This window comes from Ischnura elegans, chromosome X, assembly GCF_921293095.1.
Source record: "Ischnura elegans chromosome X, ioIscEleg1.1, whole genome shotgun sequence".
In the NCBI taxonomy this organism is placed as follows: domain Eukaryota; kingdom Metazoa; phylum Arthropoda; class Insecta; order Odonata; family Coenagrionidae; genus Ischnura; species Ischnura elegans.
The window spans coordinates 92,028,978-92,303,059 of NC_060259.1; the positions used below are offsets into that span (position 1 = coordinate 92,028,978).

Here is a 274,082-nt window from a genome sequence, read left to right on the forward strand (position 1 = left end):
TAAATTGCGCTGGGAAGATTTTTCTAAAGCAAAATTTGCTACACTATTTTTCATTCGAAAAAGCAAAATTTCACGCAATCGAAGAGAAAAGCTCGTCGACAGCGATGGATACAGAATTGATGCAGTCAGGAAAAACCAAAAAAAGTCCGAGACATTACCGTTTTCCAAGTAAATGGATGGACGAGCATGAACACATGAGCACTTGTGCTTGCATTGCTAACAAAATCAAAACCAAGCGATATATTTGAGTAATAGATTTGGCGAACGCAGAATCGAATAATCTGGCTCAGGTTTGGCAAATGATCTTCGTTCGGATCGTCAGGAGTGTCGCTACATTGAGCAGTGGAGCGTGGCACGAGAGAGCTCATTTGCAGAGTATCAGAGAGCACGGCCACAATGAGTCAATCGCGACGAGCACACCTCATTTATAAGATCATGATGAATTCTGATCAAGATTCTGCACGTTCCTTTCCTCTGCCCTGGGGCGGTCTGGGATGATTGGGGGCCCTCGGTCAGGGTCTCAGGATGGGCTCCCCCTTACCGGGGAATTCGGGGGTCCCACCCCGGAAAATTTCAGGAAATTGCATGCCTGGAAATGGATTTTGACGCTATTCTGGCTCTTAAAAACCAGATAAAAATTAATTTAAAATAGCAATTTCGTAAGAAAAAATACTATGAAAAGTGAGAATTTCACAGTTTCTAAAATTTAATTATGCATTATGCTTCCATTATCTATTATTTAGTAGATATTTCCCTTGAAACTGCGCTGAAATCTGAAGAACCCCTACAGTAACCTTTTGTAATAACCGTTATAAAAGCATCAAGTTCTCTTTTATGTTCTGACACCTTTGTTTTATTTAGTTTTATATGATCGTTTTATACTGAGTATTCATACAATGTAAGACAACCAATGAAAACGCATAATTTTTGAGTAGCAAAAAAAGTTAAGTAACTAAGTTTTTTTGGTTCTAGGGTTTAAGTAATTCTTTTTATATTGCACATACGATTAACGGTAGACGCGAGCGCTGAGGGGGCCCCCGAAGGTCGGGGCCCTTGGCGATTGCCGACCAGCCGACCTGGCCAAAACGCCCCTGCCTCTGCCCCTTGCGTCTCTTCCTCTCCACATTCCGGAGAACAAAATCAAACTATATGCTGCCTTTCCTACCGCTTGTTCTTGAATTTTGAGTACATATTAGTGAATTTTCTTGGTCACTGCCATTCCTCAATTCACAGAACTCACAGTTCACTTGGATACAACTTTGACAAAATGATCTTCACCGAAATGTGATGTTCACGGGGTTCGATAAAAGGAAAAAGTAGGAATATCTGGATAAACTTCTTCTCTTATCTTTTGATAAGTGACTTACATATTACCCTGCGAGCCACCTCTAGGATGTTTGGCAGGGGGTGATCAATCACCAACATGCAGCATGCAATAGGATTCCCACATGCACACCACATGGACATGTAATTTTCTCGCATGCTAACAAATTATACTACCGCATTCATGTAAAGGCAAAACCTGCCAACTAATTAATAAGGGTATCTGCCAATAAAGCTAGAGCATACAAAATATGCTGTTTTAAATAATAAGAAAATTCAGAAACGTTAGTAGGCGACAATACAAGTCATCTAATCCATTTGTGAATTCTAACGCTGCCGTTATAATCTTTTATTCATTGTGGAAAAGAAACCATTCTGAATCTGTATGTTCTACAGTTTATCTTTCTCATTTTATTTATATTATCTGATCTACCGCAGCATGTTGGCGCTCGTAAGATATGCCTAACCTCGTCAGAAAATACACTGCCCTAGTATTTATCTAATAATAGGTTTAGTCTATTTTTCTGTCAAAGGTCTGACAGAGATTCCCATCTGAGTCTATCTAAGAGGTCAGTGACACTATCAAGACTATCATGACGACTTTTCACGTACCTGGCAGCATTTCTCTCACTTTGTTGTCGCAATTTCCTAATATTCTTTTAACGAAACCCAATTTACGATTACCTTGACCTGTTACTTTCCAAATATATTTGTTCCACGATAGATCATAATCGAACCTAACTCCTAGATATTTCACGGATTCTACAGTCACTAATTGGGTACCCTGGATGATATAGCTATTTTGTGGGGAGTTATTTTTTGCCAGAAATTCATTGCTACACATTTTTTCACATTTTATTCTGTCATTCCTCGCACCACGCTTGGATATCCACAAGGTCGCTCGTTAGTTCATCCCTATTTTTACTGGAATGGATCTCCCTGAAGTGAAGTTTCTCGCGGCTGGTTGATTGCCTCTCATTAAAGGAGTAAATCACATTGGTGAGTCAAGGTATTTCGCCCACTGCGTGGTCCGTAGCCCTTGCTGACCTCTCATCACATAAGACCCATCCAATCAACAACTCTCAAACTGAGCATTGGACCTCCTCCAATCACAGTCGAGCACTTGCAAAGATCCGAATGGGGTTCATCCGTCCAACACTTATGACAGTTACAGGGATAGCTAATTCTTTCCTCGGATATCTTCCGTTGCCCACTTGACTTCTCACCCCTCGCTGTCAGTGATTATGATCACAAGTAAGACCAGAACGCGTTCAGAACATAGGCGTGCATCGTGATGAATCTAGAGGGTAGCTCCTTTCCGCACCATACCAGCTAGAATTTCTAACGCTTTTTCATCACTGCGATTTAGAGTTCGGTAATTTTGATTGTTTTTGTGTTTGCTGGTTTGCAGCATTCGGATTTAGCAACGTTAAAGATCACCATCATGTTATTTTTACGGATAATTTGTAATAAACAACAGTGAGTCAATAGAAGTACGGCATAACATTTTTGTCGTTCACTCCGCAGGATGAGGCTTTCGACCTCCGACCAAGATTCCACGAACGACTACCTCATCTGTTTCAAGGCCTTGCATATGATTACCGGAACACTAATCGAAACGTTATCCAGGACAGCTAGATTCACTCGGTCGAAAACCCGATAAGAATTAAACCCGAGATCACAATGACGGAAAGCAACGGCAGCGTGTCTGGCGGCGGAGCATCGATATGATGATTGCTGAGTGCATTAGCGTTTGTTCCTCGGGGGATTATAGCGAACTCCGAGAGAGCAGCTGAAAATGAAAGACGACGACGCCGATGTCAAACAAAACAACACCGAGGAAGGCTCGCCTCTGACAAGCACACGACATTAGGAAACACTCCTCATTTCGCGGGAAAGCCACGCAGCCGTTGGCCGCGGATAATGTCGCGAGCATTGTCATGGCAGAGCACTTTGTTCGAGTGAAAGGATTTTTCAGTGATTGGAACTGGGAGGGGGGGTTGCGCCCGCTCGCGACTACAGCCCCCCCTCCCTTTACGCCCCCCCCCCTTGCCTCCGGCCTGCGCGGCTACCTGGCCTGCGCCGTGTGGGCCAGCGGCCCCCCATTGGCTGCCTGCGGCTCGTTCATACCATTGGCTGTCGGCGGATGGGGGAGGGGCGACGGGGGCCGCATCCGAGTCAGCCCCCACTCGATCTTGACTCCAGTAACGTGAGGCGGCGGCCCAGCAGCCCCCGAGAGACAGCAGCGCCCCCCCGAGAGGCAGCAAGCAGCCCCCGCCATCGCTTGCCGAGGAGCAGGAGCGGCCGCGCGCGGTCTCCGAGGAGCAGCGGCGGCCGAGGCACGTGCGGCACCCATGTTCGCCGCCGCGCCGCCGTGCCTCGTGGCCCGCCATCGCATCCAGGGATTCCAAGGTACGAGCTGCGGGTGCGGCATCTTCGCGGGGTGCAGTGAGCCAAGGCGTGTCACTAAGAGGAATCGCTCATTCCACGCACCATTTTCCGCTGACGCTTGGAGGCCAAGTACATCGTGTGAAGAGAAACGTGAACGCGATACCACCCGAAAAGATGATTTCAAGTAACCTTAGGGACTGGATAAAATAGCGCGTAACCCGTGTCGTTTTCCGTTATAAATATTTGTAGCTTTCATCTTTTCGCGTTTCACGTTCTCAGTTTCCGTCGCACGGTACAGTTTGTGTTCCAGACCATGTATAATATAACGTGTGACTTATCTGCGAACAAGTGCACCCGTTGAGGGTATTGGGAAAGTGAGTGGATATTTAGGCCGTACGTAAACAAGGCAAGAGAGGTGTGAGTGGCACTGAGTTTATGCCATCTGTGGACTGTTTGGTGATGGCAGGACTTTTTCGATAGGTAAAACTGCTGAAATAATTCAAATCACCAGTGATGGGAATTGTGCATTTAGTGTCGATCAAGCAGCCAAAGCACATCAAAGAGCGGTGGCCTCTTGGTCACTCGCCGAACAGTGTAGCCACCTTATTGCCTTTTTTCCCGTCAGGAATACTCCCATCTCCCCACCAGTCAGCTTCACTTATGGCAAAGGAGAATTTTCTAAGAGAAGGAAATATCAGCCTTGATTTGCATTCAAAGCAGACTCCCGACTCCGCACAGAGTGCTCTTACCATTCAGTGAATCAGCCGTCTTACTCGAAGTGCATGTGTGGTGATTCGTGTTCATTTGTCCTCTCGGACATGAAATGCTAGCCCGCAGTTGTGCGTAAGCACGCCACCAAGTTCCCGAATTAATAATCATATCTTTCAATACTATGATTTTCGCAGGAGACACATTCCATGAAATATTAGGTAACTAGCCAGTTTTAAATATTTACGGAGCCAAAGTGCGATAGCTGAATCAGTTAGATTAGAGCACTCGAAGTGCAACTTGAAGAACTTGGTTCGAATCTGGGACAACAACAATAATTTCCCCCCTGCTAGTTATCTGCGCCGAGTGAGCCATTGAGGGTGACAACGGTTTTCCTCCCCCTCCTCATCGCTAATTCTCTGAATTGACGCGCCAAAGACGCAACTGCATCTGCCCCAGTGGGACCATTGACTCCTCTCAACCAGCCACAATACAATTGCAATTTTCGCGTATTTGTTTACGTTGTCAGTGTAGTGTCGTGCTAGTGTGGAATGGAAACTAAAAATAGAAGACTGTAATTCCTCTTTGATAAGTATGAGGGGGGATCAGGTAGGTGTGGTGGATAGAGTGTTGGCTTCCCATTCCGTGGGCTCGGGTTCAAATCCCGGCGGTGGCAGAGATTTTTCAGTGACTGCCCGATCCCTGCTTGAATCTATGTATGAGAAAATTTCATACGCAACACGCCGTCCGTCGGATGGGACATTACGCCGTGATCCCCTTGGCGCCTTTCGTTAAGAGCAGGCTAATGCCGACGCCGGGTTTCTCTCCACCCATCCTTAACTACCCTTCCCTCGAGGCGCAAATGACCTAAGCTGTCCGTAGCCTCCTCCAAATACCATACCAAATATGAGGGAAGGGTTCAGTGCATACAATAGATAGCACTGTATGTTTCGCCCCGGGGTTGGTTGGCACCGACGTGTGCTTCCAACGCCATTCTTCGCAGTCTTCAGGTTTCGCCTTGGGTACCAATAATCTCCGGAAGCCAGAAGGCAGCCGAGAGCTATTCCTACTCTATATGACGAACCCTGCCGTTGTACTTTTGATCGATGTTCGATTTGCCCGTAAAGCGTGAGGTCCTTCCTTGGCATGCAATATTTTTCCTTTTAACTGAATATTTATGGCATTATGTCGTGAAAAGCATTTATCTTTACTGATGGGAAATAGCACCCCCTCCTGCCCATGTACGGGCATAGGCGGGTTTAGGGGGAGGCATGGGGGCACGTGCCCCCCGCGGACGCTTGAAAAATAGACAAATATTTTTATACGATTATCATTACGCTCGTTTTGTTTTGTGTAATACAGAGCCTCAATAATTTATCATTAATGACTTTGATATTAAAATAGAAGGAATATTTTTTACAGTTATTGTTGCATCTTGATTTTCATATGTATGTAAAAAAGGTATGAGAAGATTGTTTGCCTGTCAGACCCTTTTGGCCCCCAGAAAAAATCCTGGATCCGCCCTTGTGAACGAGGTTCGCAAAAGGGGTCCGAACTCTCCGCCCCACCCCCCCACCCCCCACCAATGCATCGCACACTTTGCAATCCGTCACGATCATTCGTGGGCAATGAAAGCAAAGGCCTCGCGCCCACCGGTCACTGCTTCTAACGAGAATGCACTGAGTAGAATGGTGACCGATCGTAATGATCCTCTGTGCCACGAAGTACTTCACTTGCGACAATATTCATGCAAACCCTAACGACTGAAACCATTGGGACGCAATGGGGCATGATGCCATTGTCCACATCTTAAAGCACGCAAGGGAGGGCTCAGGTTGGCTTCAGCCCCCCGACATTATGTTCTTGTGCGGCAACTACATCTGCTCATTCGTTTAGATATTTGGATTGCTCTGGATCGACGTCGCGGGGCCTGCTTGTCAGCCATGACTTCACTCAGCGATCGGGTTCCCTCAATGACAATATCACCTAATGACAGCAGCGCCGACTCCATGGGGCTTGAGGGGGCCCGAGCCCCCTCAAAATTCGTTATAGGTGTGAGGAGAAAATGTGTCAGGCTTGTCGATTTTCCTCTGAGTGTCCAGATATCGAGATTCTAGCTATAAAGGTTCTAATGTTGATCATACGACCTTTCTAAAAGACTTAAAAAACTTAAAACTCACTACTTATAAAATTTCCCGGGGAAAGATTCCCGGTTTGGGCCCCCCCCCCAATATTTTTTATAAGTCGGCGTCCCTGCCTAATGACGATGTCTCCATGCTTCTGGATTTCACCGCGTATATTTTCTCTGCGACGACAGTTTCTCCGGTATTCCAACCGACGTCTTCATGTCGAACTGTCGTCGCAAATAAAATCCACGCGGTGAAACCCAAAAGCATGGAGACAACATCTAGACAACGCCGCGGAAAACTACGCATCACATCACCTAATGACGTCTAATGGAACACTGGGCGAAAAATGTGGCGTTATAGCATTGAAAACTTACCAGAGAAAGGATGAATGGACAAGTGTTTTTCGTTGTTAACTTCTCTCCCCCCTTCCGTGAAACGAATTGTTTTTCGATTCGAATTTGGATGTCCCCATTGCAGTGACAGCAAAAGTCTCTCAGGGTGGTGACCACTTCCAAGTGTGAGCACGCCTTCTCATCGTCCGTATTCACTTCCCCACATCCGTGGAACATCCGTCAAGAGAGGCGGGGAAATGAGCGCCTTCCCAACTTCGTGTTGTGACCTCGCACTCGGAGGATCTTCGCTTGCGGTCCTCGTCCGAAGGCTTCGCACGATATTCGAACCTTCCAGATCCTCGGTTGTCGATGGAAGGGTCCCGGCTTCAAACCCCGGGTAAAGCCTTCGGACAGCCCAAACGAAAATACTCGAAATGCGAGGTACCCAGGAAAATAACTTTCTCCCCCCCCCCCTCCCGCCGTTATCGCTCGCTGTACGACGCGATAGGATGACTAAACAACTTCAATCGATAAAGAATAGTAAATCTCAGGGTCCGGAGGGAATACCCGCGCGTGTCCTGAAGGAGTTAGCTCCACAAATCGCACCTTACTTAGAGATAATATTCAAGAAGTCACTATCTGAAGGAAAGTGTTGAAGTTAATGAATTGATCGATAGCTGATTTAAATTAAAAGAAAAATCAAAAGGGTTGTCAAGGGTTAACAGTTGTTGATTAGTTACCGGATAAAAACCATCAGTCAAAGAGACAATAACGACGAGTCCCATTAAAGATTAATTAGATCATTATTTACGTTAATGCTGTGTCTAATAGTTATTTATGGAGCAAGAGAAGAACAAATTTCAATAGAAAGTTACCGCTAGACTGGAAAATTGCAAGCGTAGCACCCATATTCGAAAATGGAAACAGACATGACCCCGGCAAATATCGTCCAATCTCACTAACATCGGTAATAAGCAAGATACTTGAGCATATCGTCGTTAGCAATATCATGACTTTCTTGGACAGTCGTAATTTCCTCCATGCCTGTCAGTGCGGATTCGGAAAAGGTAGATAATGCAAAACATAGCTCGCGCTCTTTCTTCACGACGTTCTCAAATCAGGTGAATCGAAAAGACAAGTAGACGCATTATTTCTAGATTTTAAGAAAGCTTTCGACACGTTGCCTCACAACAAACTTTTATAAAAATTACAATCAAGCGGATTAAACGAAGCAGTGGTAAAATGGATAAGCGACTTTCTGAAGGATCTTAAACAAAAAGTAGTTCTTGACGGAATTAGCTCTGATGTAGTTAAAGTGACATCAGGTGTTCCACAAGGCAGCGTAATCGGGCCCCTTTTGTCCATTATATACAATATTGACCCCTGCTCCCGAAATAAAATACGTTTATTTGCTGATGATGCTGTCATCTATCGCGAAATTAGTGATCACTCTGACTATGAAATTCTATCATCGGATTTAAACAACGTTTATTTGTGGAGTCATGAGTGGGGACTCGAGCCTCATCAGAGAAAATGCATGTCGGTGCATATTTTGCAGAGTTCGTCCAGCTTTAAACATGTTTATACTGTGGATGGTATTAATATAAAGGAAACAGACGAAGTGAAGTACCTAGGAGTAACGGTAACCTCAAACCCCTCGTGGGGAATACATACAAGGAATAATTGCGGCATAGCGCTGAAGAAATTAGGATTCGTGAAGCGTATTGTGGGATTAAAGATTGAGCGTAAACATTTTCGGATGAGGAAGTAAAAGAAAGGTTCTATTTCGTACTCTTCCGACCGCACCTTGAACATAAAGCGAACGTATGGGATCCGGTGCAGAAAAAAATTAATCCGCGAACTGAGTAAAATACAAAGAAATGCTGCGCGGTTCGTCAAAAACTGCTACGAGCGTACAGACAGCGTTTCCCAGATGTTAAGCGAATTAGGCTGGGAGACTCGGAGGTTGCGCCCTAGGTTTAAATTGATTGAAACAATTGGGAATGGATATCTTTAAAAGCGACACTGAGAACATAATATTAGAGCACCACTATATTTCCAGGCCCGACAGAAGCGATAAATTAAGAGACATATTTTGCCGAACGGATAGATATGCGAATTCCTTTTTTCCCCCGAACCATTAAGGACTTTAATAAATGCCTGTCATAACATCGTTAGAGCATTTCCTTTTTATGTGCATATGGCTGGTGTCCTAACACCCCCTGCCACACGCCTTTTAGGCGGCCTGCGGGGTAGTATGTAGATGTATACACCAGCTTGTAGCTTCGTCTAGGGTGAGCTCAACCCTTGCCGGCCGAAGCCAACCACCGCGAAGAATCAAGCATTGCTCAAAACAAGGGAGACGAGATGAGCACATTTGAGGAGGAGCGAGCACCTGTCCCGCCGCGTGGCTCAACGGCCGTTTCAAATATACATCGACGAGGTGCCGTGCGAGCCACCACTAGCGTGTGAAAGTATTTCTTGATTTCTTGAAAGATTCGTTGAAAGTGCCGCTCTCCAGAGGAAAGAATGGCATGTAGAATGAGGGCTAGCTGATTCTCGCGCGTCCTGCCTTTTCGATATCCATACTGATATTGACTGAACAAGTTTTCGCAATCTAAATACCTCATTGCTGAGCTGATGACTATGTGCTCTAGTATTTTGCATAGATAGACGCCAAGGAGACACGTATATAGTAACTAGGATCTTCTGTATCCCCTCCCTTAAATATAGGGGTGACGTCCCTTTTTTCCAATCTCGAGGGACACGATGAGGAATTCTTCAAATACCAATTTCAAAACCGGTGCAATTTCAGTGCTCTTCATAAGCTCTCGCGGCAATCTGATCGCTACATGGGGATATATTGGTGTCGATGGATTCCAGGTGACCTTAAATACTATGGCAAGAAATACTAATTGACTGCATTGGAGTTTTATACTATCTAACATGGGTAGCGGTATTTTTCTGAAAACAGGTAGTGAATACTCTTTGAAAGAAGGAGTTTATGATATTCGCTTGTGCTATGAAATCGCTAGTTCTTCATTGCCGTTTTTGACTGACCTTACCGTGCATTTTTTTACCGTGGACCTCCATCACGTAAGACCAACATGTCTTCGGATTTTCTTCCCAACTTTCACCTAATATTTCAGCCAAAAATTCCATTATTCTCTACCTAAAGCCGTTTTTGTGGTTCATTTTGCTGTCCTACATTTCTCAGATAATTTTTTATGTTTTCTTCGCGGAGATCATGACTGGCATTCTTAATTTTCGAATACATGGTTCTTTATCGCTTAAGAAATTTACGGACATCACCATAATACTTCTTAGGTTCCGCATTAGTTTTATGCTGTTTACTAGGTAAAGTGTCATCTACGGCTGGTTGAGTGCAACTACTACAAACAAACAATCCAAGCACCTCCGATGTAATGGATTTCGCTAAAATATTTAAACTTTTCATAATACTTCGCCATTTCTTACCTTAAACTATCGATATCAGCCTTATGGAATAAATATACTTTTCTCAGACTGGCTATCTTTTTAATCGGATTTTAGTATACAACCAGCACTCGCAGCTCTATGACCACCGATGCCATTTATGGATGAAATATTAAGGACGCGTTCAGGTATATTTGTCGCTAAGAAATCTAGAATCTTATTTCCTCTTGTCGGCGTTGGTTAACATTTGGTGCATATTGTTGGACGTAAAAGTATCGATCAGTATTTCACAATAATTCCTTGCCCTTCCCGCCATTTTTAAAACTATATCTTCCAATCTATTCACGCTAAGTTGAAATCAACACCTATAATAACATTATAATCGTTATATTTTTCATGAAACGCTTAGCCTGTATTTCTAACGGTTAAAATTTTATTTATATTTGAGTCACGGTGCCTGTAGTACCACCATATAAAATCATTTTAGACTAGCAATTGATTATACACTATACTCTATTCCAGTGGCGTATCTAGGAATATGCTTGGGGGCGATGGGGTGACCTGGGGTGGCGACCCCTCCCCCAGGCAACCGGGAAATTTTTTGAAAAACGGAATGCCTGGAAAATACATTTTATATCATTTTGGCGCTTAAGATTTGACTTTAAGGAGATGCAGTTATTTTATGTCAAAACTAGACAATGGTTTTAAATATTTTTTTATTTCTATGAGGCTTTGGAGGGAGATCTATCGCCCTCATCCCCCCTGTAGTTATGCCACTGCTCTATTCATTGATTATCTGTACAACCCTCAGCTCTACTTTCAATCTCATCCATTACAGCTATAAACACTCATATTCCTACTATCTCCTTTCGGTTTTTTCTGTATACTGGGTAAGACTGGGAAATATCTCGGCATTTGTTATTTCACTTGACAACCAACTCTCAGTTCATATCACTAAATCAGCATCGGTGCTCAATAATAAACGGAGAAAATCTGCGATTTTTTTATGCTACGTCGATAAACCAATACCTACCTCGACTGCGGAAGGTATTGGTTTATCATGGCAAGAGTGACGTTTCTATGGCTTGAAATTACTAGATGTATTAATGAAAATTCGTAATGCTGATTCTGAAACGCTGATTATTCTTTCTACTGCTCTATTCTCAAATCCGGGAAAACTTTTGTCTGTGAGAACTTTTGAATTTACCCCTTTATTTATTAAACCACAATAATCTCTTCACTCTGCCCTTCTTTCTACTCTTAAAAAAACTTACGCTCTCAAATATGCTACTCGCTATACATCTAGCGGAATCGGTCGCGCCATGGGCTCCCGAACAATTCAGAGGGGTCCAACACGATCGAATTGCCGGCCTGAGGTCCACGATGGAGGCTTCCATGTCCGTGAAGACACGACGCAGCCTCTCATCTATGCCTTTCACTCGGCTCCGAACCAGAGAACCACGATCGATGCTGATACTATTACCTAATACTCATCAGTTTTCCTTCTCAAGTAGGCCCACCAGCAATCATCAGTCCTTACCGTCCAGGGAATATTCGCCATCACCCTTGTCTGCGCAGCTACGAGCCCTCAGGATTTTACGGACAATTCTCTCTACCGATACCTCCTTGATTTGTTCGTAAGGCGCCTCGGGGGGTTGGAGGGGTTATGCGAGTTGGCATGATCTTTAGCAGGCCGTCCTGTAGGCGACCCCAACCAGTGTGCACCTCCCTTACAAACCAAACAAGCCATTCCGAGAAACCTTTACTGGTAAAGGCCTTGAAGACTGAAATAAAATCCCAACTTGGCAGAACTCACATAATCTCTCCCTCTATTCAGTAATATTCTTCAACATAAGCCATTCCCAAGCTGAACACAGCATTTTGGCAACGAGTCGATACGTTTAGCAGCCGAGAGCGAAGAAATAGGTCCAGATAGGAAACTAGCGTAACTGCACCAAGTCAATCGCATCTACGAGCGCAGATCAACTCGCTAACGGTAGGACACTCATACTTTATTGCTATTATTTAATTTTGGAGTTTATCTCTTGAGAAAATTGCATCTATTTTCACGTGTTACGCAATTTCAGCACCTGCTCAATTTCAGAGAGGTTATATAATCACCCTTCATGAAGACGTGATTGGAGCGTGTCCTTTGAGTTTCCGGAAATGCTTATCGACCTTATTTCTCATTGAATTCCTTGACTGGAACGTGATCATGCATGAGACTTTTACCATATCGGGAAATGTGTTATATACTCCTTATCAAGGAATTAAATTTCGTGCATTTATCGGAGTGTTATTTCATGTATGCATAGGAAATGAGATCTATGATATTACATGGTTCACCAAAATACTAAGTTTCAGAGTATAAATTGTTAAAAATAGAATTTTTAATGTTTTAGGAGCTTGAGAAAATAAGTCTTCAACATCTATGACCTACTTATTCTCGCTAACACGGCCGTTTCTGGCTTGTTTAAATTATAATTGATTCTATTGCCACTTGGTATGGGGAGCATTATCATGGGAGGTAATGGGCCTAATTGACACGCAATTGCATTTAAATTTCCAAGTCTGGGATTATTCCAGACTTCATTCAAAGTAAACTGTAAAAGAAATCCGTCCACGCGATCAAGCCATCTTGCCTGCCACCACCTCCTCAACCCGAACACATCTCTACTTGGGCAGGTGACAAAAATAAACCTGTCATTTCAATTCGCTAATGAGACTTAATCGTGAGGCTGCCTCAGCCAGTGGCGCAGCGATGGGGGGGGGGGAGGTTTGGGGAATAAAATCCCCCCAGAGCTCAGAGAAATTTTATGTTAAATCTATTTTAGTTAATTGGATTAATATTGCGTATAGAACAGTGTGATGATTAACAAAATATCCCTCACAAGGCCGTAAAACTCAACATTTTGAACCATCTATCTAAATTTTTTTTTCTGGCGGAGAGCCCCCGCACCTACCGCTTACCCTGGCGGGTATGCAATACCCCAAGCACCCCAGTATTAGTTGCGCCTGAAACCCCCCCTAGCCTTAATTCCTAGCTGCGCCCCTTGGCCTCAGCTACCATTATAGTTTAAAGTTCAGACGCACATAACATTACAATTACAGTTTAAAGTTCAGACGCACACGCTCTTAAATTAGTTATTTTGCTGTAAGTATGTAGCAACAAAAATTATATTTTGCTCAATTACAATGTTTACAAAGAAAATCATAGCCTCAACATGATAACTCCGTAAACCTCACTTATAGCTGATGCTTTTAAGAATGACGTGAAAATAAACTTTAAAAACCAAAGGACTGTTGAAGAAAACCATTTTCACTGGCACCGCTATGTTCAAGATGTGCAGGTTCCATGCACTGAGATTCTTTGCCCACTATATTGCTCCACTGCCCTTCCACATAAAATATACAATGCCATTTACGGCTGAAGTTACTGAAAAATTCCCTTTAGACTCAGCTATAATAATTAGCGAAGACCATCAAATATTTTCAACCCTCCAGACACCACTTACAGCTTCAGCTATTATTCGTGACTCCTGTCATCGACAATCTCACAAGCCATTACAATTTGTTCCGTGACCATCGTATACATACCATGGGTCAAGTCCAGATTCTATTCCGAATAATCGGCCAGTAAAAAGGCCGCTCAAAACAATGAATATTACAAATAAAACAAACTGAGGAAATGTCACAGCGTGCCAGAAAGCAGCCCATACCGTGAATATCTTGTCTTTTTAATTGATACCTTATCTTTACATAGCCATGGAGACCCATATAAATAAAATGAAATTCCATTTGCAAGCAATATTACTTAAAAATTTTCCATTGGGGAATGGCAATATATATGATTTTCTAAGCACAAAATTGAAGGAAAAATCCTTTTCATTGTAAGCATAAATTCTATACATATGATCGAAGCGGAGTGTGAACACCAATGTAAAGGGCGGCCCTAGTAAATTGTTCATCCCCTTGTGAGTGATTGTGCGTACAGCAGAGACATGGTGGCTTCAGGCGGGCGTAAAAACAAAGTTTGCCTAACATCCGCGAGAGGGCCAAGAGAGTGATTTCATTCCCGGCGAGGAGGGGCAGGGAAGGACGCTGCATTTCCTCGCACCATTGGTAATTAGACTTGACTCACAAGAAAGCATCGAATTGCTTAAGTATATCAAATGAATCTTTCGTCCCAAATCACTTTTTCGATCGCGAAATGTCACATTCACAACTTAAGCTATCACATTGAACTTTCCTGGGTGCACACATTCGATCCTTGTAAACGTTTTCCTGGATATTAAATATCAATATTCTAACAGAGTGTTTCCAAAATTTTTTATACTTGAGCTACAGGTCAAAGGTCTATTCAATGTACCCTCCGCTGAATTCCTAGATGGCGACGCATAGTGGTCCCAAATCGAAAAAAGCTGGCCGAAAGTAATTTTTTCGCATTTTTGCAAGGAATTGTTGAATGTTGTGCTCGGATTCTACAGGATATGGTCTACTAAATACGCTACTTATTTCGAATTTTTGCTGATTAGAGCGGCTACAGGAACCCGTCAAACATGAAGCATTCATCGTAAAAATGACAATTGTGTGAAATCGGACGATTTCGAAGATGTTCAGCATCGTGGAGGACGAATTTTACACAATATATTTAGCCAAAACATTTTACCAATAAACATAAACATTAGCGCATAGTGAAAAATATATTTCATTCGAGTTTTACAATGTTAACTATTTTATGTATTTTTTTTAACTTAAGCGTTTTCTACCTGAATTTTCAAATAAAATGTACAATATTGTTTAGAGCGTTACTTTCAGTCACGCAGACTTTTGCATGAATACAAATGGGGCAGTATATGCAACGCAGCAGTAAAGAAAGTCTTTGCCAATATTTGCTACTCGGACCACAGCATTGATTTAACTGCAATGATGCAATGCTCTGACGCGGGCGGCGGCCGGTCTGGCGCGCGGAAGGGCTCGACGAAATATTTATGGTAATATACAATGTTGCTGCATATTTTATTTTTCATTACAAATAATGAATAATACCTCATGAATATCTTCTCACAAGTAGTACATTTTTTTAATAAACGGTTTCCAGCTGACGTTACTTATTATTTGCCAGTGCCAATGCTCTCCTAAAAATAGTCTCCTAAGAACTCCAGCGGAGGGAAATAATTGCGGAACTAAATTACGCAGCTGAGTATATAGAAATCTACAAAAACTTGAATGCATTGAGAAAAAATGCCAAAAATGCTACTCCACCCTGTCCTATCGTTAGATGGATTATTTTTCGTCGTCACGCGACACATTGACCCTGTGTCACCTACGTATCGGCCTCCATAACCTCATGCATTGCAAACGACTGCTGAAAAAACTTATGGTATTTATTTCACCCACCGGGAAAACTCAACCACAGATCACTGGACGATAGTGATGAATGGAGCATTTGCACGATTTTTGGAGGTGAACTTTAAAAAAATTGAAACCTTTATTAGGCAAAATACCGAGTCTGAAAATAGTGAGGTACTTTTTAAGTGAGATATTAGATGGAATGACTCATGGACTATATCCAACTTGTGTTCATCCCATCATCTATATCTTATCATTCATTTTATTTTCTCGGTTACGTAGACGACAAGACCTCTCTATCAACTTTTCTACCTTGAACTACCTACTAGTACTTCTTGCTCTACGGTTCTCGCAATTGCTTTCGTTTGCAGATTTATATTGACGTAAACATTAATAGTGACCCTTACAAAGTGATGATCCTTGTAATATCACGGCTTAATTCATGACAGCAAAGTCATCAAGTAATAGCACCCATACATCTTACATAAATATTTATCATATGAGTTATAGAAACAATCTCAATTTTAAGAGTTAATAAAAAACACGAATTAAAACTAAAAATTAACGGCGGAAATATATGTGCGTGGAGTCTAAGCTAGTGCATTACAAAATTATCCATTAACTTCACCGTTAAGTAATAATATGAATAGGTGGATAGTCGCAAAAACCACAGTAAAAGCTTGTATCTTGAAAACCTATAAACTTCTACAGTGAAGAAATGTAGATGAAACGAACCAAATTTAAAATTGTTAAAACAATTACTTAAAGATTAATTATCAAGAGAGGCATATTAATACCGAACGAGTGAAAAGTAATCGTCTGGTCATACAATCAAACATTTAATATCCAGCCCGAGAATCGATTGCCATCGAAGTATTGACACCCGGCCCGAATTTTCAATAACATAATTTTAAGTCTTGCCGCACAAATGTTATTCATAAACATCACAAAAGCAAATGTATAGCTGACTGACATATTCATATTGGCGAAATGTAAATAACTTGTATAAAAATTGCTTTTGATTACATTAATGCTACGGTAGAACAAATACGTAGATATCAAGTGCGTTTTGTCAAAGAAATGGAGGCTAGAATACTGCTTGAACTAGACCTGAATTTTACTCCAGTTATTATTCGTTACTTTTCATAGCTTGAATAGGGCAGAAGTTGCAACAGTTGAATTAGGAATCATGGATATTCATTTCGTCTGGCTCCTACCCTTCGACCTATCTGGCATGGGTGGCACTACCGGGAATAATTGCGAATTAATCCCGCCAGCGCAGCTCTAAGGGTCATAGGAACGCGCAAGCCTTTCCAACGCGACAAGGTTGTAGCCCAAGGAAAGAATTTAGTCACCATGGGCCAAAAATCAATATGATGAATTACTTTCTCAAGGCTAGGTTAAATAATAATAGAAGATAAAATAATTCTTCGTTTAAATTAAGGTCGGTGTTTGAAATAATGATGCAAATATCGATAGTAACCGACACATTTACTTGCGTAAACATTCGATTCGTGCTTAGAAACTTTTGGCTAATTACCGTTACAAACACTCTTACTTTATTCTCTTTGACCTAATTTTTGATAAGATTTCCCGCCGATTTCTATAAACACGGCCACAGAACAGAAAAACGCCAGAGCAGCATTAAAACTGTGTCGCGGCATATATAGTCCAACACAATCAGCATGGCTACTAAGGAAATGACCAATCATTAAAGCATCCACCTTCGGGAGTTTATTTGAAGAGGCCTTCATGAAACCTTATTCCATGCTATTCACTTAAACGTATTTTCCTTTGCTCCGATCAGATCCATCAACGTTTTCCAATGCACAAGCAGTTAGTTCATCGTAACGTAGTCACCTTGCACGCCTATAAGATAGAGCCGTAGATATTTCATTTCGTATCTGTATGAAAGTTCGAAGTAGAACGAAATTACGCCACATACCGAAGAGCCAATAGCTGAGAGTTTTCGTCTGCTCGATATCGATTCGAAAACAATGCATATTTAATATTAATTTTTTAAACAATGTAAGCAACAATTAATGCTGTTAATCGAAAATGATGGTATTTATGTTACACTTCATCGTATCAACTGCATTTCCATCGTAATTCTCTCAGGTGCGAATACTCTATTGCGCATCGGCCACTCAAGATGAACGGAGTAAGCCTTTTCAGCCTTCACGTGTTTATTTTCTTGAAAAATGTAGATGATAGGATTACAAACGTCACCCTTTAGGAAACTCAAATTACTTCAGACGTCGCATATCCAAAAACTTAGCGCTAAAATTCAGTTTCACTCAGAGTTTGCCCAAAGAATGACGTGAAAGTGAGTTACTTCGAGCGTGGGAGAGGTCGAGTATTCTCGAAGTTTTGAAAAGATTGCAGGAAGAAGTGAGGCCATAAAGTTTTGGTGTAGCGTAGTTTAATACCCTTTTACATTTCTATGATTATTTTTGTTGCAATAATGGCATTTACTTTTGGTATAGTTGTTTTTACCTTAAAATCACTCGGCTATGAGTTCAGTGGATATTATTAATGGAATATGTGCCCGGTAATTTGATTCCCCATCGCGAAAAGAGGTTATCGCAATCGGAACATTAAATTTCACGCGTTTTCAGAAAAATTTTATGAAAGTGGATAGGATCAACATCGTTTAAGAAACATTAAGAAACAATACGTATTGGACTACTTAAGCAACAAATTAAAGTTAGATGTGAACGTTAATGCAAAAATTATCTTAAAAAGCTTTGTGAAAAAATGTTTAAATGTGTTCCCAGTACATTAGTACATTCGGTAAGTTTACGAAGATGCTGGATTTGTGATGAGTTTATAGTGATATCCATATTCCTTACTTCTACATGCAAATAAAAATCGCTACTTTTCAAGGCTGAAAAAAGGTTAGAATTCGTCGATCAAAAACATTATTTGAGGAGTCCATTGAAAGGGCTAAGAGCAGGAAAACTGACACATGGATCAGCCATCGCCAAAGAAGTTGGCATTTCTATCGGCCACTTACCCGAGGAGGCAATGAAGGAGAACTAAGGACATAAAAAGATTCAGGGACCACCATACCAGGAAATATTGTAGGATCAAAACAAGTGGGGACCTGTTCAGCAGAATGCTCCTCACTTCAGACCCCTTAATATCTCGAATTTCAAAGGTTCAAGGAAGGAAATTACTTCAATAGGGTGGTTTCCTATTATTTTTTTAATGCCTAAATCGAAAGATTATTACTCCTGGAGTACGTATTTCACGCTTTTAGATTTTAAATGACGATATCTATTTTTCGCGATTAAATGAAAAGTGAAAAATTTCAAGCGCGCGAAAACGTGACGCGTAAGTAGGAATGATGGTAAAAAGTCCGTGCGACGCATTTATGGTTCCCCCTCCCGCCTTGTGAGGTGACCTTGATCGAGGCTCTGAGCGCTGATAGGACGCAGGATGCTAGCGGGTAGCTGAGTACCTTGCTGGCTGGTAGCGCTTGGCTTAAAAAAGGTTTATTAATACCTTATCAAACGAAGAAAACTTTCCGACCTTAGCCAGTTTTAATAGGTGATTATTAAGACATGTTTCCCTGAGCTCTGTGCCTCATGCATGCATTGGTAACCTCAGACGATGTATAACTCCTATCCTCTCGTGTAGAAACTAGGTCCCTGTGACGTCACGTGGAGTGGAATCGCATGGGCGCCAATCTGGCCTTTTTCAAATGAGGATAAAATTTGACCCTTGCCATTCGTCTAAACCGGTATTTCAAAAACCAAATAATTTTTGTTTTATGAATACACTAATGGTGGGTAACGAATCGCAATCAATGCCTTTCGTTTTCTTTGATGAAGGAAACTACCCTATTACCTGCCGAGGTAAAGTGTTTACTAATCCTGGAAGAATTTAGTGAGCAAAGTGAGGATGACAGTAATGAGGGTTTGTCAAATAATGATTAAAAATCCCCAACAGAACACATAATCCCTAATAAAGATTGGAAAACAACGAACAGCGAAGGTGGGGATAGGGAGAAGGCTAGTAATTAAGGCCTATCTCTCTTCCATTATTTGCAAAATATTGGATCATATTATTTTCAGTTCGATAATGGGTCATCTAGATAGCCAAAATCTATTAGCAAAAGTACCGCACAGATTTAGAAAAGGATGATATTGTGAAATTCGACTTACTCTCTCCGTTCACGAAATCTTATCCGCGGGTGACAGATATGTTCAAGTCGACGCCATATTTTTAGACTTCATGAAGGCATTCGATAAGGTTCCGCATTGAAAGCTAATCCAAAACTTGGAAGCAAACGGTATGGATACGCACGTCATTGGTTGGATCAATGATTTCCTGAACGATCATGAACAGAGTGTTGTTTTGGATATAGATAGTTCGGATACAATTCGAGTTACCTCAGGTGTACCCAAATGAAGTGTTATAGATACTCTGCTGTTATTTATTTACATTAATGACAATACAACCGCAGACATGAACAAAATCCGACTCCTCGCAGAAGATGTAGTTATATAGAGAGAATTTTATGGTCATTGCGATAGATTAGCATTAGAAAAGGATTTCGCAGCCATGAATCAATGGTGCAGTACTTGGGTGTTAGAATTGAAATCCTAGAACTTGAGAATTATATGGTGATGAATTTCTAGGAAGGATATATCATCAAGAGGGAGCTACACCGCTAACAGAATTCAACTATCAAATGCCGAATTATTATTGACTATGAGTGTATTACGATGATTACGAGTGTATTATCATTTTCTTAACAATGACTGGATAAGGATAAGGAAAAATGTTAAATTATTTCTTTGAAGGTTTAATAAACCCTAGTGAAAGTAAAATCTCAATTAAATTTCATACCAAATTATGTGCCCGGTAATTTGATTCTACAGGGCGAAAAGAGCTTGTTGCAATCGGAACATTGAATTTGGCGTTTAACTTGAGTTCATAGGAGTTATGAAATATTATTTACGACAGTTCATTGCATGTATTAGTGCCTTCATTGAAAATTGTGAAAGAAGGGACCTAGTTTGAAAATGCTTCCAAATCCATTAGCCCGTTTCAAATATCTATAAAATTGACTATGTCAACCTAATTATAATTAGTTATTATATTTTTTAAACAATTGATGTAGTGCAATAATATTTATCACAGACTTATAATATTAACTTCCAAATACGAGTATCTCGGTATCAAATACCGTCGAATACATGAGAAAGTAGAAAATCTTGGTTCAATCAAAATTAATTGTTCAAAGATTGTCCAAAAATAAACAATAAAATTCATTAAATATCTGCTTTTTAATATCTATTGTAGTTTTATGAGATGCTTCATTTGTATTTAATACCGCGGAAAGTTGTTTAATTCTATTGGGTTTCTCAAATTAGTAATTGTTCAAACAAAATGTGAAACAACTATAAAAGTATTACAAATACATAAAAAAATCCAGAATTAAAGGATCAAAACCCATGGAAATGACCTCTATATCAATTACATACGTAGTAATAACAGCGTTATTAATTTTGCCTGCTTTTTTCAATTTGGGACCGCTATGAGACGACTTTAAGCCAGTGCAGTGATACGTTGAGGAAAAAGGACAAAATAGCATCGGTCGAAAGGTCGTAAGATAGAATCGCATCCCAGCAGGCCCTCCTCCCATATATCCTCTCCCCCCTTCTACGTATTTGTGCTCTGATTTGTGCTCATATGAGCTGGCTACTTGCATTTCTACATTGCATTGGAAAATCTCTATGAAGAATGTGAAAACGGGCTCGGTTAATTCCATTTAACTGTACGGAATAATGTAGAAATGTTTATTTTACTTAACCTTCATCTACATGCCTGGATGTCCATAAAGCCCAACCACATACCAGCGTTGAGAAACTTGTTCCTTGCATCCTCTGCCAGGCCAATTTTTAGCCTAAAATGGAGAGCAATTGAGAAATATACAACACACGGATAAATTAATTGCGGAAAAGTCATTTGACTCGACCAGGATTCTAAACCATATCTTCCCATTTCCGTGTTACGACGGACGGGTGGTGTAACTGGTGAATATGCTTTAGTAACCTGGAATCGGGAGATCTACCTTCGAATCTCAGCAAATGATCAATTTATACAGCAAATATCTCCTTGACGAGTTTGTAGCCGTACTTACGGGTGACTGTGGGCATTCTCACTTGCCTGTGAGAAATACGAGAGGAATGGTAAGAATGAATCATTAATGCACTCTAGCTATTTCGGGAGGAATAAAGTCTTGGAAACGTAAATTACTCGGGTAAACTATTTTATCTTCCATACATGTAAGTTTGCAGCGCGTCAGTCTGTCTGAGTTGAACGTAAACTCCGTGGTCCCCATCCATCCGCATCCGCCATGGCGAGTCTCGACAGCGTCAGCAAGTTAACTCGTGGAATTCTAGAAGCAAAAATCGCAAATGTCTTTAAGGAAAATAATATTTTTTCAAGCAAATAATTTTAAAAACTAATAAAGAGCTGTTACATTTTCCTTAAAATGTTGATTTCATTAACCTTTTCCATGCTTAAATCTTACCTACAACAACCAAGGCTTGCCCCCCCCCCTTAGTTTTGATCCTGGGTATGCCCTTGTAGAGCCATATGCATGAACCAGCGTGTCACTCCGATCAGCAGCAATGATTGTCTCCACAACTTTAACTGACGCAAAAATCATAACTTCGTAAGACACATCCAAGGTAGTGAACCGGAATTATTTACGTAGACAGAAAAATATGCTAATTACTGTGAAAATATAAAGAGAAGAATCAAAGGAAGTCATCAAAGGGCTCCATTTTAATGGAATGAAAGACTATACGTAAACTTACACTGATGAAAACAGGCAAGAGGGCTTATCAATCCAAGTTTATATAGGAACATATGGTGTTAGTTGAAGAACTGGGATCCCACTTTTTGGGGCTCACCTCCCTCGTCGGAGGATTCGAAAAAGTTTTTAAATCTGAGCGTCTCGATTTCTTTGCGAAAGAAGAGGTAGAAATAGCAATTATAAAAGGAATTGGATGTTGTGGTATGAAGTGAATACCGCCCAGAAAGGAGGCATCATCCCTTCGCTACAAGCACAATTCCAACGTCTCTTGCAGTGGTCTCTCTGCTAATTGCAATAAGTTGAATTATTATTGCGACATAATAATTTTAGGTCGATCTGGGAGTCCCGATTTGAGGACCTATATGGTCATAGCTTTAATAATGACACAATCATGGTGTCGTAGGGTTTGAGCCTACACTACCAAATTTGTCTCCCGATATTGACTACGCTGAACACTGATCAGCAATATCTTATGGAAAATTTCAATGCTGTGTTTTTAGGAATTTACTCCGAAAATTTGGCAAAAAGAACTAAAGGAAAGGTGGCCCATTCCCGTTGGCTTACACTTGGCCAATGGGCTGCAGAGGCTCTACGTGTTCACGAGGTATGCAAGCGCCAATTTCATAGATTTAATGACTTTAATTCTAAATGTTTACTCGCCCTTTTGGCTTCTAATGTAGCAGGATGGATAATTTCATGTTCGATGGTGATGTAAATTTGTGGAGGCTCATCAGCTGGTTGAGAACTCTGCCGGAAGAGCTGACAGCAGTCATATGTCCGGTAATTTAAAGGAACGGGTTTTCGGCCACCCTGACAATGTAATGCTCGCTATTATGGCTGGTGAGCGCGAGGATGTGAGACGGAATGGGCGGAAAAAATATTAGAGCAACGCAAGAAAAACGCAAGGTCGCGCGTGCCGAACAACCCCATATTTGTTCAATGACTAGATTTCAATATCAACTACCTGCTGATGATCAATTGGGGAGAGACCACGGTACCTCCAGTTATATCAGGCCTTACCGCAGTGGAAATTGAAAAAAAAAACTTTTAAAATCGTTTGAGCGAAGTTAAATATCCCTTGTAATACCCATGCGGTCGAAAGATTCGTGAAAGAGGTCACCCAAACTTAGTTGACAGCTACGAAAGACGAGGAGCGACACTAACATAATAAATACAGAAAATACTAGAAAGCAGATAATTGAGTATTTTTTCGTGATTCCCACAAGACGATGCTGAAACATCAAATATTAGTAATAAAAACGAAGAAAGACGCACTTGGTGTGAATGTTGGTGCATATTGGGCGTGGGGGAGGGAAGAAGCGAGCGAGAAGGGGACGGGAGCGGCCTCCGGCCCCACTAAAATCCATTTCATCATGAAGTTTTCTCGGGTTTCGCACCAAGTCAGGTCCTCCATATTTCCTTCTAGCATTTCGATGAACAACTCGGGAATCCCTGATGACGTTGGGCGAGTTGTTCATCGAAACGTTCGAAGGAGATATGGAGGACCTGAGCCGGTGCGAAACCCGAGAAAACTCTACTGCAATTGTTCGCTAGGAAAAAAAAACAAAAATTATATCATTTAGTCATAGCTGTCGGACATTACCGGAAGAGAAGCGCGTAACCAAAGTTCGCACATATTTCTAGCCACTCGAGATGCTTCTTCGTAGACCATAGGCTCCTTGGCTGCGTTCTTGGATCTAAAAATATCGCGAAAAAAAAATATATTTCATCACTTCTCTTAAAGTTGGTAACGTCGATTTGTTTAACGCTGACGAGACGCAAAAAAGGGACAAGTCGTCTCACTATGAATTCTATTTTACCTTCTACCATCTGCCGATTTACATTATCAAAAACGAGCGCCCTCCTAGAAGCCCGTGCAGGATGAATTATGCAGTGTTCAGGGCGTGGGAGGGGGAGAGGCGAGGGAGGAAGGGACAGGAGAGGCCTGCCGCTCTTCCATCCGCGGCGCTGCGTGGGCGTTGGAATATTTTCTTCGCGGACTCGCGCTCAAATTAGGCATTTTGTAGCTTAACGGTGGAGAATACGTCAAAATGCACGAAATTGCTTTCCTAATGGCCAGAAAATCGGCAAAATCTATAGGGAATGACCACAAAATATTAAAATATTCCATTTTTGACCCTCCCCCCCCATAAGTGGCATTTAAGCGAGGGTCCGGGGTTCACCTAAAGGTCTCAAATTTGTTATGGGCTTATTTTTTAACAGTCCCACAACTTTTTTCATTGGCCCAGATGGATTTGAAAATATCGATTTTTCCGATCCGCCCTAGTGGGCCCTGCTAGTCATTATTATGGTGCGAATTTCATGCCTGGGATCCTAATAGAGGCTTTCTTATTTCACCCATACAGCTGGCGTCATGGAAACCAACATCACATTGTGGCAGTTCCTGCTGGAGCTTCTGCTAAGCAACCAGTACACAGACATCATCACGTGGACGAACAATGATGGGGAGTTCAAGCTCGTGAATGCGGAGGAAGTTGCAAGGCTGTGGGGACTTCGCAAAAACAAGACAAATATGAACTATGATAAGCTAAGCCGGGCTCTTCGGTATTATTACGACAAAAATATAATCAAAAAAGTATTGGGCCAGAAGTTCGTGTACAGGTACGAATAATATCCATCCCCTAGTTGATATCAAAGTACAGACGATGTGCAGAGAGAAATTCATGTATTCGGATGAAACTCATTTGATTTAAATTGCATTGGCAACCAGCTGAAGCGCTACCTTTACTGAGCTTCGATTTCACAACAGTATATCAAAATCTAAGATACAATCATTTCCCCTGCCTGTTCTTGAAGGACCAAAAATTATAAGAGCTTTGCTAAGTAATATTCCTCATGTTCCATTACCTGCTTTTTACTCTGCTCAATCTGATATAAACGATATACCGATTGCATTAAAAATTTCATTGGCATATTTGACTGGCTTTGAACAAAAGATAATGTTAACGTACTATCACAGGCTTTGTCAGCGTTCAACCTTTGAGGCCAGCATCCTCTCATGTTTCGTCTACACTCCATGTTATATCCACAACATATTCGTCAGCAATCCTGCAGGAGTTTTGATTTTTGGAATGTTGAGAATGAATTTTTCCCCGATCATCTCATTCAAGGACGGTAATAAAATGAAAAAAAATACATTCCATTTCTTCCCGGGTCGAAACGATAATATGAGGTCTAAATTTAGTTTCGCCTCGTTACGAAATAAATAATGGGCGACACGTTACTCCAAGGAATGGTACTTAACTCTTTTAATCTCTTCAGTGGCGTACGGTAACGTTAAGGTTCCAAAATTGAGTTAATGGGTACAAGAGCTTCGACCCGGAAGCAACAAAAATTAACCCTGTTTTATAAATTACCCCCCCCCCTCCCCGAAATATAAATAAACACAATTTTTCTAGAGAAAAGAAAATATTAAAAAATCATGAATTTACGAAATATTTCTTCAACAAATGAAGTTTTTTCGATTATGAAAAGTGTTAAAAACCCATTACTTAGAAGCCTGTTTTTCAAATATTCCCCCCCCCCTGGTTTTTGGACCCCCACCCCCGAACGAAATTCCTGGCTACGCCTATGTCTCCGCCCTAGCTATCTTCTTCCTTGAAACATTGAAATTCCAGATAATAGGCATAAGGCAGGGATTCGGAGGAGGGTGGAAATGCAATACAGACGTTGCCGCACCACCGCGCACCCCATCCCTTAAGTGCATGTGGGAATCCAATTACATGCTGCATGCTGGTGATTGATCACCCCCTGCCAAACACCCTAGAGGTGGCTCGCAGGGTACTATGTACATGTAGAACCTTCGCTTTGGCCCAAAGGCGAAACTATTGAACTAGAAGTGGCTTTGTCTTTCGTTTGGCCAATTCTCTTCCCCGTTCTAGCTCTCGAACAAAAATCTCTGAATCAAGGACGTCGGCTGGATAGCCAACAAACCCACTGCGGTGGATGAAACGAAGCATTCGGAAAGAATCCGAAAGGATGCTAGTCTCAAAGAACGTGCATACTCCCGACTGCTTGTTATTTTACCAAGGGAAGCAACATTAATCATACATGTTTTTTTACGTTTTCCCAGGTTTGTTTCGTTTCCGGAGATAGTGAAAATGGAGAACAAAATTCCTTTCCGCGTGAAAATGGAGAGTCTTCAAAAGACGTCGGAGCGTGTGTTCAGCGGGAAGTTCCTGTACGGCGGGCCCCCGGGCGGCGCCTACCACATCAACCACTTCCAAGCTAGTCCAAATGCAATCTCGGGTGAGTGAGACTGACTTCATTGAGGCCCTGGTTGAGGGAGATGGGTGCGCACAAGGTCACGCTACCACTCTGCGAACATTCCGAGAAAAATTGTGGCGGGTTAAAATTTCTAACCGCAGTTATAATAACAGGAAGCGCAGTAGGTGACAAAAGCTTGAAAAAGTCAATGTTTAGATTCCATCGAGTCGTAAAATTTAAGTACGCCCAAATGACCAATGGATGGGCGGTTTTCGCAGTAGCGTACGGGAAAGAGAACTGGCATAGTTTTTGGAAGGCGGCAAGGGATAGGAGAGTTAGTAGTAATATCATTAAAGGCCACAAAAGTGGCGTAGTGACGTCTGAATAATAACAATGCTGCAAGTGAGTCAGTGGCTACAGTTTAAAATAAAACGGACAAATGCATGGATGCAAAACTACGTCGGTAATAGCGTGCGATAAGGTTCAGTACGAATTCCTACTCAGACACATCCACTACAACGTAAGGCATGAGCAAATTACTTTCGATACATTTTAAAATACTAATAAGAATAAATATTTTAACCGATATCTGTTTACATTAGTTTCTGCCGTTACGGGACCCCGAAAAACAGCCCCTAGTCTTACCTACAAAAAACAATTTCACTATTTTTGTTTTCCAATGGCTCTCTTAAATATCTAGAGAAGACTTAAAATAGATCACGTAATCACGATTGTGGGCTCAAATCGGCATTACAACTGCCCCTGCAGTCCATGATATTGAGTTCGGAAGGCATGGCTAATGCGGGGCAATACCTGTTCATTCGGTTTCTCCCTATGCACTCGTAACGGAAGAGAAGGAAGGGTGGAGGGAAACCCAGCGTCAGCGTTGGCCTGCTCTCGGTGATGGAATACTTTCAGCACAGCATTCAACCGGCGATCGGATCGCAGTGAAAAATCTTCGCCGCTCTCTGAATTTGAACCAGGGTCTTCGCAAGGGTAACCGCATGCCAAACGGACACCCCAAATGTTCGCACTCTGGTGTTATCCTTTCCATAAAGTTCTTTGATTTTCACGCCAAGAGGAAGCGCAGAACTTTTCCTATCCTTTTCCTAACATGCATTCACGAAACCAAATCCGGAAAATGAAGCGGTAAACTATATGTCTATAATTAAAATCATTGAAAAATAAATCTGTACAACTTAACTCGGCCGCATGTGTGCCGTTCCCCCAGCAATGGCGCACATACTGTACGTCCGCACCAAATCCTTCAGAGAGCGGTACGAGGGTCATTTGCCCTGAAGATGTGCCTGCCAGAGGTCACGTGTCTTTGTCCGTCATACTCTAAATGACTTTGCTATCCTTTTCATCGGCCAGACATGTTTTCACTCTATCATGCTATGTTAATAATGATAATATCAAACACTTTATCCAAACACCCTAAAGGTGGCTCGCAGGGTATTATGTAGATGTAATACATTCCTCAACGCTTACACTTCCAAACAAAGTGTTAATAATCAAGGAAGCTATCCGTTAACCCTGAAATTATTACCTGTTATACAAGAACCGAGAAATCGTGCACATTTTAGCATGATAAAATTTAACAGTTTACCAATATTTCATGCACAATTCACACGGAAGTCAGTTTAAAATATATGACTTCGAGAGTGTTTTCGGGTAGAACAGAATCCAGCCATGGGCGTACCCAGCGAGGGACAGTAGGAGGTAGCTGCCCCCCCTACAAGCAAAAATCGCAAAAGTCTTTAAGGAAAATCAGGACTGGATTGAAACGAAAGTTTTCAACAAATTTTCTTGAAACCCACAAAAAATGATATTAGCATGTATATGACAAGTAACTAAAATACTTTTTTTCAAGCAAATAATATTAAAAACTAATAAAGCGCTGTCATACTTCCCTTTAAATGCTGGTTTCATTCACCTTTTCCATGCCATGTTTCAACTCAAACAACCATAACCCCCCCCCCCTAGTTTTGATCCTGGGTACGCCCTTGAATCCAGCTCAAATTGTCATATTCTCTTGAGTTTGAGAGAAGAGACGAGGTAAGGGGTGGAGGCAAAGGACCCCTGGCGTCCTCCACGCGGCGCCTCTCCACTTCGCTCTCCTCAGCTGCTATCTTCTTCGGTCACCAACACGGCAGTCAAAACTGTTTCCGGAAGGGTAGCTCATGCGAAATACAGCTTAAGCTCTTGTTTCGAGACATCCTTAAATCAAATTTGAAAGATCATGATTATGCGTGATCCTGATTTTAAGGAGATAGTTATCAAAATCTTCATCTCTCTTCATAGGAATCTTCATAAAAAGCGTCCAAATGGCATTAATGCAGTCCAGATGAAAAATAGCCTTGCGGAGACCCATTTTTATGAGCAATCATAAATCACTTCTCCCCTACCAAACTATGGCACAACATTCACTTTCTTTTCTCCCATTCAAATGCTCGAACCTAAATGGTCACCGATAACGCTTCCTCACCAGGTCCTGTAGCCATCGGTGTTCCTTAGAAGTGGAGAAATCCCAGTCTGTACAGATGGCACGAATGCCAAAGTGAAACACACCATGTCATTTCCGATAGCCTGAATGCGATGCGAGGCCTGTGGAGGGCGATTTGAAGGGCTTGCACACGTATTTCAAGGCAGGGCGAACTTTTGGACGTTTTGCTGGATGGGTTCTCACTGAGTGATACGGTGTAAATTGACGTACGGGGCATCATAAGGGCGCTAGAGGGCAGATAAATAGTAAACAAAAAACTTATTCACCAATAAGTTGTGAGTCAAGCATGAAATAAAATAACGCTACATACGACCTCCCACAACTTAAGCATCATCAATTGCGATGAGGACCTACGTGCTCTGCCCATTGCAGTTAGAGCTACATAATATCCTGCGTGCCACCTCCACAGTGTTGCCAAGGGGTTATCAGTCACCAACACGCTGCATGCATGGGCATTTCCACACGCACACCACACGGTCATAAAATTGTTACTCATACCGACAAATTATACTTCCACATCTACGCAAAGGCAAAAATTGACAACTACCCATGAAAGTAGAGCTGCAAATGTCTATGAAGCTGTTACATGCAAAACATGCTATTAGAAATAATAGAGAAAATCATAAACATGCATTAATGAATGCATAACCTAGTAGGCTACACTACAAGCCATATAGCGTATTTGTGAGTTCTAATGCTGCCATTATAGTCGCTTATTTATCGTGGAAAATACAACTTTATGAATCTGCCTGTTTTACAGCCTATCTCTCTTATTTTATTCATATGATCTGATCTACCGATGTGTTCAAAGACTTTGCAATAGGTGGATGGTTAAAGCCATCGGTCTGGCACTTGATGGCTGTTCTTTTTCATCACTTTTGAATACGGGCGTAACACTGGAAATTTCCAGTCATTAAGTACTTCGTTTTTCCTTGATTGATTTTTTAACATTAATTGTATTTAGGGGGCAATATCTGAGTCTATTTCTTTATACACGCGATAAGTTATTATGTCTGATGATTTATTTGGACTGAGAGATATCAATAAACTACCTATTTCGTGAGCACTAATGTCAAGAGGCGGCATCTGTCGTGTGCAGAGATTGTCAACTGTCTCGGATGACTTCTCAGAAGCCTCAGCGAACACGCTCTTGAAGTAGGAATTTAATAAATTGGCTTTATCGGAACTGTTTATTTACACTTCTTCGTTATCGTTTGTTAGCGAACATTCGGTAGACCTTTTACCTTGAACTTCCCTAATATAAGACCAAAATGATTTCGGGTTATCCCGTAACTTTTATACACGTGTTTTCCTTTTAAATTCTTGAGTGCAATCCTAAACACTTCCTTCGAAGCAGCTTTAGACTACTTATCCCATGTAATTATTCACTCGCGCGCATTAGCGGATTAATCAGTACCGCCTTTTCATCGTTTTAGCATGGCACGCTCTCTGTCGCCTCAATGATATTCTCACTTCCGCGACGTCCCCCCTCGATTTGCTGCCTTCTTTTACTAGGGATGTGGATATTTATTCCCGAAGTTATGAGTGAAAGAATAGCTTTCCAAGAACCTTCTACATTTAACTATTAAGTATTGATTCTTGAAATGCAGAGAAAGGATTTTTCAGAAGACTCTTGAACCCATCTTAATCAGCTCTTTTAAAAATGAAAACTTTCCGTTCTTGTTTTAAAATTTTAGCGATATTTAAAGGAAACTTAGCAGTTACTACCTTATGGTTATGGTTTATTACCTGACGTGTCACTCATAGATCCAGAGTATTTTCTCCTCTGTAAGGTACGGAGGCTATTTGATGCAATGCGTTTAGTGAAAAAGCGTAAAGTAACGCATCGCAAATGACTTTCTCTCTCCCACCGGGTATGAAGGTATAGATCGCCATAGCTATAGAAGGTACGTTGAAGTCTATCCCTACAATCAAGTTTCTTTCAGGATGTTAGGATTCTACTTATGCTATACCTGAATTTCATCTGTTTCAAAATCCAAAATGCATGCTATACGTGAGTTGGGTGGTCCATGATACGAGCATACCAATATAGTTTTTAATTTAGGACATTAGGACATTTAATTGAACACCACACAGTTTTAACACTGGTCTCAGTTACGGTTACCGCTTGGCTGACGATTGAATTCTTTGCACCTGCAAATACGCCGCCTACAGCTCGATTAATTCTATCTCTCTGTCCGACAACTGGTGACGATTTTGGGAAGACTTCACCGTCTGAATCGTCATCCGTTAGCCAAATTTCCGTTCCTATATTGACGTTACACTTGGTAATATGAATTAAATGGTGGAGGAATGTCATTCCTGAAATTACGGCCAATGACAACTGCCAAGATTCAGGCCTCTCACGACTGCCATTCTCTCTCCGCAGGTGGATCATCGGACGTGCGCCCCTTCGCGCTCTGCCCCCCGCTCCCCGACTGCTGGAAGCGCCACCCCGACCCCCGGCCCCCCTCCCCGCAGCCCATCAACCTGGACACCAAGTGCCGGCGCTCTCCGCCGCGGTGCCGCTCCCCGCTGGCGGGCCGCGCCCTCGCCGGCCCGCTCCTCCCGCCGCACCCCTCCCTGCACGCGCTCGCCTCCAAGGCGGCCTCGCCCCTCGCCCGCCTCCACTTCTGCTGGACGGCGCTGGGGCCGCTCGCGTCCGCCCTCTCGCCGCCCCCGCCCTCCTGCTGCGCCTCCCCCTCCTCCGCACCGCACCCCTTCCACTACGGGCACTTCGCGGGCGCGGCCCCGCTGCTGCTGCCGCCGAGCGAGTCGGCGTCGCCCCTGGCGCTCGTGTCGCCCGCCAAGGGCGCCGCGCCGCCCATCGCCGTGCTGCAGTGAGCGGGTGCAGCGGGTGGAGCGGCGAGTGACAGCCTCACGGAGGTGGTTTGCCAGTATTCTCTTGAGATTGCCTTCCGTGAGACGCGGGAGACCATCCTCAGGCCATCCGTCGAATGTGTGGCCCTTCTGCTTTGCTTTCTCTTCGTATCGTTGCGGTCATCTCGTCCCGGGCGAAGAAATGCATCGGCCATCTTTGACGGCTGGCCTTATTTATTAACGCTCTTCATTTTTTTATCCCTGTAGAATCGGTTTGTTGATGGATCATTCGCTCCTGGTTTAAATGAAGCCTATGCCAAATGATATTGGTTATTCTGATCCCCACCTTTCGGAGAGGGACCAAATCCTGTGCTGCGTGGTCGCAAAAATGAACATTCGAAAGCCGCTTGCCACCACCCTGCCCCGTTCATATCGTAGCCTTCAAGGATGAGCCGAGAGGGTTGACGTGGCATGGAATGCATTTGGGGGCGCAGCCGGCACAGGAGCCGCACGGCTTGTAAATAGATGAAGGCGGTGCAGCGAAGCGAGGACAAAGATGAGCGCCACTCCACTCTCATAGTCCAACTAGCGAGCCTAGCCCACTCCGCGCAATCTCTTTCATCGAATCACATGTCTGAGGACGTAGTTGGCCAATGTCCATCAGGTCATTAAAAACAGCCAATTCTCAAAATAGTTTTCAAAGTAATTAGTCGTCATTCATTCTAAATTTCTCCATTTTGATGTGATTAGTAGTTAGAAACCTTAGCATTTTTAGTCGCAGTGTTGGGTTCAGGATGAAATATAACCAAACAATGTGATTTATTTGTACCATTGAATAGGTGGTGTGACGATGAAGCAATTTTGTCTTATTGTTGCATGAAATTTATTTTATTATGAGTGTAAAAACGTATTAAATTAATTCCACTTGACGAATTTTTTTCATTTCAAAACACCCAATCTATTTATTCTATTTTAAGCTTACATCCCTTAAGGAATTAATGTACTCATCGTCCCAGCGATCGGAGGCATCATTAGTGCCGACATGGGCCACCACCGGCAGGCTAAAGCAGTCCGTGTCCGTCTGCATTTACCGCCGCCTCGGCAATAATAAATTATAACAATTATCTTTTCGTTGTATTTTGTAGTTGCAAAAGTTAAAATTGCAATGAAAAAGCTGCCAGTTCTCGGATGGTCGAGGAGAGAGGCCAGCGAGGGTGAGCGACTCGCGGTGCGGTCCAATGAATGCTACCAGTGCTCCGGAGCGCCTCCAACGATGGAAGTGAATGCTCGATGGATTGGCTGAATATAAGCTGCATTTAGGGATCAGTTTCTGAGGCTAGTTCTTTATACACGCGAGAAGGGACTTTGTCTAGACCTGGTGACAGGGACGCCGACTTACACACCGCATGGGCATAAAAATGTTTCACATACTAACAAATTATACTTTCACATTCACGCAAAGACAAAACTTGCCAACCACTCATTAAGAAAATCTGCCAATAAAGCCAGAACACACAAAACATGCTGTTAGAAATACTAATAAAATTCAGAAACATGCAATAAGGAATACATAATTTAGGAGGCTACACTTCAAGTCATCCAACCTATTTTTAAGTTCTAACGCTGCCGTTATAATCTCTTATTGATCGTGGAAAAAGGATATTCTGTATCTATTCGATCCACAGTCAAACTCTCTTATTTTATTAATATGATCTGATCTGTTATAGATGATGTACATGTTTTGTTTCAAGTAAGAAGGGATTTTTCGCTCTGAATACTAATAAAAATAAAATAAGAGAGACAGACTGTAGAACAGATAGATTCAGAATTCCGTTTTTTCCACGATCGATAGGACTTACTAATAGGTTAGTTGACTTGGACTGTATCCTACGACATTATGCATTCCTTAATGCATTTTTATGAATTTTCCCAGAATTTCTATATATCCTAGTATTTATAACAGCATTTTTAGCATGTTTTAGCATCATAGGCAGATTGCCTACATGAATATGCCTTTGGGCATTTTTTGTCTTTGTATGAATGTGGAAGTATATTTTGTGAGTATGCGTAACACTTTCACGACCATATGGTATGCATGTAGGAATTCTCTTCCACACTAGTGATTGATAGTGACCCCTAGCAAAGCACCCTAGAGGTGGCTCGCAGATGTAGACGTAGATGCATCAAAATGCTTTCCTTTCATTTTCATGCGTGGGTTTACTCGTTCTCTCCCGTTATTTACCTCCGTCATCTTAACTTGTAGCTAGACATCGCAGAAACGCGGTTTAAAGACGTACTTGATCGTCCGATAGTCGGGAATACGATGCAAGCAATAATTATTTTCTGCATTTTGTAGTTGCAAAAGTTATAATTGATATCAAAAAGCAGTCAGTTCTCGTAGGGCCGAGGAGATAGGCCAGCGAAGTTGAGCGGCTCGAGGTTGCGGTTTCGCGACCCTTCGGAGGGTGTGCCACGCCCGACCGGAGATTACGCGTGGCATGGCCCGAGAAAGCGCTCCTTACTCCATTGATACCTTTGAGAAAGGGGTGGGGGAGGATATGACAAGTTAGAGGAAGGGAAGGGGAACAGAACTACAGTGAGGAGACAGACAGACAGCAGACACGCAAGCAAAGAGACAGGGGAAACCCAGTGGTGGAAGGAGGACTCAACATAGTTATAACTTCAGAAGAACGACACTGGGGGAAGGAGAGAAAGGGCCAAAGGGGATGGAGAAGAATTAGGGTGGCCTCTTTTTCTGAAACCAGTGTCCCTCGGTCAAATTTGCATCAAAATATTTGTATCAAATTTTGATACAACGGACGCTCACCGTCTCCCATGGTCAACATTTCATCCAACTAGCTTTTGGTCCAATCGGATGTATCAAACTCAGTTCTATGCAAATGGATAGAGGAGGTTCTGAATTTCCATATAAATGGATGAAACCAACCAATCATTGGGCCTGTGACAAAAAAGCATCGCCAAGCGCTGACACACAGGTTAAACTAATGCATCATCTGCATACATTATCATCATCGTTCACCTCTTGATAATGATCTGAAAAGGTCGAACCCGGTTGAGTATTTTCATAAATACTGTGTGGAATACAAAACGGTTTATTTTTGAATCTATAATGTCACTATACCACGAAGCGAACTCGCAAAAAAATTATTTCAAATCCTAAAAGTAAAAATGAGCAAAAATTGGTCTAAAGAGGAGATCAAAACTCTAGGAAACTAGGAAATCCGAAAGTGTGAGCTCATGTTCAATGAGAAGGAGGCGATGTGTTAGAATCGCAATACAAGGAGAGGTGTTTTGGAAAGAATAAAAGATTTACATAAGGCATCGAGGCCGAATCCTACAGGTCAGCTTTGTGGAGGGCATACGATTCCGGAACATGGGCGCACCCAGCGAGGGGCACGAGGGGTCAGCAGATCCCCCCCCAGTAGAAGCAAAAATCGCAAATGTCTTTAAGAAAAATAATATTTTTTCAAGCAAATAATTTTAAAAACTAATAAAGATCTGTTACAGTTTCCTTAAAATGTTGTTTTCATCACCTTTTCCACGCTTAAATCTTACCTATAATTTGAACAACCATGGCATGCCCCCTCCCTAGTTTTGATCCTGGTTACCCCCTTGTTCCGGCATGCAAGCGAGCGAGCAGCTGGAGAAATGACAACCTGTGAAATAAAAGAGCCGCCCGTTTCGATAACTATGATTATGGCCTAAGGATCTTTTAGCAACTGCTCGATTAGGAGAGAAAAAATGTGTTTTCAATGCACGTTTACGGCACTATTCATAACATCATCTCAACTTCAATGTCCATCATTTATTAATAGCATAAGATAAGATAGCGGGAATAAACTGCCTCATGTTATATCCTGGCGTTTTATTCCGCCCACAACCTTGCTTTTAAGGGGCATGAAAAAATATCTTCACTGATCGTCAAGTAAAGTCGATAATTTACTGGAACATCGGCAACCGACTCCTTCTCCAACATGGTTGGTACGCCTAATCCAACGCTTTCGTCCAGGGGTGGTCTGGCCAGGTCGGCTGGTAGGCGATCACCGAGGACCCCGAGGTTAGTGGGCACCCACAACGCTCGCGTCTATCGTGAAGCGTATCGCCAAGCGGAAAGTGCAACAAAAAAGACTCAGATTAGTTGAACCAAAGTTTTCTTTGGCATTGTGAAATTATACCTATTCATTAGTTGCTTTTCACTGCATGCATACTCAGTGTACTAAGATTATGCAAAAAAATTAAAAGTGTCAGGAGATAAAAGAGAACCTAATGCATTTATGAAAGGGTAATTCTAAAAAGTTATTTTAGAGTTTTTTTTTTAGATTTCAATGAAGTTTCAAAGAGCAAACTCACTAATTAATAGATAATAGAGCCATAACACATTAATCAACTGTACAATTTTCACTTATTATAGTATTTTTTCTCACGTATTTGCTTTTTTTTTTAACTTTTATCAAGTTATTAAGAGCCAGATTATCGTCAAAATCCATTTTTGGACATGCAATTTCCTAGTATTTTCCGGGGAAGGGGGACCCCCGGACACCCCAGTGAGGGAGACCCCATAATGAGTCTCAGCTGAGGGCCCCAATCACCCTAGACCTCCTCTTTCTGGCCAAGGGCAATTCCCAACACTCCCTCAGTTCTATTTTTTCGCCTCTTTAATGTTCAAGAGGCCTGCCCTGACAATGTCGACTGCTAAAAAAGATAGAATCCTCCACTTCACAAGCTTCCACAATTGTTTACACTAATATCATCTTTCGTTAGTTTTCCATATTTTGTACCAAATGAGTTGCATCGTCGGAGACCCCATCCCGCTGCATAAAAATGTTTGGATCAAAACTTTTGGTCCAAACATTTTTATGCAAATTTGACCGTGGGACTCCGGCTTAAGAGCATGGGGTGGCCATTAGGAATGGAGGGGTGGGGATGCCCGAAAGGGAGACTGGGGAAGGAAGGGGAGGGGTTTGGAGTAGGGCGGAAGGCGGAGGGGGTGGGGTGGCGGGCGGTTAAAGTCTGTGGCGGTTGGAGTCGGAGTGGGGAAGAAATAATTAGCCCAATTGTATTCGGGAAGGGGATCTAGAGGAGAGGAGAGTGGGTGACAAAAACTTCGAGCATATTCGTATCATTTTGCATTTTTCTAACTTCTCTGAAAATATCAAGGCTTGTGCCCTTATTTCCAAGGTGCAGAATTTCTGGATGGAAGTTACGAGAATGACAGTCAGTAGCAAGTGTTTGGCGATAAGTGACGCTCCACCCCCTTTTTTCCAGCACTTCTGTGTACTTTCATTCTGGTAATGAAACTTCTGCCTGTATGTCAGTATGCAACACATTGTGCATGAAACGTACCCCAAACTCTTCTGTGAGTTTTTTTAATGTCTTTACCTCCTTGTAATCAAAGGATTTTATCTAATTATGGCTCAATTCATTATATAAAAAACTCAAAAGAATAACAAAATAAAAAAATCTGAAAAAAAGATAATATTCTACAAACTGTTCATAATTCTTTGAATTAAAAAAAGAAAAAAAGAAAACAATAATAAACAAAAATTACTTATTACCAGATGTGTAATTCAAAAAACAATAAAATAATCCAGTAAAAAGAAAAAATATATATCGCCTGCTGCTCTGAATCTTCATTGTCTTAGGTCTAAATATTCTACCTTTAAGTTTCCATTTCTCACAAAATAAACTTCACGCCAACAACGATACACATGTGCTATTCGTTAAATTGATATTGTAAATTGACTGATTGGGGTGAGCCAAGGCTCACAGGTACAGCACGATATTTGCTCCTTCGACGCGGTTACTCCGTGATTACTCTTTTGTGGACAAACAAGCTCTCTTTCTAGGCAAGAGCCATCCATGATCCATGGCCTCCAAACCCCAGGCACCCGTACCTATGCCTACCTAGGCCTGCCGACAAGGGTCGTTTTATAGCACCGTTGAAGTGCGGAGCCCTTCGGCCTTGTTTTTGGTATGGTCACCTTCAAGCTAGAGAGGTTTCGGAAAGCACATTATTTACATCGGAAAATACATTTTTTCATGGGAATGCAATTAATTTTTATTTTATGCATCACGCTAAATTAAAAGTATTAATTTCAATCTCCTAAGTATATAACACATTCATTATTCTTAATTAACTGCGCTAATGAAAAAAGCTTTATTTCTTGCAAATATTTTATAGAACAAACGATATTTAAAAACACCATTTAACACTTTTTCCCAACTAAAAATACAGCAATTAGTACTTTCAGCAATAAAAAAGTACTTTTTTCATTCACTATCTGATGAGTCCTTACCACTTTCTCCATCTGAGCTCAAGAATCGTCTTTTATTTTCAACAATGGATCCAATACGTTTTTGGGCAAGCTGTAACTTTATTCCAGTTGAATGGGCGTAAATTTTGTAATTATCAGATCTGACGTTAAGAGTTGTCTTCGGAATAAATCCTCATTTGTGGCCACTCGTCATATTTTTCTAGTTGACCGTTAACGGAACTTTCTCACGTCCGTTTCTCGCGCCTCTATTGCTTACTCTGACAGTTGTCCCAAGGGAAGAATGGGCTCTTTTGCAATATCAGCTCCGTGAATGAAGACGTTATGTACTACCGGTGGCATACAATTCCAGGGGTAAAATTTATGCCTTGCTCAGCTGTCTCCCAGCAGTAACTTCTAAATTCTTTTACTTATAAGTAATTCTCACTACTATGTAATACTTTAGAAAAGACCTCTTCAAATTCCCTTCAATATTATGTCGAACCTTTTGATGGGATGCTCTCATAAAATTAAAAAGGCAATTTTTTTACATTACTAGATAAGTGTTAAGAGTTAAGATAAGTGATAAGAGTTAAAGTTATTAACGTATGCAAAATATGACTTCATAATTCTCAATATTCTTGTTGCTACACCGCTTCAAAGTTCGCAAAAATAGTAAATTCTTTCGCTCTAGAAGAACGCCCTGTGACGTCAGAATGCGAGTAAGCAGATTCGCTCCATGGCAATAACAAAACAGAAACGACGATAACAAACATCTACGACGATACCGATTCATAACTTGAAGGGTGTATGTAAAACAGTTGTGAATAGCTCAAAAGTTTTTACGGTGCGTGTATTGCGCAATGGCTGACTCTGACTTCGTAAATACGCATTCTGGGAACATTCTGAAAGTAGATTAGTTCATGGTTGCTTATTTCTTCTCCATTCATGAAGATTTCTCGGCGCGGAGTTGAGAAGCCGCGAAATTGAAATGTAACATAAATTAAATCAACAATATTTCACTAGTAATCTAAAGCTTGGTTTGTATTTCATTTAACTACGGTCATTGACTCATCGCTTTTAACGTGTACCTACTAGGTGCAATATTGCAATATGTGAAGTTAACGTTTTGGAGAAATACAACTGATCATACTTTATGCCGATTTGCTTAGCATTCCTAAGGTATGGAAGAGAGACATACGGTGTTTCAGCAGTTTGTTAGGTTCAACTGTTAATAAATTTGAACTTTTGCACTGTTACGGCTAAAGTGACACCAGAACATAAAATGAGAACAATAATGTGGAAATACAATATTGTGTACTGTGGAAATCGCCGTAGATGAGGAAGATGAAAAATTAATAAGCACTATTTCTCATGACTGTGCTGCATCTTCCAGTATGCATACATTATTTAAACATGTCAATTATTCAGGATAAATATTTCACATGACTGATGATAGAATTAACATATAATGCTATGAAAAAATAAATTGTACTGAGAGATACTTAGGTTTTTCTAAAACTGGGACAAATAGTCAACTGGCACCACGTAAACGTATTGTTTACTGGACTCTGACGTCACGCTCAGCAAACATGGCGATGGGTCGTTTGGAGCGCAAGATTACAATACGATTTTCATAGTGGAATTTTACGAATAATACGGAGGATAGAGAAGAACTGCTGCCACTTTAATGTTCAGCACGAAGGATACTTTTTTATCACATAATCATCCATTTTCAGTGGAATTCCCCATTAGGTTAACATTGATTCATGTTTTGATAGTAATGCAATTAATTTGTATTTTATGCATAACGCTCGATTAAAAGTATTGATTTAAATCTCTTAAGTGAATATCACATCCATTATTCTTAATAAACAGCGCTTATGACAAAAGCTCTATTTCTAAGCAACGTGTACATAACGCTAATTTTTACACATAAGACAATTAAGATTCAGAACAGCAAACGTTATGTATTTTTTTTTCTTTTCATTGGATAATTTTTTTTATTACCAATCTGGTAATTCAATGTGGTAATCCATCATGATGAAGCAATTGCATAGAAAATGGCAAATTAAGTTTAGAAATGATGCTCTGAATCAATATCATGAGGGCAATGAATTGTAAATACCTGTTTCATGAGAGGACGTAGGGTTGTCAAAAAAATACCAGTTTTTTAAAAGGAATAATGATGGCCATTTAGAGGGGATATCTAGAATAATTGTGATGTCCTTTGTAATTAGGTACTACCTGTTTCATCCTTTACCAAACGAAGAGGCACAAGGGACCACACGAAAAAGATTTCTTGAGACATAGGCTCTCATTCCCAAATATGCTTATATTGCGCATGTCCTAACTGCTGTTAAAGCCGTATTTTCAAATTAAGGTTCGACGAGAGACTAGGATCAGTACAAAGCACTTTATGATTTGGGATGCAGCATGATTCAGAAGACTTTAGAGTGTAACTTCATTTATATCCTCTGCTACAATAATTTCACTCGGTAAGTAGAATTTTTTGCTCGCCTTACTCTCCCCTAACTAGGGTAAAGGTTATGTCCGTGGCAATCCGCAGATTTTTGAAGACCCTTGCACTGAAGTTATGCGAGCTGAATGGACAAAATTAGTCAGAGGGCCTCTTCATCTGACATCATAACAGACTCGGGGTCGCTTTTTCTCCACTTGGCGAGGATCCTTCTTGACCTCCGAGGTGTGGTCATTGTAGTTTTCTTTAGTAGCTTAGAGGCAGCCTCATTGCCTTCTTCCCTTAAATTCATTGCTGCTGCAAATGAAACAGACTCAGCGGAATAGGAGGAGCTAAGGCCTTTCGTTTTTCTCCTTTTTGTTCCTTCGCTAGAACCGTTCAAACAAACGACTGGGCGTCCACCTACACAGGCTAAAATAAAGCAACATGTATATAATGCCACATAACGAATTGTTATGGATTACATAAAATCAGGGATATAAACTTACGGCATGAGGATGACGGACTCGGCAAGCACTCAAGAAAGTCATTCGGAAAATCTATTACTGTCCTTGAGCCATTACACTTGGGGAATCTATTGTTCGCACTTGATCATTCATTCTATTCCTCACGTGTTTCGAAAAAAAACTTCCATTCAAGAATTCACTAAATGCCTTATAAGGATCATAATCCGTTGCAAAATTCAACTTTGTAGCAATATGTTTCACTACATAAATGTTTCAAATTTAATGTTTGCTTCCTACATTTCAATGGGATAGTATGCATCTGCAAACGTGAAATTTTAATGGGAGACATTTCTATCTAATTTTTTTACTAAAATTAAAACGGAGCCTAAAATTAAATGGATTTAAAGACAGAAATTTACAAAATGTATACGAAAGGAAATAGGAAAATACGGAGTTCGATTCAGAAACTGCAAATGAGCAGAATAGTTAACTTAGTAGTTCCGACCGAAATTTCGTAAAGTACATACTATATTTCAATCAAAAGATCGAAAAGAAGTTCAGCAAAAAAATGGTATGACAACATACCTTAACAAATTACAATGTAGTCAATATGGAATATAACCTATACTATCACCAAACTAGATATTTTTAAATTTGGATACATGAAACTAACCAATACAGGAAAAAAGTCGAAGGCCTCGGATATGAACAATAACAGCAGACACCCATTAAAAATAACTGTTAGAATCTCACCAAAAGCACAACTAAATATGAAGGTGCATTTCGCTAAAAAAATAATATGCTTGCGAAAATATCTGAAACAATTCACTCGGGGGGTACCACGGTGCCATGAAAAGAACTTTGTCGGCAGGCCCTTAAATAGGTATGGGAGGCTGGGAAGTGGAGACCATGACACATGGACGACTATTGTTTACAATTAGAATTTTTTGGCAGCAAAATAGTATTTTCCCGACGTTAAGTGCACGATGTAAGTCCAGTCTCCGTTGCAGTATATATAATGCACTCAAAGAAAGAAGTCTTTCGGTACACCTCTTGCAGTGCCCCGCAATTACATAATAAGTGTAATTGGTAGTAATATTTATTAATTTTACTTTATCGTGACTACCTTGTATCACTTTTATATCGATTTTCCAGATTGAACGATGATTGTGGCCGTATCGCATCCACACGCTTGCCGCGTCGCCCTACTCTCCCCCGCCCAGCCAAAACTGGAGCCGCCTGCACAATCGAAAAAACTATTAAAAATTCGGGGTTGGAAGTTGGAGTAGGATTTTACTTTAGATTCATAATGCAAAAGCTTCGTAAAAGGACGTGGTATAAGTCACTTGGCGGAAGTATCTACTTTATCTCAACGTTTATGTAACAAATTGTCTGAAAACAGGCTCCGCCATTTTGTTTTATGGTTAACGATGAAACAAAATCTTTGAAAATCCTCCAAATGGAAGAAAAAGAAGTGTTAATGAAGACGGTATAACATTTTTGTCAATAAAACAATCGATGAAAGTACTGCACGAGGATAAAGTTGGCTATTTTCAGAAAAAATCGAGGGTGGTCGCTTTTCGCTAAATTTGTTCAACTTTGACCTCAAATATATTGTTAACGTGAGGGCACAGGAAAAAATGATCAGGAAAGTTATGCACAATTTGTTTGAAACTGTGCATGCGATGTTCCAACTTCCTAGCTCAAAAAATTCGTTTATGAGACTTGGCCAGCTTATTTCGATTCTAGCCCACTGTGCGCCTATTTTTATATTATTTTATCGATACCGTCTATTCCAATAGAGGTAGATTTGATACTCCGAAAATAGTGTGACGACAATTCCGGTGTAAAATTGGGAAAATACATAATTATCGAACTTACTTTCGTTTGACAGGCCAACTTCATTAGGGGAAGGTGGAGCACGACGAGGTTCTCGTCATTGCTATTACGGCACATGTCGCAACTTAGCGGCGAATAATTAAACTTGTAGGCTGTTGCTATGGAAATGTTTGACAGTGATGGCAGCCATTTCGAGGATACCTTTCGGAGTGTACACATCAAAACGTTTTTTTCGCCGGCATTAATCGAATTGTTTACATTTTCATTCATGAAAAGGTAAGAGCATTAAGTTTTTCTTGTACGATTTAGTATTATCATCAAATTAAGTGAGTTTCTAGGAATAAATTAATGCATGCCTCAACTTAATTGATTATATACTTTTTACTATTATATTAACCTAAAATAGAAAGTGTTCTGGGGGCAAGACGGCGTTCTAAGTGGGAGGGCAAGATGGGGCACCGTCTTGCCCAGTGACGTCATGGCAAAATTAGCAATGCCGGAACGCACTTTCCTTAACTTTTTTGAGAAGTGTCTGTGTGTTTTATTTATAACTAGTTATTATTTACGTTTTATTGCATTTTTTCATTTTAGTTACGAATGCATATATTTATATAATAGATAAAAGTGTTATTTGGGTATTATGTCTTGTGTTAACCAGTGCCGTAACGGCGTTCCTGCGTGTTCCGGCACCATGACACCACTGTTCTTGCCCCGTATGAAATAACAAATAATGGAAGTAACGTAATCATATTTTTATTACCAGGAAATAGTTCGTAAGTATAAAAGAAACACTGAGAGGGGCTCTAGGAGCGAAGAAGCCATGAACAATGCAGTCGCCGAAGTAGTCAGCGGACGAAGCAAATTTTGCTCACTAAAGGGCGATTAATGAATTAATCACAGACTTTTACAGACGACAATCATTATCTCACATTTTTACATGATGCCGTCATATCAGATGTAAACAAAAATATTTTTTATTGCTGCTCATTTTACCTTTGCCTTTTACAGTAATGAGGTACCCCATATTACCCCTAATTGAGGGCAATACGGGGTAATTAGTAAATCCTGATATTATTATTTTTTTGGAAGGCAAGTTATAAAATTTACGGCCCTAATTTTTAAGGTAAATTCTACAAATACTGAATTTCAAGTTGTGATATTGGGTATTTTGGACATTTCGAATATCAAAAATACATTTTTAGACATTCGACCGTACCGCAGATAAGGGCTACTTTGACCCACTCACAAACATTATTTACAAAAATGCAAAACATATTTGTTTCTATTTTACTTTTTCAGGCCTTAATAATATTCTAACACTTAAAGACTGTCTTCGGTATATTATTTGAACAAGTTTAAACTATTTTTCATTTCTTTTCTATTTTTAAAAACATTTCTACTTGGGCAAAAGTTACCCCCATGTTTCGGGAACTTTGGTCCAATGTGGTTTCATCCACTTACAATCATTGTAAGAAAAGCTAGAGGCAAATAAGACTTGGATTCAAGAGGAAATCAATTTATTTTATATAAATTTGACACATTTTAAATGCGGCTTTAATTGAACATACATAGTTGTTTTAAAGAAAGTAAAAAATATACTTAAATGTGAGTATTGTTTCATTGTCTTACCCTTTTATTTTCAAAGCATTCGAATTAAATTATCTTTCTTTTAAATTCTTTATCTATATAAAATACAAGTACGTAACTTAACCAGTGACCCTAACAGCCGCAGCATTTTCATAACAGTCAATTCTGTTTCGTTTGAACAAATAAAAAATACATGCCGATGTATTTATGCAATAAAATGTTTTGTATACGTTTCGGTACTTCTATTCGCTTGTTTTGTAAACCTCTTATGCAACTACAGCCAAAAACAGGACATATATTATGAATAAAAATAAAAATGTAGGCCAACTATCTAATTTAACTGAGAAAAAAAGGACACAACCTGCATTTAAAGGATTTATGATGGAGGAAATCCATGTTTGCAAAAGTACAACCTATAGTGCCCCAGAAAAAATGTGGGCCGAAGTAGGTCATTATATAGAGGTAAGGATACCTGTTGTTATTATGAAATTTTTACATAAAAACATTATTAGAAACTAAAAGTTCAACTGTACTAATGTCTTAACTATTGAGTTGTGCTCATAGAAAGATACTTATCAGAACTGCAGCAGACGTAGAGCTGCTTTTACAATAAAAAGTTTAAGAGCACAGAAAATCCGTGGTTGCACAAAGAAAATAAAGCCACTAGTCCGGATCCATGTGATGAGAAATCGAAATTCTTGGAACACATCACTAAAAGCTTGAGGATACAGCCTTGCGGAAACTTCAGGAATCAGTTGAAAAATCTTTTTCCTTGAGGTAACCAGAGTCGGTGGCGCAGCGAGGGGGTGGTTTTGGGGGATAAACCCACCCCCCCCAGAGCTCAGAGAAATTTTTAAGTTTAATCCATTTTACTTAATTGGATTTAAATTTCTATAAGAATAGTGTAAGCATTAATAAAATTTCCCTCAGAAAGCCGTAAAACTCACCATTTTGAACCATTTCTCTTGAAACTCCGCAATTTACTAATTTCGCACATACCGCTTATCTTGGTGGGTATTCCATCCCCCCACACATCCAGGTATTAGTTGCACCTAACCCCCCCCCCCCCCCCCAGCCTTAATTCCTAGCTGCGCCCCTGACCAGAGTGTACTGAATTTTTCTCTCATTTTTAGCGAAAGCAACCCATTTCTACGGCACTAACTTATTCCGTCTTACCCCACCTTCCCTTACTAGCTTGTGATTCAAGTGTGTGGTTGGGATTCATCTTGGGAGTGATCAAGTATTCATTTAATTCGTTGATAGAAACATTAAGCTGACCATTTCGCGCCTTAACTAGTCCGAGACGCCGAATTTCATTGCACAGAGTTTTAGAACCCCATTCGACAGAAAATATTCATCATAGCAGGATTCTTAGGCCAATTTCATCAATCTTTGAGTGTCATTCCTCAATATTCTGTATTCCTGGAACAGATATTGAGATCTGCATCTTTTGAATTCCATACGAGTTGAACCTCTTTCATGAACCATTTGTTTTATTTCTAAAGTAAACCATGGAATTAGCTTAGTAAACCTATGGAATTAGCTTAGTAAAACATGGAATTAGCTAAAGTAAACCATGGAATGGGCTTCTCTTTATATTATTTTGTTCAAAGGGACATGAAGATCTAGTAGCTGATTTATATTTGGCATGGATAATTTGGTGCCAACTGAATTTACGGATATATTTTCCGTCCATTGCAGATGACCTAATTCCTCCCTAAATCTAATGTTGAATTTATTATGGTCTGGATAACAGATTCTGTCTGGTTTTTAAAGCACTGCGAGAAACAAGTGACTTTTTATGCAGCCACACGCACAGGTGCAAATGTATGTACACCAACGATGACGTTCGCCATGAACAAATATTTCGCTTAAGCGGGATTTCTGAATTGGCGGTCAGGCGCGTTCCACCAGCATCTGCTCAGAGCGATGGCTTTGAAGCGAACAAGGTGAAAACAAGTTCACTCGCATGCGACGAAGGTGGTGCTTAATAACTACGATACATCGCGAGATCAATGCTCGGGATCCGAATGCCAATATTACTTTCTGAAACTATACAGGCAATGTAGAAAAATGGTCACGTATTTCTTACCCATAGATATTCGCAAGAAAAGATTTGGCGCACGCCGAGTAGCTTAAGGCAAGCGCACAGTGACTTGTGGGCACGGGTGTTTCGTGCTCGGGTGCTGATGGTCAATTGTTTTCTTTCTTATAATTTTATAAATCAGTTTTTCAACCCATCCTCATTCATTGAAGTCTGTTACAATCGTGTTCTTCTATTTTTTCATATCAACTTATGGATTTTCAATGGAACTCCAAATGGTGCCTTACCATGCGACTTTTGGGACGCATATACGCGTGAGATACGTTGGAATATACATGAATTTCCCAGTAATGCGCTCATCTACATTGCTCTTAGTATATTTATAATCTCAACTTTTTCTACCCACCAAACAAACGCAACTGGCGACTCTCGCATTCAATCACTAGCCCTTCTTAGCATAGGCGGATCTAGGGGGTGGGGGCACCGGGGCACGTGCCCCCCCAGACCCTTGAAAAATATACAAGATTATTAATACGGTCCCATTATGAATGCGTTCCTTATGTATTACGAGGTATCCTTGTGTCCCCCAGAACAAAACCCTCGATTCGGCCTTGCTTGTGCCCCCCAGAAAGAAATCCTGGATCCGCCCCTGTTTCTCAGTGTCCCCTTCCTCCCTTTATGGCCCGTCAAATGCAATGACCCTGCGTTCCATAATCCTGTAGCTGAGACATTTCTTACAGGGGCGCAGCTAAGAATAAAGGCTAGGGGGGGTTTTAGGCGCAGCTAATACTTTGGGGTGAGGGGGTATTGCATACCCGCCAGGGTTCCTCCAGAAAATTTTAAGATTAATGGTTCAAAATGACTAGTTTTACCGCTTTATGAGAGATATTTGATTAATCCTAACACTATTCTATAAGTAATATTAATACATTAAGTAAAATGGATTAAACTTAAAAATTTCTCTGAGCTCTGGGGGGGGGGGGTTTATGCCCCAAAACCCCCCTCGCAGCGCCACTGATTTCTTAATACATTTATGTGCAAACTCCACCTCCGATTCTATCCTTTCGATCGCTCCGTACCAACATGTATCTACTTTTAAAAAGAAACATCCTGACGGATCGGAGGGTTTCAACCAAGTTTCAGACACAGCAATCACATGAAAAATTACGTAAGTAAATCTGACGTTTCACCCAAAGAATATTTTATTTTCTCACATACATTGGAAGATTATCTCGTGGGATCAACATAATGTACCTACCTACACTAGATGAGCCAACGATAAAAACATCCGTAGGCCACTTCCGCAATATTTAACAGATAGCATGACATTCCGAAATATAAAACAAAAGTTACAAAAACCACACAATACACTAATTCTGAAAAAATGCTATGCTTAAGAGTAATGAGCCTCACAAAATGCATCAGGAATGAGTACGTACTTGGTTATTGCATGCGATAAAGTGTATGCTTATTTTTTTTGCGACAGCGGTCTTCACCGAGGCGAACGATTGGATTCGCAATGCGTATTTTGGTTCAAATAAATCAATAATTTAGGACCTTTCCCGATGTTTTGCTTTGCGTTGTTTGAGAATTGAAAAATCTTAATCGGACAGACGGTTGTATTGCGCATTGATTTTGTTCAAGTTAAGTGGATATAGAGTTAGAAGTGATTGCGTCACGTAAGACACTTACGTCATGAAGTATACTCACGATTTTCAAGTTAGCAAGCCTTGATGCCATACTCAACAACCTTTTGTAATAGCAATTCCCAACTTGCTGACCCAAAATGTCTTCCGATAATGAAGGGGACGAAGGAAAACACAGAGCATGAAGAGAACTAATTAGCTAGACAGTTTAGCATAATGAGCATGGAATGAGTTGCTTAGTCGCCGTTGTGTTACATGCTCGCAATCGAGTCATGCAAGGTTAAAAAAAAGTACAGAAAACGTTACCGTGAATCGTATAATGAAACCGTGAACTTCCTATTGTGTATGAGCAAAAATACTCAGGAGTTTAGTTAATGCTTTTGGCGAAAATACCTTAACAGAGCGACCTGAATCTAAATCGCATCAAGGTTGACTGAAATGAAATCCCAGTGTGATTTCAGAGATGATCGCTTTCCAACCAATTAGATTCGTTGGGCGAAGAACACGAGGGCCGCGAGAGCGATGCGTCGGAAACTCATGGGGCGGGCTTCTTTCTCTCAGTGGGAAACCCTCCAAATGGGCCGAATTGGCAGTTGCCAGCCTCCGGAGGAGGAAAAAATCCATCAGCAGCAGTTAACATAACGAAGCCACTTAAGGGCGGAAGTGGGGTGGGTTGTGGGGGGGGGGGGGGAGGGTGTGGATGCAGTTCGCTGCCGTCCGCACAAGAATGAGAAATCCAAAGGCACGGCCAACCAATGACGCCAAGTGGCGGGAATAGTCGGCGTGATAATCACACAGGCATTTCCCGACGAGATCGCACATTAGGGCGATTGTGTGTGACAACCTTCGGAGGTGAGAAAAAACAATATCATCTCGCACAGCAGGGCAAGCGATGGAACAAAGACAGAGTCCCATGGCTAGGCGTCAATTGAGACAAACCTGCGTTCTAGTCTTTTGGGTGATATGGTAGTCGTAAGACCTAATAGTGCGCATTTTAAATTACGACTGCAATTTTTTATTCGCTTTGAAAGCGGCGCGCATCATTTCAGGCGTCATCAGATGATACAATAACACAAAAACTTATAAAACATAATCCCCTCTAAAATTTCACCCAAGTGACTTTAATAATATTCCTTAACAGAGTAGAATGGATACTAAATTATTCAGACCTATGACCGTTCCATGAATTGCAAAGAATGTTTGCTGCAGTCTAGGCTGTTAAGTAAAATATTCTGATGCTAATCTCATTAGAGGTTTTATAATTTGATGATAAATTACTATAATCAATATTCAAACAATTCTTTTCCCTTGCGCTATAATTGTGTACTCCAGATTTGTGCATACTAGAATGTAGACTATATTCAACACATAGAAACGCTCTAAATACAACTTGGCGGTACACAGTCGTGATTCCCCACTGGGAGACCAAGAGGCCTCCGATAGTCCAGCGGTATTACACTTCATCTGAAGACTTTGCATCTTTACTTTACATCCAGGGCATGGGCTTAGTCATCCAGGAAAAGGTTTTCGTAAAGATGTACTCTCATGAATCACCTCATTCAGTACTCCTCCTGGTAACCAGTGCTGCGGCCTGGCGTCCTAAGAAAGAACTACCGAATTTGCATAGCCACATCGCCTACTAATGTCCACTGCATAGCAGGCCTGTATCAAGCTGGGAGGGGGGGGGGCTTGATCCCATACCCAAATGCTTGAAAAACACGCCCCTAAACAGTTCTCCCTCACTGTCAGCACCCTCCAAGGTGGACACGAATCCAACGGTCAGTGAATCAATCACCAACATGAATGTAGTTTCAGTAGCATTTCTTCGTGAGGAACCATGCCTGATCCTTTATGATAAATATAAATTTGCAACAGGAGGTTAATTTTGGATGGCTTATTCATTGAGCTCAGGGAGGGCAGGAAAGGAGAGGTGGGGGAGACCAAACAAGAGAAGGCAATGGCATATGCATCACACCCCATTGCCGTCGTCATGAGAAACAAGCACCCATGTGATTCACCTTCGATTGCGGGAGAGAAGTTTGGACAGTGAAATGTAGGTGGGCACTCATTATGGTGGATCTGGAGAGTGGCTCGGTGCTGCCCCCATCGGTTATCCCATGTACACTGGATAAAATGGTAATTTTATTCTGACCCCCACTACTGCCTACCCCCCCTTAACCCCATAACTTGGATCCGCCACGCACTCATAATATTTTAAAATTAGAGCTATTCGTTTCATCACTGTGGTTAGATTCTTAACCATACACTCACACACTCAGTATTTCAACTACAACGCTGGACTGGATAGGAGAGGACACAGATCACCACAGACTAAGGCAGGCGCGAGCGAGCATGTCACGCATCCTCTGCAGACTGATTGCTTTCCTTGAGCCACCACGTCATTGAAGGATTTTTATTTTGCAGTGTCCTAAGGCATTTGAACTGGATTTGAACCCGAGGCAATTGGGTCGGTAACCAAGTGCACAAGACTGCCACGCATCACAATTTGGGGAGGTTAGCTATGAGGCCGAATTTTTGGGGAAATTGTAATTTGAAGGTGGGACACCAAATTGGAAGTGGGCAATATGTCCAAGTATAGCCATATTAAAGTTTATCAGGAATGGTATATTATTTTTCAAAAATAATCGATAAATTTATTGGATCCCCTAAAACTTGGGCATGATAAACATATCGGAACCAAAAAATATGAGTCCGATAAAACATCAATCAAAAATGTGAATAAGAAATGATAATACGTATTGCTATTCTTCCAAGTTGAAAACATTCACTTTACACTTCTAAAAGATATTTTTACATCTTGAAATGGTTTATTCAGTTCAGTGATTATTTGTTTGATGTTATCTGCTAAAAAACTTTTTTTAATCAGCAATAACTATTTAAAATGAGGATAATAACATCACACTTTAGTCAGAATTTTTTTCTTTTGACATTTCTTTTTTCTTTGGTTCAAAAGATTTGGGTCCTCCTTAAGATTGGGTTTTTAATAATCCTGAAAACGAATTTGCTTTGTAAGAGACCTTTTTTGACAGAAAAGACTTTTTTCCTTTTTCTATGCTGTCTGTGTATATTTTGACTTCTGATTCGCTTATGCTCCACCCACATACTTTGTATTATTCTTGAGTTAATCCCAAGGATCCTATACCAACCTCCCTTCTTATCTGGATTTTGATTTCCAATCATCAACAGTGGTAGGCATCTCTTGAACAAGCTACAGGGAATAAGTCTGACCATCTGACTTCTCCTTAAACCCTACGGAATTAATCAAATATCATTTTGGAGCTGACCGACTTGCTGTAATACCTTGATACAATGGGAATGAATTACTTTTTCTTGCTAACTGAAGCTATCATTGGAATCCCTGGAATTTGCAATTACCTTCGTGTTTGCAACATTTGCAGCCATTGCAACCCCGAATTAAACGTTAGGCCACATCCAGGATTTTGTTCTGGGGGGGGCACAAGGATACCTCTTGATACAAAATGAGCGCAATGATAATGGGACCGTATTGAAAATCTTGCATATTTTTTAAGGGTCTGGGGGGGTCATGTGCCCCCGTGTACATCATAAGGATTGTTAGAACGTAGGTTTCCACGGCCATGGTTTGATCTCTGCATTTCTTCAGGGTTTTCTTCCACGTCAGCCTGTATGTGGGCCACAAACAGGCTGATGCGGAAGAAAACCCTGAAGAAATGCTGAGATCATAAGGATTACTACAAAAAGAACACAAGGAAAATTCTTCATCAAGGAATGGAAAAAATAGCTGAGCAGTGCACTTATGAGTACAGGTGAGCATGGCCATGGCTTAACCACAAATTTTTCCCATGCCCCAACCAATATTTTGTGGCTTAAAAGAGAATTCAGGAATTCTCATGAAGCAGGAAACTCAGAGGGACAAGTTAGGCATGTCAGGCTTCAACCATGGAACAGCATTTGAAACATTGCCTTGTGATATTATTTATCCTTGCTCTTATTGCTTCGTGATAATACTGCACTAAAATTAATGTAGTAAATTACACATAGATAAAAAACTTGAGTTATCACCGTACAAGTATTAAATGAACTGTGGTCAGATTCATTGTTATAAATAAATGAATAATATTATTTAGAAGTTGGTGGAACCATTCATAGATTTCAAATGGGATAAGTATTTATATACATTTTCAAAGAAACAGGCTTGAGTTTCTTACAGCCAAACATATTCACTTAATATATTACCAGGCATTATTTGAGCATTTCCTCACGGTAAAATAACTTCAGCATCATAATGAGATGGGATTTCTTCACAAACATCATTGCACACAATTCCATCAGTACACTTGTTGATTCTCTCTTCAGGGTCCGACAATTAAAATGCTCTCCTAACATCATCAAAGTTATTATCACTCTCAATGTTCAGTCCCATACTTTCTTTCTCCACATCAAACTTTACACTCTCCCTTGATTAATTTGTCATCACTGGCCAATACACTGACAGCACATCTGCATTCCTCAATCTTATCATTAATTTTCATCATCACTCAAATGGATGCCCATGGAGAGAAAAACATTGCCCTCAGGTAAAAATGTAAAGTCACCAGCTCCAAACATTAAAAAAATATGAAATTTAGCTGCAAACTACGAATGCATTATCAAATCGCTTCAAATTGGTTTACGCTGCAATTCACTCGTTAAGTAGTATTGCCAAAACAGGAGGGCAATCAAATTTCAGAGCATCATCATTTATAAAAATAAGTAAATCCTCCAAATGTACTGCAGCCACCTTGATTCCTCGTTCATTTATCACATGCCATGCTTAATTCATTTGTATATGTATCAGTAATATGGCACTGCTGACGAGGTAAACATCAGCACACAACTGAAATTGTCTCTGTACACACTTTTTACACAAAGCCATTTGCAGATCTGCTAAAGTACAATTACTTGAGTCATCATGAAAAAGTTCCTCATATAAATAAAACTCTTCTTAAAAACGACACTTGCTTGAAATTTATTCATATTCATTCCGAGATTATTTCAAGCATCCTTTTATGGTAATATCCTATAGGCCATAGAGACACCACAAATGAGGGACTGTAGAAATTAATAGAATATGATAAGTTTGTCATGAACACATGTCCATCATCACTTAAAGCTCAGTGGTTGTTTCCACCGGGGACCGATCACCTAAATAGGTGAATCCAAGGTGTGAATAATCCTTCTTTTCCCTAAATGTCACATTTTCATTGGTCACACTGACATTCATATGCCCATGTCCTTCATCATCAGATGACCTGAAAAACAAATAACAGATAAATCCTCAATGATCTTCTTGAATTTCTCATGGTAAGGCATATTCCTACACATTAATTAAATTATACGAAGTGCACGTACGACCCAGTAAATATATCTTTCTCATTCAGATATCTGTAGCCACCTTACAGATAGTAGAATTATTAACTCTTTGCTTCTCAGGATTACAACTCAAAGTTTCAAATTGCTGGCATGCTCAGTATATATGGCCTGCAACAATTGGACTGCTGCTTTCATTGCTTTTTGGTGAGTATCATAAGAATGAATGTCATTTTTGGCACTCTTGATTTGAAGTTCATCAAGAATATATCAAAATATGCATGAGATGGTAACCCTATGGCAACCATGGGCAGCTACCAATTACTTTCCATGATAAACACCCTATTCAACTTCTGGTATGTCACACAAATGCTCCATCACATACATGTGAACAACAGGCTTTCCAAGTTCACTGACCTCTGGCAGATGTTCTATAATGGCTGAAGCCAGGAACAAAAGCACTTAATCCAACTTTCCTCTAGTCACTGAAAAAAGAGTTTTAAATACAATAACTGGCACTGAGGGTGAGAAAGATCAACTAGCAGCCAATCAAAGCATTTGCGGTCGGACCATATCAGGGAGGAATGAGAGAAGGGGCACTTGGAATTTTTCCATAGTATTGCAGAAAACAGCAGCATTATTAATTGTACAGCAACATTTAAGCATATTGATGACCAGCAGCTTCAAAAGAATCTTAGAATACACCAGAGAGAAGCTGCTTAACTATCTCACATCTGAAGGCATGGCAAAGACACTTCAACCTGACACAGCATATTCAATTTGGCTTCTGTGGTAGTGCATCCTTCAGATTTACACAGAAATCAATCAATACCCCTATGCATCCGCATACATTCAAATTAAATACTTTTTCTTTGACAGATCGGCATTTTCCACGAATGGTGGTATCTGCTTCCATTTTGAGCAAAACAAACTTGTTCCCTTATGCATTATTTCAAAAAGGACTTCCCCAAAACAGTTTCCCCAATTCCAAAATGCATTCAACCTTTATCAAGTAAATAATTTACTTTTCACCCAGTAATTCTTCTAAATTAGACTCATAATCAATAATAAAAGGTGTCGTCATTCAGCTGTGACCACAGAATCACTGTCATCAACACTTCCTTCAGAATCACTTTCAGAGTAAAAAATATGCATTGGATTTCTTTGAAGCTACCTTCTAGAGACTTCAAAACCACTCTCACCATCTGAGCTACATTTGCATGCAATGCCATCTCCACCATTCAAAATTTACGTTGATACAAAGTTACTAACAGGGGTGCAACAACAGGGGCACATGGGGGCCTTGTAGCCAAAGTATCACTGCATACAGATAATTCCTGCCCTGCATCAGTTAGAACTCATGGCCCACTTTGTAACAGGCACACTCAATTAGCAAAATCTATGATGCCTTCAATCGTAGTGACTCCACTCCTAGAATATTGGCCAACATTTCACATGGAGGAGATGAAACCCACAAGCATCTTAGCTTGCTAATACAGATTTTTCAAGAAGTTGGCCCCACATAGTTCAGTGTGTTGTTGCACTCCTGCAGCTATGTATTCCCATCAGTCATTCCACACAATTTTCCACCACTCTTCAATGCTATCATCCTAGAGTTCAACAAGGCTAGATTCTTTCACATTAAAGTTAGTAATAACACAAGAAAGTGAATACTAGCAATAACTATTGACGTAAGTACACCATTCAACCTATATATTTATGCAAAATGCACAACTCTATGAAAGCACAGGATGACTCAATATTGGATATTACATACAAGTACACTAAAAAGACATAAGAATCTAATGAATATGAGAACCAAGGGTATGTAGGTCATTTCCTCCCAACCATACCACAGATTTATTAAGCATAGAAGGTTCTAATAAGTTTGGGTCGCTCAGCTTGATTTGTTACCACCATTGCTGCTCACGATACACCTTACTGAGAAATCTCGTGACCATAAGAAGTACATAATGCCTTGGTGGCAGGGGCGGATTGACAGGGCATGCTCATGACCCCCCTCCAAACTTTTATCTAAATTTTTAAAAGTTTTATTAGCTAATAGTTTTTGTGTCCTTGTAAAGGAGTCTACAAAACATTTTACAAGGGGGGACGCCCCTGTCTCCCATTCCATACTACCCACAGCTAGTTCACAACCCTCTAAAATGAGATGCAGACTCCACTCCTGCTAGATGGCATGACACATTTGCTACCTCTATGAAAGACAACCATTCATCAGGCATTTAGACACTCTTTCACGATATGCCATATGCTTTTGGCTCCAAACAAAGAGAACTATGGACCCTGTGAAGAATATTCGTAAGATAAATTTATTTCCTTTGGATTACATGGGTCTAAGAAGAAATGATTTACCCAACATTACAACAAAATGAAATTTATGGAAACTCTGCCAAGGAATCATGCTCAGCTAATTTATGGGTAACAGATGAGACAAACTTGATCAATAAAGTATAAAAAAGCCTCTACGGCATAAAATTAGCATTATAGTGTATCAAGTCCATGTGAGACATTTTTAAATCATCTTTATGAAAATAGAAACCTCCACAACCAATAATGAGCATTCAGAGAGCTAAACGAGGGAATTCTGTGAGAGGACATCAATGTGTTCCTTCATTCCTTGCCTTATTGGACACATACAAGAAGTGTCATGGTTTTACCAGCTATTTTTCAATTATTATGCAGAGTGTACCGCCCACTTCCTAAAACAAATTCCACAGTGGTATGTGGTGAATTATGTGACATGATGTGTAACTTTTTTACTAGGAGAGCAGAGATAAATTGTATCCATGTCTCAGTATTATCGAATCCAAAAATCAAATCCTAATCTTTCCCATTTCCATTTCTAATGAGTTAAGAATTGAACTCAAATCAGGAGCCAAGGCAAGGATCACTGTAATACCTAACATGCCCAATGAGTGATAAATGTAATAAGCAACACTCACTCAAAATTTAAGTAAAGAAGAAAGTAAAAGATTTAAGCCTTTCCCAGTGGACACAATGTGAACGTTTTAGCTTACAACCAAGCCAGCTGAGTCATCTTCCACATGTTTCAGAAACTAACTTTGCTTTAGTCTTCAGGGACCGTAAGCTCTGTCTCTTTCATCCCTGAAGCATAATAAAGAACCAAAATACGTCAGAGATGACTCAAATAACCTGGAAGTTACAGGGGTCAAGGAAGGTTCACAGATTTTCTGAGAGGGCATCCTTTTCCTTTCTCTTAAATTCTCACAAACACAAGCTGAGACCTTGAGTCCATTTGGCCATTCAAAGGGACGATTTCAGATAGCACAAAAGTAACTATTGATCGACTGACTTCAGGAAGACATTCCATTAAAATGTTACTCTACCGGGCTAATTATAAACAAAAGAGCAAGTTTTTCAGGGTGCATACCTTTCGTATAAAGGATTTGTTACTGGTGATAGAAGATTAGAATCACGATTACCCATTAGATTCGATTTGGAACCCACATCAGTATTGTTTCCATCATGGGGTGCTCCGCCACCACCTCCACCAGCAATGCTGGATGCCCTTGCCGTTGTCGCCGCATCCGAACTTACAGGACTTTGCTGGCCTAGATACATGGTCAGGACAAAAGAGCACTCTCATCAGCACCATTTCCAATGCACACAACACCATATTCCATAACCAAAATAATTTTACCTCCATTTGCTTTGGTGATATAGCTAACATTATCTACACTGAATGCATGATTTTTATTGCTGAAGTCCAGCTGCAAATCATTGTAGCTGTCACTGTCATCCAGTGGAACACTCATCTGAAGAACCTAAAATAGAAAAAAGGTCATATTGCTTTGAAAATATGTCACTCACTTTCTATATCAAAGGAAAGTACCAGACTTATACATAATCCCTTACCTGAGTCTCATATTCTTTCAGGTTTGGTTCAACAAACACAGGATCAAATCTTGGAGCAACGTACAACCTCTGCATACGTTCTTTGTATGTTTTATATCTGAAATAAATTGAACATCAATGGAATAACTGCAAGCATTAACAACTTAAATCACTATTGAAATTTTATAAAAACACAAAGCACAAATTGATAGAATTTCCAATGAACTTACCTAGTCCATGATACACATATGTACATTATTCCAACTATTCCTAGAACCAAAATTATGCAGGCTATCACAATCAGTGCATATGGAAACACATCCCATGACACTAGGATTGCTGCCTTAGTCCTTTGGACCATTAAAGGTCCGTGTATCCCTGATGCAGTAGCCTTCAAATTACCAGAGAGGTCAAAAGTTAAGTTGGATATTGCTTCCTTGTCTAAAATAGACCTGAGGAAATAAATGTTGACGACAATGATTACAGGCAAAGGTTACAAATCAATTTCTAAAACACATGACTCCACATCAAACATTACAAGTATTCTCAGAAAATTAATTACACCACACGGATGTATGGCCATCTTGAGAGCTAAATGCAATGGGCTTTGAAGGGCATAATGATAACAGAGTGCTTCAAATGAAAACAGATATTATTCTTATTCATGATACAAGCACTACCTAGGACATCAATGAGCCAAGTAGAAGTCCTTCTTAGGAGGCTGATAAAACATCCCTGGTGAGATAGCGGGGAAGAATATTGTAGCCTAGAATTTAATGGGTATCAAGACGAAAAGGGAATTACAACAGATTGACAATATCAAGAACTCCTCAGCAGAATGGGGATGCTGAGAGGTTAAATAGAACTCTCCACAATACAGTTTGATGCCTTCCAATGAACTCAGGTGTGCCAAACTATTTTTGGCGGAAACTTAGCAGCAGGTAACCTATTAAGATACAGGTGCACATCAACAGCCATCTATGGAAATATGCATTATGAACTGTGGTTTCAAAAGAATCTTACACAAGTAGTTATCGCTGAAATGAGGGTACATATTTGGCTCTAGAGCATGAGAATTGAAATTGGAAGTCTAAGGAAAATTAGAAAGTATAGCCGTGGAGTGAGTAACTTGGAGAGGTGGAGGGAGTGAAGGGGCATGAGTTTGCTTGAAAAGAACATCCACATATCTGGGGACATGAAGTTTGAAGAGAATATTTTCCCCTAACCATCCCAAAACCATGCCAAAACCTTTCAGTGCCATAGGGAACATCGTGCAAAGTGCTGCATCATAGACTATTGTTTTCATTGATAATATGATTTTGTTTCTTCTTGTTTGACAAGCATATGTGGTGTATCTATGGGTCAAGCCGCCATAAACGTTATGTGGTAAAACATCCTGAGAGTCATTCTTGTCCCTATTAAATGACAATGGTTTTTTTTCACAGCACAGGTCAACCAAATTAAACTTACCTCTGGACTCTGGAGCTATTCCTTTCAAGGATTTTTTCAGTCTCAGGATCAATGACATAGAACCAAATGTCTGTGCCTGAATTGTCAGACTCAATGGTATTGTTCTCAGCTAAGTACTGTCGAGGTACTACCTTTTCTACTCCTACCACCATTTTACTGCGATCTTTCAAGACGGATAAAATTATGTTTTCTTTATTCTTCACTACTTCTGGTGGAGCATCTTCAACTACCAATATCATGCGATGCTGCTCTTCAATCAAATTTATCTAGGAGAAATAAGGAATACAATTCAATTTGCTTTTAGGATTAAAAGAAACTGAAATGAAGAGAAAGATTTCTTAAGCACACCATTACTAGAGTAAATAAATCAGTTTTTTTACACCTTTATATTAACTGACCATTGGAAATGATATGTTGAACGATAATAATTGAATAAGCCATGAGAGGTCAATTGTTCTTTCTAATTTATACTTAGAACCAAGACTAAGGCATCATTAATAAGTGACCTTTTCTCCATTGTGAATCCATTAGCTTCTGCCATCAGATAACTTAGCATTCATGAGGAACATAAATATATTTTTCCCAAAAAATAGATTTCCTAGAACATAAAAATTAATACATACCACAACAGGAATTTGAGCAGCATTCGTTTCAACCTTGGAAGTTGGATTATCTCTAGCCTCAACAGAAAATCTGAATGGTACAATACTTGGGCTTAACTCATCAAGACTTCTCTTGCTCCTGATTATTCCAGAAGTGTTTCCAATAGTGAAGTATTCCATAGTATGATCTTTGGGCACAATTCGATACTCAATTTTGCCATATTTACCACTGTCTTTGTCAACAGCCTGAAAAAGTTCAATGCATCATATTCAAGGAAACAAAAAATAGTGAATTAATAATTTTTTAATATTATTATCAATAACATTTCTTTTTAAAGTAGAGAATACCGCCTCCTGGAAAAGAAAAAAACCAAACAGAAGGTTCCCAAACTATTTTTTTACTGTAAAATTTCCAATGCCATAGGTAAAAATACCTCAGTCACGTGTATGGAAAATGGTGAACAAAATCAACCCCAACAAAAATTTCAGCAAAGGGCAAGGTGACAAGGTAGCCAACCACACGGCACAAAATACCAATTGGATGCCTACTGAATATCCAATATGTCCACCACATATCCATATCCATGGGAGATGTCTTATGGATATAAAATGGATATCCATGGCTGGATATCCATCAGAGTACACCCATGGATATGCAATTGGTGTCCAATGGATATCTTTGTGGAGTGTGGGCAGATGCCATAGGAAGAGAATCATTCCACACTGGGTTCAGGCCATAGGTACCATCAGCAGGACTAACACTCATCCAGAACATAAATTAACCATCCGCATTGAGCCATTCTCCGGTAAGTTTGAATTACGAAAACCCAAAAGTTGTCGGCTACTTAACATGAGTCAGTGACATCATTAGAGTTGATTGACTCATTAAAAGGAGGACTACAATGAAACAAGAGGGACCATGCACAAGAGACACAAGGAGCTGACATGGAGTGACACACTCCACATGACCTCATGGCATCTGCTATAGTGCAAAGGCTGTCAATTTTTCGCTGCAAATACCTTGAAAAGTAAGCCATGTACTTTTCACACATTGTCACAATTGACCAAAAGAAAAAAATGTTGAACGAGCCCATTACAAGTCAAAGTATGCAAGAAATTTAAAACTAACAATATCATTATATATAAATCAATCCTATTTTAAAATATTATAGGACTTTAACTAGGATGTTAACGTACAGTTTAACCCTTTCAAGACGGTGGAGTTCTCGCCTTAGCATGAATGCTGCACTCAACCCAGTGAGAAATGGGTGGTGGAATCCACGTTGACTCGTGGATATATGGTGGTGGTGGATATTGAGTGGTTGGACCCACGTGGAATCCACGTTGATTTCAAGTGGATTTGTGGGGATTAGCATAAAATGTTAAACAGAATTTCTAATTTGTGGAACTTAACTCTCTGGTGACATTGCCTCATTTATCATCCTGAAACCACGCTAGTTATGTGAAAATGTATCACACATTCTATTTTTATATAATTCCTGGAAAGGCAGCCATGAGAGCACATGAAAAATCGTAGACACATATATAGAAGGTTTAGATATAGAGTGGTTGAGGTTTTAATGGTTTTAGGACAGCACCTACTGCTGTTTTAATTTTTCCACCAAATTTCCACGTGGGTTCCACGTTGATTCCACGACCAAAAACACGTGGTATCCATGTTACATTTCTATGTGGGTTCCACGTGGATTCCACCAACCATTTCTCACTGGGAAGAGACTCCAAGAGACTCTTCCGTGCCTTCTTCAACAATATGCATTCATATTTTCGCAATAGGATCCAGATTTAATGAAGATAATCTCATTTCAGAAGATAACAACTCAATCCAAATGAAGATAACTAACCTGGACCTGAAGAACAGATGTATGAATCTGAGAATCACTAGAGATAGCCCCAAAATATTTTCCCAGGTCACCATTTAGGTGGTCTGATAATATGAACTCTGGAGCATTGTCATTGACATCAATCACTTGAATCTTTACCTGGAATATGGAAAGACACAAAAATTAAAGAGAATTTAAGTTAAGAAAACCAGGTCACAAAAACAAGCGATAAACACTTCACAGCATGACTACAAAACATTCTGTTCTCACTGTATTCCATTGACGCAACCCTCTAGTGAATAGGTAACATCACGCCTAATGAGTTACATGCGTCACCTCACAACTCCCAATCAAAATTTTCTTACATACCAGTTCCCAATTGAAATCAGATCTGACATTGGTCTGGCCAGCTTTGGAACAGATATTAAGTTAACAAGTTTCAAGCTTTAAACCTCTGTATGCAGGGGCGGATCCAGGATTTCTTTCTTGGGAGGGGCACAAGCAAGGCCGTATCCAGGATTTTGTTCAGGGGGGGCACAAGGATACCTCGTAATACAAAACGAACGAAATGATAATGGGACCGCATTAAAAATCTAGCCTATTTTTAAGGGTCTGGGGGGGGCACGTGCCCCCGTGCCCCCCCCCTGGATCCGCCTATGTCTGTATGAATACAAAAACAAATTAGGGGTGCATGATGAGTGATTTGACAGTCTGAAAATGGCCGAGTATATGTATATCCAAGGCCTTTATTGTTTGGGTTAAAAGGTCCACCAATACAATCCATTCAAAAACTATCTCCCTCAGTTTATTGCTTTTGTCACTTTTTGCTTGGCCAGAATTACAATTAATCCAAAATAAATTCCTCACAGTGTACAGATGAAGTATTTCATTAACGAGCTTCACATTTAAGTGCACCACATGTACGTGCACCACCAGCCAAAATAAAGGATAAGGAGCCATAGCAACGATCATAGTCTGAGTCTGAGAAAATATAGGGGAAATATGCACACACAAAATCATCATCAAAGTTTGAAAAGTTATACGCAAAAATTTTCAATAATAACTGAAGAATAAACTGAATACATGGTCAATAACTTACATTGGTTTTACTTCTGGCTGGGTTCACAAGACCTGCAAGTGTCTCTAGCTCCAACTGAAGGTGATACTCATCCTTTTCCTCGTGGTCCAGATGACCATTATTCAGACGAAGCTCACAACTCTTTTCACTGGTAGTTTTGGCAACGAACAACCCTGAAAACATGATGGAAAATGAGAATTGAAGATTTACATCTATCATATTCCCACTTACTAATGGTAACCCTATCATGAATAAGTTGAGAAATTACCATTTTCATCTCCTTTTATAATCTTGCATGACAACGGCACTAAGTCATGAGCTCTGGCATTTAATACTGTCAAAACTTTCAGCAGAGCTCCAGGCTTTGTGACATTCTCTGGAACAGAAACAGTATATGAGTCGTCCACAAATCCTAGCCCCGTTTCTGGAGGTACAGTGGCTATATGCTTCACATAGACTGGTACTGTTGTCATTGACCAAAGCTGGGGTTCCCCCAAGTCATAGGCTTTCACGTCAATCTGAAATAAGGTATAAAATCACTAGAGCAAAAATGAATAAAAGTTTTCAATGAGTAAAAAACGTTTCTATGAAAACAGCACAAAACATGGGACTACCTATCACTATGCACATGTGATCCTATTCCTCATAACTGCAGTGTTTTACACACAAGGAGTGATAATATAAATTATAATCAGTAGTTAGGTACTCATCAGGTACAGGGTATAACAATGAAGCTTAACTATTGCATTGATATATGAATAAAAAGAATAAAACGGCACACCTTGTATGTCTCATAATTACCTGATATTCATTGGAGGTATCCTTCCTCAAGTCATCCCTGATTTGGATAATTCCTTGGTTTGGATCAATCTGAAAGAATCTATTTGCTTTACCTTTTCCCACCAGCTCATAACGAACCTGTTTAAAAAATATTTAAATAAATTACAGACCATTCTTTCCTACATTCAAGACCATAACCATTAAATTAACAATGAATTATGCATGAGAAAATTAATCAAATAACAAAGCACCAAGGAATTGCCATATCGACCTCATGAGTAAACCATCAAGAGAAAGTTGAAGATAGAACATGATCACATCCAAAAATTCATATCAATGTAGGAAATGATGCAATTCCAGCATGCTGCATATTTTCAGGTACACATCTGTGCCAACTACCAGCACAACAGTCATAATAACTGTTTATCATGGTTCTCCACCATCAATAGCGCTTGGTCACCTTCAGCACTCAGTCGTTGCTTTTTGTATATTATACTCTTATTCCACTCCATTAAGGACTTGTAAATCACACAATCACTTGAGTTTGTAAAGGCTCATCATACACCAACAATCTATGTAATAGGAGCTTGCAAACTAATCACTGCATCTAAAAAAATAAATACCTTGTTCCCGGGTGGTGTACCATCTGAATCTGTAGCCAAGAGAGTTGTTACAGTCTTTCCAATTGGCACATCATCCTCTAATGTAACTGGCTTTGGCACCACAGTGAACACGGGAGGGATATCATTTCGATCCTGTCAAAGAGAGAAAAGTATTGCATAGAGATAAATGCTTTATTACTTTCCATATATACATGTGTATGTATGTGTGTGTGTTCAGAACAAGAATATGTATCACTCTCGTGATGTCTCCTCGTGAGTGTTTTTCAAGATGACTGATTTGTGGGATGTGCTTTGCGTCCATAGTATGCATTTTATGATTGTATTCTCAATTTTAGTCCTTACATTTTGAATTCGGGCATGTCTTACATCAAGTGTAACATGCAACAACTTGAGGAATGGACAAATTAAACAATTTTTATTATCATAATTATTAATTGAATAGAATTTATGTAATCGAAGGCAAGATTAACATCAAAGTAAACCACACATCCCAAGCGATTGCTCATTTCATGTATTCAAGTGCTAGAGAAGAGACAGGACCCCGGAAATGGTTCCGAGAACTGGTGTCTTCGGGCTTATTTTTTGCTAATTTGGTGATCAATAGAATGAAGTTAATGTCATTGTTGACAAGACTAACACTCAGGCAAGTTACCAGCAAAAGCAATTGTAAATTGAGCAAACTTGAGAGCTCATTTTGGCCAATTAGCCAAACATTTAATACATGGAAATTTTGAATTGTAGCCTTGGTGGAGAAAAATTACAAAACTGATTAGAGGGACCAAATGGCTCTCACCTCAACATTCACAATAACTTTGGTCGTTGCACCTGGCATGGTATCCGAGTTTTCAAGGGTTCCAACAATTAGGACGTACTGGGTTTCTCTTTCATAATCCAAACCACGAGTAGTGCGAATGACCCCAGTCTTGCTATCAATTTGAAAGAGGTCTGTGGGCCCTTGCTTGATGACAAACGTTATCTTCTGGTTGGTGTCTGGATCTTCAGCCTAAACGAAAGGTAAGAAAGGAGTGATGACAATAAACATCAATTGGTTGTTCACTAGTTTACCATGCCTTTAACACAGCTAAAAATAACAACAAGAATATGGAAGGGTGAGAAACTATTATAGAACTTTCGTGATAATATTCTTGCAGCAAAATTTCCCAATGGATGGCTAGCAAATTGGTATGATGAATCTTTAGATTTAATTTTGACAACCATTTCTGCTTCTTATAGCATAGCTTTGATTATGTATATGCTTACATCAATGTGACATGCAGACATTGATGAGTTCCCATTGAATTGCAATTTGGTGTAAATGAAGCATCAAAAGAGCCATCTACTCTAGGTGAGAGAGTGAGAACAGTTGAAGAGGCTTAGTATCCAAGTAAAAAGGAACAGAGGCTACTCTCAAGTTCACTGATAAGAGTACATTCACAAGTCCTACCTTCACTTGGGTTACCATGTAGTCTGGAACATTCTCAGGCACAGACGAGTCATAACTCAAGGAGTGAAAGTAGGGAACCTCATCATCCACGTCCACCACCTCAACGGTGACTGTGGCTGTAGCTATTCGAGGATCCGGAGCCCTATCCTTAGCAGTCACCACAAACCTATATTCCTGCTCACAAAAGGGAAAAAAGTCAATAATACATTCAAACACTCCAAATATATATTAGTACCAAATATTTTATTTTATTTCCAATTACAGTCAACCTCAGATATAACAGATCGCTGGGGGTATCATGATAAAATCAGTTACAACTGGAAAACAATGTAAGTGATGTCCATCAGAATAAAGATTTGCCAGCCAAATTATTTTTCAAATAATATTTTACACTAAAATATGTAAAAACATTATTTGTTATCTTTTTACACCAAAAAGATACAGGGCATATACATTTTATCGGGTAAAAACATGCTACACAAATTTATTTCTGGAAATTTCACATATTCAACAGTGTTTTCACTTATGAATAGACTCTGATGCTCATCTGTTTTTTTTGGTTTCACAAATTCTTCTTTGAAGGGCGCTTTTCATTGTATATATGTACATACATTAATAGTATCTAGTTCACCATCAAAATCTGGTGCGTGATAAAATTGGACACTATCCGTAAGGCAATGGAAATTATATGTTTTTTGCTGATTTCATCACTGTTGCCACTGTTTTCCTCCACTATTTTCCAAGCACAGTACAAAAGGCGCAAAGAATGGAGAAGAAAAAAATGTGAATGCACTGACTCGCCATAGGCAGCAAGTCATTGACAAAAGAGTTCAGCACGATAATGATACTAAAGATTTTTAACTACCCTTGCAGCCATTGGCTGGGTTTTAGATCTTGAGTTTGGTGGTGAGAAATAAAGTTTAATATTATTCAATGGCTTTTATCACTCAAATGCCCCGAAAAATTATCCAAAACCAAAGCTACTTTCCATTTCTGTGATCTCATCTTTCTTTCAAATTTGATTATTCAAGTAATGTCGACATCATCTAAGCTTTTTATTGGCCCTACACTCAACTGCTAGCACAGATATCCTTTTAAAGGCCTTTAGCTTTTCATACCTCCCTATGAAAAGTAATGGCACTATTTTACTGCTCATGCTAGCACCAGTGATGTCATGGCAAAATTAGCAATGGCGGAATGCACTTTCCTTAACATTTTTTACATGTGAAATATTTTTTTACTGCGAGTTATTATTTACATCTATTACAATTTCTTTTGTTTTGACTACGAATGTAAATATTAGAAATATTGAAGTGACAATATTGATAAGTGTTATTTGTATATTATCTAAGATTCACCACGAATTTTTAAATAAGTATCCACAATGGATGTGCATGCATTCCACCAAATTTTTCCCACAGGAGAATTCGATCATTGCCTGTGAGGTGTGTACGTACAGTCGGGGGCGGATCCAGGGTTTCTTTCTGGGGGGGGGCACAAGCAAGGCCGTATCCAGTATTTTGTTCTTGGGGGGGGGGGCACAAGGATACCTCGTAATGCAAAACAAATGCAATGATGGGACTGTGTTAAAAAATCTTGCATATTTTTTAAGGATCTGGGGGGGGCACGTACCCCCGTGCCCCCCCACCCCCTAGATCCGCCTATGCGTACAGTGTTGAGATACATATTTATTTGAAATGAGAGAAAAGTCACACTCACCCTCTCAGATTCAAAATCGAGAGCTGACTTTGTGCGCACAACACCAGTGGTCTCCTCAATTGAGAAGGGCACATCATCTGGCAAGGAATAATAGACTTGCGCATTGAGACCCTCATCAGCATCAACCGCCTCCACCTTCCCCACCAAACGATTCGCCTCGGTAGACTCAATGATACGGAATTCATACGGTTGCTTCACAAACTCAGGGTTTTTATCATTGATATCAGTCACCCGAATGTTTATGGTAGCTGTGCTGGATAATCCACCAGTATCTTCTGCTTTGACCAGCTGAAATACAAATTTTTGACAATCAGTCATTTTAATGGAATGTTCAGAGTTAAATTAACTATACGTACAAGTTTGCAGAGAAGCCACTGAGAAAAAACTTTTCTTATGCTTATCTCAGGACGCACTGAACTAGCGCTTGCTTGAATTTTGAAAACTTTGAATAAGTGCAAATAGTCTACCCCCACATAAAGTCAACCAAATGAAAATGTCACAAATATTGACAGAAGAAATAAATCTGCTCAACATTAATTGTCTAAAAATATCTATGCCCAGCAACATATATTCAGTCTTCATTTAGCAATAATGCTATTTTCAATCCAAACAGAATTAAATATAAACAATGTAAAAAGAAATAAATCCAATTCTTACCAATTGGTATCGAGTTAGCTCCTCACGGTCCAATTTCCTTATTACAGTAACAATTCCAGTTTTATCACCAATAGCAAATTGCCATAAGTCATTCCCTGAGACGATAGAGTATGTGACTGGGTCATTTTCTGGGTCAATTGCCTAAAGAAGAAACAAAAAAAAATTCATACATGGGCACAATATATTTTCCAACAATATGATTCAAATATAAATTAATAAAACAACTACTCCATCATTACTACCTCAATAGACTTGGGGAACTCATTCCTTCCTAAAAATATACCCCGTATACATATTTAAAATGGAAAAATAGACTAAATTTTCTATTTTACCATTCCTAATGAGCTCACAAAAGTCAATTTGGATATTTCATGCAAATAATATTCTTAAAATTCTAAATTAAATAAATAGCTACATACATCATGAGTTTTAAAACACAAAGTACGTACAGTGATAAATATGATAGATTTTTTTCACTTTAATGATACCTACCTAATAGGGATGGGTCAGTTCTAATTGTACAAAAGTGATATTATCACAAACAAGATAACTATTCAGGCAAAAAAATTGGACTGAAGCAATTTTCAATTCAGTGTATTGCAGTGCCGAAGAAGGATCATGAACCGAGAACTGATGTGTGCCGAGAAATAGGTAATGCCTTTTAAATGTTTTTTTGTTTATAAGATTATACATTGAGTGAAATAGATTTTATCATAGATAAGCTTACCATTCATGTGAAAAATGGTCTTAAGCTGCTGAAAATTGAGGTCAAATAAGTGCTTTAGCATAAGTGATTCAGGCTACAGCTTTGTAGCAGCTTCCAACCCTAAACAAATGAACAGGGTTCAAACTGGTTTCTGCACCAATTATTTCAGTATCAACAATTTTTGGTGCCGGTTCCAGTTCTGACTTCAAGAACTGGTGGAACCGAGAACCAAACTGGCCCATCACTTATACTGAGTAGGTACCTACGTAAAACATTCAAGTCATGTGTATATATGAATGAAATTGGCACTTCCATTGCTGGAAGCACATTACCATTAACGATTTTCTGAGACATGAGAGTTATGACCAATTACTTTCTGGATCAGAAAGCAATTCATAACATACATACCATGATGGTGACAACAGTTGAGTTGATGGAAGCCCCTTCACTAACTTGCACTTCGTAGATGGATTGGGTGAACACAGGGCTTCTGGTATTTGGACCAGGTATCACAGTTATTTCAACTATGGTTTGGCTGTATTTACCACCTTTATCAGTAGCCTACCAAAAAGAAGGATGTTCAAGTCAAGAACATAGGGAAATGGAACTTCAGCAATTGAAAAATAACAGGCTAAATAGTAGTTAATCTTTTATTTAGTTTAAGAACAACTAAATATTTACAATAATATGGAGAGTAAGCATGGGCAGTGGGATAAAAGATCATCCAATGAGGTGCAATGTCATTTACCTGAACTGTAATACTATACTGCTCATCAGCATTCAATTTCCCAGATGCCTCGATTACTCCACTGACAGGATCAATTTTGAACTTTTGCCTTCCATTATTAGAGACATGATAAATGCTGTAAGTTATCTCAGCATTTTCTCCCAAATCCTTATCAGTGGCGCTAACCTGAAAAGTAAAAAAAATTATATTCATGGCAAAGATTTGTTAGGGATTTGTGCTGCATTGCAATCAGCTGCATTGTGGTGCAAGTGATTATTTTTTATCTTCTTGGATACCAAGATGTTTCTTTTTTTACTTACTCTCACTTTGTATAAGCAGTGAGGTAATTTTTACTCATTTAAATGGTATGCGTTGTTTTGTATGAGGCAACAGTTGGCAACAAGCCACTTAAGTAATTGAGGGAAGAGTTGGGAGGGGCAGGCACACCAAGAGCCTAAGAGTTACAAGGAAAAACTTCAGTCATTCATACCCTTGGAATACTAAATGCTTTGCTTAAGTTTAATGTGCACCTTCTTAAACACTTAAAATTTCCAATAGGATTCTTGTTAACATATAAGACATTGTAATGTATAATGATCTAGCATATTAAGTCAATTAACATTTTAAGTATCCCAAAAACCCAAAATGTGACGATGTGTTGGAGATTTTTCCATTCCCTGTAAACACAAATAACTCCAGAAGCGCTGCACAGAGGTTTCAGAGCTGCAAGTTTGTTTCCATTTGAAGCACTATAATACAGCTTGTGCAGCACTTTTTCGCAGTGTGCTGGCAAAAAATGCAACTGCTATGCATTAACAGCGCACCCTCACAGCTTGCCTGCAGCACACTGCTGGGATGCTGCTAATGCGAGTTCCAGCAACCCTCTTTGACGCAGTATGGGTAAGGTTGATGGTTTACCAAGGTTCTTGGGAAGTTTGCTGAGCTACTGACTGTGGCAGCCAACATTGTGGAGTTATACTTTCATTCTCAAAAATTCTTATGAGGTAGGAATTCTATCATCTTCTTCTAAAAAATATAATTTTAGATACTTTAAATTTAATTATCCTTGAAATTAAGTTGAATTGGTATTCTTGCATGGTGAATCTTGTGGTGTTTTAAGAATTTATGCTTTTGTTTACACATGTGGTTGTAGTTACATTCAAAACCATTGTAAATAAGATTTAAAATATTGATTATATAGTTTATATATAGTATATATGGTTTCCATAATAGTGAAACAGGAAATTTATAATGCATATCACAGGTAAAGTTTACAGTTCGAAAGTTTTAAAAGCCATAAACTTCAACGTAAATCTATATAGCGCACGCATTTTTCATAAAACTCATTGCTTTAAATAGTCTCTGAACCCAATAGAGGAGAAAATATTCTCGATTTATTAGCGACAAATACACCACATGAGGTAATAAACGTGAGCATGGTCTAGGCAATCAGTGACCATAGGGTACATCTACATAATACCCTGCGAACCGCCTCTAGGGTGTTAGGCTGTGGAATAATAAAGTTTTCTTTAAATATGTATCACGTAATTTTTTCACTAGAACTGAAAGTTTTCTTAATTTGTGGTGTTCCCCATGTCAAAGGTGAAATTGCTGATTCAGTGGTGTACAATGCTTGCAGGGCGAATTGAGGTAGAAACCAGAGCATCTGATATCGATTACTCTTATTGTCTTAAATCTCATGGTGGCAGAGCGTCAACTTATTCTTCTCCAGTGATAGTGCACTTTCTTTGGCAGTCACTTGCTTCAAGTGTGGTGCCCGTCCTTTAAACTCCCATGACTTAGGCTTCAATCATTCTACAGCAACTCCCATATATGTCAATGATTCCCTCTGAACCGTAACCCGTAGTCATTAGCACGTGATCTAAAAAAATGTGGTAAACTCAAGTACTTGTGGGTGCAAAATGAAAGAATTCATGTTCGGAGAGAAGATGGATCTGAGTGCCTCATAATTTTGTGTGAGAACGATATTGACCAACTTAAATGAGAATTAATTTGCCGCCCCAGTGGTAACCACCGTGGGCACGAAGATTTACTAATCACCAAAATTCTGATTTACTTAAAAGATAATCATAATAGCCACTGCATTCATAAATATACCTTTAGTAATAATCTGCACATTATCCCATTCATGCAACACATTATACTTCGTCCAGCCACATCTTACTTGATTTATGCATTGCCAATGATCCTAAAAAGGTAGTAGTCTAATCCCAAATGTCTGTTCCTTTCTCGTCAGCCTCATGTTCTCCTACAAATCACTCTTTATATATCACTCTACTCCACTTGAGCCTTTCAAATTTTGTAGGCTAAAAAACTTCAATGAACTCAACTTTCAGAATAACTTGGCGACCTTGGACAGGAGAGATGTTCTGGATTCAAACTGTAGTGATTTTAATGTAAATTTTTTAAACTCTCATACGTTAAAGTGAGTCAATCTCACTGCTACTTTGGTTTCTTGCTATCGTAAACATACTCACGCTCCTTGGTGCAATGAAGAAATTCGTCAACAAATTCAAGAGTGCAATCTCCTTCGTCTTACATATATTCATTCAAGAACGCTATTAGACTTTCAATTATACAAAATTTCACAAAACTTGCTTAAAACTCACATTCCGAAGCTAAACGCTAGTATTTCAGTTGAAAATTTTTGCAAGTTAGAAATCAACAGACAGCCTGGCGTGAACTAAGGAATCTAGGGCTGGTAAGAACGCATTAAAATTTACCGCCTAACCATATTTCTATACATCAAATAAACCAATTTTTCAATTCCTTGCCTACCAGTGGAGGCACCAAGCCAATATCTGCCATAAATTCTGTTGATTTTTCTGTCCCATTCAATGCTAAAAATTTCTTCTTCCAAAACATCACCCCTGAATATGCCTTGAAGCACCTGACCTTAGACATTGCTCACCAGATAATATAGTCAACAGTTTTAATTGCACCATTAAAACATATTGTATTGTTACACAAGACTTTAATTATCCAATAGTGTCACCTTGAGTCCATTATGTGATTCGTGTGGACGAGGGGTGAGCACTTCAAACGTAATCACTCCATTCCATTCATAGGTGCTTACCTTAATCACATCTCTTTTCCCTTCACCAGCTTGCACAGTGATGGGTGGTATTCGTGGGAGTAGAGGAGTGTTGTCATTAACATCCTTCAGGACTACCGTCAGAGGCAAAGGTGCACTGGCTGCACTGCCACCCACCTCTCGAGCAACAACCTACGGATATTCACCATTTCTTCCAATTAACCAGATGAAAAGTTTCAAAGCAAGCATGAGATTATGCATGTACATCAAAACAATAAGTAAGTCAGAAATCATCCACCTCATCCTTGAATCATACATAGGTCCCCAAAACTCACGATGAGCACTTGAAACACTAACACTACCAAGACGTTGCAGCTTCATCAGAATTGGGGCCTAGCAATTGAGAGTGAAATCAGGGGATGCTAGATCAAGGTACATAGGCCAAGGTGAATGATTCTACCTCTCCTTCCTAGTTTAAAGGAATTCTTTGTTATTCTTCGTTAAAACTTTCGTGGGTACTCATCATGCTAAAAAAAAACTTTTTGGCTATACCACTGCGTCAATTTTTGGGTGGCCCCAATGTTTCCTGACCGATGCTGGTCACTTTCTCCAATTGAAATTGGAACTATTTACGAGAAAGCGAACAGCATCGGCCAGGAAACCTTGGGGCCACCCAAAAATTGATGCGGCCACAGAGCCCTAAAGTTTTTATTGAATATGAATCCTTCGTTTTTACATACAAAACATGAAGATAACATAAAGAGCACTAGGCATTTTTATTGGTACAGTATATTTATATAAAATTGATGCACTCATTAATATGCACAAAAAAGGTTGCAAATATTCACCTGAAACCTGAATTTTCCAGGACTTGGAGGATCTCTGTCTAAATTCTCTTCATTCACCACCAAAGTTCCATCATTCTCAATCTTGAAGAAATTTGTGGTCAACTCAAATGAATATGAAGGCTTTGGGTCATCATCTCTCTAAAAAAATAAGTTGGGAGAAAAAATTAACTGATTATAGAACATAATAACAAAATTTTCACTTACATTTTACTTACAAGATCAACATCCACCACTTTGAGCATTATTGGCTTCCCATCTTTGTCGAGAACTTTCGTTCCTACTGGTGCATTTTCATTGACTAATCCTTCAATTGAAGTTGGAACTATTTCCGGAGGATGACTATCCACAGGCTTAACAGTTATTATTAACTTTGCAGTTGCAAACCTCTTGCTCTCTGATATCTCCTCAGCCTGAAAAAAGAAGTGGAATTTATGTATTTAACTAGTTGCTCATATACTGCATTCCTGCCAATTTACAGTGAAAAACATGAAATTTAAATAATCAAAACACAGAGTGCAGGCAAAATATAATATACAGGACAGAATACCTGTAGAACAAAAATACAAGACACGAAGAAACTGAGGTAGAGAAAGAAGTTTAATTATTCCCTGGGGAGTAGGGCATGGCAAGATTGAGAAATGAGTTTAAGGGCAGAAAAAACGGATCAATATTGCATGGCAATGAATTGAGCAGGGATTAAAGGCAGTGTTGAAGTGAGTGCTTAGCGAGGGATAGTCTAGGGATAGGCGTATGGAGTAAGGAATGTGGACGTGTGGATCGGCTAGGCACTCTGAAATTAACAAAGAAAAGCAAATCAGGTTTTTGCCAAATTGTTGCCAAGTTTCACGTCCATTTGCTGCAGAACAGGGATAGATGAAGGCGTTGATGAAATTTTGGAGAAAGTACTCATCATGGACGTTAGACAGAGAAACTCATTGGTGACACCCAATGGATTGAGGCCTCGAATCCTTATCCATACATCTACCACCTATCGATATTTTAGGCCTCTCTTGAAATTCTCTAGCAATATCATCATCAAGCGGCGTAACAAGCTCCACTCTTGCTCAAAGTTGTCTTCCCATTCAATTTTCAACAAGTCCACCAGCGTCCTCATTTGCAATGTCCTCATCAGAGACAATTGCTGCCTCTGGTGGCTCAAGGTATATTGATTCCTCTTCTGCTTCACTTCACTTCTCTTCGTCAAGGTTTTCATTTTCCCGGAAGCTCTTTGGCTTCACGTAGTGTAACATCTCTGAACCATTGACATAACAAGAATAAAAATTTTAATTCAAACGTAATTACCAGAATAAAAGTTTATTAGAGCATAAATTTTGCAACTTGGAAGATTTGCATAGGGATCTGCCCCATGTGACATTTATGTCATAGTATGGTTTATCAGAAAATGTTTCAGTAATGGAAAGTAATACCAAACATATTAATGAATTATTAATAATTTTGTATCATTATGTTAATATATACACCAAAAATTGTCACAGTAACACATAAAGTTGGTGAACAAATCAAATGCTTACACAAAGTGAACGTCCATTTTCAGTATCCAGGGAAGGCACCACGAAAGCAGGAGAGCTTAAAGGAAGCATTTTCACTCTCACTTGACGAGTGGTACACTGAAATGAAGCCCTTAGCTTCTTCTTTCTAACAAAGTATAAAACGCAACTATGTACGGTGCCCGAGCGATGCAAGAGCCATTAGAGTGCAGCGATACTGGGCATGACATTTTTGTTACATTGGGCAGATCCAGGCTTTGTGCATAGACAGTTTTCCAGATATCAAGGTGAGTATTTGTGCTGTAACACCAAGTGGAGTGCTTGAAAATGTATGCTTCTAAGTGGCTTGCTCTCTGACTGTGGTGCCGTGCACACGACCTGGACTGCTAGTCACATAATATGCTCAGCAGTCCATACCACCTTGTCCGGTATAGTCCACAAATTTCCACAGAGGAGAATGATGCTTTGGTAGCTTATCTGGCTAGAGCACTCGGCTGGAAATCAAGGGATCTGGGTTTGAATCCTGGTCAAGGCAAATGATTTTTTTCTTCGTGCATTTTTCCCAAAATTTGTACATTGCGGGTGACTCCGTAAAGTTATCACCGTGGCTAGTCCCGGTATACTTATATCTGGCTGGCAAAATATTTTTATTTGATAATATATATTCCATTGAAAAGATGCCTACAGGTTAATGAACCCTGATTCTTTTATTCTTAATCCTAACAAGTGAGACTACATGGACATCAAATTATCAAGGGTGCTCAGCATCATTCCCAACCACTCCACATATCTACCTCCTCATGAATCAAACAAATTTCAAATTAAATTATTCATTAGAGGCATATTTAATAATGTCATTGGTTGCTTTTCAAAATGTATTTACCTTTACAATCAACTCAAACTTCTTGGCAATGGAAGTGTCCACAGGTCTGATCTGCTTCACTGCACCAGTCTGCGGGTTTATTTCAAAATAATCCTTGAAGGTTGATGGCATACCACTCAAGAAGGTGTACTCAATCGGTGCATTGATAGAATCCCGGTCAACGGCCCGGATCTGAACAGGGTTGATATTAAGGACTCCAGCCAAAATGCCTGATGATACCTGAACCACGGGAACAAGTACAAATTAGTTTATTCAAAAAGCCAAGACGAAGGTTAAATTAAAGCAATTATCAAGTATGGTACATCAAGAAATCACTTGATTAGTCATGACTGATTGACTTATATCCCTTATTACAAGTACTCAAACAAAAATACCTCCCCCATAAAATTATGTATCACAAACAATTAATGTCAAGTTAAATCATTCAAATAAACCACTAATTAGAGCTATCAAAATTCAAATTAACCTTTGCATTCCATATTGGCAATCATTCTCAAGGTTAAAATGCATGACACCCATCAAATTATAAGGTGCAACCATAGAGCCATTGCTAGTCATCATACATTTGATATCGTAGATTCCATTTTAACACGTTGCGTACCGGGGTATTTAAATTCTTAGGAACGCCGATTCTGAGAAATATGTGCCTATTATGGCGTAATTCCTTTGCTTTAAACATGGTTAAAAAGATAATGTTTGCAATACAACTTTACCCAATCAAACGTTATGATGCATAAATTCATTATGAATAAGGAACAACAACTGAAAACGTATGTACTAACGAATGCGTATTGTAAGCTTTAAAATTGTTTAGGTTGACGCGCCTAAATGACGAGAATCTTCGTCATCCGTCCGGAACGGTCGGGAAAAAAATGATGGGAATTCTCGCCATCCGTACGCAACGTGTTAAATGCTGATATATTTTTAAAAATATGAGTGTGTCATACTCACAGATGCAGTGTATTCTGGATTGGTGCAAACTCCATCTGTGAGAGCACAACCTTGATGGGCAAACATGGGCTCCTGATCATCTTCATCTTTAACATCAATAGTCAGGGTGGTTGTGGATGAAAACCTTTCGGATGCATTTCTAGCACGATCCTGAAAGAAAATAACATGAATAAGATCTCAAAAATTTGACCATCTAGTATTCTTGATGAAAATACAATACCTCCCAGACAGCACAATAGCTTGTCTACGAATTATAAATCTCTTGTACAGTTACAAATTAGATTAATACTTGTAAAATCATTGTATTCCAAACCCTCAAAACAAATCAATTGTAATATGATTGTAATGCAGAACAATGATATTAGCAAAATCCAATTTTAAACACCATAGTAGGTATTTCCTTTGTAAAAAAGAGAAATATGATCATAATTGTGTTTTTAACGAAGCACTGCACCACTTTTGTAGTGATTTAGATCAATAAGTTTTTGTGCATGTGTAAGTAAAAGTAAGTGCTTACTTAAATAGATTTTTAGTTCTTCTGAGATGTGACTCGAGACAAATAGGAAGTGTGACTGGCAGCTCTACGGTCTCTCTCCACCAAAAGGAAATCGGGAAGTGTAACTTCACAAAAGTTTCATTGATACCTACACATGCACGTGTTTTATACCAAGCCAAGATAAAAATCAAGAGATAATCACCGTGTAATTTAGCTCATGACACTGAATGGAAAAATAAATAGCAAAGATGTAAATTCCAGGTCCAGTTAACAGTTGCCCATTAATGGGCAACCTTTAACTATGGCTCCGGAGGTAACACTGATGAGTCTTATATTTGCAACTGTAATACAGTTGCATTACAAAAGGAATATAATTCATGACTCATTCATAATTCAGCTTTGTATTACAATGGTAATACGATTGCTACCTACAGAGGATATTTCACACTGTGTTACCACTGTAATACAATTGTAAGGCAACATCCACCAGTTTTTAAAGCCTTTGCAATGCCATTATAGTACAATTGTATTATCACAATTGTGCTGGCTGGGTTTATTTGAATTCATTTCAGTGAACGAATGCCAACAATTAAATTAATTTCTTGTAAAAAGCCTAGTTACAAAGTAAGTGAAAATTGATATAGATGGTTAAATGCCAAGTAATACAGTGGAGCTCTTTGAAACAAAAGAAATAAATTAATGTGAATGGCTAATAAATAAATAAGAGCCTAACCCTAAGTATTTGTCCCACCTTCCAATTACTCTATTTGTTCATCATCTTTCAACTTATCTTCGAGAGGACACTCCATATTATAAGAATTAACGGTCAGGCAAATACTCCAGCAAATATTACCATTAACCTCTGAGAAATACTAGAAAAACAATCACTTTACATTTTCTTGGGCTTTGTTTTGCAATGTTTATTTTGTAATTTTCCCTGTTGTCAGCACTTTCTGATGGCCATTATACACCAGGCTCCTGATGAAACACTCTAGGCAAATACCACGAGTCGCAGAGTCTACATCATCTGAAAATTCACACCCAATCCATGAGGAGTGATTAGCCGAACCAAAGCAAGGCCACACTTCACATGCATTCCACAGAGGGTTCTCATCGACGGCATTGCATTTTTCATTGCCTACCCTTTCCATTAACCCTACTGCACATCGTGGACAGTCTTCTCCCGAAATTTGGCTAGCATAATATCAGGGCATAATGATTTGTTCTAGATGAACATCAACAAAATTATAATGAGAACTCGCGGTGCTCCGCGCGCGCTCGCTAAGGGGCAATGCCCCTTACCAACGGGACGGCCGTCGGAACGGCTTCGCCGTTCCTCGAAGCTCTGTCCACAAAGTCACCGGGGCCTGCTTCCCCGGCCAGGGGAAAGAACCCGCCGCAGCTGGCTTCGCCGGCCAGGAGGGAAGGGTGGCGGCCCGCGGCTTTGCGGGCATACTCCTCCGAACGGATTCGCCGTTCCTTGTCCCGGCAGGTGCCGAAGAGTGGACTTTTCCGCCATTATCTATTTGGGGGGAGGCGTTTATAGGATGATATCGGGGGTTTTCAAATTTTTTTTCAGTCCATTCAGCTACTTACGGAATTCAATGGTATTTGATGGGCTACATTTCGAGAAAATGATGTCACAATCTTTCAAAAATCGTAGTTTTCGGTGACTTCCAGAATTTCTTATTTTTTATCTCGATAATCAAGAGCGACGAAAAGAAACTGTTACCTACATACAGTGGAGGACCCTGTAACCACGTATAACAATCATTTTCATTATCCAACTCACGAAACTATAGTCCACTATACACTCCACTGCCTTCGACGTATACGTCGAAGGCAGTGGAGTGTATGGTTTTTTCTGTTATTCTATTTTCGGACGGGATTTAAGTAATGTTGCACGTAAAAACCCACTTCAAAAATGACAGTTATACGTGGTTACATTCAATAGATTTCATAGGTAAGAAAAATGACTCTTATGACGTCTATATTTCAGGTGTAGTAAAGTAAATAGCAATGGTCTGTCCGGAAAAACAGAAATGTCCGCAATTTTTATATTTTCGCGGGAGAATAGATCGCAACAGTTTGAAAAAGTTTACTTTTTATGAACAGGGTAGTTGCCTTCATCAAAGATGCACAGAGCACAGGGAAACATGTCTAAATAATCACCTCTAAAAACTGCCTAAAGATCGGAAAGTTTCCTTCGTTTGCTAAGGTATCAATAATCCTTATTTAAGCCAAGCGCTACCTGCTAGCAGCCTGCATCGTATCAGTGCTCAAAGCCTCGCCCCATGGTCACCTCACACGCCGACAGCGGGAACCAGAATGACGTCACACGGCGTTTTCCCAGCATTCATACTTAGCCGTCGCGTTTCCGCGCGCTTGAAATTTTTCACTTTTCATTTAATCGCTAAAAATAGATACCGTCATTAAAAAATCTCATTCAATTCAATTCAAATCATTCTGCACATCCGGAATGGCAGTCAAACACATGGCATGGGCCATTTGTTTAATTTTTTTTAGTGATTCTGGCGATTTTTCATGTGAATCAAGAAGAATAACTGGAGTTACAGCGGTCCTATCGCTAACATTCTTCCGTGGTATACGCCCGTATCCATTTTTGCTCTTTTTTACGATATCACGTATCCTGTTGCAGACCAGCAGGCGTGTCATTGAAAAAGGCCGAGGTGGTCGGTCATCGACATCACATACGAGAGAGCAATGAATGGCATGAGAGGTGCACAACGGAGGGTGTAGTCCAGATTTTCGAATCAATGGTAGGTCTATGCTTCATTTCCGAAAAGACGCACCTTTTCCCAGGCACCTTCAGCATTTATTGACTAGAATATTACTCAGAATTCTCTCTCCCTTGAAAGAGCCAGTGATTAAAATAAATTTACTCCAAAAAAATTCCTAAAAATCCTGATTCATAACTTAGCATATTATTTGATCGTTTTAATAAATGTAAAAAAAAACACTAATCATTAAGATTCATTCATTTCAATAAGCTCGAAGCACGCAAATCGCAAGTATCAAAGGCGGTTGTACCATCAAATAATCATAAATTGATACCTAAATGTGTAGGGAACGAAAATGTCACTCAAATATTAACTATAGTAATTATATTCTGGTCATATGCGTCCAAGGTATGTTCAATAAGATGGTTTCTGGTTATATAGCCACCAAAAGGAGATAATAATCAGACGAAGTAACGTTTCCAATTATTTCGCCACGTACTGATTTGTAAAGTTAAATGAATAAAATTATCATTGCTATAGTTATATTACAGCTAATATGTTGAAATGTTATTAATTATATCAACGACAGGTTATTTTGCACTTCAAATCCTTGTGAAAATTGACAGAAGTACACCAAGTTACTCCTGTGCGACTACTATTCACATCTAACAAACAAATAGTAGCAGGAGTTACAAAGGCAGTAATGATACGAACAGCTGCATTAATTTTCCACACTAAACCGTATGAGAAAATAAAATGGTGTAACTAAAGTACTACAGCTGTTTGTATCATTACTATCGATGAATTTCCACAAAGTGAACTCATCAACAACTGATCTGTGCGATGGTATTTAAAAAGAACAAAAATTGTAGCAAAAAAGACTATACCAATGGAGAAAGCGAAAATAACGATTTGGGTGTCACAAACACCCCAAGCGAACTCTCACGTTCGTAAATATAAAAAATGTTTTTTCGTCAATGTTTTCGAAAAAGGGATGAGTTCTCCACAGTGAATGGTAGATTTCTGAATTTAAATAAAATTTGGTTCAAAAATCCATTCCCACTTCCAGCCGCTATATTAAAATATCTCCCTAATATCTTCTAATAAGTAAAATTATTAATCGACAATCCCAATACAGTGCCATATCAATTCCTTTTCGAGGAATTTTGGACGACCTAATTACCTGCTTCTCAGCTATTTTTTTTATTTTATCAGCTAGTCTTCAAGTAAATGATACGGTTTTCATAGCTTACTGTCTTAAAACAGGTAAACTTTACGCAAAATTTCATCCATGGTATCACATGCCACCAACTATTCACAAATTTTTAGTAGGGGAGACCGGGGCACGTTGGCCATAGGGGCAGGATGGCCCAGTCGAGCTAATTCATACAATAGACACTGAATCGTGCTAGGAATCTATCAGAAGGTTGGTAGCACACTTCCCCTTTCTCCACAACACCATTATGACTGGCGGAGCAGTTTTTGACAAGTTGTAGCGGTTAATTGTATTTGCGCGTGTTTTAGTAAAATTCTACTCCCAGGTTAAATGTGTGTTATTTAAGTTTTGATCAATTTGGGCCCAATAGTTGAGTACTATAATTAAAGCTCATAGTTTAAGGATAACTTCTGTGTGGCATACAATCTAAATTGCTTCAGTGAGTTTTGTAACGAATAGAATTTATTGTAAACATGGCGATGGGGCAGGTTGGCCCAGCGACGACGGGGCACGTTGGCCACCCAGGCCAACATGCCCCGTCCTAGGCATTTCTTCGTCAAAAATGGCCTAATTTTGATTAGACGGTCACTTTCATCATCAATCTTTCATCATCAATCACCTGTCATTCAGGTGTAAATGACTTTATATGGTTTCAAATCGGTTACAATGCATGCTTGCCAACAAGAGTGTGGGGAAGTACCTTTTGTTAAGTTTTGTTACCTTTTTGGACCAACACATACGTTTATTAGGGTATTTATCGTAGCATGACATTAGCATTACATGTCATATTACCTGACTTTATCATGTCATACGTTCCTCCTTCTCCAAAGCTAGATTTACATTTTCTGGTTGGCATATATGTCACTGTTTATGCAAATGTGCTTAAATAGTTCATCCGAGAAAAATGAAAAAAAAGTCGAGTGGACTTACGCATTTGAATACCTCTTCAGTAGGAACCATTGGATTACAATTTAAATTGAGGTCGAAAGCTGGATTACCCTTTCCACACTTAGATGGATTATTTTCTGTTACATTTGAGGGTAAGCTTGCATCAATTGTCAACTCCAGAGGTTCCGCTGGGTCTGCGATTAGTCGTCTTTGGGAGCGTTGGGTTGCGTCTGAACTGATTAGACACAAAGACTCGATTAAATTCACAGAGGCTACTAAACTATAAGCGCAGTGGTGAAGACAGACATCTATTTGAACGTAACATAGTATCACAATGTAACGCATGTCAACTGGAGCTAAAAAAATAAAATACGCGCGTCCAATATAGGAAGATGAAGATTCACTGTGCCTAAAGTGTGCCTTTTTCGACGGTTACCCTGGAGCACAATATAATTAGTGCAAAAATTGCCAGCGTTGGGCTCATCAGACATGTGTGAACAATGAAATCTGCGTACTATTTCACAAGAGCAATAATTGTGCTGATCCTTTGTATCTGGACAGTCACAAAAGTCAACTGGTTTGTATTAGCACGCCAGAAATCCTAATAATTTAAAGCCTTCCCGTTATTTTAGTAAAATGGTTACATATATTGAAATATATTTCTTGAAAGCTATTAGTTTTATTTTGATTTCCTAAAATCATACTAGTTCAGCTTATCAAAAAATACATGGGCCAACTTGCCCCCCATGTAGGGGCAGATTGGCCCACCTGACATATGCCCAGTATTTATTTATTTTATTAACTTTATAACTCATATATTCAAGTTTAATTATTGCCATCCAGATTAAGAAAGACTGTTCTATAATTAAGCAATAATTCCATAAAGTTAACTATGCATAAATAAAAAATATTTAAAAATGTAAAAAAATCGGGCCAACGTGCCCCGGTCTCTCCTACATGGAGTGGGAATTGTGAAACATCTTTCTCTAGGACAGCTTGCCAAAGAAGCGTTGGAGGCCCGGCACGAGAAGATATCGCAAAATAAATATCAGAAAAGTGTTCAGGATTGCCACAAACCTATTCATAGGCTACTGCTTGCACCAGACCCTTTTATTTCTTGTTCGGCGGGGGTTCACCATAAAGAAAATAATTCCCACGGGAAGTGAAAAATCTTCTGGTGATAGAAGAAAATATTTTAGAATATGAGGAGTCTTCATCCTCTGACTCAGAATAGGAGTTGAGCCTTTGTTTTTGAGCAATTAACAATAAAAATATTTATGATATTTTTTATGTTATTACCCCCAATGACCAAAATTTCAAGTTTAAAAGCAAAACAGCAAAATTTAATCATCATTTACCCTATGTACAGGTATTTAATAGCTTTTGTTAACGCCGTTATCAACAGAAGAAATTCTATCTTTCCCTTGTTATTCCCGTGTTATTAAAAAAAAAATTCGCATTACTCCTGGCAAGTATGCTTCACGCATAACTTTACCCTATTTAAAATTGTAATTGTCCTGAATAATCTTGTGGACTACGTCATCCTAAATAACTTTCATTTTATCTTTAAAATACACAATATGCAAATATTTTCATTAATCTAGCCAAACTCAAGGTTACAGCGATTTTTGGCCAGCTTTTTCGATTTCAGCCCACTGTGCGCTGTCTTGTGCCCACGGTCCCCGATTGGGATCTGCCCAAACTACGTCAAGCTCCAGTTCAATAAAATCCCTTCTACAGCAGGAAAATTCGCCATGAAATGAGTCATAAAAGCCTGGATAAGAGGGAAGCTGCACGAGTGGTATGTTAAAAGAGAGGCAATTTCTGAATGTCTACTGTTATTGCACGTGGAACAAACCCACGAGCTTCATTGGACTGAGTGGTTGTGTTTCGATGATAAATTACGACAATAATGCAGTGAGGTCCCGTTTCGCATAAGGTCTTATATCAATGGGAAACTTGAGACCCTTCTACTTCGTGACAAACCTATTACAAAATCAGACTTTACTCCAGACCATGACTCCCACAAAGTTGGACCACGAAGAGTGAATTTTTCTTGACATTCCTTTAAACCCGGTGAAATGGCATTTTTAGAAAAAGGACTTAAACACATTCCCAACATTCCTGTCTACTACAGATATCTAGTAAACTTAGCGGTGGATTGTTAAGGTGCCCTCCGAAAAGAAAAATGAAACAATTAGTATCCCTACAGTTACGTAAGGCCTCTCAAACTAGCAACAAAGTTATTTATTCTTCCGAGAACGCAACTTTGATGTCTATTAAACGAACTTCAGCCAGCAATGACTTGTTTTTACAGAAAGCCGACATAGTCAATGCGGTGGTGGTGATGGATAAAACCAGTTACATCAAGAAATTTGAGGACTTCATAAAAGCAAATAACACAGAAGTCCTTCGTTCCGATCCCATGTCGAAATTTCAACAAGAGTGTAGAAATGAGATGAAAGCTTGTGAGGGAATATTCAATTGGTCGGAAGTTTTCGATTTACCTAAAGCGCATAACAAGACATTCCGATAAGACTAGTTTCAAGTGTGTCTGCCCCTGACCGTCTGCTACTGAAAAAACTTGATGTATTGTTTAGAGACCCGTATCAATTTTCCGCGAAGCACAGTGTGTTTAACTCAAAAGCTCTCAGAAAAGAAAATGCAGAAAAACTGCACTTTAGTGTCTGCTGACGTAAAAGATCTTTTCACCAACGTGAACCCGAAAGAAGCCGTGAACCTTGCTGAAGACATACTCCTTCGAAAGTCCATACCGGCACCAATTGTCAACGAAGTGTATCATCTCTCAATGCGCGTCTTCCACAATTATTCCGTTTTCAGCGGATCGTTCTACAAACAGTCCAATGGTTTAGCCATGGGTTCTCCCCTTACCCCACTCTTGATAGATACTTTCATAGACTCTTACGAGACAGACTTATTCTCCTCCACCCATCCCTCACCAAGATCGTGGTTACCTGGCACAGATATGTGGACGATGTATTCTGTGCGTGGTCAGGGGCTGACACGCAATTAGACAAGTTCCAAGCTCATTAAAATTCATTAAATCCTAATATTCATTTCTCAATGGAAAAAGAAGAAAACAGTTCCCAGAATTTTCTAGATATTTACATTTGAAGGTCCCAAGACCACTTTCAATTTTCTATGCTTAGGAAAGACACATACACGGACCATGTCACCTCCATTATATCTCCAGAATGAATTTTTCACAAAAACTGTTACTATTCTCAAAAATAAAGACCTGAATAATGTATCTATATTAAATTTTGTCACTACTAATTCGAAAAAGCTATTTAATACACTGGAATTATGAACTGCATTCTTTGATGTGCCCACGCGAGAATGGGGTGAATATCCTGATGACAAGAACGATTAGCAAATCATTCGGGGTCTTCAAGTGGTGAATGATTGAGCAGCGAGAGGGGTGAAACTAATTCAAGTTTTAAAGTCAGACGCGTAGAAGTAACAGAGCTTTCAAAATTTATAACTAAGTGTAACTTTTCATACTAGCACAACCCCTAAAGTGCGCGACGACAATTTAATTGCCAAATATGGGGTATCAGTGAAAGATTAGAAATACACTGAAAATGTATTTTATTTTCGTTATATGTTCTGAAATTCATGGACAGAGTGAAAAAAATTGATCACTTGGATTGGAAATATTGTCATGGCCATTAAATTCTTTCTACCGTAAGCACATTTCTTCAGCGGCTTGGTCTTGCCAGTAGGAGCAAAGACTTTGCAAAGACGGGTGGAGGGGAAGTCTCTAGCAAGTGGTGCGGGCCGTACCTCAGCGGCGGGGTGCGGAGCAGCGCCCTGGGGGGTGGATTGCATTACGACGGGCGATATCTCGTTAACGCTTAGAGATAGGTTTAAAAAAAACAGAAATTCGGCCCTAAATATCTCCACGTTTACGATTTACCTAGAAGTTGCACTTTTTCGACCAAAAAATACTCAATTGAGGGTCCTCAGTACTAAGGGCCTTTGAGGCACGGGTTGCCGTAGTAACCAAATTTTAATACGTGAATATAACCTCATTTGGATCATTCTGAGACTAGGAAAACATAACTTTTCTCAATTCTGACAAATAAGGGCCGTCCTAGACGGCATGCACCTCGGCGCCAAAGGAGACGGCTCACACACATCTCTTCAAAGCTTCATTTCAGACCAACATTTTCGGACATAAGTATAAGTGCGGAACCACTGCGGAAGGTGTCGGGAGAAATTTTGGATATTACTAGAAAATATCTTCCTTTGGGCATGACAATGCAATAAAGGTTTAAATGCAATTAACATCAGCTCACACAAGTGATACCTTGACATCAACGCATCCACGCACAGACGTACCCAGCACATATTTTGTGGGTTGCGATCTCCCCATACACAAAATACATCAAAATGTCTCCAAAGCATGAAATAAGGTAATTACAAGCTCAGAACAACTTCAAAGCGTGACATACGAATGCGTAACTATTGTTCATAATGCACGGGCGGACGCTTTGATACGAGAAGAGTTTCCCCTCAATCCGCCAGTGCTTCGACGAGAGCCTTTGCGAGCAACGGATTTGTGCGCAGGTGGCTGGCGTGGTGTCGACAGCGAATGAAAGTGAAGTGCCGACGCAGCGCCCAATGCGGTCCCACTGCAGAGTCTGCAGTGCAGACGCGCTTTTCCCCGCCTCATTCTCTGCGAAGAGCGTTGATGACGCCACTCAAGTGGTCGTCGGCCGCGAATGCCAACCAAACGCAAGTCGCCAATTTCGGTCAGGCAGCAAACTAAATTTAAAAAGTCACAAGATATAGCGTAAGTAATTGAGCCTCTTTATGGGATTTATAGCACAAGTTTCCCATTGCCCCAGACACCACAGCCGATAAGCTTTAAGAATATTAGCAAGGCATATAGGGATTTCTAGCTACTTCCTTTTTGACGCACTGGTGGAATCCAGGCGAAACTGCTGTCAACCTAAAACAAACAACGCGGCGAGAACCCGAAATATGGAGAAATCATCTAAGCAAGATCGCCACGGAAGACTACGAGATAATACTTCCTTTTTCTTTTTTTGAAAGGACGTTCCACCGATACGTACACGAATTCGATCGATCATGCAAAAAAAATTTCAAAAGAAATTACTTCAATGTATAGGCGTGTTTTGGCGAACATGGTTCATGAAGTATCTTGAAAAAAATGATGAAATTCACTTCATTTTTCCGAGGACATTGAAATGAATATGCATAGTTAATACCCGCAGGCGATGAGTTTCATCATCTTTTCTGAGCGAACTAGGGCGATGTTGACGATACGTAAGTACACATATCAATTAATAATGCGGGATCCAGGCTTACTACAACTACTAGATATTTTTGATGGGGGATATCCCTTGGCTCAGGTCTAATCACACAATACATCTGCTTTTGACTTTGTAGTACGAACGGAGTGTAGGATCGGAAGGTGTGCACTCGCTCCATTCTGTGAGCGCCGCATTTCTCCATCACCACTCTTCCTACTGCCACACATCACATCCCTTCAATTAATGTCCCTTTCTCCTACAACATTTTTAACACACGCAAATCCATGCCAATTATTAGAGGCCCCGAATTTTCGCAAGTAGCGGAATCACAGATCTCAATTGAACGATTTTTCTGTGAAAAATTGTGATGTAGATTGAATTGATATGTTACGCATACGGCGTAGACATAGTTTTTAAGTTTTATTGCTAGTATTGATAGAAATTTTTTTGGAATAAATGGCGCTTAAAACTGCCATTCCAGAAAAGTCGGTGCAACCAGTGAATGATATATTGTGGAGGGAGGGAGCACCAAATGGGTCCGAGCCACGACCACCGAAGCAAAGCGGTGGCAAGGGGAGAGCAGGGGTGGCAAGTGAAACGAAACGAAAATGTTTCGTCTCGACCCGGAGGGAAACTAAAATACGAGGCATACCTTTAGTTTCGTTCCCGCACGAAATAAAAATCACCAAGGAGTTTAGTTTCGATCCGGGACAAAGCTTTATTCCCGCGAACGAAACTAAATAAATCGAAACTCCGCTGCTCATAGTTAAGTTTCGATCCCAGAAGTTGATTGGAGGAGGATAAGAGGGGTTAGTTTCGACCTTTTGCGTTTGACATGCGTGTAGAGAGGTTAAAAAATTGAGCTTGAAAATCGAGTGGCCAGTTTGCGTTCACCGTTCTTCCGTTAGTGGTAAAAATATGAGTGTTCCATGCATCTGATGGCAGTAGGCCGGACCTCTACTTCTTTCGACCATACTTCGTGCTCGGTGTCTGGGTCGAAACTAAACTGTTCGAAGTAGAAGCACGTGGTCCCTCCGGTGCGAAACATTATCTGTGTTTCGTTTCGTCCAAGAGGTTTGGTTAAGTTTCGACCTGAAATAGTTTTCACTTCGATTTCGTTTCGACCTTGAGTTTAGCTCCCCGGGTTTAATTCTTTTTCGTTTCCTTTCTACATTTCGCTCCTGGAAACGAAACTATTGAAATTTTACTGGTTTTGACTATGCTAATATACCTTTTGGTTGTTCGTTTATCAATGTCCAAAGGACCAATGAGTCCACGACAATAAAGGCGCTGTGGTCTCATATATATTCACATGGCACTGGTTTTCGCCTGCAGAACAGGCCGTGGCTAGCGGGCTTACAATGGGATTCGAACCCCCTAGGTGTTACAGTCCCGATGAGCCCCGCATAACAAACCACCCCGAGACTTTTTTCCTAGCAAAATTCTGTCTGGCAACTACCCTTTCATGTGCAAATGGCAGGTGTACTAAAACCCCCTGAAACACGCCTTTTAAGCGGTTTGCGGGGTAGTATGTAGATGTATCCCGTTGTGATTGCTCTCATCCACAATCGAAAGCCATGCATGCTATGCAACCGCGTCGGGATTTTTGTGAAATAAGATAAAATGCTGGCATTCCAAACAAGGAAATCAACTTTAACGACACTTAAGATACTTGTCCATAATCACTATCAAAGCATTCGCATATTTTACGAGGAGTAATAAAATCAAACACGAAAGAATAATGCATGCCGCTTGGAGTTAAATAGAGAAAACATTGCAAACATAAAATTTTACAACGGAACTGTCCGACTTGCTCTTTCATTATCATTGATAACTATGAGTGAAATAATATGAATACAAATTATCCTCAGATATTCATTTTGAAACATCCTTGTCGTCCCTGGTCTAGTGACAGATCCTTCGAAGAGGGAATATCTTACTAGGTGCTCGCCTTCATTGCCTTGGGTCGTCCATTCCGTCGTGGAATCGTACTCGAAGGTACTCGTTTCGAGCCCCGCTTCCGACGTCCCTTCGAAGGCTCCCGCGGCCGACACGAGGCAGCCGAGGGCGCTGAGGAGCAGAAGGGCCTCGAGGAGCAGGAGCGCCGACGGGTGCATGGCTCCGAATCGGGTGCGTGCGTCCAAGCTGCGAGGGAGGCCGTCGAGGAGTGCGCTCCCCAAAGCGTCGCTCCCTTCCGCCATGGCGAGGCGTGAGAAAGGACTCACTGGAGAAAATGACTCGCTTTCTCAAGGCGCAACATGTTATGCCAACGCATGGCCAGTGGGAGCGCGCCACTGGCACACACTTGCATCACACAAAGGGACGCGGAATAAAACAATGGACCCGCAATGCCGTAATAATATCGCAGGGTTGCGCTGCGGGCATTACACGGAAACACATTTATATGTATTCGAGGACGATGATGGCTTTCTAAAATCGTGTGGCAAAACAAACCTTGATAAAATTTACATTACTACTGTCTACACTGCCTCACGCATACATTGAGCATTGTAGAGCGAAGCTAAAAATATGAAAACTCATGTGCCTAAATTAACAAACAGACAGTGTATTGAGACCGGGCTAAGATACAATGGATTACCGTTTTCATCTCACAGGCGTACATTTTATTTCATTACAATAAAATTTTAAAGACCGTAATTCGCTTAAAATTTTGGGCAAATTATGATCCAAAAGTTAAGCATTCAATACTTACCCTGGTGTTACATACGACTGTAGGAACATCCAGTAAATAAATATAACCAAATAAGCACGACCAGTTAATTTTTATTCATTTGGTCTTGGAGCTGAATGACAAAAGTGAAATACAATTCCTAGGTTCAGGCCCCAATCCCGGAAAATGAGTTTCCCATTGCAGAATTTTATGACGTGTTACACTTAACCTAGAGGCGCTGGTTCAATTGGAATCTTGGAGTCTACTGTAAGTCGAGGTTGTCAGTGCGGCACGATTACGCACAAAAGAAAACTCTTACACGAAGTGAAAACAACACGGCAACGACATTTCTACGAGGTCGTCTTTTATAGACTTTGTGCAGCTTTGACCTCGAGGATAGTCTCTACGCGCGACTACGAACAGTGACGTCATGGCGAAATTAGCAGGACGCACTTCCCTTTACTTTCTTTAGAAGTGAAATATTACTCTGTGTTTTTATTACAACTAATTATTTAGATTTTATTACAATTTTTTAGTGATGAATGCATAAATTAGAAATTTTGAGGCAAAAAAATTGGTAAAAAGATTATTATGTCTTTCGTTAACCAGTGCCGGCACGGCGTTCCGGCCCCATGACACCACTGACTACGACCAATATTGGCTTAAAACGTGCGCTTCAAGGATAGTTTAAATTATGCTCGCAGTTACTATTAAGAAAACTCTGGTTGAAGCCAGTGGCGGATCTACGGGGGAGGATCTATGGGGGCTATAGCCCACCCCCCTTGGGTATCCAATTTACACTAGATAGATAGTGATTTTTTTCCGGCCAATCACTACTGCTGGAATTTTAACCCCCACTTAGCCCCCCCTTGTCCCTATCCTGGATCCGCCACTGGTTGAAGCAACCCCTCCGTGCGTTCCATGTACGACATATATAAAACGCCAATTAAAATATTCAAATTTGACGGCACTCTAACGCGTTTTGAAGTTGATAATGAGTAGAAAATACTTTTAAGATAACACATTCGTTAAACACCAGATAAGTTATTCTTTGAAACAGGTCGATTTCTTTCGATTCGATATCAGTGACTTCGCCATTGCCTATAAAGGCCGGCAGAATAGGAGCTACTTCAATCCGTTGCCTCGAGCTTCTCACGGCGATCAATCGACGCCCTTCACCCTATCGCAAGTAAGTCGATGACATCACGACGTGTTGCACATCGGCCGCCGCTTTGCAGCAACTCCTCGGTATCGCGCGGTTAATTGAGGTTCACACTGAAGACTTCACACTCGATTCCTCAACGAGTGATTCTCCTAGAATGAGGTTATGACGTCGCCAACTCACGAAGTGTGGGTACTGGCAACTTTCTTTTTCCCTTTGAACTTAGAAGATTTTTTCACCGCCAATTTTGGGTGCGAATCAACGAAGCCATTATTTCGAGTGGAAGCTGATGAAGTGATGGCCGCTTGCAAGTGCCTCGGGTGATCCACAGGGGTGTGAGGCCTGTCTTGCATCCACCCTAAGTGTCTCCAAAGTTACCCTGGCATATACCGACCTTCATGCACTCCTAACCAATGTTGAAAGAAGTATTGCTCGGCCTCGGTAGCATATAAAGATAACATCGTTCGGGAGGAAGGTGTGGCAAGATCTACATTAGGTTAGGCTCAGTAGTTTTAAATATCGACAACCTAGGACATTTTATCAGTAAATCAAACGTGATATCAAAATATTAGGAAGTACGACGGCACTAGTAGATGGAAGCCAAAGTTTAAGCCAAAGAAGAGGTTTTAGAGGGTATTTTTTTAGGAAATTTTCTTCGAACGGGCCAAGGGAAAGACGGCATAAAAAAACTAAGCCTACTTCCCATTGCACAGCCGCACACTTGCAGGTAGTAGTTATCGTTAAAAAAGAAGACATTTTGGGTGAGAGTGAAATGGGAAAGATCAAGAAGAAAGTCAGTGTTGGGGTTTTGAAGTGTGGGTCGCAGTGAAAGACTGTGACGGAGAGCGGCAAGTCCCTCAGAATGAGGGATTGAGGTATACACCGAGGTTACATCAATGGTGGCCATGTTAATGGGCTGATTGGGAGGGGGGGAATGGAATTGAGTGTAGCAAGGAAGTCATGGGAATCTCTAAGTAGAGAATTGGTGAGAGACGAAGGGGGAGGGAAAAGCCCTCTTGGAAATGCGAAACGCACATGGAAGCGATTTGTGCAGCCCTTTATCGCGTTTCTTCTCAAGAGATCTGTGTACAGTAGTTAGAATTATGTTGACTTCCTTGAGAAGGTGAGGCGCACAGCGAGAAATTAATTTTATAAGGAGTGGTCGTGTCGGGGAACAGGCTCTACGAATGGGAGGACTTGGTGGAGTGGCGGTGGCTATTCATCCGGATAGATACTGGCGTGGTGCATTCTCCAATGTAGTAGACAGGGCAGAAATTACAGGACAGTCGGTGGACGGCATTAAAAGGTGTGCAGCAAGGAGAAGAGGAAGGTTTGTTGACGGCTGGTGGGGAGTTGGAGCGACATAAGAAGTAGCATTTGCATCTTGGGCGGTCGCATGCTGCGGAGGAAGAAGAAGGGGGGGCAATGCGGGGAAGAATGAGATCGGAATATTTTGCGCAGGTTGGGGGCCTTTGGGGGCGTCCATCGATCACGTGAGGTGATTTTGGGGATTTTTGAACCTCCCCTCCCCCCGATATCGTGTGATTTGCCTCGACCCCCTCCCCCTAATCGCACGTGAGATCATTCAAAATGCGTATTTTCAGGGTAGATACGTTAATCTATGCTTCACCGCGTTGGATGCGTAAAAAAACAATTTGCTTCATTATTTTGACTTGAGAGTAATTAAAACTTGTAGTTAAGATTACTTAGATAGCAATTTAAGCTGAATCTTGGGGAAAAAATTACGTGATAGTTGACAGGACTCCCCTCTCCCCCACGTTAAGATTGGGTGAGATTCGGCTTGGCCCCCTCCCCCACCTCACGTAATTCATAGATGCTGTCCGCGATGTGCACGAAGTGAGGAGACGGGACGGAGTATGATTTGTGCTCACGAATCCACGAGCAAAATACTCAGTTGCTTCAAGCGTGGGAGCTTTACAGTAGTTTCTCTATCGGACAGGTCGATCCGTTTACACAAGCAGACGTTGACAAAACATTTTCAACCCTTGCTAATGGCCCGTGTTTGAAATCTGGGATTGACGTAAGCATAGGAGTGAATGGCCACCATGCATTACGTTCTGGAGAGTAGGTTAGGCGGGCGATCCCTACCGCGATGGCCGCAGCCTGAAGGGTCCCACTCCTCACGAGTCATACAGACTAGTAGAAGCTCGTTTTTGAAGCTAATGCCACATTGTTTTTCCAAAATACTCGCGTTCTCCGCACTAATAAGATTTGCTGTGACTACTAATCACAAATTTAAGAGTTAAATGCCACAATCGGTTATTATTTACTGTAACGTAATCGATGAGGGATCCTCCGATCGGAGGATTTGATTATTACCGATAAGTTCATGTTAGTCGACTCGAGAAAACAACAGAATTTGCAACAGGTCTACGTTGAAAAACATGGAGAGGCTGAGGCACTTTTCAAATACTGTGAATCTTTTTTAATCACGTCTTAAATTTTATGCTTCAGCTATTTTTTCCTCACTATTTGCAACTTTCCTCAACCATTTCCGCTTCCGCAGCTCAAGGCAACACACCTTCTAAAAAATTAGTTTCTGTGTGGCAGTGCTGCCTACATCCAGGTAACTGATCTGTTCACCAGAATAATCATTAATCCGGAATGTGTCTCGTCCGGATTATGGGTCTTTCACTGTTTTTATCAGAGGTGGGATAAACAGTTCATTTTGATGAACCGTTCACTTTGATCCTGTTCAGTAAAAAGAACAGTTCAAAATATTGATTCCTAGCGAACAGTCAGGGTCATTCAGATAGAATATATTGTTTTTCGGGCGGTTAGAGTATATGAAAGCTTAGTGTGGCATCATAAGGTTTATGCAGCGTGTTATAGTAATTTCAAGCAAACTCTATCCCGGGCCTTTGATTGGTAATCCGTGCGCAAAAAATATCTACTGTCCACTTATAGAATAAGCCAGAATTGATATTTATCAACTCGTCTGATGTTACTCGCGTATTTAGCGCCAGAAAAGTTTTTAAATTCATTTACATGGCTGTGACATATTTTACTATTGTTTTACTTTCTACCAAAAGTACTAATTTGGCAATAAAACTAATTATTTTTCACCGTCTTACGCGTGCTATTATTGCCTGTTAATCTCATAGTTAGAGTGGATAGATATCTTTATCATTATATGAATCTCTTTTAAACGGCTATTTTAAATACTTCCACAAGATAGAATCGCCTTTATTAATGCCAAATTCGATTATTATCTAATGGCAACATTTACTTTCGGCCTCATTTTACACTATCCAAGAAGTAAAAGATAGGCACCTTCTAAAATTGACATAATTCATGCACAGCGTCCTGCTATGAATTAAATTCTATTTTTTCTTCGTTCCACTTTGCTTTTTATTTTTACAATAAAGCATTCAAATTATTTCCTCGATTGAACGTGAATCCGCATAAGCCGTAACATATTTAAGCACTGAACACAGAAAACAAAGGAAGAGTTAACGCTTTGAGCTGTATTTATGTGCAATTAAGCTAAGTGGTCACAATATACTACATAAAATGACGCGACGTAAAAAACCTGGAGTCATAAAATAAAATCGCCGTAGATAACATATTTTTTTCATTCCTTCGAAAATGATGGTTATGTGCCTCCGTAGACTTTCTCTGAAAGAATGCAAGGTCCTTCCCCTTCGATGTCTTATTAAACTACAAATAAATAATTTGAAGAAATTTGGAGGCAAATAAATTTCCCAATACCATAAGTTCAGAACTCTTAAAGCAACGCAGGGTAAAATTATATCAACCCAATTAGAAGTTAATATCATCACGAATAATCTAATAGCAAATTCAATAGTGGATATGACATAGGTTAACGATTTCTGTTTAACTTTTCCGTCTGAACGATTTTTAGAAAGGTTTTTTTGCAACAATATAACCAATCAAAATTAAGTTTTAGCGTTATGCTTACATTAACTTTAAACCACAGCAAAAATTACGAAAAGATAACCGACCCGTGAATTGAGCGCGAACCTGAACCAACTTATCCTGTTCGTCGGACGCAAATGTTCAAATGAACACGAAATCAAAATTAAGGCGAGATCACAAATGAATGGCCAGGGGAAACGAACGGCCTCCGAAAAATGAACACCCGTTCAATTCATTAGAGCACTTGAACCTTTCAGCATCTAAAATGTTCGTTTTCGTGGACGGAGGGGAATGGTAGAGAATGAGGGGGAGGATTTCGTGCGTCTCGGTCGACGCACTTCGGTGGGCTTGAATGGTCTGCATCGTAACCGCCATCTTTTGTAAGCACGACGCACTTGCTGGAGTAAGCTGCATTTCAAAATACCTCTTGTGAGCTAGAGTTTACATTTAGCACTAGCTCTTACATACAACTACTTGACCGAATACGCCGCATGTGTGCAGTACAGACATGAACTGTGAACAGGGAGTTTTAGAGAACTGTTCATTTTCGAACCAGTTAATTTCAATGAACAGCTCATGCTAAGCTGTTGCTTCCCCTGCTAATCGCTGTATCCATAGTCACAGGAAGCCCACAATGGGTCAATTCAACAACTCTTAGCGCACACCGAATGCAAAGTTGTTTTGAAGAAAAGAATGTACCAGCAAAATTTATTTAAAGCAAATGAGAATGAGATTAGTGGGTGAGCAAATGAAACACACGCAGAGGCAATTATCCATATATGTCATGAAATAAAATAATTCATTATTACTACAGTTAATCAACCTCAGCCAAATGCCATTGGAAATACAAACATTTAGCATAAGAAAAGTAAAAAGAGCTTACCGATGCAACTACGGTGACTAAAAATCGCTGAGTTCGCTCGTAGTCAAGGCTTCGGTTAACAGTGATCTGCCCTTGGTGAGGAAGGTTGATGACAAAGAAGCCATAGCCATCAGCCACCTTGCCCTTCTCAATTTCCCCAGAGGTTTGGGTTAGATCTGCACCAGGAACCACGGCATATTCAACAAGACCATTCACTCCAGCATCAGCATCTGTAGCATTCACACCCCGGAATACTGTTGAGCCAACAGGTGACAACTGCAAAACAGTAATCATACGCATTATTAAAATGACTGGGTAAAAATATCAACCAATGCAACCTCACTACTACAATAAAAATAAGCACCTCCCAGATACATAGATTATGACACACAGCTTTGGAGGGTAAGACTACCATTTTTAATTAGTGTATATATTGTGGGATCATCAATTTTTTTACTTTTTATTTCAATATTTTCCCAATTTTGTACTCATTTCATTACGTCCTCTCCCATACCTCACAAAGAAAGACATGGATTCAAGAGGAAATCAGTATTTAGTTAATATAAAAACACATTTTGAGGCGGTTAAGTTAAACATATTTGTTTTAAAGAGAGTAAAATATATCCTAAAATATAAGTTTTGTTTTATTTTCAAATTTTTACCTATTTATTTTTCAAATAATCAAATTAAATTACCTCTATTTTTTAAATCTTATCCATGAAAATATATAACAAGTATTACGTAACTTAACCTGTGACCCGAACAGCCGCAGCTTGTTGCCAACACCTAGTTTTGTTTAATTTTAATAAATACGTATATGCCAACATATTTATATCATGATATTTAAAAGATATTTTTTGTATAATTTTCGATACTTTTATTCGGTTGTTTTGCCAGCTATGGAATTGAAGCCGAAAACAGGACAGATAAAATAAATAAAAACTAAAATTTAAGTCTTCCACCTACTTTGACTCATAGAAAAGAACACAACATGCGTTTAAATTATTTATTAGTGGGGATAACATGGTTTGCAAAAGTACAACCTACTTTGTCCCAGAAAAAGGTAGCGCAATACCACAGTAGAAAAGTAGGTCGCCGTTACGTTGCAGCGACGTAGCAAACGACGTGCTAAGGTTACGGTCACAATGGTCCAAGTAGATTAACGGGAGTTGTCACGTATAAAATAACACTACTTTGGCACAAAAGATGCTCGTAGAAATCTCCAAGCAGCAAGCTAAAGTTGTATTCACCTTACAATACAAGCAAACGTGGTCCTATACGACGAATTATCCGGTACCTATGAAGAAATGGATGAAGTTGAAATGGATGAATCGACGGCACCTCCTTCATTTATGCAATTAGAACAATTTTAATGTTTACTAATGTCCGCTATGCTTTCATATACAATAGCTTTGTCTGTTATTAAGGCTGTCCAGCTTAGCATAAATGACTGTCTCATGTATTCTGCGGAATAGTGTTACGCGTCATGGTTGGTGATGGTGAGAGTTATTTTTCAGGTCAAACTTTAACATGAACTGCGCTTAACGTAAACCATTACTCAATCGGAGGGGGTACATGCAAGCGCTTGGGGAAAAAAGAACCATCTAAATATGCCGGAATTAGATTATCGCTATGGTATGTGGTGCGCAAGCAAAATATTTTCGGCAGGTGGCAATGCAACTTTCCCGTGACGTGGATTATCGGAAACTTCGCACGTTGCGGGCACGTCGCAGCGACGCAACCGCCACTCCTGTGACGTTGCTGGACCAGGCTGGTCGCCTCGCGACGTGCCTGCGACGATGCGGGACCGTCGGTTGCTACTGGGGGAGTAGGTCTTAATTTTGAGGTTAGGAGACCTGTTGCTATTACGATAGTTTTACATAAAAACCTTATTAGTGATTAAAATGTCAACTATACTAATGTCTTTACTATTAATTTGTGCTCATAAATGGATTCTTACCAGACTTATAGCAGATGGAGAGCCGTTTTCACAAACTAAAGTTTAAGAGCACAGAAGAAAACGAGGTTGCACAAAGAAAAGAAAACCTCTTGCGCTGATCCAAGTGGTGAACAATCAAATGCCTGGAATACATGGGAGAGACAGGAGAGGTGTGGAGAACGGCGGAAGAGTGGATATCGAAAGTCACGGGGTGCAAAACTAGAAATGCCTAGGAGCTACACAAAGACATTCCCCCTCAGAAGGGCGGCTTTACAAAACGCAACTTACTGGCGAACTATATTATATCTGAAGCAAAGGCCAGTATTTACCATTATTTTACAGCAATGGAAAAAGGCGAACGAACGGCTCCAAAATACGCAGAGTATTTCAAAATAAGAATCGAAGGCAGAATCAGGAGGGAATATCTTTACCGCAAATTCAAGGGTGATATGAAATCTTTCGTTGACATGTGGTGTCAGGGCGGCGAAGTGGAAAAGGTGGAATCCGGAGACACGATACTGAAAATGAGGATGGAGCCATAGAAGAGAGAATACAATAATAAGGGCGGAGTCTTACTGGGGCATCGCCACTCGGAGGGGGGGGGGGCACATGCGCGGAGGGATGGGGTCCACGGTTGCGGTAACCAGCCCCTTCGGCGGACCTCCCCTGAGCGCGGCCCTTCCCCTCGGCGAGTGGAACGGCGATGGAGAAGACGCTGAACGGAAAAATGAATGAATGAAAATGAAAGAAAAATGATGATATATTGTTGAAGAAAACAAGGTGGTGATGAAAAACTTTTAAACCTTTTAAAAAAACCGCCCTTAGAATAATAATAATAACATCGCTAAAAGCTTGATGCTGCAGCCTAGTGGAAACTGCTAGAATCAGTGACTGTTTCCTCAAGGTAACCAGAGTAGGTACGTTGGACGTTTTCCTTAGTTTGGGCCAAAGAAATACCCCATGGCCATGTTTCATGCAATGTTTCCCCAACCATGCTTGGATTACGAGCTCTATTCCGGAGTTTCCTGTCACCCCTGGCACTGCAGGTAAAATTGGGCTGACCGGTGTCTGGGGCTGCCTGTTACCTCACTCCCTTCGCCCGAGTTTCGCAGCCAGCCACCTTTTTCCCTTAGCTACCTCACCATTTGCTGGCGTTATTTCCCCTCCGTCCACCAAGGCACCACGGACTTAGAATAATCTTACTGTGATAGAATAGCTTACTGTGCACGGCACGCTAGCCTAGGTACGTGCCGGCACACTTTCTTGAATTGGCTATCGTCGGAGTAACATTGCTCGAGCTATGACACAGATGTTTAACATAGTTTTCGGCGCAGACACACTCACCTTTCAACTTATTTTTTTCATGTTTAAGGTTCATTTTGTGGAACATTTATTGTCATTTGCTATTACTAAAATAATTATTGTAACTGACAAACCTATTGAATTCGAAATACTAATGCCTTAAATACTACTTAAATGAGGTTTCCATGTACTTATGATATACGTGTGCTTTCATTCGTTATTTTTCTTACATTTGTGGAGTTTTTTCCCTCACTTTATCACCAGCAGATGAAACGAGTTCCTTGAGTCTGGGCTTACGTTAAACATTGCCGAAATTTTGACAACGTAACGCCGCACGTGATTTAGTTGAACTTACCTCTGAAACTGTTGTATGGTATGGAGTGCCAATAAACTGCGGAGCATTGTCATTTACGTCAGAAACTCGGACAATAACTGGGATGGATCGCTTCCTTTGTGTAGCCCTCACAGTGCAAGCCAACTGATCATTAGCCCCAATGGTACATGAAAGAAAAGAAATAAAAGTTATGAGAAAGGATATCAAGATTGTTTACCATGATTTTACCTCAGACATGTTTAATAGTTTAAATAATTGCTGGAGTCTAGTTGGGCTGTTCTTTCGAAGTTCTGGCGAGGAATAACTGTAGAAATGTCTAAGTGAATGGCATTTGAGCAATATTGGAGCCTTGACCTGTGGAAAAGCCTCAATAGACTTAACCAGTTTCATTAACGGGAAACAACCAGATCATGCTTCAGTTAAAAAAATTAATGAATTTCACTAGCACAATTTGCTTTCAAGTAACAATGTAACTATGTATAATAACTAATACCAAAATACATATTGGCAAGTAAAAATAAATTATCCCAAAAGTCTTCACACTTAACACTAAATCTGTGACTGCGTTAAGTAGGGATGGACTGTTCATCTCAACTGATGACTCGAACAAAAGTATAACTGAGAAACACCATGGTTTACGGTGTGTGATTTTGATCTCAAATTTACTTTTCTTTAACTCAGGATCCTAAAATGACTCGCCTCGACCATCTTTCATCACTAAAAGAATGATTCTATGGAGTACCACAGATAAATTTTTCACTCTTTTCAGGAATAAATTGGAACTTGCAAAATAGGAATAAGCAAAAGCCTGAAATTCAGAATACTGAATTATCAATCAGGGAAAGTCTTTTCATTTTAAATATCACCTAATATCAGCAAAGGTTCAAATTTTGAGGGACGAAGACGATTCAAGAGAATAAAAAATACCCAGTAATCATAATAATTTTTGTCTGAAGGCGATAAGAGTTTTTATGAACTTTCATACATATCTTCATAAAGATCTTCTATAATACAGAGAATTTCTTTCCCATTGTAGTAATTTTCCCAATTTCTGCTCTAATTGCCTGGTAAAATAATGGCAAAGGCGAGCGCACCTCTTCCCCCCAAATTACTTAGCCCACGTCCTTACTTACACTGATGATCATGACACCAGCATTCTAATTTCTGAAGGGGCTTTCTCACCTGGAACACAATGTGTGAGATGCCTTCAGCATCCCGGTCCAGGGGCTGCAGCAACTGTAGTCGCTTCCCATTCAAGGCAAACAAGGCTTGACCACGTGGGAAGATCAGTGACAGCCCCACCTCACCAGTGAATGGATCACCGGAAACTGGCAGCTCTGCAGGGCTTGTTGACTGGCTTACCTCTGTTTAAGGATGATCAAGAAAAAATAATCTTCCATTGGTTCCTCAACAAAAATTGTACTCCTTAGCAAAGGAAGAGACGACAGAAAATAACTGCCACCCATGTGCATCTACACTTCTTATACATTTGGATATTAATACAGGTATTTATGTTCCACAGATTTTTTTTTAATATACCAACCTGGCTCACGACTATAAACAAGTCACAATCACGGTGACAATACTTCACCACGAGCCACCTTATATACAGAGTGAGGGTGCAGGGGGAAAGTAGGAAGGGGAGGGAGCCACTTGGAGGGGAGTGCGAGACGAGCGGAAGCTTGGCTTATAAGCATCACTGATTATGAGTGGCGAATGATATGGAAATGTAATGCCAGGAAAGAAAAAAAGACAGATTAGATTTAACACACGCATAAGCATACCCTCCCATTGTGTACGTGTTCATTGACATGCTCCCTCCCCTGTATTTCCCTGACATTCTGTTTCCATGCCAACGGTCACTTACTCGCAGATGCTAAGTTCTTGCACTCAGCTCCCACTAGGCATGCACTAGCCTGCCAGTGGCTCATCCTGCCACGCCCTGACTCAGCACGTATCAGGATGCCCGTTGTCAGGGACCATACATAATGTGGCTTGTGACGAAACTTTTCACTCGTAAAAATTTGAGCCCTAGATCGGTAAGTTAAAAACATTTGTTGGTATTTTATACCGTGAAATTATTCCCGAATGCCATTATTTGGTTCCATAATGAGATGCCTAAGCATGTGTTACAAATTCCTTGATAATAAAATATAGCAATGCTTAAAGCCACCGAATGCAACAATAAACAATGGAATATACGTAAATTCCATGATAAAAGAATGGAAAGAGCTTCCATCCACTCAAAATTAAAAGTTGATGCGGGTCCTTTATTAATACGAGGCCACCGCAATGCGAATTCTTATGAAAAAATATTTTCAAAGTATATTACCTTTCAATTTATAAAAATATCAAAAAACCCTCAAAGAACAGAGACAGGTCGAAAAAAATTCTTAAAAATATTTCCTGACATTTAGCACAACCATAAATTCCAATGTACCACTTACTTATAAGGTTCCCGAAGCCTAAATGAATCTTCTCGAGGTGCTTTTTTGACATCCTTTCAATGACTATCCACTGGATACTACCCAGCCCCAAACCAACCACTCTTCAATGACCATGCATCAGCCTCAGACATCACCACCTGCCACTAGAAAGCATTACCCATCGCCACCTTACGTTGCTGAACATGCAAAACGTGCAACGTTACGTCTTGTGGAAAACTTAAATTGACTTAACTTGGCATAAATATGGAGCTCAAAACTGAAAAACATTGTCTGTCACTGCGTAAGAACTTAAAATGGCATCGCTCGACATAGGATAATCATTAATTGAGAAAAACAAAACCTTTCACTTGAAAACAAATTGCAAGGAAGAAAATTTGAGAGACACATGAACTACCTAGTGTCCACATTTTGTGCTGTGATCGAAGGAATATGTCATTCACTGGTCTGCTTCATAATAAGACAAGTTATGCCAAGTGATGCCAAGTAAAGTATCTGTGAACAGGGCTTTGGCCGAACACTACCCTCTTTCCCCTCTCCTCCTCTGGCACTAACAACAATGTGTCTCACCATACGCTCTGTGCCTCTCTTCCTGCCATCCATCTGAAGAGCTAGTAATCAAGTTCCGTCAAAAACTAAGTGAAACTGGCTCAGAATGGAGCAAAATGTATTTGGTTCCTAAAGGGTCTTCCTATGGTTATAACCATGGTATTAGAAAAAGAGGACAGACAAACACCCCAGAGGTGGCTCGCAGGGTATTATGTAGATGTAGACACATGGAGCCCTATCCCGTAACTACGTCATCTCATTTCCGAGATTTCGGAATCGAACTTTCCGTTTGCGTCTCAAAACATTTCGATTCCGTTTCCGTTACTCGGAAGCTTTTTTAAGCTATCCACTATTCTTTTCGGGATGTATTCCGTGCCCTCCCCCGTCATCAGAAGGAGAGGCGGAGATTGCCGAAGTTATTACAGGCTACGTCACGGAATGCATGACGAATCTTCGCGCAGCCGATGACTGACTATCATCTGACAATTGTTAATCATGCCATTGAATATTGAGCGCGGAGGAGGTAAGTGAAAAAATGTTAACTAAAATAAATATTGTGGTTTTAGGTCGAAGTCAACTATATTGACCAACTCTCCCAGCATTGTGTATCCCGGTCAAAGCGAATTATTTTTTCTCTCTGGTTATGTATATTTCACAAATTTCCAGTAAAGGGTATGAAGCCGCAGTAGCTCAAATGGATAAAGCATTAGCCCGGAGATAGGGGTATCCGGATTCAACTCCCAGTCGTAGCATATGGGTTTTTTTTCTCGGAGGAATTTTCATACCAGTGTTTTGCTTGATATTATCCTCGATATCCTTGATATTACTTTTAATATTTAGATGAATTTTTCCTGATGACCTAAGCTGATTCGAATCCTGAATATTATAATGACATAATTTGCGCAATAACTGATGTTAACCAAACCCACTACACATACTGGCCAAAGTGGTTCTCTAATACGGGTGACGCCCGGGGTGTCATAGGAGCAGAAAGTAAAACTCCTTAATTTCATAGTGGAAATTCCGGGTTTGGCCACCATTGTAACAAAATCATTGTAATTCAAATTTAAAAAAAAAAATTCGAACCAGCCCATTGTGGATAGTCCTCTTAATTATTCATAATTTGCAATAACCTGTTTTCCCTCACCAACTCGCCAGGAAGAGGCATGGGAGGCTTCAGCCCTCCCTCTCCTACCTCCCATCCTTTTTCCCTTGTGGCGGCTACCCATGCTATGGAGACCACTACCCCAGGGTCATTTATCCTCTGGCACACCATTTTTCGATACAGCTACATTTCGTCATGTCTGCCATACAGCTACAGTCGGGTGCTCAAATTCGGGTCTCACCTAGGGTGCTTGGGTTGAAATTTGAATAGCGTTAATGCCTTGCACCATCAGTTTGCTTTGTATTTTGACGTTACATTTGGATTTTGATAGGCTAGCTATTGAAATTATGTTTTTTTTTTTTTTTTTTTAAATATAACCATAAAATTAAGGATTTCTTGCTTCTGCTCCTATGACACGCGTATTAAAGCACCACTTGGGCTAATATCTATAGTTAATTTGGTAAACTTCAGTTACTGAGCAAAACATGATTATAAAAATAATTAAAACTAGCGTTGGTAACCAGGAAAAATCCATCTAAGTATTAAAACTAATACCAAGGAAGTCATCCTTGCAAGAACAAAATCCACAGGGGAAAAAATCGGTCGCCTTGACCGGGATTCGACCCTGTATTACCCAATTTCCAGGCAACTGCTTTTGCCAATTAAGCTATCGTAGCATCAATTCTTTACCTAGTTGTGAAATTGGTGGCCTATAACGAACAAGATGGTCTGTACTGCTGACCAAATCATTCCACAGAAAAATATCGTTCACTTTGACCAGGATTCCCAATGCTGAGAGAATTGGTCAATGTAGTAGTCTGCGACCTAAAACAACAACATTTTTAAGTTCAACATTTCTTCACGCAGCTTAACACAACATTTTTTTCAACTGGTTGCGTCTTGAGCATTATTTATTTCTTAACTCCGTCCATAAACATGTATTGTATGTACCCATAACTTTCAGCGCACATGCTGTGCCTTTTCTACAAATTTACTTATGACTTCTTACCAGTTTCTGCAGAGTCACTTTCGCTGTAAAAATATTCTATAAGTTACCAGCTGGCACATCACTTTCCGATTCCGAGAAACGGAAAGTCATTTTCCGACACCCTCCTCCTCATAGGCCGCTCTCGGACGGGTTTCCGTGACGGAAAGTTTGCATAGACCTTAGTGGATAGCTCATTCCGATATTATGACGTCTTTCCGATAGCCAATCACGAACTATCCGATAGATTGCCATGGTGGATTGGGCCCCTGCTCTCAAAGAAGGCGCCAAGGGGATCACGGCTTAACGTCCCATCTGACGGCAGTGTTGTACTTTAGAATCCCTCCATGAAGCACTTGAGAGGAGATTGGGAAAGCTCTGAAAATAATTTGCCGGCCAACAGGATTTGAGCACCGCTCCATGGGTTAGGAAGTCAATACACAAGCCAGTTATGATTTAGCAGACCGTGAGCAGAATAACATTTGGGGATATGGAGTTGATTGGCTGGGGTATTGCATTTCAGGGGAGTTCATTTGGCTGCAACACGAATACTTGCTACAGTTATAGTTTTTTTCCCAAAAATTGAAAGGGGAAGGATTTAAACCCATTGAACTAGTCCCGCTGTCCAAGGCCTTGTTGATTCTGTCATTGTACACTGACTTGGTCAAAGCAAGCATTATTATATGAATGGAGGTATAACAAAAATGATTATCCTCGAATTAGTAAACTTCTTAGGTAGTAGTAAAATAGTAGGTACTTACGTGTGCCTCTACTTTCTTCAATGTCCAGAATGAGATTCGACTGATTAGACGTGGCCACTTCACATAATCCTGGAATAAAAGAAGAGTGACCACTTAGCCAGCAATTATGTGGTGCATGATGGGTTAAAAAAGGCAAAGGGGCACACAGTGAGTGTTTCCACAGAAGGGGTCATCCGAGAGCATCCTTTACAGAATATTCACTTGCTCTTCAATTACCCTTCCATGGGAGACCAATGAAAACGGGCACACCACGGCTGGAAACCAAATTAAAGCAACCAAGAACGGTATGCACCTATACGTTTTTCCATTCCTCCATTTCTCATTGCGGCAATAACATGAACAGATTTTCGTCACTGCAATATCCAATATTTCAACCATAATGATAACGTGGACTTTGCCTTTCCTAAGTCCAAATTCGAATTAGCACAATACCTAAAAACAGGCCTTCATTTGGCTCAGGAATATAATTTCGATATTTTCGTTCATTCCAACCATATTTCTGGAAAAGACGGTCTACTATGAAGTTAATTCTGCAGCACTCGGACCGCTAGTCAAGTATAGCATCATCCAATAACCACTTGCGTCTAATAATCTTCACAGCATAGAAGCAAGAACGATTTTCGTTTTCAGAGCCCCAGAGCAAGATTGAGAAGGACGAGTCTCAAATCAAGTGATCCTTAATAATGTCCTATTAGCTGATTCCGACGATATCATTTGTTCAATCGTTGTTTATTTTCATTAAATTTTACTTCCATTAGTTTTAACGCTCATAGAAAAGTAGAAAAATCAAAATTTTAATGAAATCAGTAAAAAAAATATTTCATAAGCTATCCTTTTCCTTTCCACAGAGTAACACTGAAACTAGGAGTTCTAATGTCGACGTCAGCCTTTGGTCACAGCGGTGCGCAGTCCCTGCCAGTGATGCTTCCTATATTCGCTCGATCGCGTCAATATGCACTTCGCAAATGGAATCCCTATCTGACATTATTATTATTATTAAATAGCATTATACAGTATTTCATGACGCAACATCGCAAAAAATGGCAAAAAGGCCGACAGTAGCTACTTTTTTTTAGCTTTTTCATTTTTAAGACCAAATCAATCAATTTTCAAGGAATATCAAAAATAGCTCATTAATTTCCTACAATTTAAATCACAACGATTTTTTTCAGTGAAAAACCGCTTGGACTCCAGCGCATTCGCAAGCGGACAATGGCTGCTAAACAAATGAAGCTTGAGTGAAGACGTAATTCAGAGTCCTCTTTCCAGGCCAGTGATTACCTTCTGATTACATAATTTAATACCCGAGATATCTGGCTAATGAAGCATTTAACTCCCGAAGGAAGCTTTCATCAGCCACGGACGCATAGGTGCGCGGCAGTCTTCCCATACAACGCTCTACGGATAGGGTTATGAATGTGGGTGAAACTCATCTTTCACCATCAGTAGTCACCTAATTGACTAAGCGCTTCGATAGACAGCCCTAAAAACACTAAGATAGAATATGCGGATGTTTTCTTCCTTCAAACGGCACTTCCCCACGAGAAACTGTGATTAGTTAAACAAAAACAATGACAATGGATGCAAGGGCCAAGTTGAGCAGTACCGATAATCACTCTTTACAAGAGGGAAGTATGTACTTAGAGCCCGAGTGCCTTTGCCCTCTAAGTTCAGTCGTAAGGAACGACCGGCCACCATGACCATAATCACAGAGGGGAGACAAAGCGATGGTACTTGTCGCAACCTGGTCGTGGGCGAAGGAAGCCTCTATCACACCTTATCTTTATCACATGTTGAAAAGTGGGCTCATTTATTTTGAGAAGGGAGTTACTAAAATGCTAATCTAAGTTCCTGACAACAAACTTGGCTTTCAATACCATAAAATTACTTTTCGCAAGTTAAAAAAAATTCTTGAATGTGTGACAAAGTAGCGGTGTCAGGTTTTCCAAATAAGTTTCAACAAATGCTGCCTCATGAGGCAGGCAGAACTCAGGGAAAAATATTTCGATTAACGCTAGAATAAAGGGGTGACTCTAAGGGCGAATTTCAATAAGTGCGCTAACGTTTACGGAAGGACAGCCAGTATAAGGGCTTATGCTGGCTGGCTGCGACACCTATAGTGGAAAACAAATCCAATCATGCATGAATATTTTGAAAAGGCCATAGAAATTTCCCAAGGTAATATCAACATCGCTCAACAATGCATTCCATACCTAACCTTGCTTCATGGGTGAAATTGATTTTTCCACGTAATTAGTAAAATGTCTTTTTTTGTGTTATTACCTCCCATGGTAGTCATATTAAATAATGAAGGAGCACAAATAAGGAAATAATTCAAAAATTACTCGTGCCTGTGTCTAACATAATTAAAAAGTTAGAAACTAAAGCCTCGGAAAGCAATTAAGCTTTATGTCCTTCCATTTTGCACTGCACGGGGTCAGCTGAGGGGGTTACCCCCTATCCCTAGGGGTTTACCGCCGCGGAGGCCAACCCAAGTTATGGCCCAAGGTTTGGATTCGGGGTAAGAGAAAATAATCAAAAAAATAGGAGAAAATAATCAAAAGTTTAAGAGAAAATAATGAAAAAAACATTGGGGAAGACCACGTTCAGCAAGAGGGGGCTAGGATGGGTGTCCCTGAGGAATTTCCACGTAAGTTTACGGCAGAATTGGAATGTGTAGAATATTTATGATAGAATATGATGGTATTTACTTTCGGCGTGGGGCACAAAGAAAGACTTGCGGAGGAAAGAGGGCTGGTCCAGGGAAAGGGGGGTGAAAGACAGGTCGAATACACCGTCTTCCTGGGGTTCCTCTTTGGTAGCAGTGGCTGGCTTACCAATGGGCCCTGGACGTGAACCGCAAATACGGACTCATATATGCCCAACTCTCTGGCTTCAGTTATCGAATTTTGCTTGTCTCACAACGCTCTCTTTCTATCCAACGCCAAAGGTCCCATGAGAAACTTTCTTCGCTTATTCCTTCCCGATCCTTCTTCCGCCTAGGCATCTCTTTACCCGGAAGTCTAGTGAACCCTCCACTTCCCCCTTCTCCCCTTCACAGCTTCAAACCTAACCTATCCGTGATTTACAATCTTCCTCCCCCACCACCACCCTAACCCAAGGTCCCCAAGCGAGTACGCATGCGCGGTTCACGCTCAGGACCAATTAATGAGCCAGCCACTGCTACCACAGAGGAACTAACAAGCAGCAATTCCTCCACTGCAATAGCTGCCATTCACCACACAACAAAAGTTCCATCCCTTACTCTCTCTCCATCTGTGGACATAGGATTTGTAATAATCCCGACGATCTTCAAACGTTCCTCTCTCAACTACACACCTATCTCCTTTGACGAGGAAAAAATTTTAAACTATAAATCGTAATAAACAAATAAAGTGTATTCCATACGTACCCCGCGCGGATAAAAATTGCACCCCATTTCTGCTCACCACCTACGTTCCTGGCGCTCATGCCCTACAGGACATCCTAAAGGACTTGTACCCCATTCTCTCCAACCACAAATCCACCACCCAGATTTTCCCTACTACTCCACGGATCACCTACAAAAGCCACCTATTCTAAAAGGATACATAGCGAGAGTGATGTTCGGGATCTGATCCCCACGTTATTTTCCGAAACAATACAGGTATTGTAGAAAAAGTGGCACGGCTTTCTTCCAAATAGGTTCGAGAGATATTCGCATGTTAAGATTTCGCGTACCTTGAGTTCCCTTGACCCATCCCCGTTCGTTCAATTTCGTTACTTGGCAAATTGTTACGTTCATATTAGGTTATAGAATTAAAATGGAACTCCGAACTGTGCTTTACCACGCGAATTTGAGGACGTATAAAATTACACGATAATTTACGGGTAATGCGCTCATCCTCACCCCAGCTATTGCTTCCAGAGCCACGTAATACATATATAATCTCATATTTTTCCTCTCTTAGAATTTTTTCGGAAGCTGAGAGTTTAGGGTACCGTAGAAATTAGCTCCAATTCGACTTCGCTTTCATTTCCAAAGTCTTTTTGACATCGACTCTCAAACCTACCCTCATATTCCATTCATCTAATGGTGAAATCCACGAGGCTTGTAACTAATGAAATAATTGCTAGAACGGTGAGAATACTAATATACCAACAATAATTCTGCGTATTTACGTCCGCTGTAACGCAAAAATTCCTCAACTAACCGTCGCCTTGTCATCCAATAGTTCAGTCCCAATGCAGCCTCAAGCATCATTGCTTAGCCCAAAGAATGGCATAACTAGCATAATCGCCTTCAATAAAATTCTAATAAAAGAATCGTTTCAGCAAACCCAATAAGGGGATTTTTGTTATTTCTCGCAAATCTCGCTGAATCTTCGTGATCCTAGAAAGAGATTGAAACATAAGGGTCGGGTGGTCCTTATTTTTCGATTTTAATTCGGGACACCCCTTCAAAATACCCCAATTGTTGTAAAAACATATCCTGTGTAATATTATTCCAATTGGATTACGGGAAGACGTGCCGCAATGCACTACAAGTTGTGATCTTATGGCATTTTTGGCTGTTTTTCGGGTATAAATGGCGATTAGAAGGCGCTGGTATTTTTAAACTGATTTTCCCTCGTAACCACTCACTGGGCAATTGAACTGCTGTACCATGTGTTCCAATTGTGACCGGTCGTTCCCAAGATACGGCCCCAAGAGTGAGTGCGTGCCACACCAACAATGATCCGGATGGGGAAAAAGAGGGACAAAAATACTTTTTGGACTTTACTAAAACTCGCTTTGACTATTTACGTAATTTAGTAATATACCTGGAGTATCACAACTCACGCATTATTTTTTATAAAAAATTGTTAACGTAGATACATAGCGTCATTGTAACGCTATTTCTAACGGAAACGTGCTTTTTTCAGTTTTTTTCGAAAATTAAGTAATTTTTACTTATTTTTGGCTTTACGTCGCCAATTACATTGGTAAACTAAATTTTTACTATAATTATATAGACATTATACAATCATAAAATCTAGATATCAATCTTTTAGCCATGTAGAAGTAATGGAAGAGCAGTCATTTTTTCGCAAACATTCCCGTAAATGCTGGATTATGAATAAATTGACGTCGATTTGCGCGAATACGTATGTTGGTGAAAAGGAAGTACAGTATTATTGAGATATTACAAAAAAATCAGCAGCAAGTTTTCGCAAGTAAGCGAAAAGCAACGATTTGTTGCCTACTTGCCGTAGACGTGAGCGTCGATACGAGAGAATCAGCGTTGTGCAGGCACATGGTGAAATGTGTCTCCCAATGCTGCACATAGGGAAAGAAAAAAAGACATTGCTGTTCCACAAAATAAAATATATTTGCGACCGGTTTCGATACGGCGTATCGAAACGCGTATCTGGCCGTACCGAAACCGGTCGAAAATATATTTTATTTTGTGGAACAGCTAAGTCTTTTTTTTCTTACCCTTTGTGCATAATGAAGGAGTTCTACCATGTTACGCCACCCAACATCGCACGTATCTCCCAATGTTTCATTGACAAGGATCACCAAAAAGTTAGGCATTCTATACATTATTTTCTTTTTCATTACTGTCACAATAACTATATGGAACAATAGAATAATTTCCGTGCTCGATTTTCAGGGCAGATTAGACGCTGGGAGAGGTGGAAAATATTTTCTCTTATCGCTTCTAAGAAAGATTTTAATGGCGTTTTGGTAATCTTTTGAAGTATATACGACAAATTACATGCACTTCTACTAGGGAAACCTATTACTGGCTTCATTTTCTTCCATTTCAAAGCGGCAAAAGACCCGTTTCCCGAACACTTGCTGGACCCAAGGGAAGTGGGAAGGGGTCCTCAGTCGAGACATTTTGCTACCTAACTTGACGCAACACCAAACTTGAGGTTCTTGCTTTCCTAGAGACTATCTGATCCGCCAGTGAAGCTGAACGTTTTAACAAATGTGGTTTTTACCCTCCATCTGCTTCATTTGGAGGGGTTTGATTGCAGGTCCGCCGCTAGAATACATTTTTCCACAAAATAAAACAAATCACATTCTTATTATGTTGTCCAACCGAACATCTACAATTTATCCTGGGGAAGACTCAGGTTCCTATGGATAACAATAACTCCTCTTTCTAACCCCTTCCAAGTTTCGCTCGAAACTTTTTAGTACTCTTTATTAACTCCTTTTAACTCCTAACTAATAGAAAAGTCCTCCATTAGCAACAGCTTTCGTGAATTGTAGTGATCTCGCATGGAAGTTCTAGCGCTGTAATAGCTATAAATCTTGTAATTTCTTAGTTTACGCAGAATTAGTGTCTCGGTATAGTAGTAGTGTCAAAGGTAAAACGTAAACATATATCGTCGGATTCGGAATATGATAGTTTCGGAACAGCTAGATTCAGCTGCGTCACAGTCGAGTGGAAGTTCTAACCTCACCTATTAACACCAGTTAGACATTGGCATCAGTTGTCTCTTTGCCAGGGACTCATCGATGGCCACAAAATATTTATCTCTTGCCCTTAATGAGCATTATCAGATTTCGATTGAGAGAAATATTCACGCATTAACTGAACGACACAGGCAAGTAGCTATTTTAATTGCCAGATCCAAATAATGGATCGAAATCATGGATTTAGCCTGCCTAAGAAACGGTTCGATAATAATTCCCGCAATGAGATTAAACACTAAAAATGAGCAATTCAGTAGCTTCGCTTTAACAAGTTTAGCACTCTTTCCTGACACTTTCGTCCAGAGTCAAAATAATTATCCGAAAATTCATCGGAAAGATGAACAGGACTTAAATGGCTTCATGAATGCCATCACCAGACCTATTAATAGGATATGGAACGAAAATTCTAGTTTCTGTCCAGCTGTTTAAATAACGAGATCAAAGCACTTATTTATAGATGAGAACAAATTCTGAGGAAGAAATCATTAAAAAGGTTAGTAGATACGTAAACCAGATCTATCTCATTGAAACCAAATTTAAAAATTGAAAGCGCAACGTCTACTAACAACGCAACTCGCACAGTTATAATTCCATACGGCGGTCGCAAAACGAATCTCTGGTGACTAGTGACTCAGCAAATTTCACCACTCATAAACTGACGAGCATTGCCATCAGCGGTGAAAGGTAAGCGAAAATTCCTGGGATAGTGGCTCGAATATGTGCAATTAGTTTCTTAAGCAGCGGCATTCTCCGTCATATGCTTTCGAAACGCACGTTTCAGTGGACTGGAGACATGCCTCGGTTCGCTCTCACTCTGTCCAAAAAGCATTCGAAATCCGAGGCAATTCGCATTCTCCTCAGTCCCCAAAATCACCAAAGATCAGCCGCATGCATCAAAAGGTAATTATCCTACCGAACTATACTCGAAAAAAATCTTCCAATTATTTCAGTACTTATGAACGTATTTCAATAAAGGGGACGATAGGTCAATGGTGGCATGATATCTAATGGAAACAAGTCATAATTGTAATTTCGATACAGAAATCCTCCACTTAGAAACGAAGGGGAATTAAATAGAAGTCCCTTGAAATATTGGAAATTCAAAAACTAAAAAAATCAGAATTCTCCCCTGGTGAATGAAAATCTTTTTTCATTCTTCCTCGCCATTTCTTGCAATAAAATTATAAGAACAGAGACACACAAAAAATAACAATTTTTTTTCAATGAAGCGTTGAAAGCCATTCTCCACCGACCCCTTTCCTCCACAAAAGTGAGGTTGGACCCTAGATTTCCAACCGTCCCCGTTGACCCCGAAAAAAATCGTTGGAATCCAAAGGTTTGTAAATTTTGTACCAACTCTTTACACGCAACCTCACCCAAACGCTGTACCACCACCCCCTCCACACCATAGAAGAGCAATAGAAGAAGGATACGGGCCAACCACCCACAAGAAGAAGATCATCCGGACTAGGACTCCATCCAGACGACCACAACACGAAAGAAGACAGTGAAGACCTGCGTGGTACCCTCACCCAAACTGGAACCTTTCTTTCCCCCCCTCCATCCTGCTCTTCTTCCGAAACCCTAAAAACTACCCTTTCTCCCACAGCCTTCAATATCCTCCCTTCTCGACACCAAAACCCCATCCTACACCTTACCCCTACCCTTCAAGCACAAAGACCTATATAAGGAAGAACGCTTAAGACTTTATTACACTTGATAACGCTATTTGTAACAACGAAACGCGTTGTGTCAAAATAAAACTCAGTGGAAATATTGCAATGCCCAATTTTACTTATATTAAGAACTTCCACCACATCGTGCATAACATCACACAATCTTTTCATTGAGTAAAAGATACAGTGTCCGGCGTGATACGGTGGAAATCTTTGATATTCAGCTTAGTACCACTTGTCTGTTCCCACACACTTTAATTTGAACCGACCATGGTTTCGGCAACTCGTGCCATTATCAAGGCACGATAGGTAACAAGGCCTTGATAATGGCACGAGTTGGCGAAATCATGGTCGGTTTAAATAATAGTGTGTGGAAACAGACAAGTGGTTTTACTATGCTGAATTTTCATCGAGTCTCTGACTTAAATCAATTTTTCTGACGTTTATCCAATTGCTAACGCCATAACAGGACGCATCACTCCCGCTCCCACGGGCGTCTCTTTTCCACACGTGAAAACGTTTGCTCTGAGCCTGCACTGATCAGAGTATTCCGAGAAAACCCTCTCCACATTTCCCAGTATATTTTTGAAAAAGTTTCACCTCAGAAAAAAGAAGTTACATTTTCATCTTTGAGCTGCAGGTGAATGGTGATTCGAGCCCACTCCGTATCCTCTGAAAATATCAAAGCGCTAGCGTAATTTTTAAAAGGCTAATACGTAATGGGAGTGAGACTGCTGGAGGGATGCACCATCGTTACACATTGCTCCTCCATGAGCATTACCAATGTGTGGGCATGAGTTAAAATTCGCTGGACAGACGATTTCAGTCTGATCAAGGGCCACGCACATTTTCACGAAACCCGTGGAGGCGAGACAAATCTCAAGAATGTGACAACTTAAGCTGGGAATAGCTCATCTAAACTAAACAGTAACTTCCCACAAGTACGCACTACAAGTTCAAGTTACCTTAAACTGTGGGCAATCACCTCAGAGAATGCTTGCTCTATGATTAAATATATAAATGGCGTTCTCAAATTTTTGGTGACAAAATAACGTTTGCATTTGCGCAATGCACGCAAATCGGAACGTTATTAAGTCACCAAAATTCTGCTGGTAAACAATAAGCCTTCAATTTATTTTTTTAAAGCACAAAATTTGATGTTTCTCATTATGATTATTCACTAATAAAAAATGTCATGCGGCTGCAACTACATCATTAAGTTATTAAAATGGACAGTTAGAAAATATCGCTTGAAAAAATGTTACTCTAAAGCGAAAAAATAGGGGTGAATTGATTTCCCGTGTAAACCGTTTCAGGCGATATTATTGAATTGTATAACGGTTTAACGCTTTAAAAAAATTGAAATTTACCAGAAAATAAAATTAACGGCTAAGTGATTCTCTTCACAGAAGTTTACAATAGCATTCTTCCGCAAAATATTTGATTTTTTTGGAGAAGACTACTTCAGCTACGAGGAAAAATATACATTCACATTAATACTTTTTCAGCTGATCGACGTCATGCGTTGTAATGAATAGCCTGGTTCCGTTATACCAATAATATCTGTTATACAATGAGTGCCAACAGTTACCTGACTTTTAGTGACAGTGGAGATGAATGTAAATTAATTTCGTTGCCAGTAACATTCTAGAATTTTTAGATTATACTAATTTGGGGTAAACGAATCATTGGGTCTAATAATCAAAGGCCACAGATCTTAACGTGATCTGAACGTAACCTGAATCGAACGACCATTACGCCACAAGGCGCACGGGAATACCTCAAGCCTGACCACGCCTAAACAATATAAATTTGGAAATAGATTTTAAATTAGAAAATGTGGAGTTTACGAATGTGGGAATAGTGATGTGCCTACACTTTCTATAATTTTCCCAGCAATTGGCCATTATAATGACTTTGCTAATTATATGGGCTGAATAACACAATCTCAAAGCATTAGCCGTCCGAGGTCCTTCCCAAGATGGCCGAATGCGCAACTGTTTGGCTTCACTAGGAGGTACAGCACGGTCATTCCATCGCAACGGCTTCAGAGACCTATTGCCGAGGCGCGGGAGGGGTGGCGAGCGGGATGTACTCACCGGGTGCGGCGGTTGCGCCGTGCGCGAGCAGCACCAGGACAGCCATGAGAGCCGCACCACCAACGTGCGCCGACCGCGCCATTGCCACCTGAAAGCGAGAGCAAAGTCACTCTAGTCAGCACACAAAACAAGGCCACAAAGACGACTCACACACCATATACAACACATCAAACACTAAATGTTATTAACAATTGACATAGAAATCGATAATGCCGATATTGACCTGTTGCGGGGTCGGTGAGGTCCACGAATCAAATGGCAAGGGCGCCCTGTCAAAGGGACATGGGCCAATCGACGACAAGATCTGCTTTACAGGCCATTTCGAAGCGACGTATTACTCGTTTTGAAATTTGTAAGGTAGATAGTAAAGAGAGAGAGAGAGTTTTGTTTATTTTCTCGAATCTCAAATGAATCAATGTGCCACCGTATTTTCTCAGAAACAAATTAAATTGAAGTTACCAGCAAATGGTGAAAAAGGTACACTCTATAAAACCTGAAATTTTCAAGATAATAGCGTCAGCTTGAAGCGAAAAAAACAAACAGCCGGTGGAGCGAGAGTGAAGCGACCTCGCCCATTCGAGTGATGCATGCCTTCGTACATTTTAATAAATCCTCGCAATTTCCCAGTCATATTTTCATTGACGACTGGTTTCCACGGAGTTCCCATGGTGCACATGAGGTGACCAGTGACATGAGGGTGATTTGAATTACATGCATGCCGTTCGGGAGTTTGTACTTGTACGGTGTACATTTGTCAGTCTTTCCTTTAGTGAACTTTTAACATCGAAGTCAGTAGCCAGTCTTTTCATTCATTCACTTTTGACTGTTTTTGTTTATCGATTTTAGAAGTAACGAGCTGATGACGAATCCGAATGATATCATACTACGCCTAATTCTACGGACAATTTCGAGAGCGAAAAAAAGAGTCCACTTCACTACAATACTGAATAAAATGCATGCACGCCTCCCTTCCACGAGCGACCGCCCAGCCAATGGCCGAAGAGCTCCTCGACATGAGAGGGAACTTGAAAAGACGGTTCCGTGAAGCATGGGCGTACCATTATCATCCTCACCGTCAGTCAGATCCACAGATTTGTTTGACGCAGCTCTGGAACATTTCATCGGTTGGCGGCGGGATCAAGCCCTTACCTTCTGCACCGAAGGTAGCGGCATCGAGTCCCGCCTAAGCAGGCGATCAACGGCATTGATGTTCGTGATGGTCCATCCATAATGACTGTTAACCCCCCCCCCCTTTTCAAAGGCCTTAACTGCGCTGTTATCGACGACGTGAAGATAAACATTAACAACCATGAACACATTTATTGTCTTTTACATCTTTAATAACTTGTCCAGTGTAATTACCTTAGGGCATTTTTGCCTATCTTCCCTTCCAATTGTCCTGTGACGAATGTCTTCATCGGGTCATCAGACGGTAAGACATATCTGAACATATTACGGTTTTTTCGAGGAGCAGTGAAAAATAACCAAGTTCTTATATTTTCCATTTTCTAACGCTTTGACCAGCATACTACTATCCTCCCTCTTATTCATGACAAATCACAAATAGCACATCAATTTTCACGACCCTTAAGGCGACACATCACTCCTTCTTGTCCAGTATTCCTTCCTGGCGCATTAGTTGTTTCAAACTTCCGCTGCCGTCTTAAAATCTCCAGGGTGTATAGAGCACCACCACAATAATAAAAAAAATTCAGTTTCTCAAAATTTCAAATATTTCCTCCGAATTTTTACGCTTTTAAAACTTCGACACAGGAGATACACGTGGATGCTGACAATGCTCTCATCTCTAAGAGCAGGAGATTTAAAAATGGAAGCCAGAGGTTTAATTAAAATATGTGCCATGAAAAAAGAGTAAAGAGCGGGAGGTGGAGCGGAAGTGGCGAACGACACACGAGCGGACAAAACAGCTGGAGACGTTTCAATTATGCGGAAGGAGGCGTGGAGATGCATGCAGTCGGGTCACGCTCGCCTCGACGTGATCACGGCTTCCCGCTCACTTGCGCTCCGCTGAGTGACGTGGCGAAGGTTCTTCTCGCGACTGCGCCAACGCCTGCATAACGCGACATTTTTGGCCGCCCAACTTCCGTAAGTTTTAATTACACCGGGACTAGCCGCGGGGATATCTTTATGGAGTCACCCGCACGATTTGGACTGCTTGCGGCATCATATTCTCCGCAGTCCATAGCACACTGGCCGGTATACCCCTAAAATTTTCACAGGGAAGAATGACGCCGTGATACCTTAACTAGCTAGCACTCGATCGGAAATCGAGGGATCCGGGTTCGAATCCCGCTCAAGGCGAATGATTTTTCCCTGTGGATTTTTCGCACAATTCCTTGAGTTGATGACGCCATTTAAGTTCTGGATCAAACGCAATGGGAGAATTCCTTACTAAGAGAAGGAATCACTCAAATTGTAAACGACAAGGAACTATGTTGAAGTTGTTTCGGGTTTCCCACCCTTAGTTTAGAGATGGAGAACCTCAGCCGGTGGGGAGCCCAAAACAACTTCAACATCATCATACGCCGGGAAAACCTCAGATCTTTCTTAACAAGTAACTACGCTAGCCCATGCAAAATGCCCAGGAGAAGCTGAGAAGCGGTAACGCCATGAACATACAACGTCTGCCTGTCTCAACGCAATCCACTCAGGCCTGATTAAGACAAACTCCAGTTGGGCAGTTGCGACTTTTCAGTCATGGTTCCAGCAAAAGCCTCAAACTACGAAAAGGCAATTGCACATGGGACCAAAAGAGAGAATCCAAGATCGCATGACGAACCTATTTGTCTGCCGGCGAGGATAGCATTTCTCTTCATCGTTCATTCCCATGGGAATTGTTATTTCCGTTTAATCGAATGCACTCGAATAGGCAAAATTAATAGGCAAAATTAATAGGCAAAATTAATAGGCAAAATTAATAGGCAAAATTAATAGGCAAAATTAATAGGCAAAATTAATAGGCAAAATTAATAGGCAAAATTAATAGGCAAAATTAATAGGCAAAATTAATAGGCAAAATTAATAGGCAAAATTAATAGGCAAAATTAATAGGCAAAATTAATAGGCAAAATTAATAGGCAAAATTAATAGGCAAAATTAATAGGCAAAATTAATAGGCAAAATTAATAGGCAAAATTAATAGGCAAAATTAATAGGCAAAATTAATAGGCAAAATTAATAGGCAAAATTAATAGGCAAAATTAATAGGCAAAATTAATAGGCAAAATTAATAGGCAAAATTAATAGGCAAAATTAATAGGCAAAATTAATAGGCAAAATTAATAGGCAAAATTAATAGGAAAAATTAATAGGCAAAATTAATAGGCAAAATTAATAGGAAAAATTAATAGGCAAAATTAATAGGAAAAATTAATAGGCAAACTTAATAGGCAAAATTAATAGGAAAAATTAATAGGCAAAATTAATAGGCAAAATTAATAGGCAAAATTAATAGGCAAAATTAATTGGCAAAATTAATTGGCAAAATTAATAGGCAAAATTAATAGGCAAAATTAAAGGGCAAAATTAAAGGGCAAAATTAAAGGGCAAAATTAATGGGCAAAATTAATGGGCAAAACTAATGGGCAAAATTAATGGGCAAAATTAATAGGCAAAATTAATAACTTTTAAGAAATATATATTTATAAATATTTTTGCTAACTTTTTCCACTTCCTCTGACAATTCTGAACTTGGGGTTCCAATGTTGGTCTCCCTCCCTCCTTTGGACACTGCGCGCAAACCTCGAGAGCTCTTAGCTCCAGGATTGCTCGGAGCCGGCGAGAAAACTGACGTCAAAACAATCGCCTGCCAATAGTCGCCGTTTCCGTGGGCTGAAAGAGAACGCCACTCCAGCCATCGCACACTCGTTCTGCATGACTCGTCTCCCACCTGCGTGAGCCCTTGAAATTGTCGCCGCCAACATTCGCCCCAATCCCACATTTGAAAGTTCTGCCTCTGTATTTTGTCATACGCATTTTTTGCAATCTAGTCAAATGTCAGCACACATCCAACACCATACACCCCAAAATTTTTGATTGAAATTAAGACGGCGCAAGCTATAAAATACGTCCTCGGAAAAGACAATATGAACGGTAAAAAAGGGAGTGGCATGCCCTCTTTCAAACCTAAAATACCCCAGTTCCGCACTTTTCGGAATCCGAATGAGTTCTTTCCAAATCTGATTAATTAAAAGTCGTCTTCAGAATTGAATAATAAGAAAATTCGAGATGCTATCTCATTGCTAGAGTCTGCGACGACCAACTATTGCACTCTCTTCCGAGATCGATGACGGGGGGAGTGAAGACATTCCAGCAACGTGAATCGCTCGGCTGAGAAAAACGTTTTTCTCATCGGAGAAGACCGTTCCCCGCGCAAAATGCCGTCACTCATCATGCAGCGCTCTCGGACGGGTGAGCTCTTTTCACACTGCTGACACTGTCATTGCTCTCTCCGCGGCCGTGTCCACCCAAGCGAGAAGTGAACGGAACGCAACGATGGAGACGTGGCAGGCCCCTGCGGGCAGCGCTACACACTATGTCTGGCATCGAGTTCCTAACCATGCAAAAGACATCTCTCTTTGCAGCCTGTGAAACGCCATGACAATGACCAAGGGGAGTGCAAAGAGAAGTCCTCAGCAGCAGCCTGATTGATGCGGCGCGATATGTCATCGGTTTTCATAAGTGTGCTCAAAGGGGTGATCCATTTTTTCCCAATGCCTGCAATAGAGTTTTTGCACTCACGAGGAATAGCAATGACAAGTCATTAATCTTATATATTATATCCTTCCGAATATAAATATCGGTTAGTAGCCATAGTTAGAGTCTATTTTGCCTTGAAATTCGGATAACTCTACCGTCAGTGCCGTGGGTGGCGACTTATGAAAACCCATTGATTCGTGCAGTGCGTGACATCACATTCAGAGGCTGACATCAGAATTCTCTCTACACGTGCACACAACGCATTCACTTGAGGAGAAAATCTTCGGCCGTGGCGAGGCTAAGATTGCTTGAGAAATTAACCAGGTGCTTACCAATAGTGAGACGGAACATCACCTCAGCAGCGCACTATATTTCCTGGTCCAACAGGAGCAATAAAATACTATGTTTTGACTGATGGAGAGGTATAGGAATAATTTTTCCCACGAACAACAAAGAACTTTGATAAATCAAGGCTAAAATTGGGGAGAAAAATTTTTCACGACGCGCATCGAACATTTTTTAATGAACTCTCGTCGCACAGGTAAGGTGAGCTCTACGGCCTCACTCGTGACACAGAAGATATTCTCCAATGGCCGTAACGCAGGGATCAAGTAACAGGTACAAAAAAATTACTGTGTTGGTTTGCTGTAAAGGGAGAATTTTCACTAGTGACCAACCCCAGCCTCTCAACCGGAAACCCTTTACAAGCATTCACTTAACTCGGAGGAAATCTTTGCGAGGGTTAAAGGTATTTGGCAGAGGTTTCTTCATATGAGACACGTACACTCATTCAACGCAAAGGAAGCTTTTCGAGGGTTGAAGTGACCTCACTAAGGTGGCTTCGGTTGAGACACTACAGGTCATGGAGACAAATCTCAACTAAGCACATATTCCCCTTAATTAGATGGGTGCAAAATGAAATCGTATCCCGGTATTTAAGAAAGAATATAGTTACTCGAACGTAGGTACGTAGTACTGCAATACTATGGGTACGTAGTACAATCGTCTGAGTCCTCGAGCTCTGATAGCTACTCTCGAGCAGCCGGCTAGCCCTCGATTGCATCAATAGCCTTCCACACACACCGGTGGCCAAAAATCATCTTTCATCGGGGTCCCAAGGTATTGTGATGGCGATGACGGAGGGCTAAATATGGCGGCCTCAAGGATGAGGACTTCCGCGATCATATAAAACGCCTGGGCGAGAGTCACGTGACGCCTCATCCGGCCAGCGCACGTCACACCTCACCTTCCGCCTGCCTCATTCCTCCCTCCCACATTGCCGCGGGAAAATGTCACACTCCTCATTCGATCGGCAATGTTTTTAGAAAATAATAGCCATTGCTAAACTCAACGCATTTTAGTGACTATGGGTACAAGTGCATTTCAACTATAAGAATTGATAGAATGGGGGCGTACACTCAGAGCCGAAAAAGCTACTCGTGAAAAAATTGGACAAATGGATGGCAAAGATAAGTAACAGTGAAATAAAGAAATACTTGCTCACGCCGCCATTCTCGGATATGGACTACCGCTTAAGTTGCAACCTTCATTCAAGGAGTAGATGAGTGGTTGTTGGATCATGAACTCGTTGGGGGAACTTGAACCGCTCACGGAGGAAATTTATCGCTCTCGAGGTTGCAAACAATAAGGCAGGAGCAAAGTGCAGAGGAGTGAACGAGAAGTTTTGGCCAACTCGGCAGGAGCACGTGACGTCATAAGCACACCTGCGAATGGTTAGATCAGTCGATTTTTCGTCGAATTCGAATAGCTTTAGAAGTAGGCCAAGCGACGCATCGAGAACAAAACATAAAGAGTGTACTTATTTTTCAAGCTATCAAAATCGAAAGTTAAAGAAAATTGCTTAATTTGCACCCACAGCAGTGTAGATCACTGAGTATGCATAATAGCATGGAAATAGTATAGAATAAATAGCATGGAAAGAAACATTTCCAAAATATTTTGGAAAGAAAAACAGCTTCAAAAGTCGTCGACATAAACGAAATTAAGGCGCTTCTAGCTACGACTTGATCGTGGTGTGCACATACTTCTAGTTCGGGTGAGATATTAGTACCGTTAAGTAAATTAGATCGTTTATCGCTAAAAGTGGCATCAGAGTGAATGGACGGAAACGTTGGCTTCTGGGAGCGATGATTTTTCAAAGATTATTTGAAGAAGGAGAACTAAAATTATTTGACTTAACAACGGGACATAGCCAAGTAAATGATAATTAAAGGATTATTTCTGGAAGCTGGAAATTGCAGAAGAAGACCCGGAATATACTGTATGAGCAAAATCATTACAGATATGCATTGCAGAACACACCATGAACTGAAACATAAAGGAGAGAAGATCGATGAAGGGAGGAACTCCTAAAGGGTTGACAGAGAATAAGAGCTAACAGGACGCTGGGCAAACAATTGGAAGGGCGGTCGTTGTATGTGACCGACATTTACTTATTGTTAGAACATAGGAAAGAGTCAGGTGAGTTAAAGTTTGCCGATAAGGTGGTTTCCTATTATTTTTTTATTGCATAAATTGAAAGATTATTACTCCTGGAGTTCGCATTTCACGCTTTTCAATTTTTTAATGACGATATCTATTTTTCGCAATTAAATGAAAAGTGAAAATTTTCAAGCGCGCGAAAACGCGAAGGCTAAGTATGAATGCTGGGAAAAGCCCGTGTGACGTCATTCTGGTTCCCGCTGCCGCCGTGTGAGGTGACCTTGGGGCGAGGGTATTTGCTTCGCTGCAATGCAGGCTGCTTGCAGGTAGCGCTTGGCTTAAATAAGGATTATTAATACCTTATCAAACGAAAGAAACTTTCCGACCCTAGGCAGTTTTAATAGGTGATTATTAATACATGTTTCCCTGAGCTCTGTGCCTCATGCATGCATTGGTAATCTTAGACGATGTAAAACTCCTATCTACTCGTATAGAAACTAGGTCCCTGTGACGTCATGTGGAGTGGCATCGCATGGGCGCCTATCTGGCCTTTTTCAAATGCGGTTAAACTTGTCCAATGCCATTCGTTTACACTGGGATTGCTAAAACCAAATCATTTATATATTATGAATACACTAACTGTGGATAACGATTCGCAATCAATGCCTTTCGTTTTCTTTGATGAAGGAAACTACCCCATTACAAAAGAAAAGAAAAAGAAAAATTGCTGTACGACTTGGCATCAAAGGCCAAATAAAAGACCAAAAGAGGATGACTCAAATCTATGCCCACTATTGAAAGGGAATGCTCACCAATATGTTCGCAACAATCCCCACCTCCTCTGCCACCCGAACACACCTTAAGTCAACCCACCCCATTCCTAGAAGTTCTTTTAGGTATGCAATAACACTTTTACGGATCATTTTGCTCATGAGTAATATCCGATATCGACCCTTTCGCATCAATCTCGTGAGAATTTTCTGCAACCTCGCAAGATTAAATGTACCCATTTCTGAGAAATACTTTTCATGAGAATCCATAGAATATGGCACTAATTTTCCCACAGTGATATTTTTATGGCTAAAAAAACGGAGGGAAAGTCGGGAAAAATTATACCTTGTAATGGTCCACTGTATTGATTTAATGATTAAGAGCCGGGTTTCATCAATAAGTGACATCTGCCGTCTCCAGTTTATTTCCGATAGTGAAAGGTCCAAAATTGTAAAGATTTCATTGCAAATATTCTGGACAATAAAATATTGATTTTCAAATAAATTTAATTGCATTCACACTACAGTAATTTCAAGTTTGCTTCCCTCAAGCGCCAAAGGGCTGTAAGGCTCTACCATGGTGCACCAATGCTGAGGGGTCAATACCCAAGTTTCGACACAAACAATAAGTAATTGCTCATATAAATAAGACCATTTTACCGCGAGAAGTTAAATGTAGCTAAAATTTACTTATACGGAAAACAGTGCGTCTAATAAACGTCATAATTAGTCCAGTAATTATGAAAATATGATATTACAATTGGAGAAAACTTATTCACAAAATGACTCTGCGGTGGTTTTCAAACAATAGGATGGCCCAATCCATCCCGTGGCTTCACTCGTGTTTCCTCTACCACGAATATTGCAAAAGAGGATCCTCAAGTCGGCCTCTAATTGTGTTGTCACCCACAGCGCATTTAAATGGGTTTAGAAAAGTCACCACTCGCGTCGCTGATGGACAAATTGATCCGAGTTTGACGGGGAAATAAGGGATAATTAGGGCTGTTAACCGAAATGTATACGCATAAAGATAAGATCTATCAAATTCATTACTTTTCAAAGCTATTCCTCGCAATAACAAACATTATGCTGAAGAATACAGGTTGAAGTGGATCGCATATCCCTCATCACCGCGCAGCGGACATTTTTGAAAACCGATTAAAGAGGGACCGAATAGGCAAGAGACATCAGCCTTCTATGGGATGGAATTGGGCCTCCTCTGTGCAGCCCCTTTGGCCACTACGCTCGCTCTTTCATTGGTTTTCCAAAAATGTCCGCTGCGGGGCGCTGAGTGCAGAGCGACCCCTTTATTCCCAACATTCGCACTCGAGTGTTTCCACTTGCGAGGGATGTCATTTCTAAGTCATGCATTTGATAGATCACAACATCACGAATACGAATGTCTGTTAACGGGAATTAGTAACAGCTCATTTGCGAGGGGAATTGGGGCGAGGGGAGTGGCGACTCTCGCCAACCCTCAGCGGTGGCTGAGAGGACGTCATCACATCCAGTTGGATTGAGTGCATGGGCAGGCGCTGTCCCTCTCTTCGCGTCATTGTAGAATAGCAGCGGTCATAGCGTCGGGGACGAGGCTGAGGACGATAGCAATGCCATTGGCAGCGTCAGCGCTTCCTGAGACGCGGTTGCATTGCCCGCAGTCGGGTGCGGCCGCACACGCGTGGGCGCAGCTGCAGCACTCTGCACGTGGCGACACCAACCCACGGGCGCACTAACTTCTCGCGGGCGTCAACGAGCGCCCGGCTGCGATCATAGCGTAAGCCACGGAGCAGAGATGGGCAAAAAATACCGGCATTCGGTCGAACCGAGTACTATATTTTTCTACTCCGGTAGTACCGCCCAGTATTGAAAGCGGTACTACCATATCGGTACCAAAAAATACCGGTACTAGGATGGCCCGTACTTCTACAGCACTCCTATTTTATGTTTCATCAATCCACTTATTATTTAAAAAATTGAATGTTGATAAAATTTCAAGCGAAGTTGATTTCACTGAACAGGACTACAAAAACGGAATAATTCACGGATTCATATAAGGATTGGATTACACGATGACGACTTTTTCTCTATGAATGTGAGATTCCATCCCCAATTTGAAGTATCGGTCATAAATGTTGAAAATCGAATTAAATATATATATATTAATACAACTTTCATAGTAATTTTACGAGAATTGGAACTAAATATCAAGTCCGTATTTAGCTGCCGAATTTGATAAAGGTATATTAATGCTGTTGCTTTATCATTTCACATTATGTTCCATAAATGGTAGTTTCCTTGAGAGTTGGACTTACAATGTTGATACAGCCATGAAAATTATAACTCTGAACCTAAGTGACATAATTATATTTAGTATGATTTTTTTATTTCTTATTCATTCTAGTAACAAAACCTGGCTCTACTCCCCACCCATATCTTTCAATGTTATAATATTTAAAACAACCATTATTTCATTTATTAATATGTACACTACATCCGTTCAAAAATCGCTCTTGACGATGCGATCAAATTAATTAAGATACAACTTAAGTACGCGGAGGTCAAGTACTGCCTTGGAAGTGCAAAGAGGGGGATTGTCAAATTCACATGGCAGACTACTGGTTATTTCTCGTTTCCCCAGGTTATTTAAAAGGTAATTTCCCTGTTTTCCAGCATGTCTAACGAAATGTCAATATGGCAATTTAAATCTGAAAATTCTGTGATGCAATACATCATGATACGAGTCCTAAAGCGTGAAAGGTGACGGAAGAAAAGGAACATCGTTGTTTGCCCCTTCGTTACAAATAGTTAAACTTTATTCGTATCTCAAAGTCTTCGGCAGTGGTCATGGGCGGATCCAGGGAGGAGGGTAGCTGTGGGGGCGGTAGCCTCCCCCTCTCAAAGCTGAATTGTGCATGAGCCGAATTTTCTGAAAAAAATCTGCTTATTGTTTTTAATAGCAACGACCCGACGAAAAGGGAGTACTGACGTAGTGAAATTACGATTAGCAAGCAACCAAAATTCCTCTACATAATGCTATGATAACAATAATACTTGTTCAATATTCTCTATTAGGATATATCGTAATGAGCTCAAGAAATACAATAATTCACACAACATTTTATACATGACAATGAGCTAAAGGGTAATCTTCCCATGTCCCTTTCTTATTTTCTCATAAGTTTTGTTTACTTTTACAAAGCTATGAGTTTCAGACAAGTGTTATCATTGTTTCTACAAAAGATTTTTTGTCACAGAAGGCAAAAAAATGATGTAATCGAACCATAGAAATATATTTTTTCTCAAATATAAACGGAATTGCTATCTATACAACGAAATTTATTTGATCCCAGTGTTTTAGACATGAATAACACAGATTCTAGTGCTGTAAAATCGTACAATCAAGTGTCATTTACATTATAGACGAGTAAAAGTAAACATATTTTTAGTCACGAAGATAGAACAGAAATTCAAATGACTAGAGCCTTTTCGGGCACCAAGTGAGTGGTTTTTATACAGCCAAAGTTTGTGTCAGACTGACACCGTCAAGTTTTTTAATAAGAAGATTTATTCATTAAGTTCATGGTAGAAGACGATCTGACGATGGTGCCCGAGTCTGACAAAAACACTGGCTGTAAGGAAAACTCGCCTAATGGAGTTCCGAGAGAACTTCACTCATATAATACACCAGTAAAACACCAAAACTTAAAAAGTATGCATCGAAATCGTTTGCACGACGTTGCCCTCAACAACTACGTCGCTATCACCCTTCTCACTATCAGATAATCAGGCCTCCATTATATTACTTAAATATATGACTTTTTCAGTGTATTCTATCTGGTATTCTAACTTGCCGAAGTACCAGATGATTAGGGTAATGCGAACGTTTATTTTCAACTAATTAATATATTTAAATTTTTACGAAAGTACCGGTATTTTTTCGCCAGTACTACCGGGGAAGTACTATCATTACTTTTTTATGCTCATCTCTAAAAACAGGTATTTTTTAAGTAAGGCCTATACCTACCACGCAGGGGCCCGCAAATTCATTCTCGTATGGCTCCGAAAATGCTGACATTCATCAAGGATTCACAGAATCGCAACGCTAAGATTGGTCCACTCCATTTCTGCTCTTTCATTTCCATGCCGCAGCCTCTTCTCCCGGGCCACTCCTCCCCCTCTGCAAACTCACCCATCCACACCTCCTTCCATAACGTTTCCTCCTCCGGTGTACAGTGATCCACAGTGACTTTCCTTCTCCTATTCTTCCATATGCCTCGCCCTAACCGTCCATCATATCTTCTGCATCCTACTCCAGCAATACGTCTCCAAGGCCTCTATTTATTTCTAACCACTTTTTCCGATGCTCCCAGCCAGAGCCCACACGAATGCTAAGGCGCACTGTTTCCTCATCTCCAGTCTCCTGATCTTCGAGCAGCCTCTTTGCTACGACCGCTACTCCACAACCCAAGAGGATATCCACATTTATCAACATGAGACCCTATACAAACAATTATTCACATGAAATCATTACTTACAATTAGTCTGATTCTTCCCACTATGAAGAAAGAATACATCGGTATAATTACCGATTGCGTATCTGCTATATTTCGGTACTAAAATGCTTTGGCTAAATTGTTAAAACATTCGCATAACGAATCCCCATTTCTATTAAGATATTACTTGGCTATGTACCCGGCTAGCAAGGCTGAAACTTCGTGGCTTATAGATAAAGCCGATATTTACGAGGAGATAGGAGGAACTACATTCAAGCCCTTGAGACAGTAAGCATTTCAAGCCTGACGATGGATCAGCGTAGAAGAGAGGTCTCAAACACACAGCAGTCTTGTGGAGTATGATATAAATTACCCCATATATCGGTATATAATGTACAAATTTTCGACTAAGGGGTATACTAAACGCAAAATGTGATTTAAAATGATCCCAAGAAAAATCAAGGATCCTTCATTTTTTCGTTTTTTCTTACAGATTTACTGATGTCACGAACCATTGCTACGTCAAATTATGGTTTGAAGAACAAGACAACAATTTGAGATAAATAATTAGGATCCCAGGTTACATGTGTCGCATACGTATAGTGTTGCCGCGAGACTCGAGACGAGACCACTTTTTGCCGAGACGAGACGATGCCACTTCCACGAGACTAATGAAAGTCTCGAAATACACATAGACATATGTTCTCAATTGATATTTGGTATACCTTAACCCTTAAAACTATGTCCTTCTGTTAAGGCGAAGTAAATTTCACGTTTTTCTGAAAACTTATATATTTTTGATGTTGCTTAAAAAAACATCGGGTTGTAATGGGTTAAAAGAAAAAATTTCTAAAAAGGCATTGTGGAGACAAATTTACTGCAGAGAAATCAACAGAAGGTTTAAGAAAATAATCGCAAACATAACGTTAAATAACTAGGACGAAAATCGGGGATTACAGGTGTTTCTTGAGAAAATAAGATGAATGGATTAGAATGAATGGCTGATGAATAAATGCCGGTCAGGTGATCCAGTAATGGACTTTTTGACCAAACGGACGTTTGGTTAGCAAAATAAAGGCTGATGAAAGAAATAAAAGTCAAATGAAAGCCAATTGCATTTACAACAATGTTGTGGATGTTGCAACAAAAAACTCAGTTTCTCGTAGTAACGTCCAAAACATAATTTAGCGACTTTATGCTAAAAATAATCACTAACCTCGGAAGATATATCTTGCAGAAAGAGCTGCTGTAAAGTATTTTACACATCGTGTTAACTACAAAATGAAAGTCACTAACAGCTTGAACCTTCACTTCGTAAAGGTAGCATTTCGGTAGGTAGCTTCGTACAGGTTCATTTTAAAACAACTATTACACTCTTCTGTAGTATTTTATTATTAAGCGGGTTAAATCTCTCATGATGACGTTAAGCGGTGAAACACGTACGGTAAGGCGTGAAATATGCTGTAGAATATTAAAAATATTGTTCCAAAAATATACAATAAAAAAGATAGTCTCTCGCCTTAACGTCATGTTTCCGCTCGATTCATCTAACTAGCTCCCATATTTCAATCGCGGAATAGAGAATCGACACGCTCCATGTTCCCAGTTTTTGCATCCGCGAGTATTTCATTAACGACAAGGTCTACAGAGTGAAAGTTGAGAAAGCGCAAAATCAGGAATAATACAACTGTGATCGACATCATCTCATCACTACTTTCCCTCGGCGTACATTCCCGTCGATCATTTGCCGCGGGCGCTCGGATGCCGTGACCGCTTCCCCGCGCAACGTCACCAGCCGCGACGCTTTCCCCAGCGGCGGTGACAGGAAGCGGTTAGAAAGCGTGAACAGTCTCGCTCGGCGACGCCTAACGCTTCATTGATGGCCAGCTGGAACGCGCATGCGCAAAATATTGCCGCAATCCACGTGACAAGGGCAAGCGGGATCACGTCTGGGAGACAAGTGTGGCCCGCTGGCATAAAGCTGGACAAATTCATGGATGGTGTCCTCTAGACGAGCATCAAGCGAGAGGCAAGCACACAATTATTCCCCCCTTCCACGTCCCTGCTCCACAAATAGAGGGTGGGCTACACATTTCAGGATAAATAACACTCAATATCAACTTCCATTTATTCTCAAACTTCTTCCTTGTAAACTAAAAACAAGTTATTTCATGCGACTAAGTTACAGGAAAAATAGCGACCGACTGCCAATTTTTAACGAGGTGTGACGTAATGCATGTAGTGCAATGCGTGGGTGAGGACAGGATACTTCGATTCCCAGAAGAGAGTAGAGATCAAGCCTAGATAGAGTGAAAAATCTTTGAGTCAAATAGTCAACTGACGCACGTGACTTAACGCTTGAAAAATATCAAATTCCTTTCGCGGATTTGAACAAAACGATTAGCAATGCTTACACGGCGTAACAGAAAAAACTCGCAGATCCATCACAAGCAAGCTGAAAAGGTTTTCGGCCGAGCGCAACGGAAATTCAAGGAGAGTAATCAACGGTTAGCCCGCTCAACAACGATACGGCTCAATTATAAAATAAAGTTCTAAAATTGTTGGAGATTACTTCCGTCCTAGTAAGTAATCGTTTCCAAAGAATGAAGTACACCATGGATATGATGGCGCGTTGATTTTTTTAAATTCAATGTAGAAAAGTAAAAAGGAGGTCATCTAGATAACTGAATTACCCTAATGAACACCCTGAGCGGATTCAAAAATGGAAACGTCCTTTGAGCCCTTGATATCATTCTTTCTCTGATCAGATTTCAGTTTATGGGCGTTTCTATGAATAATAAGGGGACACAATTTTTCAACGACGCCGAACAAGTTTAATAAGTTCCAAAGTATGTCCATAGATTGATTAACGAGCAACAGTATTCCGAAATATATTCCAGACTGCAGATTTTTACAAATCTCTTTCCACGCAAACAACAGGACGACAATATCCATCATATCAAGGCATCGGTCCCGTATATGCCCGTGAGAGCGCAGCAAAAAATGCGACATGCGTCGTAGAGTAAGATAGGAAAAATTTCCGTTCATCAGAAGTAAAATATTTTGGGTATCCTAACACCAATGGCAAAACTGGGATATATGATTACAACCAGCCAATAACAGCGCAAATCTAAGATCAATTATAATATTTTTTCGGACAGGCCGTCGCCATTTCCAATTCCGGCGGGAACACTTCTACGGTCTAGGGCCGGTGTCCTATCAGCCCACACCACACGCCTCCTGAGTTGGCAAACGGAGTAGATGCAGAGACTCTTTCAGATGGAGAGTGTTAACAGAGACCAGGAAGGAATTCCACGTCGCACACAAGAAGGTTGTCCATGGCTTTCTTTGAGCGTCCACATGAGCATTTGCGCAATCCAAATGGATCGGCGCAAACAGCGCAGCAGTGCTGAGGCGCATCCAACATTCCACTCCGTGGCACTCCTTTCGCTGCTCAAAGCTCGAGCGGTAAATTTTTCCCTCGTTCGAAACGCTGGTCAACGCGAGTGCCTAAAAAAGTTCCATAGTAGTGCCTCATCTCCTAGATTAAAATTCGCTTATTTACTGGCGATTAACACCGTGAAGTCATCTAAGAAGAACGCATACATCACTCAGAGATTCAACCAAAAGGTTGGTTTGGATAGGTGAGGCCAGAACTCTCCGAAGACTAATAAACTGTCGTGTGACTATCGCACCTAGGAGGTCAGTTTCTTTTCAGTGGGCGAGTGAAGGTTGAGCGAAGGCTTCATATGAACTCGACACCCTTGGGTTAGAACCCCCCCTCTCTACCCCCTAGCCTACCACGTTCCCCCACCAAATTATGTCTCTTGGACGTGGTTATTATTATTATTAGTTACTTCAGCGGAAGCACACATCCTGAGGCCTCACTTAACTCATACATATTGTGTTTGCCACAGCAAAATCAAAGGATGTAGCAATTCATACGACAAATGTAACGAAAAAATAATGCAAAGAATCATTTGTGTGGGAAGCATGACGGGAGGAGGCGATTAGGATGGCAGACAGAGGCAAGCAAGGATGGTGGAGAGAAGAAGCAGGCGAGAAGATATGAGGAACGTCTTTATGGATGAGAGGGTTAGGATGCAAGTTGAGCCGAAAAACGGAATCGTGTGGGAAGAGTATGACTAGCAACCCTTTTTTTGGACACAGTACGAGGATCACGGCTCACATGAAAACCGGTCAATAATTCTGATGATTATGAAACACACCCTACAAACAATCCACCTTCTGCTATGCCCGGTGAACCCTCGCAAACAACCAGTGGAAATAATTACATTAAGGAAGTCACTTCGCAAAAGAAAGAATGTTTTGCGTCCGTACGTTATTCAAAAAATACAATTAGTCATATAAGACGATATCCATCGAGGTGAAGAATGGAAATATGGGCAGAGAAAATATGGATAAGACACTTTGAAGGTACCGCAAACGTGGGCTACTTTGGCCCACTTTTCATCAATTTCAAACAATTTTCTCTCGAAGAAGATAGTTTTTATTAAACTTAAGCTGTGATAACAGTTTACACTACTACGCATTTTATATTTTAGCTGACGCACGCATATTGGCGCATTTTATTTATATTTTTTATTCCAAATAAAGGAAAAGTCGTCTCACTACGCATCCTTTTTTACCTTCCACCATCTTCCGATTTATATTATCAAAGATGAACGCCATCCTAGCAGCACACGCGGGATGAATTTTGCTGTTTCGAGGCGTGGGAGAGGGAGAAGCGAGCGGGGAGAGGACGGGATCGGCCTGCCGCTCTAGCATCCGCGACGCTGCGTGGGCGTTGGAATATTTTCTTCGCGGACTCAAATTAGGCATTTTGCAGCTAAATGGTGGCAGATATGTCAAAATGGACGACATTTTTGCCCTGAAGAATAGAAAGAACAAATCGGCAAAATCGATAGCGAATGACCATAAATTATTACATTTTTCGAATTTTGACCCTCCCCCTAAATTGCATTTGAGCGAGGGTCAGGGTTTCACCTAGAGGTTTCAAAATTTCCAGGCCTTATTTTTGATCGGTCCCACAACTTTTTTTCATTGGACCAGATGTATTTGAAAAAAATCGATTTTTCCGACCCGCCCTAGTGCACCCCCTCGAAACTATGAACTACATGTTTAACTATTTCTTCTATATACCACGCTTATTGCATCAAGAAAGGATGGGTACGGAGAATAAAAGATACTCAACATGACTGCACTGGAACAAAAAAAAAAAGCTGAGGCCAACATAGAAACCCCCAAATTCGGTATTATTTCGGGAAGTGTTAACTAGTGAGCATCTATTTTCAGATGGATTTTATTCATATCCGGACATGTGCTCCTCTTCGTGATAATTACATTTAATGGAAGTCAAAATTCCAAACGACGTAAAATATCAAGAAAATAAACGCTTTCGTGAGAAATAGCCAATCAGACGCGTCAATTGACCACAGAATTTGCCATGTCCATTCCGACCGTTCGCGTAGACGGAGAAAACGGCTCCCGTTAACCGTTGAGCTGGGAGGCATTCCACAGGATCCGTGGAAACCCAAAGCGTACACTCGCAATCACCTCCTCGTTGCTCGAGCCTCACCTCATCTCATCTGACCATGGCAACTGCCACGTCACTGCCAAGATCATCCAATCACCCGGAAGCTAGCACGAGGACGATCACCCTATCACGGTTCCCACTCTACCATTAACCAGTACCACTTTTTCCCATTTCCGTGGATAATTGAAACACCCTTTCGCGCAATTACATGAAGCTTCGCATCACTCTAGCGTAAGCCTTTGGCACATGGAAAGATAATATAACATTTCAATCCGCTTTGTTGCGACAAAGCCATTAGTGCAACCGCCAGCCAACGACAAAAATTATCTGAAATCCGTTTCTGAGAGACGAAATTATTATCATGCCATCAGTAAAGGTAGAAATAGACGAAAATAGTATGGAATAATTAATTTTAAAATCAAATGAGTAGCCTTCGACATGTAAGTCTTCAAACTCGGGTGACAGAATTTCGCAACAGGTAGCTACCTTATCTGGCTTTGCGGTCATGGTTATAAATAGTATTAAAAAGTAGCTGATTTCCACTGCCTAATTCTAAAATCGGAAACTGATGTAATCCTAGGAAGTGAAAGATGATTATCGGGTGAAATTCATGACAGAGAGATATTTCCGAAATCGTACACAATATACAGGAAGGACCGAAAAACGCGAACGTGAGGAGGAGAATTCATTGTAGTCCACGATGGTATCACAACCAGAGCATAGAATCATGCAGGCAGTGATTCTGAAAGTGTCTGGGGCTCAATCTAGCGCTCAGATAGAAAATTCTTCCCATGCGCGAACAATAGAACACAATATTCAAGCCTTAATTCTGAGTGGGAGTTGGGCAGTCAGATACGGCCTTATTCTTCACAGAAATCAAGTAAAAGTGTCCTCATTGGCAGCGATTTTAACGTTCCATCGATCGATCGGGTGAAAATTGTTTCTAAAATGGAGTTAAATACAAGGAACTGCTCGAAATCTGCTTTTATAACACTCACTCTATTCTAATCCCTTCACGCAGCTAGTTTACTAATATTAGATGGACGGATGGCTAAAAAAAACATAAAACTATTCAAACAGCCGTAAAACTCGCCATTTTGAACCATTTATCTTTTAAAAAAATCCGCAACTCCCGCTTACCCTGGTGGGTATTCCATACACCCCAGACCTCCCAGTATTAGTTGCGCCTAAAATCCCCCTAGCCTTAATTCCTAGTTGCGCCTCTGCACCCATGGATAACAACATACTACTTGTAGACCTCTTAGCTACGAATATTCCCGAGCGCGTCATCAGATCTGAGGCGGTGGCTGGAATTATTTACCTCGAGGTAGAGCACGGAAAATTCCATATTATCTCCGATAGAAAGCCTGCGTCGAGAAGAGCCTATTTATTCCTCTAGGGTTAAAGCAGTATCCGTCGACGTCATTCACTGATTTCAAAGACGCCACCCACAACCTTGAGGCTAACGATGTATGGAACAAGGTCTTAATTATAACTTTGGAGTCCGTGGATAATACGATACAAGAAAGTTTTAATATTTCAATGCTGAACCAAGGTGGAATAACGGATAAGTCCATTAATCTCTATAGTGACAAGGAGCAATGCACATGAAAATGAAAACAGTACATGCGCGTCTTATTAAGTCTAGGCATTACTAACCGTTGGTAATTTTTAGCTTTGCATGAATGTGCACGTATTTTTTGTAACTATGCGTAATATTTTGTGTTAATTATGATGAAATACTTTAATATTAATAATGTGAGTGCAGTGCATGTGGCTCCTCTTTTATGCTGTTGATGAGTCACCCGCTCCCAATCACCCTACAGGTGGCCACCATGTTAATACGGAATCCCTAGTACCCCCACACCCTTTTCTCGAAACTTCCTCGGAGACGAGGGCATCACTTGCGCCAGCCAGCGTGGGAATTATTAAATCAGACCCCGGAAATCAGAACGTGTCCAGTGCATTGCCTACTTTGTAGGATACGGCAAGCACTGAAAACTTGTGCTTTATCATGACCCTCGCGTAACGGCCATAAAAATGGTTTCTTGATCGACGTTCAACGACGACTTTTAAGTCGGAAAGCGATTTAAACTAGTGTCATTAAGTTTTTTTTTTAGAAATAAGTCTTGCAAATCTAAGTACACTTTCATCAGTTAATGAAATGAAGAATAACTAAGCGGACTTACGACCAGGGTGATTTGAGGAGCCCTTTCTCTTTCGCACTGTCACAGGTAGCAACAATGTCTCATTTCTTGAAGTTAATGGCACGGACGACTGATTGCATGTTTTTCTATTTTAGTTATTCTCTCTAAATTCGCACATTATTTTACCATCACGTCAATTTCAGGTGTTTTTGACCTAAATTTCCTCGCAGGAAAACCCTTTTATAGATTCACTAATTTCATGATATTATTAAATATGGCTTTCTAGACGCTTGCAATTTTTAGCCTTCCACGCACGTGTGCTTGTATAAAGACCGTTTTACTAGGTGAATTTTCATTCGAATGAATTTGCGAATAACAAAAGTCACTAGTCAGGAACTAGAGAATATCAGGAACAAGTGGAAAATAGTGCCCGGGAGATTGAAAAATACAGACAGCAGAAGAAGGGTGGGATAGTATTGAAACGGAAATAGTCAAAGCGGTTGAGAAGTCAATTGGCTAAGTTAACAGTAGAAGTATAAAGAAGCCGTGGATTACAGAGGGCAATACAGTTATCGCGTGTTCTAGATGCGGCCTGAGGAGTGTGAATAAGCAGCCCTATTTTTCGTGCGACGACCTTACCGCAACACCCATCGAAATCGCGTGTGTAACCACTAGACACGCTTCGAACTATCTCTTGGCTGTTTTTCAGGTAGTCAGTCTCCAGCATAAAATAAGTATTATCATGGAGTATGATACAGGTCTTACGCTTATGGGAGAAATGCAACGTCTTTCTTCTTTCTGTTATTCTCCGATATATGTCAATGACGTTCAAAAAAGATTTTCACTACGTTTTTCAAGGACAAGCGCGTTCCTACCCCTACGTGTCCGCGACATGGGATATAGATGGAATGGCCGAGTTAGGGTATGCCTTTCAAGAGTGTTCCGACTCCCCAATCCAAATCGCCTACGAATCGTCTCTGAACCTACTTATCTGTTCGCCCAGCAGATTGATCCAAAATTCCAAACCACCTCGGAGTTAGAATTAGGTCCTGCGATTCGACAAACGGTCGGTGAAATCTATTCATGATATAAATCAACATAATACCCCGCCAGCCACCTCTAGGGTGTTTGGTAGGTCTACTGCGCATTGCGACATTAAACAATATCGCTAAAAATACAGTAGCCCTAGAGTGTGGAAATGAAACTTTGATATAAATGTATTTTCAAAATCCATCTCGTCCAACTCTTCAGGTGAAGTCAAGAAAAATTAAGTGCAGAGGCTGAAACCACGGCATTTCTCGCGGAAAAATATTTTTTCAGCCGAAATTTAATATTTGCTTTATTCTGCTGTTTATATCTGAGCACATCAGAAGCAAAGGAATAGCTCATGCAAGAAGTTATGGAATAATTCCCTAGATTCCCATTCCTTTAATACTCCGTGTAGTCTCATTGAGTAGACACTGACAATGAGCTAAGGACAAGTTAGAAGGTGCCTCAGAAAATACTTTCTCAGGGAAATTCTGCATCTCATATTCTCTCCACTAAACACTTTCTGTCCGAAAATACCCCAACGTACGTAAACTGCCTCACTTTCTGTATTTTGTGCCCTCCAACGGGCATAACGAATGTGTCGACTTAATGGGGAATTCCACTGATGCGATAAAAACTGTCCTGCACACTGAAAATTACGGGGAAAGAAGTTCTTCCAAAACCGGCGTATTAATCGTATCATGATATTCCACTTTGAAAATTGTATTGTAATCTTGCGCTCCAAACGACCTACGGCCATGTTTGCTTAGCTTGAAGTCACAGTTCCGTAAGCGTTACGTTTCCGTAGTGGCAGTAGACTACTCCCAGTCGCAGTCCTTTTGTGGAAATGAATCAATCATGCCATGAAAATGGTGCATTGTACTTTTGTGAATGAGTACAACTACATCTAAGCCTAATAAATTATTTGTAAATGTACGAATGGAAGAGGAAAAGGAGGAAAATGCTGCTTAAAGCAATTTACCGGTGCAAAGCGAAGAAGAAAATATGCACGGTAATGAATGGTATTAGTAATAATTTTATGAGTTTACCAAAAATGTAATTGTATTGATTATGACTATGACATCTGTTCGAATAAAAATATATTTTACAATTGTACCGATGAAAATACGTTATTCTGGGCCCTTATTCTGGGTTATGGGCCCTTTTTCAGAACCTCGAACATTTTTGCGAACTATGACGCTCTGTAGCTTAAGAATATTGTGAATTATGAAGCTATTCTTTGAATGCGTTAATGGATAAAACTTATCTTTCAATAAATGCAAAAATACCATTTTGATTTCAAGAGAGCACCCCATTCTGGAGAAACCATCAGTTTTGCCATCCAATATCTTATATCCGGATAGCTCTTTCTTCATGGCCGTTTTTGAATGACAATATCGTAGCTTCATTACGTTGAACCTCCCTCACGTGAGACCAAAATGCCTTCGGATTATCTTCTAAACTTTCACCTAATGTTTTAGTCTTCAATCCCAATAATGCTCTTCTTAAAGCCGTTTTTGCTGATGATTTCGCTCTCTGAGATAATAGGGTAGTTTCCTTCATCAAAGAAACCGAAAGGCATTGATTGCGATTTGTTACCCACCATTACTGTATTCATAATATACAAATTATTTCGTTTTAGAAATACCGGTTTAGACGAATGGCAATGGTCCATTTTTATCCTCATTTGAAAAGGGCCAATTTGGCGCCCATGCGATGCCACTCCACGTGACGTCACAGGGACCTAGTTTCTATAGGAGAAGATAGGAGTTATACATCGTCTGAGATTACCAATGCATGCATGAGGCGCAGAGCTCAGGGAAACATGTCTTAATAATCACCTATTAAAACTGGCTAAGGTCGGAAAGTTTTCTTCGTTTAATAAGGTATTAATAAACCTTATTTAAGCCAAGCGCTACCAGCCAGCAAGTCACTCAGCTACCCTCTAGCAGCCTGCGTCGTATCAGCGCGCAGAGGCTCGATCAAGGTCACCTCACAAGACGGGAGGGGGAACCAGAAATACGTCACAAGGAGAGATTTCCTTACCCGTCGCGTTTTCGCGCGCTTGAAAATTTTCACTTTTCATTTAATCGCGAAAAATAGATATCGTCATTTAAAAATCTAAAAGCGTGAAATACGTACTCCAGGAGTAATAATCTTCCGATATAGGCAATAAAAAAATAATAGGAAACCACCCTATTTCTTATGTTCTTTTTCGGGGTGACCCAGTCAGGCGTTCTTTTTTTAATGCATCAGACATTTACGGATATCAAAATTATAACAACTAGGTTCCGCACTATTTTTTCTGTTTACTAGGTATTGCGTTATCCACGACAATTTGAGTGAAAGTACCAAAAACATTCCAAATGCCTTCCGTGTTTCAATATAATCTTTAGATTTTTCATAATACTCTGATAATTCCTGCCTTAAACTATCAAAATCTACCATATGGTATAAACATAGGTACTTCCCCCCACTGGCTACAATGTTATCACATATTTTATAAAACAAGTAGTTAAAGATTTATGAACACTAATGCCATTTATGGCTGTAATATTAAGGACGCTTTCAGGTATATTTGCCGCTAGAAGATCTATAATGTTTTTCCTCTTGTCAATGTTGTTGCTATATGCTCCAAATAGTTTGACGTAAAAGTATCGACCCGTATTTATTTTCTTTCTTCCCGCCATTTTTAAACTACATGTCGCCCAATCTATCCAGGGTACAAATTATTACAAATTATTATTATCCAGGGTACGTTGAAATTAGCACCGATTATAATATTAAAACCATTATATTCATTCATGAAATACTTAGCCTGTCTTTCTGCTCATAAAATTTTATTCATAATCGAGTCAGATGTCCTGTTAAATGCGCACATGAAAATCCTTTATGACATTGAGAATTGGAGTGGACATAACGCTTCTTCCCCCGTTCAAGGGAAAACTTCTACAGTTCCTCAAAGTAGAATGAAAGTATATTTATGAGCCACCTTGTAACCTCCGATAAAAAGTTGTATGTTTTCAATTTAGTACTGCAATGCTTTGCTAAATATTCTAAGCCCATCTAATAGTGTCCCGAGAATTACATTGGAACAACTTCAGATACTGCAATTGAAAAGAAATGCGTAGCACAATTGATTCAGGTGACGGAAATCTGATTTCCAATTCAAACTTCAATAATTTATTTCATGTAGATTCCAGAAGAAATTGATCAATTTGGTCACTAACCGATTGCTCTCATACTAAAATTAGAGGTGTAAATAGACGTTTGTGAACTTTATAATTTCTTTGAAATTTGATTTTTAATCACTTAGATGACACCTAGGAACGCATATTTGATTAAGAGCATTAATTAAAAACTAGATCTTTATCAAAACATATGTATCTGAACTCAGTCTTAAACGTTTTTTAATTCTGTAAACTGACAACAATATAATCATAAAGGTATTAATTATGATTTTTATCTATTGCTAAGATATTTAGAAAACTGCAAATATTACAGAAATTTGAATGGATGGAAATTGACTTTACGTTTGAGTAAATAGGAGATAATGACTTTTTTGTACATATTTTTTTCTTTGATAATCGAATTATAATTAAAGACCGTGATGCGCCCGCTCCCAGCGGGCTTCCCCCGCTCTTTTCAATGCAGGCCCACAGAGGGATAGGCGCGTTTCTAATTTTAAAATGTAGAAAAAAAGGCAGGGTCTTATGTACAAATTTAATTGGAATGTTCATGTACAAATTGAGGTCAGAGGACCTCTTTAAACACACCATTGGAAGTAATTACACTATCCTCTGTTAAACGGACATGATGACTCATACTTACGTATCAACAGGAGACTTGAATTTGGAATCAGCCGCATTTTGATAAAAGGTTTTTAAAGAATGCGAGATATTGTTGCAAATGAGCAAATGTATCAGATTGTGCGCCGTTAACGTCACGAATATTTACCGGTTTTTGTTTCTTTTTGTTTTTTTTTAATTATATAAAAACCAATTTTAGGAAACAATAGCAATATTTAGGAAGTAAGACATGCCGTCGCGTGTTCTCTGATAATTTCTGTGCATTTTGGTACCTACCTCATTTGTAGAGTTTGGAGTTTGGTTGCGTATAAGTTGAGAAAAAGGTATCTATACAGTAGAAATAATATAGAAGATACTTTCAGCTAAATGTTCATATATCCCGTGGACTCATATATTTTTCCTCGGGAATTTCAGGCATAATCAATCAATTGATCCTTGAACCCATTTCTTCTCATTCAAACTGAATGTTGTTTTTTTATCTAATCCGATCTTTGGTGCTAGCGTTCTTTATCAAATCCAGCATAATTACCTTCTTCTCTGAAGCACGTACGTATGCTGCACCACGCCGTCATTTACCTGTTTTCTCCTTTTTCGTGTCCGAATCGATTTCTGCACAGTCATTGATGTCCACAATTACACTCATTTACTTGTTATTTCGTACAAGTAGCCTGCTTCACCAGTCCATCTTAAATTCACATTTCAATTATGCAACAATCACGTCCTTTTTTCAGCTAACATTCGGCGGCTCCCTGGAAATAATTTCTTGCTAAGAAAATAGCAAGATTCGAGCTAGTACTCTAATTAACGGAATGGTCAAAAAAATGTATCGCACTATATTTGAATATAAAATATTGGAAATTCAGCCAGAAAATGAAGAATTAGCAACGAATAGTCATTCATGTTATCGCAAAAATAATATCTCTGCATTGACAGGTAAAGGTAATGAGCAACACACTTTACATTTACTATAATTTGGTTCGTAACTAAGTCTTTTGAACTCATAACGACAAAAATCACCAGATTAGTGGATTTAATAAATTAATATGCAAATTAACATAACTGTCTCACACCCGCCTTTCTGACGCGAAATTCCCACGTATAATTGAGCTCTATTCTATTCCCAAACCCAGTGGCATAATTGCGGGGATGATGAGGGGATATATACCCCCCAAAGCTTCAAAGAAATAAAATAATTATTTATAACTATTGTCTTGATTGGAAGTATAACAATTCCATCTGCTTAAAGCTAAATTTTAAGTGACACAATAATGTCAAATGTATATCCAGGCATGTCTTTTTTTTCCCGGATCGGGTTTTGCCTGGGGAGATCACCCCATATCCCCCAGCTCCATGATAATGATGAAATATTTTTTAATGATTGTGTAAGGAACATTTTGTTGGAAATTTAATGGCAAGCCTCAATAATTCGATCAATGTTTCTGATGAAATACATACGCAGACGCCCAAAATTTCCCGATTGAAAACCACTGAGTTTGGGCGACTGGATCTTATGCCTTCAAACAGCTCTGAGGAACTTCCGAGGAATTTTCTTTTGAAATGAGGGAGGAAGAGTAGCCCGTGACACATCGCGCAAGCAGCTAATGCCAGGAGCCTTGAAGCAAGGCTGGACGACGCGGAAAAAGTACTCATAATTCACTCCACAGTCAATTGCCCTAATGGTTGTGCAAGATAAGAGTTGAATTTCAGCAAATAAATAAGCGTGTAAAAATTCGGTAGCCACGCAACATCCTATGGGCCTCGTGATAGGTTTTGCGAAGTTTTAATATCAGCAAAATGGAGTGTGTACAGTATCCACGGAGTGTGTAAGATTCGGCGGGAAATAATCATATCTCCGTCGCATTCGTATAAGGGGCATATACCTTTAAAAATCCCGGTTGTATGAGAGTATTACGAGGGCAAAATTTTGAAAGACAAGTACTTCCTGAACTACCGCTTTCCTACGCCAATGAGCTGTGTGTTATTTTTTCCGCAATTGTACTTTTGAAACTATTTTCAGAAAATGATCAGTCTTCTCCTCATTGATTTGCTGGATGAGTTCGAAAAATTTTTATTCTTAAGGAGTTATCACGGGATGCTTTCTATTCCTTTGTGTTTTCCATGTCTATGCACACCTCTACGACCCGTGTGAAGTGAGTGATGATGGCATAGGCGGCCTCTCAGCGACTGCAACGGACGGTGACGCGATTGCCCAAAGGAAGGAAGGAATCAAGCTGAATGGCATGATGGAAAATTCCCTCGTAGAGCAGAGAGATGCAGCACGTGGATGCGGGATTCATCATGGGAAGGAAGGCGGAACAGTCGTTTGCAGAGTCTTGGGTGTGGAACGAGGGGGAGGGTTGGATGAGGATGGAGTGCAGAATCCGCCGCCAACGACTTCTTGTGCTGCGAATCGGGCGAGCGCAAAGGGGGAAATGCCACGACACGAGGAAACGGAGGAATACCGGGAGTAGTTTGGGCCCTTTCACTCCATGTTTTGGCCCATCGAAAAGCCGCACATCGCCTTTCGATCCCAGTTGTAAAACAGGAAGGCCAGTGACAATCATAGCCAGTACCAGGGAAACGGTATGCACAAGAAGTGGAGAACCTTTCCCCTCCAAAGACAACCTGCTCCCACAGTCGCAAATATACATGACTGATAGCTACGAATATTGACTCTATGGCTGCTATTCTGGATGGAAATACACCGTGCTATTCGCCGATATTACGAGATAAGGCGTAATAATATTGCGTATTCCGACCCCGTAGCAATATGGTATTCTGAACGGGCATAACCCATACTTCAATTCCGGAAGGGTCAGAGTAATATTCCATCATCTCCCGAACCGAGCTATTCGGTATTACACCCTGTAATAACGTGCTCATTGCAATGTTGAATCGTTTTTCTGAGGTTAAAGTAACCAAATCACGCATTGAAAAATGGAATAATAGCTGAAAATAAAATGAAATCTACTTTATTTTAATAAAATGATCGTAGCATAAGGGCTGAATATTTAACTTGTTAAGCGATTTGTGTAGAAATTAACATTCGAGCTTAATGTGTGGAGTACAAGCTTGCTCCATCGACAGTACGAAAACAATAACAATAAATGCATAGAATTACCACGAATAGCAAAAATGTTTCGCAATGCATTCATATTTACAACACATAATTTTATTTCAATTCTTTGCGTGCGGCGAAAACATCCTCAATGTAGGCTCTCGGGTCAATTCTTGAAATTTTCCAAGCTTGTGTTAACCCACTGACTGGCCAAATAAAATCAAATTTAAAGCTTTAAGAGAAAACGATTAATACAATATTTTTGATCAACGGTTCATTTTCTCAAGCGGACAGTACATACAAATACATGCTTCGAGACGAAATTCTTTTCCACACATTTTTCGCTACCTACACAGTATTAAAATATAACATGGGAAGTCGACTTGAATTGCTTGCTTGAAAACAATCGATTTCTCCGAACATCAAGAAATTTTCCGTGCAAGATTCACCACAGTAATGAACATCAATATCCACGAACAACATAATGCAATATCTATCATGTGGACTTCAATAAAAATTGTTGCCTTTATAAGAAAAATAGTTATTCACACAATTAAGATTCAGTTTATCGGCACAGTTAAGGGTCTATCAGAAATTTCAGTGAACATATTAGAATCAGATGATACGAAAACAATAATGAGAGGTGACACAGCACCACTTTCCACACGATTCACTAGTGTCAGATTCACTTGTTCACAGCTGTTCCATCCATCCTTCAGTTCACCTATTCAAGCTGTATCGTCACGAGCATACAAGAAAAGTTTATACATATTTATTTTGACATGCAAAAAGTAAACAGACTTCAAAGCCTAACACAATTACGAAGAACTTCAAACGTTTAGTTTTCAATGATTACTTCACATAGCATACACCTTGCGTGAGACAAACGAACTGATGTAAGTAACATGTTCATTATTTATTCCCAATAAATCATTATTATTACTATGAAATAACGACTTAACCCACCTGTACGCAGCCATTATGAAATCTATTCATCCTAACAACAACCACCTGATTTCTTGAATGAGATTTTCAAAGCGTATTATATGTATACAAGGTTTTGATAAAAAATTTAAATGTAAATAAAGCCATCACTTATATTAGCAAGTCTTATTTCGTAGAATACAGAAAATATATAAAATCTCTTCTCCCTCATTGGTTGCGAAAGCTGTTCAGAAAGTTGTTCATACGGGAAGAGGCGGAGCTTCCAAATAGCTCGCGCAAGAAATAGCACGGTGCTATTCCGAAGAAAATTATTACACCCCTTCATTCAGAATACGGGTCCGGTATAATAATGACCCGCGGAACAGCAACCACTATTTATTCCGACCTCTATACAGAATAGCAGCCCATGTAAGCGGCAAATTAGCTTATCACGATATTGCTGGCGACAAAACATCTCATGTTTCCATGCTCCGTTTATTAATGGTACTCGATAATATTCTGAGTTTACCACTACTCATATTCAGGCGAGTACTCACTAGCAAATTCCCACTGAATGAATAATCAAGGGACCGGCCTGCATCCACTAATGAAGTAACGGGTCGTAAAAGAATTATGATCGGACAATACAAGCTACCTGCACACGGAAACGAAATTCCGCTTTTAAAAATTAATACGCGCGGAAGAATAACAAATCTTTCCATTTTTTCACTTATTCTATTTTGGATATACGATACATCCCTTGGATTTGAACTTCGCAAAGGAAGAGGGGAACATTTTTGCTTGCCCTTTCAACGGAGAATATTCTTAAATCAGAGATTATCTCCGTTGAAGTTCAATGAATTAGTGATCGCTCAGGGAGGGGGATTGTTAAATTACATGTGGCGTGAGGTTCGGAAAAACCGTAAAAGAGGGGCAGAAAATCAACTGCGCCAGCTAAGCTGTACGGCATCGCTTATAACACAAGTTTTCGATGCAAATTACTTACATTATGAAGAAAAAAAGCATTCGCCTCTCACTTGTGTCAAAGTTGGCACTTAATATGAGTCCACTGTGCTCGTCGGCATTTCAATATTAATTTAGTACGAAATGTCTCTCCTCGGATCTAGAGAGACAAGGGGAGTCGATGTTCATCGCAAGACAGAGGAGCAACGAAAACATTTTCACGATTCATCGTTCATTTTGCAGCAGAAAGGAGACTCTTTTGGAACATAGTTTAACAGAAAACAACCACGGATCTCTTTACCTTGTCATGAGTTTTACAGTAATTTGCACTCGGTATTAGGCATCAAAGGACTAGTACTGCATTCCACATTTTAACGGATTTCACCACCACTTTTGCCCCATAGCAGCATCAGTGATGGGGGCCATACTGCCACCCTAGGGTGAAACCTGTTGCGGAAATAAATCCTTCAAAACGTGTTATTGCAGTTTTAATTCTTTAATTATTGAGATTTGCAGCAAGTGAGGTCCGAAACTTAATCGTACTCTCTATTTTGACAGTTTGATTTCTAGGTGCATGTCAAACACATCCTCAAGTTGTATGAGAGACATACCGGAAGACATGCGTCCTCAAATATGACCTCACCTCTAATTCAAAGCACATAGTAGAGGATATTCAAAGTAGGTCTCACAAATTTTTATGTACTTTTTTCCGCAAGAAACTAGGTTAAATCGCGATAAAAGTACGATAATTTAAGATGGGCATGTTTTACGATAAATTACGGCTAAATTTTACGTAAAAATATTACTAGCGAAAGTGAGAACGCCAAAAAGTAGCAAGGATTGATCGGCAGCACTCGACCAACGCCACACCGCACGAGCCGGCAAAAGAAAGATCACGAAGCACATTCTGCACTTCAAATGTATCCAAAGAAATCAAACATAGTTTACGCATTGACATAAAAAGTACGGATTCTGAAAAATGTCACGTGAGATGAGGGCGTTGGGGTCGAAATGGATGAGGCCTCAGTCAAGGGAAAGGGACGTGGACTCCCACACGCAATTGATGCACTTTTTCTTTCGTCGCGAAGAATTTCCGGAAAGCTACAGGGAAAAAAGCAATCATTCTACCAACTCATCAGAGAGAATATTTCTCCCCGCGTTTCACCTGTCACATGCACTGCCAGAGGCATGTGACGTGGCCCAAGGAATGCGCGGCCACAGCCGTAAGGGGTATTAAAGTCAAATTAACATTTAGAAATCTCAGTGAAAGCAACAAAAACCTTCCATGTAATGCATTCGTGAAAACTCTGGGTGTTAATAGATATAAATAGGACAACGCAAGCTAAAACACTGCACATCAAAATATGGAAAGATATTTGCATCCTTACCCACAATGGAAGGAAAGAATATCGATTGTGGAGGCGAACATTTAACGGCGAAAGATCCTTTATATATATCAACTCGATTTTCTTTCCCTTCCGGACGGTTCTATCGGTTCGAAAGACCCAAATAATCGTTTCATCGAGAAGTCTCCCACTGTCACCGCCATTAGCTATTTACGGCTTGGCTCCCATTACCCCATGAAATAGGGGGCGGCGAAAATACTCTGAACAAAGTTTTCCCGTTAAAAATACTTTATGAGGAAAAAAATCCGAAGATTCAAGTGTGATGGAATGGAATTTTTCCATCATGAAATAAATACTTGAAAATTTCCACGATTACTTTAAGTAAAAATGAATAGAATGTGATTTATTGAAGAGGAATATGATTGAGAGAGGCAAGTTTATTCGTTTCATGTGTAAGAGAAGAGTGGACATCGTTATATTAGCTCAGTGGAAAATAGAGGAGTTCAGATAAGAAGTGAACCTGCGTCATCTGGAAGGGTGAAAGAGGAGTTTATCACAATTAAGGTTCGGTATGGAAATATTAACGTGACGGAGAGAATTATTTACCTCGCAAAATAAAGAAAAATCAAACTCCATAGAATTTCAAGGAAACTGATGATCACAGAATTATTTGGTAAAAAACTACCTAGGCTGGAATCGAGCCCGCGGACTCTACGCTAGCAGGCAAGGATGACGACTCACCGCCACGAAGTCCGGCAGTTGACCACTTGATGATTTATTTTAGCATCCACACTCTCAAATAAAAATACAAGACGTATTCCTAATTTGGGGGGGATCAATTTCCATGAAAGATCATTTTCATGATATTAACGATGACTCTAGAAGCACCAATAATTCATTCGGACTACTTTGCTCTTCGCTTTTTAAACCTCAATTCGGGAGCCAAAACTAGGTTTCATCCTACATCTCAATAATAACAAAACATGTTGAAGGAAAGCTTGCGCAAAGGGTGATTGACCGCATCCAGCAGCCTAGGTCAGTGTCCAGTGACCTACAGTTTAAAGCGCGACAGCGGATGTAATCAAGTCGAACACCTCACTATGACCCAACGACGCCGCCAGCAACGGGGAAGAAACGCTGCCCACACAACACAGCTGGGCAAGGTAATTTGATTGGGGACAGATTATGTGGCGGAGGGGAAGAGTTGGGACGGGAGGGAAAGGTGGAGCGATCGTCGGAGGGCAAGGGTTTGTAGGCCAAGAGCAGAGCTATAGCAACATGTGGCCTCCCTCGAATGCGATTCACTCAACGCATCGCAATACAATTCGAGAATCCCATTTCGGTGAGCAAACGTCTTTTCATTCCATGTCCAGCAACGCCCGATAAAAGAATATGCACATGAAGAAAACGTACAGAACAATATGAGTCATCATGAACCGCTGTGAATTCTAAATTAATCGATAATGGAGCTATTGACCCATTCACGTCCATCAATTCCGTGCTTCCAAAGCAATCCCATTTTATAGGAAACAATCAATCAATTCTGTTACTCCCCCTGTTTTACATCCAACTCCAAAGCTCTCTTCAGGCATATAGTAAAGCGCATGCAAGAGCAGAAAGATAAAATAAATCCAAAGATAAAAAGAAACGGTAATTATTACGTGCGTGTTAAAAGAATTCTCACGCCGAGGAATATGAAGAGGGAGCAGGAAAAATGTTATATACCGTGACGGTGATCGCTTTCGATGCTAATAAAACCTAAGCCCAAACTTATATAAATACAACGTTAGCATCAACCGGGATATTTATAGCGTTTAACCGGTTGAAGCGGCGTGGATGCATCCTTAGTGAATTACATTGCTTACTTTTCTGGAATCAACAGAGTTAACTGCGCGGCATCGAAAAAATGGCCGTGAGAATTAAGGTTTCACGAAGAAAGGGCGAGCGGTAATCCCACACGATTGCTTATTGGTGCCATGTCCACTTCATGGCAAGACATTCTGCCAAAGGAAAAGAGAAAAGATGGAGCTTGAATGAGAAAAATGTTCATTTAGAGCGCTACACTGTGGGCGGCGACTGATATGCCGGATCTCTCTCTCTCATCATCCGCGGCTGAATAGGGTAGTTTCCTTCATCAAAGAAAACGAAAGACATTGATTGCGATTCGCTACCCACCATTAGTGTATTCATAATATACAAATCACTTGGCTTTAGAAATACCGGTTTAGACGAATGACAATGGTCAATTTTATTCTCATTTGAAAAAGGCCAGATTGGCGTCCATGCTATGCCACTCCACATGACGTCACATGGACCTAGTTTCTACACGAGTAGATAGGAGTTTTACATCGTCTGAGATTACCAATGCATGTAAGAAGCTCAGAGCTCAGGGAAAAATGTCTTAATAATGACCTATTAAAACTGCCTAAGGTCGGAAATTTTTCTTCGTTTGATAAGGTATTAATAATCCTTATTTAAGCCAAGCACTACCAGCTAGCAGGGTACTCGGCTACCTGCCAGTATCCTGCGTCGTATCAGCGCTCAAAGCCTCGCCCCAAGGTCACCTCACTTGCGGCAGCGGGACCCAGAACGACGTCACACGGCGATTTCCCGGCATTCATACTTAGCCGTCGCGTTTTCGCGCGCTTGAAAATTTTCACTTTTGATTTATATCGCGAAAAATAGATATCGTCATTTAAAAATCTAAAAGCGTGAAATACGTACTCCAGGAGTAATAATCTTTCGAAAAAATAGTAGGAAACCACCCTATTTAACAGCACTCGCACATGGGCAGCTCCCTCGCCGGTCATGACCACGGCCACCGATCGCCTTCGTCCCACTCTCCATTGCAACAGTGTTTGACACTTCAAGAGCACTTTCTCCGTGTTTCGATTCATCCTCTAGCTAATCGCGGCGAAATCCCGACGCCGCTCACCCATCCCAGAGGGTTGATGACGTCACGAACACATGACGAGCGTGTCGACGCTTCCCAGCAAATCCCCGATGGGCATCGCGTCGTTCGCTCGTCCTTCTTTCAACTCATTTTGCTGAGTCCTCCCTTAATCAAAGGTTCTCCCTCCAACTTTCGCATTCTCTCGAAATGTTAAACGGCTCATAATGTCATGAATTCAAAATGAGGAATGAGAAAGATGCTTCTTTCGCCGTCACCTACAGTCGAATTCAAATGTATTGCAACGAATGAAGCGGCGCCACTTTCGCCGCAGTTTGGAAATTGCGTTTCGGTATTTTCTTTTGTACCAGCGGGAGGGAAATTTGAACAACATTCCAGCCTTCCGCAATATTTTTATTACATCATCATTAAAGGGAAATGTATGCGGGGTATATGCAATGGTTAATACCACATAAATTTTGCAGGTCATACTAGATAATAAATCCACCTCCAGCACTTCAATTTACTTTCGCTCGTAAATTGGCCGATCCGTCGAGGTATATTTTCTTACAATCAATGCTCAAGTTTTTCGATGAAAGATAGCGCGATACCTTCGGCACCGAAGATAGCGGGTCATCCCGTTGAAACGTCTGTCAGTTATTGTGTCTCTTTTGTGTGTGTTTCTGTGTTTTTCATAGTCAATTTTGTCCGTTCTTTTCGATCGGTTAAATACATTATCCGTGTTGCGCTTTCTCGAGATTTTATTATATACATAAAATATCTGTCGCAATATCACAGCAAATAATGCCAATACGAGTTAAAATTCAGTTAGATTTAGTGGCACTAGAAGAATGGTTCGTTCCCTTGCATGACTTAGGAAAGCTCGTAATGAAACACCATCTAAATCATTGTGTCGGTTGGCCAAGTGGGAAAGTTGCAGATTTCCTTCGACAGCATTCCGAATTCCATGGTTCGAATCTCTCCCAATTATTTTTCATCTCGTTTTTTTCACCTTTTTCTTCTTTTCATCTTTTTACCATTTCCATACTCGTCGGCTCTTGGTGCCGTGAAGGCAAAGGATGCAGGTTGCTTCATGTGACAACCTTCCAAGTTTTCACCGACCCGGCCACATTAGAGAAGTGGGTCCCATGAGTGCCCACATTTTATTGAAAACGACATAACATTCGGGTAATTCGAAAAAGGACTTGATGGAGCAGAAAACCTGACTGAAATAATTTCCATATTATTCGTGCATTGAGATTTCGATAAAAACGAAAAATGATCTCCGCGGAGAAAAATGAATTTTCGCCATTAAAACTTTTATAACGACAACGGAGGCTAATATGCGATAAAGTGGATAATAAAAATTTGTAACTGCCATAATATGTCGCTGAAAAAAATAACACGGAGAGATTCGAACCACGGAATTCGTAGTACTTCAGTAGAAAATCCGCAACTTCCCACTAGATCAACCGACTCACTGATTGTAAATGAGTTTCACTACGACCTCTCCTAAGTCATGCTAGGGAACGAACCAGTCTTCTAGTGCCACTAAATCAAACAATTTAACTTTCTTGAATCCGACTGTAACTTTCCCTCCTATCTTTCTTTCTTTCTTTCTTCACGTCCGAATTCTTCCCCTAAGTAGTGATCTCGGGTGAGCGGGAAAGAGGCCATCCACCGATAATGGAAGGAATGGGCGCGGAAGGGCGAGTCTCGCCATTGGCCGCCCTTGATTCTCCCCGAGACAACTGAAGACAGTGCTGCGCCAAGAGGCTCGTGTGTCTCCGGCGCCAAAGGTATCACCCACAACGTCACTTAACACATATTCAGTAACGGTAACTTTGTCATGAACGAAAACTCATTGACATAAAGACACAAAATGGTCCACTCCCTCTCCATTACGTTCACTTCTACTCAAAGTTTCCTAATTTTCAGTTCTAACGGTTAATGACATCCACAGAAGTCTTATCTACCATTCAGCCAACAAACAAATCAAATAATTACGCAAGAGGGGATAAAGTAGAGCCATCAAGTCAGTATTTGAACCCGAGATTACTACGCTGATGAGCGAAGATGAATTGCAAATGTAGAGAGCAGACGACAGAGAGACTGAAGAAAGTTGTTGCGTTGCGCGTGAACAAATATGAGCGTCATGAAAGAGTCCAGGGGCATCACTACCGACATGAAACAACAAATTGCGCTTACCAGATGTACTGAATGATGCGGAGAGGATGGTGCTTTTGAGGCCCATTTACCCATGCCGCATGGACAAATAAAACGAAAGCACATACTCAGTGCGATTTCAACAATGTTATTGTTGCTGCCCTTTTTGCCAAGCATGGCACTCTACGGGAAAACGACCATTTGAAATAAGGCGTTTCCAATCTTCTTCACGCTGGACCCTACGAAAAGTAAGAGGTTGCCAACGTGGGTGTAGAGTGATTACACAAGTATCTAAATTTCATGTGAAACTCATGAAGCTAGAACAGCCCTTTAAAAATGGCCGTTCGCACGACCGAGATAAATAAGAGTCAATTTTTAAATGTATATGATTTGAACAGTAATAGCGCTTTAATGCTGAAAATATCAAATTCTTATAGTGAATTTTCAGTTTTTTAAGAAGTAGCAACAAACACGTTTTAAGTAAAATAGGTAGAACGGTAAATATTCCACAATATGACTTCTGATCCAATTGAAAAACTGACTTTTCCTGCACATTTGAAGAAAACAAAAGAAGCAGTCTTCTTAAAGAGTGAGTTTCCGGCTAATTAGGCCACCGGATAAGAGCGGCAGCCGCTTGCTTGGGACCGATGTACAACAACTGAATCCAATCAAAGAATTACCAAGAGCTTTCTCCGGTTAACAGTGACAAAAAGCAGTTCACCCAGGCCAAGTATCAGTTGTTGTACGCCCAAAAATTACGTCACACAGTGCGATTTAAAAAAATAAGAAAAAGATTAGGAGCATTCTCCCATCTCGCGTAATCTCCGCCCCTCCCACCCTCTCTCTGCCATCGCCGCACACAATCCCCAAGGAAACTTAGAGGTGACGCCAAACTTACCATTCATCTCTACTACTCTCAACAATTTCCGAAAATAGAAAAAAATTGCGACCTAGAACTTTTCATGATTACTGTTCAACTAACAGATAGGAGAACTATGATATACTTTAATCCTTAAACCGTCGTGAATCATCGCCAATGTGTACATGTTAAGAAGTTATTCGGATAAATGGTGTAACCGTCTATTTGGAGAAACGTTTGCCGGTCGTGCTGCGCTCTTATAAACTGGAGTGCAGTTCAATACAAAATTGCACTTTATTGAACCCAAAATAAAATAATTCGGAGAGGACTGATTCGTTTCTTTCAGCACTGACGTGATTGTCGTTGGGAGCGTGTCGAGTGAATAGCCGTGCTCATCGCACCTGACTCACCATGCGAGTACAGCTCAAATGTGCGCGCTGACCTCGCCGAGTCCCGTTAGCGGTGCTGCTGGGGAATGCGGCCGCGCCGACGTGCTCGCCCCACTTGGGACACGCACGCAGCCGAACGACAGCAAATCATCGGAAAGTCCGCCGCCACGAGGAAGTCGTTGCCCACGGTTTTCTTTCTCACTCCCCTTGTTATACGTGGATTAGATACGATCACATTTGGCTACACAACTTGTGTCTTTGCCTCGGATTCCCGGGATTTAACAAACAACACTTATTAAATTGTATAAAATGGTATTTTTGGATCAACGTGATTTTACCTATGTAAATCAGTTTTACACACTCTGATTAAGCTACTGTCAATGATACCGTAAACCTTCAGCATTTTTTGTTGTAATATAATAATATTTTAAAAGGTATCGCCGGTGGAATCGAGTATCAATTTCTCAACTATCTCCGGATCTGTAATGCCCATTTGATAACGTCCGCGTTCTCTGTTCGTCGCCAGGGGCTTTGAAGTCCCGAGGGCGCTCGGCCATGCCACACCACAGATTTCGTCGGACGACGCAGTTGATATTTACGATTAATACTCCGCTATTTTTAGATATGATCCCAATAGTGCTGAAGAGGTGTAAGTCGAAAACGAGTCTATTTTCTAGTTGCACAGAGCCATCTGGAAGGCTGCTATTACGCTGCTATGTACCCTATGAATGTGCGGAAGGCAGGCCCTTATTTTTCAGAATTCAGAAACGTTATGTTTTCCTAGTCTAAAAATGATCCAAATGAGGTTTATATTCACGTGTCAAAATTTGACTACTTTAAAATAACGGCAACCCGTGCCCCAAGGGGCCAAAGATCTGAGGACCTTCAATTGAGTTTTTTGGGGCTCAAAAGGCGCTATCCTTACGAAAAACAAGAACATAGAGTGCTTTAGACCCGAAGCGTTTGTTTTGACGCATCTTTACGCATTTTCGAAATATCGGCCGTCCTAATGCGATCCACCCTCAAGGGCGCTACCCCGCATCGCGGCGCCGCTGACATAAGGCCCGCACCACTTGCTAGGAATTTTAAGATCACATAAAGCAACTTTGTAAGCACAGAAATGATGGCTCAAATAATTAATGTGTGCAATGAGAAAATGTAAATAGACACTCATTACGTCTCTGGAGAGAGCCATTCAGAAAAATCATACGGGATTTTCAATTATTAAAAACGTCGTTTTTCTTCAAGATTACAACGATACTGTTTAATTTGCAATTAATAACCTATGTAATATGATTTGAACGAAAAAATGGGATGAGCGTCCCAATTATTGATGGGTCATTAGCGATCGATTTGTTCAAAACGATTGAATCACCATGCGAATCAAAAGACTCGTATTCTTTTGTCGAAAGCAAGTGGATCATCAATCAGTCAGAGGGAATTCGAAAGATTTGACTGCTTTGAAATTTGAAAAACGCTCAGGAAGCTCAGATCGAGATATGGAATGCCAAAATAGTGATATCGTGCATCTGTTCCCGATTTAGAAGTATCGATTATACGATTTTCAATATGTGTAACATCGAAAGTGCTGATCGTAGAGGATAGAATCTCACCACCACCACCGTGGTGACCACCGAATCCTTCGAATCTCGAAATAGGCACTCCCAACGGGAAATACTTTTGATAAATGAGGGGCTTTTGATCGTCACTTAAATGTTCTTTCTTCCTGACTTCAAAACTTCTTCCTGTCTGTCGCACGTATACGCCATTGCAACCGCTGCATTTCAATGAATACACCCCACATCTATCCAATCGGTCTATCCGATCCTTACATTTAACAATAAGTCTGCTCAGAGTGGCATTAGGTTTATAAGTCATACGGACTTTGTCTTTAGGTAAATGATGAGCCATTTTCACAGCAAGTGCATCGAGGTACGTCACTGTGCACCACTACTTCTTTTATTCTCGTCCGCCGAAAACATTAGGTCGATAGCCAAACTTCTCTGTTGTTTAAATATCAGTTTGTGCATAAGAACATTTAAGTGCTTACAAAAATTACAAAGATGATAAAAGTGATTTTGCTAAACACTTAATATGCAACTGCCACAGGAGCGATTTTAAAATGGATATTTTAAAATTATGCAATGACCGCCGTGAATTGGACTCTAGAGAGCAATTGGAAATTTTAAGCATTATTGAAAGTCAGGACAGTACTATGATAAATGAATATCTTTACCCATCCTTTCCCCCTATTCTGGGCATCCGTTTTCAAATTCATCTCTTCCTCCGTCAGGTAACTAGGTAACAATAATAAGATAAATAGATCATAATTTACATTAAATCGAAACTTGAAGCACGTACGTGGTGGAAGGGCTCCGTATTAACAATGAAAGACACTTTGTTTATTCCACAAGTTTATAAAATTATATTTTATGACCGGTTTCGGCTATTACACCATTAGCAAATACTTATTTATATTGATGTACATATATGATATAAATAAATATTTGATAATGGTGTAATAGCAGAAACCGGTCATAAAATAATTTTTTTTATAAACTTGTGGAATAAACAAAATGTCTTTCATTATTAACCATAATTTACGCCTGAAGATGATTATAATTCATCAAAACCCGGGTCGCGTTATATAAAAAAGCAGTGGTTTAAGTAATAGTGTAATATCCAAGAAAACTTACTCCATAGAGACCTACCTTAATCGGCAGAACACTTTAGTAAATAATAATTCTCATTCTTTATTGGTATGCATCCAAGTTACCAAAGTAAATACTTCATTATGACTGTCTAAATAGTAAATACGTCAAGATATGACTCGCGTCTCTTGGATTCATTCCCCCATTAGTGTAGGGAAAGAAGAGCTCTGATTTGGGCTTGCTCATAGCTTGGACCACCCCAACGACTTTATAATCTATGTCGCCATCATTTGAGCTCCTGCGAACGATCGTGAACCACGAGTTCTAAATTGCAGGCTTACGCCATTTCCTCGTGGTTCGTACATTTTTAATGTACTCTACATGTAATTTCGGCAAAGAAGCAATGCTAATTTAAGTTTCAGTAGATTCACAATATTGCCAAGGCCTTATGTGAAGGCTAAGACCATTAGGCCAAAGCTTCAATTTACCCAGCTCTATGGTGAGGGGAGGCCTACCAATTACATATAAATCTACATCCACGTAATACCCTGAGAGCTACATCAAAGGTGTTTGGCAGGGGGTTAGTATACACCAACATGCAGTAAGCAATACGTATCGTCTTCATAGCTGTCAAAAAAAATAGGCGATGACACATGCTAGGAGACTGTACGAGCTCTCACCAATCATGCATTGCTCTATGCAAGTTCACCGCAACCATGAAAAAATAATAATTATTAAGATAATGCATGCCCATGCGGCTGCATAAAACCAGTGCCGAATATTAAAAAAAAGGACCAACAAACCCGAACCAGAAATGGGGGAAAAAAGAAAAAATATATTATATGCATTTGGTTGATACAATACATGCACCTAGCAAGTGCAGCGATAAATTTCATGTATGCCACATCTGTTACTATCTCTGTTAGTCCTAGGAAAGAACGACATCTTAAAACCCTGTATTCTGCCGTCTATTTCTTTTATCTTCCGCTCGTGATGTCTTCTACCATAACAATCAGTCCTGTCTCGAATGGGTCCCACACGATAGCCGCACATTCCAGGTGAGGCCTAGCTAAAGAAATATAGCCACTTTCTTTGACCTTCTTATCGCATTTCCCGTGAACTCTCTTCACAAATCCCAATTTATAATTAGACTTTCTACATATTTCGCATAGGTGCTTTCCCCGAGAGGTCCTGAGTTAGAGTGACTCCTAGGTATTTGAATGATTCGGCCGTTGAGAATTGAATTTAAGGTGCAGCTTGTGCTAGAAAAGGTGGGCTTTTTCCAAAATCCATGACCACGCACTTGTCATAATGTAATTTTAGTTTCCATTAGCAACAACATTCGTTAATCGCAGAGTTGCCTTAATCTAATTTTCTGCCATCGAATTCGTCAACAATTTCTCAAAACAAAACTGCATCATCTGCAAAAACTCGAATCTTTACCCGTGACAGCAGCACTAATATCGTTTATATATAGAAGAAACAAAACGGGACATATGACACTTCCCTGAGGTACACCTGAAGTCACTTTCACTTTGTCCGAGCTACCTCATCCAAAACAGCTCTCTGTTTACGATCGTTCAAGAAATCTTTGATCCATCGCAATACGCATGTACCTGCTCCCCAAGTTTCCAATTTGACCACGAGCTCCGCATGGGGGAATATATCAAATGCCTTCCGGAAGTCCAGGAATATAGCATCAACATGACCATGTCCATCACCTGAGGTAAAGATATTGTAAACAATGAGTGCAAACTGAGTTTCGCATGATAAATTTTAACGATTTAACTCTCTTTTACAGTACTAGATTCCTTGTGGCGCAACGGATAACATGTCCCTCTAAGAATTAGAAGATTCCAGGATCGAATTATGGCAGGGTTGTTACCTTTTCCTTGTACTTCCTAACACTTTTTTACTAGATGGCTTTGCTATTCCGTACTCCGTACGTAATGGTGAGATTTTTTTGGTAGCTTCATAGGCCTCACTTTCATAAAATAAAATTGAGAAAATAATATTTAACGAGGCTGAAAAATTAATCTAAAAACAAGTTTCTTAACGGTAAAGAAGAAAATATTAGAATAACAAAAATAATAAATCTAATCACCTCTAAGTGTGAACTATCGGGCGCCCCTAGAAATCGAGGTGTTAATGGCGAAAGGAGAACGTATCCACCCAAGAGACTCTATACAGGATGTGAAATTAAGTAAGCCATTTCCAAGAACTTAGCAAAAATCCCTTCATCAACTGACGGCCAAAAAATAGGCTTCCCACATTACAGTCTGTTTCAAAATTGAAGTGCCTTGAGTTTAAAAGCTTTAACTTCGGTAACGAAAATAAAACTTCATCAGCAGAAACCTTATTTTAAATTACGTTAGATAATTTAACCTTTCATGGACAACAATTTTTTTTACCAATGGAAAAATGTTTTTCCTTCCAAATGTAAACTAAGGGAGTTAATGATATCAGACTCTGATTCCAAATCTTAATTGCTCAAGATTTTACCAGCGCGAGTACCATCGGTATCCTCTGGAGGCACAATCACGCTTTGAACAACATCACTCCTCCTTTTTCCATAAAAAATTACGGGATTCATTTTTCGAAATGCCAGCAGAGTAAAAAACATCTAAAAATCACATGTATAAATGTTAGAACTTATCCATATAACTACACTTTACCTTTAATTACATAACTACGACAACATAATAAAGTATATTAATGAAATATTGCACATCAGGTTTCGACCACGAATTATTGTCTTATATTGCTATCACTCCATGGGACGTATTCGCCACACACCTATCCATCCTTCAATTTAAAATAACATGCAATGTTAACATGTCACGATCACATATTACATTTCAGTAAACCGAGAGGAATACAAAGTAAATTTGAGAAACATATAAACTTACCGGGAAGCCAAAAACAAAGAAAAACACAATAAGTAGATCTTCAACGTGGTTTGCTATGACATTTTTCCTACCGACGTTGAAGTTCTACCTTTCCTCGCCGGGTGTCAAAACTTATTACTGTCGGCAGATAAGAACGTTCCGAAAACGTCACAATGGGCAATAGTGAAAGAACTTCCTTGGCTACTGAGATACAATGATTTTGGAGGTATGTGCCGAATTCGGCACACCTGAGGTTAAAGGGTAAAGGGAAAATCTTTTACGTAATTATTTCAGATGTTTTCTGATACGATTGAAAAAAGAGCCATGATTTCACTCCGCGGTGGAAATCGTAACTTTGCAGTCGTGAACTTCATTTTTTCGCGTGTAATGCAACGTTCTACCATAGAGTACTCTATTGCTCTACTAAATTAATGAGTCTTATCAATTTAAAAGTGAAGCATTTTCAAAATTTTCCATACTACGTTGGCTATTAGGCAATAAGCATATCAATGTTTTCTCCGAAACAAAAGTGAACCGCTATTGTTATAATAAATTATGTGGAAAGATCACTTGGAAGTCCACATTTCACACGGGCTCTTTCAGCGGTACTGGTCTTAGTACACGAAGGATGATGACCAATGTGCGCATATATACGTGATTTTGACAAAAACCATAATTATGTTATTTATACCATTACATTCATGATAAAAAATAAACGTAGATAAATCTACGCACCACTATGTGTGTCACTTACCAATATTAGCTATCATGGCGCTAGTTAGCTGATCGTGGCACAGCCACCGGATCAAAAAGCAGCGAAAAGGAACGACAGCACGTATTAGGCATCAGCAAAATGAAGTGGCCTGACGAGCGATACTTGTGGAATGGAAGCTACACAACGACACACACAGGATCGCTAAATGACAACGCTGGAGTTGAGGTAATGCTTGGGAAGAATGCCGGCAAGCGTGTGAAAGGCTACCTGTAGTTTAATGAAACGACAGTAATAATGGATATAGATACCAAACCTACTGTAGCGGTGCTGATTTACATGTCTATATCATATCATAAAGATGAAGAAGTAGAAGACGCCTGCCAAGACATAACGAAAGTAATCAAGCATGTAAGAGGGGAAGAAACCCTTACTATTTTAGGTGACTGGAATACTGTCATCGGCGATGATCAGAACGAAATAATAACTAGACAGAATAATTTGAACATCATTCCTCCCACTTTTATCCCAGCTTCTAACTCATCTCACGCTTCCCTTACCATCTCCTCAGCGTACACGTTAAAGAGCAGCGGCGATAGAGGACAGCCTCGCCTCACACCTCGGCCAATGCTTGCCCACCCAGATTCTCCGTCCGCTACCCTCACTTGCGCAGTCTGGGCCATATACAGATTACGAATCAGTCCCCTATCCCTCCAATCAACACCTATTCTCTTGAGAATATCAATTAACTTTACCCAGTTCACCCTATCAAATGCTTTTTCAAAATCCACGAAACACGCATATACGTCCTGGTCATATTCTAGGTTCCTCTCCACGAGGGACCTCATTATTGCCATTGCATCACGAGTTGACTTCCCTCTTCTGAAAGTTGAAACCAAACTGATCTTCGCCCAAATACTCGTTAGCTCTCGCCTCCATTCGTCTGTTCAATATCCTCAGCACCAATTTCGCCGCGTGCGATATTCCTGTAATCTCCGCATTCTACAGCTTTCGTCTTTTTCGGTAGCGGAATTAAAACCGTCTTCACGAAATCCTCCTGCCAACATCCCTCCTCATAGATCCTACGTACTAGTTCGAAAAACCTTTTCTTACCTTCCTTCCCTAGATTCTTCAGAAGCTCACACGGGATATTGTCCACGCCTACTGCTTTCCTGACCTTCATATCACGAAGTGCTTTCTCTATTTCCGAATCTAATATCCCCGGCCCAAGATAATCGTCCTCCACTTAACTTTCATCCTCTAAAGTCAATCTCGCCGGTCTGTTCCTTTCTTCATAGAGATCCTCCACGTATTCCTTCCATCTACTCTGTACCTCTTCTCGCTCGCTTAGCATCCTTCCATCTTTAGCCTTAATTTTTGGCATGGTTTGCCTTTTTTGCCGCCCGATAACGACTTAACTTTGCCATATAACGCGCCTACCTCTCCTTCCTTCTGAAACTTTTCCATTTCCTCACGCTGTCTTTTCCACCAAGCCTCCCTTGCTCTCTCAGTATCCCGCCGTAATCGATTATTAATTTGTCTATACATTCTTTTGCCCTGTTCTGTGTCCACGTTCTTCCGCTTCCTCCTCTCCTCCATTTCCCTTATCATGTTCTCCGTTATCCACGGCTTCTTTATCCTTCTACTGTCAACGTAACCAATTGACTTCTCCGCCGCTTTGACTATTCCCGTTTTAATATTATCCCATCTTTCCTCAACAGTCTTAGTACTTTCAATCTCCCGTATACTTATGTCCACTAGTTCCTGATATTCTCTCCTCATACTCCCCTTCAGGGCTTCTACGTTCCATTTCTTCGCCTTCCTAACTTTCATAAGTCTTTTGAATCTTACGTTGCATTTCATGAGCACTAGGTTGTGGTCCGAATCCGCATCCGCTGCAGGGAAGCTGCGCGAGTTTTTCACACCATTCCTAAACCTCGGTCTTACCATAATGTAGTCTATTTGATATCTCCCCACATCCCCTGGACTTTTCCATGTGTACCTTCGCCCTTTATGATGATTGAACCACGTGTTTGTGATGAATAATTTGTTTCTCCTGCAAAATTCTGCTGCGGATAAGGAAACCGAAATGAAACAGGAGAAAGGCTACTTGAATTCTGCAAGGAACACAGGCTAGTGGTTTCCAATAATTATTCAAAAAGCCCAGGCAAAGAGGATATGCGTGAAGATGCCCAGAGACCTTAGAAGATTCAAAATCGAGTACATACTAGTGAAACAAAGATTCAGGAACCGAGTGAAGGACAGGAAAAGTTACCCCGAGGCTGATATCGAGAGTGACCATAACTTAGTTGTAATGAAACGCCCATTAAAATTAAAAAAAAAATGAAGAAGGCCGCGAAAAGAATTTGGCAGGTTGAAAAATTGAAGGAGGCTTAACATGAACTGTCTTTAAGAGACGCATTGGAAAAAGAGAATAGGAGAAGATGTGACTGACAAATCTGTGGAACAAGCAAGCGAGTGGAGAAGCAAGAAAGAAAATATCACCAGAGGAGCCCAACCATCTTAAGGATTGTTGACCAGTGATGAAGATATTAATTGGACATTCGGCATATCCTAATTCTTTGTAACCTCGATTGATATCATCTGTGATTGAAATGATTTTAAACAAAATTTGCGAAAAGTATTAGATTTGAATAGCGCAGTCGTGCACCTGCCTCTTTCATAAGAACAAATACAGAGTAAACAGTCGCGCTATGTAAACAGTCACAGGCAATGGCACTCAACGGACAAAAAAAAGATTGATAACAAAAACTGACAAGGTTAGCTGTCATATCTGACCAGTAGAGCAACGGACTCCCCATCTAATTGTGACAGTCCGCTGCTATATCATCCACAGTTCTATGGTTAAATAACCATGTTCGCACAGATACAGGCACTATAATCTTTTACCCTTGTCCTATAAAATCATCACTACGCGAACGAACATGCACTCGGTGGTGATTTCAACGTCCGGCTGGTTTACGTAGGGGAATTTGGGGCTATTTAAAAATAAACCTTTAAATACTATACAACTCTAATATATCGTGTACTGATTTCCACCAAAACGCATAATCTAAAATCAAAATTAATCCAATTAATCAGATAATACGTATGCTAACTCCTGATTATCAACCTAATGTGCCGTCAGTAATCACATTTGCGAAATATAATGAAGCTATTTCTTCATCATTTATACTTAATCATAGAAAAACATGGGGAAAATCCTAGATGATCAGGAGGAAATTCTGTTAAATTCTCACAGTGGGAAGTTGAATAATGGAATATTCATAACCTTGCTAGTGGGCTAGCTACAACTTACGAATGCATCATATTCAAGGCTATTATGCCACTTGCTCACAGAAATACTGCAAATGGGTTTGTTGCGCCTATTGCATACTTTACAGATTCTCTTCATCATTCCGAACACTCCTCATCACACAATCTTGATCTCCTGCGAAACTGCCTCGCCACGTAACGCGAGAACGGCATTTGTACAATCTATATCCCACACAAGACGCTAAACTAGGAAACTAAGGGTACTAGCTCAACGCAAAAATACTTTCTACATAATACTCAAGTAGTCCGACTAGAGAAGGGCCAACACGACATCATTCACACGCACAACCACGGACCAAATTGGGAGAGTTCAGGACCTCGGTGGCCTTAAGGATAGTGAATATATGTGGGTGAGAAGGCTGAGGTATTGGGGAAATTAAGGCATTTGTGTGTGGAAGGAAAATATCTTTTCATCACCCACATCATGCTCTAGAGACGTGACAAACTTACGAAAGGATTTTCATCAAGTGCAGCAGCCGAGGTCAGCTCGTATACAAGGGCCAGAGCGTCACAACGCGCTTCTACATGTCTCACAAGGAAACGAAGTTCAAGCAATTTTGCTAAGTATTCGTATTGCCCTACTAAAGTATTCCACGGACGGGCACTGAAAAAGTAAACTTTTCGTATTGCTGCATTTCTTGATACTTTTTGAATTTTTAAATGAAAGAACTGATAATTCTGCGCCAAAGCGCAAAGGCCATGGAAAAAATAAAAGCCAAAACTCGGGGGCGGGCCCCCCATTGGTATTGGCAATTGCCACGGAATTCCTCGCGGATTTCACAGCCACCCTCGCCCAGAACAATGAGCGGCAAACCAGAATGCTGTCCGTGGGAGACTCGGCGCAGAGCTAGAGAATTGCAGCCACTCTCACGATGAGAGGTTACGATCGAAAAGGCAGAGTTTCCAATATGTTCGGCGAGTTGCGATGGGAATCTCTACAGGAGCGCAGAACAATGGCGTCTTGATTAATAAAATTAATCGCGTCACTCGCTAGGGCGACTCATTGCAAGTTTTTTTCCATTGCTCTCACCTTGTATGCATTTACTACATGAAATAGCTGACCGCTAGCAAGTTTTTCCTTTGCATGGATGAAGACGTGTGTGTTTTAAATTATGCGTTAGATTTTCGTGTCGTGTGCATGTGGGGATAGCCTTGCATGCTGTTTGCTGGTGATTGGTCACCTCCAGCCAAGCACCCAAGGGGGGCTCGCAGGGTAGCATGCAGATGTAGAGGAAATCATTACCGAGGCGATTGCGTCGCAGCTATGAGAAAATTACAGGAACGCGTATAAGACCAAATTTAATTTCGCAAACGTTAATGTTTAATAGCTCAGCAGAAAAGCACCGCACCAATCTTAAGACTCGGAATTTGACTCACCATTGGTTGTGAATCAATTTCTTTCTTGAACATCGCTTCTAATAAACGCAAAACGATAAATTTTCTCATTTCATCCCCATATTTATATTAAATAAAAAACTTAGTAAATTTTACATGTGATTTTAGTAACAAACAGTTTCGTCGATGTGCGACATCTTCAGGTTCAAATACAGGATAAATGGAGAGTATGACTTAAAATACATTGAGTCAGTACGGGTGCAAGGCTGGCGGAAAAGTAACTGTACATGAAAATATTGGATGCATAAAATTGCCGACCGATTTATGCAAAATCATTAATTCGCAAAATGCTCTCTTTGACCAGATGTTTCCCGATGCACAAACAATACTTGAATCATTAATGGCTGGCAGAAAGATTAATTTTGGCAGCAAAAAATGTCCGTCAACAAATTGAATTTCAAGATACCACAGTTGTTGCCGGAGGACTTGGTATCATACAAATCTATCGATGCAGTTACCGATAGTTAGTAAAGATAGTTAGCGATACCAAACGAAGCTGTAAATTGTCCGGCAGAGTTTTTGAGCTCATTGGATTTGCCAAGCATGCACTGCAACTTTCACAGCGGAAGGTTGGATCTCCAGTTATTTTTCTTCGTAATTTGAACTCCTCACGGCTAAGTAATGACGCGATTATTCATTAAAAAATTTATGAAAAACGTTGTCATTTTGAAAGTTCCAAGGAGAATATGTGTCACTACCACGAATCCCAATTATTCCCACGGGTGTACCAATTGAGTTCAAACGGATTCAATTCCCAAATAGACTGGCATTAGCAATGACAATCAATAAGTCTCAAGGCTAAACGATGACTGTTTCTAACTTAGATTTCAGCAAACCGTGTTTTTCACGCGGACAATTTAAGTTGCATGTTATCGCATGGGTAAACCATCCAGTTTGTTTGTGAGGCTGAAGATGGACTAAAAAATATAGTACTTTCTATTGTACTTGAACTATGATCATGTTTCTTTTTTTGTAGTCATAATTTGTTATAGAGATGAACTTTAAAAAGTATGGATTAAGATAATATAAGTACAATTAATTCAAAAAAATGAATGTTTAGTGCTTGTTATTTTTATAGGCCGTCATCGTTCACAGGGCGCCATTCCTCTTTAGACCATATACCACATCCCCACACTTACAATAAGTTAGTCATTTTATATTTGACTACCAAATATTCACTACACAAAATTTATGCGGCAAAGTAAAGATTCCGGGTAATATATAAATGGGAGGAAAAGAGAAATCACAGCGAAAAAATATTCCGCAAACAGTCACTCTCTCATTACTTCAAAAAGAAAAAAAGGCAAAAGTGACCCACTTTTCCTCGGGGTGGTGACGTCATTGGCAGGTTAAATCGTTCATTTGATCATTTCACGGAGGAAAGGACTCAAAAAAGGAACGGTAAGGGCCATGAGGTGCATGAAGCCCACGGAAAAGACAGAAAAGGAGTGGAGATACGGTGAAACTACAGGTCCACGAAATAACCTGCGAGCCACTTCTCGGGCGTTTGGCAGGGGGGTGACCAATCATAAGCGTGCAGCACGATCGAGGACCGACAAATGTGCACCACTTGGTTATACAATATTACGCATAATAACAAAAAAATACTTGCACTCATTAATAGACAAAACTTGCCAATGGTTAATAATTACTACGGCAAATCCATAAAATATTAGATCATCATCATCATTAGAAAACAATCCTAAGATTGCTTTGACGCAGCTCTCCATTCCTCTCTCCTATCCGCTAACTTTTTCATAGCGACGCATTTCTTCTTTTTTACATCCTTTATAACCTGTCATATGTAACTCATTCGGGGCCATCCCTTACCCTTCTTCCTTTCCACCTGTCCTACGATTGTTTTCATCAGGCCATCATGTCTCAGAATGTGGCCCACTAAGTTGTCCCGTATTCTGCATAAGGTTTTTATAAGACTTCTATATTATGTCATTATCACTTCTTAGCACTTCCTCGTTACTTACACGATCGATCCATTTTATCTTCATCATTCTTCGCTAGCACCACGTTTCGAATGCTACCACTCTTGACTTCTGTGCAGCTGTCAACGTCCAAGCCTCGCTTCCACAGAGAAACATGCTCCATGTATAGCATCTGATGAAATTTTTCCTTGCTATTATGCTTGAATTCCCAGAAGTAAGAATATTCTTCTTTCTGTAGAGAGCCCATCTTCGCCTGCGCTATTCCACTCGCTATTTCTTTCTTGCTTCGTCTATCGTTAGTAATTCGGCTTCAAAGGTAAGAAAACTCTTTCACCTCATCAAGCTCATGCTTTCATAGGTTACTGTTTGTCTTAGCCTCCTCCTTTTTTCCGCATACTAATATATTATTTTTGTTAATTTTCAGCTGATATCTGGCCATTATTCTTTCCATATTTGTCTTCTGAAAGTCTTATTAAAATCCTTCTCTGTCTCGGCTACGAGTGCTATATCGTCAGCAAATCGCAGCGTACTATTTTTTTCTCCGTGTATTTTGACACCCTAAGCTTTCTCTTTGATTTCATTGATGGCTTTCTCTATGTTAACATTAAAAATTATGGGGGAAAGTGCACACCCTTGTCCAACCCCTTTCCTTATTCTTGCTTCTGCACCGTTCCGTCCGCATTTAATCACAACTACTTGGTCTTTATACAAACATTGAACAATTCTACGATCATTGTAGCGCACTCCGATTTCAGAATTTCAGAATTCTAAGCATTGAATTCCAATCCACGTTATCAAATGCCTTCCCTAAATAGACAAATTCTACGAAATTTGGTTTGTTTTTCTCCATTCTCTTCTCTATTAGCAGCTTAAGAACCAAAATTACTTATCTTGGGCCCTTCCTTTTCCTAAATCCGAATTGGTCCTCATCCAGGAATTCTTCCGCTCTTCGTTCTATTCCCCTGTAAATGATTCTCGTCAGAATCTTCGAGGAATGTGTCGACACGCTTGAGGTCCTTAAGTCTTCGCCTTTCCCTCTTCTCTTCTTTCTGGGTATGGGAATGTTATGTTCTTCTCGAAGTCACGAGGTAAATCTCCTGTTGAGTACATATCACAGTTTTATACAGTCAACACCTCTTCTACTGATTTTTTGATTTTTACATGCTTGATTACTTCCCTCAAATCATCGTAGACGTCTTCATCTCCTTCACCCTCGTAGTCCGCCGTAGTCATGTAAATCTGTTCCACTACGGTACCTACCGGCTTCATCTCTAACTTTCCCTTTACTATCATTTCCTTGTACTGTAGTAATCTTTTCACACGCATTCCGGCACTCTTTCTGAGCATTATCCCAACCCCAGCATTACCATTTAGAGATCCTGTGTGTATAGCATGGGGAGAGAATGACATTTTGTAAAAGCGTGAAATACGTACTACAGGAGTAATAATCTTTCTATTTAGGCAATAAAAAAATACGAAACCACCCTATTCATCTGAAAATAGGGTGACTTGAGAATGACGCCTTAGCGTCGAAACGCGTCGTACCTATAAATAATTATCCAGTGAAAAGTTACCAAGGTTGTGTATTTTCATGTCAACATGGATTTTCACAAAGTAAAAGCCGAATCGATTGAATTCATCAAAACTATTAGTTATAGAAAACTAAAAGTTAGCGTAGTAAGTGATTCATGTATGAGTTATAACATGCCAAGAAATGCATGCAGTTACCTAGCATTCATGGGCGTACCCAGCGAGGGGCAGGAGGGGGCAGCTGCCCCCACCCCCCCAAGAAGCAAAAATCGCAAATGTCTTTAAGGAAAATAGTATATTTTCAAGCAAATAATTTTAAAAACTAATAAAGAGCTGTTACAATTTCCTTAAAATGTTGGTTTCATTCACCTTTTCCGTGCTTAAATCTTTCCTTTAACTTGAACAACCATGGCTTGCCCCCCCTGGTATTGATCCTGGGTACGCCCTTGCTAGCATTGACCATTATAGTAAATTTTAAACTATATATAGAGCCTATTTTACCTATTCCACGTCAAGCTATCGAATAGCTTAGCTATGGGAAGTATTATTAACCCTATTTATGCGCGTGAAAAACGACATCTTAAATACACTGGTTCTGTAGCCCATTTCCCAACTTTGAATAATAACTATAATTGAAAAATAACACAGTATACAAATACTAATAATTCCTTGCTTGGCCGATGGATCAGTATATTATAAATGGATTTCCATCCAAGCCCTGGGCTTAATTAGTTCACCACTCCGGTTATAAAAAGTTCTCAAAACTTTGCAAATAAATAAATGTCTCAATCAAGGGTGGAATATTAAAATTATTAACCAGAGGAAATGAATAAGTAATGCCAGAGATACGCGAAATTGGTCATATTAATATATTTTTCGTTTCGAACAGCATGCAACTGTTCGAAAAGCAATGCTTATTCTCAATAGCACAATGCTGTATCATCAGCGAAGGATGTCAACTTCCCATTTATATCTCCATTACACACTTCGTTCACATGCATATGAAATAGCAATGACCCCAAAACTGAGCCCTGTGGAACTCCTCATGAAAGATTAACACCTTGCCCTGCATTCATACGCAAACACTGATATCCACAGCTAAGAACCAATTATATGGAACACCTCTAATACCAGAATATTTCAATCTTCTTCACAATATTTTATGCTATACAGAGTAAAATTCTTTGGTTAAATCAACGATTAGTCCTCCAGCCTTGATTTAGTCATTTCAACCGTCATAAATTTGAGAACAAAATTGCGTAAGAGCATTCACAGTGCATTTACCCATCTCAAATCCGGCCTGACTTCCGCTTAAGAACTTGCCAGCATCCAAAAAACAGAGCAGTCCACTTTTCACGCTTTTTATAGTATTTGGAAAGTACCGGCAGCGAATACATGGAGTTAGTAAACATTCAAATCTAATTTGTCACCTTTTTTTAGGATTAACAATTGCTGTTTTTAATTGTTGAGGTAAAATCCCAGTCTGCAAACTGAGGCTGGCAATGCATTTGAGTACCTTAGTGATTGTGTCACTTACTTCTTTTATTACATAAGCACTTATGGTATCAATTCCCGATGATTTCCTTGGCTTCATGTGAGATATTATTTTATGATTACTTCTTCATTTATTTGAATAAAATTCTCTCTTAAACTATGATCAGAAAACCCATGATCATCACCACATGCGTTGCAATTAGTATCAGATTCCACATTATTTGACTGAATTATTCCTTCAAAATGTTAAGTACATTCGTTCTCTCTTATATCTTGCGTGTTTTCTAATATTTGTACATTATTTAAAGATTTGATCTTTGAGATATTGTCAGCCCTTGGTTTACCCACAGTTATCGAATTCAAAATGCGCCAATGGTCGGCATAATTACCAGCATTACATACTATTAATAGCTTATATTGATTCCTATTGCAACTTTTTATAAATATATCCAGTCGTTTCTTATATGATACGTATCACAGCTCTAATTTCCGATTTTCGGGTCTTTTACGCATATTTTAAACAATAAATTACGCCACGGATCGCCTTAGAGGCTTTCTCCACATAAACGGAATCATTGTCAGTAATCCTTACCCTAAGGTAAATTGAAATTTTTAATTTCACCATGGCTAAGGTTAATTAACGAAATAGGAAATGGAGATACCTAGAGCGACGCTGTTCGACAAGGTATCTAGCTCCCTAACGGACAATAAAACACGACTTTACGACAAACTTTAATTTCAGAGTTGGACATCGATGAGAGAATAGATAGGCGTGGAGACGAGAGCGGCAAGTCGAAACAAAATCGAGGCGGTTGGGGCAACGAAGGCGTTACCATGACAACCTACACACGGAGTATCAAGGTGGTCACGGCGGGCCGGCGTAGCACACATTCGGCGTCTTTTGGTGACGACCTTTTGGAGGAGATGGGATGAGTGAGGCGGGGAGAGATGACTTGAGAGGTTTGCCGGTGTGATGAAGTGAGTGGATGATCAAAATCGTAATGGAAGAAATTGGCTGGAAAAGTGTATGCAGGAAGGGAGTGCATCGCGTGACTAAATGACAAGAGACTTATAGGATCAAGAACTCAGTTCAAACCGTCCTTAAACCCAAGATGAAACACACCCTCATTCCCATTTAAATATTGATGAGCACAACAAACGCTTTAGATAATTCAACTAAGCATTTTACACAGAACTTTGTTATCTCCGACCAAGATTTCATCTGTACACATTTATTTCATAGGCATGAGGCTAAAATGTATAAATATGGATATAAAATGATGGCACGATAGATGAAATTTCAATCTAGGCCGGCTTTAATAAGATTCTTTGAACAGCCCTAAGTTGAAGGCATTCCATCAAAATGGAGTTCCACACAGCTGCGCATTACGCCATTAGGTATCTAAACTTGTGGCTCCTTCCAGAACTCGATTATTAAAATATATGCACCCATTAAGGACATAATAATATTCCTATGACAACTCTATGAGTTGATGAATGTTTGTCAATAATAATACTATTCATCATATGATCTATAATGCACTGATGAAAAAGTACCTTAATTCAGCATTTTGCTTAGTGAATGAAATTCTGGAAAAAAATGACTCCACAACATAGCTATTTCACTAAGTGTATCCAACTAGAGACTGTGAAATCCGTAAAATATCTTAGAGTTCGACTCAATACTGATCTGTGGTGTAATAAACATACTCGGGAAATCACAGGCCAAGACAATCGCAAATTGGGTTTTGTTAGAAGAATATTGGGACCAGTGGCGTAACTATGGGGGAGATGAAGGGGATGTATCCCCCCCCAAAAGCCTCAGAGATATCAAAAAATTATTTGAAAATCTTGTCTGAATTTAATGTATAATAACTGCATCCGCTAAAAGTTAAATTTTAAGGGCCAAAATGATGTAAAATGCATTTCAGGCATGTTATTTTTCAAATTTTTTCCTGAAATACCCATTTCCTGGAGGGGGTAGACCCCACTTACCCCCCTCATCTCCCCCCAAAGCTCCCTCATCCCCCCAAAGCACATTCCTGGTTAAGCCACTGATTAGGACAGTGCGGCAACAAAGTGAGATAAATTATCCACTTCTCCCTCGTTAGACACCCCTTGAATACGCAGTCAGAGTTTGATTTCGCTCGTTGAAGCAAAACATGTGATATGGGACAAAATATAAGATATTTGTAAGGATACCATCTCGCGCCTCTGATTAATTGGATGAACACAGTGAAGGCGATTCCGCCTTTGTCTTTTCCTGCAACGATAAAGCATCCACAGTGCAATGAATTGCTCACGATTCATAGCAACAACTTGACCCGGTTTCACTTTCAGCATAAATGATAAAATATTCTTTTTGTACGGTTAAAATTGTAGAGTATGAAAAGCAACTGGCCATGATTCAAAACCGCGCGAGTTTTGATCGCGCGGGCGATGGCCACCACTGACATTTAGAACGATTCGAATGGTAATCACGGTCAGACCGTGGATTGAAAACTAGACTACATTCATTATTTAAATTCAAGAGGAGTTTAACCGACGAAGTAATCCATATCCTACAAACGTCAACATAGTACGATAGAACAAATCATAAAAATAAAATAGGAGAAATAGATTGTAGAAGAGAGATTTAGAATGCCTTTTCTTCCACGATGGACAAGAGACCATAATGGCAACGTTAGGAATTAGAAATAGGTTAGTTAACTGGCAGTTCAGCTTACTAACTTTGCAGTCAATAATACAAGTTTCTGAATTCTCCTAGTATTTCTAACAGAATTTTTTTTGCATGTTCTAGCCTCATATGCAGATTGCCTTCATAATTGGATAATGATGAATCCCTTAACTTATGTGCCACATTGCTTCATGTTTCATAGTACATGTTTGTGGAAGTAAATTTTAATGCAGCGGTGCACGGAGCGTCGGTGATGATTCACTCCCTGCCAAACACCTCTTTCGGAGGCTTGCAGGGTAATATAGTTGTATTGAGATGAAACATTTCCTTTCAATTGTCAACAAGCAGTTGTCAGGGAATATCACCAATCAAATTCAGTGCTACAAATGGAAATAAAACAAACACAAATATACAAAGCATGACCACTTTGAAAATAAAAAAAACATCCGTTTCTGTAAGACAGCAGATTCACTAATTATGCAAGGGACTGTGAAATTCAATGTAAGGGCACGCAGGCATTTATCGATGTTAACCCGTACCGCCTCACAATCGCGAGAAGGCCAATCGTGGCCTGATAATGGCAAAATGGCGTCATCGTCCGCTGCCACACCCCCGAGCTCAGGAGAATGGATCGAGATGCGGGACACCACTCTCATCGCACCAAACTGAGCCGTGGAATGTCTCGTGCTTTTCCGGTGAGCAGAATGGATGAACATGTCCTGGGACTCACATCTCCATAGGTTCTCCATGTCTTCTACCAACGTTTAGAGGGAACTAATGTAAGAGTACTTGAAGCACTATATTTTTAAGTGTCACATCATGGTAAGCGATTCAAAGAATGCAAAGAATCTAGCTGGAAAGCGAAGGAAATTTATGCTACTAGCGGCTTACAAACTATGCGATTCTTCTACGCAGAGGCAGGTCGTTTACTCGGTTTATAGTTAGTATTATGGAAATGTACAAATTTGGACGCTCAAACAACGACGTCTTCACTCTAAGGAAGGTTCTCAATTTCCATGGACCCCTTGCTATCCGTCCATTTGGATTTGCGTGAGAAGCGCAGAAGCAATTCATGGATCACCTCGCACCTTGCGGATTCCTTTTTTGAAGGTGTCCAAACGCATTCGAACCCGTGACACTTCGCACAGCATCCAATCCCTCAGGAACCCGACCACAACGCGCTTCTACATCAAATGAAGCGCGTTGAAAAGCAAATGAAAGACGACGGTCTTTGAATAACAATCGAAATAGCATACCAACTTCAATAAACCCTCTGCACTCATGATGAGTTTGCTTTCTTTCGAAATAACGGGGCTCAAGAAAATAATAAAAACACGACACTATTTTTCATTGGCCTCTCACTTGCTGGCTGAACCGCCGCCTTTCCACGCGCCAGTCCCCCACTTCCCCCCTCCAAGTGGGAGGGGGCTCCAGCCAGTTCTCGAACACGGTCGCGAGTGAAATCGCTGAAGCGACCCGATGCCCTAGCTCCACGCACTTCGTGGAAGTCCCCTCGGGCATTTACGCCACTGAACGAAGACACAGGAAAAGGAGTCCACTTGACTCTTGGCTAGAATATTGAAGAAACTTGGACTTTTGGGCACAATTTAAAAGAATATCACTAGCATATATTAAGGAATTCACCAAGCAGAAAGAACGAGCGACGACCGTCAGCAGATTCATATGCTGCAAAACACAAATATCATTGGTAGGCTGAGAGCAAAACAATCCAAGTGAAGCGCAGCGATGCAAGACGGTGCAGAGACATGATAATGCTCCCACCAAGACTTCGAAGGGACGGACGAGCTATTTTCAAAGGGAATAATATCTATACCAGCGTTGAACCCATCTCAAGGCAGAGGGTCTTTTGCTGAAAAATACAGCAAAGCCTTCAACATATTATTTACTGGTTTTGAAAACGCGAGCCAGGGCTAAAAATATTATCCAGCTCACGTTAACACCATCCACATATCAAAACTGGCTCCGTGAGAAGTTACATATTACGGGAACTCAAAGTCATACTCAGTATTTCCGCATTAATTTCTCTTTAAAATATAACATAAGACAGAGTGAATAACATCATTTTCAAATTCACTTCAACAGACCTGCCTTCTCATGAAAGAACATTTGTTCAGACACCTGTATACATTCACTTGGGCCGGTTCATATCTGTACAAAAATTTCCTTTCAATTTATTGTGTACTGATTACACCACAATTTCGTAGAACTTTAAAGCTTATAGCCCGTAAGTTCTCCCACTTCCAAGTGATGGCGGCAGCCAAAAGGGTAGAGCGTTTAGCCCCAGACCAACGGCTCTTAAAGGCCCGTGTGAAGCCTTCGGAAATTACCAAAACAGAGCCTTTCTTGGCGATCAAAATTATGTATGGGCCGAGTACTAATACATACAAAGGGCATGTTGACATCAATTTAAATAAAACCCAAACAACTTTCCTAAGAGTATCGGAATAAATGGCGAATGTAGCCCCAAAAACATTCGCAAATACAAATCGTGATATGCATGATAAACACTACCAAATAACGCCAACGCAGATGCACAAAACGAACCTCCAACCATGAATGTAGAACGTCAAACAACAAACAGAAGTCAACGCAGAGGTACCTCAACATTCACTTGGCCAGCAGAGCAACAATAAAAGCCAAGGTGAACGGGGTGAAATGCAATTAAATAGTAGAAAGAAACCAACTCAGAGCACATATTCCGCTAAAAAAGCAACCGAATACCTATAATAATTTGACTTCATCCGAAGGTAACCTTTAGACTAGCACAAGTGACTACAAGGTCCATTGTTTATTGGAGTGAACAATGGCGATAAACGAATATGGAAGGATTCCATCACTGACCTCGGAAAATAAGCCATCAACGGAATGAAAAAAATTTTAAAACACCATAATATATAATTGCACTTACTTATATTTACAGGTAGCACACTCCCAATTTTCTTTTCAGGAAGACGGAACCACCTCCATCTTTCAGCCAAGAAGAGTTGAAGTTTCCGGGAGAATATCCACGACCGATGTTAGTCACTCATGATTTTCGATAAGCAACACAAACAGAAATTTCAAGCGTTGAAATCACTCACACTTATGGACCTTCAGCAACGAAAAACATACGACGTTTCGTGAGAGGCTCCGCTAGGCCCAACGACCTCGGACCAACCAACACCACAGCCGTTCACTCAACTCACACCCAACACACGCCACATGCATCGCCCACGTCCCAAGGTACTGCTTCCCCGTCCATCCAATCTGCCGCCACCTTCTTCCGTGCAGGTGCGACGCTGTTGGCGCCATCTATAGGGGCATTATTGAACTTTCTTGAAGTGGATACGGCGCGGGTGGTAGCAGTGGTCTGCTGAGTTTGGCGTACTTTAAAAATGAGTTCACTTGTCGATGAAATCAGTGGCGTAACTATGGGGAGGGATGAGGGGAACAGATCCCCCCATAGGCGGATCTAGGGGGGCACGGGGGCACGTGCCCCCCCAGACCCTTAAAAAATATGCAAGATTTTCAATACGGTCCCATTATCATTGCGTTCGTTCTGTATTACGAGGTATCCTTGAGACCCCCCCCCCCCCCGAACAAAATCCTGGACACGGCCTTGCTTGTGCCCCCCCAGAAAGAGATCTTGCACCCCCCCCCCCCCGTATAGCCTCAGCGAAATAAAAAATATTGATTAAGTATTGCAAATAAAAAAGAGTTAAAAATATGCGGCTAATTATTTAAAAACTTGTCTTTTTATGTGCTCCCTTGAAATAAATTAGATATAAGAATGTATTGTTATATTTTGAAAATTAAAAAGCTGTGCAAATTTCATAGTATACTAATTTCTTCCACTATTGTGATGATTTCCCGCGGAATAACGAGTGAAACCCAAATTTTAAGAGTCAAAATTATGTAAAATATATTTCCAGGCATGTCATTTTTCAAATAGTTTTCCCCGGACTGCCTGGAGGGGTCGTCCCCCCTCCCCGCTCTTTAGAATTTTCCTATAAAGCTGTGGAAAACACTGTGTTCTTATTTTAATGCACAAAATGCGCCTCATCTAACTACAGCATCGTCAGCAAATAATAATAGTTTACTGTGTACTATTTCACCAATATCGTTGATATAAAGAGGGAATAGGGATACCGTGATACTCCGAGGGACGCCAGAATTGATTTTAACCTCGTTGGAGACCGTCTAATACCACTCTTATCACGCGGTCGCTCTAAAGTTCTCTTGCCCAGGAAATGACATCTTCATCTCGGCTGCAAAATATCAGTTTCATTAACAACTTTCAGTGGGCACTTTATCAAATGCTTTTTTGAAATCAAGAAAAATCGAGTCGACTGGAATGTTGTCTCTCCGGAGACTAAAATATCATGGGCGAAAAGCGCCAACTAGGTTTCCCATGATATACTTTCCTGAATCAATATTGCGTTTTAATTCGATTTTTAAAAAGCCTTTGATACTTCAGATACTAAAATACTACTGAGTAAATTGGATGAAATTGATGGTTGGGGCCAGGGGCGTAGCCAGGAATTAAGGTTAAGGGGGGTTTCATGCGTAACTAATACTGGGGGTATGGCCCGCCCGGGTAAGCGGGAGGTGCGGGAGCCCTACTGCAGAACAATTATAAGATAAATGGTTTTAAATGGTGAAGTTTTACGGCTTTCTGAGAGATACTTTTTTAATCCAAACACTATTCTATAGATAATATAAATCCAATTAAGTAAAGTGGATAAAACTTAAAAAATTTCTCTGAGCTCTGGTGGGGGGGGGGTTTATCCCCCAAAACCTCCCCTCACTGCGCCACTGGTTGGGGCCATATCTTATCATGGTTTAGGATAAAATTCAACCTCTGCCACCTTCCCCAGTTATTTCCAATTCTTTGAATAAACTTGCTTTGAAAAAAATGTGTTAAGGCAGATTGAGTCATTTTTGTTAAAAAATTAGTCGGTAAAAAATTCGGTGTTAATTTTTTATCGAGTAAACTATATCTATTATGTTGATTAAATCGAAACTTGAAGGTTTTACGTGGTGGAAGGACTCCATATAATTAATGAAAAACACTCTGTTACTTCCACAAAATTCACAGAGTTTCTATTTTATTACCGGCTTCGGCTATAACACCATTTTCAAATACATTTTTCAAATACTTTTGAAAATGGTGTAATAGCCGAAACCGGTAATAAAATAGAAACTCTGTTAATTTTGTGGAAGTAACAAAGTGTTTTTCATTATTAATATTATGTTGATGTTATCAATTGATCTTTCAAAAAATAAAAAATAAATACTAGTGACTCAGATTCGAATCCCCCCCATAACTTCAGTGCATCAAATGCGCGTGTAGTAATCCTACTCAGGTACGGGGCCACATACACATTCCTTGTTCACGGTGAGTCCAAATATGAATCTGAAGAGAGGAAATCCTCGCCACGGAGCTAGCAAGAAAACACTCCCAACCTGTGCGTGGAAGTGAGCTTCCTCAGTGCATTCTATTCGCTAGGGCATTTGAGCCTGTAGTTTGATTCCTGTCTCGCTAGCCCGGTCGCCCCCGCGTCCTTCTTCGTCGGCTATTGCTCGCGTACTGGTGAGGGATGCAGGCTACCTCATGTGCCAACCTTCCAAGTTTTTACCGACCCTACCACATCAGTTAAGTGGGGCTCGTGGGTGTCTACATACTTTTGAAAACGATAGTACATAGTTGTTTTAATTATCGTTCGCCTTTCTGCCAAGGTGATGTGCTCTGCAAAATTCGAAATAGCTCCATCATTTTCTCCTAGCGTGTAAAGTATAAGCAGGATCGTAAGTGCTGCTCGCGCTGTGTGACACTTTACACATATGCAAGTAAAATCCATTTTTTCATCCATAACATTCTGTCAAGTATTTCAAACTCACTAATACGAACAACAAGAAGCCGATTGAAATTAAAATATTAATTAAAATAATTACTAATTAAAAAATAAATGATGCTTCAAAATGCGGAAAACAATGCACCTCCGCAGTAATTGGGAACCAATGTGTAACTAATAGTAAGGCTCGTGTGTAGTTTTAAGAGTTGAATTGAGATGTACTTTTACCTAAAATTAGGTAATGTGCACGGTATGATAAAAAAAATGCCTCGGAACAGCAGGATTATTAAAAATATTTATCAAGAAAAAAATTAAAGAAGAATAAAATATATCTGTTTTCAATTATCCAACACTTGCGGTCAAATTTTACCGAAACCCCATTGTATGTCGGCGGGGATACTCATTCACTTCAGGGATAACGAAACGGATGACAATAATTAAGGAAAAGTTAAGTGAGGAATTTTATTTTCGAGAGAAATATTTTTTCTCAAGATTGCTTCATTGTAAATGGATACTTATTCAATATTATCCCCAATATGGTCTCATTTCTTCCATTCAGCGTCCTGAAACTTGGGAGCCAAATCTTTGGTCGTTATCTTATTTATCTTATTGCATCTTAATTTTCCATTTCAGCGATACATGATGACGAACCACCGCAACCCAATTCACAAGAGATCAAAGGCTATCAATTTCATCCAGAAGTAAATCGTTCACTTCTCATGGATGTCAGCACACCATCCACAGAGAAGCCTGTTTTAGAATCTACAGTGATAACAACTCCTGCTATTAAAACGACTACAAAGCCTACAATGCCAGCTTTCCCTACATTGCCTACCTTATCCCCATTGCCTGCATAACCTACATTGCCTACACTCCCTACAGTGCGCTCAAACATTAATCCCCATGTGCTAGTTAACTTTGAAAACAGCATTTCCAACGCTACGAAAACAGCTACAAATGCAACTATAAATGCATTCAACAATGTTTTCAGCTGGAAAAATTGAGCTTAAACTTTCAAAAACACTTAATCGTGTAACTCTGGATACAAAGAGCAGTGAACCAAATATTATTTGTAAATCTTAATTTTTTAATTTTAGCACTATTACAGTTATATGATGCATTGTATTTTTGTCATCAAATTCATTGAAAAATAATAAATCACATATTTGGTCACAGAAGTATATGAAATAATGTTTTCTACTCCCTTTTTTGAGAATGTTTACATTAATATGATGTGTTGATTGAGCAACTTTTATTGTCTGATCCGTAGATTTAATTTATGATTGCTGAGATAACTCTGAAAACGACGAAAGAAAGAATGCATAACATTTTACTGGCCAGTAAGGAGTGAGTGACGGCGAGGATGGAGTAGGTTAATAATCTCTGAATGAAAGTCGCTCAGAGTTCATGGTTTATGCTAAGGATTTACAACTGCCATTCTAATAACATACGCCTAGCAATAAGATAAATTTTCCTTTCAATTATATCACTGTGAGGTAAGCTACGCTGTTGAAGAAATGGTTTTGTCCTTCTGACCCCTTATATTACACTATTTGAATATAAGTTCGCATATGTATTTTTAAAATGCAGAAGTAATGTTGATAATCATACAATCGTACTTTGCGGCGCATTGCATACTAAATTAATTAATGGAAGCTGATGGATTAAAGCCTTCGCGTACCATTGATAATTATAAATGTACAAAAAAGAATAAATTAGTAAGTGATTTTGATCACTTAAAAGGAGATGCAACCTCGTGACAAAGAATTATATAAAGGCTGTGAACACAAATGTTTACTCTTTGAATCCCATCAACACCCAGGGGTCTTCATACAGATTTTTGAATACTGTTTTACAACATACGCTCCATCTGATGGATTCTCAGACAAATATTCATTCAAAATCAACAGAAAATTCAGCAGAACGACTTCTATTGAAGTTCAAAGCAAAGAGCCATTGTCCATAAAAGGGTAATGCTACCATGTCATTAAGGCACCACGGAGAAAACATTCCATATTTTCAATACATTTGATACGGAAACTACTTTCGTACCTGTACTCAAAATGAAGCCCATCCTTAAAATTACAAAATACCGTTCGCAACTGGTTCATCGTCATCTTCTAAAGGCTATCCCTTGTTGCAACAGACACGTCTGTCTTCTCGGCGCTGATTCCCTCTGACAAGCTTGAGATTTAAATCCCTTCTCCAATGCAATGGGCTCAGTCGTTCGCTCAGGCGATGTCGATAATCGCTGGAAGAGCAACTAAAACTACCTCACGAGGCTGAAAGCAGGTGATTCGAGAATAAGTGAGCCTTCGAGATACCACTAGTCCCCTTTCGGAGTCTTCGCCGTTGCAGACAGACCGGTAATGCGAAAAAAAATTCTTTCGGACCCATAGGTCTATTTGGCATAGAGCAGAAATAGCGACTTGTTAGTCATCATCAGCGCCTGGAAAAATCTGGTCTGGCCCTCTTTGCTAAAGTGGTCCGAATAATTGAATTTTGGATTTTTTTCAGTCTCCGAGAATTTGTATTATAACTCCCCGGCAAAAGTTTTCGGCAAAAGTTCTTGTTACATAGCCTAAACAACATATTTGGAAATAATTCATCGAGCCTCTCATAAAAAATGTAAGATATGATTTTTGGCCATTTTTTTTCCATTTCAGCCCAATGTACGTCGCTTCTTCCATACATGATGTTGCTTGGGAAGAGATGAAGAAAGTGGCTGTGTGGGAATGTGGACTCGTGATTAAAGAAAATTAAATGGATAAAGACCGTACACCGCTGATAACAGTGGTATGTGATGGTTAATGGGCAAAAACATCCCACCGCATAAATTATAACTCCTTGTCAGGAGTGGTACGTACTTTTACATGGACGCCAGGGGCCTGATTCTGGTTCTTTCTGGCTAGAGCCAACGCGATTTGTCGAAAAGATTGGCGCACGGTGACTGAATTCATATGCTCAGTTTCATTCGCTATCTATTTCGCCAGAAAAGCTTCCCTTCGACCCTCTGGCGACGAAAAAGTTATTCTCGTTCGGTCTGGTGAGCATATAGCGAATGTGAACATTCGCCAAGAGCAAATTTTGCAAGCCACGACAGTAAAGTCGCCCTAGCGGCTTGGCGAAAGATTTGATGAGAGACCTACTTGTGATTAAATTACAGCGACACACCAGTATTATGTTATATTTTTGATCCTAATCAGTTAAATTGTTGTTCAAATCCTTGGCATACAACCCGTGGTCTGCTTTATTCGTCTAGATGTTCTACGTAATTCAATAGATGGGATTAAAAGTGGGTTTTAATTTTAATGAACCACGAAGCTCTTGTCTGGCAAGTGTATCGTGTTATCGTTCGAAGCGCAGTTATTCTGAGCATATAAATGTGTTGGATTGCCTGAGAAAACTTGTTTTTTCGGTTCTTTTGCTCGTTAACGTTTCATTGGAAACTATATGAAAGAGACTGACCAGAGTTTTGCCATGCAGGAGCATGTCATAAATTATTTTAAACAGTGGTGTAGTGGATAGCATGGTTACCTACCATCCATAAGGTTATACGGTCGCCACAGTGGGCGGAAATCGAAAAAAGCTTGACAAAACTAATATCTCCGTTATTATTCAACGTACATCCACGATTTTTTCGAATTGTAATTATTTTTACCTCCTTAATCCGAGTCTAATGTTATTTTTGCTCTAGAACAATCAGGGGTCTTTCTAAAACAAAATGGCGGAAACAGTAAAAATTCCCCAATTTTACTATCAAAAGCACTGCATGTTAGATGCTTATTATATTCATACAAGTGCTGTCAATGACTTAGAAACTTCGATATATAACCCTAAACAACTTTACCGTGATGAATCGATGCATCACAGAATTTGTATCGATGCGTGGTATTGATATAATATTAGGGATATGGATTTTGTCAATGTATTCCACGGAACTTAATGCAAGTATTTTTCGAGTATTTTCATTAGAAGTTAATACCATATTTCTGCATCTGAAATGAAGGACTAATGAAATGGAAATAATGCATGCCTGAGTAAATACAGTTATAGGTCTTCGTCATCTGAATGAATCTCGTCTCCATCCGACTCTGCGTTCTCGTCAATCAGAAGGAGGTTCCTAGCTCCTTTAGGTGCCTTCACATTTCCTGATTCGAACCGATTGATGAGGATATTATTGGGTCCGAAGATAGAAGAATTCTTCGAAAAATATCTTCGAACGACACCATTCTTGAAATTTTTCTTGAGTGTTGATCCCTGAACCTCCTAATATCCTTGTGCATCGATTCAAGGGCCTCCTCCGACAATTGTTCAATGGGTAGCACTGGTTGCGTTTACAATAGATGCTCCATACATCAGAATCTTATGCACAGTTGGGGGCATATAATACCATTCATAGTGCTCCATATAAAGGGCAGCAGTGGAAGAGCAATACTCGCGGAAACGATCTACGTCAATAGGAAGCCCTCTTGACAAGGCTTTCAGGATAGTGGAAAACCTCTCAATAATCTCCTCATTAATGCCTGGAAAAATATGGCATGAAGCAAGACATATTATAAGCCAATAGGACGTGCGTATGTTTGGGAAAACCCCCTTGTAAATCGCCAGCTAACTCGTTCACTAGCGTGTTCCAGAGAAGCGATATTTTGGAGGGCATTAACCAATGCACGTGCGCTACGGTGGTAAAACAATTAGCGGCGATTTTTCAAGGAAACAACCTAGTCCCAGGCACCAAATTCACGAGCCCCACATTTTGAAGGAACAATATACTAAAGAACTCAAGAGTTGTTACTTAACTACTACTACTACTGGTAGTGAAAGCGGATTACCGCCCCAAGGGATAATTGCTGTCTGTCGGTCGTGTGCACTGACCGCGCCTGCTTCGATTCTTTTCCCTCTCCTCAAGGTCGGAGGGATTTCTGGTTTGAAGGGACCTAAAGTGCGGGAAATTCCCTGTGTATATGCATGTGAGAATAAGTACGAATAAGGGAACAAAGCACTCTGCCGAATTATGGTCACACGTCCTCATCGGGCTAATGGGTGACCGGCGGCAGCGGCGAATTTTCTACTTTCAATGTGCCACAAGATAGTACGAAAGTTTTTTTGGACAAAACATTGCCTTTACTTTTAGATTTCACATATTTCCTAATAATTGGGGTAAAAATAATAGTGGTGGAAACATTATTTGCTTTAAACTGGACCAAAAACCAAATCAGGATATTCCGCGGCCGGGCCGGGCGGCTTCGTTGACTTTTTATGCATATCCCATCTTTAAAAGCAAGGTAGCAAGTTGGAGCAAGATTTTTCTTTTGGATCATTTAGTCAAGATTCAGGTCTTTCTTTCCATATGAATTTTACGATCGAGTCTCGTCGCCCTCATAAAGTTTTTTTCCACTTTATGTCAAAAATAGTCCAAAAACAATGCACTTTTGAATGCTTACTTATTATACGAAAAATTGATAAAAATAAATGAACTATCCGGTATAATTCTTAGAAAAGGTTAGACTCTTTTAGAAAATATGCGTTGAAATATATGGAAAACCATATGAACGGCTCACTAGCGAAAGTAAATACTCGATTTTTGCAGATATTCAGAATTGAATTTTTTAATAATTTTTTCTCGTCTTTAACGGCTTTTAATGATTTAATGGGTGAACCAAATATCTAAATAGTCATAGTTCCTTGATCCTTGGACATTATTCTATCGGACTGTACCATTTTTGTTTACCAAAAAAATAGTGAAAATTTAGGGTTTTGTCAAGCTTTTTTCGATTTCCGCCCACTGTGGGTCGTTTCCTACCATCAAGAAAGAGTTCGAATGCTATGCTTTTCATCTTCAGAGGCAAGTCACTTGAATTTGTCAAAATATTTTCTATATACCTACAGGAAAATCTCTCATCAGTTGTTTAGCTCCTAAAATGACTCACTGAATCTCACTCTTAGCCTTTACATTTATGTCCGGCAGAGCTCTAGGCAATATAGTATGTGTAAGTACGCTGTTATGCCGCCTTTGGTTTTCATAAAAAATCAGCAACTATGTTAATTTGAGAATGTTTGACTGCATTCCTTGCCTATTTTTCCCTAAAATCTTATTCTTGCCTTAAACAAGTTCCTTAGCGTACGATAAGCTGCTTGTCATTTTCTTCCGTAATAAAATCATAAGGAACAGATAACTCTCTTCTTTTTTGCCATCTGGGATAGGTTAATTAGAAAATATTACCCCCAAATTTCACCGGAGTGAATATTTGGACTCAATGTTTACATATAAGAAAAAGTTGAAAAACAAAGAGAGCGGTTTTATGTTCAACTATGGAAAACGACTAACGAATCAGAAATATTGTACAATAATCCTTAATGTAGCACTTTGATAGACTCACGCAATAAGTAAAACATGGCATAATATATTTAAGAAATATGATTTCAACTTACCAACGTGCTTCGCGCTCTTCAATTGCTTCGAAATGCGGAGGCAGTGTGGTGTTCGCTGAAATTATTTTGTGTCCATTGACTTATGGGTAATTCGTCATTGCTTACGTCACAGTAATTCGCCAAGGGAACGAAGTTACCCGAGCGATAGGCGGGGCAAAAAGAACGAGAATAATGTATCCTAATTATGTATCCTAAGTTCGGGGATATTTGGGATTTTTAAGACTCAAAATCGGCGGTTTTGGCTAATTCTTTGATAAAGAAAGAAACTTCGTTCGTTCGTTTCGTAGCTAAATTTTTTATGGTGGTCATCTATATCTACATCTATGCTACCATAGGCGGATCTAGGGGGGTACGTGCCCCCCAAGACCCTTAAAAAATATGCACGATTTTAATAAGGTCCCATTATTATTGCGTTCGTTTTGTATTACGAGGTATCCTTGTGCCCCCCAGACAGAAATCCTGTATCTGCCCCTCCATGCTACCACGCAAGCTGCCTGCCTCAATAGGCGTGTGGCGGGGGAAGTCCGGACACCCGCCGTATTCATAGAAAAAGGAAATATTCTAACGAAATTACGCCTAGTATTTATTAAGTCCTCTGTCGTGCGGGGGAAATAAGGAATTCCCCCACCCATTCGTTCGCCTACATACCTCTCTTATTTTATCGTTTTAGTCGTACCTCTAAATGCTTTGGGGTTCTAATATGATGATTTCCGTGTCGCTCTTAAAGATATCCATTCTCTATTGCTCAAGCAATCTAACCCTAGCGCGCAGCCTCCGAGTCTCTAGCGGCTCCCAACCCAATTCGTTTAACATCTGTGTAACGCTTACTGTACGCCCGTAGCAGTTTTTGACGAATCGCGAATATCTTGATAGATTGGGGTGAATGAGTTTTTCAAGAGGAAGGACTCCACGGAAACCTCTGATGTCTATCTTAAATCTATCTACGACATCAAATGATCCAAAAGGAAGGAAATTGATATCCTGAGATATTCTTCTGCATTTTCAGCGGGCGGATTGCTTCTGTTACCTCGACGTATGCATGTTCTCTTTGTTGATATTTCAAACCCCAGCTCAATTGCCACTTGAAGGGATTTTTCGGCTTGTAAAATATCAGCAATATTTAATGAACTTGAATAGTTAAGAGTTGAACTTAATTGTTATTTTGTTTTAGTCATCTTAAGTGTGTATATGCGGTTAGTTTAACAATACGTTTAAGTTTAAGTTTAATAAAGTTTTATATTGTGAGTATTTTTGAGTCCACACATAATCACTTGTTGATAGAAGGAAATTTCAATATAACTGAATTATTGGTTGGGTCCATTAGTATTTGACAGTCACTGATAAAATACTTTTTAAATAGGTACAACTTCTCTAATATAAAGATCAAAATCAAAATAAATTTTTAAAATTTCCAATATTTTACTAGTTATTCTCTTCTCTACCTGACATTTGTCATTGGTCAGCAGATTATTATGGACGAAACAAATTGTAAAAAAATATTCTTTAAAAAATAATTTGATACATGATTGTTAATTTAGGCTTAAAATTTTCATCAAAATTAGTACCTCATTTTTTGACCAATTTTTCATCTACAATTTAAAATAATGACCAACGAGTATGGATAAAAGCTACTTATTTGTGACTGCATCTACATGTCATGCAAAAATTAATTAAATATAGTTAATTCATGAAAACCAGAAGTCTTTTTCTGGCCCCAAATGTGGTTCGTAATATTTTAGATTTTTACTTTTGCCTACAAATGGATTATTCGAAAAGGTATTTTTTGGGTTTATTCAATTTCAGGGCATTTTCAAGGAAAACATTTACTAAATAGTGAATAGATCCATAATACACGATTAAAGTTAATAAGAGGTGAAGTTCTGATTTTTCATAGCATTTTTCTTACAAAGTTTTATTTTTTAAACTCATCATGTTTTTAAGAGCCAAATGACGTCAAAATCCAGTTTCGGGCATGCAAATTCCTAACATTTTCCGTTGAGGGAGGAGGGCCCCATCATGAGCTTCAGCCGAGGGCCCCCAATCACCCCAGACCGCCCCTGCATGCGTAACACTTTTATTGCCGTGCGGTGTTCATGTGGGAATCCTCTTGCATGCTGATGACTGATCACCCCCTGACAAATACCCTGGAAGCCGCATCAGACTACATTTTCATCTGTGACTGCAGCGTCTACAATGGTAGCATCCGATCTGTTTGAATGGAACCCTTGATCCCATGATTTACAATCCCCATATCAACCCTACACTCTGCCCTACTCACTAACCTAAAAAATGCCCACAATGCTCGAAGATTCTACTCCCCACACAACTCGCTGACTCGGCCGTGTTCTGAACTCCCGAACTATCCAGAGTGTTCCGACGCGATCGGATTGCCTGCAGCAGATTTTCTGGACAACCCTCGTATAATTTGAGGTTTTAGCCGATTCATGTGTACGATGATTTCATCTAAAAAATTCATATAAGCTAAATGCTACTTTTCGTTATTGCAAACATTATACAGCAAAATGTTTGAAAAAAAGGGATCTCAAGGCACTCAATACCACGCCGTGGATATTTTTGAAATCCTATAAAATGCATTCCTTTGTTTATTACATTCATAAATCGAATGTAAGGACATATTGAAAGGATTTTGGGCACTATATGCTTCGCTATTTCGGTAAAAGCCCATTCGATACGTAGCTGACGTAGCCCTGAGTGATTCGCTTAATTACCAGATCTGATTAGCGGTGTAACGTGATTTGACTGAGGGAAACGACGCGACGCAACTTCAGGACAGTGATTTTTTTAGTTAAGAAGTAAATGCAAAAATAAATTATCACTCACGAACACGGAGGAGAGAAAAATGAAAGACAGGATGCTCTATCAAGCATTCGCGACTTTTCCACCGGGTCATACTGACGTCATGATCAACCAATCGCTGAGAAAATTGTGAGGAGAAACATATAAAAATGTCCTTTTCTATCTGTTTAGCATTGTGTTAGTTATTGGAATGATTATAAAAGCGTTCCATGCCCTACACTTACCGGAGAACCCTGAAAATGTCCGTATGTCTTTCAGATGTAATTCAAATGAATCTATGATGACGATTCACTTTGTAAGGTGCTGTTAATCAGGATGAAAGGGGAACAATGTGTCTGAATGTTGCATTGGTGGCTTCCTTCTATTGAGGGCGTATACGGAGGCGCAGTGAAAATTGCGTTGTATAAAGCGGTGAATTCTACTTTCATTCGTGCAATCGCGATATTTCACGCCGTATGAGAAACAAATGTAGTTCTAACCTGCGCAATTACATGCATTATGTAAAATGAGTCGCGGCTAAGCTTAAAGCCACCGAGTGCGTCCACCGGGTTGCGGATGGTGGGTCGACCTATAGATATAGTGGTTAGCTGCGAGATAAGCGAGTTCTCTCGTCGAATAAGCAGTCGTGGACAAAAAGTGGCGGTGTTCTGAGGGGGTATTGGGCTACCCTTGGGTAAGGTAGACCATTTAAATGATACCGAAACCTGTGAAGATACCGTGACTTGGCGACTGGGGGCCGCCAATAATTATGCCTCTCATCTCCCGGGGGAGAGGGCAGCAGCTCTTCTTCACATGCGCGAAGGTGGAGACCATACTGGTCGGTATAGCGACACACATTTCACTACGGGCGTGGTAACATTTACTTTAACGGCTGTAGTACTGCGATGTGGAAGGCAAGAGGAAACCACCACATTATCATCCCGAGGAGTCGCAGCTACTCCACTCAACTTATATAATGACATGATGGAATTCTCTCGGGTAAAATATTCCAGAGGTAAACTAGTCCCCCATTCGGATCACCGGGCGGGGACTACTCGAGAGGGTACGTCGGTCAAAGGTGATAGAATGTTAAGGATAGGAACATGAAACGTTAGATCACTTCGTACCTGCGGTAAACTAGAGAACTTGAAGGTGGAGATGCGAAGAATGAACCTCGACGTATTAGGCATCAGCGAAATGAAGTGGCCCCAGGAAGGAGACTTTTGGAGTGGAAGCTACAGAATGATGCACACAGGATCGCTAAATAGTAATGCTGGAGTAGGCATAATGCTTAGAAAGAGCGCCGGTATGCGTGTCAATGCTACCTGCAGTTTAATGAAAGGATAGTAATGGTGAAGATAGATACTAAACCTGTAGCTACTGTAGTGGTACAGGTTTACATGCCTACGTCAGAATATAAAGATGAAGAAGTAGAAGATGTCTACCAAGATATAGCGGAAGTTATCAAGCAGGTAAGAGGGGAAGAAAATCTTATTACTTTCGGTGACTGGAACGCCGTGATCGGCGAAGGTCAAGACGGAATAATAACTGGGAAATATGGGTTAGGTAACCGAAATGAAAGAGGAGAAAGGCTACTTGAATTCTGCACTGAGCACAGGCTAGTGGTTGCCAACTTTTATTCAAAAACCCCCTGCGAAGAAGATACACGTGGAAGAAACCAGGAGACCTTAGAAGATTCCAAATCGACTACATTCTAGTGAAACAAAGATTCAGGAACCAGGTGAAGGACTGCAAAAGTTATCCAGGGGCCAAAAGTTATCGATAGTGAATATAACTTAGTTATGATGAAATGCCACCTAAAATTTAAAAAAAAAATGAAGAAAGCTGTGAAAAACATACGGAAAGTTGGAAAATTGAAGGAGGTTCAGCATCAACTGGCTTTTAAAGAGGCTGTAGGAAAGAAAATAGGGGAGGATACGGCCAATAAATCAATGGAAGAGAGTTGGAAAACCATTAGAAGTGGTCTGCAGGCAGCAGCTGAGGAAGTTCTTGGTAAAAGAAGAGTCGTTATGAAAAAAATATGGATCTCGCAGGACGTATTAGATCTCATTGAAGAAAGAAGAAAATACAAGGCTGCGAAAACAGAGGAAGGACATAATCATTACAAGAGGATAAGGAACGAAATGTGTCGTAAAGCGTGGAAGGCTAGAGAAGCGTGGATGAAAAGTATTTGTGAAGACGTACAAAACAATCTTAAACATGGAAAAGTAGAGGCCGCCATAGGATAGTGAGGAACCACTTTAAGGAAAGAGGCGTAAGATGTAATACCCTTAGGGACAAAAACGGAGAACTAATGATTGAAAACGAAGAAAAAGGGAAGAGATGGAAGGAATATCTGGAATATTTGTACAAAGGAAGTCGCCTCAGAACGAATGCTATCGAAAACGAGAGGGAAGTGGATGCCGATGACATGGGAGCCCCAATTTTAAGATCGGAATTTGAAGTGGCTGTAAGAGACCTCAGAATAAATAAAGCGTCTGGCATTGATGACATTCCTGCAGAACTAATTAAAAATTCAGGAGAGAGGACGTTGAACCAGCTATACAAAATCATTAGTGAAATGTATTCCACCGGTGAGATACCAAAGGACTTCGAGAGGAACATTATAATCCCTATTCCTAAGAAGAAAAGAGCGGAGAACTGCGAAGACTTTAGCACCATAAGCATTACTACTCATGCGTCGAAGATACTGACAAGGATCATCTGTAGAAGAATAGAACGAAAAGCAGAAGAGTACTTGGATGAGGACCAATTTGGATTAAGAAAAAACAAAGGCACAAGGGAAGCAATATTGGCCCTTAGACTGCTCATAGGGAAGAGAATGGAATAGAACAAGCCAACGTTCGTTGCGTTTGTGGAAGAGAAAGCATTTGACAACGTGGATTGGAGCACAATGCTTGGAATTCTAAAGGAAATTGGGGTTCTTTATAGTGGCAGAGGAATCATACACAGTTTATACAAAAACCAAGTGGCGGTGATAAAATCAGGGCCCAGCTGTGAAGAAGCAAGAATTAGGAAAGGAGTGCGACGAGGCTGTTCATTGTCACCCGTAATTTTCAACGTTTACATTGAGAAAGCCATTAATGAAATCAAAGAAAAGGCATTGGGATTGAATATCCATGGAGAAAAAATTAGCATGCTAAGATTTGCCGATGACATAGCCGTTATAGCAGATACAGAGAAGGATTTGAAAAATATTCTGATTAATATGGGTAGGGTAATGGGTAGATATCAACTGAAAATAAGCACGAAGAAAACCAAGATCTTAGTATGCATCAGAAGAGAAGAAGTCAAGACTAACATTAAAATAGGGAAGCAAAAACTGATAGAGGTGGATGAATTCGGTTGTTTGGGAAGCAAGATAACTGGTGACGGGAGAAGTAAGAAAGAAATTATCAGCAGAATAGCCCAGGCGAAGAGAGCATTCCACCAAAAGAGAGACCTGCTTACAGCGGGAAACTTAAGTATGGAAGTAAAGAAACAATTTATAAGAACCTACATTTGGAGTATACTCCTATACGAAAGTGAGGCATGGACAATGACTGCAGCGGAGAAAGCAAGGATAGAGGCCTTCGAAATGTGGTGCTACAGAAGAATGATGAATATCAAATGGATCGACCGAGTTAGTAACGAGGAAGTCCTAAGAAGAGTGGGAGAGAAGAGAAGCCTCATGAAAACCTTAACAGGAAGACGGAACATGATGGCCTGTTGAAGACAATCGTCGAAGGACAAGTGGAAGGCAAGAACGGAAAAGGAAGACCTCGAACAAAATATATGGAACAAGTGAAGAAGAATGTGGAAGAGAAGAAATATGTAGGTGTGAAAAGATTAGCTGATAGGAGAACTGAGTGGAGAGCTGCGTCAAAACAATCCTAGGATTGTTGACCAGTGATGATGATGATGATGAGGGCACGAATGATTTTTTTACATTTAATTTGTTTTCGACTTCTATTATTATTGGTGGGGTAACTGAGTTTCCTTCCCTTGGGCTACAACCTGGTCGCGTTGAAAAGGCTTGCGCGTTCCTATGAGCTTCACTGGCGGGATTAATTCTAAATTGTTCCCGGTAGGACCGCCCATGCCAAAAAATGGAAAAGTTTCAGAAGGTTGGAGAGGTAGGCGCGTTTTATGGCAAAGTTAAGTCGTTATCGGGCGGCAAAAGAAGGCAAACCATGCCTAAAATTAAGGCTAAAGATGTGTGGATACTAACCGAGCGAGAAGAGGTACAGAGTAGATGGAAGGAATACGCGCAGGATCTCTATGAAGGAAGGAACAGACCGGAGAGTTTGACTTTAGAGGATGAAAGTGAAGTGGAGGAAGATTATCTTGGGCCGGGGATATTAGATTCGGAAATAGAGAAAGCACTTCGTGATATGAAGGTCAGGAAAGCAGTAGGCGTGGACAATATTCCGTGTGAGCTTCTGAAGAATCTAGGGAAGGAAGGTAAGAAAAGGTTTTTCGAACTAGTACGCAGGATCTATGAGAGGCAGTGGCGCAGTGAGGGGGTTTTGGGATATAAAAAACCCCCAGAGCTCTGATAATTTTTTAAGTTCTATTTAATCTATTTTATTTATTTGGATTAATGTTACTAATAGAATAGTGTAAGGATTAATAAAATATCCCTTAGAGGCCGTAAAACACACCATTTTGAACCATTCATCTTAATTTATTTCTGGCGGAGGGCCCCCGCACCTCCCGATTACCCTGGCAGGTATTTCATACACCCAGACACCCCAGTATTAGTTGCGCCTCAAACCCCCCCTAGCCTTAATTCCTGGCTGCGCCCCTGATGAGGAGGGATGTTGGCTGGAGGATTTCGTGAAGACGGTTTTAATTCCACTACGGAAAAAGAAGAAAACTGTGGAATGCGGAGATTACAGGACTATTAGCTTAATATCGCTCGCGGCGAAAGTGGTACTGAGTATATTGAACAGACGAATGGAGGCAAGGGCAAAAGAGTACTCGGGCGAAGATCAGTTTGGTTTCTGACAAGGGAAGTCAACTCGGGATGCAATAGCAGTGATGAGGTCCCTCGTCGAGAGGAACCTAGAATATGAGCAGGATATGTATGCCTGCTTTGTGGATTTTGAAAAAGCTTTTGATAGAGTGAACTGGGTAAATTTATTGGATAAGATATCCAATTATTTAAGATATCCATTCTCAATTGTTCAATCAATCTAAGCCTTGCGCGCAGCCTCAGAGTCTCCAGCGGCTACTAGCCCAATTAGCTTAACATTTGCAAAACGCTGTCTGTACACCCCTAGCAGTTTTTGACGAAACGCGCAGCCCTTTAACATTCGTCTAAACTGGGATTTCTAAAACCAAATACTTTGCATATTATGAATGCACTAATTGTGGGTAACGAATCGTATTCAATGTCTTTCGTTTTCTTTGATGAAGGAAACTACCCTATTCTTTTTTCCATTTTTTCTTACTTCCCCATTCCGCCTCCCCCGTTCTGCCTCAGGAACACGTTTACGCTTACCTAGGAACTGACGCCGACTGACTGACCGAAAATGACATTTATTCCGACGTTTAGTCATACGAAACTAACGTTAACCTCAAACACATACCAAGAATTACTATAATTTAAACGCTTGAATATGACCTAACATCGATACAAGATCTTCCGAAGTTAGAAAACAACGGCTAAAATTCACACAACTCTAGTTTACATTTTAACGCTCAGATAACTAAACTGACATGGCTGCAGAGGATGAGTAATCACAGGTTTATCTATTTTGAATACTCTATGATAGTTGACAGCAACTCCTAGTCGTAAGAAAAACCCAAACCCCCTTCTGCCCCGGCCCCCGTTCTACTCTGTGTTCCACTATTACCAAATAAAACTTTGGCGGTTCATTTTCCAAATCTATATGGAAATGATTTTACTCGTCCATCGTCCGCCTCTTTAGATAAATTGGATTCAGGCGTCAGCATGCTCTTAACGAAAGGCGTCAAGAGGACCACGGTTTTACGTCCTGTCCGACGGACGTAGTGTTGCGCTTGAAATATCCTCCACGCAATACTCGAGTAGGAATCTGAAAATTCTTTAACACCACCAGCCTTTGAACCCGAGCCCACATGTTGGGAAGCCAACACTCAAGCCTCCACACGAACGCGATCCCTCTTCGCCACAGTTATGTCGGTACTTCCGTTTTAGTAGTATGCAAAAACTTGGAAGGTTGGCACATGAAGCCACCTGCATCCTTTGCCCTCACGGCACCAAGAGCCGACGAAGACTATTGCACTACAACACGACTGAGCAACCGCAGTTGTAGTCAAACTTTTGGAACATAAGCCCGATCGGAATTAAGATTTGTGAATAGAAAGAACTGAGGAAAATCACGTCCACGCACACGTTGAGCACACGGAGGGTTTTCTTTCGGGCTCCATGACGAGGTTTTTCCCGTCTGTAGATTCTTATTAACACCCACCGCATCGTGATGAGTCTGCTCTAAGGGCCCACTTGAGCATGGCTTGCCCCCCCCCCCCCCCGCTTACCTCGTCCCCCCGAGCACCCTCAAGCGATCGCGAAGACCGAATATGCGGTCGCACAGTGGTTCCAAATGCGAATCTAGCGGAACAAAATTATTTTTCCCAAAAAACTTAGAACTTTTGTCGTGAAAACGTTCAGAATTACCAAATTGTTGACAAAAACACAAAATAACACTATCATAGGTATTTTCAAGATGGTTTTTATGAAAAAAATTAAATTTAATTCGCAAAATAATTTCATCTTACTCAACACTTAGAAAAATATGCAGAAAATCATCAAAAATTCTATAGTTATGCGCTTTTCTTAATTTAATGGACTAATTACGCTAAAAATACACTCCTTAACACAGGAGTTACACATAAAATTATTTTTCACAGAAATTAAACTGTGGAATATTAGTCACTTTCATCATTATTACTCTACAAACTCAATTCATCTCCGACATTTACTGCCTCCATGTCCTCCATATCTTTAACATTACTCATTTCATAAGGCACAGGTAATATTCGTTACCTGAGAAGCTGTCTGAGATCCATCGAGACGGAATAACAATGCCTTGTGTGCAAGGAAGCAATACTGGAAACATAAGGATCAGATGAGACTTGTACTAGGTTAAAAACATCTCTTATTGTGACCTTTATTGAGTATTTTAGCGCGTGATTTTCTTTGAATTTGCTCATTCCTTAGGGCCCAATATGCTTATTCCTTGCTTATTGGGCCCCTTCGGAAAGCATTCCAATGGGAACTAATGCAATATAATGCAATGGGGGCAATCAGTCATTTTTTTCCAATGAATAAGATTTGATGTACCGTGAAAGGCATGCAATACCATGACTGTGACGCATGCATACTATTTCTTCTGTTTTTTTAGCATACTTCTCAATTTTACTAATACTTATGGAGCAACCACCGGAAAGTGCGCTAAGAATTGCTCCAAAACATGGAAATAATTCTACCTCTACTCCAGTAATGCCAGATGAAATGTAAGGATTCTTTAAAAATCAAAATTCTCATACTGTGTACAATTTCTTCCAGTTTATTTCGATGACCAAGGGCATCAATGGAGAGAACTCTGTCTCTATATTTAGCACTTCTTTCACAGTTACCTCCCAACTTTCATCTTCCAGAAATAATTTAATGGGTCTACAATACAGCGCAAGGGGTCAATTAGATTGCTATAGTAACCTCAAACTAACAACTTACGGTCAGAAATGACTTGAGCGTGTGGTATGGAGAACGCGTAGTTGTCCTATCTGCGCAGTACCCGCATGTCGCTTGTATTCAGTGGCGCCAACTCCATGGGGCCAGAGGGGGCCAGAGCCCCCCCCAAAAATTCGTTACAGATGTGAGGAAAAAATGTGCCAGGCTTGTCGATTTTCCCCGGAGTGTCCAGATATCGAGATTCGAGTGATCAGGGTTCTAATGTTGATCATATGACTCTTCTAAAATGCTTAAAAAACTTAAAATTCACTACTTATAAAATTTACCGGGGAAAGGTCCCCGGTTTGGGCCCCCCCAATATTTTTTGCAAGTCGGCACCTCTGCTTGTATTCAGTTTTTGCTGAGCTATCGGAATTTGAAAAAATAAACGGCCCTCGCATTTTGATTTAAGAAATCCTTTGCTTCGATATTTGGAGGAAAGTTTGAAGAGAAATATGCGAAGCGTTCACAGAAATCAAAAGAAGTTTTTATGTTAGATACGGCGATACTTCAGAGAAGAAAGGAAACAATCAGATGCTACATATGGAGCATGTTTTTCTATGGAAGCGAGGCTTGGGTGTTGGCAGCATCAGAAAAGTCAAGTTACTATATCACCCTAATATACGTATATACGAAATACAATTATAATTTTTGGCCAAAATGCTATTTTTTACCCTACTTCATGCCAATCTACTCCTCTACGGCTAACAGTGGTGACGGAAATCAAAAACATTCACAATACCCTAAATTTTCAATATAATTTTGTAAAGTAAAAATTGAGCAGTATGATAATATAATGTCTAAGGATTGAGGAACTGTGGCTATTTAAATATTGAGTTCATCCATAAAGTCACCAGAAGCCGTTAAAAATGAGAAAAAATAATAGAAAAAATTCCAATCGGAATTTACGCAAAAATCGAGTCTTTACTTTCTCTCGTGAGTCGATAAGCTTGTTTTTTTATTGATTTGTAAGCATAATTTCTGGAGGAATTAACGTTTCCTAAGAATAATACGTAATAATATATTAACTTTAATAACTTTTTCATATAATAAATAATTGAACATCGAAAGGTTTACTATTTTTTTCATGAAGTGGAAAAAAATCTTTATGAGGGCGACGAGACGCGATCGAAAAATACGTGTATGGAAAGAAAGGTCTGATCTTTACTGATCTATGGATCTTTACTGAATGTTTCAGAATAAAAATCTTTCGCGAACTTGCTCCTTTTCCTGTATGGATGGGAAATATATATTGGCAGCCGCGCGACCCGATTAATAAGCCACGAAAGTTTCCCAATGTGGTTCTTGCTTCAATTGAAAGCAAATAAACTTTCCACCGATTTGATTTTCATTCCCATTATTAGGAAAGGTGCTGAATTTAAAAGTAAAGGCTAATATTTGGCCACCAGTGCAATAACACTCAACAAAATTCACTAAATTGATTAACTTGGTGCTATTCCATTATAAGTTTTCCTGGATATTAAACAATTTCTTTATTACAGAGCGCGACCCGGGATTCAATGAGTTATCATATCATCTTCGGGCGCAAATTATGATTTGTTTATCTTATGCCTGTTACCTAGTTACGTGATGAATTTTATAACGGACGCCAGATTGGGGAAAAGGATGGGTAATTATATTCATTAATAAGAGTACTGTCCTGAATTTCAATAATTTTTAATATTTCTAACTACTCTGTGTAGAGTCCAATTCGCGGCGGTCATTGCAAAATTTTAAAATATTCATATTGAAATCGTTCCTATGGCAGTTTCAAATTAAATGTTTAGCAAAATTACTTTTTTCATCTTTGTTATTTTTGTAAGCACTAAAGTGTTCTTTCTTCCTGATTTCAAAACTTATTCCTGTCTGCAACACCTATTAACCCTTACAAGCGCTGTTTTTCAATGAATACACTCCACAATATCTATCCAATTGGTCTATGTGTTCCTTACATTTGACATTAAATCAGTCCCGGTTCGCGCTCTGTAAAAAAGAAGTGTTTTTAGTAATTGCGTGATATCCAAGAGAACCACTAACACTTTTAATAGCAATTTTGAAAGTTCGCCGTGGCGTAGCTAATAGTTAACTTTTACGGAGGCTTTCGCGGTGATTAAATTGGTGAAGGTTTTTTTATGGTTAATATATTAATCATTAAAAAGTTTTTTTCCTTCAAAAATGAGACGACTCGTAATTATCGCGAAAAAAATCGTCATTGAGACGATTGAAATGGTGGCTATTGATGTTCTAAGCTGAAAATTAATTATTTCGGGATTTCTTTCGCAGAGTTTTTATTTTCTTACCATTCTTATTGTTTTTTTTACGAAAGCCTGAATGAAGCTATCATTTTTTCCACTCTATTCGAGGGACAGGCTAAAATGATCGCTCCAATGATCGCATAAGTGATAGTGGAAAAATGACCATTTTGCTTATATCACCATTTTCCGCCTATGCTCCAAAGGGATGGCAATTCCATCCCTTATCCCTTCATTGGGCACGCCCCTTTTCCCATTGCTGGCACGGTCCTTCAGCAAATCAGAAAGCACGGCTGCTCACATCGATCGTAACGCCACGCTCGGATTTAAATGGAATGACAGGGCTAAAGTCAGAAACAGACGGAATAAGCGATTTGAAAAAAACTGCAGTCAATGTGAATGACCGAATGATGATACAGAAAGTGATAGGTCAATGAACAATTACATTCAATGTCCCTGAAAACCTATCACAGGATATATCAGTCAATACCGCTACATACTACCACGGAAGTAGCCGCCACAAAAAGGCGTGTGGAAGGGGGTGTTAAGACAAGAGCCGATTACAGATGAAAAAGGGCAACACTCCAATGAAATTACGACTAGCATTAATAATAAATAACATTAAGTTATAGCATCATTAATTTTACTACACGCTTTGTTTATAGTTTTCTTTCAGTTCTGTTTGGTCAATTGAAACGCAGTTGCCATTGCGCAATGTTTTTGTATGTCAATTGATAGCACTTATTGTCAACACACGAATCACCCGTTGCTATGCTTAGTTGAGGAAAAACGAATTCCCATATATATATTCGTTCAGCTAAATATCTTTCTTATATTATCGTTTCTTTCGGACCTGTAAATATCATACGGTTCTTTATATCGCTATGAAAGATATCCATTCTCAATTGTTCAGGCAATCCAAGCATTTAATTATATAAAAAGGAAATGCTCGAGAAAAATGAAGTACGACCAGCATTCATTAAAGTCTTTTATGGTTCGGGGGAAGAGCGAATTCCCACATTTATCCTCTATGACGAAATCTGTCAAAAAAATCTTGTAACTGTAAGATCCGCGGTGATTAAATTGATGAAGGTTTTTATGGTTAACGAATCGACCGATTGATAAATAATCATTCTCCCATGGGGAGGTCTAACTCATGCAATCCCCTTTTAAAAACTATTTGGCAGTGAGTTCAATGGGAAATATTTCTCTGGATTCCGTACACGAAGACATCGTGAATAATCGCTAGCATTCACACGAGCGGTTATAACACGATGCATCACTGCAGTTCAACTCGCTACGTCCTCGCAGAAAAATCTTATCTTGTTGGATTTTTTCTGCGTGAAAGCGGCAGAACGCCTGGGATTTCGAATTTGTGTTTGTTTATGGTAAGCTTATAGGTGTGCAAATATGCCGGAGTGGTTCAAATGGGAGTGCCGAATGCTATTTATTCCATTATTTACTATTATTTCGAAGTTTTAAGCACGGATATTTCGAATCTTCACCAAATATGAGATAAATGTTAACCCTATTTGCTATACCACAATCACTGAGGTGCGTAGATTAGCATTACACATACCCAAAGAATCACTGTAGATCCCGTACGAAGTCATCGTGAATGATCGCTAATGTTTTCACTCACGCGGTTAACATGGCGAATAACTGCCGTTCGGCTGGCCGCATTTTCGTCAATGTTTGCTTAAAATGCAGCGAACTCTGGTCACGTACGAACCGTAGGAAGAGATCGTTTGTCTTTAGGCCTTCGGCATGACGCAATTCAGAGTTGAGGGTGGAGAAAAAATATCGCATCGACTATGCGAAGCGACTCTGAATATCGTTCAGTTGCTCGGTAACCGTGTGACGAGAGTGTTGAGTTCTATTCCTGAGTGTGCCTTTTCTGTCTAGTGAAGAAATTATTATATAAAGTGTTCTGATAACATGAAGGAAGTGTTTTACAGTTTTGTAAGATGTTAATCTTTCGTGGTGAAAAGTGAATGTGGATTAATAAAATAATCCGTATTTGGAAATCTCTGGATTAGTGGTGCATATAGTGTCAAGTGTGTTGGATGGTGTACCTGTGGAAGCACCTTGTGGTGATTGTGTTCTATTGTGTAGCTTGTTGGGTTAACATTTAATAAGTTAAGGAAGTAAAGTATCAAACGATTATCGGAACTTACGAGATGGCTTCTTTCTTGTGTAAAGCGTCTTAAGCGTCTAACAATAATTGTCAAAGCTGGCGGAGTGACCGGAAAAGATCAGAGGACTTTTTCGGAGGGGAGAAGAGGGTCTTGGGGGAGCAGACCCCCTACAACGAGAGAAAGCGATTACAGATAAACGAATGATTTTAAAAATAACGTATTTTTCTGACAAGGAGACTTTGCGTAAGTAATGACGAGAAAGAAGATGAAAACTTTTTTTGAAAGAAGACGCTTAGATAAGGATACAGTTGAAGGGTTTTGTCCATATACACCCGCGTTTGAGAGAAAAAAGCATTTAAAATTTTGATAATTGGATTTTGGCAGCAGCCCAGACGAACACTAATATCACATATGTGCAAATAGTAGGCCTATTGAAACACGAATTAAAAACTACGGAGGCGATTCGCATCTGTTTTATTGTTGTGGCATTAGTCGTGAGGTTTGGGAGGGCGATCAGTCGTCTTGGAGACAGGGAGGGGATGGAACCCGTACAAAGATTGCAGTTTCACTTGTAACTACACGTAATCTAATTCTTTCACTTACGTAATCACGAATATTCCAGTTCATTTAGCAAATAGTGAAACATGCGAATGAAAAGAATTAACATGGAAGTGAAATATAAAAATTTCTGCTCCGCGGGCATTCACGTATACCAATAAGTACGCTTTTAATTTTAATAATGTGCAAAGAATGCTCTTAGAAATAATAATAATATTCAGAAGCGTGTATTAAGGAGTACAATACGTTAGTAGTCTACAATATAAGTTAATTAAACCTATTTCTAAGTAAGTCCTAACGCTGCCTTTATAGTCTCGTCTTATCTATCGTGGAAAAACCGACATTCTGAATTAATGTGTCCCGCAGTCTATAACTCTTATTTTATTTTTATTATCTGATCTACCGTAGTATGTTGGCGTTCGTAATATAGCTAAGTAACTCCCTCTATACTCTCATTACTTCTTTACAAGGATACAAAAATTGTGGGACCAATAAAAATAAATTGTTTTAGATAAATTTTGGGGGGTTATGACCCCTGTTACCGACACCCGTGGTTGGTCGCATCTGTTTTCGCAGGATTGCGTCGTCAGAGAGGGTGAGTTGTAGTACTGCTATGGGGTTGGGGGGGTTGGCACCCCTGTGTAGATAGCAATTTCAAATGAAAATTCCATTTTTTTACTCACGTGTTTAAAATTATTTCCCGAGAATTTCTGCTCCGATGGCATACTCGTACCAAATGGTGACACCATGTTTTCTCCTTGCTTATTTCTCACATCCGTGATAGCAGCTCAGACGAACACCAGGATCAATGCCCAGGAAAAACGATTGGTACAGCATCACTGTAAAATTACACCAAAGAATAAATACAGCATTAGAAACGTTTTTGGAAGTAGATATAAGTATTAGACCTTGCACGAAACCGATAGCTGGATTAAATTTTATAGAATTATCGTTATCTACATCAATTGCTAGAAATATATTCATAAGATGATTAAACAAAGTAATGGTAATCTAAAATGTTAATTAGTGACCACATTTTTTACGTGGTCACTTACGTTCTTTACGTTTACAGGTAGTATGTCCGAGAAATTGAATATAGTACTTGTAATATATTATGGGACTGAATTGTGAAAAACAATATCGATAATCTATCCAATGCAACTCGATAAGTTTATGGAATATTAACGAGGGATGACCATTGACATAGCAGCTCACAGTGTGGCATTGAATTGTTGCGGAGGGGCATAGAACTGTATTTGAGGGGATTTACGCGAATATAATTATAATGTCATCGATCTCTCAATGGCTGCCTCAAAGGGAAAGTTGCTATGGATAGACGTAAACATGGAGAGGATATACCACTTCAACAGCTCATTCCGTACCCCCAATTCTCTGCAAGCAGTGAAGCAGATGAACCTTAGGATCATTTCCCGGAAAAACGGCGATGAAGAATTTATACCTGTAAAAATACACACAAGAGACCGACAATTACATCCTGTTTTCACGGAACATCAATCATTACGACTAAACGTCTTAATGTTTTTTAACGCCTGAATGAACACGAAAATGCACCGCGTAAAATACTTAACTTAAGCGAATGCAACTGCAGAAAATATAACCTGTCATAATTACGTTCACTCACTCGTAAATGTTCCGTTCACATCGACCAAATTCGTCCAAGCATTCACGCATTAACTCGTACGTGTTAATGTACCGTTTAAATATGCGTTAAAAAAGACAAACCGTTCGAACGGAAACCGATTTTCCCGCTGATAAAACGCAGGGTGGCCAGATATTTGTGATGTGTTGTCAAGTCAAAAAGTTCAGCAAATTGAATCATAATATCCCAACAGTTGACCATATTATTGTATTTTTATGGATATTAGCCAAACAAAGACGAATCAAGCAATGAAATGCATATTATACGATGGCAATTATAATGATCATACACATTAATAATAATATTTTACTCACGTTCCCAAATACTGCCAATCACGTTAATGCCGTCCCAGCAAGCCGCTGTTTGCACCAGGTTTTCTTCCAACTCTGACCTCTCATGCACACGTTATTTCACTGTTTTTAAATATCTCCAGCAAATTCTGCGTGTAAGTGAAATAATCACGTTTCTGCATGCGTGTATCCATTGGGTCGTCATACAGACGTCAATGGAGTTAGAAACAGTTGTCCGTTGATGTAGAAAATATTACGCCATAGCAGTGTGCAAGCAGTTTGAAATGACACGTAAGATTAACGAGTCATTTGGTGTGATGACGGTTAAGAGGACCGTTGAGTTGTGGGTGGGGGAGGAAACTCAGGAGGTGGGGAGGATTCGAAAATGGGATGAGGAGACGCTTACAGTTGAATAGAGCATTTAAAAACCGTCGGAGAGTCGAAAGGGCCCAGACACTGAGACAGCCGAACTTCCGCATCACAAGGAAAGCAGACGTGACGTCAGGAAAACCAAAGCCAATCGGTGTTCGAAAGCGTTGATAAAAAAGTGGCGTAATAGTTTTTCAACTTATACTAAATAAATTTATTAAAAAATATTACATTTAAAAATTAATTTAATTTTTTTAGTACTTCTTATCTAAACACTGATACTCTATTTTTATTTTTTTACGAAATAAATGAGACTCAAATTTTCGTGACGTCATACACGTCCTTCACTCCTGTGACGAATCGCATCCACGGAGCTCCTATCCTTCTCAGTTTCCTGCTAACCGCCGTGTAGTTAAGACGTAAGTACGCAAGCCATTCATAAGTTTTTAGTTTCCCCTTGTTTTGCATATGTCATTGCTATATCAGTTTAGTGTTTAATATATCGGTGAATCTGCTTTTATAAGTGCTTATAATAATTCGCGAATTTCTCTGCTTTATTGTGATTTATCCCGCCTTTGATTGTTTTTATTACCCAATGTAAAGAACCTCAAAGGTTTGAAGGTAGCGTAATTGTGATATATTAGCCAGTGATTACTGTGTTTCCATTGTTCCTGCCAAACTATAGGACTTTAATGGGGATATATTTTCTTTTTTCGATTTCCAATTTTTCCCTTACATTCACCGTTTATTCGCTTTCATAGGATCGATTGCTATTTCGAAAGGAGATACGCCTAAACTGTTCATCAATTGAGTTCGATGTCTAGTGATCTAGTTTCAGTAATGTCGTCATAGTGTCTCGCATATCAGATGTTCGTAAATTGTCCGTTGCAGCGATCCATTGGTCATATTGCGATCTTATTTTCTCTAAGGCGGATTCTTATTGATTAGACATGATTGCGATAATATGTGAATTGCTTAGGAAGTGCTTTCCCCTAAGGTCATACGAACTAACTCCTCCGGTGATTTCTTAAGAGGTTTTGAGAATAGCTTACATGAAGGAATTCGTCCCCCATCGTTTGGTGGAAGCAATTGTTATTATCTAGCATTCTCGTCTTCGTAGCTATTGCCGCAAGAATATTCCGAGTTTTATGGGGCTTGTATCCGAGGTGATGGAATTCTCGCAAGGCTGCCCCATTTGACCGCCGACTGCTACACTTAGATGCTTTCAATCGCGAGAGGTTATGAGGAGATCTCACTTGACTCATTACAAAATATATTTCGCGTTGATGTTTTAAGTAGATGTCTCTCTCCTTTTTGTCTTCGGTAAGCAGTAGTGATCGATTAAATTTATCGTAGTTATTCGAATATTTCGTCTGAATGCAACCGACAAAAGACTTATCATTTTTCTTCGCTAACTTTCTCTTCTTTACCGTTGAATCACACGACTGTTGCAATTAATAAGAATTGAATTGAATAATTAAGTGGATTAACTATCATTCTCACTAATTTTTAATTTCCAACATAAACTTTTCCGTCTTCACAATAGCCTGTCGTTACTTCGATAATAGATAATTATTCAGCTTTTGTGCATACTGTACTATTTTTTCGTGCGTTATGATAGCATTATGTTAATATGTGTCTATTTGTTATTATTTCCAGTAAATTGTTTCCGCGTGAAAATAGTGCTGGTCAGTTATACGAGTGGGATTTCTGGGAATTATATTACGTCGGAGAGAGATCCTGAGGGGAGAAATGGTAAGTACATTTCATTTTTTTCTACTATTACACAATGTTTCATTATGTTATGTGCCAAAAAGTTGCCATTGGTATGTTAATATTTACTTGAAATTGAAGCGATTGTTTTTTTACATGGACGGGATTATATGCTTTAGTCTACGAACTGAAGATTTTACTTTTCTTTGTCTTGTTCCTCCGTGAATGGAATTATTAGAAACAATTACAGGGAAAATTACTAAACGAGATCGATAGAACTGTGTGCATTTAGGTTTTTTTTTTTGATCTGAAGATGGAGGTGGCGGATTTTTTAAAACTTCCCTAGCTTATTTAACTAGTTTCAAAATAAATCATTTTAGACCATAGTGGCTTCTAAAATTTGATCTACACTTGAGTATTCGTCATGGATATTAGCGTCTTATGAATGGGCTTTTTGAGCGATCTTCTGGGTGTGTTTACACTTGGTGAAGGATTGACCATATTCATTTCGCTGTTGTTATTATTTGGGGACAGTGGATTGTTCCCTTGCTGACATTTAACACGTTTATGCCTCAATGCTACTTATTGATTCGCCTGCTGTTATTCGATGAAATGTTAACGTGATAAAGTAATTTAAATAGTCTTGTCTAGTTGGCATTTACTGAAAACCTACTCACTAGCCTTTAATGAACTCCCTTCTTCGCAACGGATATACATTTTCATAAGACCTTGCGTCTATCTCTACTGAATGTTTGAAATCATGGCGAAGTCTCCTAACATAACTTTTACTTCTTCCGAATGCATTCTGTTATTAAATCAGTTAAAGAATTCTTTGTCATTAGGAGATCCTTGCTATAGATATACAAGCTTAACTCCCAAACAACCTATTCATCTGTTTACATTTACACTGCAAGACACCTACCGTCACTTTATATTTTTACAAAGACATTCTAACGGGCATTCTTCCGTCGCAAATTCCAGATTTGGAGTTAATTGCCTCCGCAAAAAAAAGTCAACATAATGTTCAGCAAAATAGATGGTTGAGAGTACGATGGACTGAAGATACCTTGTCTGCTTATTCCTATACGAAAGAGAGACGTTGACCTTCAAATTTATTGACGTGAATTTTAGTCTTTCGCAAAGCTTCGCCGATTGAAAACACTGCTTGGTTTAGGTTCTTCTTCTCTTAAAGGTCGACCTTGTTGCTGTAGACATGACTTCAAACTTCAAACTGCATTTTCAAATATTTCTTTCGTTTTTTGAATCATTGTTGGATTTGAATCTTATTTCTATCGCAAACACTTTTACGTATGGAATTCTCAATCGTCATTTTTTTTATTTTTCTACGAATTATTTCTTCTTTAGTACTCTAAATGAAGAGATGGGGCCTGAGTAAGTGACAGATGAATTTTGCTTTCTCTTGAACTATTATTTTCTCTGTTTTTATGCTAAAAATGGACTATTATTCTTTCTTTTGTTATAAAAAACGCGTGTGGCAGGGGGTGTTAGGACACCAACCGTTTACACAAACAAAGAAAATGCTGTAACGAAATTACGACTAGCCTTTATTAAAATCCTTAATGGTTCGTGAGAAAAACGAATTCCCATATCTATCCGTTCGGCAAAACATCTCTCTTAATTTATCGATTCTATCGGAGCTGGAAATATAGTGTGGCTCTAATATTATGTTCTCCGTGTCGCTCTTAAAGATATCCATTCTCAATTGTTCAAGCAATCTAAGCCTAGTGCGCAGCCTCCGAGTCTCCAGCTGTTCCCAGCCTAATTCGCTTAACATCTGAATAACGCTGTCTGTACGCTCGCTGCAGTTTTTGACGAAACGCGCAGCCTTCCTTTGTATTTTATTCAGTTCGCGGATTAAGACTTTCAGCACCTGATCCCATATTATATCGCTGCATATTCAAGGTGCGGTCGGACGAGTGCGAAATAGCACCTTTCTTTTACTTTCTCATCCGAAAATATTCCCACAATACGCTTTACGAATCCTAAGTTCGTCAGAGCTCTGCCGAAATGAACGACTTGCCCCTTTGACAGTCTGCGTAATAAGAAAAGAAAACACAATGTTCTGCAAAATATGGTTGAAAATACGATTCAAATGATTCTAACTTGGTTGCTTACACCTCTGTGATAGAGAAACGCTGACCTTCACAGTTAATCGACTGGATTTTAGTCTTTCGCGAAGCTTTGCTGGTTCCAAAGACTTGTGAGTTTAGGTATTTCTGTGTTCTTTTAAAGGTTGTTTTGGTGTAGATGCCATGACTACAAACATAACTTCATTTTCAAACATTTCTTCATTTTTCCTTCTATAGTTCATAGTGCAAATAAGTCAGACGGCAAAAACTTTTACGTATGAAGTTCACAATCGTCATTTGTTTTTTTAATAGTTTATTTCTTCTTTAATATTCTTTGTCATTATATATATATTGCCTTGTGAGTGACAGATGAATCGTGCTTTCAGTTGGGATATGCGTATATACTCCCGTATATATCGTACATCAATGCTCTTTATTAATTTGTTTAGATATTTTTTTTGTGGCCCATGGATACCTTTGCTTTGGTTACTATCGTAATGAAAACGGTTCTGTCATTTTTAGCTTCCTCCACTTTTTTAGGCGGTGATTGCGTTAAATCAAATACATTCTAATTTTCATATTTTTTTATAATTTTTTTTACAAATTGGACGTCATTTGGTATTTGCTCCGTTAGTTTTCTTTAGGTCCACCTTGTTGTTGTACTTATACTCCAAAATTAAATTCCTGCAAGTTTAAATTTGGTTACTTATGTCATCCATATCGTTCTTAGTGTCCACAATTATATCCATGCATCATCACACAACACACAAAACTATTCAGGAATTTCTTCATAGAAACTGGACTAATCATGGTATGTTTTAATTGCGAGGAGATAAGTATTATATGTGCATAGATTGTATGTGGCACGTCAAAAATTATATAATTATTATGATGGAGGCAACGTTACTTAGAAATCTGGTTAATATTTTACGGTGAGCGTTTTCTATTTTTTTAAATCCATACTTTATTATTGAAATTTATTTTTTATTCTCGACTTATTTCATGCGCGGGAATTTTGTATCAATAATGAGGTCATAAAATAATGATGCTAAGTTGCGTGTAAATTTATTACATTTACTTTTGTGATGTACATTTTGTGCCGTTTTAAGTTCGATAGACTTAGTTACGAACCAATATTTTACGCAATAGAAATGAGTAACGCTTTACATATATCTATATTTTGTGTCTTTTTGTGTCCTTTTAATTTCAAAAGACGTAGTTACGAATCAACATCTGGCGAATAAAAAATGAGTGACGTAGTACATAGTATATCTATCGGAGAATAGAATTTTTTATATTATTTTGATCCGATGAATGATCTTCCATGGCGGGTATTTATCTATTTTTTTTAGTTTGAGTTTATAGTGATCCCAATCCAATGAAGAAGTTTGCTTTAATTTCTTAATTATCCCGTGAATAGTGTTTATTGGAGTCTTTCCTATGCCATTGCAGAAGAAAATGTATCCAGCAAGCCGCCGAATATATATACAACTAAAAAAGGTCGTCGTCGTCTTTATTTAAGGTCGTCATATTTAAGAGAATACTTGTCATACTATCCCTTCCAAGGCATTGCGTGCTATTGCACTTGCTGCTATTACTATATAAGTACTTATTTGGTCACCTGGCTTGAGTCTCGTGTACTTGGTACTTTAGTGGGCCTTTTGGAGGCCCACTAAAGTACCTTGAAATTTACCACCACCACATCCTTGTCCCTTGTGGACATCACACCTTGTGGATTGGCGCAATCGAACGCCTTTCGTCAAAATGCCGCGTAATTCCTTCTGGATTACCCGTAGAACTTCGCATAGTGCCTCGCGAGGTGGACATTTGTATCCTTGGCCATGAAATCGATCAGCAGGACACACTTTCTGACCCAGAATACGTAAACCAATGATCTTTCCCGATGATATGAGAATTAGGTAGTTTCCTTTCATTCCTTCATGAAAGAAAACGAAAGGCATTGATTGCGATTCGTTACCCACCATTAGTGTATTCATAATATACAAATTATTTGGTTTTAGAAATCCAGGTTTAGTCGAATGTTAATTGCCAATTTTAACCTAATTTGAAAAAGGCCAGATTGGCACCCATGCGATGCCACTCCACGTGACGTCACATGGACCTAGTTTCTATACGAGTAGATAGGAGTTTTACATCGTCTGAGATTACCAATGCATGCATGAGGCACAGAGCTCAGGGAAACATCTGTTAATAATCACCTATTAAAACTGCCTATGGTCGTAAATTTTCCTTCGTTTGATAGGGTATTAATAATCTTTATTGAAGCCGAGCGCTACCTGCTATCAGGGTACTCTGCTACCTGCTAACAGCCTACATCGCAGCGGCGCACATATCCTCGCCCCAAAGTCACCTCACAATGCGGCATCGGGAACCAGAAATACGTCAACAGGAGCTTTACCCATCATTCATACTTTGCCGTCGCGTCTTTTCGCGCGCTTGAAAATTTTTACTTTTCATTTAATCACGAAAAATAGATGTCGTCATAAAAAAAACTTGTGTGCGTGAAATGCGTATTCCAGGAGTAATAATCTCTCGATTTAGGCAGTGTAAAAAAATAATAGGAAACCACCCTATTCCAATGAATTTCGTGAACGTTGAGACGGCGAGCATTAAATTTCCTGCACCGCTCCCGAACATTTTTCAAGCGTATGCACTTTGGGCAGTAAACTTCTTTCAAATTGATGATGAATTTCAATCAAAGGTAGCATTTTCGCTTGCAGAAACTTAATGACGGACAGCTGTTCACACGACAATCTGGACCCGCATCGCCAATGGATACCGTGCCGATTATGATCTTGCCAATGAGTAACTTAACCCATTAGTGCACAGCGCCCGACATAATGGATGCGCGCATTTAATTTTTTTTCTGGGCTCTAATTGACATGCGCGACATTTTAATGCTATATTAAGTTCAAATGGATGTCTGTCTTCACCGCTCCGCTAATATTTTAGTTGGCTCCTTGAATTTATCGACTTGAGAAGCATTTATGTATGGACATGGCATTGAAAGAATTTTCAGTCACCCGCACTACGGGGGTAAGTAAATTATTTTTTATTGCAGTATTTTGCTTAGTATGTTGATAACTTTCATCTCCTTTTTCTTCCATTGGTTGATCTTTTTATATTTTCCATATTATCAAGTTTTTCCGTACTATTTTGTATCTGTAATCAACACTGAAAACTGACAGTCCGATACAATGGCGCAGCGAGGGGGGGTTTTGGTGGATAACCCCCCCCCCCAGAGCTCACAGAAATTTTTAAGTTAAATCTATTTTACTTTATTGGATTAATATTGCTTATAGAATAGGGTGATGATCAATAAAATATCCCTCGGAAGACCGTAAAAATCACCATTTTAAACCATTTTATTTAATTTTTTTCCCGGCGGAAGGCCTCCGCACCTCCCGCTTACCCTGGCGGGTATGCAATACCTACCCCCAAGCCCCCCAGTATTAGTTGCGCCTTAAACCCCCCCACCCCCCCCTTGCCTTAACTCTTAGCTGCGCACTGGTCCGATATATCGGAGAGGCTGTATTATTAAAACTATTGATTTTAAAAATTGCAGAAATAAGTTATAATGAACCTTATTAACTGGAATAATTACTTTTGAAATGAATATTTGACAAAAATAACTTTATGCACCAATGGGTTAATGAGACGCCGAGGGGCAAGGAACTGCGAAAATCTAAACACGATAGGGAAGCTAGTGTTTGCGTAGTGCTATATTCGATGACTGCAACGCTTTCGCTATAAAAATAGATGTACCCAAAACTACTGGTATATGCACACATAGGATTCATCATGCTTTTTAATCGAAACGATTTCATTTCCCCACTATGTTGGTAAACCTCTGTAATCAATGCTGGTGGTATAAATAAGACGAGCGTGCTGCGCCCGCTCCCAGCGGGCTTCCCCCGCTCTTTTCAATGCAGGTCTACAGAGGGATAGGCGCGTTTCTAATTTTAAAATGTAGAAAAAAAGGCAGGGTCTTACGTACAAATTTAATTGGAATGTTCATGTACAAATTGAGGTCTGAGGACCTCTTTATACAAAACATTGGAAGTAATTACACTATCCTCTGTTAAACGCACATGATGACTCATACTTACGTATTAATAGGAGACTTGAATGTGGAATCAGCCGCATTTTGATAAAATTTATTTAAAGAATGCGAGATATTGTTGCAAATGAACAAATGTATCAGTTTGTGTGCCGTTAACGTCAGGAATATTTACCGGTTTTTGTTTTTTTTTTTTGTTTTTTTTAGTTATTTAAAAACCAATTTAAGGAAACAATAGCAATATTTAGGAAGTAATATATGCCGTCGCATTTTCTCTAATAAATTCTGTGCATTTTGGTACCTCATTTGTAGAGTTTGGTTGCGTATAAGTTGAGAAAAGGTATCTATACAGTAGACATAATATAGAAGATGGACTCATCAAAATTTTCCGTATTTATTTATCTGATAAGTATCATGGTTAAGCGCAATTTAAATAACAGTTTTACTTGATCGAGTCACAGGTCGAAATAATAGTTCATGTAGCTGCGAGAGTTCAACCTACGAATTAGCAATGGGCATGCACGCGTTGGCTATGACGGAGAGTGTGAAATCACGCTCAACTGCTATTGATTGATTGATATATTTAATCAGCCACAGTTGATTCGCCCTTTTGCTATAAACCGGTGTTATTGGTTTAAAAAAATCGATTTTTTAGAAAGCGGTGCGAGGGTGATTGATCGATTACGTAATAGGGTACAGTTTCCTTCAGCAAAGAAAACGAAAGCATTGATTGCGATTCCTTACCCACCATTAGTGTATTAATAATATACAATTTATTTGGTTTTAGAAATACCGGTTTTGACGAATGTTAATGGTCAATTTTAACCGCATTTGAAAAAGGCCAGATTGGCGCCCATGCGATGCCACTCCACGTGACGTCACAGGGACCTAGTTTCCATACGAGTTGATAGGAGTTTTACATCGTCTGAGGTTACCGGCCAGGTGCTCTACCAGTTGCGCTACCAGGACGCTTAGATTTACCATGATTTCGCGGCAACCAGGAGGTTCTGGGTTCGAATCCCAGTCAGGCCGCATTTTTACCCTCTGATTTCTGGCTTTTTCCATCTACCATAGCACCGTTGTCCTTGTCCTTTTTCTATTCCATGTCCCTTTCCCTTTCTTTCCTTACCTGTGAATTTATATGCATATTTGCGCTTAAGGCGTCGTGTGAATGAATGAAGTAGTGTATCGGCCATATTGGCTTATTTCACTTGGGCTCAGCGTGCCCCGAAACGCATGTTCCTGTCTCTTTCCTGCTATCGTGTGAGTGTGCATCTTTCCTTTCATCCTTGTGTCCTCGCCCATTCCTTCTGCTGGTGAGTGGTGAGCTGCCCCAGTGCCATCTATTGGTTACTCTTGTGGGCCAAAGCAAAGGGAGTTTACTGTATATAAACCCCCGCCGAAATCATGGTAAATCTAAGCGTCCTGGTAGCGCAACTGGTAGAGCACCTGGCCGGCAACCAGGAGGTTTTGGGTTCGAGTCCCAGTCAGGCCGCATTTTTACCCTCTGATTTCTGGCTTTTTCCATCTACCACAGCACCGTTGTCCTTGTCCTTTTTCTATTCCATGTTCCTTTCCCTTTCTTTCCTTACCTGTGAATTTATATGCATATTTGCGCTTAAGGCGTCGTGTGAATGAATGAAGTAGTGTATCGGCCATATTGGCTTATTTCACTTGTTTCTGGCTTTTTCCATCTACCACAGCACCGTTGTCCTTGTCCTTTTTCTATTCCATGTTCCTTTCCCTTTCTTTCCTTACCTGTGAATTTATATGCATATTTGCGCTTAAGGCGTCGTGTGAATGAATGAAGTAGTATATATATATATATATATATATATATATATATATATATTGTAACGGCAGCGCTAATTATCATTTAAGAGTAGCACTTGTCACAATTCCTACCCTTTCCTTTTTGTTACTATTTGAGTGTATTCGGTATAAATGTAATTGTTTCGTGTGTGCGTGTGAATAGCATTTTTTTTTAAATACCGCGCAAACAAGGTGAATCGCGACCCGACAGAGCGCGCTAGTGGAACCACTGCCCTCCCCTCCCTTCCCCTCTCACGAGACAGTCAGTGATGGGACACTCAACATCGGAGAGAGACAGCCAGTCTTTGAACCACTCAACATCGGAGAGAGACGGCGGAGAGGAGTCGGTCGAAGAGTCATTGAACCACTCAACATCGGAGATAGACGGTGGAGAGGACGGTCGAGATTGATCGAGCCACCAACGTTGGAGAGAGGCGGTGGAGCATTGGAGCCACAGGCTACTGGAGATAGAGAGGAAGCACCTTGGCAACTCCCCAGTCGTCGGCTTGGAAAATGCAACGAGGAACCATCACGAGCGCATGAGAAGTCTACTCGGCCACGTCATCACCTCGTGTTCCCGAATAAGGTGCAGTAATCAACCGTGTCCCCACCACTGTCCCCGGTCGAAGCAGCGTCGAGAACATTTCTCCCTCCTATCCCTCTCTTTTCCCATTGCAAGAAAGCGCTGGAACGATTAGTGAATCTTCAATCTCAAAAGTGCAGCAGAGGACTTTTTAAACCTTGCGAAAAGATTTAAATGCAGTTCATTTCAAGTTTACTTTTATGTTATCAAGTTGATTTTTGGTTTCTTTGTATTTTGTATTTGATCCTTGACAATCCGGCCCTACTAACATGTTTTCAAGTGCTACTCCCCATATTTTTGTATGTTAAATTTAATTATTGCGATCTTTGTCAATAAATGCATTTCTTGTGTTCGCAACCCAGGAATACGTGTGGTCTTTCACCCTCAACCTCCCCTTCCAATTATCCCGTACGTTTCGCATCCTCAAAATTACTCGTTTTTTACGTCGCCCCCGCTCTGAGGTGTTTCTTGCTCTATTTTATAACGGACGCAAACCCGTTCGTCACAATATATATATATATGTAACGGACAAAATAAACACTAATAAAAACATAGGAACATATAGAAAAGGACACTCACAAAAAAACGTTCAAACGTTTCAGCGGGTTGACCCGCTATCGTCAGTGCTGAAGGTGAACTGCTGCAGGCGGATCCTCCAGAAGCTCTCCTTGGTGAAGTAGTGGGGCTGGAGGAAGGGGAGAGGGGGGGAAGGGAGGGTAGGGTTTGCTTTGACTATTGGTGGGCAATGTTTAGCCCGGGCGTTTCAAACGCCTTTTCAACCCAAATATGTGCCATTTCCCTCGTTCTCACCTCGATGATGGTTGCCTTTTCTGGCAGAATTTCAATGATGGTTAGGGAAAAACATTTATCGAAAGAACTATTGTGTGAGGCAGTGTGAATGGGGATGGGTTCACGAAAGGGGGGGTTTTAATTGAACTCAGTCCCCACTACCCCACCCTCGCCGTGCAACCGTCCTAGATGTAAAACATGTAAAATTTTCTCTCCACCCCCAGCCTCTTTCCTCTCCAAACTTAAATTCCTCCCGATATCTCCTTCCACCACCTGTACCTCCACCAACATCATATACCTCCTTCAATGCAACTTCTGCCCCGCTTTTTATATAGGCCAATGCTCCACCCCCCTCAACCTCAGAATAAATAATCACCGCGCCTCCTGTTGTCCGTCGTCTCCACACGCATCTCTCCCGGTCCCCACACATTGTTTATCGCATGATTCCATTTTCAATCTATGTTTCAAAGTTTCTATCATTGCCTCCCTGTCACCCACTGACTCGCCCCTCAATCTCCACACCCTCGAATTGGCATGCATTTGGCGTTTCCAAGCCAACAAGCACCCTGGTCTGAATGTATCTTGTTGAGGTAGCCCCGCCCCAATACACCCCTCCCCTCTTCCCCCACCTTTTCCCCTTTTTCCAACACACTCCTCCCCACTCATTCTCTCCTTGACTGATGAAGCGGCTACAACCGCGAAAGTCTTTCAGTTTTATTTTTCGTGTGAGTGTTTTCCTTTTTTTTTTTTTTTTTGTGTCTATGTTTAGTGACTGTGTTTTTGAACATTCATATTATGTGCTACGGTGCATCGCATTTCTGCAAAACATTGAATATATATATATACTACTTCATTCATTCACACGGAGGTAAGGAAAGAAAGGGATAGGAACATATAATGGAAAAAGGACGAGGACAACGGTGCTGGAGCAGTGCTGAAGATCTGTAAATTACCGTATGTTTTAGCTTTTCGGCTCTTTGTCTTAGCAAAGTCACATATGGCGTCCTCCAATGTCATTCCCCTCATCAAATCCTTTTCAATTGAAAGTAATGCCAGGGAGGATAGTCGTGTTTGTCCCATCGTTGACCGAAGATGCGTTTTTATCAATTTGAGTTTAGAAAAGGAAACTTACTTTAAGGTTTTTAAGAAAAAGAAGCACACGATTAACAATAAACAACGAATGCGAAGCGCATTATGTATCACCGGAATCACTTCATCATAACTGCATAGAGTCTGCATAGAACAATTAACAGTGCGGAAAGTTCATTTGGATTTCAAATCGCAAAAGAAGTGTGGGTGCATTTTTGAAAAATATTAAAAATGAAGTCGGGGAGGGCCTAAGACATTGAAAGTGCCTACGATGACCTTAAAACGGCCCTGCTGCTCTCGTTACAAAATTTTTCATGACTAAAATTCATTTTGCATTCCACGGATATCGTCATTCGAAACAAAATCTCATTTCAAGAAGAATTAGGGAAATATTCGATACAGTTATTCATGTCCATCATGTTCTTTTTCGTATTACCCGAGTGCTCAATTGTTTTCAGTAATATGTAGACCCCGACGAGACTTACTTAACTGATGGGGCCGGGTCGGTGAAAAATTGGAAGTATGGCACATGAAGCAACCTGCATCCTTAGCCTTCACGGCAGAAAGACACTTTGGAAAGTTTATAATGAAACACTATTGAAAGCAGTGAGTGAGTTGGCTTAGTGGCAAGGAAGATGATTTATCACGGCAGCAATTTGAAGTTTGAGATCCAAGTTTCTCCGAAAACATTTTTTTTCCGAAGTCGCGATGATCGCAGTACCATATTTTTCTTATCCACTCTAACGCATATTAATCACTGCTGTGGTTTATAAAATTTTGAATGGCGTAAATTCATTATGTTTTCCACTGATATCGTCATTCAAAACAAAATCTCATTTCAAGAAGAATTTGGAAAAATATTCCGGACAGTTATTCATGTCCACCACGTTCTTTATCGTATTACTCGAGTGTTCTTTTTTCTTCAATAATATGTAGACAGCAATGACTTCCACTTAACTGATGTAGTCGGGTCGGTGAAAACGTGGTAGGTAGGCACATGAAGCAACCTGCATCCTTAGCCTTCGCGGCACCAAGAGTCGACGAGGACGGACGCGACAGAGCTACCGAAGCAGGAGTCAACCCCAAGATCGAATGCCCAATCGAAATTAATATTATCGGATGGAATGCACTGAAGAAACTCACGTCCCTGCAGCCATTTGGGCCGTCGGAGTGTTTTCTTTCGGGCTCCGTGGCGAGGATTTTTTCCTATCGTTAGATTCACATTACGTCTTGCTGTTTATGTCTCAATTATACTTAGTTCCGTAGCCGATTGGGTCTATGCTATGAGTAGTAGTTGCGGAAGTGTTCTGGGAGTGGTGGAGTCCGAAGTAATTACACGTTTTCCAATTTTTAAAAGAGGCATTTAAAAAAATGAACATATTGTATATGCACATTGCTCAAGAGGATGTAAATGGCGAATGCATTTAAACGACGAAAGTTATTAAAGTAATGATTCCATGTAGTACAGTTGGTGGATTGGGTTAATCAACATGCTATGAAAGAAAGGTTAAAGGGTTCATGTCACGACCATTGTACCATGCAAATAAACATTCTAGTTAGTAATAGGAAAACGAAATATTAGCGTAGTGAGAGATTCATGCAAGAGTTATAACATGCCAAGAGAAGCATGCAAATATATCTAGCTTTAGCTAAGCATAAGCTACTAGTTGATAATAATAGCTATAGTTAGTATTGACAAAGGCAGTAAGTTATTAAGTGTAAATGTAGAGCCTATTTTACTTAGTTCGTGTAAACTTATTCTAGAGCTAAACTATTAAGCCGTATGAGATGTGGGAGATGTGGAATGACTACTGAATTCCCAAGCTCTTAATTCTTTATTGAAATGTTAACTTACATTTACACATACACTCCTACATTGCATAACATCTTGGACAGTTGACTGTGTAGTGAATTTTGGCCACCTTTTCTGTATCTTCAGGCCCTATTACGGTCTCACTAACGGTTCATATGCGATGCATCACGGCCTCTGCTTCCTCCACCATTTGAAGGACAATTTCTTCGAAGTTCGGCGGAATACAGAGGATCAGGATGACATAAAATCTTATTTTTCAATTTTCAAATACCAGGGTGTGCATGGCTCATTGCATGTATTAGGGTGGTTTACTATTATTTTTATTTGCCTAAGTCGGAAGATTATTACTCCTGGAGTACGTGTTTCACGCTTTTAGATTTTTAAATGACGATGTCTTATTTTGCGATTCAATGATAAGTGAAAATTTTCAAGCGCGTGAAAACGCGACGGCTAAGTATGAATGCTGGGAAAAGCCCGTGTGACGCATTTCTGGTTCCCGCTGTCACCGTGTGAGGTTACCTTGGGGCGAGGATATGTGCGCAGCTACGATGTGGGCTGCTAGCAAGTAGCAGAGTACCCTGCTAGCAGGTAGCGCTTGGCTTAAATAAGTGTTATTAATACCCTATGAAACGAAGGAAACTCTCCGACCATAGCCACTTTTAGAAGGTGATTATTAAGAGATGTTTCCCTGAGCTCTGTGCCTCATGCATGCATTGGTAATCTCAGACGATGAAAAACTCCTAACTACACGTAAAGCATGTAAGTCCATGTGACGTCACGTGGTGTGGCGTCGCATGGGCGCCAATCTGGCCTTTTTCAAATGCAGTTAAAATTGACCATCAACATTCGTCTAAACTAGGATTTCTAAAACCAAATAATTTGTATATTGTGAATACACTAATGAAGGGTAACGAATCGCAATCAATGCCTTTCGTTTTCTTTGATGAAGGAAACTACCCTATGATTCCGTTGAGCTGAAGAAATGATACTTTTCGAATGAGTTGCTATGAGACGGTCACTTCCCGAGATTAAAAAAAATTTAAATCAAGAGGGAAATTATCAGCGATCGTTTAAGAAACAGGAAGCGGATCAAGGTGGTTTGGTTCAAGGACGAATGGTGTGAAATGGACACGCAGAATTCGCTATAGCTTTTTGGAGCACTTCAACTCACAATTCACATTTTCCTTTCCCTTATTTCGGTTCCAGTAAAACTATTATTAGTTTCACGTGCAATGCATCACGGTTTAATCCTCCTCATCCATTCCAATGGCAAATTTCTCGAATTTAGGCGAAAATAAAAAGAAAGAGCATCGTAAACCCTATGTTTCGATTTTGAAACTTCGGGCGTCCGTACAATGTATGTATTTCATCCGAAAAATTGATCAAAGGATTTGGTGAAAAGAAATGAAATCTGAAAAAAATGTTAATTGCAATTAAATAATTACTAACATTACGCACATTAAATAAGTTTTTAAATATTTTATCAACACGAAAAAGTTTCGTAATTTCGAAGTCTTAGAAGTACTTAAACCGAGGCGTTTTCTGCTGTTTATTTAAACTAGATTATACAGATTGGCATGATTTGTTCAACTGAACGGGGATAGCGTGTCAATAGTACGGATATAAAATTATGATGTTGGTTTGTTTACCAATGTATCACATCTACATACAGTAAAACCTCTTTACATCGTAATGGAGGGGACCAAAATTTGGACAATTTGATGCATGGAAGTTCACAATAGAGAGGTTTCAATGATAGGCACCATTTTTTTCGTATCCCTCGGAAATGAAAGGCACTACTGGCGTCTTAACAATTATATTTATATGTTTAAATAAACATGTACGCATCAGTGAACATGTATTTATAATTTAATAATTACAGAAAGCGAACGCTATCACATGATTTTTACCATGATTCGAGAGAAAACGATGTGATCTTTTTTAATTCCCCAGAGGTTTTCAATGTAAAGAGGCTCACTACATAGAGGTTTTACCGTATTATACGTACGATTTTTGTAATTAAAAGTTGAAGGACTTAGTTACGAAGTTTAATAATTTCTTAGAATTTCCGAGAAATTGCACTCCTAATATCAGAAATTATTTTTTCCCAGTAAGCATCGCTCTTGACTAGTCAGCTGTTACAGTTTCAGTTTAATCCATGTCACAGTTTCATTGTTGTTGCCGATTGTAGTGGACAACTTTCATATGTTTAGAAGAATCGATAAAACTGAGTTTCGTATGGTAAATCAAATACTTGTTTTCGAAAGGTTTAACGCCGAAATAAAGCAAAGTTAAGCTGTATGAAGTTCATGTCACATCTGCTCTTCTGTTTTCAACAATTTGTAATAAGGTAAATGACTTTATACGTGGCCGTTCATAAAAAAAAGAACATCGTTCCGGTCGCCCTGTGGCCACAGGCATATACGCAATGCGCAATCAATAAAAGTTTGCTCGAAAAATTGGGTGTGAAAATGATATCTGCGAGAGGGATGTGCTCACATTGGAGAACATATGAACGAAATCGCGTGGTCATATCCGAGGCTGTTTTGGTGATATATCTCCGAAATCCTGAAGATTATCCACATCTATACCAGTGGCGGCTTGCCCGTGAGGACTCTCGGACGCCGCCCTTCCCAAAGATTTGAAAAGGGAAAAAAATTAAATACCCATTAAATTAAAATCATACATATAATTAACCAAGGTGTTTTTTTCAACCGCATATTTCTAAAATGTAGGATAAAAACACTCAAAAATAGTGCGAGAAGTTTAAATTTGTAGTCGTGGAACGCTGACCGGAACGTCCCAATTCATATTAACATGCAGTTATATATGATATAGTGGCAGTGGTGGGGGCCGCTGGTGCTATGACGCGTCTAAGCTTGTGGAAGGCTTGGGACGCCGTCCGAGCATGCGCAGAGCGACGTATCTAGTGAGCTGACATCGCCGCGCCGCCCGGCCCGGCGGCCGTATAATCTTGGTGTTGTAGTGTGGCAGAATACCTTGTTTTGGTGACCAGTTGACTTATTATGCGTAAATTGTTTTCCTGGGAATAGGCGTAGTTGTAGTTGAGTTAATCGAGTTGGTGATTGTTAGTGTTTTAGTGTTGGTGATTGTTTTGTGTATTGGTAGACTCTAGATTACCTGAAAAACTCGCTAAAATACACAAAATATTCAAAAATGTTAACCCACCGGTGGAGTATGCCCCCCCCCCCCCCCTCCGGAGCATTTGACTCACGTGCCGCCAATGATCTATACATAACTGTTGATGAAATATGAATTCACCGCTAAACTACAGAGACAAAAACAATGGAATTATGATAGCGGACAGGCTGAAAAGTAGGCGACCAAGACGGTGAAATGGGACTGGTAATAACATTATAGGATGCTCGCGAAATAATCTACATCGATTACAGAGAGGAGGGGAAAGCGATAGCGAGGGAGAGTATTATGCATCGTTATCGGACTGGCTTTTGGTAGAAATGAAACAAGAGCATTCTCATTGAAAAGAGAAAAAGTTCCTCCTCCTACAAGGCAATGCACTTTTGCACACTTATGCAGTATTATTTGCTAAAAAACTGCGGAATTAAAGTTCCAATTATCACAAAATTATTCACCGTATTCACAAAAATTGGCCCTCAATAACTTTTTCCCATTTTCCAACTCTCGAAGAAATGGCTTAGCAGACAAAGGTTTATGTATAAGGAAGCAATACTTCGGCCAAAATAATGCCTTTTTTGAGGAGATCCCGAAAATATACTTTTTGTGCGGTTAAAAATGTTTAGAAAAATGCTGATAAAATTTTAGAGAGCTGAAAAAGACAAAGTTAAAAAATTGACCGCAAATAATTTGCTTTTATACCTTTTTCGAAAGACTTATTGAAACACCCTCGAATCTATCCATGAGGAGAATTCATCGCAGTGATTCGATGGATGACCTTGCATTTCGGCTATTTCTCTATTTTCTATCTTATTATACAATGCTCCTCATCCAATGAAGTTAGAATATCTTTAGAGTTTCTTAATTATTCCGTGAATTATGTTCGATAGAACCTTGCCAATGTCTGTGCAAAAATACAATCTATTCAGCAAACCGCCGAAGGTATATTACTAAAACTTGCGTCATACATTACAGAATATTTCTGATTCACGTCCTTTCGGGTATGTGTCGTAATTAAAATAATTAGGTCGCATTCAATTGCATAGTATTCGTGAGAAGTATCGATGAGATTTGTGAAAATAAAAAGGGGAGTGTGTCAACCAAATCAATTTTAATGACACGAAATGCCTAAATCGAAGTAAATTAATTTTAAATCGAGATAAAAACAATTGAATGACTGGAATACATGAGAGAAGCTTCCAGCAGTAAAAAGATATGTCACGTATCGTAAGGATGGAGACTAAAGCGATAGATACCGCAGCCGGACACGTTTACACAACAACGTTAGACTACAAAAATTAAGTGATTTAATACGCTCTCGAGGATATCGCAGTAAGAAATCAAATACGAAAGGGTGTAAAAATATCTTTAAGTATATATTACGTTGCATCTACATGCGTGACAGATGCTTGGTTGAAATGTGCATTGGAGGAGTTGACATAAAAATCGCGTCACGTTCGACGGAAAATTTATCATTAACTTCCTTTTGATGCATTTATTTTCGTGATTGGTGTTTGCTATCGGCGAAAAAAGCTAGAAATGTGAAATTTAATCATTTGTATTAAATTCTGCCGAAACTCCATTGGGTCGTGTCATATATCGTTGTACTCATTGTTTATTCGACCGCAAAAATGGATCATCAAACAGTTTTCAAACATTTTATTGTATTTTTATAGAGAGAACGACATATTGGCGTTGAAAATAGATTTTCAATATTAATTTTTCCCTTTTTTTATTTTTTTAATGGCCGAATGAAAGATACATGTCTAATCCTAGGTTCAAAAGAGTACATGAATATCGAAGTTACTTATGAATTAAGTATGCTGTACGGAAAAGCATCTAAGATCATTTTGATATTGTTCCTCTTACTTAAAATAAACAAAAAAAAGACGACAATCGCCCCGCGGCAAAATCACACCACCAAAATATGAATTAATGGTGGACTATTGGAGCAGAATACGAGGATAGATAATAAAATCAAATTAATCGAATTGTGTATTATGAATCAAATTTATCATTTTTTGGTCATCCTGTTATGTAGAAATGCATGACGAGTTTATGTAACTATGGTTCTTGTGGTTATGTAACTTGGCTTTTGTGGATTTCAGTTTAAATATACTTTTTCAGGCTTTCACTCTGATCGATAGTAATATCTCCTGCCATGTACTTTTCCTTCCATAACTTACCTTATAAATTGGATATCGTGATTAATTTTCCGATGATATTTACTTTCTTTTTTATTATATTGCAATGGATCTTTTCTGCATGGACTCCAATTGGAGCGTGTTCAATTGGATTTTTGTTCTTCCACCTTGTAATTGTACGAAAACACGTTTGTTTTTAGTTTAGTCATATCACTACTTCTCCTAATAGCGTCCATGTTTCACGTCAATGCTGTCAGTACAATAGGGTGGTTTCCTATTATTTTTTTATTGCTTTAATCGAAAGATTATTACTCCTGGAGTACGTATTTCACGGTTTTAGATTTTTAAACGACAACATCTATTTTTCGCGATTAAATGAAAAGTGAAAATTTTCAAGCGCGCGAAAACGCGACGCTTAAGTATGAATGTCGGGAAATATCCCCGTACGTCGTATTTCTGGTTCCCCCTCCCGCCCGGTGAGGTGACCTTGAGGCGAGGCTTAGCGCTGATACGTCGCAGGATGCTAGCGGATAGCTGAGTACCTTGCTGTATGGTAGCGCTTGGCTTAAAAAAGGTTTATTAATACCTTATCAAACGAAGAAAACTTTCCGAACTTAGCCAGTTTTAATAGGTGATTATTAAGACATGTTTCCCTGAGCTCTGTGCCTCATGCATGCATTGGTAACCTCAGACGATGTATAACTCCTATCCTCTCTGTAGAAACTAGGTCCCTGTGACGTCACGCGGAGTGGTATCGCATGGGCGCCAATCTGGCCTTTTTCAAATGAGGATAAAAATTGACCATAGTATAAATTGGGATTTCTAAAACCATATAATTTGTATATTATGAATACGCTAATGGTGGGTAAGGAATCGCAATCAATTCATTTCGTTATCTTTTGATGAAGGAACCCACCCAATTATTACTGCTCGCAGTAACACGCCTATTCGTTCACATGCGAGGTTTTTTCAGAAAGTAACGGGAAAGAAATTATTTTTTGCTTATAAAACGACAAATTTTGAGATTCTCTTAATTTTTAGAAATAGGAAAAAGTAATTCAGAGCCATGTTCAGCGAATAAAACGCCGGGTGGGGTGTAGCTTATTTTTTTTATATTTTCTCGGATTTTTCATTTCTACCTCTTAAAATATGCTACGCGGTGCAGAATGGATATCCATATATCGATATTGTTGGACATTCAGAGGTCACTCACAGAGCAAATATAAAATGGCAATGAATTTCCTCAATTTTAGAAAATAACGTCATTTTCGGAGTCAGCGCACAGTTTTACAGAAGTTCGGGGACAAATTTCATTCCATTATTACGTCCGCTCAACATTTTAATAGGAATAGTACTTTTCCGCTATAGCAATACAGCCGCGCGTCACACCCCTTCGATGGTGAGCTGGTCGCCGTACTAACGGTCAGCTGATTGGTCCTGCGCTCATAACTTCATTCCTATTGGCCAAATACATCACCAACAAACAATCAAGTGCAAACGGAAAATCGCCGATCTCATAAAAACATGCCTAACCTTTTGCGGCTTTATAAGAGAAAGTAAATAATGAATGCAGGTATTAAAATTATTAAAATAAGACAGTTCAATATTTCCACTGAGTTTTATTATTACACAACGCGTCTCGTCGTTGCAAACAACATTATCAAGTGTTGTTTGTAACGACGACACTTGATAATGTTGTCTGTAACGACGAGTGTTGTTTGTAATTGTTGTTTGTAGCGACGAAACGCGATGTGTAATAATAAAACTCAGTGGAAATATTTCAATGTCTCACCATATCGTGCCCAACATCGTACAAGATATGCAGATCAAATTATTTTTGCAATCTGCAGGTGCATGTATACCAACATAATAAAATAAATTTGAAAATCGGACTATCCAAACTCCAATCCTATAATTTTCTGAGAACATGCCTCATACTTATGCCGTAGTTGGCAATGTAAGACGCGTTTTCCCCGCATGAAGGCCCAGGAATTATTTTAGTGAATAACATTCATTTGATGAGGGAGATCCATATATGCCGATTCCTCAAATGTTGAATTTTCTTCGAACGTCGATTAGAAAAATTCTTGATGCTCACTTATTTTTACCTACAAAATTTGACTACGACGACTTGGTGCTCTCCGAAGATTTAGTTTAATTAGTTTCTTCCACAATCGTCGAGTTTCTGTGGCATCCATATATCACGGAAGACGAGATCACGAGAAGAAAAGAAAATGTGAAAAACGCTGCGGTATTCATCGTCATACTTCATCTCCTTCCTTGCGCTCCGAGGAACTTATCGCTTTCATTTGTCTAGAGACTGCTTTTTGTCTTCAAACTATCAGGAACGTAATGAAGGTGTGAGGAAGAAAGCGATGATAAGAAAGTTGAAAAGAACGTCAATTTGACAACAAAAGAATATCGAATGCGCCACTGCCATTATAGAGACCATGCTATGCTGAAATTTCGCGGAATTTGATCGTAGCTTAAAGTTCCCAGCTGTTTTATCCGTCTGCTGGGAAGTTCTGCGCTTTTGGTGGTTTCAGCTGATTAATTTTCTCGGTATGATCATGGCATTGTGTCGTAGGCTATATAGACGTTGTGCTTAGCGTATGGTGATGGGGTATATAGTTCCAAAGAGTTGTTAAGAGTTCGTTTTGCTTAGCAGCGAATGATTTCTCGAACCGCGGAAGGTATGATTTCAAAATGGAAAGGAGAGGGGTTAGTTTTAGGTCTTTCTTAATATTTTTGTTTGACATGAACCAGGGTGCTCCGACGACGGGGTGCTCTCATAAAATTAAAAAGGTAATTTTTTTACAAGTTTAGATAAGTAAGTTAAAGTTATTAACGTATGCCAAATAAAACTTCATAATTCTCAATATTCTTGTTGCTAGGGAGCTTCAAAGTTCGAAAAAATTACTAAATTCTTTCGCGCTACAAAAACGCCCTGTTACGTCAGAATGCGAGTAGGCAGACTCGCTCCATGGCAATAACAAAACAGTAACGACGATAACAAACATCTACGACGATACTGATTCATAACGTGATGGGTGTGTGAAAAACAGATGTGAATAGTTAAAAAGTTTTTACGGTACCTGTATTGCGCAATGGTTGACTCCGACTTCGTAAAGACGCATCCTGGGAACATTCTGAAGGTAGATTAATTCATGGCCGCTTATTTCTTCTCCAGTAATGAAGATTTCTCGGCGCGGAGTTGAGAGCCCGCGAAATTGAATTGTAACATAAATTAAATCAATAATCTCGTTTGCTAGTAATCTAAGGCTGGGTTTGTCTCTCATTTAACCAATGTCATTTGCTCATTGCTTTTGATGTGTTCTTGGTGCAATATTGGAATTGGTGAAGCTAACGTTTTGGAGAAATGCAACGGATCGTATTATACGCCGATTTACTAAGCTATGAGGCCTGGAAGAGAGACATACGGTGTTTCAGCAGTTTGTTAGGTTCAAGTGTTAATGACTTTGAGCGTTTGCACTGTTGGGGCTAAGGTGACACCAGAACATTAAGTAAGAACAATAATCTCACACTGTGGAAATCGCCGTGGATGAGGAGGATGAAAACGTAATAAGCGCTATTTGTCAAGATTGCGCTTGATCTTCCAGCATTTATAAATTCTTTATACCTGTATATTATTCAGGATAATTATTTCACATGACTGATGATGGAATTAACATATAAAAAATTAATTGTATAGAGTGATAGATAGGTTTTTCTTAAACTGGGACAAACAGTCTATTGGCATCACGTAAACCTATTGTTTACTGGACTCTGACGTCACGCTCAGCCAACATGGCGATGGGTCGTTTTGAGCGCAAGATTAATATACAATTTTCAAATTGGAATTTTACGAATAATAAGAATGGAAGAACTGCTTTCACTGTAATTTTCAGGACGAAGGATATTTTTTTATCGCATAATCATCCATTTTCAGTGGAATTCCCCATGACGTTTTCTGCTGAATGAATAGAGACTAGCACGAATTACGCTTGGAGCGGATGGGCAGTGTATATTCCGTCAGAACCTTGGCTGCTATAATAAGACCTCAATTGAATTTCTACCGTCTCGTTCCTGAGAAAGACATACCGTGAGAAGGGAAGTCGATTTTCCCGCATTATAGTCAGGCTCAGAGCGGCCAGATTCGTGTCAATTTATTTCGTTACAAATTGCAGCGTTTTCAATATGTTTGGCGAGTTACCATGGGAATATGCACTAACAATAAGTAATTGGGGAGAAGTTTTCTTTTCTTATGTTAGTGGACGTGAAACACATTCTTGGTTTGCTGTCGAACTAAGGTATACGCCATCATAAGACGACAGTAAAGGAAATAGAGAAATAAATATAATGGAAAACAGAGAGATTTTTAAGTGTCATTCTTTCCTCGTGGTATTGAGGGTAGCAACGGTGTCTCGATTAATTAAACAAATGGCGTCACTCGCTTTGTCGTATCATTGCATGTTTTTTTCTTCCATTGTTTTAACTTTGAATAAATTCACTCTAGGAACTAAGGAAAAATTACATTTTGTGATATTTTCAGAATGATACCATTAATTTAAAACGATTAGTACCCCAGGATATCTCCCCGAACCATAAAAGTTTTAAAAAAATGGTATTCGTAATGTTGTTTGAGGATTAGCTTTTTATACGTAAACGGCTGTTGTCGTAACATCCCATGCCACGCACTTTATATGAGAAGAAAGATCTGAGGTTTTCCCGGCGTATGCTGTTGTTGAAGTTTATTCGGGATTGCCACCGGATAAGGTTCTCCATCGATGCCGACGTTTCGATGGCCGAGTCGTCCATCGTCATCAGCCCTGATGACGATGGACGACTCGGCCATCGAAACGTCGGCAGCGATGGAGAACCTTATCCGGTGGCAATCCCGAATAAACTTCAACAACACTTTATATGAGGATTGCGGGATATAACGTTGATGTAGATGAAATCGACACAGATTGCGGTTAGAGCGTTCTCAAAGTCTAATTTAATAGTTTGTTTGATAGTCTTCGTATATATTTTACTCCGCAAGATGCATCAATAGGCTTATGGCAGGGGATGACAAGGCTTTTAATAGATATTAACCTAGAGGAGAGATTTAAGTGTGTGTTGTGGGTGTTACGACGCTTGTCTAGTTTATCTAAATACTAATTAATTGTGCGCAGGAAATAAAAATTCCTATACGTATATTTTGGGCGAATTATCTCTCGCATTGTCTCGTTTCTGACTGATCTGAAATTATAGTTCGTTTCTTGCATAATGTACTCTTTTCCACGCATTGTAAGTGTCCTTCCTTGATTTTTCAAGCTGTCACGAAGTGATTTCCAGTTTTTGATTATTTAATTTGCCCATGTCTAACTTTACGGTTTTTAACGGTGTGTGCTAGTATTTAGTTTGTGGATATTCATTTATTATTGAAGTGCATTGTAGCTTGTGTATTGTGTTGGCAGCGGAACCGATTCGCGATCTCGCATTCCGCGTGCAGACGGTTTTGCTGAGCAGTCGTATTCGTGAAACAAAGGAAATGGTGAAACTCTGTCGCATTGTCATGAAATAAGTTTCTTTTAACAATAAGGACATGTCTTGTGTTTCATTACCATATATTGCTTCTTCGTTCAAACTTTCGCGGGTGCTCGTCATTATGATTAGAAACTTATGGGCTATGTCGCCGCGTCAATTCTTTGGGTGGCCCCAACATTTCCCGACAGATGCTGATCGCTTTTTCAAGGGATTATGAAGAGATGAGAGAATTTAAAATCTTTTATATAGGTATCTGCGTCAGGTGGTGGGGGAAGGGGAGCGGGAGGTTGGGGGGTGGGTTTCTACTTGTTTTTCTCACTACGGGTTGCCAAGTACGGCTAATTTTAATGCCGGTATCCCTGTTAAGATTGTTATTTTCTTCCTTTTTCAATAGCTTCTCGAACGAGTCTCTGTTTAAAACCTTAAACTTTTGCAAGGATTTTGACTGCCGTCTGGGGCGCCGGAAGGCGCTTTAGGGGGCTAACAACTTGGGTTGGGAGACTAGTATTCTCCGAAGGCGACAAATTGTCTTCTTTCTCCGGCGGGACGCGCTAGAGACTTGGGGCGGGCGACATTTCTCGCGTAGGCGCTTCACGAATCTCCTTTCTCCCATTTTCGGAGAAAACAGAGTTACATACTTGCCCTCCTTCTCACCGTTGCAATGTGTTCAACCTTCCTCAAAGGAGGCAGCCATGAATGACCCAACATTTCTTTACGCCCTGCGTAACATCCTCTTATTTGACCTTGTTGGTGATTCATCATGCTTTGTTGTTTGTATATGTTTACGAATTGGTATTTGGTGAGCGTGTTCGGGTGTCGTATTAGTCTTACTTGTCTTTTGTAATTCATTCGGGGCCGTCCTTTGCTTTTCAATCCTTCCGATTGCCATTCCACAGTTGTCTTCATTAGGACATCATACCTATTGATGTGTCTGAGGGCTTTTTAGAATATTTCTATTTTCTCCAACTTTTCTTTACACCTCCTCGTTACTTACTAGGTCAATATGTGTTGCCGTCATCATTCCTAAGCTGCACAATATGTCAAATGCATTTACTCCTGAATTGGTATTTGGTACATTACTATAAAACGACCGCTGTCAGCAGGCCTTTCAATACGTATGAAAGGTTAGGAAGTGGAGGCCATTGATCATCGACGGCCCTTGCCTAGAAATAGAGTTTTTTTTGTTAATAAAAGAATCCGTTTCCCTACTTGAAGCACACGATTCACGTCCATTATCCGTTGTAGTGTATGGAATGCACTCAAAGAAAGAAAGCCTTTCCTTGCACCTCTTGCAGTGCCCAGCGATTGCATAATAAGGTTTTGCGTCGATTTCGAGGTTAGGGCCAGCTTTTTTCGATTCTAGGCCGCTGTCCGTCTGGGGGCCATTTACCATTTACTTCACGCGGCATACATGTCCGTATGTCTATCTTTTTATCACCGTGAGCTAAGAAAGCTTTTAATCAAGAAATTACCGGAGGCAATTTATAGTAGTCGACGTGTAATTCATCTTCCCATTGCAAAAAATTATGAATCCTTATTATCATTCCATTTTCAAAGCTTTGACGACACGTAATAATTGAAACATAAATAGTATACTATCTTGTATGCTATGTAATAATAAGGAATACAATTTTTTTCACTGTGTTTTTGGAAGATTTCTTAGGGAAAATTAAGGCTACTTCTATGGTCTGCAATACAATAACATTACTGTAATTAATTTATTAAATTCTAGAAGATTTGCTGTGGAAGATTTCTCCGAACAACGTTTATTTGTGGAGTGAAGAGTGGGGACTCGAACTTAATCTGAGCAAATGCATGGCGGTACATTTCTTGCAAAATTCGTCCAACGATAACCATGTGCATGCTGTGGATGGTATTGACATAAAAGCAGCAGACGAAATGAAGTACCTAGAAGTTAAGATAACCTCGAACCTCTCGTGGGGAACACATAGAAAGAATATTTGCGGCACAGCCCTGAAGAAATCAGGTTTCGTCAAATGTATTGTGAGAAGATTTTCGGATGAGAAAGTAAAAGGAAGGTGCTATTTCGCTCTCGTCCGACCGCACCTTGAATATGCAGCGATATCACATGGGATCCGGTGCAGAAAGATATAATCCACGAACTGAATAAAATACAAAGGAAGGCTGCGTGGTTTGTCAAAAAAACTGCTACGGGTGTACAGACAGTGTTACTCAAATGTTAAGTAAATTAATAAATTGAAATGACGAATGATGAAAACATCTTTAGAAACCCTTCAAATGGGAGGTGAAGGAGTGTTAATTAAGATGGTATAAGAGCTTTTTTCAATAACACTATTAACGAAACCACTGCATGAGGATGAATTTACCTATATTTACACTCACTTCAAAACAATCGATTTTGAGGTTTTGGCCAAATTTTTTATCGGTGCTAGCCCACTGTGCGTTTGGGCCATTTATCATTCCATCACGCGGCATACACCCGTATGTCTCTCTTTAAATACTTACGGTAATATCTTTTTTACAAATCCTAGGGTAAACCTTTATTTTCCCTAAGAAACCTTTCACAACAATTGTAAATATGTGTGCTATTAATTTTTTATCACCGCATTTCATTAAAAGTTTTGTTGAAAATTTAATTTTAATCGGAAACAGATGAAATATTTATGCAAGGGGGCGTTGAACACATCCTTCATTGTCCTGACTTTTTCCGTCGTTTGATGGATTACAGCAATCTATTTAGTTGATTAAAATTACGAGAACGCATAACAAATATTGAAAACAAATTGATATGTGAATAACTAGCATGAAATGGCAATAAAAATTTGGCATATAACTCAAATGTATTGATTAATATTGATATTCACCGATAGGTTAAAAATAAATTTCAAAATTACAATATCACTTTTTATTTATTTCAGGGTGAATAAAGACAGCAGTTTACCAGGAGTTAAGAGATCGTGCGGTCATCTTCAGCAATAAGAAAGCTGACACATTCAAGATGATACAAGATGTTTTTATGACAGCGGAAGGCGTGTTTGCGGCTGATGGATCTCCTATCAAGAAGAGGTTTTCAGTGATGAGCAGAAGGCAGCATATTGCTGAGGTTTTTAGTACAATTCAGTGATTTCTGATTCATGCTGTTAATATGTTGCTTCTTTCCCAACAGCATTCATCGGAAGAAAAGCTAATTAACAATATATATATGTATCACGGTATGATGGTAAAATGAAGTCTCTCTTTGATGATTGTAATTCAAGAGGGACGACTTGGTATTATGAGTTATGAGTTGAGTTCAGCCCTTGATTGAAATCGGATCCGATGAGGTTATCATAAGGTTATAGACCCATATTGTTAATGGGTCTTATTATGAGAATTCTCGTGAACGGAAAGTTCACAAAACCGCATGGTGAAAAGAGTGAAATATTTAAAAGGCGCCATAAATACAAAAGGTATCAAAAGTTGCAAATAAAATAGGCCTAAAATACAATACTTAAGTTGGGACGGATAAAGGTACCATGTTGAGCATATTTTTGTGTGTGATTATGATTTGTTTTGTGGTGCATTTTTTGGGTGACTTTGAATTTGATTTTTACATATCTGTGCACTAACCAGCTCCATTACAGAATGATGTACATATCAAGACATGAATGTTACAAATATGGCCTCTCTTTAATATTTGTAATAAGAGTTGCGAACTGGTGTAATAGGGTATGAGTTGCATTCAGCTCTTGGTAAAATCGCATCAAATGAGGTTATGTGGTGTAGACTCGTAAAGAAAATGGGTCTTGTCATGAGAATTCTCGTGAACAGAAAGATCGCAAATGGACATGGTAAAAAAATTCACAATTACAAAAGGCGTAACAAATACCAAAAGGTACCAAAGTGTGAAAAAACAAGGCATAAAATGCATAAATAATAACATGGTATAATATAAAATAGTTGGTATATACCACGGTATGATGGTAAAATGAAGTCTCTCCTTCAGATATTTATTATAAGAGGAACGACTTGGTATTATGGGGTATGAGTTAAATTCAGCTCTTCGTAAAATCAGAACCGATGAGGTTATTATATGGTTATAGACCCATATAGTAAATGGATCCTCTTATGAGAATTCTCGTGAACGGAAAGTTCACAAAACGGCATGGTGAAAAAATTTAACATTTACAAAAGTGGCCAAAAATACCAAAAGGTACCAAAGTGTAAAACAAACGAGGCCTAAAATACAAAACTTATGTTGGCAAGGATAAAGGTACCTTCTTGAGTAATTTTTAGTGTGTGTATATGTTTTTTTTTGTTTTGCGATGCATTTTTGGGTGAAAAGTATACTTGTATTTCATGTTAATGTGCACTAATCGGCTCTGTTACAGGATGGAAGAGAGAATACAACGATGAGATCTCGAAGAAAAAAAGCGATACGAAATGCGTGCGTACATTGCGTTTTATCGAATGCGTTGCGCGATTGAGCGAAAATTGCGTTTTGATCGAACGAACGGCGAACGGCGAAAGACGAAACTGCGTCACTTGGATGAAAAGTGGTCATTTCCTCCTTGTGTCACGGTGATTTCCCGTGCATTGTAGTGGGGCGTATGCGATTCCTTGGGGGAGGGGTCATTTATTTTCCTTGTATGTATTCTCTCCCTCTCTCCTCAGGCTCTAGGTCATCAGAACTTCACGTGAAGAGGACCCCAGCTTCACAACTAGGTTAGCTTTTGGGCCATTATGGCTATGAATAATAGCGTCGAGTAAGGCTAGGATTTTTAGCTTGCGTTAAGTTTAGTTTTTTTGTGTCGAACCAAGGTTTTGCATTCGCTGTAAACCATTGCAATGCGAGGGGATGAAACTGTGTCACTTGGATGGAAAAGTGGTCATTTCCTCATTGTGTCACGGTGATTTCCCGTGCATTGTAGTGGGGCGTATGCGATTCCTTGGGGGAAGGGCCATTTATTTTCCTTGTATGTATTCTCTCCCTCTCTCCCCAGGCTCTAGGTCATCAGAACTTCACGTGAAGAGGACCCCAGCTTCACAACTAGGTTAGCTTTTGGGCCATTATGGCTATGAATAATAGCGTCGAGTAAGGCTAGGATTTTTAGCTTGCGTTAAGTTTAGTTTTTTTGTGTCGAACCAAGGTTTTGCATTCGCTGTAAACCATTGCAATGCGAGGGGATGAAACTGTGTCACTTGGATGGAAAAGTGGTCATTTCCTCATTGTGTCACGGTGATTTCCCGTGCATTGTAGTGGGGCGTATGCGATTCCTTGGGGGAAGGGCCATTTATTTTCCTTGTATGTATTCTCTCCCTCTCTCCCCAGGCTCTAGGTCATCAGAACTTCACGTGAAGAGGACCCCAGCTTCACAACTAGGTTAGCTTTTGGGCCATTATGGCTATGAATAATAGCGTCGAGTAAGGCTAGGATTTTTAGCTTGCGTTAAGTTTAGTTTTTTTGTGTCGAACCAAGGTTTTGCATTCGCTGTAAACCATTGCAATGCGAGGGGATGAAACTGTGTCACTTGGATGGAAAAGTGGTCATTTCCTCATTGTGTCATGGTGATTTCCCGTGCATTGTAGTGGGGCGTATGCGATTCCTTGGGGGAAGGGTCATTTATTTTCCTTGTATGTATTCTCTCCCTCTCTCCCCAGGCTCTAGGTCATCAGAACTTCACGTGAAGAGGACCCCATCTTCACAACTAGGTTAGCTTTTGGGCCAATATGGCTATGAATAATAGCGTCGAGTAAGGCTAGGATTTTTAGCTTGCGTTAATTTTAGTTTTTTTTGTGTCGAACCAAGGTTTTGCATTCGCTGTAAACCATTGCATTACGAGGGGATGAAACTGTCACTTGGATGGAAAAGTGGTCATTTCCTCCTTGTGTCATGGTGATTTCCCGTGCATTGTAGTGGAGCGTATGCGATTCCTTGGGGGAAGGGTCATTTATTTTCCTTGTATGTATTCTCTCCCTCTCTCCCCAGGCTCTAGGTCATCAGAACTTCACGTGAAGATGACCCCAGCTTCACAACTAGGTTAGCTTTTGGGCCATTATGGCTATGAATAATAGCGTCGAGTAAGGCTAGGATTTTTAGCTTGCGTTAACTTTAGTTTTTTTGTGTCGAACCAAGGTTTTGCATTCGCTGTAAACCATTGCATTACGAGGGGATGAAACTGTGTCACTTGGATGGAAAAGTGGTCATTTCCTCATTGTGTCATGGTGATTTCCCGTGCATTGTAGTGGGGCGTATGTGATTTCTTGGGGGAAGGGTTTTTTTATTATCCTTCTATGTACTAACCCGCTCTCTTCATAGGCTGAAAATATTCCCTTGGACGAATATATGAAGACTGCTGAAGATTGAGATCAGTTAACTGAAAAATGATTAGAAGATAAATTAACCAGGAATTTCCTCTCGTGGAAATCGGTAAGAATAAATTTAAAAAAATGATTCTCTATTTCTCTGTTAGATGGTGTTTTGGTTTTATATTTCATCTCATCGTCAGGTTAATATTATGTTTTTTTGTACCAGAAATATTTATAATTTCTCCAATGAACTATTAAGATCCCCAATTTGTTAAGCAATTCACATGTGATCTATCTCTATTTTCTCAATTGAGTGCCAATTAAATATAATTGACCCAAAAATCAACGCTAACATTACAAAATGTTATGCAAATGTACTGAATATGATTTGTCGACAACCTTTTACAATTTTCAATTTTTATGCTTTTTTAATGTATCCAATTGAGTTTATATATTTTTTGAATTCGTAATGCATGTTATACCATTTTGAATATCGTATTCATCCCTAGCTATTGCTGCGTCTATGACATGTTACATCTTAAGCTTTTCTGAGCTTAATAATGAATTTAAATGAATTCCTTTTGTTTAAAGATCTTTTTTCCTCGGGTCACACGTATACGTCATGATGAGTTTTTTTAAATTTTTTGAAGCCTTTTTTGAATGCTCAACCTCTGCATTAATCTGTGCAATCATTTATTCATATTCTTGATTTATTTCCATTCCTTATTTATGAAATCGATTCTTTCCTTAAGAAATTCCAAAAGTTTATATTTTTCGGAATATAATTTTTTATATATTTGTATATATATTTGAATACTTTGTATTCGTAGATAACACTTATCCTCTTGACTACTCAAACTAACTATTAATTGGAAATGACTTTAAATCACTTTTACATTCACCTTTTTAATTTTCAATTTTTACACGGACATTAAATCAATTCCCTTTTCTCTCTCGTCAGCTACAAGTCATCGCAGCTGATTATGGAGTGAGCTGGTGGAAAAATGGCGTTAATCTGGAATGTTATACTGTACTGACATCACGCCAAAAGGTAAGAAAATCATTCTATTACGCTTTTTCTGTGTGTCCGTTAATTATTTTAAATGTGTGCTATGTGAATATCTTTAACAAAGTGAAATAAGATACTTTTATTCTCGTTGCATGCAGTAATATTATTTTTCTTACACTTGCTCGTGGTGGTATATTGCAATTGATCTCCTGCCTTTGGAACGAGACTTTAAGTGCTGCTGGCAATAACGGATTTTTATTCGGAGACTTAATCATTTCCTCAATTTTTTCTTGTTTTTTTTAGAGTGAATGGAAAGTAGAATTAATTAATGAAGCATCAATATTTAAAAAATTAATCATTATTCCGATCTCTCCAACTCCTTTGCAGTATCCCTTACGCTTACCGTTAATTTCAGTATTTTTCATTCAGCCAGGGTGGATGTCCGAAATTCAGCCCAACATATGTTTGGTAATAACTCAGTCAGTTGAATCAATTGCTGATGAAAATTAGCATTGAACCATGAAACGTACGAATTTTCATTAAAATGCTCTATTTATTCTCAGTTTTTTTCATACTTTTTAAAAATAAGATCGGCAGCGTTTACAAATAGCTCATCCAGTTCGCTGCATGCTCTTCTGATTTCTTTACATTTTCCCTTCGATGTATCATAAATAAAAAAAAGAATAATTTTCACAAAAACACTGTCGCAAGTGATGTTATAGCCGTTCCTCCTCCGTTTTCGGCAGAAAGTTATCAAATGTTGTCCAGTCGTACGAGTATTACTTTCAGCTTTGTGAAATTAGAATGACAAAAAATGTATACGTGATTGTAATTTGATCTGGAGAATTGAACTCTTTGGAGTGCCTGACCGAAAAGTCTAGTTGTTATCGGAATAGATAATTTGAGGTGCTCATAGATAGATTTTTGCTGTGGTTGAGAAAAAATTTCGTTGTAGCCATAAATGGACCTAATTTCATGTATAAAAATGGGATGTCTCTATAAATTTTTGAAATCACATGACGGGAGCAGATACGATGTAACTCTAAATACCTTATAAAATTTAATATTATCTCGCAAAATATTGGACAGGAAAATATCTAACAACGCCTGTCACACCATCTAATTTTTGGCAAAATAAAATTTTTTACGTGCATTGATAATGGTATTCAGAGATTTTTAACTAATAAAATTAATAATTACACAGTAGTTGGACAATAAAAATTAATATTTATTTCCATAAAAGTCGTATCTTTCATATCCGTTTCATCCAAGATGATGATTTATCACTTGTGTTCTAAGGAAAAAATGATTTTTCGTGCACAAAATCTTATTCGCTTCAATTTACTACTGCGCAATCTACGTGACTATAGGTGAATTTGGAAGTATCGCGATGTTCGCATTCTTTTGTTTTGTAGGTTTTTTTGGCGCACTTTGATTTTTTTGTTATATTATCATAAGATTGCATTGATTATCATATTTTACCACTGTGTTTCAGTGAATCTTATTTTTTTCAATCGGTACGCTACATTTTTGTTGGTTTAGTACTTTGAAAATAGCAAATTATTTATTTTTTCAAACTTTAAAAATGTCAGTTAATCCTTGCATGCGTCAATTTTTTCTACTTCACTATATGAACCCTAAAGTCTAGGCGAATCTAAGAATATTATAGCTGAATTTTCCCCTATCATTGTAAAATCCATTTCTATTTAATCCTGAGAATATTTCTTTTACGTTTCCTAAAAGATATCCTGCAAGCCCCATTAGATGAAAATTAGTTTCTTCAAATGATTTTCGTTAATTTTTTTACCCTTGTCTCCGTTTTGCTTGTGTTTTCAATAATCATAAAATTAATATTTTTAGATATCATAAACTTTAAGCAGGAACCTAAAATTCAGCAACTACCCGGAATACATTTTTTCAATTTTGACATCCAATTCCGTTATTTATAGAACTTAATCATTTGAGTCAAATCCTTTTATATTTACAATTATGTTCTTATTCTTTACCATTTGGTTATTTCAAGAATAATAACTTTCGCGCCGTACTAGGTGACCTTTCTTTCTCATGGATCCACTGGATAATTTACATTACATTAATTAATAAACAGGACAGTACATTGGATAATTTTTTTATCACCAGGTGGAGAAAGGGAGGCAGCTTGCAATGTTGGACATTGAAGCAGCAGCTTTAGAATTGAAATAAACGTGGAACGCCTCTACATTGACCAATTGAAGTGATTCAGGAACTCAGCAATTATGAAGAAGGAAACGAATTGTGTAGATCGAGAACTGAAGAACTGAAGAGTCAAGAGATGAAGACAATATAGGAACATATGACCCATTTGAAGATTCAAGAGATGAAGAATGGCGATCCGAAGTCTGAAGATATAGATTATATTTTGTTTTGTATTTCGATTGTATATGTGCCTTTTGTATTTCTTGATGAATTTGATTTAATTTGTGTTTCAATGAGTGAATGAGATTAAGTTAGTGTGTGAAAATGAGATCAAGTGTGAATGTGAGAATGGTATTTAGTATATTTTTATGAGAGTAATTGAGTCAGTGTTCGTTAGAGAACGTGCTTAATGGAGAATGAGTGTGTGTTATTAGTTGTGAATGGCGTTGTTACTTTGTGTGAAGTGCATTACTTCGTGTGAATGAGGTATGCTCTTTCGTGTGAATTCGAGGTATGCTATTTTTGTGTGAATGATGTATACTCTTTCGTGTGATTGTGGAATATTATATGTAGTGCATTTAAGGTATGCTATTTCGTGTTAATGTTGAATGTTATGAGAAGTGAATTAGGTACCTATGCTATTTCGTATGAATGAGGTATGCTAATTCTAGTGATTGAGGCATATTATTATGTGTGAATGTGAAATATTATATGATGTGTATTAGGTATGCTATTTCGTGTGAATGACGTATGTTAATTCGTGTGATTGAGGTATTTTTTCGTGTGAATGAGCTATGTTTTTTTGTGTGAATGAAGTATGTTTTTCGCGTGAATGTGGAATGTTATATGATGTGAATGGTGTATGCTATTTCGTGTGAATGAGGGTATATTATTTAGTGTGAATGATATATGTTATTTCGTGTGAATGATGTATATTTTTTCGAGTGTATAAGGCTATATTATGTAGTCTGAAGGAGGTATTTTATTCGTGTGGATGATGGTATGATATTTAGAGTGAATGAGGTATTTTATTCGCGTGAATGATGGTATGATATTTTGTGTGAATGAGATATTAATGTAAGTGCGATTTTAGTTCTTAACTTTAGTGTGAGTGAGGTTGTGTTATTGAGTGTGAATGAGAGGGGATTATTTATTATAATTAAGCGTTTATTATCGATATATGTACGTGAATGATGGTGTGATGTTTATATTGCGAATGACCTTGTGTTACGTAATGTGTGAATGAAGGTTTAATATATTTGGTGTGAATGAAAGTGCCATTTATTTTTCATTGGAGGAAGCCATGTTATGGGATGGCTGAAGTAGTGCTTGTTTTTTTTATCGTAGATCTTGGGTAGCGTAGACAGTAGATGGTAGAGTAGTGCATGTCCCCCTCAAATCCAACTGCGTCCTCAACGTGGAGAGGGGGTGTAACAGCGGAAAGTCATGTTTCAACGAGGTTACCATGGTGATTCAAAACAAACTTTCGAAATTTTGCTCGGCAGTTTTTCCTGCTAATTTTTCTTTCACAGAACTTGCCGAATTCTTTGATTTCTTGCAAACTACATTTATGGTTTCAAAATGTAAAACCGGTGAACTTGTTTTTATACGCATGGCTTTCCGCTGGCTAATGCAGTTGGTGACTTTTGTATCGGAGTGTGTACGCATTTATTTCTATTGTTCACAATTGTAAGTGGTACAGTTTTTTATTTCAATTTAATTTCTTTCTGTTAATAATTTCTTATTCCACTTGTTAAATTAGCCCGTCACTTAATGTACTTCAAATCAATGTCCAACCAATTTTTATGTAAACCTTGAAAATTCCAATAAAATTATACGATTTACTATAATATTTCACTTCGAGAGTTTCTTTACTTCATTCGCTTCGGCGAAAAAAATTTAAAACTAACCATTTATACTATGTAAGGCTTACCGAAGCATTGCTTGGTCATTTTTGTTAGATTTTGCATCATATTATCTTCAATTAAACATAATAAAAGAGCCATAATTTATTGTAGTAATCATCCACTTAAATCATGGGTTTAATTGAGTAATAAATAATCAAAAATAGTCTACTTTTAACTGATTATGTTCGTCGACAAAAATCTATGGACTTTGGTATCATTCAATAGTCAGTTTTTTCCTTGTTTTTATCAATATGAATCAATGGTGCGCCAATATCTGATTTCAAAATTTGTATTTATGCATGTATAGCAAGAGAGACAATGATTTTTAAAATCTATTTTCTAAATCTGCTCGGCTGAAAAATTGTACATATTTTTATTTTTCTGTTAATGTTTAGGTCTTGCTATTTCCAATAGAATATATATAAAATATTCTTCCACGCACAACTTTCAAAATCTGCCAATTTTATTTGTTTGAGTGAGAAATAAGAATTCTACAGTACACATTATATTTTATAATTTACGGAAACGTTTTTTCATTGTTTAATTTCTAGACATTGTAAATTTCATTGTATTTTACTTTTTTTATCGAATAAATGGTTTTGCGTTTCTCTTTGAAATAAATTTCAAAAGTTCGTATTTTTATTTCGCACATTAGCCTCAACCAACGTAGATTTTTCTTAAGGGTTCGCTATGAATGTAAATATGTAATGTAGTGTGAATGTGAATGTATGAAAGTTTGCAACGTGACATTGTATTTGTTATTACGAAGTAGAGCAATTAATTTATGGTGATGATAGTGTTGCTATGTATGAATTAGAATGTATGGTTAATTGTGAATCACTGCATTTAAATGATTGACATGATATTTTATATTTTAGTGTATGTAATCTAGGGCGATGTGTTCTATTAATTAGTGTGAATGAGATTAAATTACGTGTGAATGATACGATATGAATATACGTAGGTTAGTGTGATCAGAGTATATATATATTTAGTGTGAATGCGAGCACGTAATATAGTGCGATGATACTGTTTTTATTATGATATATAGTGTACATTAAAGTGTGAATGCAATTTGGAAGATGATATTATATATTTATTGGTTTGAAAGGGTGTACTTAATTTAGTGTGATGTGAGGATGTAGTTTAGTGTGGTTGATGGTATGTGGTATTTAAGTGATAGGAGTAATTTTTTGTGTGTCTGAGAGTATATAATTAAGTCTGAATGAGAGTATTTAATTTAGTGTCATGAGTGCTTTTTAGTACGAACGAAACGCCATAATTAAGTGTGAATGGGTTTGCATAAGTAAGTGACTATTTTTGTGTGAATTATGGCATTTGTAATTTAGTGTGAACGAGGGAGTTGTAGTTGTTATCAATGAATGTAAGTATTTTGGTCTGGAGTACACATATTAATGGACAGAATTATGGAGGTAAGGGAAAGAAACTAAGATTATTACTCAAAATCTTGGAAATCGTCCCATGATGCAGGTGATCTGAAACTAGTCTACCATCATAAAAGTTGCAAAAAATTAATACTCTTTACTTGACTTATGGTTTATTTTACCTGGCCCAGCTAAGGCCACTATCCGGACCCCTCTTACCCTGCTACACGGATATTATACAGAGTATTAGTCACTTAAATTAGTTATTAGCACTCATCAGCTTCAGTATTTAGAACGCAGTTTTCAATTTCAGTTCACTTTGTAGATGTCATAGCCGAGGTATGAGGACATCCAATTGACTTACTCAATCCTCCGTCCAACAATAGGGTAGTTTCCTTCATCAAAGAAAACGAAATAAAGGCATTGATTGCGATTCGTTACCCACCATCATTGCATTCATTATGTACTAATCCTTCGGTTTTAGAAATCCCATTTTAGACGAATTGCAAAGGTCAATTTTAACCACATTTGAAAAAGGCCATATTGACGCCCATGCGATGCCACTCCACGTGACGTCACTGGGACCCAGTTTCTATACCAGTGGATAGGAGTTTTACATCGTCTGAGATTACCAATGCATGCATGAGGCACAGAGCTCAGGGAAACGTCTCTTAATAATCACTTATTAAAATTGCCCATGGTCGCGAGCAAATTTCGAGTTGAAAGGGGATGGTGAAAGTTTCTGCAAGGAGACATTTCAAAGTGCTATTGGTAGCCTATTGTATTTAAGCACGAATACCCGTCCTGATATAGCAAATGCTGTGTGTAAGTCAAGTCAATGCTGTAGTAACCCAACAGTCCAGAATTGGAATGGAGTGAAGCATGTCATGAAGTATTTGAAGTAAACATGTCATTTCTAACTTGCTTTTAGAAAGGGGGGAAGGTTTTCATGCTGTTGTGATTCGGACTGGGCCGGGGATGGATCTGATTCTAGATCCATCACAGGGTATGTTATTACCATGGGAGGAGGTGCAATATCATGGAAAAGCAGGAAGCAGAAATGTGTTGCAAGTTCAAGCACTCATGCTGAGTATATTTCTGCCTATGAATGCTTGTGTGAGATTCAGTGGATGAAGTCTTTCTTTTGTGAGGTGAAACAAGACAGGCTTATCCCTAAGAATTGTAAGATTTTTTGTGACAACCAAGCTGCTATATATATTGCTAAGAATGATATGGTAAATGAAAAAAGTAAGCATTTTGTTGTAAAATTAAATTATGTTAGGGAAGCTGTTAAGAAAGGTGAAATTTCTCAATATTAAGTGGATATTTTTGAGGTTGCATTTCGGTTTGCAGTTTTGACGAAACGAGCAGCCCTTTAACATTTGTCTAAACTGGGATGTCTAAAACCATTTAACTTGCATATAATGAATGCACTAACTGTGGGTAACGAATCGTATTCATTGCCTTTCGTTTTCTTTGATGAAGGAAACTACCATATTCTTTTTTCCATTTTTTCTTACTTCCCCATTCCGCCTCTCCCGTTCTGCCCCAAGAACACGTTTACGCTTACCTAGGAACTGACGCCGACTGACTGACCGAAAATGACATTTATTCAGACGTTTAGTCAAACGAAACTAACGTTAACCTCAAACACATACCAAGAATTACTATAATTTAAACGCTTGAATATGACCTAACATCGATACAAGATCTTCCCAAGTTAGAAAACAACGGCTAAAATTCACACAACTCTAGTTTACATTTTAACGCTCAGATAACTAAACTGACATGGCTGCAGAGGATGAGCAATAACAGGTTTATCTATTTTGAATACTCTATGATAGTTGACAGTAACTCCTAGTCGCAAGAAAAACCCAAACCCCCTTCTGCCCCGGCCCCCGTTCTACTCTGTGTTCCACTATTACCAAATAAAACTTTGGCGGTTCATTTTCCAAATCTATGTGGAAATGATTTTACTCGTCCATCGTCCGCCTCTTTAGATAAATTGGATTCAGGCGTCAGCATGCTCTTAACGAAAGGCGTCAAGAGGACCACGGTTTTACGTCCTGTCCGACGGACGTAGTGTTGCGCTTGAAATATCCTCCACGCAATACTCGAGTAGGAATCTGAAAATTCTTTAACACCACCAGCCTTTGAACCCGAGCCCACATGTTGGGAAGCCAACACTCAAGCCTCCACACGAACGCGATCCCTCTTCGCCACAGTTATGTCGGTACTTCCGTTTTAGTAGCATGCAAAAACTTGGAAGGTTGGCACATGAAGCCACCTGCATCCTTTGCCCTCACGGCACCAAGAGCCGACGAAGACTATTGCACTACAACGCGACTGAGCAACCGCAGTTGTAGTCAAACTTTTGGAACATAAGCCCGATCGGAATTAAGATTTGTGAATAGAAAGAACTGAGGAAAATCACGTCCACGCACACGTTGAGCACTCGGAGGGTTTTCTTTCGGGCTCCATGACGAGGTTTTTCCCGTCTGTAGATTCTTATTAAGACCCACCATTTATATTAAAAAAAGACGTGGCTCCTTAGCCGAGCATGTCTATGTGCGGTATTTGCGGTGAACATCAGGGAGGCTTCGAGTCCGAAGTAATCTCACTCTCTTTCATTTTTAAACGACACATTCTTACTCTCAATATTATATTTGCAGATAAATAAAGAAAAAGTTCATATTGAATTTTTTAAAAGAATGAAGTCATTCAAATTATGTCTCTATTTACACATTTATTTCTGAACAGATCCATTCACGGAGGAAAAAATAAGCAGGAAAGGTGGCTGTAGTTGTATCCTCGTGCTCCTTTGGCTAATTACTGTCAAATCTGCGTTGAGTAAACTTCCTATTCATAGTAATCACAATTCTCATTTAATTACCAGGTACATTTCTATTTGAAATCATTTTGATAACCCTAGGTTAAGAAAAATTATATTAATTGGATCGATAATCATAGTGTTCAAATTTTTTATACTTGGCCTTAAAAAAAGGTGGGAAATTTATTCCTCGTGATGAAAAGCACCAACGATTTCGTTCCAGTGCGTGTGCGAAAAACAATTATCTCTAATGGCCAGGTTTGAAGAAATGGTATAAGAACTGTTTCACCTTTATTAACCCGACGACTATCAATAATTATCAGCGGCGGCTGGTGGTTATATATCCAGAGTGTGCATTGGAGAAGATAACGAGGATGTAAAAGTGCATGAAGTTCAAATGAATGCTGCTAAATGGCACTGAATGCATTGATGGACTAGTATCCTGAGCGCCAAATATGCGCGTGCGCACTCGCATCGTGATGAGTCTGCTCTAAGCGCCCACTTGAGCATGGCTTGCCCCCTCCCCCGCTTACCTCGTCCCCCCGAGCACCCTCAAGCGATCGCGAAGACCGAATATGCGGTCGCACAGTGGTTCCAAATGCGAATCTAGCGGAACAAAATTATTTTTCCCAAAAAACTCAGAACTTTTGTCGTGAAAACGTTCAGAATTACCAAATTGTTGACAAAAACACAAAATAACACTATCATAGGTATTTTCAAGATGGTTTTTATGAAATAAATTAAATTTAATTCGCAAAATAATTTCATCTTACTCAACACTTAGAAAAATATGCAAAAAATCATCAAAAATTCTATAGTTATGCGCTTTTCTTAATTTAATGGACTAATTACGCTAAAAATACACTCCTAAACACAGGAGTTACACATAAAATCGTTTTTCACAGAAATTAAACTGTGGAATATTAGTCACTTTCATCATTATTACTCTACAAACTCTCTTCATCTCCGACATTTACCGCCTCCATGTCCTCCATATCTTTAACATTACTCGTTTCATAAGGCACAGGTAATATTGGTTACCTGAGAAGCTGTCTGAGATCCATCGAGACGGAATAACAATGCCTTGTGTGCAACGAAGCAATACTGGAAACATAAGGATCAGATGAGACTTATACTAGGTTAAAAACATCTCTTATTGTGACCTTTCTTGAGTATTTTAGCGCGTGATTTTCTTTGAATTTGCTCATTCCTTAGGGCCCAATATGCTTATTCCTTGCTTATTGGGCCCCTTCGGAAAGCATTCTAATGGGAACTAATGCAATATAATGCAATGGGGGCAATCAGTCATTTTTTCCAATGAATAAGATTTGATGTACCGTGAAAGGCATGCAATACCATGACTGTGACGCATGCATACTATTTCATCTGTTTTTAGCATACTTCTCAATTTTACTAATACTTATGGAGCAACCACCGGAAAGTGCGCTAAGAATTGCTCCAAAACATGGAAATAATTCCACCTCTACTCCAGTAATGCCAGATGAAATGTAAGGATTCTTTAAAAATCAAAATTCTCATACTGTGTACAATTTCTTCCAGTTTATTTCGATGACCAAGGGCATCAATGGAGAGAACTCTGTCTCTATATATAGCACTTCTTTCACAGTTACCTCCCAACTTTCATCTTCCAGAAATAATTTAATGGGTCTACAATACCTGATCGAGGATGGCCTGGTATTCTGCCATAACATTTTTTTTATCGTTTGATTTTAGCTGAAGATGCAACGTAGAAATGGAAAATATATAGTAATCATCCACTGGACCTAATTCCTTCCGAAATATAAATCTTTGCTTATATTGCTTGTGCTCACTACTTCCATTTTAACCCCACTTAAATATCTTCGTAAGTTTGAATTCATTACCAGACCGAGGGAAAGCGGCGATAACATCTTTCAGAGCCAAAATAGTGTTATAGAATAGAACCAGTAATTTGACCTCGGCCGAAGTATCAGTAATGGTAAGTTCTCGTGATGAGGGATAGCAAGACAACTTTGAATTCAAATTTATCTTGCAGGAGGGATAAATATCGCACAGTCTCTGGTTGGCCTCTCTTCTGATGTTCACGTACTGTTGCTTAATAGGTTTTTTCCATAGGTATTAGAGCCAAAGGTGACGACAAGTAAGCCATCTTATAGTTGGTAGCTCTATTTGGTATGTTTTCAGTCTTTTATAATTACAGCCGCATCTTTTTTTCCGGAGCTCCGCAATGAAATCTGGCTTACAAAACAAAGTTCTACTTTCGATATATCCTTCAAAAGAGACTACACATCTAAATAAATCGGTTTAATTTTCAGGACCACTGTTTCTAGTTTTTATCAAAATTACTTTTAAATAGCATAAAAATTTTCCTGATGTCCTTTTAGGTATCTTCATTACAATTTTCAAATACTAATTTATGCTCCACGCATTTAATAAATCATTTATAGTCTTTTTATCCGCAGCAATTATAAATATTCCATACGATTTACCGCCGGTACCTTGAATCTCTCTGAATGCGACATGAATTTCCCTATCGACATAAAAATGGAAAAAAAATTTAAGCCATGTAATAACTGTACCATAAATAATAATAAAAATTTATACCGTACAAAACTACAGTAGTTAAAATTAAAAATATTTCTTCTTTAGCGTAATATATCCCGATATTCCAGGCGTCCTCCGAGGAAATACCTCCACTCCCGCGTCTCAACGGCTCTCGTTTGTTAACTTAATGGAACAAAAAGGGCATTATTGTCAAAAAGCGCAAGTAGGCGCAAAATCTGATAAAAATATGTATAACTGTAAGGACGTTTCCACAAGCCTTTGAAGGTTTCCCAATCATACCTAGACTTACAATTTTTATAAGTCAATTGAAACATTTGGAGTCGATAAAAAACAAGGTTTTAAAGGCTAAGAGATTACCATTCAGAAATTAGTATTTGATATCAAATGTGTTTGAAGAAAAATCAATCTAAATGATGCTACATACCGATGGCTATAAAATTCCGTTAGAAATTGTGGTTCCTTGCATTTTTGCTCTCTATCAGGTACGTTCATTGTTATAACTTATATATAAGTGTTGTAAAAGTTATCAATCATGATGAAGCATTCACTTGCGGATATCGCTTCACCTACGGCGGCTTTATTTTTAAAAGTTGCAGAACTGACTGACATTTGTCCCGCTAGATTAGTGATTGGGACCACTGTGGGCCGGTGCGATTCCACGGAATCGCACACTGGTAGAGCGGTGAATTCGCCAAGGAGATAGCTGTAGCGTTGGGAACTTCATATCCCATCCCTGCGTGGACAGGTTTTTTATCTTTCCCTTTGCAAAGGAACACATAGTTTTCTTTTATAATTCATTCATCTTTGGGTGTGCAGTTGCTAACATGCGTATAAGCATGCGCCGCCACTGATAATTATGCACATTTGACCGAGTGGGTACCACCATTTCTTCAAGTTTTAAACATCTTTTGAATACTCATACCGAAATGTATCTATTTGTAATTCTATTGCCTCGATTTCTGATTTTACCCCAATTAACTATAGAAAACACGGTGGACGGCTCATTCACCCCACTTATACGTCACTGAAAAATCTCTGGTGAGCGTAATAAATACGTTTAAAGGTATGGGTGACATCTATTTTGCTCATAAGTGTATAATAATTTGTAATTTGTGCTTTATCATAATTTCAATGCATCAACATAAGTCGTGTGTGGGACGGTGCTAGGACACCAGCCGTTTACACATACAAAGGAAATGCTCCAACATTAAAGTCATGCATCGTACAGAGGGAAAGTTTCTTTGTATTTTATCGATTTCACGGATTAAGTCTTCCTGCAACGAATCCCATATATTCGATGCATATTCAAGGCGTGGCCGGACGAGTGCAAAAAGGCACTTGTCTTTTACTATATTATCCGAAAATCTTCCCACAATATGCTGGACGAATCCTAGCTTCTTCAAAGTCCTGCCACTAATATTTCTCACATGTGTTCCCCCCGATAAGTTTTAAATTATCACAACTCTTATATACTTAACTTCTTCAATCGCCTTCATATTTAAACCATCTACATTATATACATGGGGATATTTGGACGACCTCCGCAAGAAATGTACCGCCGTGATAAGATATCAAACGATAAACAATGTTAAGGCATTAAAATAAGGAAAACGGCACGGCAAGAACAGATTGTAATGCAGCGGAACATGAAACAATAGACAGGTCAACGAGCATTTTAATTAGTGGAAATGTAAGAAAAAATTCCATTTAATTACGCCTTCCTAGGAATTATCACCATTTCAAAGGAAAGTTACTATGGTATACTTATTATGGTACTTATTTACGTACACGGATGATGATGCAAAACACTAAACGCGAACGATTCAACTAATAAATACAAATTCATTGAAAATAACTGAACCCATAACATTCTGTACAGTAGTATATTTCCGCTTCTAGTTATCAAATCAACTAGTTAAGTTAATCACTCTCTGCCCAAAAAAATTCCGAGACACATGTTAATATACACAATATATCTATTGTCAATATTTTAAATTGATCGATCTGAATAATCACTTTTGTTTCCAATATGAAATGATACTTTAAATATCGAATAAGATAATACTTTGATGTCGTTTGATACATTGATGTGTTGTAATGGATTCATGTGACATCAACGGTTACGAAACGGGACAAAAACTCACTCGGATTGCAACTTAACATCGCCAATCGCCATTGCCTTTGAAGTGGTCAAACGCTTGTGCTTATGCTCGAGTGTGAGCAATCGCGGCTCACATCACGCGAATAGCTTTTTCCTATCCAAATATTCATGTAAAATGTGATTTACCCGCACATTTGAGATACCTACATTATCAGTGATCTCACACACTGATTATTTAATCTCCCATTACCATTCCATGGATTTTATTCACGATTTCTAGCGTGACGACCTCTTTCGGGCGTCCTGAACGTTCGACTTCAAATGAACTGGTACGACCACAACGTAATACAGTGAACCACTTCTTTACCATTGAAATTATCACCGCAGAGTTTTCCAAGTATTTACAAAGTCTTTCTAAGGCATCAGTGACTTTTTTACGCAAAAATAATATTTGGTTAGCATGCGATTTCCCTAATTTCCATTATTGTTAAAATTCGCAGGGTTGTCTGCTTTCAATGTCTGTCAAACGCAAACTAAACGGGGGACCTTGCTCAAAATTTCACAGTTGGTTAGTAATAGATGTTAACTAACGGAAATATTGTTGTTATTTAGAGGGAAATTGAAAAAGTCACTGACTTATCAAACGACCCTCGTATGCAATAAAAATGTATAAGCGGTTTAAAAATAATCGTAAGTCAGTTAATGGAAACGGAACTCGAAAATGTTCCTCGAATGAGTTTTAATAATAATTCTCCTAATAATAATAACCCCACCAATAATGCTAGAAGTTTTCGAAAACAAATCAAATGTAAAAAAATCATTCGTCGCCTAAATAACGAAAAAGTGGCTGAGTTCAAATACAAAAAATAGCAAGGGGACAAAACAATAAATGAAACAATTATACAACATAAACATTATTTGAACCTAGTGGGGTAAGGCACAGTCACGGCAGGGTTAACGACAGCTCACGACATCAACAGGTTGTTATTTTTTGTCCCACAGACAAACTGGAAGAATCAGCACTGATAGATTACTTGGACCTTCGCAAGTGTTAGCAACAATTGACTTGGAAACCAGAAACATATGACCCACGAATAGTAAATAAAAACAAATACGAGAGGTATGTGAAGGTTGGGAAGGCTAAAAATACGGCTATAACATTACACAATCACTCAGATGACGAAATAAAAAAATATTGATAATAAATGCATCACAAAATACGTGCAATCGACTTGAGTACGAATCAGGGATCGCTAGAAATAAGTATTTGACTCTCAAATTATACAAGCAAGGAAATTTTCGTTCGCTATTAGAACATGTTATCAGTCGAAAGTAAATCAATAATAATGACCCTAAAGGGAAAATTATTTTCTCAATCAAATCATACAAAAGAAAAGTTGAAGTTACATCCCTTGGGCATAATAGAGAAACGCGAATATATACCGGCGCGCCAATAATTCAGCAGCCTCCACACTTAAAGGTTCATTTAATTAGCAATTTAGAGGCTATCGATAACTTATATTATTCTTAGATCGCCGTAGCGCACACGAAATGCTTAGAATAATTGCGCCATTACTCGCGAATCTGAATCAAAACTCATATAATACCATTCGTCACACGATTGTATACCTTTTTATGCTCATTCGAGAGAAACAAATGCCTGCCTTAGGCGACGGCAACCGTAATACCAACACTGAAATGTTGAATATGCACCTAAGTATTTCTCTCTACGTATTTTGGATAGAAAAAAATCGCAGTAAACAAGGCAAATCTCCGTTGCGACAAAGATGTTTGGCACGAGCACTTCACAAACCAGAAAATGTCATCAACCTCACGAAAATGCAATTAGAAGTCGAGCGAAGTAGTGCACACTAACCTCAAGTATCTTCTTAAGAAAACACCGCAATGCACTATTTCACGCACAGAAGTAATCATAAACTTAAATTTACAAATGGTACCCATACACACGAGGTTAAATTGAAACAATAATCGTAATTTTTAAACACGAATAGTTCCATGCCGTGCAAGGTTTAAAATTCGCAAAATACAAACCGACAGGAATTCTGGGAGCCAGAAAGTCATTGGAGCTCACGAAAAATCATTTTCAACTAAATAAATCAACGAAAGAAAGATAAATATGCAATAACACGGTATATTCTACCCTCTTACCTTCGAGAACAACATCTATTTACAAACAAACGAAATATAAGTGGCGCGTAACCAAGGACGATAATAGCAGTAAGTGAAGCTCAATTTCTCTGAAGGAGCAGAAGGAGAAGAAGCCGCTCAATTTGTTAAGAAACTTTTGGAAACCACTGTACATAAAAGGTGCATATATATGGTATAATTCCCTCATATATTCCGTATATATGCCATCCATTCAGAGCATATTCCTCATATTATGCGCATATATCGCAATTTATGAGGAAATTATACCATTTATATGCACATTTTATGTACATATTATGCACATTTTATACCATTGTGGTGGCACAATATTCGCATAATATTTGAATATTATGTGCATATTATTCACTTTGTGCTGTGTGGGTACTAGCTTTATTTATTTTTATTACTTTTTGGGCTTCTGAAGCACGTAATAAAAATTTATGAGTACTAATGAGGTTATGCCGGTCAGTCCACTGTCATTTACCCAACTTCATGTTTTCATTCAACGGCTAAAAAAAATAAATATCAGCGCTTAAAAAAAAAAAAAAAAAATGCTACATGATAGAACGATATAGCTTACCATGTTATTGCAAGATCAGTCTCGACCTATGAAAAGTAAACGGTAAGAGCTGATAGTGAATTAAACTATTGTGTTTATTGTGAGGCGAAACGTCAAAACGTCTCATCTAAAAGCTGCCTCTCCGCACTCACCATGTCCACCATTACGTGGTTCCTCCACTATGCACATTTCATATTCTCCATTCTTCTTCATACCCACATCTCGAATACCTCCAATTTTCTATCGTCCTCCTTCCATAGTGTCTGTGTTTCCTCACCGTAGAGAGCTACACTTCAGATCAAACTCTTCACTAACATTTTCTTTAAAGTCTTACACAACGATCCCATCGTAAGTTCTTTCATGCTCATGAACGTCTCCTTTGCTAACGCAATTCTTTTCCTCTTGCCCTTACTGCTGTATTTGTTTTCCTTTAATGTGCTGCCCAAATACTTTGATTGATCTACCCACTCAACTTTTTCCCCACCTAACCCTCCCAGCCCCTTCTTTCATGCCAAAAACGGTCACCTAAAGAGATTTTAAGACATTCCATCAAGAGAGATTCACGAATGACCTTCGCAAAAAAACTGTTTCTCACCGGTGAATTTGGCTCGATTGATGAAAAAGTAGCGACATTAAATTCTTTGCTCTCAGACACTCTCGACATGCATGCTCCCATTAGGACTGCTCGCGTTGCACACCCACCAAAACCTTGGATATCAACAGAAATAAAGCTTAAAATTAACGAAAGAAACAGAGCTCGAGCTGCATTTAGGCACCACAAGGACCCGGTCATATACGCTGAATACAAAGAACAACAAAAGCGAGTCAAATATATGACTCGTAAGGCCAAAGGCAAACACTTCCAAAATATCATCGGGATGCAGACTAGTACCTAAACTATGTGGAAAACTATTCGAGATCTTCGCGTAATAAAGCCAAAACGTACTATTGTAATCAGCATTAATCTAGATGTATTCAATTTTTTTAATAAAAGAAATTAACCACGAGTGCAATGTGAGCAACGCCATAGAAAGTCATTTAAAAAAACATTTCTCTGGGAACCATTTTTATTTCTCTCACGTTTCTTCCTTAAATCAGTCACGAGAGCATGTAAAGACATCACGACAAGTGCAATAGGTCATGACAAAATAAATATTTCCGTAATAAAGATGGTCCGGTCATACTTCCTGCGCTTTTAAATATTTTCGATGCTTCCTTGCATACGGCGCAATATCCAACAATATGGAAACATTCCATAATATGTCCAATCCCGAAATGCTCTGAACCTACCAACCCGTTAAACTACAGACCAATAGGCATCATATGCGCTTTTGCTAAGATTCTAGAGCGCGTAGTATTTGAACAAATCAATAGGTTTGTGGCATTTTTAGTGTTCCCCCCCCCAAAATTTCTGGTAACCCCCCCCCAGAAATTTTTCGAACTTCCTCGAACTTCCTCCGAACTTATCCGCAGAACTTCTCCCGCCAAGGACTTTTCGCGCTAAGGTTTTTCGCGCAAAGGATTTTCGCGCAAATTCACTAACTGCGCCACTGCCCCTGTTGACCGGCAGCTCCGCAAAACATCATCCCCTGGGTTTGAGTCAACAGCATACCACCCAGAATTTTCCCCTCAACTTCTGGGTTTGAGGCATCAGTCGAATCAGAGGGATATTCATTGGAACACATGGAGGGGGAGGACATAGTGCGGTGAGGTGTTGGAGGGAGAGAGAGTTGTGATAGGAAAGGAAAGGCCCTGTAGCAAAAGGCCCTGTCTCGCAAAATCCTGTCTCTGGAAAACCCTGCCTCTGGAAACTCAGCCTCTGGAAACAGCCCCGGAAACAGCCCCGAAACCAGCCTACCTGCAATCCAAGACTTATATAGGACTACTGCGGAGGAATACTTACTCCTTGGCAAGCAAGGGGAAATCGGTGCTAAGGCCTTAGTATTGCACTTTGGAGTGAGAAGTTTTACCATAGTCCTATCACAACTCTCTCTCCCTCCAACACCTCACCGCACTATGTCCTCCCCCTCCATGTGTTCCAATGAATATCCCTCTGATTCGACTGATGCCTCAAACCCAGAAGTTGAGGGGAAAATTCTGGGTGGTATGCTGTTGACTCAAACCCAGGGGATGATGTTTTGCGGAGCTGCCGGTCAACAGGGGCAGTGGCGCAGTTAGTGAATTCGCCTTGAGTACCCCCTCCGCCGCTTGGAAAAACCCCTCCCCTCTTATCCTGTCTCGTCTTGCAATAGGCAAGCCCTCTTCTGCTCGTGCCCTGGTCGTGGACGCATGTCTAGTGAGACATGGCAAATTTAGAGCAATTATTCTGCTGTTATTTAGCTGGTAATGTTTCCTTTGGGATCATGAATTACTATCATTGTTTTCTGTAATACTTCTGATTTTGAATACTCTACTTTGAATAGATATCGAACGATAATAACTCGTAAATTTTTTGGCAACCTTTTTCTTGTGAGCTGATTTTCTTGTTTGTGGAGTCTTTCCCTGATCCAGTTTGTGACCGACGCACAGTGGGCGGAAATCGGAAAAAGCCGGACAAAATTACAAAATGGCTTTTTTTGAGTTATAAACTTGAAACTTCACAGGTATACTCAAAAATGATTGAAATTTATTGATATGTACTTCATTTGACATAGATCCTACCCGTTACTGAGATACAGAGGCTCAAACGTGAGCAAATTTCCATAAAAACGCCCGTCTTCAATTTTCTCTGAAAATCTTCCAAAGTAAGTGAATGGTGAAGTTATGGGTGGATTCTTGCCGAATAAAAAACCACATAATCTGTTAGCATGGTGTTTTTTCTTTAATTTTCCGTAATCTTAAAGAATACAGCCCATAAATTCTTACCGTGCAGTAACAAAATGGCGGATACTGTTTTTCGACGAAGTTTTACATTTAGGTAGAGTTTCAAATAGGTTTTCGGCAAGGTCGCGCAGAGTAACTTATATGAGAGCATTGTTTGAAGATTTCTTGAGGTCTTTATGCAGTTTTCTTTGAAATAAGTTTGCGTCGCCGGAAATTACATTGATTTTTCGATCGCGCGGCAGGGTTCTTTTCCGCGCGTCGGGAGTTGGATTAGCCGCGCCGCGGTAAGGTTATTGAAGCTGTACGGGTTTTAACGCTCAACATTCAGCGTTTTTATGTTTTGCTTCAAGACACCGATTCTCAAATGGTCTATGGTGAAGACAGTGGAGGTTTTTCATGCGATGTACTTGCACGTTTCATCGAAGTTCATTTCGTTATCTTTGGATACGATCGAAGACCATGCTTCTATTAAAAGCGTTCAAACCTCGACAAAGTGAGTTGTTTCCCTGGGACTCATACAAAAAGACCTACCAGAAAGATACCAGCTGAGACCCTTATACCTTCTTCAATCACCGATCCCTGACCCTCAGGATTCTAATTTCGAAAACGGTCGTTTTATGACACCCTGGTGTGGAGCCCTTGGCCGTCTTAACGGAGGTATTTCCATGGGAACTTCTAGCTTTTTTAAAATGTGCATCATACCCTCAGTTCTACTTTGACATACAGATTACCATGTCTTTACTCGTTTACCATACGTTCCTCCCCGTGTATGCATTAGGGCATTGGGTAACCATAGGTTCGACAAATTTATTATTTCTAAATTTCACATAGGCTTCATCCGCCATTCCATAGAAAATGCCACCTCACATTATTACATTACTTGATATCTACAAAATAATATTGGAATTGGTAAAAAAATCATTCACTCGGTAAAAAGTATTTGCTCCATTATTTATCGCGGAGGCTGAATTTAAGACAAGGCCATGATGCTCTGAAATTTCTCAATGACTTCCTGACAAAACGCATTCTATGGCCATACCTTAAGAAATGGGTAGAGAGTTCTCGATATAATGAATGATTTTTGTGTCGATACAAAAGTTTGCTCGCTGACTCTATAACATTTCCAGAATTTGTTATGCATCACCTTCCTGATACTTCAACGACAGCCGGTTGAGTATTGTATTTTTGTTAAACAACTATTCCTCTCAAATAGATTGACTAAATAAAATTCCCCCTGTAGCTTCATGCTACAAAATTTGTATTATATTTGCCAGGCATTCCAGGGCGGCCAAAAAAATGTCGCACCTAATGTGTTAGATCACGCAGAAGAAAATTCAAACTTTAAAAACTACTGCTACAACTGCTGAGCTTGCTCTCGCGGCATCTGTGAGTTTGAGAGAGAAGGGAGACACTGCAGAAGCTCACCTAATTGCAGAAATAACAACTGCGACCCCTACTCGGGCTAAGAGAGTTCTTTCAAAGTGGAGGACGAGTGAAAAGGTCCACCCTGAGATGACAGTGGAAGAGGCACTGTCATTGATGATTGCCTCTGATTTGACCAAGCGTCAACATGGGTCTTTTCGTAGGACAGCTCTGAGCCATGGACACGAATTGTATCCCAGTTATGATAGAATAGCGACAGCAAAAAAGGCAGCTTATAACGAAGGAATTAAAATAACTGAGACCATGTGCGAAGTAAACCTTCAAGCACCACTGAACCACACCATATTGGGAACAATAGCCTGCTTAGCCACCACTTCCACCTCTCAAGATTTAAATGGGGTGGTGAACTACAGATTAATCTCTAAGTACGGTTTTGATGGAAGTTCGGGCCACTCTCAATATAAGCAAATGTGGCAACAAGTGGATGCTTCAGATAAATTCCTAGTCATGAGTTCCCTTGTATCTCTTAGTTTGATTAAAAAGCAGCAGGTAACAAAGGCGCTACAGGTAACGACTGAAGTTTCCACTTTCTCTTGGTTAATTACATTTATCTCTAAACTTTTGATAAAGAATTTAAATTGCATCGGAGGCACTTCTCACATATAAGCTCTACAATTTTAGATGACACTATCTGGGGAAATCCACTGCCGACGTCGACACGATTTTGTCATCCCATCCGCTTTAGGTGAAAAAAAGAGACAAAAGAAGTTACAAAATCAGAAAGACATTACCTATATCGAAAGGCAGGTGGATGGTCTTAATGATTTCAACTCTGGATTTTACACTATCAAGTTCTCTTTACTACTGATCATGATCAACGGAAAAGTAATGCTTACATTGCTTACCTTATTTTCCTAATTTTTTCTTAATCTTAAAACCCATTAACCTTATTATCCTACAGGGAAGTATAGTCATTTCGAAATTATGAAAAACGATAGTTTTAAGTTTGCAACACATTGAAGGACAGCTGAATCATGGGGTTCTAAATCTGCGGTGCAATAGCGTCGGGTATGAATAACTTAGGAGATGTAAAATATCGTTCACCTGATATCGATAAATAGGTATTCTATTGGTTTGTGTACGCTGCACTGCCACATATGATTTTCTGAATGCATATTGGATATGTCGTATCGATTGGAATTTAAACAGTGGCATTTGATAATTTAAATTTTAATTTATTTTAGTTAGGAAAGGAATGCTAAGAAAATTTTCAGCTAAAATTATTAATATAAATTAAAATAACTATTTTGAAAAAGATGTTCGGGGATTTATTCAAACACGTACTTACAGGCAGGTGGAAGTTTGAAATTTCTACGCTCCACAAGCAAATTAAAATCACTTTAAAAAATTCTGCGCACTCAAGAGAACTAAACTTTCCTTCACCACAGTCAAAGTAGAACTGAGGGTATGATACACGTTTTTAAAATCTAGAAGTTCCCATGGAAATACCTCCGTTAAGACGGCCAAGGGCTCCACTCCAGGGTGTCATAAAACGACCGTTTTCGAAATTAGAATCCTGAGGGTCAGGGATCGGTGATTGAAGAAGGTATAAGGGTCTCAGCTGGTATCTTTCTGGTAGGTCTTTTTGTATGAGTCCCAGGGAAACAACTCACTTTGTCGAGGTTTGAACGCTTTTAATAGAAGCATGGTCTTCGATCGTATCCAAAGATAACGAAATGAACTTCGATGAAACGTGCAAGTACATCGCATGAAAAACCTCCACTGTCTTCACCATAGACCATTTGAGAATCGGTGTCTTGAAGCAAAACATAAAAACGCTGAATGTTGAGCGTTAAAACCCGTACAGCTTCAATAACCTTACCGCGGCGCGGCTAATCCAACTCCCGACGCGCGGAAAAGAACCCTGCCGCGCGATCGAAAAATCAATGTAATTTCCGGCGACGCAAACTTATTTCAAAGAAAACTGCATAAAGACCTCAAGAAATCTTCAAACAATGCTCTCATATAAGTTACTCTGCGCGACCTTGCCGAAAACCTATTTGAAACTCTACCTAAATGTAAAACTTCGTCGAAAAACAGTATCCGCCATTTTGTTACTGCACGGTAAGAATTTATGGGCTGTATTCTTTAAGATTACGGAAAATTAAAGAAAAAACACCATGCTAACAGATTATGTGGTTTTTTATTCGGCAAGAATCCACCCATAACTTCACCATTCACTTACTTTGGAAGATTTTCAGAGAAAATTGAAGACGGGCGTTTTTATGGAAATTTGCTCACGTTTGAGCCTCTGTATCTCAGTAACGGGTAGGATCTATGTCAAATGAAGTACATATCAATAAATTTCAATCATTTTTGAGTATACCTGTGAAGTTTCAAGTTTATAACTCAAAAAAAGCCATTTTGTAATTTTGTCCGGCTTTTTCCGATTTCCGCCCACTGTGCGACGGTTGGAGTTTTCCCTATGTCTGGGCTTACGTGAACAATCAACTAGATTTACGACGTAACGCCACAGGTTTATCATTGATAACCACATATTAAGTCATTACAATCCGGCATCTGAGCAGGACACAGTATTCAGCACTATTGAGCATTACTGAAGAAATAAGAGGAGCTATGGAAAAAAGCGTTCCCGCGAGATGAGGCGAGAATTCAGCCAGTCCCGTTTTCCGACCTCGGATATCGTCTCGAGTCCCGTCTCGTGAACCCTAGTCTCGTCTCGGTCTCGAGTCTCGGACGAGACTCTCATCTCGTCTCGTTTTCCCCAACATAAATTTAGCACCAGATAGAGCCGTTTCCTTTGCGACCTCAACCGCTGAATAGGTACGCTTGAAATAGGAAAGCCATTAATATAAATTGTAAATATACAATTATATGGACACCATTTACACTATACTGCCGTAAAAATCATTGATTTTATTGATACTCAATGAATAAACTAGTAACATAAAACAAAAAATGTCCAAAAATGGAATTTAGATACAAATTTACTGCAGAGAATCCACAGAAGGTTTAAGACAATTATGTGATTGGTATGAGAGATAATTTTCGCTTTAATAACGTAGTTAATATAATTTTCAGATTTAAAAAAGTTTAATTAACATAAGTTTTTATGTGAATGTCGTCATTTAAGCTAAATATCTAGGCCACAAATCGAGGCATCCGGGTTCAAATACCGGTCAGGGCGAACGATTTTTCCTCTCGGGAATTTTTCACTAGTCTGCACATACATTTTCCGATGGGTTTCTGGCCCCAAATAAAATGGAATGCATGCTTCTGTAATAAGATTACCTGCCGCTAACATTTGCTTATGGAGAAAATATGATGGACGGTGTTAGAATGAGAGGCTGATGAATAAATGCCACTCAGAGGATCCAGCAATGGACTTTTTGATTAAATGGATTTTTGGTTAGCAAAATAAAGGCAAATGAAAGAAATTAAATTCAAAGGAAATCCAATTATAGATGTCATTTTTTATTGTAACATCCTCAGCAAAATTAAGCGACATTATGCTAAATACCCTCACTAACCTCGGAAGATATATCATGCAGGAAGAGGAACAGGTATTTCAATTATCATTTGTCTTTCTGTCCAGGTGACGTGCTCTGCGAAATTCGAAATAGCGCCATCATTTTGTCATAGCGTGCAAAGTATAAGCAGGATTGCAAATGCTGCTTGGTGATACTTTAAACATATGCGACCATAATCCATTAAGCGGAAGGAACACAACAAAAAGAACCGTTCGACATCGCACCAGAAGCATAGCTAAATATAACGGTGAATTACAAGAGAAAAAAGAGAATATATCCGCGAAAATATCAGCAAAAAACCACTCGCGTGTACCTTGTCGGTAGACCTTTAAATATATATGGGAGGTTAGGAAGTGCAGGCCATGGATCATCGACGGCTCTTGCCTAGAAATAGAGTTTGCTTGTTAATAAAAGAGTCCGTTTCCCTACTTTAAGCACACGATTTAAGTCCATTCTCCGTAGTAGTATATGGAATGTACTCAAAGAAAGAAACCTTCCAGTTCACCTCTTGCAGTGCCCAGCGATTGCATAATAAGAGCCGTTCGTAGCAATATAAATTAATTTCACTTTCTGGTGATTATTTTCTATCACTAGTATATCTATTATCCACATATAAAAGTGAATGAGACTATATTGCATCCACACGCTTGCCGCGTCGCCGTACTCTCCGTCGCCGCCGGCCAGAACCGGAGTCGACAGCACGCTCGAAAAAACGATTTAAAATTCGGGGTTGCAAGTTGGTGCAAGGTTTTACTTTAGATCCACAATTCAGAAGCTTCATAGAACGACGTGGTATCAGTCGCTATGCGGAAGTCCGTGGCAATATCTACTTTTTCTCTACGTTTATGGAAAAAAGGGCTGAAAATAGGCTCTGCCATTTTGTTATATATCTATGGTTATTGATGAAACAAATTCTTTAAAAACCCTTCAAACGGAAGAAAAAGAAGTGTCAATTAAGACAGTATAACAGTTTTGTCCATAAAACTATTCATGAAACCACTGCACTAGGATAAAGTTGGCAATTTTCAGAAAAAATCGAGGTTGGTCATTTTTCGCTAAATTTGTTCAAATTTGACCTCACATATATTGTTAACGTGAAAATACAGGATAGAAATAATCTGGAAAGTGATGCACAATTTAAATGAAAATATGTATGCGAAGTTTCAACTTCCTAGCTCAAAAAAATCGTTTTTGAGGTTCTGGCCAGCTTTTTCCGATTCTAGGCCACTGTGCGACGTCACACGGGGTTTTCCCATCATTCATACTTATCCGTCGCATTTTCGCGCGCTTGAAATTTTTCAATTTTCATTTAATCGCGAAAAATAGATATCGTCAATTAAAAATCTAAAAGCGTGAAATATATACTCCAAGAGTTATAATCTTCCGATTTGGGCAATAAAAAAATAATACGAAACCACCCTATTGCGCTGATCAATTAAGACTTCGAGCGATAGACATCCTGGACACTGAAAAACCACGATTAAATGAATGTAAAACAAAGTTAATAATAATTGGGCAAAGTTACCTGCATGCTCAAATAGACATTTTATCTTTGTCCAACATTCAAATCGGAAACTACACCATACCATATTAAGAAGCAATAAAAACCTTGGCGTAGCATTTGATAAACATCTTACTTGGAAGCAACAAGTACAAAGTACTAAACAGAAAACCCTAGGTATATTACACCAGCTGTATAGATCAAAGAACATTTCCCCCCAAAAACAAGCACCATCCTTGTACAAACATAAATCCTACCACACCTGGATTACTGCTCTTCGTTGCTTACAAATATAGATGAAGAAAATAGCAACAAATTGTGGAAGTGGATCAGGGAGAGGGGTTTTTCAAGGGCAGATGGGGATGGTGTAGTGTGTAGGTAATTCCATTGACGGTTGGGCATAAAACGTTGAAACAAACACTTTAAGAGAGAACAGGCAGGAATTAGGGACAGATTCCGAGTCACAGTTTAGTAATTCACCTTTTTTTAAATAAAAATGCTCTCGTATGCATCTAACATATTGTTTGCAGCACGTTTCAACAGTTTTAAGTTTTCTTGTGTCATTTCGTGAGCTGTGTCAGGCAGGTTTTGGGCCATGCTCGACTTCTCGGGTTTATTCTTTTTGTAATATAAATAGTTTTATTTGTATCTTGTAAGTACGTTATGTCGGATCGATCGCATGTAATAGTTGTAGAATATAATAATACTAATCCCTCCAATGCCAACCGGTTTCCCCAATCACTAGAAATTATAGCATTGACGAACACATTCTAAGCCACCCATGTCCTGGACCCTCAGGCGGGACTCGAACCCACGACTTTCGGTTTGGAAGGGGCCGAAGAAGCCCCGCCGCAACCGAGGCAAGCTATATTGGTCCCACCATCAGAACATCATGAGGATCTGTCGTCTCATTTCCTCACGACATGCGAATCTCATGCATAAACCGGGAGTACCACGCAGCGGGGGAAGAGTAATGTGGGCTGCGGACGCCAGGCGCAACGACTGCCTACATTTAAATGGCATAATCAGCATCAAATTTGTTAGTTTGAAGTTGAATCACACCTTAAATGGAACAAATTCGCACACGCATGGTCATTACGCGTGTTATTTCCATAAATAAATTTATACTCCCTGCGCCTGGCACCCTTAATCTACCACCCGTCCCCTCTTAACAAATTTTAAATCATAATATCTTTACTTGGTATTGTGGCATCCCACCCCCGACTCGCCCGGATACCACAATAGAACCGGGGGGAGACGTCGCACAAAAATAAAAAGAAATATACAAATCCGCGAAGATCCCTCCCGCATGGGACCTACGGGGCAAAACTATGCCACTCACTTCTCGTAATTCACATAAATAAAAATATTCCCCTTCTTTGAAGATGATTGCGGGTCCGATTCAAACTGATGGGTGACGTTCGGGCGCTGACGCACTCGTCCAACACGCATTTACGGGAAGGAAAACGGACGGGGCGAAAGGAAGGGCGAAGGATATTTTCCTTGGGGTGACCCGTGGAGGAATCAGAACAAAGCACTTACTCAAACACTTTCAATTAAACAAAATATAATTCACACAAATAAGGTTGCATATGACAAAAATAAAAGGAACCCTCTTATACGCTAATGAAATATGAATTGGTGAAAGCCACTTATGAAACATCAATGATAAATAAATAAAAAAAACAACAACAATATAACTTGGTTTCTAGATGAAAATCAATATAGAAAATGATGACAACAAAGTAAAGTTCGGTGGTGAACACGTAAATATGATACAAATTCAATGATTTCTTGACTGGGGAGGTAAATGATAGTCCATCCCGACGAATGTAAATTTGGGGTGCGAACGTTAATTGTACTTGGTGATTAATTTCACTTTCACTAATGTAACGGGTGCGTTCCGTGACTGTTTGTCTTAACTTGGCTTGGCAGGAGAGACGAGGGGGCTTTGGGGGGATAGCTGCAATCTTACTTTATCGTTGTCCGAGTTTGGACCAGGTTGGATCCAACAAACTCTCGTTCCATTTACTGCACTCCTTTCTCCCTTGTTGGAGGAAGCTGCATCCGGAACGGAGGTAATGCGTCCTCTTCAGCTGGTCCTTTGCTCCTTCGGACAGGGGGGGAATCTTCTTCCAGATCAATCTCTCTGAAATAATGTTTGGGCCCCTTGTCTCCTCCTGCCATGCGTCGCACTGAGATTTTGGGCATAGGCTCCGCCCGACAGTCACTTAAGAATTCTCTCGCTTCTCTTACGCGCACCACCTTTTATTATCCCTCAACTTGGGGTGGGGGTAACGCACAATGAACAAAAAAGGGGGAGTAACACGCCATTCACTCAGGAAAAACCCGAGCTCCCCTCCTCCCGCACACATACACTCACACACAACCATACAAAAATCGGCGAAAACACATTCATCCCCTCTTACTCATCCACGCCTTCCTCCACGGGCCATGGTCTGGGGGTGGGGTTTTGGGAAAGGTCGTGGAAAGAGCGGGTAAACTGATAGGGAAGAAAATGCGCCGAGTAGAAATGCACTGTAATGGGGCTTGAACCATTACAGTATCCATGTCGTAAATTCGGCCATCCATGTTGAAAAGGGGCATTTTACGTCAAACCTCCAAATTGTTCAGGCTGTAAGTTCGCAAAACTTACTCATGCGACAAATTTGGTCCTATAGCTTGGGTAAGTAATTTTTCCCCGCATCATGTAAACAGGAGGTACCTTGCTAGGGAAATCTAGTTTTCCCACCATAAGCGTTACAATGGGTGGTAATAAACCCCCCAAAACTCTATACTAATTAACAAAAATATGCGTATTATTATCTGGTGTCGTGTACTACACAATCGGACTCATTCGCTCCAAAGAAAGTCTTAATTACGCCACTCGGTCCCATCAAAACTGCTTCGCCAATCGATCGGAATCAATCGTTCGGGACGAAAAGCGATCGAAGTAATTCCGATCAGTGGAGTCAAAGGGCTTTAATTTGAAGTTAGTAGTACGACTGACTACGACCAGTCACGATCAGGAAGACAGACAGAGTGGCCTTACCTCGGTAAAGCAGCGCCTCAGACCCGCATACCATGTAATTTTACTCAAAGAGTGGCCCAGAATATCTCTTGAAAATTCACTTACATTTGCTTGCAATGTGGGTTTAAGTGTCCACATTCCATAAGCCTGAAGGCGTGTTGCACTACCACGAATGTCAGGGTCTCAGGCACAGTAAACAAAACTGCAACATTCAGCTACGTTACGTTAAGTGCCCCGGGTCGCACAACACGTCTGTATGCACCCCACAATACTGCAGAACTCCCGTAAAGTGCGTAAATTGCGGTGGAGGCCATCCCACCAACTACCTTGACTGCGCAGATTTTAAGTTTGAGGGGTACTGAAGGTTAGGGGAGGAGGGTATCTTCTGCAGTCACTTGAGGAAGAAGGAATTCGTCGACAGCTAATTTGAGAATAAAAACTGGTTCATTGAAAACATTTAAATTCAGCTCTTATTGAAAAATAAGGTTCAAAGCTTTTGGCCGATTGTAGAACAAAAATGAACGCATACTGAATGACATCTATCATTCTTATGTGGAACTAACAGTTAACTGCACCACAAAGTATTGAAATTGAGTTGTGCGGTTTCTTAGCCGCATCCACGTCTTTTCTCGATTTTACCTCTCCACTCCATATCATGTCCATGATATTTTTTCCCGAGATGTCTACCTCCATGATTCACGGATAGAGCTAACAACAGACGGATGAAAGTGGTAAAAAAAACGTGACTGCGACACTTGGTGTTTACTAGCTACTTTTCCCATGAATACTGTCAGGTTCTCCGCTCCATTTTCCTATGAACGCAGCCATTGGCTAATGGCAGCTGCAATCTCAGGCTAAGTGCTCCCTGTGGATAATTTATTTCTATTTTTCTCCAGGAACCGGGCTTAAGGGTCGAAGGCTGTATGCAAGTCGACCCAAAACAAAAAAGGGTCTAGTAGGTGTGTTGAAACCAGTTGAAAAAATGCTGTGTTAAGCTAAATGAAGAAATGTTGATCTTAATAAATGTTGTTTCACGCCGCAGACAACTACATTGATTAATAATCTGAGCATTGGGTATCCCGGTCAAGGCGAAATACTTTTTTTATGATATTTAATAATTTAATCAGCAGTCAAGACCATCTTGTTTGTTATAGGCCAAAAATTTGCAGACAAGTAATAGATGCTACGATCAGTGGCGCAGCGAGGGGGGGTTTTGGGGGTTGAAACCCCCCCCCCCCCAAACCCCTGAAAAATATTTAAGTTTAACCCATTTTACTTAATTTGATTGATATTACTAATAGAATAGTGTAAGGATAAATAAAATATCCCTCAGAAAGCCGTAAAACTCACCATTTTTAACCGTTTATCTTAAAATTCCGCAATCTATTAATCTCGCACCTACCGCTTATCCTGGTGGGTATTCCATACCCCCACACACCCCGGTATTAGTTGCACCTAAACCCCCCCAGCCTTTATTCCTGGCTGCGCCCCTGGATACGATAGCTTGACTGGTAAAGCAATCCCCTGGAAATCGGGGACTACAGGATCGTATCCCGGTCAAGGCGACTAATCTTTTTCTCTGTGAGTTTTTTGCCCAAGAGTTAAATCCTTGGTATTAGTTTTAATATTTCGAAAATCATTTTTTGCTCAGTAACTTAATTTTACCAAATTCACAACATATATTAGCACAAGCGGCACTCTAATACGTATGTCAAAGGAGCTCCTTAATTTTATGGTGGAAAATCCGAGTTTGGCCACTAACAAAAGCGTTGTAATTCATATTTTTAAAAATAGTCGAAAGCGGAATTGACTTCATTTAATTGACTTTTTTAAAACAAAATTGGAATGCATGATCAAAATTGAGAATTTTGATTCCTTCTAACGTCGTATATAACTATCGTTGGTGTAACAGGATATCGAACCCGCAAACGTTTCAAATGCTGCCAACGTCAATGAAATATCAATGATATGAGAATACAGTAGCCAAACCTGACAAACAGTAAGAGAATTACGACACGAATTTATGCAGTAAACGAACATTCTCGAGCAATAAATGATAACCTATCAAAGATAGAACTCACAACGCAAAACGTTTCGAGTACGATGTACATCTTAAATGAAAATCAAGATCCACACGGTGCGAAGTCAAAGCGTGAAGTGGTCATTGCCTAAAAACTTAAAATTAGTAGCGATTCCGAACAAGAGTAGGCCCAGGAGGACCGTTAAAAATTCATTAATTCATAATCCAGCCCATTGAAATCCAAATGTAACGTCCAAATCCAAAGCACATTGATGGTACAAGGCATTCACGCTTTTCAAAATTCAACCCAAACACCCTAGGTGTGACCCGTTTTTGAGCTCCCGACTGTAACCATTTGGCAAACATAAACAAATGTAGCTATATCGAAAAATGGAGTGTCAGAGGATAAATGACCCTAGGATAGCGGCCTCCTTAGCATATGCATCGCGGGTAGCCGCCACAAGGGAAAAAAGTTTGGAGGGGGTAGGGAGGGCTGAAGCCCCTCATGCCCCTTCCTGGCTAGGTGCTGGAGAGGTGGTGATAGAAAACAGGTTGTTGCAAATTATGCATGATAAAGCGACTAGCCACAATGGGCTAGTTCCACATTTTTTTAAATTTGAATTGAACGATTTAGTTGGTGGCCAAACCCGGGATTTCCACTATGAAATTACGGAGCTTTACTTTCTGCCTCTATGACACCCCGGGCGTACCCGTTTTAGAGCACTACTTTGGCCAGAATCGGTAGTGAATTTGGTAATCTTCAGTTGTTGAGCAAATTATGTCACTACAAAGATTCAGGATTAGAATCAGCTTAGGTTACCAGGAAAAATCCATCTATATATGAAAAGTAATATCAAGGATAATATCAAGCAAAACACTGGCATGGAAATTCCTCCGAGAAAAAACCCATTCGCTACGTCTGGGAGTTGAACCTGGATCCCCCTATCTCCGGGCTAATGGTATAGCCATTTGAGCTAGCGCGACTTCATATCCTCAACTGGAAATTCGTGAAATATACATAACAAGATGGTCTTGACTGCTGAGAACGCTACTTCACAGAGAATAAATCATTCGCCTTGACCGGGATACACAATGCTGGGAGAGTTGATCAATGTAGTTGACAGCGACCTAAAGCTAAAATATTCATTGAAATTAAAAAATGTTCATTTACCTCCTCCGCGTTTTATATTCAATGGCATGATTAACAATTGTCAGATGATAGTCAGTCATCGGATGCGTGAAGATTCGTCATACATTCCGTGACGTAGCCTGTAATAACTTCGGCAATCTCCACCTCTCCTTCTGATGACGGGGGGAGGGCACGGAATATATCCCGCAAAGCATAGTGGATAGCTTAACAAAGCTTCCGAGTAACGGAAACGGAATCGATATGTGGCGGCACGATACGAATCGCGCGCCACTATATCGAGCGCCGACCGGTCGTCAATTGTTCAGATGCCTCACTGACGCCACCGCCAGGGGGCAGGCACGGCGACCCACGCCACTACAGGGCAGCGCCATGACAGTCACACCCGATCCGTCCTACGTGAAGGATGCCTTCACCGCGTTCTACGGCTTGTCTCGTCTTTATCATAGCTCTGTATTGGACGACCAATAAATCGTTGTTGTTTTCCCGATTCCGGCGTTTATGTGTGTAAATACCCTAATCCACCTCAACTGGTGACCAGCCGACGTGATCGTTTTTCCGCGGAGTGATTACCCAGACGGCGCAGAATCCTCCGTATCTAATTCGTATGCAGATAGTATCCATTAACTACCGCTCCGTCGCTTTTTGTCAATGGATACTATCTGCATACGAATTAGATACGGAGGATTCTGTGCCGTCTGGGTATTTAGTCAAGTAAAAGTTTTCGCCCCGCGTGGCCAAGATGGCGACTCCACCTTCCGACGCTGATTCTGCTCTTCAGGTAAATCGTGTGTCCATGATACTACCTCCCTTTTGGCCCGATAGACCAGCGTTGTGGTTGGCGCAATTGGAAATTCAATTTAGCCTCGCCGGAATAACCAGTGACAAAACTATGTTCATGTATGCCGTGGCGCAGTTAGATAATAAGTACGCCATTGAAGTAGAGGACGTGATAACGTGTCCACCCGAAACCGGCCGTTATGCAAAGTTGAAGGGCGAGATCCTTCATCGCCTCTCCGCATCTCGGGAGACGCGGCTTCGGCAGTTGGTGGAGCACGAGGAGTTGGGGGACCGGAAGCCATCGCAGCTTCAGCGCCTCCTGCGGACGCTCGCCGAAGAATCGGTACCGGACGAATTCATCCGATCGTTGTGGATGAGCAGCTTACCTCCAAGCACCCAGACCATCCTGGCGACCCAAGAGTCGGTAGAGTTGAGCAGCGTCGCCAACCTAGCCGACAAAATCCACGAGGTGGGTCCCCGACCGCATGTGGCCAGCGCCTCGATGACGCCGGAAGTGGAAGCTCTGACGAGGAGGATAGAAGAGCTTGCCCGCCAGGTATCTTCCTTACCGCAGGCTTTAGGATCTGCGAGCAACTTCGCGCGTCGCCCCCGTTCCCGCTCCAGGGGACGCCATTCGGGAGACCGCAACCAAGCTTCGCAGCGGCACCCAACGTGCTGCTGGTACCACGACACGTTTGGCGCCAGAGCGAGTAAGTGCCGGGAGCCGTGCAACTACGCGGCGGAAAACGCGGAGGGCAGTCGCTGATGGCGGCAAGTGATGGTTGCCCTAGTCCCTGTCGCCTTTTTGTTACCGACGCCGCTACGAAAACTCAGGTCCTGGTGGATACGGGGTCGGATTTGTGCGTTTATCCGCGCGCACGGGTTCGAGGTAAGCCCCTAGAGACTACATACGAATTATTTGCGGTGAATGGGACCGTTATTAAAATATACGGTTGGATTTTTTTGTGTCTGAACTTGGGCCTACGACGAGACTTTAAGTGGCGTTTTATCATTGCTGATGTCGAAAAACCTATTATTGGCGCCGATTTTTTGTCTTTTTACGGACTCCTTGTCGACATCCGCCACCGCAGGCTGCTCGACGGACTAACGTCCCTTTCAGTGAACGGCGGCAGGGCAGTGCCACATTGTGTACATAGTATTAGTGACTCGATTAAATTTCAAGATGGCAATTGTACATACTTAAATGTGTTGCGTGAGTTCCCGGGAATATCCCGTCCCACGGGGGCACCTAAAGCACGCAAGCACCCTGTGGAGCACCACATTCGTACCACACCAGGCCCTTCCGTATCGTGTAAGCCACGCCGGTTGGCACCCGCGATGCTCCGCGTCGCCAAGAAGGAGTTCGATGGCATGCTTCAGATGGGCATCGCCAGTCGCTCCGAAAGCTCCTGGTCGTCCCCGCTGCATATGGTGCCAAAGACGGGGGGAGAGTGGAGACCGTGTGGTGACTACCGGGCGCTGAATGCGAGGACTATCCCGGATAGATATCCTGGGCCCCACATTGAAGATTTTTCGATGTCCCTTGCCGGAAAGTGCGTGTTCTCGACGATCGATTTAGTGCGCGCGTACAATCAGATCCCGGTGAACGATGAGGACATTAAAAAGACCGCAATTACAACGCCATTCGGCCTTTTTGAGTTCCCGGTGATGACGTTTGGACTCATGAACGCGGCGCAAACGTTCCAACGTTTTATGGACGAGGTGTTGCGCGGACTTGACTTTGCTTATGTGTACATAGATGACATTCCAATCGCTTCTTCTTCCGAAGAAGAGCACGTGCGGCACTTGCGCCAAGTTTTCTCGCGGATGGACGAGTATGGTGTAGCCATGAACCCGGCTAAGTGTGTGTTTGGAGCGAAGGAAGTGCGTTTTCTTGGGTATTTGGTGTCTGGCGAAGGCACAAAGCCTCTGCCCGAAAAAGTGGACGCAATCAGGAATTATTCGAAGCCCGCTACGGTGCAAGAACTGCGGCAGTTTCTCGGCATGATTAACTTTTATCGACGCTTCATGCCGCACCTCAGATATGTTCTGAGACAGAAGCGAAAAGTTCGATTCCAAAATCCCGGAAACAAGAAGACGTATTTACTGGATAGGGCTCTAGGATCGAGAAAGTTTTGAGACGAATAAAAATGGACGTAATTTAGAGTATTTTGTAAAGTGGAAAGGATATCTATCCGATTGAAACTATTGGGTTGCTTCCTTATCCGTCCGAAAAATACGAACAAACTTTATCTGACACTACCTACCGATAGCTAGAGGGAATTCCACCCAAAAAATACGATAGCTCATTACCAAACTAAGTTGATTCAGCGTATCGATTTAGGAAATGATGGATGGTATGTTTTTCCCGCTGAGATTTCCGTTCCTTCCACTGATAATTTAACTAATAACGCTCCACAAGATACACCTGTAGTTATTGAAAATCCTACTCCAGAGCCTCGCGGAGCAGAAGAGGATACTTTTAAGGAATATTGCACCCGAAAAAAGGAGGGGATAGTTCGAGGAGATGAAAAAGTAGTATATGCTTAACTTCATAATAACACCTACTTTACTATTCCAATTGGCTACTGCGGTATTATAGCATAAGGATATTACCTGCAGTTTGCAAAAACGAACGTATATTTTAAATAAAATAATGCGTTGAACATCGATGAACTAAATACAAAATTTCTCAGGCGGAGGTTAATGAATGTCTTTTACCTATTTCTTACCAAATTTTAGCGAATAGTGTAAAATACTTTTTTCTCCGGGAACATATGACTCTTTTACTGAATGATTCGAAGCTCTGGGAGGGTTCAGTTGACATCGCCAGAGAAACAAAAATGACCTTTTGCTATTATCGGCCTTTCTCGTAAGATTGTGGTTGAAAAATTAAACGCTGACAGATATTAATTTACCTAGAATCATCGATCACTGGCGTAACTATGGGGGGGGGGGGGGGTGAGGGGGATATGAATACCCCCCAAAGACTCAGAGAAATAAAAAAATATTTTTACTATTGTCTAGTTTTGACTCATAATAACTGCATTTGCTCAAAGTGAAATTTTAAGTGCCAAAATGGTGTAAAATATATTTCCAGGCATTTAATTTTTCAAAAATATTCCCGGACCCCAGTTACTCGGAGGGGGGGCTCACCCTCGACCCTCCCATCCCCACCCAAAGCAGATTCCTAGTTACGCCACTGGCATAGATGACCACTAGGGCGGATCGGAAAAATCGATTTTTTTCAAATCCATCTGGCCCAATGAAAAAAAGTTGTGGGACCGATCAAAAATAAGGCCTGAAAAATTTGAGACCTCTAGGTGAACCCCTGACCCTCGCTCAAATGCAATTTAGGGGGGGAGGGTCGGAATTCGAAAAATATAGTATTTTATGGTCATTCCCTATAGATTTCGCCGAGTTACTGACCTCTAGGACAAAAAGTTCGTGCATTTTGACGTATCTGCCACCGTTTAGCCACAAAATGCCTAATTCGAGTCCGCGTCCGCGAAGAAAATATTCCAACGCCCACGCAGCGTCGCGGATGCAAGAGCCGCAGGCCGATCCCTTCCCCTCCACGCTCGCTTCTCCCCCTCCCACGCCTCGAATACAGCAAAATTCATCCCACGCATGCTGCTAGGAGGTCGTTTATCTTTGATAATATAAATCGGAAGATGGTAGAAGGTAATAAAGGAAGCGTAGTGAGACAACTTGTCCCTTATTAGGCGCCTCGTACGCGTTATACAAATCGATATTTACCAGCTTTTAGAGAAGTGATGAAATAATTTTTTGTCCGAGAACGCAAGAAAGGAACCTACGGTCTATGAAAAGTCCTCTCGAGTGGCTATAAAGGTTTGCGAACTATAGTGACGCTTCCTTTCCATTATGTGTGTGGTACCTCAGGAAGTACTAAAACTCACGGATAATGCGAATAGGTCAAAAGTAGGGTTTTTTAAAAAGTACATTACTCAAGCACTTTTGAAGGAACATTTGAAATTATGCGATATTTTTGCGTGTAAGTGCAAGAAGGAGCACAAGGTCCCCCTAATGAAGAATTTTATTGAGAGGCCAGCGGACGAAACTAATATTAATGGCTGCTGGATTGAGTCCTAAAGAAACTCGACAACTGAGGGAAAAAAAGGGAATCGTCGGAGAGCGTTGAGACAGCATCGTCAATTCTTGTATGGTAAAATAGTATCAAATATTTTCTTCATCAATTCATCCGAAGAAAATTAAACTGTAGAGAAATCATCCGATTTTTATCCCTACGTTCCTCATGAAATAAACATTCAGGCCTAAACTCAAACTGGAACTTCTGCGGGAAAAATGCGTCTGCCAAATGTGATAGAGCGATATGCAAGAACCAAGAAAGAGCAATGATCGTCCCCGCAACTTTATCTGACGCAAAAATCATAACTTCGTTAGGTACATCCAATGTAATAAACCAGAATTACTAACGTAGACAGAAAAAGATGCCAATTATTATGAATACGAAAAGAGGTATTAAAGGGTGTCATCAAAGGGCTACATTTTGATGGAATGAAAGGCTATCCTTTGTCTGATGAAAAAAGGCAAGAGGACTTATCAATCCAAGTTTAGAAGGGAATGTGTGGTGTTAGTTGAAGAACCAGGGTCCCACTTTTGGGGGTTTGTCATCCCTGTCGGAGGATTAGCAAAAGTTATACAATCTGCGATTCTCGATTTCTTTCCGAGTGAAACTTAGATACACAAAATTAAAAAGGATTTGAATGCGATGGTACCAAGTGAATACTGCACAAAAAGGAGGCATCATCCCTCTGCTACAAGCATAATTCCAACATCCCTTGCTGTGTGAGTAAACTCTTCTCGGGATTTCCACCGGGTTAATTTTTCCATAATGGCAAACCTTTCAAGCTCCGACTCCGGGCTCATCATCAGGGATAAATTTTGTTGAATCCCGAGAAGAGTTTACCCACATTTGCCGGGAAAGCATCAAATCATATTTCATCCCTTAAAGAGGTCTATTTGCTAATTGCACTAAGTTCACTTAGATTTGCGACATAAACATTGGGAGGGGCAATCTAGGGACCCAATTTGCGTTGCCGCAAGGATGCGTTTGGCGACCAATCCGAGATTTTTTAATTGCTGGATTTTAATATCGACGTAAAGGGCTACCCGCTGATGATATATTGGAGAGAGACTCCGGTTCCTTCAGTTGTACATGAGCTTAGTGCTGTGGAAATTAAAAATCTATTGATGAACGTTCAAATTTGAATTTAAATATTTCTTTTTATTATCAATACGGACGAGAGATTCGTGAAGAAATTCACCAAAACTTTGTTGACAACAGCGAAAGACGAGGAATGACACTGACATAAGAAATACAGATTGGAAAGCAGATAATTGAGTAATTCTTTCGTGATTGTTCCTCCACAGACGATACTGAAACATTAAATATTAGTTACACTAACGAAGAAAGACGTACTTGGTGCATATTTTGTTGCATTTGGGGCGTGAGAGAAGCGTGCGGGGAGGGGACGCGAGCGGTCATCGCCAAAAATCCATTTAGTCACATCTGTCGGACAATGCCGAAATTGAAGCGCATATCCAAAGTTCGCACACCTTTATAGCCACTCGAGAGGACTTTTCATAGACCGTAGGCTCCTTTCCTGCGTTCTCGGACAAAAAATTATTTCATCACTTCTCTAAAAGCTGGTAACATCGATTTGTTTAACGCCGACGAGGCGCCTAATAAGGGACAAGTTGTCTCACTACGCTTCCTTTATTACCTTCTACCATCTTCCGATTTATATCATCAAAGATAAACGACCTCCTAGCAGCATGCGTGGGATGAATTTTGCTGTATTCGAGGCGTGGGAGGGGGAGAAGCGAGCGTGGAGGGGAAGGGATCGGCCTGCGGCTCTTGCATCCCCGACGCTGCGTGGGCGTTGGAATATTTTCTTCGCGGACGCGGACTCGAATTAGGCATTTTGTGGCTAAACGGTGGCAGATACGTCAAAATGCACGAACTTTTTGCCCTAGAGGTCAGTAACTCGGCGGAATCTATAGGGAATGACCATAAAATACTATATTTTTCGAATTCCGACCCTCCCCCCTAAATTGCATTTGAGCGAGGGTCAGGGGTTCACCTAGAGTTCTCAAACTTTTCAGGCCTTGATTTTTCATCGGTCCTACAACTTTTTTTCATTGGGCCATATGGATTTGAAAAAAATCGATTTTTCCGATCCGCCCTAATGACCACTGATGGTGACGATGGGACAAGGGAAGCATCGCGTCCCGCTCTGAAAATATTTGTCCATTCGGACATAATTAAAGCACAGTTAGCGGGTGATTCGCTGAGTGGTTGCATACGCATTTTAAAAACAAATATTGGTGAATGCCAAACGTTCAATCAAATTCACTATTTGCCTGTAGAGAAGAATAATATCGAAAGTACCGAAATTCTGTTGAATGATTAATTAGGTGAGCCCATGTCTTTTCGTAGTGGTCATTAAAGGTCCAGAGTAGTGTAACACTTTATGCTTGGGTGAAACCATCTCATACAAGCAAAATGTAAACAATGTTGGCTGCACCATATATCATAAGTCATTTGTTTCATATTCTTTGCACAGCAGAAGAAGGCGTTTTGTGTCCCCAATAAAGTTGTAGTAGCAAATTGACCGTTGAGGGGGTTGGTTTGTTTGCATGACGCACCCAAAATTTCCCCCAAAAAATTCCAAATCATCTGCAAATAGAAATCGTCACTTAATGAAAAGAATAATTGGCGTAATTTTATCATTTAACGACGAGATGGAACCCGTGGTGGATCGATATTAAGCCGGTGTCCCACGGTCAAATTTGCATCAAATTGTTGACCAAACGGGATGGGGGTCTCCCACGATGCATCTCATTCATCATCTGGACCAAAAGATGGAAAATAAAAGAAAGACGATATTTATGTAAACAAATGTGGAAGCTTGTGAAGTGGAGTAGTCTTTTTCAGCAGTGAAAATTGTCTGAGCAGGCCTCTTGAACTTAAAAGAGGCGAAAAAAAGAAAACGTAGGGAATGTTGGACTTGGCCTTGGCCAGGAAGGGGATATGAAAGCGTTGGAATAGGCGTGCTAAACATGTTGAAGAAGGAGTTGGCTGCTGGTGTTCCCGTAAATTATAAAAATTACTTGACAATGAGAGAAGATATTTATGATGCATATGCCGCCGTGAGCAACGAAGATCTCGCATCCGCCCATGAATCTGATGACGAACTGAATGCCCTCCTAACATCCAGTGGCGCAGCGAGGGGGGAGTTTTGGGGAATAAACCCCCCCCAGGGCCCAGAGAAATTTTTAAGTTTAACTTTAACAGACATTTTTATTCATTTTACTGAATTCGATTGATATTATTACTAGAATAGTGTAAGGATTTATAAAATATCCCCCAGAAAGCCGTAAATCTCACAATTTTGAATCGTTTTTATAAAATTTCCGCGATTTATTAATCTCGCACCTACCCATTATCCTGGAGGGTATTCCATACCCCCACACACCCCGGCATTAGTTGCACCTGAACCCCCCTAGCCTTGATTCCTAGCTGCGCCCCTGCTAACATCGAGCACCACTCCCTCACCCTCCGTAATATCATCTATCCCAAGGCTAATACGAACTTATTCTGGGTTGTCACCCGTGCTACCGTCGCCTTTTCGTACCCGCCGCTCTTCGGCAGAAAGTTTTCAATTCACTCCACTTACTGTCTCACCCGGGAATCAAAACATCGACTAAACTAGTTACAGACCGCTTCGTGTGGCCATCCATCCAAACGGACTGTAGAAGGTTGGCGCGTGAATTTGTCCCGTGCCAGAAATCCAAAGTGTCGCGGCACGTTTCGTCCCCCATCAAAGAGTTCAGAACCCCGGGATCTCGCTTCGAACACGTTCACATCGACATCGTTGGCCACCTTCCGCCCTCCCGTGATTGCAGATATTGCCTCACCTACATAGACTGCTTCACACGCTGGCAGGAGGCAATTCCCATAGCCTACATATCGGCAGAGACTGTCGCCAGAGCATTTTTCTCGAGTGGATTGCGCGCTACGGAGCCCCAGACAAAATGACAACCGACCAGGGACGGCAATTTGAAAGCCATTTATTCTAGCAACTCGCGACCATGTGCGGATTCTCTCGCCTTTTGACGGCTCCTCGGCAAACGGCATGGTTGAAAGGTTTCACCGCCAGTTTAAAGCCGCGATCCGTTGCCAAGAGACGAGTGATTGGGTCGACTTCCTTCCCGGCATCCTCCTCGGCCTCTGCGCCAGCTGGAAAGATCTTTCATGTACCTCAGCGGAAATGGTGTTTGGCAAACCCCTGAAACACCCTGGTGAGTTTCTCCAACCTTCCTCCGCTCTCTCTACCAATGACCCCACTGATTACATGATACAGCTCCGAGCACTCCCCACGAAGCTCACACCAGCCTCGCG

At 39.9% G+C, this 274,082-nt stretch overlaps 3 protein-coding genes across 9 annotated transcripts; 2 read left to right on the forward strand and 1 right to left on the reverse strand.

Annotated features, from left to right (window-relative positions):
• Positions 1–3,513: 3,513 nt before the first annotated feature.
• Positions 3,514–32,987, forward strand: LOC124171475 (ETS domain-containing protein Elk-3-like). Its single transcript, XM_046550652.1, has 4 exons — positions 3,514–3,735; positions 24,872–25,127; positions 26,599–26,774; positions 31,628–32,987. Exons 1-4 carry the CDS (start codon positions 3,678–3,680, stop codon positions 32,080–32,082), a joined length of 945 nt encoding a protein of 314 aa, XP_046406608.1. The 5' UTR covers positions 3,514–3,677; the 3' UTR covers positions 32,083–32,987.
• A 19,476-nt stretch (positions 32,988–52,463) lies between these two features.
• Positions 52,464–174,781, reverse strand: LOC124170503 (cadherin-99C). 7 transcript variants are annotated; one of them, XM_046549268.1, is made up of 30 exons: positions 174,485–174,781; positions 115,372–115,459; positions 105,147–105,215; positions 100,485–100,666; positions 99,324–99,446; positions 95,749–96,003; positions 76,489–76,638; positions 75,538–75,756; positions 73,362–73,556; positions 73,147–73,284; positions 72,341–72,490; positions 69,265–69,429; positions 68,925–69,077; positions 67,811–67,951; positions 67,154–67,441; positions 65,435–65,608; positions 64,784–64,993; positions 63,991–64,122; positions 63,389–63,505; positions 62,856–63,105; positions 62,609–62,760; positions 61,531–61,668; positions 59,690–59,914; positions 59,067–59,332; positions 57,827–58,048; positions 57,618–57,714; positions 57,403–57,526; positions 57,185–57,313; positions 54,138–54,205; positions 53,577–53,662 (listed from the first exon to the last, which is right to left on the reverse strand). In XM_046549268.1, exons 2-29 carry the CDS (start codon positions 115,451–115,453, stop codon positions 54,183–54,185), a joined length of 4,569 nt encoding a protein of 1,522 aa, XP_046405224.1. In that variant the 5' UTR covers positions 115,454–115,459; positions 174,485–174,781; the 3' UTR covers positions 53,577–53,662; positions 54,138–54,182. The 7 variants fall into 7 exon arrangements, 6 of the variants coding, with proteins under 6 accessions (XP_046405221.1, XP_046405227.1, XP_046405222.1 ...); XR_006867481.1 differs by having other exon boundaries at positions 53,644–53,662; positions 57,133–57,313; XM_046549265.1 differs by lacking the exon at positions 54,138–54,205 and having other exon boundaries at positions 52,464–53,662; positions 57,133–57,313.
• Positions 174,782–265,595: 90,814 nt separating this feature from the next.
• LOC124171211 lies at positions 265,596–266,399 on the forward strand. The gene has a single exon (XM_046550352.1). The coding sequence runs from the start codon at positions 265,596–265,598 to the stop codon at positions 266,397–266,399; it is 804 nt and encodes a 267-aa protein (XP_046406308.1).
• Positions 266,400–274,082: the final 7,683 nt, after the last annotated feature.

Coding starts and splice junctions, on each gene's coding strand:
- LOC124171475 (XM_046550652.1), top strand. CDS start 3,678: ATGTTCGCCGCCGCGCCGCCGTGCCTCGTGGCCCGCCATCGCATCCAG. Junction 3,736..24,871: donor TCGCATCCAGGGATTCCAAG/GTACGAGCTGCG, acceptor TCACCCATACAG/CTGGCGTCATGGAAACCAAC. Junction 26,775..31,627: donor TAGTCCAAATGCAATCTCGG/GTGAGTGAGACT, acceptor CTCTCTCCGCAG/GTGGATCATCGGACGTGCGC.
- LOC124170503 (XM_046549265.1), bottom strand. CDS start 115,453: ATGGCGCGGTCGGCGCACGTTGGTGGTGCGGCTCTCATGGCTGTCCTG. Junction 73,557..75,537: donor AGTTTGAGTTGATTGTAAAG/GTAAATACATTT, acceptor TTCTTTTTTCAG/GCTGAGGAGATATCAGAGAG. Junction 63,106..63,388: donor ATACCTCCAATGAATATCAG/GTAATTATGAGA, acceptor ACCTTATTTCAG/ATTGACGTGAAAGCCTATGA.
- LOC124171211 (XM_046550352.1), top strand. CDS start 265,596: ATGGCGACTCCACCTTCCGACGCTGATTCTGCTCTTCAGGTAAATCGT.